General features: G+C 39.5%; 5 protein-coding genes and 1 long non-coding RNA gene across 10 annotated transcripts in view; 2 read left to right on the forward strand and 4 right to left on the reverse strand.

The window, feature by feature from the left end:
- Positions 1-77,064: 77,064 nt before the first annotated feature.
- On the reverse strand, positions 77,065-134,868 carry mtcl2 (microtubule crosslinking factor 2). 2 transcript variants are annotated; one of them, XM_079587654.1, is made up of 14 exons: positions 133,788-134,868; positions 131,863-132,087; positions 123,835-123,993; positions 96,003-96,065; positions 94,044-95,351; positions 91,476-91,604; positions 88,346-88,459; positions 88,016-88,246; positions 87,153-87,299; positions 86,862-87,029; positions 83,756-84,016; positions 82,407-82,477; positions 80,870-82,319; positions 77,065-80,757 (listed from the first exon to the last, which is right to left on the reverse strand). In XM_079587654.1, exons 1-14 carry the CDS (start codon positions 134,634-134,636, stop codon positions 80,605-80,607), a joined length of 5,328 nt encoding a protein of 1,775 aa, XP_079443780.1. In that variant the 5' UTR covers positions 134,637-134,868; the 3' UTR covers positions 77,065-80,604. The 2 variants fall into 2 exon arrangements, with proteins under 2 accessions (XP_079443780.1, XP_079443779.1); XM_079587653.1 differs by having other exon boundaries at positions 86,862-87,032.
- Positions 134,869-140,987: 6,119 nt separating this feature from the next.
- On the forward strand, positions 140,988-163,256 carry osbpl2b (oxysterol binding protein-like 2b). Of its 2 annotated transcripts, XM_079587445.1 has the most exons (16): positions 140,997-141,103; positions 147,280-147,389; positions 147,996-148,064; positions 148,479-148,602; positions 148,860-148,935; positions 149,888-150,022; positions 150,500-150,597; positions 150,771-150,953; positions 151,179-151,286; positions 151,368-151,457; positions 154,485-154,611; positions 155,553-155,675; positions 155,998-156,121; positions 156,201-156,291; positions 156,375-158,593; positions 163,068-163,256. In XM_079587445.1, exons 2-15 carry the CDS (start codon positions 147,353-147,355, stop codon positions 156,475-156,477), a joined length of 1,488 nt encoding a protein of 495 aa, XP_079443571.1. In that variant the 5' UTR covers positions 140,997-141,103; positions 147,280-147,352; the 3' UTR covers positions 156,478-158,593; positions 163,068-163,256. The 2 variants fall into 2 exon arrangements, with proteins under 2 accessions (XP_079443572.1, XP_079443571.1); XM_079587446.1 differs by lacking the exons at positions 147,996-148,064; positions 163,068-163,256 and having other exon boundaries at positions 140,988-141,103; positions 156,375-158,756.
- On the reverse strand, positions 160,410-162,835 carry LOC306985323. The gene is made up of 4 exons (XR_013794785.1): positions 162,701-162,835; positions 161,542-161,911; positions 161,289-161,442; positions 160,410-160,683 (listed from the first exon to the last, which is right to left on the reverse strand). It is a non-coding gene; the product is annotated as an uncharacterized lncRNA (long non-coding RNA).
- Positions 163,257-164,508: 1,252 nt separating the features above from the next.
- On the forward strand, positions 164,509-168,612 carry adrm1 (ADRM1 26S proteasome ubiquitin receptor). Of its 2 annotated transcripts, none has more exons than XM_079587447.1 (10): positions 164,509-164,719; positions 165,153-165,367; positions 165,452-165,568; positions 166,124-166,247; positions 167,032-167,118; positions 167,233-167,305; positions 167,389-167,651; positions 167,729-167,886; positions 168,150-168,252; positions 168,382-168,612. In XM_079587447.1, exons 2-10 carry the CDS (start codon positions 165,158-165,160, stop codon positions 168,483-168,485), a joined length of 1,239 nt encoding a protein of 412 aa, XP_079443573.1. In that variant the 5' UTR covers positions 164,509-164,719; positions 165,153-165,157; the 3' UTR covers positions 168,486-168,612. The 2 variants fall into 2 exon arrangements, with proteins under 2 accessions (XP_079443573.1, XP_079443574.1); XM_079587448.1 differs by having other exon boundaries at positions 167,035-167,118.
- Positions 168,613-168,652: 40 nt separating this feature from the next.
- On the reverse strand, positions 168,653-241,593 carry lama5 (laminin, alpha 5). Its single transcript, XM_079587449.1, has 80 exons — positions 241,131-241,593; positions 239,300-239,452; positions 214,719-214,836; positions 213,123-213,241; positions 212,823-212,993; positions 212,633-212,730; positions 208,065-208,180; positions 205,547-205,665; positions 205,246-205,336; positions 204,887-205,021; positions 204,698-204,742; positions 204,458-204,598; positions 203,723-203,860; positions 202,690-202,824; positions 202,454-202,588; positions 202,233-202,370; positions 202,084-202,136; positions 201,312-201,411; positions 201,070-201,122; positions 200,878-200,983; positions 200,698-200,797; positions 200,453-200,609; positions 198,747-198,885; positions 197,230-197,372; positions 197,046-197,149; positions 196,798-196,951; positions 196,536-196,699; positions 196,053-196,167; positions 195,858-195,955; positions 194,376-194,568; positions 194,121-194,247; positions 193,894-194,033; positions 193,677-193,792; positions 191,268-191,479; positions 190,987-191,188; positions 188,978-189,122; positions 188,711-188,851; positions 188,120-188,281; positions 187,281-187,385; positions 187,084-187,167; positions 186,710-186,940; positions 186,133-186,246; positions 185,804-185,934; positions 185,516-185,596; positions 184,333-184,547; positions 184,133-184,233; positions 183,871-184,054; positions 183,640-183,780; positions 182,943-183,094; positions 182,762-182,872; positions 182,538-182,649; positions 182,291-182,461; positions 181,500-181,696; positions 181,208-181,324; positions 180,970-181,124; positions 179,813-179,954; positions 179,513-179,612; positions 179,283-179,396; positions 178,397-178,582; positions 178,166-178,308; positions 177,211-177,393; positions 176,450-176,586; positions 176,188-176,341; positions 175,838-175,980; positions 175,585-175,747; positions 175,365-175,493; positions 175,142-175,284; positions 174,918-175,050; positions 174,144-174,287; positions 173,924-174,054; positions 173,677-173,841; positions 173,416-173,539; positions 172,921-173,069; positions 172,387-172,573; positions 172,153-172,299; positions 170,898-171,045; positions 170,684-170,814; positions 169,950-170,043; positions 169,407-169,532; positions 168,653-169,280 (listed from the first exon to the last, which is right to left on the reverse strand). The coding sequence occupies exons 1-80, from the start codon at positions 241,386-241,388 to the stop codon at positions 169,132-169,134; spliced, it is 11,001 nt and encodes a 3,666-aa protein (XP_079443575.1). The 5' UTR covers positions 241,389-241,593; the 3' UTR covers positions 168,653-169,131.
- A 9,394-nt stretch (positions 241,594-250,987) lies between these two features.
- Positions 250,988-257,447, reverse strand: part of mapre1b (microtubule-associated protein, RP/EB family, member 1b) — a 7,765-nt gene continuing 1,305 nt past the window's right edge. For both annotated transcript variants that reach the window (XM_079587655.1, XM_079587656.1), the window contains exons 3-7: positions 257,229-257,374; positions 256,499-256,697; positions 254,522-254,628; positions 254,283-254,435; positions 250,988-252,926 (exon numbers count right to left, since the gene is read on the reverse strand). In XM_079587655.1, the coding sequence (XP_079443781.1) occupies positions 252,876-252,926; positions 254,283-254,435; positions 254,522-254,628; positions 256,499-256,697; positions 257,229-257,374 (656 nt within the window). In that variant the 3' untranslated portion in view covers positions 250,988-252,875. The remainder of the gene's footprint in view (positions 252,927-254,282; positions 254,436-254,521; positions 254,629-256,498; positions 256,698-257,228; positions 257,375-257,447) is intronic.

A 257,447-nucleotide genomic window follows, 5' to 3' on the forward strand; every position in this document is an offset into this window, starting at 1 on the left:
TAAAGAATATCTTTTGCCTTTTAACCATGATAGGAAAGTATGAAAAAAACAAACAAAAAAAAAACGATGACCCGGGACCTGTCGTCAAAATCCCAAAAGTATGAAAAAAAAAAAAAAAAAAAACATGACCCGGGACTTGAACTCAATTATTTTGTGGATGGAGCTTAACTGCCATCAGTTTAAAGAATATATTTTGCCTTTTAACAATGATAGGAAAGTATGAAAAAAAAAAAAAACGATGACCCGGGACCTGTCGTCAAAATCCCAAAAGTATGAAAAAAAAAAAACATGACCCGGGACTTGAACTCAATTTCTTTGTGGATGGAGCTTAACTGCCATCAGTTTAAAGAATATCTTTTGCCTTTTAACCATGATAGGAAAGTATGAAAAAAAAAAAAAAAAAAAAACGATGACCCGGGACCTGTCGTCAAAATCCCAAAAGTATGAAAAAAAAAAAACATGACCCGGGACTTGAACTCAATTTCTTTGTGGATGGAGCTTAACTGCCATCAGTTTAAAGAATATCTTTTGCCTTTTAACCATGATAGGAAAGTATGAAAAAAAAAAAAAAAACGATGACCCGGGACCTGTCGTCAAAATCCCAAAAGTATGAAAAAAAAAAAAACATGACCCGGGACTTGAACTCAATTTTTTTGTGGATGGAGCTTAACTGCCATCAGTTTAAAGAATATCTTTTGCCTTTTAACCATGATAGGAAAGTATGAAAAAAAAAAAAAAAACGATGACCCGGGACCTGTCGTCAAAATCCCAAAAGTATGAAAAAAAAAAAAACATGACCCGGGACTTGAACTCAATTTTTTTGTGGATGGAGCTTAACTGCCATCAGTTTAAAGAATATATTTTGCCTTTTAACAATGATAGGAAAGTATGAAAAAAAAAAAAAACGATGACCCGGGACCTGTCGTCAAAATCCCAAAAGTATGAAAAAAAAAAAAAAAAAAACATGACCCGGGACTTGAACTCAATTATTTTGTGGATGGAGCTTAACTGCCATCAGTTTAAAGAATATATTTTGCCTTTTAACAATGATAGGAAAGTATGAAAAAAAAAAAAAACGATGACCCGGGACCTGTCGTCAAAATCCCAAAAGTATGAAAAAAAAAAAAAACTGAAAAAAACATGACCCGGGACTTGAACTCAATTTTTTTGTGGATGGAGCTTAACTCCCATCAGTTTAAAGAATATCTTTTGCCTTTTAACCATGATAGGAAAGTATAAAAAAACCCAAAAAAAAACGATGACCCGGGACCTGTCGTCAAAATCCCAAAAGTATGAAAAAAAAAAAACATGACCCGGTACTTGAACTCAATTTTTTTGTGGTTGGAGCTTAACTGCCATCAGTTTAAAGAATATCTTTTGCCTTTTAACCATGATAGGAAAGTATGAAAAAAAAAAAAAAAAAACGATGACCCGGGACCTGTCGTCAAAATCCCAAAAGTATGAAAAAAAAAAAACATGACCCGGGACTTGAACTCAATTTCTTTGTGGATGGAGCTTAACTGCCATCAGTTTAAAGAATATCTTTTGCCTTTTAACCATTATAGGAAAGTATGAAAAAAAAAAAAAACGATGACCCGGGACCTGTCGTCAAAATCCCAAAAGTATGAAAAAACAACAAAACAAAAAAAAACGATGACCCGGGACTTGAACTCAATTTCTTTGTGGATGGAGCTTAACTGCCATCAGTTTAAAGAAAATCTTTTGCCTTTTAACCATGATAGGAAAGTATGAAAAAAAAAAAAAAAACGATGACCCGGGACCTGTCGTCAAAATCCCAAAAGTATGAAACAAAAAAAAACATGACCCGGGACTTGAACTCAATTTTTTTGTGGATGGAGCTTAACTGCCATCAGTTTAAAGAATATCTTTTGCCTTTTAACAATGATAGGAAAGTATGAAAAAAAAAAAAAAAAACGATGACCCGGGACCTGTCGTCAAAATCCCAAAGGTATGAGAAAGAAAAAAAAAAAAAAACATGACCCGGGACTTGACCTCAATTATTTTGTGGATGGAGCTTAACTGCCATCAGTTTAAAGAATATCTTTTGCCTTTTAACCATGATAGGAAAGTATGAAAAAAAAAAAAAAAACGATGACCCGGGACCTGTCGTCAAAATCCCAAAAGTATGAAAAAAAAAAAAAAAAAAAAAAAAAAAACATGACCCGGGACTTGAACTCAATTTCTTTGTGGATGGAGCTTAACTGCCATCAGTTTAAAGAATATCTTTTGCCTTTTAACAATGATAGGAAAGTATGAAAAAAAAAAAAAAACGATGACCCGGGACCTGTCGTCAAAATCCCAAAGGTATGAGAAAAAAAAAAAAAAAAAACATGACCCGGGACTTGACCTCAATTATTTTGTGGATGGAGCTTAACTGCCATCAGTTTAAAGAATATCTTTTGCCTTTTAACAATGATAGGAAAGTATGAAAAAAAAAAAAAAAACGATGACCCGGGACCTGTCGTCAAAATCCCAAAGGTATGAGAAAAAAAAAAAAAAAAAACATGACCCGGGACTTGACCTCAATTATTTTGTGGATGGAGCTTAACTGCCATCAGTTTAAAGAATATCTTTTGCCTTTTAACCATGATAGGAAAGTATGAAAAAAAAAAAAAAAACGATGACCCGGGACCTGTCGTCAAAATCCCAAAAGTATGAAAAAAAAAAAAAAAAAAAAAAACATGACCCGGGACTTGAACTCAATTTCTTTGTGGATGGAGCTTAACTGCCATCAGTTTAAAGAATATCTTTTGCCTTTTAACCATGATAGGAAAGTATGAAAAAAAAAAAAAAAACGATGACCCGGGACCTGTCGTCAAAATCCCAAAAGTATGAAAAAAAAAAAAAAAAAAAAAAAAAAAACATGACCCGGGACTTGAACTCAATTTCTTTGTGGATGGAGCTTAACTGCCATCAGTTTAAAGAATATCTTTTGCCTTTTAACAATGATAGGAAAGTATGAAAAAAAAAAAAAAAAACGATGACCCGGGACCTGTCGTCAAAATCCCAAAAGTATGAAAAAAAAAAAAAAAAAACATGACCCGGGACTTGAACTCAATTCTTTGTGGATGGAGCTTAACTGCCATCAGTTTAAAGAATATCTTTTGCCTTTTAACAATGATAGGAAAGTATGAAAAAAAAAAAAAAAACGATGACCCGGGACCTGTCGTCAAAATCCCAAAAGTATGAAAAAACAAAAAAACAAAAAAAAACATGACCCGGGACTTGAACTCAATTTCTTTGTGGATGGAGCTTAACTGCCATCAGTTTAAAGAATATCTTTTGCCTTTTAACCATGATAGGAAAGTATGAAAAAAAAAAAAACGATGACCCGGGACCTGTCGTCAAAATCCCAAAAGTATGAAAAAAAAAAAAACATGACCCGGGACTTAAACTCAATTTCTTTGTGGATGGAGCTTAACTGCCATCAGTTTAAATAATATATTTTGCCTTTTAACAATGATAGGAAAGTATGAAAAAAAAAAAAAAGCGATGACCCGGGACCTGTCGTCAAAATCCCAAAAGTATGAAAAAAAAAAAAAAAAAACATGACCCGGGACTTGAACTCAATTTCTTTCTGGAAGGAGCTTAACTGCCATCAGTTTAAAGAATATCTTTTGCCTTTTAACAATGATAGGAAAGTACAAAAAAAAACAAAAAAAAACATGACCCGGGACTTGAACTCAATTTCTTTGTGGATGGAGCTTAACTGCCATCAGTTTAAAGAATATCTTTTGCCTTTTAACCATGATAGGAAAGTATGAAAAAAAAAAAAACGATGACCCGGGACCTGTCGTCAAAATCCCAAAAGTATGAAAAAAAAAAAAACATGACCCGGGACTTAAACTCAATTTCTTTGTGGATGGAGCTTAACTGCCATCAGTTTAAATAATATATTTTGCCTTTTAACAATGATAGGAAAGTACAAAAAAAAAAAAAAAAAAACGATGACCCGGGACCTGTCGTCAAAATCCCAAAAGTATGAAAAAAAAAAAACATGACCCGGGACTTGAACTCAATTTTTTTGTGGATGGAGCTTAACTGCCATCAGTTTAAAGAATATCTTTTGCCTTTTAACCATGATAGGAAAGTATGAAAAAAAAAAAAAAACGATGACCTGTCGTCAAAATCCCAAAAGTATGAAAAAACAAAAAAACAAAAAAAAACATGACCCGGGACTTGAACTCAATTTCTTTGTGGATGGAGCTCAACTGCCATCAGTTTAAAGAATATCTTTTGCCTTTTAACCATGATAGGAAAATACGGAAAAAAAAAAAAACGATGACCCGGGACCTGTCGTCAAAATCCCAAAAGTATGAGAAAAAAAAAAAGAAAAAAACATGACCCGGGACTTGAACTCAATTTCTTTTTGGATGGAGCTTAACTGCCATCAGTTTAAAGAATATCGTTTGCCTTTTAACCATGATAGGAAAGTATGAAAAAAAAAAAAAACGATGACCCGGGACCTGTCGTCAAAATCCCAAAAGTATGAAAAAACAAAAAAACAAAAAAAAACATGACCCGGGACTTGAACTCAATTTCTTTGTGGATGGAGCTTAACTGCCATCAGTTTAAAGAATATCTTTTGCCTTTTAACCATGATAGGAAAGTATGAAAAAAACAAACAAAAAAAAAACGATGACCCGGGACCTGTCGTCAAAATCCCAAAAGTATGAAAAAAAAAAAAAACATGACCCGGGACTTAAACTCAATTTCTTTTTTGATGGAGCTTAACTGCCATCAGTTTAAAGAATATCTTTTGCCTTTTAACAATGATAGGAAAGTATGAAAAAAAAAAAAAAAAACGATGACCCGGGACCTGTCGTCAAAATCCCAAAAGTATGAAAAAAAAAAAACATGACCCGGGACTTGAACTCAATTTTTTTGTGGATGGAGCTTAACTGCCATCAGTTTAAAGAATATCTTTTGCCTTTTAACCATGATAGGAAAGTATGAAAAAAAAAAAAAAACGATGACCCGGGACCTGTCGTCAAAATCCCAAAAGTATGAAAAAACAAAAAAACAAAAAAAAACATGACCCGGGACTTGAACTCAATTTCTTTGTGGATGGAGCTTAACTGCCATCAGTTTAAAGAATATCTTTTGCCTTTTAACCATGATAGGAAAATATGAAAAAAACAAAAAAAAACGATGACCCGGGACCTGTCGTCAAAATCCCAAAAGTATGAAAAAACAAAAAAACAAAAAAAAACATGACCCGGGACTTGAACTCAATTTCTTTGTGGATGGAGCTTAACTGCCATCAGTTTAAAGAATATCTTTTGCCTTTTAACCATGATAGGAAAGTATGAAAAAAAAAAAAAAAAACGATGACCCGGGACCTGTCGTCAAAATCCCAAAAGTATGAAAAAACAAAAAAAACAAAAAAAAACATAACCCGGGACTTGAACTCAATTTCTTTTTGGATGGAGCTTAACTGCCATCAGTTTAAAGAATATCTTTTGCCTTTTAACAATGATAGGAAAGTATAAAAAAAAAAAAAAAACGATGACCCGGGACCTGTCGTCAAAATCCCAAAAGTATGAGAAAAAAAAAAAAAAAAAACATGACCCGGGACTTGAACTCAATTATTTTGTGGATGGAGCTTAACTGCCATCAGTTTAAAGAATATCTTTTGCCTTTTAACCATGATAGGAAAGTATAAAAAAAAAAAAAAAACGATGACCCGGGACCTGTCGTCAAAATCCCAAAAGTATGAAAAAAAAAAAAAAAAAAAAAAACATGACCCGGGACTTGAACTCAATTTCTTTGTGGATGGAGCTTAACTGCCATCAGTTTAAAGAATATCTTTTGCCTTTTAACGATGATAGGAAAGTATGAAAAAAAAAAAAACGATGACCCGGGACCTGTCGTCAAAATCCCAAAAGTATGAAAAAAACAAAAAACTAAAAAAAACATGACCCGGGACTTGAACTCAATTTTTTTGTGGATGGAGCTTAACTGCCATCAGTTTAAAGAATATCTTTTGCCTTTTAACCATGATAGGAAAGTATGAAAAAAAAAAAAAACGATGACCCGGGACCTGTCATCAAAATCCCAAAAGTATGAAAAAAAAAAAACATGACCCGGGACTTGAACTCAATTTTTTTGTGGATGGAGCTTAACTGCCATCAGTTTAAAGAATATCTTTTGCCTTTTAACAATGATAGGAAAGTATGAAAAAAAAAAAAAAACGATGACCCGGGACCTGTCGTCAAAATCCCAAAAGTATGAAAAAAAAAAAAAAAAAACATGACCCGGGACTTGAACTCAATTTCTTTCTGGAAGGACCTTAACTGCCATCAGTTTAAAGAATATCTTTTGCCTTTTAACAATGATAGGTAAGTACAAAAAAAAACAAAAAAAAACGATGTCCCGGGACCTGTCGTCAAAATCCCAAAAGTATGAAAAAAAAAAAACATGACCCGGGACTTGAACTCAATTTTTTTGTGGATGGAGCTTAACTGCCATCAGTTTAAAGAATATCTTTTGCCTTTTAACCATGATAGGAAAGTATGAAAAAAAAAAAAAAACGATGACCCGGGACCTGTCGTCAAAATCCCAAAAGTATGAAAAAACAAAAAAACAAAAAAAAACATGACCCGGGACTTGAACTCAATTTCTTTGTGGATGGAGCTCAACTGCCATCAGTTTAAAGAATATCTTTTGCCTTTTAACCATGATAGGAAAATACGAAAAAAAAAAAAAACGATGACCCGGGACCTGTCGTCAAAATCCCAAAAGTATGAGAAAAAAAAAAAGAAAAAAACATGACCCGGGACTTGAACTCAATTTTTTTGTGGATGGAGCTTAACTGCCATCAGTTTAAAGAATATCTTTTGCCTTTTAACCATGATAGGAAAGTATGAAAAAAAAAAAAAACGATGACCCGGGACCTGTCGTCAAAATCCCAAAAGTATGAAAAAAAAAAAACATGACCCGGGACTTGAACTCAATTTTTTTGTGGATGGAGCTTAACTGCCATCAGTTTAAAGAATATCTTTTGCCTTTTAACCATGATAGGAAAGTATGAAAAAAAAAAAAAAACGATGACCCGGGACCTGTCGTCAAAATCCCAAAAGTATGAAAAAACAAAAAAACAAAAAAAAACATAACCCGGGACTTGAACTCAATTTCTTTTTGGATGGAGCTTAACTGCCATCAGTTTAAAGAATATCTTTTGCCTTTTAACAATGATAGGAAAGTATGAAAGAAAAAAAAAAAAACGATGACCCGGGACCTGTCGTCAAAATCCCAAAAATATAAAAAAAAAAAAAAAAAAAACATGACCCGGGACTTGAACTCAATTATTTTATGGATGGAGCTTAACTGCCATCAGTTTAAAGAATATCTTTTGCCTTTTAACCATGATAGGAAAGTATGAAAAAAAAAAAAAAAAAACGATGACCCGGGACCTGTCGTCAAAATCCCAAAAGTATGAAAAAAAAAAAAACATGACCCGGGACTTGAACTCAATTTTTTTGTGGATGGAGCTTAACTGCCATCAGTTTAAAGAATATATTTTGCCTTTTAACAATAATAGGAAAGTATGAAAAAAAAAAAAAAAAACGATGACCCGGGACCTGTCGTCAAAATCCCAAAAGTATGAAAAAAAAAAAAAAAAAAACATGACCCGGGACCTGTCGTCAAAATCCCAAAAGTATGAAAAAAAAAAAAACATGACCCGGGACTTGAACTCAATTTTTTTGTGGATGGAGCTTAACTGCCATCAGTTTAAAGAATATATTTTGCCTTTTAACCATGATAGGAAAGTATGAAAAAAACAAACAAAAAAAAAACGATGACCCGGGACCTGTCGTCAAAATCCCAAAAGTATGAAAAAAAAAAAAAACATGACCCGGGACTTAAACTCAATTTCTTTGTGGATGGAGCTTAACTGCCATCAGTTTAAAGAATATCTTTTGCCTTTTAACAATGATAGGAAAGTATGAAAAAAAAAAAACGATGTCCCGGGACCTGTCTTCAAAATCCCAAAAGTATGAAAAAACAAAAAAACAAAAAAAAACATGACCCGGGACTTGAACTCAATTTCTTTGTGGATGGAGCTTAACTGCCATCAGTTTAAAGAATATATTTTGCCTTTTAACCATGATAGGAAAGTATGAAAAAAACAAACAAAAAAAAAACGATGACCCGGGACCTGTCGTCAAAATCCCAAAAGTATGAAAAAAAAAAAAAACATGACCCGGGACTTAAACTCAATTTCTTTGTGGATGGAGCTTAACTGCCATCAGTTTAAAGAATATCTTTTGCCTTTTAACAATGATAGGAAAGTATGAAAAAAAAAAAAAAAACGATGTCCCGGGACCTGTCGTCAAAATCCCAAAAGTATGAAAAAAAAAAAACATGACCCGGGACTTGAACTCAATTTCTTTTTGGATGGAGCTTAACTGCCATCAGTTTAAAGAATATCTTTTGCCTTTTAACAATGATAGGAAAGTATGAAAAAAAAAAAAAAAAAAAAAAAAACGATGACCCGGGACCTGTCGTCAAAATCCCAAAAGTATGAAAAAAAAAAAACATGACCCGGGACTTGAACTCAATTTTTTTGTGGATGGAGCTTAACTGCCATCAGTTTAAAGAATATCTTTTGCCTTTTAACCATGATAGGAAAGTATGAAAAAAAAAAAAAAACGATGACCCGGGACCTGTCGTCAAAATCCCAAAAGTATGAAAAAAAAAAAAAAAAAAACATGACCCGGGACTTGAACTCAATTTTTTTGTGGATGGAGCTTAACTGCCATCAGTTTAAAGAATACATTTTTGCCTTTTAACCATGATAGGAAAGTATGAAAAAAAAAAAAAAACGATGACCCGGGACCTGTCGTCAAAATCCCAAAAGTATGAAAAAACAAAAAAACAAAAAAAAACATGACCCGGGACTTGAACTCAATTTCTTTGTGGATGGAGCTCAACTGCCATCAGTTTAAAGAATATCTTTTGCCTTTTAACCATGATAGGAAAATATGAAAAAAAAAAAAAAAAACGATGACCCGGGACCTGTCGTCAAAATCCCAAAAGTATGAAAAAAAAAAAAAACATGACCCGGGACTTGAACTCAATTTCTTTGTGGATGGAGCTTAACTGCCATCAGTTTAAAGAATATCTTTTGCCTTTTAACAATGATAGGAAAGTATGAAAAAAAAAAAAAAAAAAAAAACGATGACCCGGGACCTGTCGTCAAAATCCCAAAAGTATGAAAAAAAAAAAACATGACCCGGGACTTGAACTCAATTTCTTTGTGGATGGAGCTTAACTGCCATCAGTTTAAAGAATATCTTTTGCCTTTTAACCATGATAGGAAAGTATGAAAAAAAAAAAAAAAACGATGACCCGGGACCTGTCGTCAAAATCCCAAAAGTATGAAAAAAAAAAAAAAAAAAAACATGACCCGGGACTTGAACTCAATTTTTTTGTGGATGGAGCTTAACTGCCATCAGTTTAAAGAATATCTTTTGCCTTTTAACCATGATAGGAAAATATGAAAAAAAAAAAAAAAAACGATGACCCGGGACCTGTCGTCAAAATCCCAAAAGTATGAAAAAAAAAAAACATGACCCGGGACTTGAACTCAATTTTTTTGTGGATGGAGCTTAACTGCCATCAGTTTAAAGAATATCTTTTGCCTTTTAACCATGATAGGAAAGTATGAAAAAAAAAAAAAAACGATGACCCGGGACCTGTCGTCAAAATCCCAAAAGTATGAAAAAACAAAAAAACAAAAAAAAACATGACCCGGGACTTGAACTCAATTTCTTTGTGGATGGAGCTCAACTGCCATCAGTTTAAAGAATATCTTTTGCCTTTTAACCATGATAGGAAAATACGAAAAAAAAAAAAAACGATGACCCGGGACCTGTCGTCAAAATCCCAAAAGTATGAGAAAAAAAAAAAGAAAAAAACATGACCCGGGACTTGAACTCAATTTATTTTTGGATGGAGCTTAACTGCCATCAGTTTAAAGAATATCTTTTGCCTTTTAACCATGATAGGAAAGTATGAAAAAAAAAAAAAACGATGACCCGGGACCTGTCGTCAAAATCCCAAAAGTATGAAAAAACAAAAAAACAAAAAAAAACATGACCCGGGACTTGAACTCAATTTCTTTGTGGATGGAGCTTAACTGCCATCAGTTTAAAGAATATCTTTTGCCTTTTAACCATGATAGGAAAGTATGAAAAAAACAAACAAAAAAAAAACGATGTCCCGGGACCTGTCGTCAAAATCCCAAAAGTATGAAAAAAAAAAAACATGACCCGGGACTTGAACTCAATTTTTTTGTGGATGGAGCTTAACTGCCATCAGTTTAAAGAATATCTTTTGCCTTTTAACCATGATAGGAAAGTATGAAAAAAAAAAAAAAACGATGACCCGGGACCTGTCGTCAAAATCCCAAAAGTATGAAAAAACAAAAAAACAAAAAAAAACATGACCCGGGACTTGAACTCAATTTCTTTGTGGATGGAGCTTAACTGCCATCAGTTTAAAGAATATCTTTTGCCTTTTATGCCACATTTACACATAGCCGGGTATTTAGAGAAACGAATATTTCTCCCCCTCCGTTTTCAATAATAACATCGTGCACACAACCCGCATAAATACGCCGTCGAGCGCCTTTATAACTATGCTAAACCTATGGGCGGCAGTGTAGCGAGAAGGATAAAGCCATGCAAGCCAATCAGAATCCTCAGAATCGACAAGAGAGAACCTAAAACCCCGTTTCTCCCAGTTGACACGACAACATATAACCGGCGTTTTCAGAAATCTCCACTTTGGCCGGAGTTTTTAGAAATGATCGTTTTCTGGGATAAAAACGGCGTTTTCGTGTAAATGACAGGCCAAAACGCAGAGAAATATCTGCGTTTTCCCATCGTGTAAACGGGGCCTTAACCATGATAGGAAAATATGAAAAAAAAAAAAAAAAACGATGACCCGGGACCTGTCGTCAAAATCCCAAAAGTATGAAAAAAAAAAAACATGACCCGGGACTTGAACTCAATTTTTTTGTGGATGGAGCTTAACTGCCATCAGTTTAAAGAATATCTTTTGCCTTTTAACCATGATAGGAAAGTATGAAAAAAAAAAAAAAAACGATGACCCGGGACCTGTCGTCAAAATCCCAAAAGTATGAAAAAAAAAAAAACATGACCCGGGACTTGAACTCAATTTTTTTGTGGATGGAGCTTAACTGCCATCAGTTTAAAGAATATATTTTGCCTTTTAACAATGATAGGAAAGTATGAAAAAAAAAAAAAACGATGACCCGGGACCTGTCTTCAAAATCCCAAAAGTATGAAAAAACAAAAAAACAAAAAAAAACATGACCCGGGACTTGAACTCAATTTCTTTGTGGATGGAGCTTAACTGCCATCAGTTTAAAGAATATCTTTTGCCTTTTAACCATGATAGGAAAGTATGAAAAAAAAAAAAAAAACGATGACCCGGGACCTGTCGTCAAAATCCCAAAAGTATGAAAAAAAAAAAAACATGACCCGGGACTTGAACTCAATTTTTTTGTGGATGGAGCTTAACTGCCATCAGTTTAAAGAATATATTTTGCCTTTTAACAATGATAGGAAAGTATGAAAAAAAAAAAAAACGATGACCCGGGACCTGTCGTCAAAATCGTACTCGGTTACTAACGTAACGTCTCGGTTACGGATGTAACCCTCGTTCCCTGAGTAGGGAACGGAGACGTTACGTCGAAATGACGACGAATGGGGTTCGCTTAGAAGCCTATCCTCTTCGAATATTAATAAAACGAGCCAATGGCAAGCAAATGCCATGGGTCTGCTGAATTTGCATAGCGTAACTCCGCCCCACAGTGTGGGTATATAAGGAAGTGAGCCGGCAACATGCAGATATGTTTCTTCGCTGAAGGAGCCAAGCTGAACTCAGGCTGTTCCAGCGGTACAGCGGAAGTGGCAGGAAGACGTAACGTCTCCGTTCCCTACTCAGGGAACGAGGGTTACATCCGTAACCGAGACGTTCCCTTTCGTAGTCACTTCGAGTTACGTCGAAATGACGACGAATGGGGTTCCCAGTCCAATCACGCCACCTCGGCTGTCTTCCAGTGCCCTGCGTAAGTCTGAGCTCCCTGTCGTGAGACTAGCACGGACGAAGGACTCCTACTTAACACAGGAATACCAAGGTACACTGGGAAGCATATCACAGTGGAAATATGCAATCAGTGCCCGCCCGAAGGGGGGGGACTTAAGAAAACACATATGACCCGGAGGGGGGTGCATACGGATAACACTGGGGTGTCCAGCCCGTAGGGTGGAGTATTTCAACCCCAGGGGTGGCAGACTGGCTTGCCAAGGGAAAGACACATGCTCGAAGGAGGCTTACAGTGGAAATACACACGTGGGGGTCGCCCAGCGGGGGAACCATGCACATGGTGGCACCTAGCCAACGCGAAAGCTGCCGGAGGCATAACTCTGGCGTTGACGTCAACAGCGCTGGAGGAACTCAGGGCTTATCAGGCTCACCTGAGGAGAATATCGCACGTATCCAGTCCGTGGAGTGGAATGGCGAGCAAGCGAAGACACCTGAGCGGGTCCTAGCACCGGCTGGTTGAAGCGAGTACTCGGGAGGACACTGGCTCCACTCGGAGATTGTAGAATCTGGCGAATGTGTTGGGTGTCGCCCAGCCTGCAGCTCTGCAGATGTCTGTTAGCGAGGCGCCATGCGCTAGAGCCCAAGAGGAGGCCACACTCCGGGTGGAGTGGGCCGTCACACCAAGGGGGCACGGTCGACCTTGCTGCTGGTAAGCCAAAGCAATGGCGTCCACTATCCAGTGAGACAACCTTTGCTTGGAGAGAGCCCTTCCCTTCAGCTTCCCACCATAACAGACAAAGAGCTGGTCTGAGGTCCTGAAACATTGCGTTCTGTCTACGTAAGCACGGAGGGCGCGTACTGGACAGAGCAATGCCAAGGCTGGGTCTGCCTCCTCCAGGGGCAGCGCTTGCAGGTTCACCACCTGGTCCCGGAAGGGAGTGGTGGGAACCTTGGGCACATATCCAGGCCGGGGTCTCAGGATCACGTGAGAAAAGGCCGGCCCGAATTCCAGGCACGCTTCGTCTACAGAAAATGCGTGCAGGTCCCCTACCCTCTTGATGGAGGCCAGAGCAACCAGGAGCGCTGTCTTAATTGACAGGAACTTAAGCTCCACTGATTGCAGAGGCTCAAAGGGAGCACTCTGCAGGGCAGTTAGTACCACTGAGAGGTCCCAAGAGGGAACGAGAGGAGGGCGAGGAGGCTGTAGTCTCCTCGCTCCTCTCAGGAACCTGATGACCAGGTCGTGCTTTCCCACGGACTTACCATCAACTGCGTCGTGATGTGCGGCGATAGCGGCAACATATACTTTCAGGGTGGAGGGAGACAGCCTTCGCTCCAACCCATCCTGCAGGAAGGAAAGCACGACACTGATCGGGCATGATCTGGGGTCTTCTGAGTGAGAAGAGCACCAAGAGACGAAGAGGTTCCACTTCAACGCGTAGGCATGTCTAGTGGACGACGCTCTAGCGGAAGTGATGGTAGCCACCACCGCTGGTGGTAGGGTACTCAAACCTGCCTCGTCCCGTCCAGGAGCCACACGTGGAGGTTCCAGAGATCGGGACGAGGGTGCCAAAGGGTGCCCCGTCCCTGAGAAAGGAGGTCCTTCCTCAGAGGAATTGGCCAGGGAGGTGCTGTCGCGAGGAGTACAAGTTCGGAGAACCAGGTTCGGGTGGGCCAGTGCGGCGCAACCAATATGACCTGCTCCTCGTCCTCCCTGATCTTGCACAGGGTCTGTGCAAGAAGGCTCACTGGGGGAAACGCATATTTGCGGAGGCCCCGGGGCCAGCTGTGCGCCAGAGCGTCCGTGCCGAGCGTGCCCTCGGTCAGGGAGTAAAACTGGGCGCAGTGGGACGAGTCGTGGGAGGCAAACAGGTCTACCTGTGCGTCCCCGAACTGATCCCAAATCAGCTGGACCGCCTGGGGATGGAGTCTCCATTCTCCAGGAAGAGGCTGAAGCCGTGAGAGCTCGTCGGCTGCACAGTTCAGGTCTCCCGGAATATAAATGGCTCGAAGCGACCTCAGATGCTTCTGACTCCATAAGAGGAGGTGGCGGGCGAGTTGCGACATACGGCGGGAGCGTAGACCACCTTGTCGGTTGATGTACGCTACTGTCGCGGTATTGTCTGATCGGACTAGTACGTGCTGGTTCTTGAGCAGCGCCCGGAAGCGGTGCAGAGCGAGACGTACTGCCAGCAACTCGAGGCAATTGACATGCCATAGGCGGTGGGGTCCTGTCCAGGAGCCCGCGGCAGCATGTCCATTGCACATGGCACCCCAGCCCGTGGAGGAGGCATCCGTTGACACAACAACATGCCTGGAAACTCGTTCTAAGGGCACTCCGGCCCGTAGAAAGCTGAGGTTCGTCCACGGGGAGAAGGTCTGACGGCAGGTCGGAGTAACTGGTACTCGGAGCTTGCCCTGGTGCCATGCCCACCTCGGGACTCGATCGTGAAGCCAGTGCTGAAGCGGTCTCATATGAAGCAATCCGAGCGGCGTTACCGCGGCTGCAGATGCCATATGCCCCAGGAGCCTCTGAAAAAGTTTCAGTGGAACCGCACTCTTGCTCTGGATTTGTCTCAGGCAAGTCAGCAGTGACTGCGCGCGCTCGCTCGTAAGCTGCGCGCACATGGCGACCGAGTCGATTTCCATACCGAGAAAAGAGATCCTCTGCACGGGGCAAAGTTTGCTCTTCTCCCAGTTGACCCGAAGGCCCAGACGGACTAGGTGCCGGAGCACTAGGTCCCTGTGTTCGCAAACCTGGTCCCGAGAGTGAGCTAGGATTAGCCAGTCGTCGAGATAATTCAGGATGCGAACCCCGTGTTGCCGTAGCGGCACAAGGGCTGCCTCGACGACCTTCGTGAAGACGCGAGGAGACAGGGCCAGCCCGAATGGGAGGACCGCGTACTGGTATGCCTGCCCCTCGAAAGCAAACCGTAGAAACGGCCTGTGTCGAGGAAGAATGGAGACATGAAAGTAGGCGTCCTTCAGGTCGATCGCTGCAAACCAATCCTGTGGCTGCACACATTCGAAAATGCGCTTGGCCGTGAGCATCTTGAACGGAAGCCTGTGAAGGGAACGGTTCAAGACGCGCAGATCCAGGATTGGTCGTAACCCACCGGTTTTCTTGGGGACAATGAAGTAGGGGCTGTAGAAGCCGGACCTCATTGCGGCTGGAGGGACAGTCTCGATCGCACCCTTCGCCAGCAGGGTGGCGACCTCCGCTCTCATGACAGGGGCATTGCCACCGACCATAGTGAAGCGGACTCCCCTGAAGCGGGGAGGAGACCGCGCGAACTGAATCGCATAGCCGAGCCTGATGGTCCGCGCGAGCCAGCGGGACAGGTTGGGAAGCTCTAACCAGGCTCCCAAGGACTGTGCCAGCGGGGTCATGCGGACGACAGACGTCCCCGCGGGGGTGCAGCGAAGCGGAATGACCGGCCCGGACGTGGGTGGCATAGCGGCCCGGTGTGGGGGCACGGTCATTAGCCGCGTCCTGCCAGAGGGAGCCAGGGAAGGACCAGCGTTCCACGGGGGCGTGCTCTGGCAGGGGTCTGGCGACAGAAGGGGATGAGAGCGGCGGGGCCCGTGGGCGGCGCGCACTGTCATTCCCTTCTGGGGGCTCAGAGATGGGGATATCAGTTCTTTCTTTAACCACATTAGGGTGCTGCCCACCCGTGGGTGAGCAGCGGGGAGTGGAGAACAAAGGATTCTCCCCCGGCCCTCCACCGGGGGAAGGAGTGGTCCTGCTACCATCTCCTGAGAAGAACTGATGGCCATCTCTGAGCAGCCCGTCTCAGGAGCGCCGCTTGGCCTGGCGTTTAGCGGGGCGCGGGGCTGGAGAGGGCTGGGGCGCCTGCCTGCGGCGTCCTCCACGACGCGGCCCGGGTGAAGGCTGCTGCTGGGGCCGTGCGGGAGGGGCGGGAGCCGCGGGAGGGCGCCCTCGGCGGCGAGCAGGCTGAGGCGTCTGAACCGACGGCTGGGTGGAGGCAGCAGCGGGCCGTCGGGGCAGAATATGACGAATAGCCTCAGTCTGCTTCTGGGCGGTTGAAAACTGTTGGGCAAAATCTTCAACCGCTCCGCCGAAGAGGCCAGCCTGGGATATGGGGGCGTCAAGCAGACGAGTCCGCTCAGCGTCCCTCATATCGGCCAGGTTGAGCCAGAGGTGTCTCTCCTGGACCACACTAGTGGACATCACCTGGCCCAGGGAGCGTGCGGTCACTTTCGTCGCCCGGAGAGCGAGGTCAGTGGCGGCACGCAGCTCATTGAAGAGCCCTGGGTCAGTCCTCCCCTCGTGCATGTCCCTGAGCATCTGGGCCTGGTAGACCTGCAGAGTGGCCATGGCATGCAATGAGGCGGCTGCCTGCCCCGCAGCTCTATAGGTCTTCGCCACCAGGGTCGACGAAAACCTACAGGCCTTGGAGGGGTGCTTAGGATCACCACGGGAAGAAGCACTCTGTGGACACAGTTGCATCGCAACAGAGCGTTCAACCATAGGCACCCCAGTGTACCCGTAAACAGCCGCCTGATCGAGAGGAGGAAAGGCGGAGGAGGTCGCCGAGCGATCACGGGAAGACAAGGGTGTCTTCCAGGACCTCGAGACCTCCTCATGCACATCCGGGAAGAAAGGCATTGGGGTTGGACGCCGACGTGAATCGGCGGCCGCGCCCAAAAACCAATCGTCCAGACGCGAGCGCTCGGGGCAGGGTGGCGGATTGCACTCTAACCCGATGCTCGCGGCTGCCCGGGAAAGCATGGCCGTCAGCTCGGGATCAGGATCGGGCAATGCTGACGCGCCCGGAGGCGGCAGCACAGCCGACCCCTCATCTCCCGAGGACTCCTGCCCACCTTGTGATGCTGTGATCGACATAGCATCGTCATTAGGAGCGCCAGACGGCGCACTCGGTCCGCCGCCGACCGTTGGCCGGGACTGATCGAGCGCATCATCTGGTCGGCTCGCGGGTTGCGGCACTTGAGAGGGGGATGTGGCCCGAGGACGAATCGTCGGTTGTTGTTGCCACACCGTCACCCTCAGGTCACCCTGGCCACCAGCCGAAGTACCAGCTCTATTACTAGAGGGGGTAGATCGGGGTGTGGATGAGGGGACTCTCACTCTTTCGAGATCACTGAGTCTCGACCGTAGTGTCGCGATGGTCATGTTTCCGCAATGAAAACATGAGTCATCCACAAGCGCTGCTTTGGCGTGCTCTAAGCCCAAACACGCAAAACAGCGATTGTGCCCATCTAAATCAGACAGCCAGTGACCACAACCAGAAGGGCACGGGCGATGCATCTTTAAAAAGACGTGCCACGCGCTTTGCTCTTTTAGAGAGAAGGAGAAATCCCCGCAGATGCTGAAGCGACCAGGGAGAGAACACACACACACTGGCAGATCACTGCTCAGATCGCAGGGAATGTGCACTCGCTGGAACTCGCTGTCACACCAACACCTGGAGGGAAGCTCGTCTCGAAGAGGAATAGAGATGATACTCAGGATGGCTTGTGGAGTGAAGGATAAACTTGGCTCCGAAAGCGAAAACATATCTGCATGTTGCCGGCTCACTTCCTTATATACCCACACTGTGGGGCGGAGTTACGCTATGCAAATTCAGCAGACCCATGGCATTTGCTTGCCATTGGCTCGTTTTATTAATATTCTAAGAGGATAGGCTTCTAAGCGAACCCCATTCGTCGTCATTTCGACGTAACTCGAAGTGACTACGAAAGGGAACCTCGGTTCTCTCTAGAAGAGGGAACGAGTACTGCGTCGAAGAACGCTACGGGAAAGATATTTCTTTGTCGAGATTGAAGCCTAAAATTAATCCTTAATTTTGTAATAATGTAAAACGCTTTTCTGAAGCATACAACCTAGGCGGAGCAATACAGCTCACCCATTGGCTGCTCTGCCAGAAAAGCACAGCCTATGCGAGGCCAGGACGCTGACCAATGAGGGCGCTTCGCGCCCTTCTGCGTCACCTCCCGCCCTAACAGGCGTGGCCTAGGCCTATAAATACGAGCATAGCTGTCTAACACGCCGATTTTCGTCAATGAAGCGACGCAGCGCGGACACGCACGGCCATGAGACGCAGTACTCGTTCCCTCTTCTAGAGAGAACCGAGGTTACGTTAGTAACCGAGTACGTTCTATTACGTAGAGTTCTCTCGTACTGCGTCGAAGAACGCTACGGGAACCCCATGTAAAACGCCGTGCGTGCTCTTGGACCGACACAGACACCTAAGGGCGCGCGCGCCCTGGTATACAAGTGCCTACCCCAAGAAGTATAGGGAGAGCGGCTAAATTAGCATCATCCCTTTATAGTAGTGCCTCTTAAGGCATAATAGCATATATATGTAAATATAGATATATATGAGGGGTAATAGCATGCTCATGGGACACATTGTCAGTGAGTGATGCTTAAACATTGAAGTGACCTGGGCCGCAGCGCGGGGCAGGAACACTTATACACATTAAACATTGAAGTGACCTGGGCCGCATCGCGGGGCAGAAACACTTATACATATTAACATTGAAGTGACCTGGGCCGCAGCGCGGGGCAGGACACTAATACATAGTCTTCTAGACCGAGAGCAGTTTAGCCTGCAACGCAGGAACCTCTAGGTTATAGAACCTAATAAATGTAGACGGGGAGGCCCAGCCTGCCGCCATACAGATATCTTGTAACGAGATTCCGCTATACCAAGCCCATGAAGAGGCCATGCCTCTCGTGGAATGTGCTCTGATGCCCAAAGGGCATTCCAAACCTCTAGATGCGTAGGCTAGCGCAATGGCGTCCACTACCCATCGAGACAGACTCTGTTTCGTCGCGGCTCGCCCCTTGGAGCGTCCGTTGAACGAAACAAAGAGCTGCTCCGTCTGTCGAAAAACAGCGGAGCGGGACACATAAGCTCTTAATGCCCTGACCGGGCAAAGGGGGCTATTTCCGTCCTCTGAAGCCGGCAGAGCCGACAGGGAGATGACCTGAGCCCTGAACGGTGTGTTGAGGGACTTAGGCACGTACCCATGCTTCGGTTTCAATACGACTACAGAGTCGTTTGGCCCGAACTCCATACAAGAAGCTCTCACTGAGAGCGCTTGCAAGTCTCCCACACGCTTCACTGAAGCGAGAGCCAAAAGAAACACGGTCTTGAAAGACAGGTGTTTCATGTCAACTGAGTGAATAGGCTCGAAAGGGGCCCCTTTCATAGCGTTCAACACTGTAGAAAGGTCCCAAACGGGGACTGAGGGGGGCCTTGGGGGGTTTAACCTCCTGGCGCCTCTAAGGAAACGGACCACCAGGTCGTTCCTGCCTAGTGAACGGCCAAGCGTTGGATTAACGAACGCTGATATGGCAGCCACATAGACTTTGAGCGTGGATGGGGTTCTTCCCTTATCCAATAGCTCTTGCAAGAAGGAGAGAATCTCCGGTTCTCCACACTGAAGTGGTGACAGACCTTGATCTGAACACCATCCAGAGAACACCGACCATTTGGAAGCGTAGAGCCGTCTAGTAGACGGAGCCCTAGCTTGCTCGATCGTGTCTAACACTCCTCTTGGGAGGTTAGCGGGTACCCGTTTATGGCCCATACGTGTAGGGACCAAAGCTCGGGGTGAGGATGCAGGATCGCGCCCTTGGCCTGTGAGAGGAGGTCTCTCCTCACTGGAATCGGCCACGGGGCAGTACTTTTTAGTCGCATCAAAGCTGGGAACCAGGTCTGATTCGTCCAGTATGGAGCAACCAGTAGTACCGAGCATCCGCTCTCCTTGATACGCTCCAGCACTTGAGGCAGGAGTGAGACAGAAGGAAAGGCATAGAGCGGACGGCGGGGCCAGACTCTGGCCAGCGCGTTCGCGCTCTTCGAAAAGAATTCTGGGCAGTGAGCGTTCTCCTGGTTTGCAAACAGGTCTATTTCCGCTCTGCCGAACCTTTTCCACAGCAGACGCACTGTCTGTGTGTGTAGGGACCACTCTCCCGTAGGAACATTGTTCCGTGAGAGTCTGTCCGGGCCTACGTTCAAGTGGCCTGGCACGTGTGTTGCTCTTAACGAGCGCAGGTTGTGCTGGGCCCACACCAGTATGCGTTCCGCTAACCTGAATAGGTTTCGGGACCTCAGGCCACCCTGGTGGTTTATGTAGGCTACTACCGACACGTTGTCCGAGCGGACCAGGACGTGGTGTCCTTTTATCCGGGGACAGAAACGCCTCAGCGCAAAGTCCACCGCCATCATTTCCAGGCAGTTTATGTGCGGTAGTTTGGCTCGCTCTGCCCATTGGCCAAAGAGCGGTCTGCCGTCGAGCAGTGCTCCCCAGCCTGAGGTGGACGCGTCCGTGGACACCACCTTCAGGCTCGAGGAAGTCCCCAGGCTTACACCTGACCGGTACCAGTCTGACGCTCTCCATGGTGTCAGGGCTGAAATGCATTCCTGAGTGACCTTGAGGCGATAACGACCGTGTAACCATGCTCGGCGCGGTACGCGCGTTCTCAACCAGAACTGTAGTGGGCGCATGCGCAGCAGGCCCAACTGCAGCACTGTAGAGGCTGAGGCCATGAGGCCCAGCATTTTCTGAAATCTCCTGAGCGGCACTATGTGGCCGCTGCGGAAGGATTTCGCCATTTGCAGGGTATTTCGCCTGCGCTGTGATGACAGGCGTGCTGTCATAGACAGTGAGTTCAGATCCAGTCCTAAAAAGGAGATCCTTTGACTGGGAAACAGTGAACTTTTCTCCCAATTGACTCTCAGACCTAAGCACTCGAGGTGATCGAGTATTAGTGTCTTGTGGTGAGCGAGTTCTGACGGAGATTGAGCTAGAATCAGCCAATCGTCCAAATAGTTCAGAATTCGAACGCCTCGGAGTCTCAGGGGTGCCAGCGCCGTGTCCATGCACACTGTAAATGTACGAGGTGCTAGGGATAGGCCGAATGGCAGGACTGTGTACTGATATGCCCGGCCCTCGAAGGCGAATCTCAAAAATCGCCTGTGACGTGACGCAATTTGTATGTGAAAATACGCGTCTTTCAGATCTATCGCCATAAACCAGTCTCCTCGGCGAATTTGCGCGAGGATTTTTCTGGCCGTGAGCATTCTGAACTTCCGCTTTGTTAGCGTTTTGTTCAGACGCCTTAGATCTAAAATGGGTCTGAGACCCCCGTCTTTCTTCGGTACCAGGAAATATCTGCTGTACAGACCCCCTTCGCTCTGAGCTTGAGATAAAGGCTCTATGGCCCCTTTGCTCAATAGCTTCGCTATTTCGGCTCGAAGTAGATGTGCTACTTCTGTTTTTACCGTGGTTTCGACTTTTCCCGTGAAACGGGGAGGGCGTCGATGAAACTGTAGCGAATAGCCTCTTTTTATAGTCTCTAGCACCCATTCTGAGACCCCGGGAAGTCATTCCCATGCATCTGCACGTGTGACTAGGGGTTGAATGTAATCTGGGCCCTGGTCGCGAAATGGCGGCGACACGAGAGCAACCGTGTGCTGTGACATGGACGCCGTGGCGTGTGAGGCGGGGGGCATGTTTAACACAGTATGCATCCCGCGCGCGCTCAGCTCTCTGTGTCGAGAGAGAGCGCGCGGGACGAGTCCCGTAGGGCTCGTGATGTTTGTGAATAAACGTGGGCGCTTGGTGGCGGGCACATTTATAACACCGGGAACACTGTTTTTGTGTACTGACTGACCGTTCGTTAGTTTCGTTTTTACAGAAAACCGCGGAACGTGCAGTGTGTAGTGGTTGTGGGCACTTGGCAGTGGGTCACGCTCACTACATGTAAAACACAATCGGCATGAGCCGATTTTATGTGTGCAGACCCTGCGTTGTTCAGGGCTGTGCTTGCACGGGTTGAAAAACCGGGCTCTGGTCGCGAAATGGCGGCGACACGAGAGCAGTCGTGTGCTGTAACATGGGCGCCATTGCAGCGTGATGCGGGGGCGCGCTTAATCGAGCGGGCAGCCCGCGCGCGCTCTCAGCTCTCTCAGGTGAAAGAGAGAGCGCGCGGTGCGAGCCCCGTACGGCTCGGCATGTTTGAGAATAAATGTGGGTGCGTGAACGCGGGTACATTTATAGCACTGGGAAGTACTGTCTATTAGAACTGACTGACCGTGCATTGGTTTCGTTTCATAGAAACCGTGTGACATGTAGTTTGTAGTGATTGTGGGCGCTTGAAAACGGGCACGCTCACTACCTATAATGCACAATCGAAATGGGTCGATTTATGTGTGCAAACCCTGTATGTGTAGGGCTGTGCTTGTGTGTACGAATGGGCACTAGGTCGTGGGCATTACGGATACACACATTACATCATCGGCTGTGGCCGGGACACCGTGTAGCACAGAGAGTACTGTCTATCAGAACCGACTGACCGTGCATTCGTTTCGTTTTTACAGAAACCACGGGACATGCAGTGTGTAGTGATTGTGGGCACTGAAAAGCGGGCACGTTCACTAACTTACATGTGAAGCACAACCGACACGGGTCGATTTTATGTGTGCAAGCCCTGTATTGTGTAGGGCTGTGCTTGTGTGTACGAATGGGCACTAGGTCGTGGGCATTACGGATACACACATTACACCATCGGCCGTGGCCGGGACACCAGTAAATACATTTTCAGATTTACCTGGGGCGTCGTGAAAACGGCGTCTGTGTGCAGGCAAACGGGCATTGATGCCGATTTGGTGACTGCAAAATACACTGGCACGGTCGCGAATGTTGGGACTGTGCGAGCGAGACATTTTAGTGAAATCCGGCCGCGGCGGGATTTTAACACTGTAGCTTTCCTCGAAGCAGAAATGCGCATCCTGGCTGAAAACGGGGCTTTCCGGGACTCCGCGATTTCCTCGTGAATTCAGGAAGAAAAAGGCGCGGGTCGTGAGGACGGTAACGTACGTTCCTCTGCAGAAAAGCAGCCATCCAGCCGGTAAGCGCATCGATGCTGGTCTTTCTCCGTCGACGCTCACGAGCGGCGGGGGAGGGGAGATCCTCGGAGCTCGCCCATCCCTCGCTACCCGAAGCGAGGAGAGAACAGCAGTCGTCCTTCACAGACACGGCTTCATCTTCCTCATCCATGACGGACGCGGCGGCACACAGCGGCCCTTGTCCGTCGGTCAGAGAGTCGAGCGAAGCGGGCGGAGAAGCTAGCGGCAGCAGCGGCGAGCATCTCGTGGTGAAGGGAGGTTCCGGGCTCCGCTGAGCACGGCGCTTTTCACGGCGCGGCACTACAGCGGGCGGAAAAGGGTGCAGCTTCAGTAAATGAACGCCAGGCGAGTCCGCAGAGTCACCGTGTTGAAGATTTTATTATTTAGGAAATAAGTAATTCAGCTATATATTTGTACACCATTATTTCCCTGTGTGTGACTTTGGTTTGTCTTTTGGGGGCTTACAGAAAGGTCAAGAATGCTGATGCAGCAGATGATTCTATTTAAGTTTGTCACATGGTGCAAGACCCTATCTATAGGATGTATGACCATTTTTGGAAGTGATGTGGGTATATATGTGAAGCCGACCACATGTCTGGAGCGACTCTTTCTGCAGAAGGGAGCTCGGCTTTGTTTGTGAATAAAGTCTAACATTTCTGGCATCAAAGATCTCTGAGAAGTGATTTCATAAAAAGATTGAAACCACAACAAATGGCACCCCAGCGGGACTTGTTAGGAGCTGAAGGAACCATGAAGGGCATCTCTGGTGACCGGCACAAACAACAGTGGCCACTGTACTTTGAGGTGAGCATTTTTGCTTTTGTGTAAAGTATGTGTTGGTCACCAGCAGCTGCCCGGAAGTGGTAAGAAAAGCTTCTTCAAATTTAAAAGAACTAAAACAAAATTGAAAAAGGGGTCTTTGATTCCAGAAATGATTGCATGCAGTTTGATTTCTAATAAGAAGGCCTTGTAGATATCAAGTAGTTTGTAATAGCGCGGGGGAGCTCCCAGTAGTGTTTACCAGTGCTTATATGATCCTGTGTGGATTTTGTGAACACTGGTGTTGCTGATTTGGCGCTAAGGTTTTGTTGTACGAATATGCAAGAATCTGTGTTTTGCTTTATTAAGTGGGCCTCGATGGATAATAAGCAAGAGCATGCATACAGAGGATTTGTATTTACTGATAAGGATATCAGTTGATTTATCTGTGTTTTTGCGTTTCAAGAGGGCCTCGATGGATGATTACGCAAAAAGCATGCACACAGGGTGTTTTTCTTGTAAGTGGGCATTGAATGATACAAGAATAGCATATATGACAACCGTACTGATAAGGATATCAGTTATTAGTGATCTGTGTTTTACTTGTAAGTGGGCCTTGAAGGATACAAGTAAATAGCATGTGCACAGATGAAGTTTTAGTATAGTTAAAGAGGTATTGTTTTTTCACTGTGTTGAGGAAGTGAATCAGTGAATCTTAGAGGTATTGTTTTTGCTGTGTTGAGGAGGTGAAACAGTGAATATTTAATGTAGTGTTAAAAAAAAAAATTGAGAAGTAGCGAATAATTCAGATCTGACAGGGAAGAGAGTACAGAATAGGGTGTGTGTGCCTGTGGGATCCTGTGTCTTGCTTGACTGTGCCTGTGGGTAAAAATAGTGACCCCCCCTGACCCTGGTCACTTGAAAAGGGACAAAGAATGTGTGAATGAGATTTAGAGATAAGAAAAAAAAAAATATATATATATGAATAGATCAATATAAATAAGATTGCAAGTGCTTAATATGTTATATCTGAAGACGTCTAAATTTGTATCTCATTATCCCTGAAGACAGAGTGGAAAATTATTCCATTGCGGATTATTAAGTTTGTGTTAAGAAAAAAAAATAAGTTGTGCAGTGTTAGGTGATCAAGATTGGGTGACTAAGTTTCATAAACATTAGGAATCTTAGAATTGTAGTAAATATTGTTGATTCAATAAGTAAAAAGAAAAGATAAGAGGAATTCCTTGATGTTGGTTGAGAAAAATGTTATTCACCATGCTAGATTATTTGAACACAGCATGCAAAAATAGAATAAAGATTGAAAGCTGATTTTATGATAGGGAAAATTTATTTATACTTAGATAATCAAAGTTAGATTATTGCTGATATTGAAAAACAGAAATAGCTTGCTTTTTCCTGCAATGAAGAACTTGCTTTACTAAAAATAGAATGGAAGAACTGCTGTTGTCAACCAGTGAGATTTTTATATAGAAGAACTAGTAAAAAGGATGGTTAAAAAGTGAAATTTAGATAAAGAGCTGACAGCTCAGGCACAATTGGGTCTAGTATTTTTAAAAGTTAAATTTGATTCATGCAGATCTCTGAGTGTTCAAATTTCAGATGGCTTCACTGACAGTTTCAATGAAAGCAACAAGAGGCCAAAGGTCAAAGAGACTGCAGAAAGAAGACAGAAGTGGGTGAGGGGCTTTCTGCTCCCCTCCTGAAATTGACTTTCTGGAAAGCTCAACAAGGAGAAAGACTGATTTAATACTGGAAAAGGTGAAACGTTCACTTGAGACTTTTCCTAAGGAAAAAGAGAAAATCCTGAGATGCAAAACTCAGGCAGGATCAACTTCATTGCAGAAACAGCAGAGCCTAACAGGCCTTTGAGTGACAGCATCGGCTGACAACATATGCAGAGCAACAGCCAAGAAGCTTCAACGGACTGATGATCTAAAAACAGAAGAACTGACCCTTACGGGGCAACCACAGGTGTGGACTCCTCAATGATCACCAGAGAATGCTTCAAAGTTGGTTAATTATTATATTAACTTTATTCATTTTGATTATTCACTGGTCTAAGAGCAATTCTTTATATTCTCTGCTAAACTAACCCTCTCTGCTTTTTCAGTAGGTACAAGTCCAGCCCTATAAGAAAAAGAAAATATGTTGACAGACAGAAGTGGGTGCTCAAACTCACCAAATAATTAGAACGGAGGCTGGATTTGGTATAGTGAGGGCTATTAGATTAAACAACTATAGGGCTAAAAGCATGATAGAATTATTCTCTGGCAAAGAAAAAGAAAGACAAAATGTCAAAGCATGATTATTATTGTAAAAGCATGATTACTATTGTTGACAAAGCAATGATACTGGTCACTCCATCTTGTTTTGGTAAATTCTAGAGATAGATTGGAGGGAAAAGTTACTCCAAAAGTCCAAAATTATGAAATCACAAACGTCAAAACTGGGATAATGAGTTGGAAATGTTACTGGCCAAGAATCCGAGATTATGCAGAGATCTCCAATTTCTTCTTAAAAGCAGCTCATGAGCAAAGATAAAATAATATGAAAGAAAAATTAGACCAACTAGGCCTATTATTCTAAAATATAGAGGATGTTAGAGTTTATAAAAAGAAAAAAAAGGGTTTGTACCGGTGTTAAACGGAAACCTTACGATCATGGAAACTTCTCAATAGTGATTGGACATAGTTGTGTTGACCTGATCAGACCTTGTGTCATTCCACAGCTAAAATTATAAGTTCTGCATTTAGAGCAGAACCTGCTGCAGCAGTAACAGGAGTGTGTGTTGGCCAATGCGTGTGACAGTATGAATGGAGTGAGAGATTGAGTTTGAAGAGACACTGAGGCAAATCAATTATTTTGCCAATACAGCTGTATTGAAAATTGAATATGTGGGCCCACAGGGCAAACTCTGCCCAATAAAATAATGACCATGGATGAATTTGGTTAAATTTCCTGGTTGAAACTGTAGTGGCAATAGAAAAAAAGGGGAAAAAACAGTGCCACATTTTGCGCAGCGTATAACACATCTTACTTTCCTTTCAGAATATCATGATGGAGCATAACACATCTGACTTTCTTTTCAGCACATCATGATGGAGCTGATTATTTGTCAAAAGTATGAAATAATGTCTTGTAACTTCTGTGTAGCAAAGTGGGTTGAGTGTTGTCCAAGATGAATAGTGTGCTGATAGTGGGACTCAAAACAATGAAATACGTTTTAAATTGACTAATTGTAAAAAGTACATTTGAAATGTAATGTGAGAATAATGTAAAGAAGGTGCAAATATGAAGATAAAAAGCCAAATTTATATAAAAAAAAAGGGAATATATGGGTTCAAGCCCTGCTGCTAATGAAAGGAAACCACTCAGCCCACATGACCATTCTACAGGTAACACCAAGGAGGACAATGGGCCAGATGAGCAGATTATTTAATATATGTTGTTGTCACTAACATAAATAATTAAGATTTCATTCACAGATGATAGTAGCTCAATTCCAGGAAGGTTTCTGGGATGGTTCTAACAAAGAACCAGTGACTGTGCATTGTAATCTCAGAAGAGGCTCAAAAGAGGCCTGTGCAAAGCGAAGTGACATTTGAGTCCATGTCTCAACTTAAAATACACCAACAAGCCTCAACCCCCTCCACAACAGAAAGTGAGGGATCAATGATCTTCCCTTGCAAATGAGAGGAAAAAACCCATTGCAGCAACTCACAAAGATCAACATGAATGGAAAAAGGAGACAAACTTAACCAGCAACACAGGAATGAAAAGTTGCAGAAAGTAGGAGATTCACAAGGAGTTGTGCAAAGAAGAGAAGCAACAGAGTGAAAGAGATGAGTACAAGTTCAGACAATACTCAACATCAACCAAACTTTTCTAAAAATGTAATGTTAAAGCCCTTGAATATTTAGTAGCAACCTAATAATAACCCCACCAGAAAAAATTGATTGAAGAGAGAAAATATGGTATGATGATAGAATGAATGTTAATGACTAATTCAAGAAATGTACATAGAATAATGGGAATTAAGACAATTCATAAAGGAAAATATATATATAAAAAAATAGAACTAAAAGAAATTTTAAAATAGATTAAAAAAAAAGGGTACTCCAATGCAACTTAAAATTACAATTTAAGGCTACAGTTGAAATTAAAACAAGTATTAAGACTGGCTATTAACAAATATTCGATTTTAATTTTAAATCATAAGATTATGTTATGATTCAATATGCTATTGACTAAATAAAATATTAAGTAGTGCTAATAGAATGACAAATTCAATTGGAAGTTATTCGAATTCAATAACAAACAGGCTCTTAAGAACAATTTATGGTACCAGAGGAGGGTCAAAAAGATATTTGACATTCACATGAAGGACAGATTGTTACACCAACATCACTTTTGAATATTTTCAATCCAGATGCGCCTGGTTTTGACCAGTACGCAAGGGGGGAATTATGAGAGATTAAGGAAAAGGAGAGATTAAGAATGTGAAATTTGTAAAGAGAGATTAAGAATGTGAAATTTGTAAAAATTTGTGCCAAAAAACAGTTAAGAAAGGAACAGTGACACAAATAGGCGAGAAGGACTATTAAAACGCTTGATAATGGATTATGTGGACATGTTATAGACGGGTAAAGGTAATGTTATTAGCAGAGGAAGGGCAGATGCAGAAATGGCATTTCTAACAGAGAAGTATTCCTTAGATTTGAAATGCTATCAGAAATAAATTCAGATAATGGGTTAGCAAGTTATTCCAAGAATATTGAAGCTTAAAATAAATTGTATACGAACACTTAAATTACACACGAGGAAGTTTTAATAATTAAGTTATAATGCTTAATGTTTTAAATGGTTGATATAAAAATGATGGTTTTAAATATACAGAAAAAAAGAGATGTACATATAGTGAATATGTAAGGTAGAGGAAAAGTTATTTTCTAGAGTTATTTTTTCTAATTGTCTAATGAGTTTATTGAATGACTTTTATGAGGTAAATGTAACATTGCTCTAAAGCTTTCGTAGTTTGAGTGATTACATGGGACATAACTAGATTATTCATGAGTTTATTTAGAAATTAGTAGAAAGGAAGAAAAGGTATTCAGTTAAGAACCGCTTGAACTGAGGGGCTCCAATGAGGAGCTATAACGCGAGATTAAAAATGTCTAAATGGTATTTATTGTTACATTTTGGTAATAAAACTGAATTTAAAATATGAAACTTTATAACGAAGCACAAAGCGATTTAAAGGATAAAAGGTGCACTACAATGTTCTGTTCGTTCATCAACTAAAAATGATTGACTAAAAGATAGATTCTTCGAATTTAATAATTGATATTCCTTCATAAAAAGAAGCAATTGAAAATGAGAAAAATAGGTATTTAAACCAGCCCTATTTTAAATCAAAATTCATATGGATCACGAAAAATAAAAACGCAGAATGAATAAATTATTTATTATAAATCAGCAGAGATTTACTGTAAAGCTTTGTCTGCATTAGGAGGAAAACAATTACATGAGAAAAGTAGAAGGACTTATGTTTGAAGATCAGTGTTGCACGTTTACCAAATAATACTGTGCAGGGAGGAACATTTAGCGAATACAGGATTAAGTCAAAAAAAGTTTAAGAGCAAAAAGTTAAGAAAAACTTGATTTGAAGTATAAACATGGTTTGCTAAAATAGGAATGTTTTCTGAAGTTGCAATATTGAAAGGTGGTTATTATTCTGTTGTGTACTTCCCATAGTAAGATCATTAGTTGGTAAAATCACTGTTAAACAAATGGAAATGCTGAAATATCAAGATAATGAAAATTAATTTTAAAGGGCAACCAATATTATTAAGATTGGGCTTATAAACCAAATTTAAATGTACAAAAATTGGATGTTGATTCAAGTACCTCAAATAAAGATGAAGAAGATGATTGATGAGCCAGACCCTGGGAGTCTGGGTCGAAGAGGATATCTACACCGCAAGAATACTTTTAAATGTATAAGGGATTTTTATGTTTGACATACTCTACTGTGACAATGACAGGCAATGCTGAACCAACTTTATCCACACACTTATAACAATGTTTTTTGTTTTGTTAGGGAGAATTCGAAGTCTTTTACTCTCTCCATTGAAAGAAAAAAAGAAAATACAACTGAAAGAAAGAAAATGTATGGAGAGAGATGTTTGGCTCGAATGCTCCTCCCGAGTGTGGTGCGCATAATCTAGTCATTGGAAAAGAGACTGGGTGACTTGATTTAGTCACTAGGTAGCATAAGTGAGGGGGCTGGATTTTGAAACTACACTCTGGAAAAGGATACTAAAAGTGGGGCTTAGATAAGCCCCAGAGGAGGGAATGTTGAAGATTTTATTATTTAGGAAATAAGTAATTCAGCTATATATTTGTACACCATTATTTCCCTGTGTGTGACTTTGGTTTGTCTTTTGGGGGCTTACAGAAAGGTCAAGAATGCTGATGCAGCAGATGATTCTATTTAAGTTTGTCACATGGTGCAAGACCCTATCTATAGGATGTATGACCATTTTTGGAAGTGATGTGGGTATATATGTGAAGCCGACCACATGTCTGGAGCGACTCTTTCTGCAGAAGGGAGCTCGGCTTTGTTTGTGAATAAAGTCTAACATTTCTGGCATCAAAGATCTCTGAGAAGTGATTTCATAAAAAGATTGAAACCACAACAACCGTAGGCATCAAATCACAGTGATGGCAGCCGCCATCGACGAGAGCTGAAGCTGCGTGATACTCACAGGCAGGAAACACAAGCACGTGGTCCCCGTCGCTGAGCGGGGCTCTACACGAGCCACAGGAGGTGCGAGACATCTTGAAAAAGACGCTCGGCTCTTTTAGTGTGGAAAAACTGTGTGACGCGACGGCGAACACACACACAAAACACACACACATAATGTAAAGGATATTCCACGCCGGAGAAGCGCAGCAGGGAACGGCGGCTGAAGGCGGCGATGACCAGCGGCTTCAGGTAAGAGGCGCGTCCTGCTGAGGTGCTTGTTCCAAACGGCTGTGGCGGCTCGAATCCAATCCAGCGATGCGTGCAGCTTCGTGAATTTAAGAAAATCGGCGTGTTAGACAGCTATGCTCGTATTTATAGGCCTAGGCCACGCCTGTTTGGGCGGGAGGTGACGCAGAAGGGCGCGAAGCGCCCTCATTGGTCAGCGTCCTGGCCTCGCATAGGCTGTGCTTTTCTGGCAGAGCAGCCAATGGGTGAGCTGTATTGCTCCGCCTAGGTTGTATGCTTCAGAAAAGCGTTTTACATTATTACAAAATTAAGGATTAATTTTAGGCTTCAATCTCGACAAAGAAATATCTTTCCCGTAGCGTTCTTCGACGCAGTACGAGAGAACTCTACGTAAGAGAACCCAAAAGTATGAAAAAAAAAAAACATGACCCGGGACTTGAACTCAATTATTTTGTGGATGGAGCTTAACTGCCATCAGTTTAAAGAATATATTTTGCCTTTTAACAATGATAGGAAAGTATGAAAAAAAAAAAAAACGATGACCCGGGACCTGTCGTCAAAATCCCAAAAGTATGAAAAAAAAAAAAAACTGAAAAAAACATGACCCGGGACTTGAACTCAATTTTTTTGTGGATGGAGCTTAACTCCCATCAGTTTAAAGAATATCTTTTGCCTTTTAACCATGATAGGAAAGTATAAAAAAAAAAAAAAAAAAACGATGACCCGGGACCTGTCGTCAAAATCCCAAAAGTATGAAAAAAAAAAAACATGACCCGGGACTTGAACTCAATTTCTTTGTGGATGGAGCTTAACTGCCATCAGTTTAAAGAATATCTTTTGCCTTTTAACCATTATAGGAAAGTATGAAAAAAAAAAAAAACGATGACCCGGGACCTGTCGTCAAAATCCCAAAAGTATGAAAAAACAACAAAACAAAAAAAAACGATGACCCGGGACTTGAACTCAATTTCTTTGTGGATGGAGCTTAACTGCCATCAGTTTAAAGAAAATCTTTTGCCTTTTAACCATGATAGGAAAGTATGAAAAAAAAAAAAAAAACGATGACCCGGGACCTGTCGTCAAAATCCCAAAAGTATGAAACAAAAAAAAACATGACCCGGGACTTGACCTCAATTATTTTGTGGATGGAGCTTAACTGCCATCAGTTTAAAGAATATCTTTTGCCTTTTAACCATGATAGGAAAGTATGAAAAAAAAAAAAAAAACGATGACCCGGGACCTGTCGTCAAAATCCCAAAAGTATGAAAAAAAAAAAAAAAAAAAAAAAAAAAACATGACCCGGGACTTGAACTCAATTTCTTTGTGGATGGAGCTTAACTGCCATCAGTTTAAAGAATATCTTTTGCCTTTTAACAATGATAGGAAAGTATGAAAAAAAAAAAAAAAAACGATGACCCGGGACCTGTCGTCAAAATCCCAAAAGTATGAAAAAACAAAAAAAAAAACATGACCCGGGACTTGAACTCAATTCTTTGTGGATGGAGCTTAAATGCCATCAGTTTAAAGAATATCTTTTGCCTTTTAACAATGATAGGAAAGTATGAAAAAAAAAAAAAAAACGATGACCCGGGACCTGTCGTCAAAATCCCAAAAGTATGAAAAAACAAAAAAACAAAAAAAAACATGACCCGGGACTTGAACTCAATTTCTTTGTGGATGGAGCTTAACTGCCATCAGTTTAAAGAATATCTTTTGCCTTTTAACCATGATAGGAAAGTATGAAAAAAAAAAAACGATGACCCGGGACCTGTCGTCAAAATCCCAAAAGTATGAAAAAAAAAAAAACATGACCCGGGACTTAAACTCAATTTCTTTGTGGATGGAGCTTAACTGCCATCAGTTTAAATAATATATTTTGCCTTTTAACAATGATAGGAAAGTATGAAAAAAAAAAAAAAAAAAACGATGACCCGGGACCTGTCGTCAAAATCCCAAAAGTATGAAAAAAAAAAAACATGACCCGGGACTTGAACTCAATTTCTTTTTGGATGGAGCTTAACTGCCATCAGTTTAAATAATATCTTTTGCCTTTTAACAATGATAGGAAAGTATGAAAAAAAAAAAAAAAAAAAAAAAAACGATGACCCGGGACCTGTCGTCAAAATCCCAAAAGTATGAAAAAAAAAAAAAACTGAAAAAAACATGACCCGGGACTTGAACTCAATTTTTTTGTGGATGGAGCTTAACTCCCATCAGTTTAAAGAATATCTTTTGCCTTTTAACCATGATAGGAAAGTATAAAAAAAAAAAAAAAAAAACGATGACCCGGGACCTGTCGTCAAAATCCCAAAAGTATGAAAAAAAAAAAACATGACCCGGGACTTGAACTCAATTTCTTTGTGGATGGAGCTTAACTGCCATCAGTTTAAAGAATATCTTTTGCCTTTTAACCATTATAGGAAAGTATGAAAAAAAAAAAAAACGATGACCCGGGACCTGTCGTCAAAATCCCAAAAGTATGAAAAAACAACAAAACAAAAAAAAACGATGACCCGGGACTTGAACTCAATTTCTTTGTGGATGGAGCTTAACTGCCATCAGTTTAAAGAAAATCTTTTGCCTTTTAACCATGATAGGAAAGTATGAAAAAAAAAAAAAAAACGATGACCCGGGACCTGTCGTCAAAATCCCAAAAGTATGAAACAAAAAAAAACATGACCCGGGACTTGACCTCAATTATTTTGTGGATGGAGCTTAACTGCCATCAGTTTAAAGAATATCTTTTGCCTTTTAACCATGATAGGAAAGTATGAAAAAAAAAAAAAAAACGATGACCCGGGACCTGTCGTCAAAATCCCAAAAGTATGAAAAAAAAAAAAAAAAAAAAAAAAAAAACATGACCCGGGACTTGAACTCAATTTCTTTGTGGATGGAGCTTAACTGCCATCAGTTTAAAGAATATCTTTTGCCTTTTAACAATGATAGGAAAGTATGAAAAAAAAAAAAAAAAACGATGACCCGGGACCTGTCGTCAAAATCCCAAAAGTATGAAAAAACAAAAAAAAAAACATGACCCGGGACTTGAACTCAATTCTTTGTGGATGGAGCTTAAATGCCATCAGTTTAAAGAATATCTTTTGCCTTTTAACAATGATAGGAAAGTATGAAAAAAAAAAAAAAAACGATGACCCGGGACCTGTCGTCAAAATCCCAAAAGTATGAAAAAACAAAAAAACAAAAAAAAACATGACCCGGGACTTGAACTCAATTTCTTTGTGGATGGAGCTTAACTGCCATCAGTTTAAAGAATATCTTTTGCCTTTTAACCATGATAGGAAAGTATGAAAAAAAAAAAACGATGACCCGGGACCTGTCGTCAAAATCCCAAAAGTATGAAAAAAAAAAAAACATGACCCGGGACTTAAACTCAATTTCTTTGTGGATGGAGCTTAACTGCCATCAGTTTAAATAATATATTTTGCCTTTTAACAATGATAGGAAAGTATGAAAAAAAAAAAAAAAAAAACGATGACCCGGGACCTGTCGTCAAAATCCCAAAAGTATGAAAAAAAAAAAACATGACCCGGGACTTGAACTCAATTTCTTTTTGGATGGAGCTTAACTGCCATCAGTTTAAATAATATCTTTTGCCTTTTAACAATGATAGGAAAGTATGAAAAAAAAAAAAAAAAAAAAAAAAACGATGACCCGGGACCTGTCGTCAAAATCCCAAAAGTATGAAAAAAAAAAAAACATGACCCGGGACTTGAACTCAATTTTTTTGTGGATGGAGCTTAACTGCCATCAGTTTAAAGAATATCTTTTGCCTTTTAACAATGATAGGAAAGTATAAAAAAAAAAAAAAAAAACGATGACCCGGGACCTGTCGTCAAAATCCCAAAAGTATGAAGAAACAAAAAAACAAAAAAAAACATGACCCGGGACTTGAACTCAATTTTTTTGTGGATGGAGCTTAACTGCCATCAGTTTAAAGAATATCTTTTGCCTTTTAACAATGATAGGAAAGTATAAAAATAAAAAATAAAAAACGATGACCCGGGACCTGTCGTCAAAATCCCAAAAGTATGAAAAAAAAAAAACATGACCCGGGACTTGAACTCAATTTTTTTGTGGATGGAGCTTAACTGCCATCAGTTTAAATAATATCTTTTGCCTTTTAACCATGATAGGAAAGTATGAAAAAAAAAAAAAACGATGACCCGGGACCTGTCGTCAAAATCCCAAAAGTATGAAAAAAAAAAAAACATGACCCGGGACTTGAACTCAATTTTTTTGTGGATGGAGCTTAACTGCCATCAGTTTAAAGAATATCTTTTCCCTTTTAACAATGATAGGAAAGTATGAAAAAAAAAAAAAAAAAAAAAAACGATGACCCGGGACCTGTCGTCAAAATCCCAAAAGTATGAGAAAAAAAAATTAAAATAAACATGACCCGGGACTTGAACTCAATTTTTTTGTAGATGGAGCTTAAAGGAGAACTCCGGTCAATTTTAACATTGAGCTCAATTTTTAGTAAATTTGGAGTGCTGTCAATACAGAGAACAACGACAAAAATCGGTGTTGCCTACACCGTGTTATCCTATTTTTAAAATGTGCACCCTATTGACTTGAATGGGGCAAGTTTTAAACCTGCTTTTATCCTCTTACATCTTTGATGTGTCATTACAAGTGCCCAGCCATGTGAGTGATTCCTTCAGAGTGAACACGAGTGAATCTGACTGCAGTAGATGTGAAAGATATTAATACAAATGATGTTAATTCAGCCAGCGCAAATACCTGTATTTAGTTCCTGTTTTCGGTGGAAGTCCAAAGTAGTCGATTGTCGAGTTCACGCGCGTGATCATAGTAACTAAACCTATTCGCGTGAACTCGACAATCGACTACTTTGGACTTCGACCGAAAACAGGAACTAAATACAGGTCTGTGCGCTGGCTGATATAACATCATTTTTATTCATATCTTTCACATCTAATGCAGTTAGATTCACTCGTGTTCAATCTGAAGGAATCACTCAACATGGCTGGGCACTTGTAATGACACATCAAGGATGATAAGACTAAGAACTGGTTAAGTTTAAAACTTGCCCCATTCAAGTCAATAGGGTGTAAATTTTAAAAATAGGATAACACAGTGTAGGCAACACCGATTTTTGTCGTTGTTCTCTGTATTGACAGCACTCCAAATTTACTAAAAATTGAGCTCAATGTTAAAATTGACCGGAGTTCTCCTTTAACTGCCATCAGTTTAAAGAATATCTTTTGCCTTTTAACCATGATAGGAAAGTATGAAAAAAAAAAAAAAAAAAAACGATGACCTGGGACCTGTCATCAAAATCCCAAAAGTATGAAAAAAAAAAAAAAAAACATGACCCAGGACTTGAACTCAATTTTTTTGTGGATGGAGCTTAACTGCCATCAGTTTAAAGATTATATTTTGCCTTTTAACCATGATAGGAAAGTATGGAAAAAAAAAAAAAAAAAAAACATGACCCGGGACCTGTCGTCAAAATCCCAAAAGTATGAGAAAAAAAAAAAACATGACCCTGGACTTAAACTCAATTTTTTTGTGAATGGAGCTTAACTGCCATCAGTTTAAAGAATATATTTTGCCTTTTAACCATAATAGGAAAGTATGAAAAAAAAAAAAAAAAATGAAAAAAAACGATGACCCGGGACCTGTCGTCAAAATCCCAAAAGTATGAAAAAACTAAAAAAACAACAAAAAAAACATGACCCGGGACTTGAACTCAATTTCTTTGTGGATGGAGCTTAACTGCCATCAGTTTAAAGAATATCTTTTGCCTTTTAACCATGATAGGAAAGTATGAAAAAAAAAAAAAAAAAAAAAAAAAACGATGACCCGGGACCTGTCGTCAAAATCCCAAATGTATGAAAAAAAAAAAAAAAAAAAAACATTACCCGGGACTTGAACTCAATTTTTTTGTGGATGGAGCTTAACTGCCATCAGTTTAAAGAATATCTTTTGCCTTTTAACCATGATAGGAAAGTATGAAAAAAAAAAAAAAAAACGATGACCCGGGACCTGTCGTCAAAATCCCAAAAGTATGAGAAAAAAAAAAAACATGACCCGGGACTTGAACTCAATTATTTTGTGGATGGAGCTTAACTGCCATCAGTTTAAATAATATATTTTGCCTTTTAACCATGATAGGAAAGTATGAAAAAAAAAAAAAAAAACGATGACCCGGGACCTGTCGTCAAAATCCCAAAAGTATGAAAAAAAAACAAAAAAAAAACATGACCCGGGATTTGAACTCAATTATTTTGTGGATGGAGCTTAACTGCCATCAGTTTAAAGAATATATTTTGCCTTTTAACCATGATAGGAAAGTATGAAAAAAAAAAAAAAAAACGATTACCAGGGACCTGTCGTCAAAATCCAAAAAGTATGAAAAAAAAAAAAAAAAAAAAAAACATGACCCGGGACTTGAACTCAATTTTTTTGTGGATGGAGCTTAACTGCCATCAGTTTAAAGAATATCTTTTGCCTTTTAACAATGATAGGAAAGTATGAAAAAAATAAAAATAAATAAACGATGACCCGGGACCTGTCGTCAAAATCCCAAAAGTATGAAGAAAAAGAAAAAAAAAAAACATGACCCGGGACTTGGACTCTGGTCGTCAAAATCCCAAAAGTGTTAAATGTCAGTGCTTAGACCACTAGGCTATAGGGGACAACTGGAAAACAAACGTTTGTTGAGTATTTGAACCTCACTGCTAAGAAACATGAGAGGGGGGGAACAGAATCCGACGGCAAAAAAACAGCTGTCGGAATCCGTTCCCCCGCCCTCATTATGAGAGGTTTTGATGAAGTGGCTCAAAAAAAGGCTGATTACATTTTTTTGTGGATGGAGCTTAACTGCCATCAGTTTAAAGAATATCTTTTACCTTTTAACCATGATAGGAAAGTATGAAAAAAAAAAAAAAAAAAAAAAAACGAAGACCCGGGACCTGTCGTCAAAATCCCAAAAGTATGAAAAAACAAGTTGCACTAAAGGTACCGGGTGGCGGTGCCACCGGCTTGGGCCCTCCATCGCTGCTTGCAGCTTTAATTATATATAAATATATATATATATATATATATATATATATATATATATATAAAATATATATATATATATATATATATTATGTAAATTCTTTTTCCCCCCTATTTTTAACATATATATTATTATATATATATAATAATAATATATATATTATTAACATTTTTGGATGCTAAACTATTCTTTATTATAGGCTTTGTACTTTGTACACTTTGTACACTCACGTTCAAATTATCCTCTTCAAATGCGCAAAAATGTGCTTGGAAACATCACAGTGGAGCGGTGCTTACTATGAACGGCACAAACTGTACAACTGACTATTTAAACAGAGCAGTGTAATTTTTATATGTAAGGTTGACTATTTTATTATTATATTTTATTAAGGCTATAATGAACATGCTGCGATGTCAAGATTGCAATGCTGGAATGCTGTGTGTGTGTGTGTGTGTGTGTGTGTGTGTGTGTGTGTGTGTGTGTGTGTGTGTGTGTGTGTGTGTGTGTGTGTGTGTGTGTGTGTGTGTGTGTGTGTGTGTGTGTGTGTGTGTGTGTGTGTGTGTGTGTGTGTGTGTGTGTGTGTGTGTGTGTGTGTTTGTTTGTGTGTGTGTGTGTGTGTGTGTGTGTGTGTGTGGCTCGATCGAACAATGGAGACATAAAAACATACTCCGTCATTTTGTTCATACAGAACATCATTCAAAATGCAAAGTGTTTCCTTATATTTGTGTACACTCGCAATGAAACACAACATTGTGCTTTTGTTAAACTATAAACTCTTGTCAAACTGTAACCTACAACTGTCACCCAACCAAAATCACACACACACACACACACACACACACACACACACAGCATAATAGCCGACTTCCTGTGGGACTGGCGTAAAACTTAGAGCACGAAAGTTGTTCGGCCCGATGAGATCTATATGTGTACCGAGTTTCATATTATTACATGCAAGCGTGTTTGAGATATGGACATGTTTTTGAATCCCATTCCAGGGGGCGCTGTCGAGCCCCCCTGCCACGCCCGGGTACCAGCTTCAGTCCGGCTCTAATGGCCGCGGGTTCTGACCCGTGTGCAAAGTTTCAAGAGTTTTTGAGCACGTTAAGGCCCCCAAAAGTGGCAAAAACCTTGAAAAAAAATGTATTATAAAGAAGAAGAAGAAGAACAAAAAATCCTTAGAAGAACAATAGGGCTCTGCGCCCTTTCAGGGCTTGGGCCCTAATTATAAATTGTTGCACTTACAAAAAAATTTTTTTTTATTTTTTTTATTGATATGGGGATTGTCATCAGGTATGGGGTTCAGGTACAGTTGTGGTCAGAATTATTGGTACCCCTGGTAAATATGAACAAAGATGGCGATAATTGAAAGCGGAGGGAAAATCAAATTATGAAATAAATGCTTTTCTCCAAAACACGTTGGCCATAATTATTGGCACTCTTTTATTAAATACTTTTTGCAACCTCACTTTGCCAAGATAACAGCTTTGGGTTTTCTCCTATAATGCCCGATGAGTTTGGAGAACACCTGACAAGAGATAAGAGACCATTCCTCCATACAGAATCTCTCCAGATCCTTCAGATTCACAGATCCATGTTGGTGCTTCTTCTCTTCAGTTCAGCCCACTCATCTTATAGGGTTCAGGTCAGGGACTGGGATGGTCATGGCAGAAGCTTCATTTTGTGCTCAGTGACACACTTTTGTGTTGATTTTGATGTTTGTTTTGAATCATGGTCCTGATGGAAGATCTAACCACAGCTCATTATATGATTTCTAGCATAGGTCGTCAGGTTTAGATTTGTTATCTGTTGGTATTTTCTAGAATCCATGATATCATGTATCTGAACTACACTGTTAAAAAAATTGCTGCGATTATTTAGCACAACTTAGAATCCAACATTGTTTCAACTTTAAAAAGTATGTGTTCAAGCTTGACTTAAAATATTAAGTTTAGTTAACTTTAGTTTAGTTTGGTTAAGTTGGATATTTAAGTTATCTCAACAAATTTTAACTAATCGCAGCCACATTTTTTACAGTGTAGATGTCCAGGACTCTAGCAAAAAAATAGGCCCACAACATTAAAGATCCAGCGGTATATTCAATCGTGGCCATGGGGCACTTTTTATCCCTGTTTGCATCAAACCCATCTGGTGGGTTTGCTGCCAAATAACTATTTTTTTAGTTTCATCTGACCATAGAATCTGATCCCTTTTAAAGCACCAGTCGTGTCTGACAACTGATTATGCTGGAGTTTGTTTTTGAATGAGCGAGGAGGATTTGTCTATACCCTTCCAAACAACATGCGGTGATGTAAAGGTTGTTTGATTTATTTATTTATTTTTGGCTTTCTGACCCCAATACTCAACTAATCTCTGCAGTTCTCCATCTGTGATCCTTAGAGAGTCTTTGGCCACTCAAACTCTCCTCCTCACTGTGCATTAAGACAACATAGACACAAGTCCTCTTCCTTTAGTTGATTGGAACTTCTTAAGTATTGCCCTGATGGTGGAAATGGGGATTTTCAATGCTTTAGCTATTTTCGTACAGCCACTTTCTATTTTGTGAAGCTCAACAATCTTTTGCTGCACATCAGAACTGTATTCTTTGGTTTTACTCATTGTAAAGGATGATTATGGGAGTTTGGCCTTTCTGTTTCCTCATATTTATACTCCTGTGAAACAAACAAGTCATAGCTAGACAATTTCATGTTCCTAGTCACTCTAGTGTGCTAAAAATGGGAATATTATATTAAGTATATATATATATAATATTATATATACTTCAGAGATATTTTACTAAAAAAAAATCCAGGGGTGCCAATAATTGTGGCCAATGTGTTTAGGAGAAAAACATTTATTAGTTTGTGATTTTGTGATTCAATGTGATTTTCCACCCACTTAGAATTGTTTGAATTCAAGGAAAGGTTAGTTTTTGCAAAAAAAAATATAGATCAAAAGGATATAGCAGATTTATTTGTACAGCCATCTTTGATCATATTTACCAGGGGTACCAATAATTCTGACCACAACTGTATAATATTGATCTTAATGCCGTGTTATGTGAAAGGAAGTGGCATGTCGCAGCTGTAGCCCTATTTGTTTCTTTATGTAAAATTTATATAATGAGAGAAAGCTAGAATGTGTCCATATTGAAGAGCATCACTGATGTGTATCCAATACCATTTAAAAGTACCATTACTGATGATCAGTAGAAACAGAATATTGATCTACTGTATTGAACACAGATACTGTGGATGACTTCCAGTTAGTGACTGTATACAGAGTTACAGACCTAGAATAAGCCTATGACTGACACGGACTTGGAAACCAGACGCCCCTGAGCCCTACTAATATTCATCAGGGATTTCTTACAAACCGTTTCAAGAAAGACAACTCCTGTTTTATTGCACCATCCATCTATTATTTCTATATATTTCTTTCTTACTCTCTTTGGTTTGTCTCTTCTTATAAGTCTCCTTTCATTCTGACTTCCTGGCTCATTACCTCATGGGAAACATCTCCGGATGTCAGCCATGAAGTTGTCCGTGCCGGTGAAAGACATTCCCTGGCTAGGAGACTCTGCTGTTTCAAGGCAATTGATTCTGACAGCTTGAAGGCAGTGCACAGAGACATTGTGCCTTTGTGTTTCCCTCCAAACTGTTAGTGTAGCATTGTAACTAGGGCTGTGAATTGAAGAAAAAAAAATATTTATTTATTATCCATTATTTTATTTATTAATACTGTTCAAAAGTTTGGGGTCGGAAAGATTGGCTGTAAAACCAGTAATGTTTTCAAATATTATAAATGATAATTTATTGATGTGATGCAAAGGTGAATTTCCAGCATCATTACTCCAGTCTTCAGTGTCACATGTGTAAAGAGTTGAGCAGAGGTCACTGGTCATTGAGTTCACCTTCCCTGTTTGTGTAATCATCTTTGCAACCAATGAATCAATAGAAAGAACAATTATGACCTATTTACTGAGAGGAACACGTGCCAAAAGGAATAAAAGACATTCTGGAGGCATTTTGTCCAGTGTTTAGGAGCTGTCTGAACGAAATTTGTAATTAGAAATATTTATTATCACTTCATTATTTCATCCTTTGTTCAACTGATGTATGTTATTGTTCTTAAAATAAACTTCCTTCATTTGAAAATGTATAGTATTTGTATAGAACTCCACCTAGTTGTTTCACTGATTAGGTTTCCTCCATTTCTTGGGACACAAATACACAGTTCTGTCATGACACTATAGATGGCGCAGACTGGAAGGCTCTTAACTCAACCTGGTTGTAATCACATCATTCTTTATAGGGCACAGCTGATTGGCTCCTGCTGTATCATTAGCCAATGAGGTCGCTGCTCAGTCTTCAAATACTCTGTCAGCATTTGCTGTAGCGGTTTGCAGCAGAAACCCTCCACCTTCCCCAGCTCCACCTGTATAGATCTGCTTTGGGTAATTCGTGTACAGCAGCAGCATGTATTACTTACTCACAGCAGTGTGTCATGTATATATTGGCAGTAGTAAGTCCCGTACTTACTCTTTAGCAGCAGCGTAGCAGATCTGCCAAGACCAAATATATCAACATTGTCACATCCATTACCATGCCAAACACTCCGAGAGTTGTCATGACATGCACCATAATTACTGCTTTGCATGTTACATCTTTAACTAGCTTGAAATAGTTCATTTAGGATTTAGGAAGCATTTAGACATCTTAAATTATTCAATACTACGCAATTGTGCTGGCATATTTATGGTATTTATTTGTATTGTACTCTGTGCTTCAGTAATCTTAAATATTCAGGATAGTCCCAATTCCACAAGGCCTCATGCGTGGCCATCCATGAAGGTCATTGTACTTGAGGAACGGGAGATCAGATGATGGTGGCCAGAGGCAGTTTGGGATTTTGGCTTTGTTCCATTTAGAGGGCCTGTGAGAGAGAAGTAATTAAGAATAGATTATTGCTTTGCCTTCATGTCACCCGTACAACTGTCTTTGTGCATGTTATGACTGTAGGCGTCTACATTTGCATGTATTTTCCTCCCGAGGATGATTTGATTGGACAATGGACTGGAAAGTGTGTTCAAAAGATGTCTTTGTGGCTCAGGTGAGCCGAGCTGCTCAACAGTGTTTATGAATTATGGATGGTGTTCTAGCTGAAAGAGAAGAACTAAGAGTGCTGAATTTTATCTGCCGTGAAGTAGACTGTCTGCATATCAACAACTAAAACACATCAAAAGGTGAATGTTTTGATTACATATCGTCCCCTTGGAATTATAAGGTTCTATCTGACATTTTTGTAAAAATTTAGTTATTCACATAGGCCTATTCTTATTCTGTGACCACTTCTTTACATTATGTGATGTTGTTTTTTAAGTTTTGTACACAATTGTTGTTGTTGTTCTACATTTGCTAATTTTAAATATGTGGAAATACTAGCAAGAAATAATGATGCTTTCTGTGCCATCAACATTGATATAATTTTTTTCCTACAGTGTCTATCCCTTTTATGAATCTCTATCAATGTATTTTTAAACAGCAATTTCATCCCCATCAAGTAATTTCTCCTGTCATTAACAAGCTTCACTTGGAAATCTGCCTGCGGTTTGGGTTTGTCCAGCTGCCAGATTCTGATAATAATGCTGAGACAATTAATTCATTACATTTATATATCGCTTTTCTGGACACTCAAAGCGCTTTACATAGAAGGGGGGAATCTCCTCAACCACCACAAATGTGCAGCATCCACCTGGATGATGCGATGGCAGCCATATTGCGCCAGAACACCCACCATACACCAGCTTACTGGTGGAGAGGAGACAGTGATGAAGCCAATTAGTATATATAGGAGGATGATTAGGAGGCCATGATGGACAGAGGCCACTGGGCAAATTTGGGGTTACACCCCTACTCTTTTTCGAAAGACATCCTGGGATTTTTAATAACCACAGAGAGTCAGGACCTCAGTTTAACGTCTCATCCGAAGGACGCCGCTCTTTGTCAGTATAGTGTCCCCGTCACTACATTGGGCCGTTAGGACCCACACAGACCACAGGGTGAGCGCCCCCTACTGGCCTCACTAACACCTCTTCCAGCAGCAACCTGGTTTTCTCAGGAGGTCTCAATGCAGCGCTAGACGTGACGCAAGTGTTCTTTGCTAGTTTCAGCCTGACGTAGTTATCATTTTCACGTCCTGCGCCACATTGTTTAAATGGCAAATGCATTTGCGCCCATCTGTCCTGGTCTGGAAAAGAGTTGTGTTCAGGTGCATTGATGCTGATGAATGATTTTGAAGCAACTGACTGTCAATGGTGCAATATTTTTTGTTATTTAAAGAACGTGTTAGTAATATGCGCCTATAGGCGGGTCCACAATGGGCGTACACTCTGCTTATTACACACAGGGACGCGCAGCAGCACACAAACATGCCAAATATAAAAAATTAAAGGATTACAATGTAAAAGATTATTATTGTGTACATAAAGATGGAATCCGGCTTGTCCCGTATGGTCTGCTCGCGCGCTTTAACCCCGTGCACAAGCAGATCCGTTTGCACTCTGGAGACGCGTTCGGTCTTTTCACTGTCAAATTCTGTAATGTAAATAGCGAATCCGCCATGGCGTGAGCGCAACTGGCATTTTAAGGGAATGGGAGATGAGACTCTGATTGGTTTATTGCACGTAAAGCCCAAAACACACCCATTACTCATTAAGAGAATAGAGACAACCCTTTTAGACCATTTTTCCCGCCATTAAACTAGCAAAAGTGGATTCGGACACGACCTAACTGCACTTGAACCATGCGCTTTAGACCATGTGCTTAGATCTCTAGCGCAGCTTAACCAGGCCTCGCCAACTTTTTGGAGTATTGAGAATTTCGTGAGTGTGGATTATTATTATTTAAATGAGGAACATTATGACTTCGTAAGATCCTAAAAAAGTGTGCTGTAGTCCAAACGAGCCGTTAGTTGTAGTTCTTGAAAAGTGGATTCTGTTAAATAAAATATCTCCCTTTGGAGTGGACTTTTCCAGTGGATCTTTTTTATGCTCAAACAGCAACATTACAGATGAACTAAAATTGAAAAAGTGGAAAAGCATAATAGGACCCCTTTAAGCAATTTTCCAACACTATAATTACACTTTAAATTGCAACACCAGTTATACAAGATTCAACACATTTTTTAAGTCAGTTTAATGTAATTTAAGTTGAAATGACTTAAACATCCGAGTTGATTGTACTTAATTTAAGACTTTTTTTTACCGTGTAATTTAAACCTGGACATAAATGTCAAGTTCTCAATGCTGTCATTAAAGCAAAAGGGAGACATACCAAATGCATTTTGAAAAATCATAGAATTTCTTTACATTTGTAATGATTTGATTTGTCTCTTATATTTTTTTAAATGTAACAATAAGGATATCTGCCACGTCTCCTGTTCCTTTAGTCGCCCTTCTCGCTCTGAAACTGTAAATTATTCTGCAGCTGAAGGGTTGATCTGCCACTGTGGGATGATGTTTTTTTGGGTAATTAGCAGATTGTGCGAGTGTCTATAGCACAGATGAGTCCTGAGCTAATGGCTTTTCATTTACTCACATACAGGCTTGTGTGCTGGGTTTAATTCCCTTTCTCTGTGTCTCTCTGTCTCTTTATCTCTTTTCACCAATCTGTAAGACCTTTATGATTGCTTCTAAAGAACAATAATAGGCACAAAAGCAGAGCTGTCATACGATGTGGCACAGATAGGGGGTGCTGCAGCTCTGAGGTTAAGTTTCTGTGAATGATTTTTCTTTGTGTTTGGTTAAGGGTAAAAGAGAGCAGGAGGGATATGGAGCTTAAATGGTGCCAACTGGATGAAATAACAATGTTTAAAATGATGGGCTGACACTTTGAAGAATTACTTGATAACAGATGCTGCATTTCTATTTCCCCTCTCTGTCTCTCTTTCTCTCCTCCTGTGTGAAGCGAGAGCATTTTTCACAGGTCAGATCAATCTTTCATCTCTCGGCCACCTTCAGCGTCTGCACACAACACATTCGCAGCAGATATTCCCAGCAGCAGTGCCAACGGCGCTCATGTGCGCAGATATTGTGTTATGGGTAATCCTGGATATCACATACGAGTCTCTTAGAAACCACAGCATTTATCTCAGTCAAACAAAAGGCAGGGCTGGTGATGGATTGCAGTTAGAGGAGCTCACCCGTGGCAGCATGTCCTTACATGGCTCTTATAAACGCAGCGCTGTTGTTCTTCTCGCTCGCAGACAGCTAGAGAGTGTATGGGGTTTATGCTGTTCTGTTGATGTTTTATTATTCTGGAGGTGATGTGAACTCTGTTTTGGCCAGATCTTTGTCTCGCTATCTCGCTTTTCCTCACTGTCTGCTTCACACACACACACACACACACACACACACACACACACACACACACACACACACACACACGCACACACATACACACACACACGCATCAGATCTCCTGCCCTGCGTGTCTGGAGAATGCCAGGCTGTTGCCGTGGCAACCAGGACACGTTTGTGCATCGAGCTCCTCCATCCCTGCTGAGCCCAGCAGTAAAGAAAAAGAGCAAGACTGTATAGCAGAACACCGGAGGAAAAACACAGAGAAAGACCCATAGAGTCATGGGAGACCTTCAGAGGGAGACTTTCCCTTTTAGGCTGACTGCAGTTATATGGATTAAATATAATAATGTCTATAATAATAATTATCTTCTGCCCATTGCCAATAAATTGCAAATGATATGAATACCATGTGTGCATTTGTTAATGTGTGTGTATATGTTTATCAGACTGCAGTAATTATAATTATACGCCGTGAATATAAAAACGTTTCTCTCTGTCTATAGACATACACATAAAAATAAATGAGACGTGTATGTATGTATATATCTATATATATTATTTATTATTTTATGTGTATATAGACAGAGAGAAACATTAACAAATGCACACGTTTATATGAAGAATATATTAGAATATTGAATATTGAACATGTTTTTACATAGCACAGCATGAAAGCAACAATAGTTGCTTTTGTTTACATGGGGGGGGGGGGCTATTGTTTGAAGAACCTTGCCATGCATGTTCCATCAATATGGTAATTTCATATGGTATATGGTAATATTTCAAGTTATTCCTATCTTATACCACTAATGTACTTGTAGTCAAACTCCAGTAATACGGAAGCCTCCATCTAAAACATACAAACAAATCACACGCCACCGCCATGATCTGCCCATTTACACTGGAGGGACATTTAGCCCTTATAGCCTGGGGAAAATCATAAAGCTTAATAAACGCTGATGCAATTTCATCCTCTGTCAACTCAGTGCCACGAGAGTGTTTGGTAAAACATGTCAGCTCTGACTGAACAAATGGCCACGGGCAAAACTCCGAGATGAGAGCCATCTCACAGCGTCAATAAAGTACGACACCACCTGTCTGACGGAGATTTATGACATGACAGAACCAAAGCCTGGTAGATCAACACCTTCAACCATTTTACAACTGCTTACATTGTATTTGTGAAGTTGCATTATGGATTTGATCTGAATATGGGCTTTTAAAGACCTCCCAACCGCTCTGTTTATCACAACAGTCTGGAGCCGTCAGCTGAGCCATATGGCTGTGCAAACAGTCTCATCCAGGCGGATGGCACTCGCTATTTCCTATTCAAGTCACTTGTCACAGTGTGTGTGTGCTGTTCCGATGCTGCTTGTTGAGGGGAGGAGGCGGATCCCAGTCTGTCATTTTCAGCACGTCACCTAATTATTATTGCCGTATGAATTGCCATTTGTTTTGATGAGAGGTTTGCTTGAAGTTTCATGATGTCTTGTATTGGGGATGTCATTGAAATAATGGCAGTCTCACAATCTAAAGCAAGTTGCCATGAGATGTATAACTGTCTCGCTGTCCTGCTGCCGGAACTGAATTCTTTAAATACATACACAGTGAGCCTTATAGACCTGTCATGCTGTCCTATCCTCCCTCTCGCGGCTGTCCTTTTGTGTTCCCTTTAGTCTAGCGTGCTTCCCTGGAGTGATACAGTACTCTAACCCACCGTCTCTCTCTATCCTCCTTATTAAGCTTTGACTTTCTACTGAAGCATTCAGGATGCTGTACGTTTTAACATGCACTGGAAGGCTTTTTGCACAGGACCATGGGAAAGTCCTACAACATATCCAGCATCAGCCCAAAGCTATATTAAACTCAAGCAAAACACTCGCATCGTTTCGTAAAATTGAGGTCCCATGGATAACTTATTTTCTTAATTTGTCTGTAATTTTTCTTTCTCAAAAAATAGCCAGTGTGATGCATTAAAAAGTGCTTTAACGGAATGAAAACGTGGATGAATATTATTAGCTTTTCAACCAAAGGCAGTTTTTTATACACTGTCCATTGAAATTTACCACTATTGTAAATCAATAATTATGGGGAGAACGAAGTAAAAAAAAAAAAAAAGCTTTTCAAATTGCTTAAACACAATTTCTGAAACTATGGCTCAATTTCTTGAAGCTCTACACACAAAACACGCACACAAACATGCAAAGCATCAGACTTCTCTTGCAAAAGTAGACTCATCGTTCAAACTATTTTAACTCCAAAAATTGTTTTTGCGTAGTAACTCTACACACAAACATAAAATGATTAGCCACATGCACGCAAACTACACACGGATGTGAAAAATGTAAAACACTACTCTCTTGTGTCGTTTGCTTGTTCAGTGTGCAGTGGAGTGTACAGGAGTTTGTCACACGTGCATGAATGTGCACTGTATATACAGTATGTATGCACAATTGATGAATGTTAGAGTTATTGAACTGAACTGAATCAACACTGAAGTGACTTGAGCTGAATATTACAGTAACACTATTGTCTTGTTGGCCAAGATGCTTCTGAGGCGATTTTGAATTTGTTACTATTGTGAAGCTGCTGTGAAACAATCTATATTGTAGCTTGTATGTACACATACACACACACTGAATATGCATGCAAGCCAGGACAGAAAGTCAACTTTATTTCTAAAGTTTTATTGCAAGCAATTTGAAAAAAAACTGTAATGACCTGTATAGTGAGCCTTGTGTAGCCACAAACATATATTCATGTATGGATATTACTGTAATACAGTAACCATAATGATGGACATTTCAGAACAAATGAACTGTATATGCAGCTGATACATTGTCAGGGTTTTTTGTTATGTTTTGGTTATGATCTACTTCATTAGGCTTTTGAGGGAAGATACATTTCCATCCAGTTGTGCCGCTGCATGTGTGACTTCTTCTGTGAATTCCTTTGGATTCTGTTTCTGATCTCTGATTCTGTCTGTGGTTTAATTCCTCTCTCAAGCCCTGCCTGGCACTGAGATACTTGTTTTTGTTTCTCTTTACACAATAGTAGAGGTCGGAGAAGTTTACCTCTATATGTTTCCATTTAAGGAATCCTCCCTTGCATCTGGCCTAGATACTGTGTGTAAACGCAGTGTCCTTCGCTGACAACATCATCATCCATCTTTCTAGGAATGTAGGATCCACACAAACTGTCCCTTAGACCTGGTGCAACTATACATAGGAATGCCTCCAAAAACAATTCATGATGAAAGAAAGTTTTTGGGTGCCTTCCAACCACTGGTAGCTTTGTATTGTTTGAGGAGAATCACACTTTGAACTCTTCCCCAATGAACATGAAAACAAAGCAGCACGTTTGTTTTGTTTTCGTCTCAACGCAGCTGTGTGAGATTCGGAGGGGCAGCAAGGACACACTGATGCTTTCAGCTGCTGAATAGACATGATTTTGCCACACGCTCTCTTACATAACTCAATACAGCAGCTCTGTTGTCTATGGCAGGGGTGAGGGCGATGAGGTCAGTGCTCAACACACACAGGACAGGACACAACGTTATCTGCAAGAAAGGAAATAAAGACACAGACATTGACCATCAGAAGCTGCAGACTTTTCTTGCATTTTCTGCAAATGTGCAAAAATTGTTCCTTTAGGGGTACAGCAGCGTGTCACTGGGGCAGTACCCATCTTATACAGTACACATCGTTGTACCTCAGCTGCCCCTACAGGGTGCATATTAGTATTTTAGAGTAGTAATATTAGGTATAACTATTAACCTTTTAGGGGTAAATAAGCTCCATCCACACTCAAAATAGAATCAGACTTGTTTAAAGCCACAATAGCTAAGTGGTCAGTGCACTGACATTTGCCACTGATGGGCTTGTGCGAGCCAAGTCCAAATTCTGACTTGTTTTTTTGTTTTTTTTGATCCCACACTGTCCTATTATAATAAAATACAAAAACTAAACTAAAAACAAATCTTTAAACTGATGCCAGGTAAGCTCCATCCACACACACTACATTTACATGTTTTAGCCACTACATCAACACCTCTCATAATGGGAGTGGGGGAACGGATTTTGACAGCTTTTTTTTTTTGCTGTCGGATTCTGTTCCCCCCATGTTTCTTACACAGTGAGGTTCTAACATTCAATATCAAACTGATATTTAAAAAAAAATGTCCCTGATAGCTTAGTGGTCAGTGCACTGACATTTGGCACTGATGGGCTTTGGGCTACCCAAGTTCAAATCCTGGCTTGTTTTTTGTTTTGTTTTTGTTTTCTGACAGCTGCCTGCTTTTTTCCGTCGGATTCTGTTCCCCCTGTATTTCTTACACAGTGAGGTTCTAATATTCCTCAAACTGAAGGATATTAACAGGCCCTGATAGCCAAGTGGTCAGTGCACTGATATTTGCCACTAATACTTGTGCGACCCAAGTTCAAATCTTGGCTTTTTTTTATTTTTATTTTATCACATACTGTTTGATCATAATAAAAGGCAAAAACTCAACAACATTTTTTTTTTAACTGATGCCAGGTAAGCTCCATCCACACACAAATAGAATCAGCCTTTTTTAAGCCACTACATCAACACCTCTCATAATGGGATTGGGGGAACGGATTTCGACAGCTGGACTGATTTCCGGATTCTGTTCCTCCCATGTTTCTTACACAGTGAGGTTCTAATAATAATCAAATTGATGCTGGTTAAGGCTACTTCCCCAGTGACAAGCTGCTGTACCACTAAATGTACAATTGTTGCAAAATCTGTGGAAATAATATTGAGCATAGTCAAATTTTGCTGAGTGTACTAAACTTTTTTTGGCAGCTGAAATAAAAGGGCTCAGAAATGTACTTGAAATTATCATAGGATATCTGCATGTAAACCTGAACAATAGTGTCTAATTACACTCTCATCTAGAATCAAGTATTTGCAAATTACAAAATTATATGTTTGTTTTTGGCACAAAATAAAACAGGACAAAACGAAAACCCATAACAAAGCCAGACAGAAGACCAAAAGAAAACAAATACCACCAAAACATTTATTTAAACAAAAAACAAAACATGAGAGAAAACCAAAAGAAAACAACACTACAACAAACAAAAAACAAAACATAAAACAAATGTGCAAAAGCAATTGACACAAAACAAAAGAGAAGAACAAAAACAAAAGCCCAGAACAAAACGAGGCAGAAAACCAAAATAAAACAAACAAAACCAAATACAAACAAACCAACAAAAAAAGGAAACAAAAGCGTAATTAGATTATAAGTAGAGTATAAGAATGAAAGACTTGAAAAGTCTTTCTGTGTATCTATTTACTGCTCATACAGTAGATGTGCTGATACATTGAACATTTCTGCATCAGTCACACATAAAACCATCACAAAGCCTCAGAATTGCTTGTTTGGGGTTTTGGTAAGTGCTGTTTTAAATGAGCGGGGCTGATGATAGCTCACATTACTGCTCAAACAACCACCCCTCTCGGTCCTGCTTTAATGTTTGCTTTGTAGTTTTGCTAATGGGTTGTTTGATGCGTGTATGAACAAGCGCATTTCCCTGTTTATGCAAAACCACATTAAGAGTTTGACTGTGGTAATTTATCAATTAATATGTGAGCTTTTCTCTCTCTCATCGCTCTCTATCTCTCTTCATCTCTGTCAATTCAGTGCAGTACTGGAAGTCACTAACAGACACTAAAGGCAATAGTGAACATATGAAGAACTACATTATAGGTTTTCTGAAGAAAATGTCAATGGCACTTACCAGTGCAGCACAATGTGGTTGCTAAGGTGTTCTGTGTGTTAGCATGTTTCTGTGCATTTGTGAGAGTGTTCTGGCGGTTGCTAGATGGATGTGTACAAATTTTTTGAACATTTTGAAGTTTAGTATCCGTTTCGGGAATTCAAAACTGGCTGGTAAGCGCCTTCAAACTACCATTGGTCCGTGGCAATTACGTAATAATTTGTTACATTTATATAGCGCTTTTTCTGGGACCTCAAAGCGCTTAACATGGAAGCGGGGAATCTCCTCAACCACCACCAATGTGCAACATCCACCTGGATGATGCGACGGCAGCCATATTGCGCCAGAACGCCCACCATACACCAGCTTACTGGTGGAGAGGAGACAGTGATGAAGCCAATCAGTATATGGGGATGATTAGGAGGTCATGATGGACAGAGGTCACTGGGCATATTTTAGCCAGGATGCCGGGGTTACACCCCTACTCTTTTTCGAAGGACATCCTGGGATTTTTAATGACCACAGAGAGTCAAGACCTCAGTTTAACGCCTCATCCGAAGGGCTACAGGGTGATATGGCTGCTGGATTACCTACGTAATAGATAGGTGTGTGGCTCTGAGGCTCTGCCTTCTTTGACATCGGAATCAATGTTGCCAACTTAGCGACTTAACAGATTAGCGACTTTTCGGACCCGTTTCATTTTGTATTATTTTTTAAAGCGACAAATCTAGTGACTTTTTGGACTGCTGGTTAATGTGTAGTCAGTCACTATATCATACGCTTTCCATTGTCTGACAGAAAATGTGTAAATGAGAACAGCTTTATTGGACATTTGACAATATATTGTGTTAAAATAGAGCATGAGCAGTGACTGAGGGAGAAAAAAGATGTAAAGTGCTGACAGTTGGCGCATTTTGAGCAGGCTTTAGCTACTTTCCATTGAAAATAATTGCCAATAACACAGGTGGTTCTCCGGATTCATTTCTTCTGTTTAGTCTGTCGAGGTCAGACGTCCACTATGATCAGATGCTTCCTTTACTGCCGCTTTCTCACTGATGTCATTTTTGCTGTGTGATTATTTTGTTATTGAAAGGAAAGCGTGCATCCACTCTCAGCAGTTTGGGTGGCATCGGATGTTCTCTAACAATATACTGGTCACGTATTTTAAACTTCTTTTTACCCCGAAGCGAAGAACGAAAAATAACTTTACCGTGAGTGTATTAGGACCTTTAAGTCAAAAGAGTCAAGTCTCTTTGATATTCAGTTTTTTTAGATATGGCCTGAGTTCTCCCTCAATGTACAGTGCGTATCATTTTTTTGTTATCGTCTTCAAGGTGATTATTTTAAGTGCAAACCATTTGGATTGTAATAGAAGACCTTTCCACAACAGACCTCAAGATTTGAATTACAAATCACATGCTGAATTTTAAAATTTAGCGGATTTGAAAAACCTACGCGTGAGCAATAGTAATTGTGATATAAATACCTGAACAAAGTTAGAAAGGCTATACCTGCCAATAAATCAGGATCTGAATGTATATTTTAGTGAGATGGGTGTAGATCAGTCTGTGTGTCTGGCCTTTCCCTCTGAGCTTTTAATATTTAATAGTGTTCTGGCTGATCAGAGAGCAGTCTGCTCCTATAACTCGCCTGATCGTAATGCTTTACCGTCTGACCAGCTCTGATTGAAACTGAAGCCTGGCTTTAATCCATGACATTTCACCTGTCAGTCTGCACCGTCCAGGCGCTCTCCGTGCCTCCCTGGAGCCGGTGAGTTACTTCACGCTGCGCTCTGCTAGATGTCATGGCTCGTCATTTTAGACTGTTGGCGCATTAATCACTTTACGTTTGACTTCCGCTGTGCCAGCCTACAATCACAAGATATTATTTACACAATACTCATTTACACACGCTGTTGTGATGGTTAGATATAATAATCTGCGTTGACACACCTGCCGCTCAGATGATGTCAGCGGCCCAATGAAATCCTGTTTCTACGATTCTAGTTTAAAAAAGGAAGATTTTTAACATCTTTCTCTGGTTTGACTGCAAATGTGATTTTTTTTTTTGCCTCTTTTATCTATTTATGAATGCCTCCCACTCTACTCCATCAAGGAATAAAAAAAACTAAAATGTGAAGAGAATGCCTCTCTACTAATTCTACAGTAATTTCAGTCTTGATGTTAAATGTAATCTTCTCTTATCTCTAAGGTAATTTATCCATCGAAACTCTTATTTGAACCTGGAGATATATGTGGCTCTTCGTAGCACAGTCTTTCAGTGGTTTCGTTCTTATCTGACTAACAGAGATGGTTCACAGTCCCTATTGGTCATCATTCTGACTCTAGAATGCCTCTTAATTGTGGAGTCCCACAGGGATCAATCCTCGGGCCGGTATTGTTTACCCTGTACATGCTACATTTGGCTCCCATTTTTTACGTAATTTTTAAGTACAGAGTATCCTTTCATCTATACACTGATGATACCCAGATCTATTTTCCCTCATGATACCCAGATCTACTTTCCTAAATTTAAAAAGAAAATAAAGCCTTAATTATTCTATTTGTGCCTATAAGGAAAACTGTGTGGTGGATGTTGACCGTTGTTCTCTTGCCCCATATGAAACTCATTGCACTAGAAACTAGTGAAAATTTAGAAACAAACCTAAAATTTGATAAACAGATCAGTACTGTTGTAAAATCAAGTTATTATTTTCACCTTCACGAACTCTCTAAAGTGAAAGCCTTTTTATCCCAGCATAACTCCCAAACTTTGATGCACGCTTTTGTAACATCTCGTCTAGATTATTGTAATTCACTTTATTACGGTGTCTCTCAGTCCCTCTTCCTCATTCTTTTCTGTTCTGCACTTTGGTCAGCCTTGGTTGTGTTTAAATGTGCTTTATAAATGGATATTGTATTGTATTGTTCCTTTCATTTTTGTTTCAAATCTTTTACTGACACACTAAAGAAGGCTTTTAGGGGCAATCCAAAGCTGAATCATCTGCTCAATGTGTTTCAACAGAGGAGCTGAAAATCTGAAAGAAATGCAACCTATAGAAATGTGCAAACTCCTTCTGTAGAAGCAACCTATGTATCACTCACTCTTTCTTATAAAAATATAAAGGCCTAGTTCACTGTACAGTGCAATAAAAGTAGAAAGTAAAAGCACCAATCAAAAATAAATGTGTAATTTCGTTATTCAATGACTGTGAAAAGATTTACCGTATGATAAATCATAAAAAGTATTCTTTGGGGTCTCAAAATAGCATCAATTAATCAGTCCCAGTAGTGAAGACTCTCTCGGCTGAATGGGCACACCACGATTTCCCAGAAACGCCTCTGAAGTTCCAGTCATTAGGTCCGTCTCTGAGTTACAAGCCTGTATCGAGCAGCCTGTGTGTTTTCAGCACTTCGTCTGGTATTACAGACAAGTGCGCATGGAGGAAGATAGATGTGAGGAGCAGTCCAGCAGTAACATCTCTCTGCCTTATAGTTCCTATTGACTGCTGTGCTGAGTGATTGCATTGTTAATGTCCGTGAGGGATAAAAAGCCAGGAAAGGGTCAAATTTACTGTCGAATAGCCGCCTTTCTGAACAGTGATGAAACGCCTAGTATTGATTCTACCTGGTTATCGTATACAGATTTACACACACGCTGTTGTTTAAAGCACAAGGTGAAATGAGGGTATCTCTCAGGATTACAGTATTATAGAGATCGCTTGATTTACAGCATGTTTGATCACTCTCGCTTTACACCATTTAACCGGTCTGTCTTTTACAGTACATTAGTGGCATTCAGTATGTGTGAGCTTTTATGTGTTTGTCTTATATTGTGCATTGTTTTCTCTTTCTTTTCTGTTTTAAGACAGTAAGTTGGGGTCAGTAAGATTATTATCATTATTATTATTGAAAGTAATACTTTAATTTAGCAAGGAACCATTAAAAATGTATTAAACGAGACAGTAAATAAATTTATAGCTAATGTTATAAAATATTTCTATATAACGTTTTTTATTTATATTTAACAAAGAATCCTGAAAAAAAATGAGCATGATTTCAACAAAAATATTTAGCAGCACATATGTTTTCAACATTGTAATCAGAAATGTTTCTTGAGCATCAAATCCGCATATTAGAATGATTTCTGAAAGATCATGTGACACTGAAGTAATGATGCTGAAAATACAGCTTTACCATCACAGGAATGAATTATATTTAAAAATATATCACAATGGAAAACAAATGGGGAAATTATATCAAACTAATCTTAACAAGCCACATGATTTGAGGTATCATTCATGTCTGTAACTCAAACGATGTCTGGTGAGTTGCAGTACACGCTGAAGTTTAATACTTAAAGGTTAAGAATAATTAGTAGTGATATTTAAGCTTTCCTTCAACATTTCCACTAATAGAATCTTGACCTTGACCAATGCAATCGGCTGATCTCAGCTAATTAGAGAGATGTACAGTATAAGAGAAAGTGAGTGAGAGGAATATTGATGTACCATCTGTCTTTATTCCATAGAAATCCCCTACTGGGTGTTCAGAGAAACATAGACAGATGAAAAATAAGAGAAAACGTCCAGCTGAGAGATGTCAGTCCAGCTCATGTGCTTCTGTTCTGTTTGTTGTTTGTCCTGTTTTGGAGGGTTGTACAAGATTTGAAATGCTACACATAAAATGCTACATTTGAAAACTGCAAATGGTTTACATGCAGTTGTAATCAAGTGACGGCAGGTTTCTATGTAGTCGGACTACAGTGTTTAAATGACATTTTATAAAGACTTCTTAGCATGACTGAAATCATACATTTTCAATGTGCATAATGGTGAAGGTCATATGACATTGAAACCCATTTGTGTTCACTGTCCAATCCATTGATCCTGGTAGAGTAATTACTTACAGTACGTGTCCTTTTAGTAAAGGACGTATGAAGTAGTATTTGTGATTTTAGAGTGCTATACTGATATCTATAAAAGAAGATATATACAGTATATATATACAGTATGACATTTTATATTGTCAGTGACTTTGAACAGTGACTGTGGCTCTTTTTTTCTTATCTTTCTCACCAATGCTTCATCACAGAAGACATACTGTATTTTGTCCTACACACACACACACACACACACACACACACACACACACACACACACACACACACACACACCAGTGATAAGGAAGTGCTGATGTTAAATACTGAAGAGCGTGTCTCTCATGTCCAGGGGAAAGTCATGCAATCAAAAGGTCAGTGACTGTCAGACAGGCCAGCAGACACACACACACACAGAGAGAGAGAGACCTGTCCTCCAATCAGAGGTCTGATCTGACAGCATCACTGGTGCAGTGAGGTCAGGAGGGGTTGTGATTCTTCAGTGCATGCAGATGACAGGAGGATGAGAAAAAACTGAGAGCATCTGGGTCTATTTTAGCTTTTTATTTTGAGCTTTTCACTGCTGGCTGAGGGAATGTGAGAGTGTGTGTGTGTGTGTGTGTGTGTGTGTGTGTGTGTGTGTGTGTGTGTGTGTGTGTGTGTGTGTGTGTGTGTGTGTGTGTGTGTGTGTGTGTGTGTGTGTGTGTGTGTGTGTGTGTGTGTGTGTGTGTGTGTGTGTGTGCAGGGGCGGACTGGCCATCGGGAGCACCGGGACATTTCCCGGTGGCCTGACGGTCGTTCTGGCCTGCCGGCTGCCAAAAAAAAAAAAAAAAAAAAAAAAAAGGCCTGCCGGCTGCCGCTGTGCAGACGATCAGCCCGATCTCATCCCAAGGCGTCATATACTGACGCTTTGACAAATCGTTTACATCCAACGCACATGGCACCCTTTAGCGTCAATATGAGACGCAGATATTTGTCAAAAGTGTCAGTATATGACGCCCTAGGATGAGAATGCGTTGGATAGGCTGGTGTGCAACTACGAATTAATTGACGGATCTCTCAATCGACGAATCATAATGGCGGAGTGAAAATGACAATCCCACCCAACGTCACGAAGCACTGCCTAATATCTGACTAAATAGTTCAAAAAATGGAGCGTAAACGCAGAGGAGCAGAGAGGGAAAAGCCCTGGCCACAGACGCTTCTGCAAAATCTCAGCCATGTTCGCCAGTAAGGGAACAGGTCGGTCAAGATTACATTTACATTATATTTGTAATAATTTGGCAGACGAACGCTTTCATCCAAATAGTGTTAATTTCGTCAGACGAGACGAGACTAAAAATGTTCGTCAACGACCTTTTTTTCCATGACTAAGACGAGACGATAACGAGACTGCACCAATGTCCAAAAACGCTGACTAAGACTAAATTAACATACATTATTGTTGACGAAAAAAGACGAGAAGGTTTTGCATAAAATAAAAACTAAGATAAAATCTCTCTTCATTTTCGTCTCCAATCGTCTCTACTTGCCATCATCAGGAGATAGAATATTCATCTGTTATGAACAGATTAATGTTAAAAACTAGTTGCATTAAAAAAAATCTATTACATTTTTTTCAGGTAATTATGACATTTAACCAATATTTGAGATGTGTGAAACACTATTTGGCTGAAATGGTTATCAGAAATAATCTCAGAAATAATTTGTTATTTAAAAAAAAGACTAAAATGTTTTAACTAAAACTTAGAAATATTAAGTTTCTTTTGACTAAAATTAGACGACTAATTAAAATTTGACTAAAATAACGAGACTTTTAGTCGACTAAAACTTGACTAAGATACCTTGAGTTTCTTTTGACTAAAACTAGACTAAAATGACGAGACTTTTAGTTGACTAAAACTAAGACTAACTAAGACATTTGGCACAAGACTAAGACTAAATTAAAAATAGGTGACAAAATTAACACTACATACAAATCACTTGGATAATCACAATAGAAAAAATTAAACCAACAAACGAGCAACAATACGTAAGTGGTGCTGTGTCAAGTCTCGTTTCGTCTACATGTAGCATATTTTTAATATAATAAATAAAAATGTATAAAAAGTAGACAGAATAGTGTCAGTGGGTCAAATTGTTTAAACAATAAATAAATCAAGTAGATGGTATGGAAAAGAATACAGTGTTAGTTATTTAGATTTTTCATTTCTAGTCTACAATATGTAGCCTACAATGTTTGTTTGTTTATTTATTTATTTTGCCAATTTAAGCCAATTTTCTATTTGTCATTGGTTTGGTGGTATAAATGGTGTATTCCTAGTGAGTTTTTAAGGGTTATTTTTTTATATATTATTGCATCTGGTAGTCTACCTGTTACATTAATAGGGTTAGCCTACAAGTTTATCAGTCCAGTAGATTACATGAATAGGGTGGTGGTGACTGCAGCAGCAGAGGTGGCCTGGCAGTGGAGTCAAATTCCCGGCCTGAATTATTGTCCCAGTCCGCCACTGTGTGTGTGTGTGTGTGTGTGTGTGTGTGTGTGTGTGTGTGTGTGTGTGTGTGTGTGTGTGTGTGTGTGTGTGTGTGTGTGTGTGTGTGTGTGTGTGTGTGTGTGTGTGAGGGGCGCTTGACATTTTCACTTCCTCTCCTGATTAAAATATGCTCTGTGAAAAAGGTGTGCCATCTTATTGAACTACACAGTTACTACACAAACAAAACACACATGATGATGATGGCTCCCAAGAGAAAAAGGCAAACTGGGGAGGGTCTTTTTTTGTCTCAAACCTTGATATAATATTGACATATTTGTCTGCTACACATCGAAGTTGTTTAGACATCTACTGTACATTTGATTTTGATACAAAATGTTTAGTGTTTTTTAAAAAGAAGCCTCTTAGATTTACCTTTGGACACATTGATTTGATCAAAAATATAGTAAAAATAATCATATTGTGAAATATTATTACAATTTAAGTTTTCTATTTGATTATATTTTCAAAAGTAATTTATTCCTCTGATGACAAATCTGAATTTTCAGCATCATTACTCCAGTCTTCAGTGTCACATGATCCTTCAGAAATCATTCTAATATGCAGATTTGATGCTCAAGAAACATATTATTATCATTGTTGAAAACTGTTTCATAGGTTTGTTAAAACTGTGATACAATTTTTTTTTCTTTGATGAATAGAAAGTTAAAAAGAAAAGCATTTGGATTAGAAATATTTTGTAAATGTCTTTACTGTCACTTTTGTTCAATTTAACGCATCCTTGCTAAATAAAAGTATTCATTTATAAATAAAAAAATGACTGACCTCTAACTTTTGAAAAGTGGTGTAAATCTTATCCTAAACTGTGTAAATAACTGAACAAACTCATACCATGAGTGGATTGTAACACGGAAAACATGGGCAGTTTATTGTCGTAATCAAATTTACTTTGATTCATGATATTTCTTGGTGTTTTTACCTTGTAAATGAAATGCTGATGATTATATACCAGTTTAACATATTCACAAATCAAATGATGAAATTGTACATATGTTACAACACTCCTGCTCTCCCCTACAGGTGTGTAACATTAGCATCTCTTGACAGAGTGAGAATGGCTATCACACAAAAATAATGTCGTTCACATAAGAGCCTCATCAAGCGTCTAACACTCTCCTTTCCTTCCCATGCACACTCTCAGATTCTCTTTCTTCTTCAGCCTGTCTTATTCACCTGTCACCTTTCCCACTTTCCTTTTCTTTGAGCTCAAAAGGCTTTCAGCGCCGAGCATGTGTGGGCGATCATTTGATATATAAAAGTGCCAGATTACCAAGACTCTTTAAGGAGACTTCTCTCCTCTCTTATTCACTGTATAATAAGAGAACGGCCCACACACATCCCGTATTTCTAACAGTAAAAGAGTGTGTGTACTGCTCCACCTCATCACTGCTGTGTAGTTGAAGTGATTGTTGTATATTAAATCTCCTCCGGGTATTTTCTTCATCTCTCAGAACCATCATTGATAGTCTCAGAGCTTAAACTTGACCATCACTCATGAATTTCTAATCAGTCATGATAGAGCCAAGAGATTTCGGCTGATACCTGTGTCTATTTTTAATGAGAATGTGGATCTGATGGCACTGGGGTTTGATTGGAGTGTGTATAAGGTTGTTACCCTGTGATTGACCTGTATGGCAATTGATGTTTTTTTTTTCAATTTTACCGACACTTATTGTATGGCTGAGAAAAAATTAACCCCTTAGTCCACTTTGTGTTAACATCCTGATCATAAATCATCCTGATAAGACATCCTGATCATAAATCATATAACTGTTTTCTATTTGAATATATTTATGTTTTATTTTTTTATATTATAATTTTATATTTTAATATTTTCCTGTGATGGTAAAGCATCATTACTCCAGTCTTCAGTGTCACATGATCCTTCTGAAATCATTTTAATATGATGATTTGATGCTTAAGAAACATTTCTTGTTATTTTCAGTCTAAAACTAGTTGTGCTGCTTAATATTTTTAGTGGAAACCGTGATACATTTTTTTAGGACTCTTTGATGAGAGTTCCATAGAAAAGCGTTTATTTGAAATATAAATATTTTGCAACAATGTCTTGACTGTCACAGTTTTTTATTATACATTTCTTTAAAACAAAAACTGACACCAAACTTTTGAATGGAACTGGTTTATTTATTTTTTTTACTTCTAAATAATATTAATAACAAATATATTCAAAAATCAGCAGGACAGGCAGTATAAAGAGCAAAGGCACTAAAGTGAAGACAAGCTTATTCATTTTAATTGTTTCTTTATTTATTCTTATTTTGAATATCTGATGTGTTATTTAGATTTTTTTTTAAATGCAAGGAATTATTAAGGAAAGTCATTGTGTCTTTATTATGAGGAACCATAAATGGTCACACTTTATATTAGGGTCCTATTCTTCCTATAACCAACTATGACTTTTGTCTCAATAAACTCCTTATTACTGCTTATATTAGTAATGTGTTAAGTTTAGGTATTGGGTAGGAGGGATGTAGAATATTGTCATGCAGAATAAGACATTAATATGTGATTTATAAGTACTAATAAACAGCCTAGTAATATGCATGATTATAAGCAACTTTTATAGTGAGAATTGGACCCTAAACTAAAGTGTTACCGAATAAATTTGCCTTCATCAGCAATGCATTATTCAGTTGTGTTCTTTTCTGCTTGTTATTAATCACTGTGATGTATTCATAATTAAAATCACTGAATGTTTGAGTAACGACAGATAATGGAATAGATACACATCTGAAATTGCGAGTGCTGTACAATCATATTTTGCATTAACGAGTAATATTGTACATTTCCAGAGTGCTTTTGGAATTTTTTTGTGTGTGTATGTTTTTATAATTCTGTTAAAAGCAATGTAGGTGTTGCAGATTTGGATGTGTAGGTGATTTTAATGACATCAGGAGCACACTAGTGTGTAAGGTGACCTGACTCACTCACTCATGGCAATTGCTAAGGTGATGCAGCTATTTATCATAACATTACCACCACCAATGAGCAGCCTCGCATGCACAGACGTATCCCATCATGGGATTCTCCTCCATTAGCGCCAGTGCATGCTGGGAAATATCTGCTGTTGTATCCTGCCACGTTGCTCCCTCCACGTTGACGACTGTTTCCATGGAAACAGGGACAGGGCACCGGAGGGAAATAGATGAGGGGTGCACAAAGAGAGAGAGTAGGGCTTATGTTCAGTTTAAGAGAAAGCAATCCATGGGCGGCAGTATTGAACTGTGAAGTGGCCACTTTTGGGTTTTCTTGAACAATAGATGTAATAATGATGAAGTATGGTGTCTTAAGCAGGTCAATGATTCATTATTATAATAATTCATTATTATAGAGTGCAACAGTCAGTTCCAGAAGTAAAAACTCCATTCATTTTCTCACTAGGGAAATTGACTTTGAACGATAACTTTAAACTTTTAAAGCGAAACAAGACAACGAGCTCTTTAGCTCCGCCCACTCCCATAAAACACTGCGAATGACGTAGTGTTAAGTTTTTTGCAATAAACTTAAAATATATTGGTTTATCAACATTTGTAAATGAAAATTTTTATATGTCTCCGTTTTTTAATTCGATTATGCTGTTCACTGCAATGCTTTCACTAAAGCTGTTAAGTACACAGTCGTGTACCTTTGTATTTTTGTCAGATTTTCAAATACTTCTTCAAGTATACTTGCTTCAAATCAAAGTCTGTGATGTGGTTCACCTCGTAGCTGGTTGCAATGGTTCATAACGCTTTAACAAAGACTTTTTTTAAAATCCAGAAAAAAATTAATGGAAAAAATACTTCCGGAACCAAGGCCGCTGAAAAGGGGGGCATGACCTGTTGAACTCTATTGTTGTTATTATTTTGCTTTATTCTTATTTATTTATTTATTTATTTATTAGCTGAAGGGCTCACGTCAAGATGCTCGACTTTTTCATCATGAATTATTATCACCCTAAAATGTTTCCTTGTCACAAATGTTTGTAACAAAATGCTTTCTATTTTTCTAAGACTTCTTGTTTTTGTATGCATCCGTGTGTGAGAAATGGCATGGTCTCTTTGCTCTAAAATTAGTTTCCACATGGGGTTTTGTTTCCACATTCTAATTAACACCGTGTGAATGAAACCGCTGCAGGCACCTCCCACTCGGTTTTCTTTCCACACAACACACGCACACACACAAACACAGAATGGATTCCTGCTGTAAGTGAGAAGCTTGTGATCCAAAAGTGTTGACACTGTGAATTCTGCTTTACCACGGATTAGCTGACACATCTGCTGCCTCCCTTAAACCCAAACAATACATTTAAAGGGCATGGAAATTAATTACTGTAGAATCATCAGAGTCGGTGCTGTGAAGCAAATGATCATCATTTTATCTGTAAATTCAAATGAGGTTAATAAGAGGTGTTTGCTGAGGGTTAGTAAACAGACCAAGCCTAAAGTGAACTTGAACTTGAACTTGAACTTGAACTAATCTGAACACAACATTTAATGTAAGATTGCAATCATATAGAGAGCAGAATATTATGCGACAGAAGTCCCCAAGCACTAAAACAGCCTAGCAACCAACAAGAAATGCAACTTCCTGGTATATTTTAGCAACACCCTGGCATTGCAGTGACAATCTAAAAATAAGTCTATTTTTTAAGTGTTGTGCTAAAGATGCTCTCTGTGGAATGTTTATGACACTGAAGGTGCAAGACGATGAGGCGAAAAGAAACTGCTTGACAGAGAGAGAAACTTGAAATGATGGCTATGTTGTTAGAAAAGTAAAAATGGCAAGTGTCTGAAACAGATTTGTAAGATACATTTCTGCAAAGCGTTTCTTCTTATGAATGAAATTTGTGTCTGAAGGGACATTTTCTCCTTTCTCCTTGAATTTGATTATATGTACCACAATAACACCTGCAAAACATTATTGTGCTGATGAACATTTGCATGGTTTGAAAAACGGCCAATGGAAACACACACAGCAGGGATTGTATAAAAGCTTTAGTTAGTGAATGCTGGGTATTCCCCAGTAATGAGCTGTGTGTGCGATGGATGGGAGAGTCTCCTGTCTCCTCTGCAGAGGCTGAGATTGTCCTACTTTATCAGAACTGTAGCTATCGCTCCTGCTATCTTTCTTCGTCTGTCTCTTTCTGTTATCAGCAATGGGCTTTAGCGTCGCTGGAGGTCAGGGCAGAATGTTGCGTTTTTTCCAGTTCAGAGACAAATACTACAGTGACGTGACACTGACTAATGAGATTTCTGTAATGAAGAGAGGTTATTAATCATAGTAGATGACTGCAGGCCTGGTAGATGTTGATATCAGCTTTTCATTTGTTTGTTTTGTCTTTGCATGTGTTGATGAAATCGAATTGTAAATTGAAATGGAAATGTGAAATTATCTTACGATTTCACCCAGTACATCAATTTTATACTCTTTGTCTTAACTTTATCATACACTGTAAAAATTGCTTTTTGAATTTGAATTTGGGAATTATCTTTAGCCAGTTGCTTTCATAAATCTCTACTGTGATTGTGATTGGCCCACAAACACCTTGCATATCTGTTGTATTTATAAGGCAAACTCAGTGAACCTGAATTATTAGCAGATGAAATGCTTTTTACTGTCACACTCTAAAAAATGCTGGGTTGTTTCAAACCATGTTTGGGTCAAATATGGACAAACCCAACCATTGGGTTTAAAATTGTATGCAAAATGTAATACAGATGATCAAATGTAATACATATCATAGAGTGGCTGTGTTTGTAACTTGTTCTGAATGACACTGTTAAACGGGTTTCTGTGTTTACATGGTGTTCCTCAAGGCTCAGTCCTCAGCCCCCAGCATTTTTAATTTACAAGCTTCTTCTTGGACAAATGGGTTTCAGTTTCATCGCTATGCTCATGACTCAACTCTACATTATAAATAAAAGTTAGGAATATATTATTATTTAATAAATATATTACTGTAAATAATATTATAAATTCTAATTTAATATTTGTTTGTTTGTTATTCATTTATTATAAATGGTTAGTAATTTGTTATTTTAATTATAGATAATTTTTACCCCTTAAACGGATACCTTGGGTCTTTAGTGACCCAGGACTTCATTCACTACCCTCCTCATTCATTCATTTTTTAGACATCAACCTTCTTAGCACTCCTCAATCAATACATTATAAACAATATAACAAGAAAAATAATCAAATTATAAAAGAATGCCTGTTTCCTCTATTAATTGTTTGTAAAAATTAGGTCGCTAATGACCCAAGGTGAGTAACAGTGTTGGGAAGGGGTTGTAGTTAAAATGTGGGTTTTGTATTTCTTTTTTTGATTTAGCCCCGCTCAGGTTCCTACTCCCTGTGAACGGTATTTGTGTGTGTGTTTTTTAGTCTGTCTCTTTTGAGCACTTTATTGTGAATAAATATCTCCCTATTCTGAATTTAAACTCCCTTTGTTTTTGTGTTCTTTTTGCACCAGCACCTTGATCACGTCTACCAGGCTTAAAAGTTCCAGGAATTAACAAATGTATTTTATGTTGTTCTCCCTCCACTTTAGGAACGTAACAACAACAATAACTATATATTATATATATATCTATTACTCTTTTTATTATTTTTATAATCATTAGTTACACTTATAATTAAAATCTCCTTTTCCCTTCCCTCCCTCTTCCTATTAATCTATAATTATTATTATTTATTTTTTTATTATTTTTTTTGTTGACTTCCCTCTATTCATCCCTATTCTGTCTGAGCCAAATGTCTGGTGCTGGTCGGCCCCGTGGGGTATCTATGGGCTCTGGGCCCCCATGGGGCGCCCCCTTAATACGGACATACACACACCCGGTCCTGGTAGCACACAACATGCCGTAATCTCTTTTAAATGCTCTATACATTTGGTTGCATACAGAATATTTCCAATAATAACAAGAACAACCAAAACAGACTAGGGTAAATGAGGGGAGCATGCAGATGCCTTAGCAGGTATTTTACTGCAAACCTCATCTCTTTTAATACAAACATTCCAGAGGAGGCATATACCCAATAATACTCAGGGCGAGTGCGTCATGCAAGGGGAAATCTGGGCAGATGTTCATCCTGCTTGACCACTTTCTTTTAATGCATTACATTAGTGGAAATCGACAATTTAGCCATTCACACTCGTCCATAGGACAAGAGTGGCGGGTTAGGTGATGGTTCCGGGGTCGGGATGTGGGTGTCCGTGGGGGCGGGATGTGTGCTGGGGGCCGGGGGATCGGATCACATGTGGGTCCTCCCTCTGCCATCTCACTATGGTATACCTTGTTCGGGGACCGGGCGGCAACGCGGCTATGAGTGCCCAGGCAGTTTGTTTATTCAATCATAAAAAAATATTTTATAATAATAAAAATTATTATTTGTTTATTATACTCTTCTTCTCTTTCTCTCTCTCTCTCTCTCTCTCTCTCTCTCTCTCTCTCTCTCTCTCTCTCTCTCTCTCTCTCTTTCTCTTTCGCTCTCTTTCTCTCTCTCTCTCTCTCTTCTCTGCAACCCTCCGAGGTGATCCAGCTTCTACATTACCGGCCAAACTACAAACCTACATTTTTCCTTATATACACCCACACACACACATACACACACACAAACTAACACACAACTATCTCCACACACTCATTAACCCAACCGCCACCCCCCCACCCCCCGCCACTTTAACTCCTGTAATTTCAGTTAACCTGTATGCAACTAGTCTCACCCTTTTATCTGTTATTAAATGTTTTGTCATATCAAAATATGTAATGTCGAGATATGTCTTTTGTCTAGTGTACGTGTTTTATTTATATTTTTGTGTAGTATTCTTGTGGCTACTGTATCGTTACATTTTGTTCGTAATAAAAAAAACAAAAATAAAAATAAAAAAAAACTATATATTCTATGGAAGAATAAGTGCAAACCATCTTTATTTCGCAAGGTGGCAATGTCTTATACACAATGATGAAGTGAAGTTTCACTCATAGTTTCCGCAGGCAGAAAACAAAAGAAGTATCATCAGCAAAACTTTCCATCACGAAATGGCTCAGTGATTTACTGCAGAGCAAGAACTGAACACAATCAAATATTACTGTCACTGTCACTTGATGATGGATCTGGTGAAGAAGCTATCAGCGATCAAAATGTTGAAAATGATAGTTTTGAGAATATGTTTGAGATAGTGAATATGAGCCAGATGCTGAATGTACTGGAAAATGAGCTCTGATGAACACAGTGATGATGTAAAACATCTGCTCAAACTGAAACCTTCCAAGCTCCAAAAGGTATAAATATACTTTATTTTATTCTTCTGTAATTCTTACACTAATATCAGGAGAGTTTTATAGTATCACGGCAGGTAGAGATCTCTCTGTGTTATAGATCCGGGTCTCTAAAGACCCGAATATGTGAAACTGCATTTAAGGATTATTGTTATTATTGTATTTAATAGTAACCCAGGGCATATTTGAATGAGTAAGGCTGATTAAACGTATGATTTATGTAAGCGTAGATAAATGACTGGTCAAACCGGCGTGGTTCAGCAAACCATAACCTGGAAATGACAGAGAGATGGATGTACCACACAAGCAGCTTCATGCCAGGTGGTTTTCTGACATTCTGACTGGACAGAAAGAGAGATTCATGTCTTTGGGGTCAAGGGGTGGGTGAGGCGAGCGTGGGGAGATTAAACATTTATCTTTTCAGTAGGACATAACGCCCACCATCACCTTTACCTCTCTCTTCTCCATCTCCCCTTGTAAGACAGGGACATTCACCATCTGAATCTAAAGAAAAGGAAAAGCTCTTATCTACAGCATCACATACACACACTGCTGTTCACTACTGAAGCATTCAAACCTCAGAAAAGACACTTTAGCAGAAGAACCAGCTTCTCTTTTCACTCTTCTCACTTGTTCTTTTCCTTCCACTCATCTCATATTGCACTCTACTCTTAGTCTGAGTGGCCTTCACAGCAAATGACCCTTACTCGAATGAAAGGATGTGGATAATAACAGTTGTGTGTGTGTGTATACAGTGCAATTGAAAGCAATTCAAATAGTCCAAAAAATATAGCACATCCTCTCCCGCCTTTAGTTTAATTGCATGCACAAATGGTAGGGGGGTTATTATATCTAATTCTGTATTTGCATATTGCAGCTGTGTGTGACTATATTAGTATGTGTGACCAGGACAAGGAATGCCTAATGCATGCACAGCCGTGATCTTTAAATGCCTGCGTTTACTTGAATTATGTATTTATCAAAAACATTGTGTCAATTCATGCTCAAAGAGAGAAATATATAGAGGAGCAGGCATCTGAAAACACATAAAAAAATTAAAATGCTGTCAGTATTATCATTATGACCATTCCCTTTTGTGTCTCTCTATTGCGTTTCAGTCTAAATATGTCCACAGCAAACCTGTGATGAATTAATTATGAGGAACACCTGGCGGATCTCTCTACAGACTGTAGATAGAAAAGCCAACACCATCGCATGCAGAAACTGTGCTAAAAAAAAATTGTGTGGTGGTCAGTAAGTGTGTGTGCGTGTAAATGTTTGAAAGAAATGAACTCTTGTATTCAGCAAGGATGCATTAAACTGAACAAAAAGTAAAGACATTTACATTGTTGCAAAATATTTCTTTTTTAAATAAATGCTGTTCTTTTGAACTTCCTAACGGACGTCCTTCCTTCATAAGAATTATGTATTACGGTTTCCACAAAAATATTATGTAGCACAACTGTTTTTAACATTGGAAATAATAAGAAATCTTTCTTGAGCAGCAAATTGTCATATTAGAATGATTTCTGAAGAAGAAGAAAAACATTCTGAAGGATTTACCGAGATGATGCAAGATAAATAACATGATTAAGAAGGTGAGGGATTCCTGAATAAACATTTACTGTATTTCATACATTTGTATAATGTCTAGAGATTCCTCTCATTCTGACAGAGCTCATCGGATGTTTAGCAGTGCTCTGTTTCTCTATACAATGACTTTCTTGTGGTGTCAGCTAAATTAATTATTTATGAGGGTCTAATGTACAGACCACCAGCGCTTCAAGATCCAGAATGAGTACCTGAACTATACAAACATTGCACGCGTCGCATACTATTTCTGCAGCAGGTTATATAGTAAAAACATTGTGCATAGTGCAATGTATGCATAGAATACCTGTTTGCCACAATTTCCAGTTTGATAAATAGTCTTAGTAAAATGTAAACAAATATTTTTAATTTTTTTCCAAGACTACTGGGTGTCTCTTTTATGCTCACTTGTAACACGATGAGGTCATGTGACAGTAATGTAGTGTATACATGTAACAATAGAGTCGAATTCCTATAGTGTATTCTGGAGGATCGTATTTCATATTTTGAATCCACGGCTGAAGATTAATGTCTAACATTGTTTTGGCATGTAATATACACTTTATGCATATTTTACAACAAGATTACCCCGTGTTGAATATTTAATGCATTACACCGAACAAATGCAGCCGTTCCTTGCGATCAATGTGAGGGTGAGACCGGAATAATGTGTTGCTCATGTGATAATTGCATGGAAAAAGTAGATTTACTGAGACTCTAAAATTCCCCTAGAGAGAGCAAAAGATCTGTCTCTCTCTGGTTCTTTCTTTTTTCCTTCTGCCACTTCTGCCATTGACCCAGATTTCCTGGCACAGCACGATGGCATTTTTGGCAAGAAACAGAGAGAGCGAGAATGAGAGACAGAGACTTGAACACCCGGCAGAGGTTGAGTGGAGTTCAAACTAGTTTAATCCCTGAAAGTGATGTGGTTAACAGTGTTTAATGTTGTACCCTAACCTCTGGAGTGCAGTTGTGTAGTCTGTGTAGGGGCCGGTCATGTATCTGCACTGTAATCACACAATAAGAGCTCTAATTATGGGTTGATGTTAATCACCATGATTCTGTTTGGTCTTGTGAGGTGCAATGAGTCCTTGTTCCTGTCTGGGACTCTCCAGATTTCTGTAAGTCTCTGTGTCTTTCCTCCCGCCTTATCTTTTAACTCATCTGACCTGATTTACAATTTCTGTTTTATCAGCCTCTTTTACAAATAAAGTCTTATAGTGACAACACCCACAAGACAAGTAACAAATGACATCTTTTTATCTCAGTCGTTTCTTCTAGACAACCATGACAGTAAAAGGAGAGCAAATGGAAGACTCTCGGATTAGACTCTCTCCATTAGAAATTCCCTAGCATACGTCTTCTCTAAAGTTTCAGAATAGATCTCAACAATGTCTCAAAAAAGGGCTCAGATTTGCCAATGTGCATGCCAAAATGACGAATACTGTTATTACAGTATTATTTATATACTATTTTACTAGTTGAATTAGCTTTGATTTTTATATTTTATTTTTAATTTGTTTGATTTTTTATTTTTTTATAGTTTTTTTTAATATAGTTTTTTTTTTTATATTACTATTTAATATATAGGCTACTATTTAGGTTTAATTTATTGTTATTTCCGTTTAAGTTCTGTTTTCATTTTTATTTTTAAAATTCTAGATAGTAATTTTAGTACTTCAACTTTAGTGCCAACGCAATTTTTTAATGTATGTTTAGTTAAAAATGTTCATCTAATATTTATATTTTAATTTAAAAAAAATCATTTAAAAATAAAATTGTTTTAGCTAACGATAACCCTGTCAAACCAACTCAAACATCTCTCATTAGAATCTTTCAAGACTTAAATAATCTGAACTATGCTATTTGAATTATTTTATTTGTTGTAAAATAAAAGTCAATATAAAAAAATCAAAGACCTAGATGTGATTACTAAAATAATAAACAACCCAATCTCACGAGAAAACGTAAAAATGTTACGAGGTGGCAATTTCGTATGAATTTGCACAATGTGATTCATACAAAAACATATGAATTTAAAAAAAGTGTGCATGAAGCTCCACCCCTAAAGCCACCATCGTGTAAGCAGATCGTACTAAAACATACAAATGAGATCATACAGATTCATAGAATTAGTCACCAATTCGTCAAAACGTATGAGGTGCGTTGATATAAACCAACTCAGAACTCCATGAAATCTTCTGAGCTATCCAAAAAAAACCTCTGCGCCATAAAATCTGAAAAAGAGTGGTCATGTGGCTATCAAGCTTGAGTGCAGAGTGCAGAACCTGCTTGTTTTCCCCACTTTCACCCTTAGGAAACGCACACCCTTCCTTCACATAGAGCGCTGTGGCCAAAACATACCTCAGTACTATCTCAGCGCACTTTCCCTCAGAGCGACGGGGAACGGAGAACGATATTTCCAGCTCAGGTTCACTCATAATCTCAGGCGACTGTTTGCCTGCATCCTGTGTTTGTATTTTATCCGCCTTCCATCAGTGTGACGGCTGACTGATGTGATCTGGCAGAGTAATTACAGCCGACTGGAACCGTTTCAAACACACAAAACACACTGGCTTCATTTGATGCCGTTATTTGTTTGCTTAATTCGTTTACCTAGTTGAGTGTGTCATTAATCGTTTGCTTGCGAACATATGTAGACCTCAGATGCAAAGCAGACTGCGGCAGAAACCAATCACAGAAATACACAAGCTGTGCCTTTATATGCTTCTGCTGGCTCTTTCCTAAGTTTGCTGCAGTCAACAGGGATGCTCTCATTTCCCAGCTTTCCTCCTCCAGAATGACCTCTGCATTAGTGTAGAGTATGATTGATTTGGGTGGAGGGTTTCAGTCTCGTGGGATCTCTGCCTAGCAGGTCAAAGCACTGGTAGCACTATAGCAGCTAAGCTTGAGAATTGGGTTTGGTCTTAAGGGGAGGTTTACAGCCTCGGCACTCTGGGATTTCAAGTACTGCTGCCTTAAATACATGATCATTAAAGAGGAATCGACAGATATTTATCTCACAATTCGGACTTTTTAACAATCCTGAGAAGAAATATCCGAACTGAGATATAAACTTACAACTTTCAGACTTGCAAGTTTATATCATGCAGTTATTTTCATACAGTAATTGTGAGACAAACTCACAATTGTGAGTTATAAAGCAAAAATTGAGAGATATTAACTTGCAATTTTGAGAACACATTTTTTTTATATATAGGTATGCAGCGACAGGCAAGTGTTTTTTGCTAGTTTCAGCCTGACGCAGTTATCATTTTCACGTCCTGTGCCACGTTTTTTAAATAGCAAATGCATTTGCGCCCATGGGCGTGCTGGTCTGAAAACGAGGTGTGTTCAGGCGCATTGTTGGTGTGTTGCTATTTCGAGGCAACTGACATAGACTGTGCCATTGACCAACAAAAACCTGGTCTAAAGTCAATGGCGCAATATTTGTTTTGTTATTTAAAGAGGGCGTTATTAATGTGCGCCTATAGATGGGTCCACAATGTCCGTAGATACTCTAGTCGCATGCTGTAACCTCGCGCACGAGCGGATCACTTTCCTCTCTGGAGAAGCGTTTTTTCTTTTTCGCATGAAAATTCCATCATGTAAATAGCGAATACGCCATGGCGCTAGCGCAACTAGCTTTTAAAGGGAATGAGAAATTACACTGATTGTTTTTTTTTGCACGTTACGCCCAAAACACATCTCATTACTGAAAATAGGGACAACCCTTTTAGACCATGCGCCGGGTGTGCTGACCATTTACGCTGTAAGTGCACGTGCGTCGTGAGCTTTAGACAATGCACTTGTCTTATCGTTAAAATAGGGCTCTAAATGTTATTTCATGCTGTAACTGTAGGGCTAATACCATAGACTGTAAAAAAAAATATATGGATGTATTGTCTGTGAGGTCACCTATAGGTTTCTGAAGAGCAGAACTGGGCGGAGCCGGCCGTTGCCATCTTGGCAGCGTGTCACTTCCGGGTAACCGAAAATAGGCAAAGTGGCGGGATTTGCTGAGGTGACGGTTAACAGACAGCAGACAAACAGCTTGTAGTGACAGCAGTCACTCAAGTGGCCATGACCTTAATTATGCACAACTTTAAGGCTTAATATAATTTAAAACCACTTTGTGTACCAGATTGTAAATATATATTTTTTATATGTAAAGTTGACCATTTTAACATGTGGGGTCTATGGGATTGACTCTCTTTTGGGAGCCTGTCTCTAGCGGCCAGTCGATGAATTGCAGTTTAAGTCACTTCCGTGTTGGATTCGAGAGAGAGACCGGGTGCTTGGCTAATTCATTGTGCCCTCTATGAACTGCATATGTGAATATTATGTATTGTAGATCTATTGTTTACATCAAATTCATGCTTTAATTGTAGGCTAATCGACACAGGTTTAATCAGTCTAGTCTTCAACAATGGTATAAAAAGGAGACCATCTATTTTGCATTCCGATTCTGACATCCAAAGGCTCTTTGGCATTTTGGAATTTGGCAAAGACATTTTGTCTCTTAATCCTTGGATCTTGCCCGTTTTCCTCCACTTGTTCCTGCCACCACAATGCGCGGACAACTGCAAAGACGAAACCATGACGTTTACTCCCAAATGGTCTATAGCGATGGGCACTTTCAAAACACTGCTTTGTGAAGCTTCAAAACCTTTGTGAATCATTTGTTTCGAACTAGTGATTCGGAGTGCGTATAAAACTGTCAAAGTCATATCATTTTAGTAAATGAAGCTTCGTTACATCATTGTTTCCAAACGTTTCGAAATTTCAATGGAGCGATGATCTGTGTGAACCCATGAACCAGTGTCTATAGGTTTTTTTACTTGATCTCAGGTCCAATTTATAGACATTTGTAATGACACAATTGCATAATAAAATGGAAGTGTTGTAGTTAATAGTCTCGTATTGGTCGGATTAACCAGGATCTCAAATAAAACACAAAAAAGCCCTACAATTTAATAAAATAATACATTGGCCTATTATATAGATATTTTATATTAAATCCCAGACAGCAACATAGTGTCGGTCCTGATCCGGCCTACATTTGGGCCGGGTGGAATCCACGTGTACCAGATGTGGGCCGGATCTGGGAAGACACTATGTGGCTGTCTGGGGTGGTACTGACGGTGGTTGAGATTTTGATGCATTTACACTGTTCTAACCAGCAGGCGTCACCAGCATGTGGCAATTCGAGGACTTTGAAACAGTGAATCATTTAGCAAAGCAATTAGTTCAAATGATTCAAAGTTTCAAAAAACTTGGTTTCTAGGCCTCTCACATCACTAGGCCTCTTCTCACCATCCCAACTGTTTCACCCTCCATTTTCCTCATGTTCAAGGACACAAAAATAGCTATTTTCTTAGTGAACAAATAAACAATTAATAGCCAACAGCTTTTAGTTTAAGTCGCAGCCTGACAAAACCACACTGGACAGCTTGTACGGAGGTCACTTAATATGCAACCAGTTGATGGTTAGGAAAGAAAATGAAGGATGAATGTTAGTAAAACGAAGCTCATCTGATGACACACAAACTACAAATGGAGAGTGCATTTGATTGGATAGAAATATGTGTACAACCATGTACAGTATCAATGTGTTTATGTTGTATATCTGAAGTTAATTGTGTAAACTTGTAGGGTTAGACTAACATATAGATGACCTCAGAACAAACAAATAGACTACAAGCCAGAATTTTAATAAGTTTCAGTTTTCATTTTACAGGATCCATATGTTGCTTTAGTACAAAAAAAGTACACACACATATTCTCCCTGTTAAAGGTGGGACTGTGTGTTATACTGTATCTACCTGATCAATCTGTGCTCTGTGAGAAAATGCCAGTGCAGGGGTTTACAAGATAAGCGGTATCACTCTCTTCTTGACCTACATGAGCTCCAATGGCCACCTCAGCCAAGCTACTGATGTCCATCTAATCAGGATGAGCTTATGGAACATCTGACTCAGCATCAGAGCCAGTGACAAGCTTCACTTTGCTATTGACGGGTTTGTGCGGGAATTGCAATCACCTTGAGTTTTGTATCCACCCTGTTACATTCAAAATAGTGCAAGGCCAGGGTTTCAGATTAATGCAAAATCTCTAAAGCTATCAGATATCATTGCTCCACACCACACAATGTTGTGCAGAAGACCATATTAAAATGATTACTATGATTTTTCTCATAACAGAGTGGAACTATTGAGCTTGTTGAGGCCAATGTCACTCCCTAACTTGTCAGAAAAAACTATATATTTTTTTTATAATTTAATAGTAATAAAAGTATGTGTGGCAACAACTGAGACCCCAACGTGATGTTAAAAAAAGGACAAATGAAAGTCTAACAATTATTTTGTTTATTAAACTATTATTTTAATAGAGCAAATGCCACAACATATGGTCCACTTTAGACATTTTACTAACTATAAGTAACGTAGCAACTAGCAGTCAGAGTATTAGTAGACCATCTGCTCAATATCTGCTAACACTTTATTTTGATGCTCCTCCAACAGACATTCTGCTGACTAGAAGTAATTTTGCAACTACATGTCAACTTATTCTACGAACCTGAACCCAAACACATAACCATAACCTAACTAATACTATTAGTTAGTTGACATGTCGTTACTTATAGTTAGTAGAATGTCTAAAGTGGACCATCGAAGTAAAGTGTAACTATAATAATTTAAGCAGAATTCCATGTTTTGAATCAATCTAACCCAGTAATGGTCTGATGAATGGTGAATGGAAAATGGCTGAAATTCAGTAAATAGCATCTTAAAATAACAACATAAAATTTGCTGAGAAGGGCAAGCAAATGGCAGATATTAATTCTAAAATTGTTGTTTGTCTTACGAATTTGTGTGGACAGCAGTGGCCGTGTGTGTGTGTGTGTGTGTTTATGCTCAGTGGAGAATGAAATGGAATGTATTATTGCTGTGCATCACAGCTTGAAAGGAAAAACCCTCATATGACATTCAGAGCCTCAGCTTTTCCCTTATGGTTTCTTTTTCCTTTTTCTTCTCTGGCTCCTGCACTGATTCACACTATGAATGTTAATGCCAGTGTCATCCCACTGCGACAGGAAATCTGACTCTTTTTGAATGATGCAACTGTTTGGTCACATCCTGTATCTCTGTGTCTCTCTCCGCACTCACATTCAAATGTAAACTTGATTATTTTCAAAAAAGGCAAATCTTGGCGGACAGGAAACCGACCCTGAAGAAAATCACAGATGTTCTTCTCAAGTGAACCCGACTCCAAACACACATGCAAAAAAATAAATGATCTTGAGTTTGACTTCCATGGTCCCGTTGTCAGTTGGTGTGTGTGTGTGTGTGTGTGTGGGAAGAAGGAATCTGGACCGAGACTCACAGTCCACAGCTGGACATGACCATTACAACCTAGAGCTACATTTAACACTCCACTCCGTCACTCTCTCTGCTCCAAAGGGGAGAGACAACAGTAATTTCCTCCACAAATGATGCATCACCTTTAACACATGTGTCCATGTTAAAAGAATGTGCTGAGGTTAAAGAGTCGAAAATGAAATAGCGTGATGAGTGCAGATTGAATATGTAAAAAAGTGAATCACAGAAAATACTCTTTGGTGCATTTAATCTGTTGTAGAACACAACTAATCAATTCTAATTATTTTCTTCATAACATTCAATTTCACATTTCAGATAACATATAAAGTTATAGTATGCTCATTATTTATCAGCTAAAGTGAACTTGTAAATTATGACAAGTATAAAAAAATATGTGTCAACACCCACCCAGATGTAAAAAAATGAACAAAAGAAAGTCTAACAAGAAATGTTCAGCACTTTTATTTTCAACATGTTTCTATTTACACAAAATGTTTTTAATTCAGGTGAGGAAAGGTACAGAATTCAAGCTCAAAGTTGGCAGAGACATTCAAAATTTCCTACACAAGGATAGAAAGAGTAAAAATTGTGTATTTATTTACAGTATATTTGATTTCAAGTTAAAACGTTTAGAAATGTTCCTCATTGTCCATCCGACATCATCTTTTTTCATTCAAGAGATTTCAAATGGAAACAAAAAAAAAATATACACACATTCTCTTTATAATAATTTAGCAATTGATATTGACAACGATAAGCGACAAGGTGTTCTATATATTGCTAGGCATTAAAACAGTGTGACGTGATGGAGAACAATATTGTGAATGGAAAGGCCAATTAGAGAGCTGCTCCCATGAAAACAACTCCTTTAAATCTAAAACCTCTAACCACATGACCTTTTAAACTTCTGTCAATGGTTTAAGAATAGCTATAAAAGTGTCTAATTGGCATCATGTACATTCTTCTGCTAAATTTGGGGAAACTTCAAACCATCAGTGGGGTTTGATGTAAGACTTTTCAAACGAAAAGCTCCTAAACTAAAGTCATTCCCCCTGTTTCCTCAGAGATCATGTGACCAGTCTCAGAAGCGTGAATACCAAGACTAAACAGTTAAGGGACACTTGAAGGGACAGTACACCGTTTGTCTGATATGTATAAGTGAGCAAAGCCACAACATCAGACTCAGGAACATTCAGGAAACATTCAAACAGGTTAAAATGGCTTATAAAGAAAGGACGGACTGATTACATTTGCAGATTTCACTCGTAAATATCCTCAAACTGCATTTTGGCTTCTGTAATCAATTACAATATACACAATAGATTGAAGTTGCACTTCATTTAACTTTATGAATACAGACTTAGTCATTTTTGTCCTTCTGGGGGTTCTGTAGCTAACAGCAGTCTTCTGAAAACATCTATTATTTCATTGCCATCAGTAGATGGTTCCTCAACAACATACTTCGAACAGATATATTGTTGCTTTCATTTTAAAAAGGCACTCTAGTGACCTTCAAAATAAAACATGAATGGGTTAAATGTAATATAAGATACAGTTTTGAGTTAAGAGGTAGCTGTGGGATAAAGAGGTGACACTTTCTGGGATATAATAGGCTGGGATTTTGTTTGTTTGTTTTTTCCAGACACTGAACAATTGAGAAACGTCCGATTTATAAAGAGAGCTGAATCGACAATTCTTATGGCTCGAGAAATGCATACAAAACATGTTTCCTCTAATGTTCTGTCATCAAAGCTAAGAAAAGCACCAGCAAAAAGGACTAAACTTCAGTTTTTGCAGCACCACTCCAACTGGAGATTTGAAAAAAGAAAAGAAAAAAACCTTACAAAGCAGACTTGACTCGGATGCAGGAGCTGCTACAGGGAGGCACACACTCGTATTTCAGTAACTGCATAGCTTCATGGACAAATGATCAGATTATGGATTATATTTTGGGATTATCTGCTAAAATCTCACTAATCTCAAAATCTCTCTATGGCCAATTAATTAGCATTCAATGTTTCAGTCTTAAACATGTCTGTTTATAAATGTGATATCTGCATAATTAGTATTTTGTGAGACTTTCAAATGTGTTCCGTAAAATAGGATTATGGGTTTTAGTCAGGGTAGACGACAAGGGATAAGGGATTGACGTACACCCTGGCTCTGTCCCAAGTGAAACAACGGGGTGTATAGCAGGGATGGGCAATTTTGGTTTGCCCTGCAGCTCCAACCCTAATTAAACACACCTGAACAAGCCAATCAATGTCTTCAGGATTACTTAGGCTACAGGCACGTGAGTTTTTTATATCAGGGCTGGAGCTAAACTCTGCAGGACAGCAGTACTCCAGGACCGGTGTTGCCCATCCCTGGTGTACAGAATATCCCATTTATCATTTTAGGTTTCAGAAGGGTGCCAGCATCGATGCAGACTACTACCCAACAGTCTAGTCAGCATTAGTTCAAAAACCTTTTGAATCAAAAGACCGCAAGGACTTAGAATGATATTCAAAACAAAGTTCAGTAGATTTAAGATTGACATCAAATTTTCAAACACACCCAATAGTAAAATCTATGAAACTGGCTATACTTATATCCCTCATAGTCTTGTTTTCATTCACATCAAATTAAAATTGGCGTCTACCCTAACTAAGATCCATTAGGTTTATTTTAGCATGATGATGGAGGATAGTGAGGTAGGCAGTGAAAATAAAGAAGAGGATTGCAGAAGATACACCCAGCAACAGTCTTCCATAGTAGCAGGCGGAGATGATGAAAAGTATAATAAAAATGACCATTACACTTTAAAATTCATGAGGACATGCTAGCCAAGGAATGGAGATTTACATGTTAGTACTCTAATGTTCAAACACTTATACAGTACAAAGTACCAAAGAAAACAAAACAACTGCTATCCTCCTACTCTACCTCTACCAACGTGCTCTTCGTAGACATCTCCAGATAGCATAATAAGAATATCAAGTTTTAAATGGGACAGATTCATAATGCAATATGATTAATCATATCATCCAGTCCTTTTTTAAAGAAATCCAGGGCTAGGTTTAATATTTTGGCTGGTTTGAAAATGGAACATGGTCCCAGTTTATAAAGAGGTTGAAACAAGCTTTGCTGTTTGATGATTGTCTGTAGAGAATATGAACATAAATCCGAATTAAGACCATGTTGGTTTAAGCTGGCAACTCTTTCCAGGAAGAAACTTTCTTCTTAACCATCAAAGACTAAAGTGGTCCATTGTAGACATTGTAAAACGGTAAGTTGTACATGAACTCGTAGAATCCATCAATTGCTGGTTATGGGACAAATTTACAGCTTCCAAGCTATACTATTTGTGGGCAAGAGTAAGGGCCACTGGGCAGTTGTGATAAGTTTTACTCTTACTAAAGGCCATGTTGAGGTTCTTGGTTCGTGTAGTTCAGCTGCATGCTTTATGTTTCCTTGATATCTACATGAAATTCATTAAGACCTCGTGTCAACTCGTGTTCGGATTACTCAAGTTCTCCCCATGGGGATCGAAATGGCTGGCTAAGCTGTCCTGTTGGCTGGATAAAGAACAGAGGAATGGCTGAGTTTAAGGAGAGGTCTGACTGAATGATTGTGGAATTCAAAGTCAGGACTGACTGGTTTACACAGGAACGAATGACGGACTAACAATGTGAAATCTTGACAGTGGAATGGTGGACCTAAAAGGGAGGTCTACTTTCTCCCCATCCTTGGCATTAAAGTGTGCTGGTTACACTGAGGTCTGGTTTGGAAACTCTCCAGATGCAGGAATTCTCCAAGGTCCCATTTTTGTAACCCTGAAGTTTTTTTTATTTAAGATATGAAGTATGTGTGTTTGTTTAAGGGTGTGTATGTGTGTATTGGCGTATGTGGCAGTGGATTTGTGTGGCAGTTTGTGTGGTGTGAGTGTTGATAGTTGTTTATTTTGTATAGTTTTTGGGAAGTGTCAGAAGAGGCGACCCTCATCCTCACTCATTACTGGTATCGAATCGTTCTTCAGTTCCCATGGATGACTCTTGCACTCGATGCTTGCACTGACCATGGGTATGTCGTGTGGTGGAGCGGGAGTGGCGGGCAAAACAGGAAGTGACGGTTTGTGAGTTGCAGTCACAAATTGAATCCTGCAATAACAGAAAAGGATCCAAAAGTTAAGATATTTACTTATTCAAGGTTTATGCTTTGGAGGAAGAGGGAGTTTGTCTAACAAAATGAGTTGTTCATGATTAAACTCACCTCCAAGGTACTAGAGCTTGTGGTCATTGCATCCTTTCCGGTGGCTACCAACTCGTCTCTTTGTGTTTTCATAAACCTCTTGTTGACGATCTTCGTGATATTGTCTGTGCCAATCAAGGCTCCAGGTAGGTATTCAGGCTTCGGTTCGTCCATCGTGCCCGCTGGCGCAGTCCTGCCGCAAACATTGGAAAGAAACTCCTGGACCGTGCCATACTTCTGAGATCCCGCTTCTCCCAAACCGACACCTACGCTAGGACAGGAGGGTTTCCCAGCGGCTTGTCTCCCTGGGCACTGATCTGCTTTCCATAATGATTCAACACTTCCGGAGTTTTCCACCACACTGAACAGACTGGTCAAGCCATCATTTAGGCCGCTAAGCACTGGGCTGTCACGTGTGGTGGTGGAACGTGCCCAGGCAGAACCGATCTGAGATCCACTACGGTTATGCAGATTCCAGACACTGCGATCCCTTGAGGATGTTGAGGAGGTCTCAAGTTTGGAGGAGGAGGTGGAAACCCTGCGGTTGAGCTTAGGTGAGCCATATTTTGGTGAGCAACAGGGTCTATCTATGCGACTGTGCACTTTATCCAAAGATGAAGAGATCTGTCGGGAGCGTGCCGATGCAAGTGAGGTGGATGGACGAGGAGACCATGTTTTCCCTTGAAGGCCTCTAGTAGTTGAAATGACATCAGTTTGTAGGCCAATGCTGACAAACTGTGTTGTCTGCGTTCCTGTACTAGAAACACCAACTGTCTGGCTCCCAGAATCTTTGCTGCACTTCCTCTCCAGGGAACTGGAACGAATGGCCTGTCGAACACAGTTTGTCATCTCCTTCATGTCATCGCTGAGGTTGCCTGAAATCTCCAGTCCATGGAAAGGTGCAGAACCTCCTGTCCGTCCTTCAAGCAGGTCTCTATGCTGCTGTGAAAGTGAGCTCAACCACTGCTCATAAGCGGATGAGGAAGTGGTGGATAAGGGTACAGACACAGCAGTCTGACCTGATAGATCTATCATGGCTGCATCCCTAGTTGATAGTCCTTGCTGGGGATCCTGGTGGGCCTTTTCTTTGACTGGCCTCCTCTCCATTCTCCGCACTGTTGGAGGGCTGTAATAGATGCGAATGCCCGTCTTATCTGGAGCGGTGTAGCTTCTCTGGATGTATTCCTTGCTCAGCTCCAGTCCCGGGAAGCTGCTGTTCGAGTTGGTGCTTGGGCAGTCCCATGTCTTAAACTGGTCATGCTTTTCCAATATTGCTGAATCGCTGGTCAGGTACTTCCAATTCTTTTTGTTGAGATCACTTAAGTCAGTGCAAGCCAGAATGGAAGCCGGAGCAGTAGATTGGTGCTGTGCAACATTGCACTCTTTTACTCCACTGACCATGTGACCAGGAAGGAACAAACTGGTGTCCAGCAGACTCTTAAATTCAGAGAGGGCAGAAACCGATTTGGTCCTGTGACGAGAGAATTGAGATTATCATAAAACAATCACGTCTGATTAAAATGGGGATGCAATTTAGACCTTATGGAAGTCATTTTACCTTTGCAGTGCTGAACTGCTCGTGGCTACATCTGTTAAGGTTTCCTTCTCAGACATTTTATCATGAAGAGACTGAAAAAGAAATTATCTATTTTAGTTAAATTTTCCAGCATGCCATGGTCATCCCCCCGCCACAGTACTCCCATTCATTCATGTGGTATTACTGAGTCAGACGAAATTCTCTTTAGGAAATGAGGTCATTCAAAACAGCTTGTTTCCTCTGTGGGGGTAATGATAGTGGTGTGGTTCATCAAGTCTATTTAAATGACCCAATTTCTCTCAATGAGGCATGTTATTAGACTTTTCTCATTCAAGATCTCATATGAAACAAAGAAATTAGAGCACAGAGCTTGATTGCCACAGAGAGGCAGAGAGTGAAAGAAGGGGGGGGGGGGGGGGGGACTTTATAGTCTCATCTCTTTTTCCAGCCTTACTTACAGTCAGGTTAGTACAGACATACTGACCACACGTACAGACATACTGACCACACTGTCTTAGGCTTCTTTCCAATTGGACAGTGCAAGCTGTGCACAGGCACATAGATTTTCTTCATTCTCTCTTAACAGTACCAAATTTGTCTATTTTCTATATATATATATACTGGCCCCCCTGTACTGGAAACTGCTTCTGTGTGCAAACATACTTGACAAAAAAAAGCTCATTCTGATTCTGATATGCAAAACCAGCCATTCCAGCTGCAAGTGATGCAACACACAGGGAGTGTGCATGCTGGCGCTCTGTGGAAATGTTTAGAGATATTGTCATATCCTCCCATTATGTGAGGGGAGCCCTGAGTCAGTGAAGGAAGTGTGGGGATGAACAATGTGCAAAATATGTCATAATGACATTCTCCCAGACCTATATAAAAAAGATTAAAAGGACTCAGAAAAACATGAAAGAAAAACATGAAAGCAGAGGAACAAGCTTTGGTAATACAAAACAAAGCTTCCCAGGCCTTTAATTCACTTGAAGATTGACCATAAAAGCTATTGTTCACCCAAAAAAAAAAAAAAAGAATTCTGTCATCATTTCCTCTCCCTCATCATGTAGTTCCAAACCCAAATTTCTTCTGTGGAGCACAAAAGGAGAAATTCGAAAAAATCTGATGCTTTCAGAATTTCTCCTTTCGGGTTTAATTGAAGAATTTTCAAAAATGTACAGAAGACTCAACTCTTTTTGGAGTTTTCGTGTACCCTGAAACTTGAATGTGACCAGCACAATCATCATTTATTTTCCTTTTGCATTCCACGGAAAAAGCAAGTCATATGGGTTTGGAATGAAGTGAAGGAGAAGAAACCATGACAGAAATGTAATTTTTCATTGAACAAATCCTTTCACATGACATCTGACCTGTGCGCCTTTGCTCTGGGAATCTCGTATATGTTGTTCCCATTGGCTTCTTTCCTGGTTGAAGTGCTCCAAAAGCTCTAGCCTCTCTCGGCTCCAGTTCTTCTCACTAATCTGCAGTTGTTTGGTGAGGTCCATCACGGCAGCGTAAGAGTCCGCCAATAAGTGTTGATGCTCCTCTCGCTCCTTCTTTAGCGCCCCCTTGAGGTCTGGAGAATCCTTTTCACCCCCAGCCACAGATGCCTTCCCCATCTTTCCATCCAGCTGATGACAAAGATAAAGTACAAAATGAGGGACTGAGATAAAAAGATAATACTTGATGTTTCAGAACCAGAAGAGTAACCATAGAAACAGCCCAAAAATACATACCCAAGCATTTGCTGATGCTAACAGCAGCGCCATTCAGACATCGTGATATTTTATAGATAGATATTATTTGCCCAATACCATTAAATATTCAGATCAAAGTGCAATTATATAAGCTTAATTGAAAAAAAGCAATAAATTACATTTACTATTAGGAATAATTAAAATAGACAATTATTTCTCCAGGTAATATATTGTATTAACTGCAGAATGTTTACAGTTAGCAGTTGTATCAACCCTATATATTGCATTGGCAGTTTTACAACAGCTTCAAATGTGACTCATTCCATTAGATTGTTATAATATTTGGTTATAATTTGTATTATGTTTCCAACAACAGTAATTATGAAGCCGGCACCCATTTATCGTATTTTGAATTCCTTCTGCTCTCTCAGTTGGAGCCGCATCTCTTTAGAACTCATAAACTGCATGAGCGTATGCTAGTCAGATTATTAAAACACAGCCTGCTGGGAACTCATCACACAATCAGTGACTAGCTTCTCATGGTAATAATGCCTAATGAGTTTTGCTTTTGATGGCAATAAGAGGTTAATGGGTTGATGTGGTTTATTAAAGAGGACGAAATATATTTGTTCCAGATAGGCTACCTTCTCATAAACCCAAATGATTATGAAAAAGAAAAATTATCCAGAAATTATTTTGTTTCTATCAGACTATTGATTATTGCTTATTTATTTTATTCACCTTTGAATCGCATGATAAATCAACAATTGTGCAGCATCTTAATAATAGACAATGTATAAATCAATAAGTGACGATGTGCAGCCTCAACAGAAGACTTCATAGCATTATACTTACAGCATTAATGGTATCAATAACCTTTCTTGTTAATACAGTGATAAATCATTTTATTTGACAGGTTGTTATTAGTCCCACAGAGGTCACAGCTAATACTAGAGTGTCAAGTCCCACCTCTTCCATTCCTCCCTTTATCGCTTGGCTTATTCTCTAAACCACAGTCTTAGAAACACAAAGGAAGTGCAGTCAGATAAAAAGGAGGAGTGGCAGGGAGAAAAGGAGCTCTGTAATATCGACCTATCACAGCGGTAATGGTGAAGGGGGCGGTCTAGTGTCATTAGGTTCTCTGATGAGCAAAGGGCTATTGCTTTAGGTGCAATCTAATGGTGTGTGTGTATACTTCTATTTTTTCTGCTGTAACCTTTACAACAATGAAGGGAGGAGAGTGCGTATTTTAGCTAATCTAAACACAACTTATTGCATGCCCCGGATCTCTACGCACTGTTTAAGACATCTACAGAGTACACACACTTGACTTAAATCTGCAGTCAAATTTCTGCTCCATTAGCAGCACCAAACACAATGACGATCCAAACACTCCTCGTGTCTTCTATTGCATTTTCTGATGTCTATTTTTTGAGTAGTCTAAAAATCCATGTGCCACTGTATTATGTGTACCAGCTCTTTAAATATTTGCGTTGTTTCGGGAATTTTAACATTGAAAGATTCCACACTATCAACTTTAAGGCAGAACGTATAACGAATACACAAACGCAGCAGCAAGCCAGTGATTTCCAATCATAAAACATCTTTACTCTCGGACATTGAATGGCTTTCCTGAGGTAAATGTAACGTTGCGGGACACAGTCATGTAAATTGTCACAGTCAGACATTGACACAGTCAAAACGTGCCATCAGAGAAGCGCTAAGCATTACCGTTCCAGTCAGTGATTTAGGCCCTCCAAAACGGTTTCGCCCCAAGACCAAACCTACCTTATTTCTTATTTGTTTCTCATCTTTAGCCTCTGTGTTTATCAGACTGATCCACTAAAGCTGTGTCTTAAATCCCGTTCCTCCCCGAGCCCATTAATTAAGCCATTAAGAAGACTGCAGTCATGAATGTGTCTCAGTGCAGAGATATTAAACTCATCTTTCACCGTCACGCCCTGCAACAAGCCTGTAAGCACACACTCCCTCTCACCCCCCATTGAAATGCCACATTGCTGATGACACACAGCAAACAGCTCTCTTCCCAGACTACTGGTGCATGTCTTAAACCAACAGTTAAAATAAAAACAATTACAGGTCACATCCAGCATCCTTCAGCCTGTTTGACAGCAAACTGATCGCGAGAAATGTATCTGGCTTCAGTGTTCAGAATGAATCTCCCAAGAGGAATTACTGTACTCTGTGTATGTTAAATCAATGACTATGGCCCTGAGAGCAGGAGTAAAATTACCCACTGAGATCAATGTTAAAGTAATTACTTTACACATGCAGTGCAAATTACCTATAAAATGATTCACCTCTGTGGACTCTTTTAGATTTTATTGTGTTACAAGCCACGGTGTATTTAACAGAATTTTCCCACTTGAATTATCCCACTCAAGTTTTTAATCCTTAAGGGGGAAACTCCAGCTGAGATACATTTTCAACAACTGTCCACTATCCACAGATTGATCTACACATGCCATGTACTTTTGGCTACAGGAATATATTGATGTAAACGTCACTATAAGCTTTTATTACAAATTGCTCTTTAAATTCCAAGCCAAAAGGCAGGGAACAAACTGTATTTTCAGGCATTTCCTATGTTAAATGAGGACTGTGTAAAATCTTGGCTTTTGAATTATGGAAAATATGTATATAAATTCAATCAAGTGAGGCCGAGGTCCAACATTTAGCTAGTTTTTGTTTCAATTGTCTGACTGACGAATGTGTCCCAGATCTATCAGGACCATCTTGAGCGGACACAGCTGCTCACCTGAGTGATAATGCTCTTGAGTTCCATCCGTTCCACTTCCCATGATGCTTTGGCACGGGCAAACTGCTGTGTTAACTCCTGTGAACTCTGACGCTCCTCGCGCAGCTCAGCGCTCAGATCCTGTAGCGCCACCTTCAGGTCCGACAGAGTACTGCCGAATCCGCTAGGCTGCTGGGGGCAACAGGAGATGGAAATTAATAACATTTACATAGCCGTGAAGACTGGATTATAAGGACATTAGATCTAAAGTTGCAGAAGTAAGGTGTTCCGCCAATCTCTGCTTTCACCCACCTGTGGGCAGCTTTTCTCTGCCAGGCTGTGCTCTTTGGGTGCAGGGTTGAGTGGTTGCTCCTCAGCAGCAGACATCTTGTTGTCTCCATAGTGGGAGGACAGCCCATCTTCCTCAAGCAGGATACGGAGATCTTTGACACTGTTAACCTGGAAAAACATATCAGAATTTACTTCAATAATATTTACAAAGTACACTATCATTCAAAATGTTGGGGTCAGTAAGATTTCCTATTAGTCAGTAAGTTTTTATTATGCTCACCAAGGCTGCATTTGATAAAAAACGCAGTAAAACAGTAATATTGTGAAATATTTGTACAATTTAAAATAATTGTTTTTATTTTAATATATTGTCACATGATCCTTCAGAAACCAATCTAATATGTTGATTTGATGCTCAAGAAACATTTCTGATTATTATCAATGTTGGAAACAGTTGTGCTGCTTAGTGCTTAATATTTTTTATGGATAACTTGTTTGAAGATTTTTTTATTAATAGAAAGTTCAAAAGAACAGCATCTATTTCTTTTGTAACATTATTAATGTCTTTACTTGTTAAATTAAACGCATCCTTGCTGAATAAAATAACGTATTTATTTCCACAAAAAAACGCATTGACCCCAAACTTTTGAGTGTAGCTAAAGGACCATAAAACCACTTTTGAGTGCAAACCTGCACCTTATTCACTAACCAACCACAATCCAGTTGAACCCTTTTCCAAATGTGAATGAATTGTGTCGTGCTTATTGCGTTTTTCATTTTTACTCCTTCAGTGAATCAAGTGCTAAAACTATGCAAACAGTGTGTGTAAATAAACCTGCTTTTTGGCACAATTCATTCTTGGTGAATTCCCCCTCAGCTCTCACCTCTAGGATATCCTTGCTCTCGGTGTCTAGTTTCTTGCCGAGCCTCCACTGTTTGAGGAGCCAGCGCAGCTTGAGGCTGATGAGGAGCAGGCTCTCTTTGAGCTGCTGTGACTCCTGCACCAGCAGGTTTCTCTCCTGACTCCACAGCTTCTGCTGCAGACGTGTCTGGAGGCTCAGGCTCTGTAGCTGGAAGTCTCTGAGGAGGAGGGCCTTCTGATGCTCTTCCTGAAGCTAGAAAGAGACATTTAAATGAGTCTACAACCAGTCGGATTTTAGGGTTTTGCTTTATTTGGAGGTTCAGTGTTTGAGGAAGAATTGACATGTTTGCACCTGAGAGAGTTTATGCGTGTCGTTGTGGCGCGCATGTCTCTCCTGTGACAACGCTTCCTGCGCTCCCTGAGCCTTCTCTCTTGCCTCAGACAACAGAGTGTGCAGCTCAACAACCTGGACAACAACATGAAAACAGAGAAAAGGAGAGAGGGATTGAAAGTAATTGGTAAATGCTGTAGCTACACAGTATTTGTAATACAAATAGACTGGAATTGGCAAAACTTACTGCCTTTTAAATGTCAAAAACTTTCAGTGGAACAATGCCAAAATAATAACAGTCTGTATAACTACATCAATTTAGATTAGAATCTGTCTGACTTCAAGAGTGAAGAGAACACCGTCTGTATTATTTGTCTTTTTCCAAGAAAATGGATTAGAAGTTCCTAAACTAGTCCACTAGATTTGGTTTTTCTTTCTTATTGTTTTGATATTTTTCATCCCATTTCAAGCGTCACTACTATTTAAGTCAGCAACAGACATACATACAGTATGCAGACGGATGTCTTTGGCTGTTTTTTTATATAAATTAACAAATTGTTGTCACTATTGTGTCAAGTTAAAAATAGACCAACTTTTAAAAGCAGTACTCAAGGACAAGTGTTGGGTTCGATTACACCTTAGTCGAGTCCGAGTCATACTAAACAATTCATGAAGTCAATATCTTTTCTTTTTTCTTAAACCTTAACTTGTAAAAAGCAACGCCAATTTTAAATGTAACAAAAGCAAACCTCTATTGCATTTTGATTTTTGATTTCATGCCATCTCATAATTGGTATCCTGCTCAACAAACTTAAAGTCATGTAATGGAAGCTATGGCCAACTTGATTGTGACATTTCTGAGTGAAACGTCAGAAATGGGGCTTGACAAATACAGTGATATAAATGAATGAATTAAAGCAAGAGGTGGTAATAGGAGAAGAGCCTATTGGGACCCTGAAGAGCTGAAAAGTGGTTAGAAATTGTGTCAGGACCACTATCATCAGATATGATTGACAATTAGCATACAGTTGGGGTTGGCGGTATGGTCCTACTAGAAACAGAACAGAACCAACATGAATGTATTGCAGATATCATTATTCAAGAATTTAAAGTACAACATAATTCGAGAATTTATTCTGATTCGGGGGAATCAGAAGGCCAAACTGACTGGACGAGGGGGGGAGCTGGGGATGGAGGAGGGTAATTCGCTCCTGAGAAACGCGATAGCTGCTGATAATACTGAAGGAGCTTATATATGTATACAGTGATAGGCATCGTACTCCTATAGGTAGATGTGTATCAGCTGAGAGTCAGCTGATGCGAGCTTGACTAACGTGACCTGTCAGAACTGACGCCATGCTTAATCATTATTTTCCTTTGAAACTAGAAGCTGCTGCCATCATGTTGTTGTTTTTTAAATAATAATATAATTACAACATAAAAAACGGATACTAGCCTAACTCTATCAAGGACCTTGCATTCAACTCAAGATCATTTCTTGTGTAAAGCCCTCTAAGAATCACGTCCAATCTGGGTGAGGTGAGGAAACCAGTCTAAATATACAGGACTTTTTACGGAATTAACAGTTTTAGGAAAAAAACTTTTTGCATCCCTAGACCATTTTTACTCTAGCAACATCAGTCCAACATTGAGCGAGCCCTCCCTAAAATTCGAAACATGAGACCAGAGCTTGATCACAAGATCTCAGTTGTTTCTTTTTCTTTGTGAAAACCACATTTGCCCGTTATGGAAATGCTGGGTGATGAATTGTTTGGGTGGAAACTGTTGATGGCTGGAGGTTTCTCTAAAGTGCTGCAAGGGCGTTTGGCACAGCGTGCAGGACGCCAAATCACATAATGCATGCTTTCATGATTTAAAGCTTGGCATAATCGCGTCAACACTTTATACTGTCTTCAGTTTAAAGACGGCATATTTCTCAGGAGTTTGTGCTGTATAAAGTCTTGTACAAATTAAAAGGGTCACTGGCCATCTAAACTGCACCAAATTGGGCAGAAAAAAAATGAAGTAGGCCTTTACAGGGGAAAATATAGTGTAATGTAAGAGCGTAGTGGGATTAAGGCAAAACTAAACCATGTTGGCAGCGAGAACTATAGTTGCTTATATCTCTGCATGGGTGAACAAGCCTTGTTTCATTTATGGACGCAAGAGTGTTTTTATATTTTAACCACATAAACATTCTTTAGAGTCTATGAATGTCCCATTTAATAGACTTTGCTGTCATCACTTAAACCCTAATTTCCCAATTCCCCATGATCCTCAGATTTGAGTGACCAGTACACAGCACATGGAGTCCGAAATTTTCGTTTGCGTTTTTTCGTATTCGTCATTTGGTGGCTCTGAATTGTCAAAACGCCTCTAGAAACACCTCTAGAATGCTTGCTATGGATACAAAAAACGCAGAAAATCGAACCCAATCCGATTTTTTTTTATGAAGGACGAAAGTTTCGGAGGCAGTGTGTAAACGTGATTGACACAACATGAGTTCGTATAAATTTTTTAACGTGCGAAAAGCTTCGGACGAAAATTTCAGACTTTAAGCCATCATTGTAGCTTCTGAGATTTTGAAGTTTGCCAACCATCCAAAGAGAAACTGAGAGCACCATTCATGGATGTAGTATTTCATTGAACTTGTTGCTCTGTTTTCTGAAATTGCCTTAAGGCCCGTCCACAACAAGGACGAAAACGATATCAATAACTATAAAGATAAAGTTCTACAAATCATTCTAAATATAAAAGAATAGCAGAGTCCACACCACAACTATAACAATAATGGCACAGAGGAACGATATTGTTGGAATCACTTCCAGAATGATTTTTTCCAGCTGATGAATGATAAAAACATTGACAGCCAATCAGAATCCATCTTGCTTTAAATAATTCGAGCATTTAAACCGGCAGACGACAAAACTGCAGCGCGCTTTGTCGTAAACAGGACAATATCGTCCGCGGGTGTGGATGCTAATATAGTTATCGGTCTTAGTGTGAACGGGCCTTTATCCTTGAAAGATGCACAATATGCTGCCTCTGTTTTTGTCCAAAAGTGTTAGCTTATGTTTTGTAACAGAGCCATTGTGTGTACAATTGTAAGACAGTAGCAGAATTTGAATGTGTGTATGTTTTAGTGCCTCACCAGATCAGAGTTTGTTTCCTTTAAGTCAGATTCCTCATCTTTGTTGCTGTCTTTGTGGCTGTCGCTCTCCTCCTCTGCCTTGCACAGGTGAACTTTGACCTCACAGTCTGGCTGGTCTCTAGAGTCAGGCTGTTGCATGCATGCATGGGCAAGTTAATGAAGGAAAACAAAAAAACAACAATAAAAGACGAGCATGATAGAAGACAGACAAGATCAAGAAGAATATGATGAAGGAATAAAAAAAAGGTTATGTGCAGTGTGGGTATATAAGACAGTGATGCAAGGACAGAACAGACAAGTGAGAAATGAACCGAGAGAAATTGCACAATGATACCTATAAAACATCACCAGCAAATAAAAACTCACAAGACAATGAAAAGTATGTATAGGAAAAACAGTTTGGTCATTGTGGTATAAGACAAAATGGCAAAAAGAAACAAAACAACAAGGAGCGAAAGCATCATCTTTGGTTTGAGGAGGAGGAAACAGTAAATGGGGAAGAGGGAAACCAAAAAGAGGGAGAAGAAAAACAAAGAAATAAATGTAGCAGCGACCACAGGTCATGGTGCCCATGCAGTGAGGAAAAAGAGAGAGAGAAGGAGGGAGGGAAGAGTCTGGATTGGATCTCAAGAGTTGGGCCTCTAATGGAGCCTAAATAAATGCTTGTTAGATTAGAACTCAAATGAGTAAACAAAAAAGAAAATAAATTTATCTTTTTTTTTTGCCCAATACAACAGTGTTATATTGGACCCCATTGACTTTCATTGTATGGACAAAAACATTCTTCATAATATCTTCTTTTATGTTCCACAAAAGAAAGTCATACAGGTTTGAAACAAACATGAGAGTGGGTAAATGAAGAGGCTAGGCTATTATATGTGATGGGAAATAACGGTAACACTTTATTTTGATGGTACCTTTTGAATATTATGTTGACTATAAGTAACTTTGCAACTACATGTCAGCTAACTCGCATTAGAGTATTAGTAGACTGTCTGCTTAATATCTGCAAACTCTTTATTGTGATGGTCCTCCAACAACAGACCATCTACTGACTACAAGTAACTTTGAAAGTAAGGTTTAGGTTTAAAGTTTTATTTGCCATTTGTACCGGTACAGCTATACAGGTACATAGGAATTTTTGTAGCAGAGCTCGTTGAGTCAACATAAAAGTAAACATAGAAAACCAGCTAGCAAGCTACACACAACACACTACACACAATAAATAGACTATAAGAAATACAATCAAGATCTTAAAAAATACATTCAACGAAGGGCAGCTTAAACCTTCGTTGAATGTATTTTTTAAAGTATATGTCAACTTATTCTAACCCTAACCCTAGCAGTGATACTCGACTAACAATCTAATGAGAGTTAGTGGACATGTAGGTGCAACTGCTGCAACATTACTTTTAGTCAACAGAATGGGTTTAAGGGACCAATAAAATAAAGTGAAACCAAAATAACTATTAATATCAAAAATCATTATGTTGCACTTTTTGCTAACATAAATGGATTAGCCATCTTCTTATGATTGCTTATGATTGCTTGATTGCGCATGTGTCAGACTCCGCTCATGGAGGGCCACTGTCCCTCAGAGTTTAGCACCAACCAGCTCCAAAACGCCGGCCTAGAAGCTTCTAGTAATCCTGAAGATCTTCATTAGCTGGTTCAGGTGTGTTCAATTAGTGTTGGAGCTAAACTCTTCAAGACAGTGGCCCTCCAGGTTGACATTCCTGGAAATAGTCTGGTCAAAGATTAATTGGAAACACCCACGTCCAAATTCAATAATACATTATTATACTAGTAAACAAACAAACTTATACTGTTGCGTCTCATTTGAATCTAGACATAAATACTTAGCCAGTGCCAAAAAAGCTGATTCTTTAACCAAAATGACAACTTACACAACACAACAGTTCTTATCACAATAATGATGATCTAACTCCATTAGAGGCCTAAATGCTATCCACTATGAAGCCTTATAATGCACCACAAGCATGCATTGTTATAGTGGTCGGTAGAGCTGCACGATTCTGGATAAATTGAGAATCTCAATTTATTTAGCTTCAAACTGAGATCACGATTCTGAACAGAAAACTAAACAAATTAAAAATAAGAACAGTTTGAATGAATGATTCAATGACTCAATCATAAATACTTCACCAGTTTAATTACTGGATGAATCAGCGTTTTTGAACAAATCTTTTGAATGAATGATTCAATTACACATACATTTTTTAACAGTCACTTGTCACCACAAGTTACTTTCAAAAAGGGATGCTAAATTTGTATCGCTTCTGTAGACATCAGTGTTTAATCTGAACTATAAACTGTTCAATTTCAGTGAAGCTGGAATGACATTGTGTGGGTGTTCGAATCGAGATCGCAATCTTTTAACGGTTAATCGTGCAGCTCTAGTGGTCGACAAGCCTTTCTAAGGGAAAGGGCAATGTAAATACAACTCAATCTAATCAAGCAAAGCAAAAAAGAAAATTGCTGATAAAAAAAGACAAAACTCCAAGCAAAAAGGAAAGAATAAAGATGCAAGAGAGATTGGGCGTGTACCTTCTGTTGGGCCGTGTTCTGGTTGAACTGAGCATCTGCAGGGCATGAGTAATTTGCTGCAGGGTCTTCCGCCTCAGACAGCAGGGGCATCAGGGACATCCCTTCCACACGCTCCCTCTCTGAGGGCTGCCCCAGGGCATCCACCCTCTCACTGAGGGCCTGTAGCTGAGCCTGGAGGCACTGCAGTCTGCCATGCAGGGCCTCCACCAGGGGCAGCGTGGAGCTCTGGGTCTGGCTCTTCTCCAGCAGATCCGCTTCCGCAGACTCATTTGTTGTAATCTTACGATAGACAGCGTCTGGTGTGACACTGGAGGGGTCGGGTGATGTTAGAAGCTGAATGGCTGAGGTAATGAGTTGCGCTTGGTCGCGGATAGCGAAAAGGTCTTTTATGCTGAGGCCCTGAGCAGTAGAAGTGTGACTTGTTGCTGAAAATTTTGGATTATTTTCCTCCAGAATACCGTTCTGCTCGTCGCCCACCGGGCCTTCGCGGTGCACCTGGCTGGGGACGCACTCAGCTGAGTCCCCTGCTTCAGCGTCGGTTTCCAGCGCTGGACGTGCGGAACCCTGGTGCGAGGCCAAGTCACACCGTTGAAGGTTGGACAGAAGCACGCGGTTTTCATACTGGAGCTTCTTTACTTTGCCATTCAGCTCTGTGATCTGCAGCCTGGCAGCAAGCAGTTCTTTATGGGTGGCTTCGTTTAGACAAGATCCCTCATCTTCAGAAGCACCAGGAATGATTTTGGGTGAATTGATGGTTGTGGACGGCGACAGCTCTATCTCATTAACAGGAGGAAGCTCGGATTTGTAGTGGTTGAGCTCGTTCATCAAGAGCTTGTTCTGCTCTTCCATTTCTATCAGAGACCGCCGCAGCAGATCCGCCTCTTCTTCCACAAACTGTAGATGGCGCTGTAGCTCCATCACATTCTCAGACGTGGAAAGCAGCAGGTGACCCCCGACTCCACCCATGACCCCGACTCCACCCGGGGAATCCTTCATGTCGTCCATTTCAGCGCGAAGGCCGCGGTTATCCACCTCCAACTCTACGATCCGTCGGCTTAGAAGGTTCGCCTCCTCTTCCACAAGTTTCAGGTGTACTTTGACCTCGGCCTCTCGGGTGTGAGGAGAGTCAGCGACCTCTTCGACAGTAAGTGAGGCATCAACCTCTCCGTACAAAGAGCGAAACTTTGACAATTCCTCCCTCATGGCCTCGTTGTCTTTGACCATCTTGGTGAGTTTCTTGCACATGAGAGCTGACTCCTCTTTGGCGAAGTGAAGCTGGCACTTCAGGTCTGAACTGTCCTCTGGAGGCTGGAAAGGAACATTTACAGACATCAAAAAACTGTTAACTGCTACAATATTGAACAATACGCTGTCCATTTATACCCTGTTTCCACCACCAAGTCTTAGCCAAGTCAATGGCTTAGATGGGGTAATGTCTTCACAACATTGGACTCGCCAAACAATTGCGACACACATTTGTCATGTTGCACAGTTACTCCAAACACCTTATTTTATTTATCCATCCGAATTTAGATCAAAAAGTTGTCTACAAAGACATGTTTTTTGGAGGCATGTTATGTTGCGGTGGGAGAAATTATGAGAGAAGTTTGCAGAAAGCCCAGTACGATCCCTGCACCACTGCAGTGAAAAAGAGGTATAACAAGGGAATAAAGTGCTACATTTATAGCAAGAACAACTCAGGATCTTTGTTAAATGCATTATGACTGTTCAGTTATCATTATAGCACTGAACAAAGACCACTTTGTAGGAGCTTGATCAAGAATGTAGTCTACGACCTTGGCGGTCTTAAGAAATAATAGAACAACGAAAGCTTTAAATCGATAGCACCTGTTCTAAAAAATACAGATTGCTATCAATGCTGTACTTTACCAGTTCTCTTTCAGATAATTATAATATCACAATAAAAGCAAAATAATTAATATTGTAGTATTGTATTACCTGAGGCGATGCTTTTTTGTCAGGTTTGTTGTTTGGTCTGGCACCTCTCTTCTTCTGAGAGTTCTAAAGGGGAGAAAAGTGATAAATTAATTAAAATGTGTTACAACATGAATCACTCTTGTTATCCCCCTCCCAAGCCACTGTACATCCACTCTGATATCACACCATCACTTCTATCTCCCACTCTGTGATATTTTCACTGATATTTTCATCATTTGGCAGGAAATCAGCACGAAATTAAACTGATACACATCAAAATGTGAGGTATTGCATTGTTTCCATTAAAAAAAAAAACTAATCCACTGTAGGAAATGGAGATAGGAGGAGAGAGAACCAGATACATTTTAAAATGAATAGTTTAAATTGTGGATGCTGATTGGTTAATACAGGTTTTCAACAATGATAAACTACACATTCACAATATAAAACTCTTATACATTATTAGCGTAAAATAATTAAAACAAAAATTAAAGGATCACTTCTAGTGTTATTTTCTCTAAAAACCATTTAACTGCGCCCATGTTTCTCTTCATTTAAAAAAAAAAAAACGTGAATAGATGAATACAGACAAACTGTTGCGAAAAATCCAGTTTTCACTTCCTGTCGTATGTGGGCTGACAGAATGGCACAGGTTAATGGAATCGCAGCTTTTAATGGGACCTAAACTTCATTAAAATCAATAGATTTGTGCTGAAAGAAAATGAAAGCATTGACTTAGTGTATCGACCATTTTTGTGCCACAGTTTTTTAATTTACTGCAGATTGCTGAGTCTGTGGGAAAGAAGTCTGAACATAATGAGATTATAGCAACGTCATTTATCCCACCGCTAACTCACATTGGCGTCGTACACAAAAGCTGCACACATAAAGACTGTACATTATGCATATACATGCTATGTGAGGGGTGCATGCATGCTATGCTTACAGCACAAACACACTCACAGTCTGCTCTGGCGCTCCAAACCGTCATGATAAAATTCAATCTACTCTGCAATACTGATGTATTTTTGCCTCTCTAAAGCAATGAATGTGTGCCTATTTCGCTTTGTCAGTCATACTTTACAATTTAAACAGTAAACAGTACATGGTAAGGAGAGTAAAAACTGGCATTTGCGAGTAAATTCATATTTGTCAGCTGGCCATTAACTTTATCAGGAACTATTAATGTACCGTATGAATTGGACCTTTATGAACAATAGTCTGACACTCACTGATGTAAATGACATGCGCAATTCAAATCAAAGACAATACAAACTGTCTACTAAAGAAATCATCTTTCATGACTCATGTTTATTTTAACAGTGGATTATTTACACAGAAGTTGATCTAGGGTGTGCAAATACCTTATTTTATCCCCTCCAGAGCTCATGTGGCAACATGAAGGTGGACAATTCCTTGTACTAAGCAACCAAAATGAAAATACGGGGAACAAAATCACAATATGTACAATTACTAAAGTAACGGTCTCAGCTTGCAGTGACAAAATTACCGTTGGTGTTTTTCCTAAGAACCTAAAATATATTTTTCAACAAAAAATAATGGAAAAGTAATGAAATGTAAAACAATTTAACGCTTGTTAAGAAATATAAATTTTCTGAAAACTTTTTTAGCTCAGCACCAATGGGAGTTGAATGAGAATCATATACATTTTTGACCCTGGCCACAGGTTTTGGACAAATGTCAAAGAGTTTTCTTTTCTTTTTTATGCACATGATGGGAATAACTACAAAACAATAACCTGTCTAAAAACAGATAACTTATGTTTTAAACGCAGAAATGACATTTAAGTCGCAATGAAACGAAGCTTTCACTGGACGATCAAGTCATGACACGGATTACAAATGACATCATTTAAAAAAATTAAACCTGCATAGAGGAATTGTTTACAAAAAGACTAAAAAAATGTACTTTTCATTTCATGCCGACTTTACTAAGAAACATGACGAAAGATGTCTACTCCTGTACATTGCATAATTTTGCACTGCCAGCACACGTTGAAACTCACAATACAAGTAGTTTGTCATCTGATCACTGAATTGCTTATCAGCTACCTGAATTTCAACACCATGAAACCTAATGCAGGTACAGAAATCTGAGAACGAGTACACACACACACACACACAGGTCTATTCAGCCGTGCCGTGATCTTGTGCCTGCTTGACTTATTCTTGTGAAACACACTTAACACAGGATGTAAGGAATAAGATGATTTCGTCACAGTTGGGATGAGGAATGAGTGTCACTGTATTAAGCAAAATCCATCTATCCTAAAGGAACAAAGGAGTCTCTCTTATTTCACCTCCTCATTTGACTGATTTATGAAGAATTGAGTTGACGGAGTGTGTGAAACTGAGAGGGTCTTTAACTCACGCTCCACTTCACAAACTTTGTCCCTTAAAATCATGTTCAGTGGTGAAGATGGCATGTTGCGTAAGAGAGACTCTGAGACACGAGGCTGGACAGAGAGCTGAATGTCTTCTTTTTTCTTTGAATGTCTTCTCTTTTTTTTTACCCAAAATTGGATTAAAAATGCAAAATTAGTTTCCAACCGAATGGCACTTGCAGAGTAAACCAAACAAAGGGTCATGTGACAAGAAAATGCATTGCGGCATGCTATGTAAAGTATTACACTACTGTGTGAAATTTTTATTATTGCCAATGCGTTCTATTTCACATACTACTTATAAAGTATGCTACATGCAGTGTATACTGCGCAGTGCTCCATAAGCTCGACATAACCAGAGAGAGAAGCTGTATTAAATCCGTTGCTTTTCCTCAATTCCCAGACCGCAGAGACACGAGTCCCCAACCGCTCCAGACTATAATGGGTTCCCATGACAACGGCTTTTGTGAGCAGTTCCCCTGTAGAGTTCAATGGATCAAATTGATGAATAAATGGAGGGGGGGGCGGAAGTTAAGAGAGGGGAAACAGGAAATCACAACCTTTCAAATCCATTTGACATGAGCAAGCACAACCTCCTTCTGCACAACCAGCTGAAAAACAACTGCAGAAAACCAACGCATTCCCCTCTTTCTCCCTTACAAATTGCACTAAAACACAAGGAAGCTAAAAGCCGGATCATTAGCATAGCATTTTTCATAAAGCAACTGAGAGCCTGCAGGTGCTGTGCATTTCCCACACACATTTTGTCATTCTGTACATGATTAGGAAATGAGATATTCTGTCTCTTTGATCCATGGCAACAATGTTTAATAGTTCACAACAGCAGGATGGTAGTTATAAACATTATGCCTGACAAAACCTCTATCAACCCAAAACATTTTCATTCTCCTTTACATCCAAAAGCCGTATAGGACTGTTTTCCTGTCCACATGAATTTGAGGCAGACGAGAGAGAGACCATGAACTACAACCACATACTTGTCTATCCCACATGCTGACATGTGAGATGATGGCAAGTACTAAAAGGGCCACACTTTTGTAGAATGTTTTTTTTACCCTGTTTATAATGGTATCTTGGGACAAAAACATGAAGATTTTATCATGATTTATGTTTTATAGGCCATTTTTGCAATCTCTTTCATGCTTCTAATGGTGCGCGCACACACACACACACACACACACCTTCTCTGCCTGCCAGGTACTGCTGCTTGCACCTGTCAGCAAATCACTGTTGTCGTTTTACCCGTGCGAACAAAATGTTTCACATATTGGGCTCATCCTGCTTGGATTACTTATTCAGGGAAAAGTTTTGGCATATAGCAGCATTTCCCTCTAGCTTTCTCACAATCGTGAAGAGTGACATATGCTTCTGTCCACCCGTGAGCGGGACGGTTCTTTTACATGCTTATCAAGCCTGAGTGTTAATTAGAGCTGGGAATCGCTTTTATAATTACACATGAAGCCCATGAGGGACAAGCAGATATGAGTGTGATCTAGAACAGAGAAGTAATGAGTGGAAATACTTCAGTAAGAATGGAGGGATAGTCAGAAAGGAAGTGAGAATGTGAATTAAAGAACTTAATTAGATGACTTTAGATTGACATACGGAGCCGTCTGCTCTCTAATCGCTCTCGCTGTACTTTGATGTCATTCATCGACCACTTCAAGTCGAACTCACTTAAAGTGCCCTTATTATGCGATTTAAAGGCTCCTAATTTTGTTTTGGAGGTCTCAGGTTTACATGCATCACAGGTCATTGCACATCACCACGTGGTTCAATGATTCTTAAACGACTCGTCGGATGAATCAGTCTCTTTTAATCCCTCCTTTCCATGAGCTACTCTGCTCTGATTGGCCAGATGGCCCAATCTGCTGTGATTGGTCAACCGCGTACAGCGCCCGTCGGAACCTACAGGCCTATTACCATAACTGAACTTAAGCTCCGGAGGCTTCCTAAGCTCAGCGATTGTACACACTGTAAATACAGTAGCCTAACGATAACGTTGATTTTACGATGATGAAACATTGGAAGAACTGGTTATTCAACCCTAACCCTCCATCGCAAGAACGACTTGAGCAAGACTTTCTTAATGATGCGCTGCTCAGTTTGAGGAACATTATGATGTTGCAACTGTAATTCCTCACCATCAGCATTAACAAGTGTATGTCCATCAACAAACCGATGTGTATTTTTCTAATTTATTGTAGTGCACATGCAGGAACTGTATCAATAAATGTGCATACATTAGCCGAACACTAACCTGAATGACTGATGTAAGATAAACGTTTGTAAAACAAATCTTGCTCAATCCTTTATCTTACCGAAATGCATATTAATACCAGGTTTAAACAGGGCATGCGATGCATTGTAGAACAAAGGCATAAAGGTCATTTGGGATGAGGAACCCTGTGACCTTCCATCCCTTTCCGTTTCACCTTCCATGAACACATTATTAATGGGCTGGGGTATGAAAGGTCCATTCTGCCTCTTTCTTTTCTCTTTGGCTTGTGAGAGTTTAATCTCTAAGCTTCTGTTGTGTGCAAACTCTTCACAAAAAAAGCCTTGGCGCCACCACAGCAGAGGGCACCTCCCTTTTTCTCTCATTTATCCCTTTTTCCATGAGTGCACTCCAGTACAACTGTGTCCGAATGTCAAAATATCAACGTTCACAACATTCAGATAGAAAAATATAATAATTAATTAAAACACTGTTAACCTGATAAGTCATTCCATGAATAACAGGGTGTAGACATGTGAATTCATGTTGACAGTCAGCCATCACTTAAAACGGTGCGTTTTGAGCCATTTGGTGAAGTTCAAAAGATTAATGGCTGAGAAAAAGAGAAGAAAAAGGTGGTGAATCACACCTGTACTGGGTATGAGGTAATTGCTCCCAGGTGTGGGCCAATCAAATCTAACTATAGCAGCCTGTTTCTCATTAACACCACTGACACAGCAGTCAAAAGCAGTCACGCATGTCTTACGTTGGGGATATATCCAGAAAACAGAAAATCTATCTATAGCCTAAGAGGGAACATTTACAAATATCACATAAAAAGTTTTTTAAAAACATTTACATTTACAAAAAGGATAATTTCTTTTCATTTGAATGAAAACTGACTATAAACCGGTTTTGAAGCAGCCTAAAGGAATCGTCCCCTTCATCTTTAACCTGTCCTAGATACCGAAAAGCTTTGGATAGAGTATCTGTCCTTGTTTTCTGCATGAAAGAGAGTACAGGAGACATCCAGCTCCCCAGAGCCACATAAACTGCTCTTTGTCTTTGTATCTGGTGGTCCTCCCCTTTCCGAGAGATTCAATCAGGGAGCCCATGCGCTCGTTAGAGAGAATAGCTAGCACTTGACGCTCATTAGCGTGTCAGATTGCCAGCCGCATGCGCTCTGGCACATGAAAACACTCCAAACATTCCTCTCATCGCACACTTTGTGCTCTCATTTGTATTAAGAACGACATTTGGCGTTCAGAGATGGGCGCTGAATCTGGAGCTGGTTTTTGGAATCTGTGGAAAAAGACCGAAGTAGGTCAAATTCCTCAGTTTACATCCATAACTAAGGATGAAAATATAAGACGAACATTTGTAGGTTTGTAGACATCTGAATGGTCTATTCTTCATTTTTTTTTTTTCATTTCCAGACAGTCTGTTCTAGTCATGAACTAGAACACAATTCAATTTTCTTTTCAATTTGCTGCAAAATCTATCAGGAGAACCTCTCAAATCCTTAGAGGCTGTATTCCAAATCTGAGAGAGAAAGAATGAGCAAGAGAAAATATAATGGACAAGTAACACACAACAGTACTATTATATCATGGGAGGGAGGTCTATAATACTTGGAGAAAGCTATTCATAAGCATTTCTATTCGTCTCAATGGCAGTTGTTTGGCAAGGAGATTTGAAATCGGCCATCTTTGTTCATGAGCATTCAATTTTGCAGCCAGGCAGTTTTGAACTATTAATGTGTCATGACAAGGCTGGTAAACCTTATACTACATTATAATATATATTATTTTTATGCTTAAATGTCAAAATACACATACTTGTGAAGGGTCATCAATGGAGAAAGATGCTGGCTGTAGTTAAGATATCTTCCAAGGGGCAAACAGTGTCATTGTAACAAACCCCTTAGGGAGACTTTTTTATTTAGTTTTATTAACTTATATCAAGTACAAAATACAGAGCTACAGAGATGGTGATGAGTGTAGAATATAATGCTCAGAAGGACACGTTTGGTTAGCTATTGAAAATCATTATTAGATTATTGTAATACTCAAGCATTTAGACGGTCATTATGGAGCAACAGTCACTAATCTAGAGTGCATCTCTTTCAATAGGCAACGGACATATAAACCAGATTATTGTCCAAGAGCTGTGTAATTAGATTTTATAGGCATTTAATGGCTTGTTAATCAATCCCGTAGATAATAAGGGTCTGTAGTACATAAATATAAATACATTTCACCTCAAATGGTAGTGAATGGATTTGTTGCCAAATACCACTGAACTGCTTTGGCTGAACAAATGTAGTATAAATTCAGTATGATAGAATGATGATTCAGTAGTTTGCATGCTCTATTGTAAATGAAGTTCTATTGTAAATTAAGGCAATGCAGTACGTGTAGGTGTGCACAAGCAGATAACACTCTCAATCCCACAATGCAATGCACTATGCTTTTACACCCTGGAGCAGATTTTCTAAGGGCATTTTCCCTATAAATACTATAAACTAACACATCCATTTTGCATTTTTACAAACAATATTGTGACATTTTTGTCACTTTCCCAAGCCCCCTATTTATTTCTGAATGTATACCATGCAGTATGCAGTAAGCACTACGATAGCACTCTATTCTAAATAGAGCTGTAGTTTTGCCGGCCAAATCGCCTCAGGTTATTGGTCTAGACAGATTACATCGATAAGGTGGGCAGGTCACTGGGCTGCAGTAATAAAACAATAGGTTACTGTCGTAACCCCGGTTCTCTGAAACATCGAGTGGAGAGATCCACCTATGGGAAGGGCATCCGTACCTGACCTCTGCAGAAGCATCCAATTGCACCAAGTCTGGCTAGACAGACAGAAGCGCGCAGCCAATGCCAGGTAAGGCCCCGCCCCCTTACCTAGTGGCATATAACGCCTGCAAGCGCTGCTATTCTCCAGTAAGTATATTCGCTTCTCGTGCGGCAAGCGGGGCAAAGCTGGTGGATCTCTCCACTCGATGTTTCAGAGAACCGGGGTTACGACAGTAACCTATTGTTCTCTTTCATCATCTCGTGTTCGAGATCCACCTATGGGAGAGACATGGACAGCTCCCCGATTGCCCAATACACTCACAGTGAGGTTCTGAAAGCCAGAGAAGGACGGTCGCCCCAGGGGGGGGGGCGGTGCCTGACACGTCCCATAATCATGAACCTGCAATCCTGACGCACACACATAACTGCTGTGCACATGCAGGACATGAAACATGTATGTGGTAATAACCCCAGCAACACCAATGTACATATATACACCCAGGAAGGACTGGAAATACGTGCTTGGTGACAGGAATGTGCATGGCCTGCCGGCCCATTCACTCCTTATTCGTTACTTCCAACGGGGTTACAGGGAAGGTCTAAGAAGACCCCACCCCTAAAACCGAATGTGCTACCGAAATTCTGGTGACATCCAGCCGGTAGTAACGCACAAAGGTATGAGGAGAAGCCCAACTGGCAGCGGAGCAGATGTCCTGCAGTGACACTCCCCTAAACAAAGCCCAAGAGGCGGCTAAGCCCCTCGTGGAATGAGCTCTGATGCCCCCTGGGGGCTGCACTCCTTTTGATTCATAAGCCACAGCTATAGCATTCACAAGCCAATGTGAGAGGCGTTGCTTAGATATGGGACTCCCTTTGTGAGGGGGCGCCCATGAAATAAAGAGCTGGTCGCTCTTCCGGAACGCACTGGTCCTGGTCATATATGTCTGTAAAGCACGGACAGGACACAGAGCATTTAGCCTCTGATCCTCCGGGGAGGAAAACGGTGGAGGGTGAAAAGCGGAGAGCTCCAACACCTCCGAAGTGAACGCAGGGAAGCACTTCGGCATGAAGGCCGGATTAGGCTTAAGGGAAACCTTATCTCCACTAAGAGAGAATTTAGTGCACGAGGGATGAACCGAGAGTGCATGTAGCTCACTGACACGTTTAGCTGATGCCAAGGCCAAGAGCAAAACTGTCTTGAAGGACAGTAGCTTAAGGGAAATACTTCCCAGAGGCTCAAAAGGATGTTGAGACAGAGCCTCCAGCACCATGGAGAGGTCCCACTCAGGAACAGTTCTCCTGACGACTGGCAAAGAGCGACGGGCACCCTTCATAAATCTGCGGATTAGAGGATGCTGCCCGACTGTTGAGCCCTCAAAGCCCACATGACAGGCCGAAATCGCAGCCAGGTAGACCTTAATGGTGGAAAAAGACCTCCCTTTTTCCATGAGGTCTTGAAGGAAACACAAAATATCAGGAACTGAGCACTGATAAGATGTGAGACCACGCCCATCGCACCACCCTTCGAACACTTGCCACTTACAGCCATATAAGGACCGTGTAGAAACGGCTCTGGCATTCTGTATAGTGGCAATCACACGCGGCGAAAGCCCCAGTGCGCTTAGGTTCGTCCTCTCACGGGCCAGGCCCAGAGAGCCACCCTGTCCGGGTGTGGATGGTAAATCTCCCCGTTCGCTTGGGACAATAGGTCCGTGCGTGGGGGGAGGCGCCACGGCTCGGCATATAACAGAGGGATTATCTCCGCCAGCCACGGTGCCTTGGGCCACCTGGGTGCTATCAGAATGAGAGACAGGCTCTGCTCTCTCACCCTGGCCAGTGTTGGAATTATCAAGCACAGGGGAGGAAAAGCATACAGCAGCACTCTGGGCCATGGGTGGGCCAGTGCATCTACCCCGAGGGGTGCGTCCACGTCCTTTAGCGAGAAGAACATAGGACAATGGTAGTTTTCGCGCGAGGCGAATAGATCTACGGCTGCCTGTCCGAATCTCATCCATAACATATCCACTATCTGGGGGTGAAGGCGCCAATCTCCGTAGATTGGGTTTCCCCTTGATAGAAGATCCGCGCCTCTGTTCAGAATGCCCGGAACATGAGTCGCGCGTAACGACAGGAAAACCCGTCTGCTCCACACCAAAAGCTTGTAAGCTAGAGCGTGAAGTTTCGACGAGCGCACGCCGCCCTGACGGTTGATATAAGCCACAGCCGTGGTATTGTCGCAGCGTACGAGAACATGATGTCCCTGCAGGCGAGGCAGAAAATGATTCAGAGCTTTCCAAATGGTCAACAGCTCTAAATAATTTATGTGCGCTGAACGTAGTCTGTTCGGCCACAGACCGTTCACCGTTCTGCCCTCCTGGGTGGCACCCCAGCCTGTTAAGGACGCATCTGTCGTCACAACTTTCCGCATCATAACCGTCCCCAGAGGGGTTCCCTGTGCGTAAAAGTCTGCGCTCTTCCAGTGTCGCACGGCTGCCGAGCAGGCGCGCGTCACTATTACAGAGCGGCAAAGATCGCGAATCGGGCTGAAATGTAGTGACAAAACCCATTTCATGAACGCTCTCATTCTCAGGAGTCCCAGTGGCACAACTTGGATGGATGAAGCCATAAGACCCTGCAGCCTGAGGCATGTGCGATATTGTACTTTCGCCCCCTCTCTGAACTGCGAAAGACAGTTCATTAGAGAGAGAACGCGCTCTTGAGAGAGACGCGCTCGCATGGAGACTGAGTTCAACTCCAAGCCCAGGAAAATGACATTCTGACTGGGTGTAAAATTGCTCTTGCTCACATTCACTCTGAACCCGAGAGATGTGATGTGCGCGAGCACACGGCAGGTGTCCTGCAACACTTTCTCCTTCGATTCGGCTATTATGAGCCAATCGTCTATGTATGTCAGAATCCTCAGACCAGACATTCTCATGGGTGCTAAACCCGCCTCCGCACACAGACAAAAACTGCGAGGACTCAGACTGAGTCCAAACGGCAGAACTGTGAATTCGTAACATGTGCCTTGGTAGGCGAAACGAAGAAACTTCCTGTGTGGCGGATAAATGCTTATATGGAAGAAAGCATCCTTCAGGTCTACCGATGTGAACCAGTCGTTCTGTTTTATGGCGCGGGCGAGCGAGCCATGAGTTAGCATTCTGAAATTGTATTTCCTCAAATGTTTGTTCAACACACGAAGGTCCAAGATAGGGCGGAGAGAGCCGTCCTTCTTTGGGACCAGGAAATAACGAGAATAAAATCCCTGATTCATCAGACTGGGGGGCACCACCTGAATAGCTTCCTTGTTTAGGAGGGAGGATATTTCCTCTTTCAGAATGTGTGAAGCGTTCTCTTCCGTGTGTGAAGAGAGAACGCCGTTGAAATGCGGGGGTTTCATTGCAAACTGCAGTCTGTAGCCCTGCATTATAGTACGCATCACCCACTCGGGAGCCGAAACAGCTTGCCAAGCCCGTTCGTGACTCGCGAGTGTTCCCACCCGAGCCGCAGTTGAGCTGTGTAAGCCCAGCGGACTCATTTGTGATGCAATGGCGCCATCTAGTGGATGAACTAGGGGCGACATGCCGGGGTTTAGAAAGATTTTCTCTCTCTGCAGGGAGATGAATTCTCTCTGCGGAGAGAGATCCTCTCTCCGTAACGAATTCATTTGATTCGTTTGTTTTAATGTGTTTTTTGTTCTTTTGTGTGTTTTGTGTTGGGGGAACACTGGGGCCGAAGCCTTTAATAATTTGGTGAGGGGAAGTGAGTGTGTGCGGTGTGGTGACACTGCTTTTTGACTTTTCCTCACAACAGACCCCTCGAACGTGAGGGGGGAACACACGTTCAACAAACACATGGGCTGGGCAGCCTCGCGAGAGACCCTGCGTCTTTTGGACAGGGGTTCTTGGACATGAAGAGAGTCCAAAAGGCTCGTAGCCCGTGAAAGTGGACTCGATGCCCCCACCGGCCGAACATCAGGCAGGCCGCTTGCGTTTCGAGTCGGTGGGGGTAGTGTTAGATGGTCTTCCAGCCGCGGCCGCGGCGGGAGTAGATTTTCCCCAGTGCTTAGCAGGCGGTGGGTTATTCTGCCGTGGGGCGGGGGGTCTGTTGCGGGGCCTTTCCTTGCCCTGGTGGAAATGTCGTCCCATGGCAGGTGGGTTAGGCAAACGCGCAGGGGGTGCCTGGCGTGGGGCCGCCTTCCTAGGAAGGCATAACTTGAAGGCCTCGTCCTCCTTCTTTTTGTCGTCACACCGTTGTTGCATCAAAGCGACGGCGGGGCCGAAGAGAGCCCGGCCGGGCTCCACCGACGCGCCCGCGATGCGCCGCTTCTCACTGTCAGGAAGGCCCGACAGGTTAAGCCAGAGCGCGCGCTCTCCCACCACAGAGAGCGCCATAGAGCGCCCGCAGGCTTGGACGGCCTGCCGAGCGTTACGGAGGACGAGGTCGTTCACCGTGAGGATCTCCTTCCACAAGGTTAAAGAAGGAGTTCCCTTTTCCAGCTGTTGCCCTAATTCGTCCAAAATCTCCGCCTGGTAAGCGGAGAGAAGTGAAGAGACGTTCAGGGCCCTGACAGCCAAGGCCGAGGATTTGTATGCGGCCTGGTGAACTGAGGCAGAAAAACGGTCCATCTTGTTGGGCAAGACCGGCTTCGAGGGAGCGAGCAGCCCTCCATGAGCGGGGTTAAGGTGCCTGGCGATGGAAGGCTCGATAGCGGGGGGGTCACCCATACCATGAGCTGCCATGTCCTTCACCTCAAGACCCGTGAGACCGTGTTTGAAGTCGAGGGGGTCGCTCCAATTGTGCCTCATGTGCTTCGCGCACGCTGGAAGGACGGGGAAGAGTTGTTTTCTCGGACCGGGAGGGGGTCCCAGCACTTTCCCGTCGTAAATATCCCTCTCCTGGTCGGTGGCGCTCTGTGGAGCCGGCCATTCCATGTTGAGGCGAGCGGCCGCTCGCTCACAAACTTCCAGGAGGATGGACTGAGGCAAGGCCGTGTGGGCGCTAGCCTGGGGAAAGCCAGAGGGCGGGATGGCCTCCTCGTCCTCTGAGATCCCAAGAAGAGCCGCGTCATCCTCATCGCCGGAACCGGCCGGTTCGTCGACGAGGGTGAGGTTGCCCGCGAAGATGTCCTCTTCGGGGAATGCGGGATTGGGCTGGTCAGCCCAAATGAGTGAGGTGGCGCCCCGGGAGTCCCCCGGTAGCGCGTCGTCGTCACCGTGTCCCCCATCCGAGTCAGAGAGGCCGAGCTCGGAGCACTGGGTCGCTGCAACTTTCAGACGACGTCGTAAAAGCTTCTTGGGCAGCATAAGGCAATGACTGCAATTTTCCGGGTTCTCCAAGGCTTCTTGAGCGTGTTTAAGGCCCAAGCAGACCACGCAGAACGGGTGAAGGTCCTTAGCGGCGATGAGCGCACCACACGCGGCCGGGCAGGCCCGTGATAGGCTGTTCCCCGGAGAAGCGGAAGGTTTAGACAGCGACATTCCGGAGAAGAACGCGGAAAAATCCGTGGCGGGCAGCCGTGGAAGGAGGAGCAGGTGAAAACGGCGAGAGCGCGGGCGGCTCCGAATGCAGAACACAGCAGAAAGGCTGAAAAAACGACTGTCACGTCTGACGGAGGCTGATCAGGCGATATGTCCTCCTGAAGACACGAAAGTGAGCAGCGTAATCCAACCGAACTGTGTCAGTGCAGAGATCGCGAGAAGCGAATGTCAACTGGAGAATAGCAGCGCTTGCAGGCGTTATATGCCACTAGGTAAGGGGGCGGGGCCTTACCTGGCATTGGCTGCGCGCTTCTGTCTGTCTAGCCAGACTTGGTGCAATTGGATGCTTCTGCAGAGGTCAGGTACGGATGCCCTTCCCATAGGTGGATCTCGAACACGAGATGATGAAAGAGAACCATTTTGCTGAAGAGATTCGCTGAAAGTCTAATTCTGATGTGATTAAGTGATCAATCTCAATCCCAGCTCACTTCTTAAGTCATTATATCAAAAACAGAAGATCCTAACTACAATCACACTTCACAAGCTTCTCCAAAAGCAAATTAAGAGCTGTAATGAACGAACCCATCATATTTTAAGATGACTTATAAATCTAACCACAGTATTCCCATTTTGAAATGTGCTGAGTCTGCAGCTTCCAACAAGCCGCCGTGAATAACCCTTTAACAGATCAGTGAGGTGTATAGACAGACACAGATGAATATTGATAGTTAGTCTTGTGCAAATGCAATGATGCGGAGACTGTTATCCATGCTCTATATAAATCAATGCGCCAGAGTGCATGCGTGCTATCGGTGTGTGTGAGTGTCATGAAAGTGGAAGATTGCTGGTTGACCCAAATGAAGTTCACGGGACATGACGTTCCCAAGAGCCTGTATGCGAGGAGACAGGTCTTATATAAGATCTGTCTCATATACACAAAATCAAAGCAATAGCTTACTGATCTGATTAGGGAAAAAAGTGGAAGATCCGAGATCTAACCAATTAGCTTCCCTTAAGAGACCTTTGAATTCGATCAGACGGCAGGAAGCGCTAGTTGTGTTGTGTAAGGCCTTGTATGTGTGTGTAAATCTGTCAAACGGGAGCAAGAACTCATCTTCTGGACAAACAAACTTTTTTTTTTAACACATCTCGCACAATATAAACAATAACAATATTTTATTGTGCTCAAGATTGCATTGTTGTATACACATCTAATTAAATGAACCTTGTTTAACTTCAGTCCTGGGAAAGACCAGTGGACGGGAGCTATTACACAATTGAAATAGCACTGTGGATCAATACTCTCTCTGTGAGAAAATCCCACACACACGATTGTTAGAAATATCTGTGGCACAAACACACTTAGGCTAGTTTCAATTGATTCTAAATCTTATAAAGCTGCTATCTATTTGTGGTCATAAAATTATATCAGGAAAATAACTGAATACAAAAAAGTCCAAGTTAGTATGTACTTGTGTAGATTATGTTTCAGGCCTACAAACAGACTGACACAGCAGGGAATAAGCGTTGTCCATAAACCTGACAGATCTAATCTTGTCAGACATGCGAAACTTCTTTCAAACAGCTGATCTCAGCGGGTTTCTACCGTCACAATCTTAATACATGACATGGTGCTCAAATAATGCAGTTTGTGTGGATTTGTATCTAGGAGACAACACCATCAAAAGCAGAAATAGAACAGCCAGTTGCTTTACACAAGGTGTGTGCTTGTGTGTTTTGTGTGTGTGCATGGGTTTTATAAATGGCCTACATGCACTGCAGCATTGTCACTATCAAATCTAATAACCTCCAGCCTGTGTGTGTGTGTGTGTGTGTGTGTGTGTGTGTGTGTGTGTGTGCGTGTGTGTGTGTGTGTGTGCGTGTGTGTGTGTGCGTGTGTGTGTGTGTGTGTGTGTGTGTGTCAGACTTACGGGTCCAGAGACATCAATCAAACGCACATTTCGCTTTCTGCGCTTTCTTTGTCTGTCAGTTCTGCATAGCGCTGAGCTCAATAAAAAAGAGCTTGCCGCAAACTCGCTCCCTACCAACATCATCTTATTGTTTGTTCAATCGTTTAATTCTCATGTGGAAGCAGTTGGAGATTACAAGCTCTCTGTCTGAAGTGCACAAACATCCACGCACATGCAGAGCTAATAGGTGTCCGTGTGACATCAGAGCCTTGGGTTTAAGACGGATAATGGCCTCTCATTTAGAAGTGCACACCCGAATCCCACTACAGTGACAGAGATGTCAAATCAAGTACACACTGACATCCCAGACCTTTTTAGAAATCCCCTTTTCTCCCCTGACCAACACGTTCCGCTGGGTCTGGTGAAGTGACATTCAAAAATAGCTCTTATAACGGCTCAAAAAGAAAAAGAGGAAGATATGATGAATTCAAAACAACAACAGTCAGAGGTGCGTGTTAGACCAGTCGATCCATTGAGTCTTGTGTGTGAACATGAGAAGCACAGAAAGACAGTTTGCATAAAGCTGTAGAAGTCTGTATGACAAGCCAGAAAGATGTGTGAAAACTTGTTTGTTTAGATGGTGTATGGCTGCAGTCTAACATATATAGAGCAGCCTGGGCCTGTGTGCATGATTGTGTGTGTTCATGTGAACTGAGACTTGCGTGTCTGTCTTGTGTAGTATGTTTCATTTTTCATGCAGACTTTTACTAGAGCATGAAATCACCTCTCGTTTCCTGAGGAGATAACATGTATCTGTATTTGGATGTATGTTCAGGGGTTGGTTGGACTTATTTTAATGTAGGAACAGTGAATGTGAAAAAGTAATATTGGTGTTTGTTAAGGCAATCATCAATTTTACTATTGCTCATACTTATTTATTAGATATTTGGATCAAATAAAATATGACAAACTACTGTATAACTGTAGTGGCAATTTTAATCTTTTCTTTGTTTATTTTGTTTTCTCAATGATAATATATGAATGCCATGTGTTCTGTATTTTGAGCTTTATGTTGTAACGCTGATACAGCTGTATGGGTGTGAGCCCGAGAATGATCTGTGTTTTAAGTTCCCATGCTGGGGGAAGCTGTTCTTGCTTGTATAAACGGTGGGGGTGATGGTTTCCCCTTGCATTATAAAGTAGCAGGCCAAGCTCTCTTGAGGAGAAGTCCCAGTATCTGTCTGTCTCTGACTCTGGCCTGCAGCCTGGCTGCAAGGCTGGGGTCAGAGAACCATTTTTCTTGCATGAATAAATTACTTTTCTTTTTAAATACAATTTGGATCTTGACGTCTCTTTGCCTGGGAATGCTGAGTTTAGTAATTGTTTTTGCCACAACAATTTGGTGTCAGAAGTGGGATTCCGTGAGGCAAATTCTTCTCCTGGTCCTGAGACGGAGTTGACGGAGTGAATCGCCCCAGTACCAGGTACTGGTCTTATACCTCGACGGTTTGAGAGAGAGAGCTCAACAGGTTACGAGAGAGAGAGACAACTCCTGATTTCAGGGCCAGAGAAGAATCCTCACCGGGATCAGAAAGAATCCGTGGCAGTGCATCTTCTCAGGTAAAAAAGACAGCCAAATTATTATTATTTTTCTTCTCTTTTGTTGGGTGTAGATTGATATAGGCTAACTGTGAGTGAACCATATTGGCTGAGACTGTTTCTTTGGTTGCGAGTAGAGTTTTTAAGCGGGAAATTGACCTGAGGAAGTCAAGTCAGTTTTCTGAAAACTAGCTCGTAGGTGGACGGAAGAGCCACACCGTGGACGGAAGAGCCACAGCTGATTAAGTAAGTGAACGGAAGAGTCACAACTGAATACAGAGCATATTTGCTAAAACCTGTCTGATTTTGGGTTAAGAAGTCAGATCTGTTCGAAGACGTTTGGACAGATTAGTAAGACGCGCGTCGAAAGTAAAAATCCAAGAGAGGAGATTCAGCCAAAGATGGGATCATCTAACAGTAAGCTAGATCATTTTTACACACCAGTTTTTGTTAAAAAGAAGAAATTATGGCCAGAAAACGCATGCAAGAAATTGGAAGAACAGATATTTGTTTAACAAAAGGCTTTTTATATGTGTTCAGCATGTGTAAAACTGTGAACAGACAGAATTGAGGAACTGAAGTTAGCAAAGGATAGTAAAATAGAATGTTTGTTTTTTTTGATGGAAATTACAAAAGAGTGAGGTGTTGGATTGCAGATAAAGAGAACAGATGTAGAAAGAAACTGAAATGTAGGGATAGAAAATAGAATGTTGTTGAGAGTTGTTGAACTGAATTGTTGGATTGCAGAAAAAGAGAACAGATGTAAGAAGGAAACTGAAATGTAGGGAAAGATTGAAGTTTTAAGGAACATGGAATGTAGGGATTGATAGAATTCATGGAACTATTTATGAACGCCTGTTAAGTCAAATTAAGTTGAAATGGTATGAAAAGTGAGTTTTAGATAAAAATAAGGCATTGAGTATGATTAACAGGGATTAACATGAGGAATGTTTCATTAAGCAGAATGGGCAAAATTCTATATGTCAGTGTTAATTATGATGTGAATGTGCTTTATTGTATTAATGTTAGGAAAACAAGGATATTGAAGAATAGACTTCCATATGTTTATAACAGAGTTTATAAAAGAGTTGAATGTGCAAGCGGCTATGAGAGCTGTGTAATTTAGGGACTGAGATATGAATGATATTGTGATTTCTGTATGAACAGTTCTGATAAATAATAATGAGACAAAAGAGAGCAAATGCTATAAGCAGCTGAGGCTCTCACTGATTTGCAAATGATGCTTTTGTAAAAGTTTGATTCTAATTGTAAAGAAACAATAATCATAGACATGCCAAAATGATACAAATTTGAAGAAAATTCTGTGTTAATATGGGTTAAAAAAAAAAAAAAAAAAAAATAGAGTTATGTTACTATGATTTGGCTATGTAATTGAATTTGCAACTGAGATTGCATTATAGCTCTGTTTGCATTAGTGAATGGGACAGAACTGAAAGTGGGGGTGCATTCAAATCTGATAGTGGTCAGACAGTATGAAACTCAAACAGTAAAAACAAATGGTCAGAAAGAGCCTTTTGAACTCTTTAGTATGGTTAACTTGTAAAGAAAAGACCATTGACCTTAGGAAGACAGATGGGTTATTTAGCCTTTGAACTTTTAGTGTAGGTAATTATCTTCAGGAAAGATAGAGATCATTTACCCACAAACAAAGAATTTTCGAGTGAGGACAGTAAAACCCCCGAGGGAAGGGAGAATTTAGAAAACTCAGGGGAATTTAGAATTGTATTCTATTTTATTCCAGTTAGATCTAGTTTACGGGAACTGAGATTGTAAAAGAATACAGAGAATGCTATTTTGATTGAATTTGCAACTGAGAGATTGTATTGCTGTTTGCTTTCCTGAATGCAGGGACAGAACTGCAAATGGGGGTGAATTCGGAGGCTGGCCGTGTTTTATTGTGGTCAAGCAGTAGGTTACATCTAAATGATGTGAGAGTGACGTGTATTAATGTAGTGTTAATGAAACGAAAAAACTTTTCTTAACTTCTTCAGACATTGTGTGGTGTTAAGCATGTTTATCTTCTGGAATGCATGTCTGTTTTCTCAAGGCTCGCTCATAGCAAAAACACATGCTACTGGGGAACTTTTAACACCTTAAGCCACGGGAAACTTTTCAGTCAGGAAGGCACGGAAGGTCATTTAACCATAAATGAAGACCCCTAGGTGTGAAAGACAATTTGGCCTAGGAGGGGAGGGTTAGAGATGGTCGTATTAGAATAAACAGAAAATTACAGAGGGAAGATCTGAAGAAGGCTATAAAATGATTGTCTTTTAATGAAACGCTTAAAAAAGGTTCTAGATGATCATAATTGCAGATTGATAAACTCATAGAAGAGAAAATATGGAAGTAAGATATTAAAACTATGATAATTTGAGAACATGACAACTAAAATTTAGATGAAATTTGAAATGTTATTGAGACTCAATAATAATAATTTGTTCTCTAAAGAATAAAATAAGCTAAACAGAAGCAGTGTTGAGGAAGTAACAGTTGCTAAAAGCAAAATGCGTAAAAGGCATTTGATTAAACAAAAGTTTGTTAGTGTTGACTATGAAAGACCTACAAGCTGATGTGCTATTTGTAAATAAGATAAAGTTTATGATTTGGTTGAAAAACAATTTGATTATCTGAATTTGATGTGTGCTGAAACAGTTTCAGTGCAACAGAGACTCATTCTGAGTAGGAATTTATAATGTCTAAATTCCCTATAGGGGCAAAAAGAAACTATAAAAATTATGCTTGAATTGAAAATGCATTTAATTTATGGAAAAGATAACTCAAACTATAGGCTAGAGTTAACAAGATGATAGATGAAGTCTTAAGTTAGTTTATGAAAGTGAAAATATTAGTCAGGAATGGCTCAAAAGTCTCTTCTCATTCAAAATGTCAGCTAAAAGCTGTTATCTGAGCATGTGTTGTAAATGCTAATGAGCTATTTAAAGCACAGTGTTTCAGTTGAAAACCATAGACACAGAGATGTTTAAAGAAATAGTGTTACAGGATCTTATAAATTTAGAGGACAATTTGTAAATGTTTTAGAAGTAAAACTGAATGACTTTAAAGAAGTCTTTAAAATAACACTGTTTTGATTTGTTTATTTTAGAACCAGTGACTTCTTTGTCTGATTTTAGTTGCCTTAAGGGCAAGGAATTTAGACTAATGAAGGCCATTGGACATGACAAATGGCCATTAGTACATGATGGTGGCTAAAAATGGAGACATATTTTGTAGATTCAAGGAAAAGTCTGAGTAACGAAGGAACTATACATTAAATAAGTTATTGTAATGAATTCATTGTTACATTTTGTCTAAATTACAGTCTTAGAAGGCTGTTGAAAAGAGCATGTGTTTAGAGAAAGCAGCAGTCATGCGGATTACGAGAGACTGCTTGAGGAAGGATTTATATTTTGTCTTTCTGTATTCGGCCAGCAAAAGAAAAGCTAAAACAAATTAATGATAACGAATTAAAACCACACAGCTGACTTTTGTAAAAAACAAATTAATAGACATGTTTTGAAAAAGGTTAAGAGGCCATGTAAAATTAGGTAAAAGCTACAGAAAATTTAAGTTTTAAAATCTGATTTAAAATGTAAATTTTTTTAGAGAAAAGATATGAATACGAAATATGAACGGTTAATAGTCAGATGTGTGTGTTTGATGATGACTGCAGTTTTATGTCTTGATAAGTGTGAGTTTAGGTATTAGGCAGTGGAAAACATTATGTCTGAATAGTGTGCATAGATGTGTCGTTAAATTTGAGAGAAGTTGATAATTCTGAATCGATTTGGTCATTTATGATATACAGTAGATTTGAATGAATTTCTAGATCAATTTTGGATATCTTTGGTCCATCATAGATTGAAATAAAATAGGTTATAGATTTGAAAATGTTTGTAGATGATTAAGGGCCATTTGCATTTTCAGGGTATGTATGAATGTTTGTGAAACAATTAACATTTGTTGAAACACGGGAAACCTGTCAGGCAGGGAGGCCAGAGGGGCCATTTGACCATAAATAAATACCTTTGATCTTACAGATGCAAGGGACAGTGAAGCCCACGGAGGAGGGCAAATAGAGTGACAATTGTATTCAGTTTTGCAGATGACTGAGAATTGAGATTGAGTTGAGAGACAAACTATTGAGAGCAGTCCTGAAAAGCAGGATACGCAAAGAGTGCATTTGCATTTCAAATAATTTGATAAGAAGATGAGATTGTGGCTTAGAGTGAAGAATATAACATTTTGGTTAAGAGACAGAGAAAGATGTCTGGAGGACAGTGTTTAGTTTAGTGAATCAAAACCCAATTATGTTAATTTGATGCACAAGTTAAGATGGTGCATCAAAAATGGGGAATATAGTTTGTGATGGTTTGGGATTTCCCAAAGCCATCTGTGTTCCCAAAGCCATTGCACAGGTGGAGCAATGGATGTTGAGATTGAGTAAATCTCAGAATGGTTTAATTGAGTAAAGCCCTGCAAGAAGCCATTCTTCTCCCTAACAAAAGTCTGTAAAGTGTGCTAATAACAAGAAATGTTTCAACAGGAAAACGCCTAGGGCGGATACAGCAGCACAGCGGACACACAGAACACATGTGACAATAACCTTAACATTTGTTTTTTCCTTTACAGAGAATGCAGACTTGCAGACAGGGCACATGGCATGAGCAAAGAAACACACACACACACACACAAACAAATGATCAGATAAGAGCCTTTCAAAACCCAGGGGGGTCAGGGGGGTCAGAAGGACCATTAGTAAATGTTTTATTCCAGTGGGGGTACGGTCATGATCTAAGGGAAAATCTTGTTAGAATCAGAAAAATGATTGGAGAGTGTGAGACCTGAGTCCAAACTTCTCACCTTAGACTAAACGAACAAACACATGCCAACGCGAAGAATAAAGTGAGGGATAAAAGGCTTGTGTTAGTAACAGCCTCCATTACGTACAAGGGAGAAAGACGATTTGACCAACTAATGGTTTAGCAGAAGAATCTGTTTTGTGATGATGTTGATGATTTTATTTGATTGATTCAAACTAGGTATTGATTTGATTGGTGAAAATGTAGAAAATCTATTAATTGATGTGTAATAAGCAAAAAGACGGTCCATAATGGAAATATTAGAGTAAATTTTAAAAAACTACATTGGTTAGAAGGATGAACAAAATTATGCAGACGATTCGAGTAGCGGAAGTTACAGTGAAATGTATTAATTGAGTTTAAGATATGTTTTTGTTTTTCTTTGTTTTGTTTTGTTCTGTGTTTGATTATCTTTTGTTTTTCTTTCTGAAGACGATGAAATGTAAAAAGTGTTAAAAGCAAGGACAGGATTTGAAATGAGGGGTTTTGTTATAATTTTTGTTATTTTGTATGTTTATTCAAATCAACCAGGGGTGTTGAATTGATATGGTTTTCATACTATGACAATCTATACAATTTCTTGTTTATACTGGAGTGAATGCGGGCCCGAATTCGGGAATGTGGTGACAGAGCTTACCCATTTAGCCCTGCTTCAGTTAATATTTAATTGCTTGATACTTAAACAAGGTTCAAGTGATTAGTTATACGGAAAATTGTTCGTTTTGTTTTTTTCTTTGGATTTACTTTATCACTTAAGTAATCATTTGTCTCACCAAGTTATTTTAAAATGTATGTCAGTATTTCTCATTTTAACCGAAGTACAACTATTTGTATTCTCATTAATGGTTTTGAAATATCTCTGAAACGTTTTTGTTTATTTGTATTTTGTCCATTTGACTTGCAACAATATTTTTGGACATTAACTGAATTGAATCTCTGTGTTTGGTTACACTGAATATTTTGCTGATACTCTTCATGAAATGGTGTTTTAAACTAGCAGTTGTTGTTTTGTTGTAATGAAATTTATTTGAGTGTTTCCTGAAACAGTGTAAGAACTTGTAAGATCTTCTTTTTATCATTCCTTTGACCATATTTTTTTTTAAGTACATCAATTTAAGGGCCTTTTGCCAGGAGACTAAATTCAATCTGACCATATCAATCCTCTGACCAATGACAAATGAGATGTGTCTGCTTTTGTGTCGTTGTGCTAGATGTTCTTTTAGAATCACAGGATCCCTGCAACCCTGCAAGTTCACATTCTGTGTCCTCCTCGGAAAGAGGAACCGGCGTTTGCTCCAAGATTCAGTGACTGTTCTTGTGCAGGTATTCGATGGATGATTTGCATAACGGTGCAACCCAATTTGATAGAGCCTAATCCTGCAGGGCTGGATGGTGAACAAAAGACTGAACAACTGACAAACTGTTTTGCTACAAGCTTGGACGAAAAGTCTGAAGATGGACTGTGTCACCTTTGGACTCCACCTGTGTGGTCAACGGGACCAATGGGGAATTGTAGGATTGAAAATAATCCAAGATATTTGAAATGAACAAAGACATCTGCTTTACTGTTTTTGACGACCTATTTCCATAATGACCATTTGGAGTCTGTAAAGGCACCGAGGTGCTGATCAAGGCCTGTAGGCCTAAGATGTGTGTATTTTGGAGGTATGCAATCGTCCCACCTTTGGTACAATGAGGGAAGTTGTAATTATCTGGTTGGTCAGTTTTGAATGTGTCACATTTGGGTTTTAGTCACATGGTCACGGAAGGGATAACAGGAAGATTTAAATGAGAGGTATAAATATGATGAAATGACTTAAAATTGTTGCATTTATTTGGGTTTTCAGAGAATGAAAAACAGGGAGAAATTGTAGTGGCAATTTTAATCTTTTCTTTGTTTATTTTGTTTTCTCAATGATAATATATGAATGCCATGTGTTCTGTATTTTGAGCTTTATGTTGTAACGCTGATACAGCTGTATGGGTGTGAGCCCGAGAATGATCTGTGTTTTAAGTTCCCATGCTGGGGGAAGCTGTTCTTGCTTGTATAAACGGTGGGGGTGATGGTTTCCCCTTGCATTATAAAGTAGCAGGCCAAGCTCTCTTGAGGAGAAGTCCCAGTATCTGTCTGTCTCTGACTCTGGCCTGCAGCCTGGCTGCAAGGCTGGGGTCAGAGAACCATTTTTCTTGCATGAATAAATTACTTTTCTTTTTAAATACAATTTGGATCTTGACGTCTCTTTGCCTGGGAATGCTGAGTTTAGTAATTGTTTTTGCCACAACAATAACGCATTCTCATTTATTTGCAATAAGTTTCCTAAAACATTTAATTCAGAATATATTTATAAAGTAGGCTATATTATTTCCATAATACGTACTCTTCTTTTAAGTACCGTTTCACAAGCAAGGTACCTTTAGGTTTTTGAGAAGAAGCAAAAAATATCCAGGCCACATGTGTGCAATCTGTGCATGAGTGTATATGTGTGTGCTTCTTACTTGCTTTTATTCTCTATTGTTCCCATCATGTTCCTAGTCAAAACCTCTAATCCCATGCGCTTTGATGCTGCTTTATACACAGGTCAGACCGTACAATAGAGCGACACACAACAAACACAGCTGCCAGACAGACTCAAGATATCACAACCAGCAGCTATTGTGCCTCCATTTAACCCTCCTTTGTGTTATTGTAAATATTTTGTATCTTCAATGATCTGCAAAAGGTTTGAGAACATTCACTTTATTATGACTGCATTGTGTGTTCATAAATCTGATTCACTGCATAGTATTAAATAGAGAGAAATACCAGGGCAATTGGACCATTTATGTACCCTAGTATTCTTCAAAGTACCTTGGAGTACCATGTAAATACCATTGTACATGAATATAGTGATCATTCACATTCAGTACCATCAGGGTTCGACAGGCACATTCCTTTTCTGAAAAGTACAGTAAATAGATTTGTCTTGAAATGACAAGGCTGGGAACGGTCTTGTCTATCTGGAAACGGTTTCTTATAAAAGCTCACAGCGCTGTGTTTAATGAAACGCTGAGAACAGTCATAGGTCAGTACTCTAGTTCTGAAGGAAGAGAATCACATGACCACCTGCTGAATCCCACATCATCCCTCAAACTTTCAGGAAGTTCTTGGAAAACTCGGAATATTCTAGAATGCTCAGAATCCCTTCACATTCCCATGCTTTTCCCTACACAGCAAGCAAGGGTTTCAAAGTTGAAATAGCCCTGGCGCATGATACTGTTCATCTCTGATCTAGTGTTTGTTTCCATCAGAGAGCTGACACTGAGTTCATGAATGCAGCTCCAGACCCTGCACTTCCTTCCTTTCTCAGGGTTTCCCCCTCAGCAAAACAAAGATACCAGTTTCCTGAAAAATATAAATAAAGATTCAGTCATCCTCATAGGACTGTTTCCTCTAGCATAGTCTAGAAAGGGCGAAGAACTGTAAATTAACAAACAAGCTCTCATTATGCTGTTTATGAGACACACTTGACTTGGCTCTGAATGATAAACTAACGCATGAGCTGTGGGTTTGAATGCATATTTGGAGAAAGCAAAAAGTGTAGTAAAACATAACTCTTATCCCAACCTCCTTTTCCTGTACTGAAGCCTATTAAACATCTATAAAACAGGCCCTCCACGTAGAGGCCACCATCAGTAGGCCATAAACACACACAAACACACCCTCGTACACTCCCAGCAGCAGGAGAACATGTGAACCTAATCACCCGGGAGACTTCATGGCAGCTGCAGTGCCGATCGATACTCGTTCTGTGTTAAATAAAGTATTGAGAGAGAGTTTGAGGAAGAGGGATGGAGAGCATAAAAGAAGAACGAGCGTTTGTAGGAAAGGAAAAATAGTATTTTTTGGGGGGTGTGGTTTTATCTAGGCTAAGAAAAAACTCAAAATCAGCAAGCCTTTATTTTGAAGTGTTTGTTTTTGTGTCAGGAAGGTGATTGGCCCACATGCAAACTTGCCTTTCTCACGCAACAGGCCTAAAAGTCACTTCAATGACAAAATGATAAGTGATTATGGCTGAGAAATACAAATTACACGTTTTCAAAAGTTTCTTTTCTGTCCATTCTTCCTTGAATATCTTAAATGTGCTTATAAGTAGCCTGTCCATAAAACATGGTATTACAACCAAACACCACAAAATAAGAACAAAACTATTGAAATAAAATATAATCATATGTGACGTGTCATGCAGAGACTACTGGGAATGTCCTTTAACTATTTATCACCGTAAATTATCGTCTAGTCAGTAACTTAGAGTTAACCAGTAAACAGGTTTTTACTCTAGTGTTTTTACATATTTTTTTAGAGTGTGCCATTATTTTCATGAATATACTCATTTGGAGAAGACAAGGAAATCTGTGTGCTTAAATTGTGTTGGTCCATGTATGATCCATGATCAATCGTTATCGGGACCTTGATGAAGTGTATCAATTTGTAATTATTTATTCAGAAAAATAAAGGAAACCTAAAACGAGCGCATCTTAGTGGGAAATCGGTCCATTGAGCTTAGCCGTCATTACACACACATATTTTTCAACTGACCAATCAGAATCAAGTATTCCAGAGAGCTGTCCAATCAACCTTAATACATCTCTTTCATCCTTACTGTTAACTAAGGGTATGTCAGCGTGAGATATCATGTTCAGCCAGATCATCAGATCATCTTCTTTTACATGCAAACTGTTTTTTTTCCCCTATTATTTAAGTGGTCTTTTGTCTGAAAAGCTTTACTAGCTCTACTCTAGAAGTTCAGTTAAGTATGAACTCTCGCTGTGTACCATAAGTGCCCGCTAGCTAAGAATGCAGGCCTCAACAACAGAGAGTGGCACTCATCCTGCCCTGGGCTTTCAGCCAATAAGAACGCAGAACAGACCCGTGGGCCGGCCCATAGTAGTGCAGCCGAGCAAATCAGAGCACTGGCACTGACTATCGCAGCGGTATACAACACCCCGTAAAATGATTCTCAAAGAAAAGAGTGAACCGACCAATAATGACCGTTGCTTCAAACAATAATGCTTTCATCACTTTTTATCAGACATAGCTAATAGAGCACAGACCAACCATTGAGCCAACGCAGGCCATCCAGCCAACCATCTATTAGACAAAGAAACATTTATTACCAAAAGAATGCCGGCCAAAATAGAGAATTAACCAAACACAAGGAGCATGCTTTATGTTCCTCCTCGTTAAACTGTCAGTAGAGAAAATCTAATGCTAAATTCATGTGCTCCCCTTCCACCCTCAATCCCACCCACCCGAGCTGACATTTACACAGAGAAAGTCAACAGATCAGTAGGAGCGAAGGGCTCTCAGCTCCTGTCGTAACACACATATAGAGCTTTGACTACAGTGGAGCGCTGCGCCTCAAGTTAAACAAAAGTGTCAACATCAAGAGTTCTGCCCCAAGCCAAATCAAGTACAACATAAACACTTTTCCTTTCTAAAAGCTTCCCAGGAGCTCCTAATGAAGCCTTTTCTGAAAATCTGAAACTAATTAATGATCCTATTTCTCCCCAATTACTATCAACTTCCTACAGATCTCACACTAATTTCCCTTACTGAAGCTAAAATGGCCAAAAATGGATAGTTCCAACTCCAGCTCCAATGTGACTTGTGAACTACTCTATATTAGGGATGCACCAATGTCAAAACATTTTGGCTGATAGCGTTAACCGATAATTCTTTATATTTGAAAGCCGATAATAACCGATATATTGGCCGATAAATCTAAATCCACGTTTTCATATCATTTTTGAGAGCCTGACAAAAACAAAAGTCTCACTATTAAATCCATGTCCCAAGCACACAATTATAATGTTCTCATTATTTTATGTAGCATAATAAGACAGACTTGCGCCGTACATGTTGCAATTAAAAAAGTATTTTCCTTTTTTTAAAGTGATTCCAATCATATTTCAAGCAATTCAAAACCATCATGGTGAACAGTTACAGTACACATCTGAAGTGTCTCAGCTGAAGGAAATAATCCATTATTTATCGGCTTTAATATATCGGCCAAATTTTCTTATCGGGCCGTTAACGATAACATTAAAAATGAACACATATCGGCCAATACCGGTATGGTGGCCAATCTACCGTGCATTCCTGCTGTATATTATTTGATGGTAAAAAATGGTTTATTGTGGTTATTAATATTAGTTATTCTAAGGCATGCATCATTGTTTTTATGATGAATGATACCTCAAATCCTACGGTTTGTTGATGAAAAAGTGTGCTTTTACATTTCTATGTCATCAAACTTACGGATTTTGCATGCTGACCATGAAAAAAGCATATTTTCATTTTGAGCCAGTAAGTAGCCACCTAGCGACCACCCAGAACACCCTAGCAACCACCTAGCAATGCCCAATACCACACAGTAACACACTAACAACCTCTCAGATGAACTGTAGCAACCACAAAGCAATGCCCTTGTACCCACCAAGACCACCCTAGAAGTAGCTTTCATTGGTTTCTGCATAACAACAGTTTCCCTCACCTCTCTGGCCTTCTCCATCTCAGCTTGAAGGACCTGCTTGGCCACCTCCAGATCCTGTAGTTTCACCCTCAGCTCCTCGTTCTCCTGCTCCAGGCGGGATCTCTTCTTCTCCACAGTGTCCAGCTCATTGTGCAGACGAATGGACACATCCTTCGCCACCTAAAACAACCACAACAGTTTTTAAATGTGGTGTGTTGAAATTGAGATTATTCTTTGAAAAAAGGTACTCTTTAGCTTTTCCAGTGAAAAGTATTGAAGATGTCCGATTCATACGTTTATGATTTATGTCTTCCTGAAGGTGGTGGAAAGCTCATTAAAAGCGGTTGATTGTAAAGCTGCACTAACTTTTAAGGAGGCAATTATCGGTGTTGGGCAAACAAAGACAGAAAATTCGAACACATCTATACCACACGGTGTTTGGACCATTTTAGCAACACAAGCCCATTTTTCATTACTGACAATGTGTGTATGCTTATAATAGAAGACATATAAAGGAAGGATGTAGGTTTGTGTGCGTGGAATGAAGAAAAGAGAGGGCAGCAGTCACTGAAAGGGGTAAATGGGGACTGTGAGGGGGTATGAGGAGGAACACAGTCCCTGTTTGTGAGTTGTGCTTCTTGAGAGTGGGTTCTCCTCTCTCTCTGTGTCTGAACCACAGCCAGGGTGCAGCTGGGTACCCACAATGCTCCTCTGTACCAACACCAAGCTCTAATTCATATCAGATCCCTCCATCTCTCATTCTTTCCATTTATTTATCCCACCAACAGCCTCTCTGCCTTGTTCCATCAATCTTTCCTTCGATTTCCTTCCAGTGGAGCAACTAACTAAACGTAGCAACACTAAACGTACAACACTCGGTTGTTTTTCATTCAATGCAGCTTTTTCAGTGCAAGCCATTTTTTTTCCAAAAGGGTGTGCTGTAGTGTGAGGAAACTGTACAATACTCTTTTGATGTTGCATTATATTGAAAATGCAATATTAATCACTTTTGGTTTCACAGAATATGCACAGTATATTATTTTACTATATATGGTGAAAATTATATTTAGAATATATAATATATACCTAGCAGAATAAGTGTGTTATTATGGTGGTTATATGGTGGGGAAAAAATAAATTCAATACGATTTTTGATTGCAAATTATATCAAGGATTCATACAGTTATTGACTGTAAAATATAAAGTTATCAAAAGACAATGTTTTAATTCCTGAAACATTTATTTATTTAATTTCTGTTCTGTTCTATTAAAATAAGTTCTGGCAACCACATCTTTTAGTTCTTAAATATAGAGAGATTTATACAGTATCAATATTTATAAGAACAAACAGCCAAGCATGAAATAAATCTGTCACAATTCATAATAGAGTAGTTTGTTTCTAAACCACAGGCCCAAGGTTTTATGGTAATTGGGCCGTCTGTATTGTCATACAAATGCTTTAATTATCAGAGCACCAAAAGTGTCTGTTGGTCCCAGATTATTTGCATTCACTCCTCCCTCCATTCTGTCTAGATGCCACCCACCTGCCTTTGACTGACAATGTCACGGCCCTGTTGTTGCTTTTACATGCAAAAAAAGATGGACACCTATAGATCAACAGGGAAAGGGGTAGTGAAGCACAGCAATGCCGTATGTGTGTGTGTGTGGGGGGGGGGGCTTGTTGTCCGCCCCTCTCACCACAGTCTGATGTAGAACAACAAACTGCCATATCTGCTGCACCATTTGTCCAAACACTGAAATCAAAGGAGTGTAAAGACCCATCAAAGAATATTTGCATGCGCCCATGACTGTTCATCAGTAGTACTTGGACAAATATGTAAATGGCTCTGTGGAATTTGTTTGTCTTAGTGTGTGTGTGTGTGTGTGTGTGTGTGTGTGTGTGTGTGTGTGTGTGTGTGTGTGTGTGTGTGTGTGTGTGTGTCGCCCCTCTCTGATCCTGCTTTTCAGGATTGCTCCGCCTCTCTGCTGTGCAAACGGTCGTTTTAAATGACTTCCCTCCAGATCTGTATCTGGTTGCATCTGCGGGACAGATGCCCGGGCATATTCACACTGTAACCTCAACCTTACCCTACTTAGGAAAAAAACAAACAAGCTGCCCTTTCGGTTAACCTCTATAAACACACATGCAGCTCAGACGAGCCACATGAAGACGGTTCAAGGGCACCAAATTCGGTCGTTGAAAGGAACCCATTAACACAGTTGCTACTACATTTTTAAATGGAGGGACACACTTTAAATGCATCTGCCAGTCCATTTCTGCTTCCACCCATATGTCGCTCTCGAGATATTTTTACAAATCCTGCCTTTGCAACCTAAAAGCGAGTCGTAGAGTCAGCATAAAATTGCATTTGCAAACCATTTTACTTACATAATGTGATGCATTTCTGAGTGAAACTGGAAATTACTGAGATAAAATGTAGGGCAAGTCTCCTGCTTTTCAATTTTTTAAATTGAAGTTATCTCAAATGTTTCTCCTCTAGAGTTTCTCTGAGCGTCAGATCTGGGCTTTAAGTGGGGCTTTGTCTTGCTCCATGGCTGTTTGAGTTGACTTTGACGTGTGAATGCAGCACATGGATGATTATGCATGTGCACTCCTCACATAGATGACAATGAAGGGAGAAGGCAGCCAGTGAGGTTTCAGAGTCAGTTTTCCTGGAATCCCTAGAGTGGTCTGACCGAGAGGGGACCAAACCTGCTTCACAATAAGATGTTCATTACCATGTGCCTCTTTCTCCCCTCTTATCCCCAGGATGCTGCTGCTAAGCTGATATCTAAACAGGCGAAAACCAAACTGACCAAACAGTATTTATTAGCTTATCAGCATCTGTCACCCTCACTTCCTCTTTATTATTCTCATTGTGCCCAGAGGGTCACTTTATTGCTGAGATGTTGCTATTTTACAGCTCAGGACACTTAATGCATGTCTCATTAAGCTCAAAATATACTTTAAGTTTTGCACATATGCTAGGTTATACATATAGACGTAAATTTCATCATCAGCATAAAAACATAAACGTTTTGCTCTACAACGTAAATTACTAATTTTTAAGCTATGTTTTTTTTTTTTTTAGTTTGTAATAAGTAACCGGATAAGAACATTTGGGGTTTGAGTGTGTCAAGTTTACGTTGTAGAACAAAATGTCCAAGTGAGTTATGTTTACTACAAACCTTATTTAACTTATAAATTGGAAAAACCCTCTCATAAAAACCCATAGGAAAATCTCAAGGGAACCACTGGTTTTTATTACTCATAATTGGAGTCTACTTTAAAAGACTATTCGTTTTGCTGTACGCATATATGCTATAGCTACACTATGCATTCACGTCAAAACTTAAGTATACTCTGGAATTTAACTAATTTAAGTATTAACTTTGTCTCAGAAATAAAAAAAGAAGCAAAGTAGACAATTTTGGAGATGTACATTAAACTAGCAAAGCTCAGATCATTTAGATAAATCTGGTACTTTCTTCTTGGAAGCAGGAGACTTACACAACATCCTCCATTAAGTCTGAGCATGAGCAGAAATATTTAATGACATCCATGGTACGATTTGAACTCTTTTTCTCCCCATTGAAATTTCCATAATTTATGAGACAACGCTTCCCCGCCATTGACGGAATTTTCAGTTTTTCCGTGTTCACGTGTGAAGAAGAAGCAGAAACAAGCGATGTCATATGAAAGCGGATGCTTATGTAAAATAACGCGATCACCAACATTAAACAGCATATAAATCAAAACTATGTTACAGAATGAAATGTCGACCCAGGACGAGCTATAGGGCTGTGGAAGCATTAGGGGTGTTGATGGACTCAATCTACTCCATCTATGTTTTGATTATCATTGATCAAAACTATCTGGATAGTCTTTTGATAAAAATGCGATTTTCTCAGTTTTTATGCTTAAAATATTGCTTTTTTATGAAACGTACCCACATTCAAATGTGGATGAAAAAAAGAATGCGTTACGCTAGAATAAAAAGTTTTTTGTTTGTTTGTTTAAAAGCAGTGGCTCTGTTCCTTATATTGCATGTTTAGATATTTAACCTGCAAACTGTATAACACGGGCACAGCTAATCGTTGATTATAATGGGAGTAATACTATTTGAAAGCGCTAGATTATCGAGATTTAAGGAACAAAAGAGTTCTCATTTAGACAGTTTTTGTTTCCTACAGCTGTGATCATTGTCTCTGTTTCTCAGCTGTTGTTTTGCATGAGCACATGACTGGAGAAGAAGCTCAGATGGGTAACAGAGGGAAAGAGGAAGCTCCAGTACTTCTCCAAACCCTATTTAATAAGCCAGAGCAGCTGATGAGAAGCTGTGGATCTGTTTTCCATCCTTCCCCTGACAGATCTGGGAGACGCTGCTCTCACTGGATGAGAAATGAGGCCAGTGCTTCAGAGAGCAGGAAATGGTGCAGGGATCTTACAAACATTCAAATCTTCCATCAACCCTTTTCACCCCTACCCCCTCCTGACCATGACATCATCACCCTCCCCCCACGGTCCCGAGAGAATAGAGCAAGATGGGAAAAATGTGAACATGGGAAACTCTTTTATGACAGAGTAAGTCCAAGGGGGAAAAAACATTTGTCTTGCACAGCCTCTTGGTCAGAATATCACTGACCTCTGAATGAGGTTTATTCTTTTGGAAACAACCGCTAAGTGGGTCATGTGCGTTAACATCTGGCCCTTAAAAAGTTAAAGTATCACAAAAATCAAGGGTTTTACATAACATATAGAACATAACTAGTAATGTATTGGTCAGTAATAATTTAGCATTTTTAGATAAATCAACCAGTAGATCCAAATCTACCAACAGTCTCGACTCTTGTCAATGGATAATAAACAATGCAATGAATAATGTTGTGTATTCTGAGTATTCCATTTTAGATTTTTCAAAAATGCAAATAATATATAGCTGTATGGTAATTACATGGTTCTCCACAATGGCATCATTTTGGGGCAGTGGATTTCACATAATACAATATTTTTTAACTCAAATTAGTATTTGAAGTCCAATCATTTATATATTTTGGTAAGTAAGCCAAATAACAGGCAGGATCATGTATAGTGAGTTGGTCTACCGCAAATTAATCCATGACTGGATGATATGCTCAACATCATGGTCCCTTTCGGTTAGTTTTACCGTTACCTTTTTTCTGCTAGTTTTAGGTCATGATGTACAAAACAATCAGTAGAAACAAGATGAACATTGCAAAAAATCCTCAAGGTCATTTACAATACAATCAATAACTGAGACAAAAATGTCAGCAGTTGTGTTTGTATCACGAGAGAGAGAATTGGTGTGAAAAAAAAAGACATGAAACTTGGTCTGCCAAACAGCATTGCCATGGACGATGGTGAATATTAGGAAATATTTGACCGATCAGTCATGAGTATATTGTACAACTTGACTAAATACAGCATGTGTTACTCAACCATTACAAAATATATTTCAAAGTGATGTATGTAGCACTAGTTATCTTCATAAGCCTGTAAGGGTACAAGAAAATCTGAGTTAGCACTTAGATCTACGCAGTGCTTTGTTGCTGTGCTAAGCTGAACTTAAAGAAACAATGTTCTTCCTCCTCAAAGCATAGTGTGTCTGTCCCAGCGGCGGCAATGAAGTATTTCAACCAGTTGAATGCGAAGCGCTGCGGAGATCAGTGTAATTTGACCTGGCTGTGCCGGTAGCGTGGGGAGACAATTGACCCTGTGTTAGGAGACTCCTGTCAGCAGTTAAAGAATTCAGCAGAGGCTGCGATGTTTTCCTGCAGACACCATCCCCCTCGCCTTGCCTCATCGATTGTGTGTTAAAACTTCTGATCCTTGCCAGCTGTGTCCTGAGTAGTAAAACTTAAGTATGTGACAATGTTACTTGTTTAAGAGCACCATAGTCTGTCTCAATAGCACAGAGAGCCACAGCATTTGCTTGGCAGAGGAAATCACTCTCCCTCCTTTTCCTTCCCTCTGTTACTGTATACACATCAGCCATTTAAAAGAGGCGAATGCAGACAGTGGCGATGGGAATGACATCATGGTTATTTCTCTTCCCTCTGACAGACCAGATAAAGGAAGTATTGTGTCCACAGCCATGTGAGACAGCTGCCTGCGTGGTGCATGCATGATCTTACAGTCTACTGAAGACCTTTACATCATTGGATATTTATAAGATTCACTTCTGGGATTCAGAGGTCTCTTGTGAAAAACAACTTATGGAACTAATATACTTTAAAAGAATATGCTTAAAGGGATACTTCAGCATTTAGCATTAAGCTTTATATCAGTAGAAAACCTGTAGTATTTTCGAATTACCATGCTTCCCTACCTCATGTCTCCTGACACCAGAGATCTATGTATTTTTTGTCTGGAAAAAATCCTCCGATGACGCAAAAATCGCCATTTTGCGTCATCGGAGGATTTTTTGGCCAGAGGCTAGAGACTACAGCCAGTATAGTAGCTTGTTCCGCATGTTTTTAACCCATAGAGGGTGGGATCTCACTCACAGAATGTACAAATAGTGTCCGCCATCTTTTTTTGAAAGCTAAGCTAACAGGCTCTTGTTCTGTGGAGAAAGCTGAGTAGTAGGGGTTACCATACATCCTTTTTCCCGGACATGTCCGGCCGTCGAGATCGTCCAAAATGTCCGGGATTTGGCTTTTGCTTTCTACAGTTGCCATTCATTTTTTACATGCACACCTTTTGTTTCAATCTAACTGAATTCATTCTGATTGGTGAATCTGAATGTAGTGTTTACATGAACGCTAAACAAGTGATCGGTTGATGTGCGTTTTAGCATTGCTAAGAAAATTCCCGCTCCTCCCTGAGAGATAGCCTACGAGACCGGTGCGTCTCACAGGTGCCGCTCATCAATAATCACCCCACCGGCCTCGCGTCGTTCTCCCCCGGCCCTCAGCCTTGTCCTGCTCGCCACAGTAGTAAACATAATGAATAGCGACTGTAGAACGCAAAAGCCGAATCCCGGACATTTTGGGCCAATTACGGACAATTGTGGGAAGACTTGTCACGGAGTTTCAAGTCAACTAGTAGCCTAGCCTAGTTGTTTAACTGCGCTGTTACCAGTAGCCGTGGCTTGGGAGTGGCCTCGTAGGGCAGCGAAGCAAGTGCATTCTGGGAGTTGTTGTCTTTCATTCACATGAGACACAAATACATTTTCTGGCTTTTCTCAGTCTAGAAGGCTCCAAATTCAAAAATAATTTCACATTTCTACTACATAAATGACCCATTTTAAATACACATTCATCTTTCCAGAGGTGAAGTATCCCTTTAAATGTAAACTGACTGTAGGCCTAATGATTTCAGACACTTAATTCCATGTTATTTACAATTAAATGAAAGTGTATTAAAGTTCAAATGTAAATTAAATCTAAGTTTATAGAAAAAAAAAGTACTTCAGTACATTTTTTTATGTAATTGCATAATTCTATTGTTCTTAAAATGGTTCAAGTGTACTGCACAAGCATTTATGGTGAAGTAAAATCTACTTTGATGTCTTTGAAACTCATGTATTTAAATATATTTGCAATTACACATTTGTAATGATGAGGTTGCAATTTAGTACATTTCAAATATAATCACTTTAAAATATACAAACTTCAACTGTGTGTTTAAATGTACACTACAGAAGAAACTACAACTAAGTACTTTAAAAGTGCTTTAGTTTCTTAGCCAATGCATCAAATTAAGTGTCTATAAAGCATGATGACAAAATATTATTAAAACAATGATTAAAAACTTTTAATGTGACGTTATTACAAAGTGCACTTTTTAAAATGTGAATGTGGACTCTCTTTAAGTACAATTCATTGGCTTTTTACTTAATTTTTATTACCTGAAAGTACAGTTTCCTAAAAACAAACTGTTAAGACTTGAAGTGCATTACAAGTGCAAGTACAAGTTCTTTTTCACAAGGTGTAGTTCAAATGCAAACTCTACTATCACTATCAGTTACCTACCAGAATATGATTGGTAGGTTTTATCTGTAATAAATATCGTGCCGCACTAACCTTGACGTCTTGCTCCAGTGTGCGGATAAGCTCCCCGTCCACTTGTCCGGTCTGGGCCACGCGGATACTGCGTCTCTCTGCCTTCTTCAGGCGGTACTGCAGGATGCGGCAGGTCTTGTTGGCCTGATCCAGCTGCTGTCTGAGCTCCTGGAGCTGATAAACATCCTCCTCCATATACATGTCCCTCATCTCCAGCATCTCAGAGCGAAGCTCCTCCATTTCATCCTGATATACACACAAACGAACAATGCATCATTTTAGGAATCACTATGCATTTTGCAAGCTTTTTAAAAAAAAACATTAGATGATAAAAGGTCTTCCCAGGTAAGTCTGAACTGCCATTGGCACCCCTTCAAAAAATGCATATGATGCCCCTGACCTATTATCAAGGGTGGTGTGAAAACCAATATTATGCATCAAATTCATTATGCTGCATTATGATTATGATGAGTTAGCAAAATAGCGCGATGTTTACAAAGCACATGGCTCTAAAGACAAATCAACTATTTATACCTCAAACGGGTAAAAAGTGCATCCCACTTTCAGAGGCCGATAGATGCATGCTGTGGGCCACCGCGTGCTGTCACACATTTCCAGTGAATATAGGTCAACTACTGCAGCGCGCGTCACGTGCTCAGCGCGCGGATAAACAATGGAGTGAAAAGTGGGCGCGGGCGCAGTGGACTGCTGCAGCATCTGTACAAACAGCTGCATTACTCAAGCAACACGAGTGCAAGAGCAACTAACCGCTAGCCTTTTTTATGCTGTTACATTAGGCGTGTCAAATGAAAAAGATTTGGTCTTCTGATAGTTTATGAAAACCGAGATTACAAAGGAATCACTGTATAAAAACCGAGATTACAAAGGAATCACTGTTCAGCTCTTAGGCTACTGTACATATGACTCGTAGTAATTCTGTGGAGAAGACAAACCCATCTAATAGTAATAGTAAACAAGGATTTTAAATATATGCTTTGCAACATGAATAAAAAGAGTATTTACAGTTTTAGGGGGAACACACTAGCATGTCTGCCTTTGCCTTAGGGACAATGATAATGATATATGGCAGTAATACAGTGTTATGCTCGTGACCCTCCAACTAGTTTCCACCAAAAACAATAACAACAGTTATTGTGATGCATTTCATCATTATAAAAAAAAATCTTAGTTTCCAGCCATGTATCATCTCACAGAAATTTCTGTCATTTCTACTCAGTGTTATGAATGAGATTTTCTTGATTCAGTATATCAGTTCTAAGTGGCCTTTTAGTGTAATTAATGTACCACTTTTATATATATTTTTTTTAAATAAGGTAATACAGGATTTTCAATCTAGTTGGTTGTCATAACCATGAGCATAAAAAAATCTTGTTAAAAGCCACTTATACTATTGCACTACAGTTTCAGTAACTACAACAGTGTTACTAGGCTATACTTTGGGGAATTTATTTTTAGAAATGATTCAAATGTTCTGAAAAGAACCCCTTTTGCATACCCTTTTTGATTAGTTGGTTATTTGGAGGTTTTGATGTTGCATTATGTTCTTGAGATCAGTGTTTTGGTTTTTGGAATCAGCCAAAGGACTAGAATAACATCCAAGTTGTAACCTTAAACTGAGCAATATGACATTTTTGGTGGAAACAGTGGTTAACATGGTGCTATATGACACCATTGTTGGTTTAACTTAAAAAAAAGTAAGTTACCTGGTTTCTTTAAAATTTTGAGTTAATTGAAGTGAAATTTTTAAATGTATAAAAGTTAATAAATGGAAACTCAAAATATTATGTTAATCTAAACCACATTAAATTGTTGATTTGAAAAAAAGATAAAAAGTTGTGAAACAAATCAAATATGAAAATATTTTTTTACTGCAATGCTTTTAAGTTTGATTTTACAATAATAAAATAATATAATCATTATCTTACCTTTAAATAGTCATTTTCCGACCTGAGTTCCTCTATTTCCCTGATTAATTCCTCATGCATCCCGTCCATCAGCTCCTCTGTCAGGTCCGAAAACGCCAGGGAAGTGCTGGCGAGCATCCTGCTGTCGAACGAGGTGAGCGAGCGCTCGTCGCCGGGAGAGACGCTCCCCTCTGCGGTCTCCATTCCCAGTGAGAGACGCTCTTTCTCCACGCTGGTCTTGGTTTGACCACTCTTGTCCAATAGTCCATGTTCTGCTGCCGATTTATCGCCGTCGATCCCCCCGCGACTGCTGGTCTCGGTGTCGCTGCTGAGCGCGTCTGTGGAGACCTTGTTCTCCTCGGAAGCGCAGTCCGAGAGCTCGGAGCTGCTGTCGGTGGCTGAGAGTTTCCCCGGAGCACAGCCGGAGTCCTTGCTTAAATCATCTGATCCGATGCTGGCGTCCGAAACTTTTCTTCGAGCGCTTTTACTGGACTTCGCGCTGCTCTTCTGAGGACCGGCCGCGGATAGCGCGGGCTTGCCGGTCGGTTTACTCTTCTCTGTTTTCTGTTCTTTCCCGGTAACCGGGCTGCGTCTGGACACGCGGCCGCCTAAATATATGGCTCCCGGTTTAACGCTCAGCGTCGGCGTGCTGATACCTCCGCGGATTTTAGTGAGGGACCACCCGGGCACATCTTTGGGTCTTGCTGGAGACGGCGCCCGGTGTGTTTTCTTTTTCTCGTTAACTTGCAGCGGCTGCGCAGGCGGCTGTTCTTGTTCGCCGGTGCTGCTCTCCATTTTCTGCTTTTGCCTCTTCTCCTTCGACGAGACAAAATGCGTCGGGGAACCGGTGTCAACCTTTGTCTTGGTCATTCATTCCGTTTACAAGACACGAATGAAGCTGAAATGATACCTCCACTCCCCCCAAAAAACAATAGTTGAACTGGTACACGCTTCACACCAGATCAGCCGGCATTAAAACCGTTGGAAATCCACAAGAAAATGTGAGTGCTTGGATTGAGATTCTTCGATTTTCTTTTATTCACCACGTCTGCAAGATATTCTCCCGTGCGCGTCCTCGGTTGTGAACCGCGGCTTCTCTTCTGTTCTGCTGAGTGTTAGTGAGCTTTAGTGAGGTAAGGTTTCTTTCTTTCTCCCCGCCCAGATAGCGGCTCCGACCGTGACGAATGGAGAGCCTCGCGCGCAGAGCAAAGCAGAGCACTACTGCCACCAACACACGGCGCGCGAATTCTTCATCCCATTAACGATTCGAACGGGTGTTTTCCCTGTAAAAAAATATATGATCAAATAGTTATGACAACATAATGTTTTTACATTGCTTGAACTCAGTTTAATGTAGGCCTAGGCCTAATTTAAGTTGAATTGACTCAATCATTGTTGATTCAAGTTGATTGTACTTCAAAATTGAAGGTAGAAATTTTCTTTAGTGTGAACTAATAACAGTCATTTGGGCTATTCACTGATTCAGCACACGCTCCAAACCAATGCATTCCGATTCCCGAACAACTAACTCTAATGAGTCGACTCTTTTAAGTGAATCATTAGCAGATTTTTTTGTCTGATTCCAACTCAAGTGTTTTTTATGAGTCGACTTTCTTTAGTGAATCTTGAACTGACAGTGCGACCAATGTTATATTCCCAAACAAATTACTATGAGCCAGCTGTTTTTAATGATGTAGGCTAATTAATCATTTTAGTGATTTCCCGAAATAGCCTACAATAAGCTAATATTGAGTCAAGTTTTATAAAACTTTCGTAGTAAGGGTTCGTTTAATAGTTCACCCAAAAATGAAAATTCTATCATCATTTACTCAAGTTGTTCCAAAACTGTATGAGTTTCTTTCTTCTTCTGAACACAAGAGAAGATATTTTTAAGAATATGGCAATCAAACAGTTGAAGGTAGCTATTGACTTCCTAGTAGGAAAAAAAATACTACGGTATGTAGTAGTAGGCTATGTCAATGACAACTGTCTGGTTACCGACATTCTTCAGAATATCTTCTTTTGTGTTCAACAGAAGAAAGAAACTGATACAGTTTTGGAACAGCTTTAGGGGTTAGTAAATAATGACAACATTTTCATTTTCGGTGAACTATCCCTTTAATTGTTTCATATCTCTCCAATTTCTAGTTTCAGCTAGCATATTGTCTTGGCTGATTCAGGAGAGACCATGATTTAGCTGTCATATCTTTAACATTTAGTGAATATTTCTCGTAGGTTGATTTTCCAGTCTTGGCTACAAAAAAAAAGAAGCTATTGATAATTTCCATCATTACTGCCTAAGAAAAAATTATCAGTAACATATTGACCTTTTGACCCCAGTATATTGGGTAAGTTGTTACAATGGGAACCTTCTGTTTATTGGCACTGATTAAATACCACTTTTTTGAAATATGAATATGATACAGTTCTTCCATGGCGTACTCTATATTTTATTTGTATTATTAGCAATAATGTAATATTATTGGCTTTTGTATTAATGTATCCCAGTGTGGTTTTATACAATTTATACTTTATTAAGTGTTTCAGAAGAAGCATTTATATAGTTTTTTGGCTCAAAATATTACATTTACTGAGATACAGCCATTGTGACAACTAGCCCTGATCTATATATCTTTTCTTCTGTGCTGAAAACTGCTTGTCTGCAGCAGTGGAGAGGGAGGCTGGAGGATGAGGCAGGAATGTGCGCACGGGTCACATGCACCAGAATTAGTCTGTAATGATTGCTTTATTCAGAGACTGCGCTCCTGGCCGAACACTAGAGCCTTATTAAGGGCCCCTTCTGGGACCCTCACACAGGTGGCGCTCCCTGAACTTCACACAAGCTCACAGTTAATGGGTTTATCCACAAGAACACCCAGCTGGAGACAGGACAGTGGAGCTGGTTGGGATCTGTGCAAACGGAGGCGTTCATTGCCACATGAAAGAAGGGGATTTGTCCCAATCCTCCAGAGTCTTTGAGACAGAGAGGCTTCACTTGATCTTTTATTGATTGATTGATTCATCCACGGTTGGTTCATTCCTGTGTACATGCAGTGTTTTCTTATTATGCAAGGTTTGTGCTGTTTTATTTATCAATTAGAGCAAATTGCATCTTACATTGTAAAATATGTTGGGATAGATCCCGCAAGAAGAGCAAAAATGCACATGATGGCATTATTTGCTACGGCGCTGCTGTAAAACATATTTATAGTAGAATTTCTGAACGGATAATGGAAAATGGACTGTAAGACAGCAATTATCTGTGCGGTGTTGAGACGTTTAGGGATTTTGTTACTGTTATGGCTGTCAGCAGCCTTGCCACACTAGACTGAGGAATGCAAAACCCACAGGGAGACACAGAACATATCTGCTGGATATCACATATTCTACTTCATGGTGGGCTTGATTAATGTACAACAGTATTTTAGTCCCCCGTCCTATATACTTGGCCTAAATATCTGTGATAATGACACTAACAGGTTTGCCTGCTGTTGTTGCTCTGTCTCTGAGGAGGGAGGACTGGGACCCCGCAGTCCTCTCGTCTCCATGTAATGGTTGTGGTGGCGACAATGACGAAAGTGGATTCAGAAATCCTTATTGCTCTTGTCCGATGAGAAATGGATCTGTACCGACTCTACATACACATAGTTTTACTTAGGAAATACTTGAAGAAAAGACAGATAAATTATTCAAAATAATCTAATTATTTATACCTAATTTTATTCTAATTGAATCATTATTTCAACTAAATAAGTAAAATAAAAAAAAAACATATTTAAGTAGTAGAAAATTAAAGAACATACTGTATCAATATTTTCTAATAAAACGAAATACAATTAAATAAAGCCGAAAACCCACAACATTTTCATGTTTTCTTTGTTGTAATAATTGTTACATAAGGCCTATTATATAGGCCTAAAGAAACTGCGTGCGTGCGTGTGTAGGTTGTTAATCAGCATTTTCAAAAGTTAAGCATCTCATTTCCATGACCATTTGTTACATTTTTATTTTATTTTTTGATAGATGTAGGTCCAATTTCTGTGTTGTTATGAAGGATATATAAATAGGTTTAAGGCTAATAAAATTAAGTTTCTTAGCTATTTCTGTTATAGAGTAAATATTAATGTTCAGTGTGCATACAGCAATTATATCTTGACACGGGTGGATATTACAACATATGTCAGACTAAAGTAGAAAAAAGCATATCGTTCAACAGATCTTCTGTGTGTTAATTTAACCACTAGTGCCACCTTATGGTCACATTAAGCAAGCACAACACGATTATCACTTCAAAGGTTGAAGCAGTGGCGGAGGATTATAAAAACACAGACACCTTAGCAAAGAAATTACCCTAGTCTTATACCATGAAATGTTTTGTATATATATACTGTGTTATGCCAATCATGTTTTACATTTGCTTCCAGGCTTCACGTTACTTTTGTCTGACCGTGATATAAAGATTCACACAAACTGAGTCAGACTCATGCATCAGTGATGAGAGGGCAGTTCTGAAACAAAGCCATGTTGTGGAGGGCCAGTGGGTGTAATTGGCGTGTGTAATGCTGGATGAAAGAGTCCCTTTTACTGTAGTCCAGCCCCAGTCTTTAGTCCTCTGAGATCTGTTGGAAAAACACTGCAATAACTGTAACCCTCATGGCAGACAACTCGGCAGGATGGTTTTTGATGAAAAGTTTATAATTTGCCTCTTCCGCCATGTTGTATTGCTGACAGATGACTGGCTGGTCTGTCCTGCATGAATGAATGTGTGGCTTTAATCTCTAGACAGCACAAATGTATCACATAACTGGAATATACAGTGTATTTTGGCCAATATGTCAAAGCGATTTCTGGTTTCAACCTTTCAGGGCTCTTACTTTTGTCAGCATCAGAGACTTCCCACACACACACACACACACACACACACACACACACACACACACACACACACACACACACACACACACACACACACACACACACACACACACACACACACACACACACACACACACACACACACACACACACACACACACACACACACACACACACACACACACAATAAGGACAATTACAGTAAGCAGTGAGGTCAATGCAGGTCAGTGCTGCTGGGAACAGTGGTGTATATCAGTGACGTCTGCCTCATTATTAACGAGAGACATAAAACAAACAGAGCAAATTTATATTTTTAATGTACAGTATAAGCTTTTCATCACGCTGAATAATTTTTATGCTTTCATGGAGATTGCAATATTTGAGGATCATATATAGCATGCAAGCAGGTCTATTTTAACTGGCTATTTACATTTCCGTCAATGGCCTCTGGTAATGACTGATGAACGTTTCATGAATTTCTTGGAATGAACATTAGGCTAAAATGAAACAGGAATAGCCTGAAAGGTGGTTCATAGAACAGACTGCAACATATGATAAGCAAGGTTGTGCTGTTCGGTTCAATATCGTAATAAATGACTGGAATGACCTTAACATTTTTAAGTAAAATCAACTTGGATTTTTAAGTAATTTCAACTTAAATTTACATTAAGCTGACTTTAAAAAATCAATCTTTAACATAAAAAAGCTGACTTATTTTGATGAGTTAAAGCAATATAAAAACACATGTATTGTCATTTTTTAAGCGATATAGGCTATATAATAAATTAAATTACATGAAACCAAACTCTTATATATACGCTATAGCTAGCATATGAAGCATACGTATTTATTGTGTTACATATGTATTCATTCAAAAGTAGGTATTGTTGAGTTTAACCGAGCAAAATCTGCATGATAAACACATTACAGTTTTTTTCGATTGCTAAACGACAGTGAGCACAACTAGAGCTACATGTGCAAAACTCTAACTACAGTCTGCACTACCAACAGTCACCTAAGCTAAACAGTTCACATCACCTGCAAAACTCACTCCAAGCAACACAACTCTTAACACATGGCTCAAATCAGGTTCAGTGCAGCCAAACACTATGCAGAACCCTCACTGAGATAACACACACTGTCACTCAGAACACACTGAAAGTAAAAACACTAGCATCAAACACCAATACAGAAAATACAAACTTTTCATCTTTACAGTTTGAACAATGTCAGTGACTTCATACAAAGTAATATTTTCTTCAAAGAAAAGAGTGACATTCTTTCACATGATTTATTTAAATTTTTAGAACATAACAATTCTTTAAGGTAAATGAAAATGAGCAGTTTGCTTCAATAGTCTGTAGTAATTTACGGAATTACAGTAATGAGGAAAAAAAGGTAGATACTAAAAGTACATACTGTAATTCAAACAAATAATTGAGGGGCTGATCCTGCCTCTCTCTAGCATCAGGCCACAGGTTTTCATCAACATCACATCTAATGTTCTCTCTTGCCATGCACCTTCTGGAGTGCCTTGTCCATCCCAGCAGTTCTCTGGACTCGTGTCCTCACATCCGGCACGCATGGCTTCCAAAAGAGACATTTGGTCATATGGGTGGTGACCAAACACTTTCCACCTCCAGGCAGAGAAAAACTCCTCTATTGAGTTGAGGAAGGGTGAATATGCAGGCAGGTACAAAACCATAAATCTGCGACAATAACATTTTCCTGCGCATCTGAAAATATTTTTCCTCTTCCTCCTGTTGGGGCCAGCCTTTGGGTTATGTTGTATATTACAGTATATACAGTAATACAGTAAAAATATATTTTACAGTCAAACTTACTGTAATATATATATCTGTGTAAATTTTCTATAATTGCAAAACAAAATATATTCCTGTAATGTTCTCATTTACTGTAAGGATGTAAATCTCACCTGTTTCAGCTGAAGTTGCCATCAGCAGTGTTTGAAAGGCACAAGGCTGAAATCTATTCTGTTTTGAATGTGTGGTTCACAGTTTTGACACCAGTGTGTTAGCATTTGAACAAAGTGCTGTAAATCCACAGTGTTGTGCAGGTTGTGGTTAAAGTCATGGGATAAGTGTGTAGAGTTTTGAAAACTGTGTTCAAGCAATGAAAAACGAACTAGAGTTTGGTCCACATGAACTGCTGCTGAGCAGACTGTAGTTAGAGTTTTGCACATGTAGCTCCAGTTGTGCTCACTGTCGTTTAGCAATCGAAAAAAACTGTATTGTGCAACTACAATGCAAAAGGTCTTGCTCTGACGTAACGAGTCAGGCGACAAAATTCACACAATATAATTGGCCAAGAGACACGTCAATCAAAACGTCCATAGCGGCCTCTTCCGGCTGAGTGTCAGCTCTTCAGCAACAGCAACAACAGCAACAGCATCACCATCATCATCCCTGTCCGAGAGAAGCGAAATCCAGCCATCATCACAGGTACCCGATTGTCTTCTTTAAAAGTAGCTCTTCGGACTCTTTCACAGCAGTAACTGAGGTGTTAAAGCAATGGTTTCCAGCGGACGAAAAGCTCTCGAGTCGTTACTTAGTAATTAAGTTTGGCAGTTAGCTGGAGCTTTAGCCTGTTAGCATCTGTTTACAGACTCCTCGTAACCTAGCGAGCTGCTGTCTACCTACACAACACTGTTGAGTGAACAACGATCACTGACAAAACCCACTGTTTTACCTATCTGAACCAGAATAACCCCCAGAAATGCTGTCTAGATAGGCAGCTCACTATGATTTAGGACACTGCCCTGATTTGTGAGTGTCAGCTGCTGAATCTTTTGGTTTTGTTGTGAATTGTTGTGTAGCATTGTCTTTTATTTTAGAGTGAGTTTTAGATATTGAAGCCTTTCGTGTTTAGTTTTTTTGGGCTGTTCAGCTGTCATTTCCTCAGCCTGATTTCTCATTAAAAGGAAACTGACGTTTTGTGAAGGTTATGCTTTCCAGTTATTTTCATCTGTTTTATTGTGTTGTTAACATATTCTGCACCGACATGAACTAGTTCGTGTTGTTCCCAGGGGCATCTGTACACATCTGTAACAACTTGCTGATCTCCTTTACTAAATTCTCTTTCTTTCTTTTCTATTTTCTATCTTTTCTTGTCTTTACATATTCTTTTCTAATACGAATGACATGTTTGGACCTGTGGATTTATCAAATGGTATGTGTGTATTCATGTTTGACGTATTTGCATTGTCATATTGACTCGTGTAGGTTTCATGGCTTTTAATTGCAGCAACTGGGTTTTAATCTTCGTCTCATGAAAAGAAATGTCATAGAAGTTGTCCGTTACCGGTGTTAAAGTGGGTTAAAGGGTTCAGTAATGTACAGTGGGCTTTGCCACGTGGACTGTTGAGCAGTTATTGCTTTTTCAGTTCCTGAGGTGTTATGGTGTGTGTAGCTTGGGGCAAGTAGACAGATGTTGAAAAGTATCATTCCACATTCCCGAGAGTAAAGCTAGATATCACTGTCTTGTTTCATGTGGGTGCATATGGAGATTACCAACACCGCCTTGACTTGCTAACTAATGTTATTGTCAGGTATGTGGATGCACCTTACCCAAGCAGACCACATTCCAAAGGTGTCGATGAAACTGTGAGTAACGCAAGAGTCTGTGATTCATCCCACTTCTGAAAACTTGTGGGTGGTTGTGTGTTTACAGTCACTTTATTAGGCAGTCATGACCTTTCGGGTATTGCCTCACCAACTCTACCTAGGCTCTACCTAGCCTAACAGATTCCACAGATTTGGAATGCTTATAATTCATTATATATTATATACATCCCCTTATGGCTTTATTAACAAATTTGGCAACTTCCTTTAATAAAAATGAAAAAAAAAACTGACAAAAAACTGATTAAAGTCACCATGAAATCAATATTGACAATTCTTATTTTATCATGGAATAGGCTATTGCTGAATTTATTTAAAAGTCATCCTGTGGTAAAAATCAAGTTTTTTATGTTGTTTGTCCATGTGGTGTTTTTAATACGCTTTAAGACAAACCATGTGCAAATTCACAAGTCCACACCATTGCCGAGTGTTTTCTTTTTATAACTTCGGTGAACCAAAGAAGACAGTCTCAAAAACGCGGTTTGAAGTCGCAGGTGTTTCTGATGTCACAAACTACCTTGTAACCAATCAGGACATTTAGCCTGCATGCTTCAGCATATCATTAACTGCGGTATGACTGAGTCTCTGGAGAAGTCAGGTTATACCGGTATATTTGTTTTGTTGATATTAAAAATTGGGTGGATTTAGCAATATAGTGGATGTATGATGTATATTACTATGTTATGATGAACTATATGCCTTTCTCCACTGACGTTCTGAGTTGTTCAAAGCATTTCTGATGATTGTTAAAAGGCAGAGATCAGACTTTGATGATGAACGGGAACATGGTTTGTGTAACATTAGCAACACATTATTAGCTCTTTGATAACATAGTCAAGCAAAAGGCTAATCTATTACCCTTATCTGTCCGACGTCGTAAAGAGCGATACCATTGTGCAAAGTTTGTCCTGCCGAGTGGATCTCTGAGCTGGTGCGAGTGAGTGGAGGCGGGGCTAATTAGCATATTCATGATTCTGCCGCCAATACTAAATGAAGCCAGGGTGTAGAGTTACATTCAAGCTATTTTAAGGCATTACTTTTTTTTTCTCACAGGAAAAACAATAAAATATGTTGTTTTTGTGACCAAATATGAGTTTCAAGGGATACAATTATTGACTAAATAAATGATTTATCCATGCACGTAATTATTATAGTTCTATACATAATCTTTAATCAAAATAACTCCCCCCTCCCTCTTGCAGAGACCTCTCTTTTCTGTGTTGACATGTTTACTGGTGCGAAGGCGGGACAGCCTGTCACTCACATGACATCACAGCAGTAGCGAACCACATTCCAGATAAACAAAACCATGTCCTACTCTACTTTTTTTTCTTGTTTGAGAAGTCTCAATAGGGAAGAAAAGGCTAGATCGTAAATTCTGTTTCATGCTGACTTTAAATACATTAAGCACAATAAATGCACAATAAGTTCTGCAGATTTACCCCTATAAGTGCAAAAAAAAACTGATTCTATCTTGGATTCCCATCACATTTATTCTTCTTTTCCCAAATTTGTTCTCAGAAATGAGCCAGCACCTCTTTTAAAAAGTGTCAAGAGAGAAGGTGTAACCATAATGATTATGTATTTTGGGTTTGTGTGTATTTGTGTGTTCCAGGTTCTTCATTTCTACCCTCTGGTCCAGCCGATCAGGGCCGGATTGTGTGCTGGGTCTTGTAAAACACTGCACCTGAGTCTTTATTTTTCATGCAGACATATTGTGCCTGGTTATCAGTTGCCACGGCACCGGTGTTCGGTCGTCTCTGATTCCGTTCAGCTCGCTCCCGGGAACCCTGTTCGCATATCAGAGATCATTACTGTAGCACAACACAGTGTCTCGAGGGGGCGGCTGAGACGTCTGTGTTATTTTAACATTTCATCTGATTGCAGAACACTTGTTTTCCCATGTAGGTAAAAGTGCATCACAGATAATGTATCAGATTCTGTTGAAAACCTTGAGCAATAGTCTCTCTCTGGCTTTGTCTCTCTTGTTTGATTTCAGGGGACTGATGGTGTCTCCCTTTTGACCCTTTGCTTATTTTGACATTGGCTCTAATGTGTGTTTAAGGGGATAGTTCAACCAAAAATCTAATTTCTGTAATTTGCTCACTCTCATGTCATTCAAAACCTGAATGACTTTCTTTAATGGAGAAAAAGTCTCAATTAAAGGGTGATCTAATTTCCGTTCAACTCTAACTATCACAATTCAATAATCCGGTTGCCATGGTTCAAAAACAGCTATTTAAAAAGCCATTTCTTGCATATGTATGGGTTTTGATTGCATAGTTGCACATCAGTGCACACCACCTCTACAGTGGACATTAGTACATCATCCTGAAAACTGCCACCAAGTAGCAAGCTGGTTTATGTGGAGGTTTTTTTTTTTATCCAAACCAAGATGGCCGACGGCCAGTCAGAAATACTAAGTTGCTCCGGAATATCCATCCATTCGTTCTATCCTAGAAAACTCTTCCAGGTATATATTTTTTTTTTGTAACCTCTTAGGAAGTCATATCATTGTTAAATTTTTAGATTGGGAGGAAATTCTGATTAATCTGTCGTACTAAATTGGACATCATGCATCATTAGTTATATTTCAGCTACAATTCATACTATTACTGTGATTGTTCTTAAAAATACCTCATCTGAAGCAACTTTTCTTTTTTTTTGTAAATAAATGTATTTGTTATCAGAATGTAATTTGCAGTTCAAAAAAGTCATTTATTATGTTATGCATATTATTTGTAATGCGTTCGTATTACTTATTACGTAATTATTTAGATCGTAATGTAATGCGATCTTTGATGGAATCACATCCTCATGTTCTGATACCAAAGACATACAACGTTCAACTTGTATGAAGTTCCTCTCCGTCTGCTGGTCGAACAGGAACAAACTCCAGTGAGTTTGCAATAATTGAAACTTTATTATATATATTTTTTGTAGGCTATATATTTTGTAGTTTTAACATGATTTTATAATGTTATTTATTGGTTTGTAATAAATACACACAGTATTACTGTGTTATTACTCTATTATATTTCATTCAGTATCTCTTTAGTCCAATTAAAACCAAAAACGCATACTCGAGTGTCTACTCAAATCTCTTTGAAAAATATGTGTAAAAAAAAAAATGTGCAGGTCCTGTTTTTCATGCCCTAAGAGTAATAAAACCATGTAGGAAAAAAAAAAAAAAATCCTTACCGAGGTTGTCATAATTCATGCATGAAAGGGTTAAGAACATTCCACACATTCACATCCCTTTTCTGATTTGAAACGGAGAAACAGTTAATGTTAAGAGTTAGTGTGACCGTGCCAGAGACAGCTGAATGTTGTCCTCCATGCTTACGTTAGACTCATTTCCTAACTCTTTGATTTACTCATGAGTCGTCTGTGTGGCCTGACCCCTGACCGTTGCCCTTTAAAAACTCATAAATAACCTGAAGTTTCACCTGATGGAAACGAAGCGTCACATGGTTTGGGTCATTAGAAACCAATTAGGCCTTGCAAAATGGTTGAGATGCTTTTGAATTGCTGTTTGAAACTTGTGAACAATGAGTTGATTTATTGGTACAAGGAAATAGGGCTGCCAAATTTATAATTCGAATTTCGCATATTCGGCGAATTTAAAATAAAAATCCATATTCGAATGCAAAAACAGTGCATTTGAATTTTAGGTGTGCACCAGTCACCTAATGATGTACGAGTCTTTGTGTTTTAGTGTTTTTGTTAACCTATCCAGTTGAACCCTCTAGAGAAAACATTCCAGAAATAGGGAAGCTCGAAACCTAAAATCCTACCCCTCAACCATAAACCTTTCCCCAAACTCTTTTCCATGAAATTTTATTCCACTGCATCTCATGTTTTTAAAAGCAAAATCTATTAAGACCAGTTTTTCTAAGGTATTGTGGGTGCTTGCTTATTTGAAGATGCTCTGGCCCTTACTTCAGTCATCGTTGGTCTAATGTATTTATTCTTGTCCATCAAAATGATATCACATTTCTTCCCAAACGGGCTATGGACCCCTAACCCTAACTGTGAGCTGGAGTAATAGTGGCACTTTGCTTAGCAAACACCACTAATGAATTGTCGTCAAGGTAATTTGTGGAGTGATTTGTCATAATATGAAAGAAAGGTATTTGGTTGCAGAACGGTTGGTGGCAATTGTCTAAATAAAATGTCTGATATGGTTTATTATTAAAAAGCAATAAACATTAGGCTATGCAACATACTTGTTGGTTGTCACCTTGATATGCATATTTGTCCTAATAGCGAGTCGGCTCATTGACTTTGCTATCTCGGAAAATGTTTTTCATTTCAAACAAGAGCCACGGGAGACACCAAATAAGTCATGATAGTTGACCTGGGTAATTAGAAATGGGCACTGCTCGATTTGTCTTCGCTTTAGTTACTTAAAGACTTCAAAGTTGTCCTGGGGCTGTAATAAATCTTTTAGTTGCTCTCCCGTAATTTGTGCTCCGGGAACTCATTGAGCCTAAGTGGCAGTCTGCTAAAACAAACCGAGAGAGACATTTAGCAAGCGTCCTTTAACTATTCAATGGCTACATAAATTTGCATAGCTGGCTAATAGACTTTAACCGTGAAAGAAGCGTTCCCTCAGGTATTGTCTAGACTGCGATAAGGCCGTCCTGTGTGCGTCACAGTACAGGTCTGTCTCTCAGCTCACACTCTTTGGATGGAGATTGTCCAAAGTTCAGTTCTATATCAAATAAGTTGCTGCATACAAGCCCATGGGAGGAGACCTGCAGTGGCTCCACCTCTCATTTCAAGAGCAGCCGGCTAGTTTCAGACAAACATGATAGATGAATGGATGCATGAATGAACTAAGGCTAAGATCATTGGTGGAAAGGTGAATGCTGGGGTTTTTGTTTTTCCTTTATGGGAAGCATCAAACGGACTCTCAATATGCCATCTTAAAACTATTGTAAGCGGTTTTCTTGTTCATGAGTCTGTTGATATTGACTACGGTCTCTTTGCAGGTGTCCCTGTTTCCAGAGACAAGAAAGAGAGACCATGTTTTAGAGACCTCGTGCTGTCAGCCCATTCTCTACAATGAACAATGAAGACGAGTTCTATGATGCCGTCACAGGTGAGAGACATTTCGAAATGGCACGGGATGGTTGGTAGGGCGGGCTCCAGTTAATAAGAAAAAAATAATCAATAGTACGACTTAAAAGTGTCCATTATGTCGTCTACTGCTGCTTTTGAATTTTAACCAATCACATACATTAATGTATTGCCAATTAATGTATATTTGAAACCAATAGGTAGCTCTAAATTTTGAAGTCCTAAAGAGAAATAAGTTCAACAACTTTGTCCATGTATTGGCACCTCTGTGACACAAGCCAGTCCGGAGCTGTCGCGTGTCATGAAAACATTGACGTTCTCTCAGCGCTGTCTGAGTTCACACACACCGCAGTATTAAACAGCTGTGTTTTCTGAGGACGATCTCATTTGTACCCTATTGTGAGTGTTTTGGCCACTGTTGACTTTGGCCCTCAGCCGTGTGTGTTTGTTATGACAGAGCGGTTGCAATGCGGCGCGCCAGTCTGGTGTCGGCTTACCGCAATCTGTTGATAACTTCAGTTATGTAGTGCTGCTTTCAGATGGTCTGATGGCTTCTGTCATTGCGGAGATGAAATGAGATGAAAAAAGTGTAATGAATAAATAAACAAGGCAATATGGACTTTGGCAGGTCATTGTGCTGGAAACCTGAAGCCTGATATCATATCAACCAAGTCGCTCGTATCAGGTGGTACAAAACGTGAGGAACCGCATTTTATTCCATGTTATTAAATCGTTAATAAATGCATGTTGATATCAGACATACAGAAGATGTTTATAAGTCTTCTGCATTTAACATGTATGGTCAAAATTTTAGTGGAGAGATTTGATTAATGGCAATACCATATATGTTTGCTCACAAATTATATTATTCGATTTTATGTATTTTATAAATGACTTTTTTAACTGTTCTTTTAATTAATATTATTGAAAATGAAATATCTTGAACAATTATACTTTATAGACCAAGTATCAACTCTCTTTTATACTTTTTAGTATCATATTGTGATGTATAAATTTGCTTGTTGGAAGACTTGATTTTAGTTTCTAGGGCGTTTTAATTTTTAAGTTGTGATTTTATACATAATAATAATAATGTGCTTGTGTTTCTCAGGCTTGGATTCAGACGAGTCGTGTGAAGGCACATCAGAAGCCAGTTTTAAAGACGCTGTAGTGTATGACGGTGCTCAGAAGAACAATGGAGCTGTTCCTCAGGAGAACGGAATTAAGAAGCGCAGGTCCGGCCAGATTCCAGTGCCTGTGACCCATATACTCCTCATTATGCTCTCTCTCTCTCTCTGTCTTTAATCTGTCTCTCTCTCTGTCTTTTTGTCTTTCTATCTTTAGATTCTTATTTTCATCTTATGTTTACAGTTCATTCTCATTCATGTATAATCTTCACATCTGTGCATAGTTCTACAGTCAAACATATCAGAACACTTATGAGAGTGTGTGCATGTTTATGAATAAGAAATTGTTCTTCTGCCCTTTATAGGTCGTCTCTTCCTGCCCCTATGTTCTCCAGAAATGATTTTAGTGTTTGGAGCATTCTCAAGAAATGTATTGGACTGGTAAGGATAAAAAAATGAATTATTCTAGTAGCAAGTTCAGCATATTAATTATGAGTGCATTAAGAATGAATGGTTGACAAGCTGATTCATGTCTATTAGTGAGCTTATGTACCAAGTGTCCTTTTTAATGGTATATTGCAATGTTCATTATAATTGATTGATCTGTGCATGTCAATATTATTATTTTTATTCGTGTGCCCTCTGAATCAAACCATTCTTCCCCTCCCTCTTGCAACGACATATGTTCTCTGATGACACATCACCGCCACGAGGAAAGGGCAAATAATAATCCCTCGCCTCCAGCACCTGTCACTCACATTTTATTATTAGCAATTAGCAAACAAAAATGATCAATCAGTTTCAATCAAGGACAAAATCAAGCCCTGTTTCTTTTTCACTCTGATATAGATCATGCAATAGGGAGGAAAGACCGTTGCATTTTCCACGTCATGCCAACTTTTTTTTATTACAACTTCTAAGAAGGTAAAATGGTATAGGGCGAAAATAGGTATCGCGGTATATCGTTAGCGTGAATTCTTTTGACCACGATAATATTGTAGTAAAAAGTCTGATATTGTGACAGCCCTAATCCAAATCCTCTCTGAGAAATCCATCACTTTCAATATTCACAAAACAAATTTAAATGCTTGGTTTATGTATATGCAGTCGCATCTCACTGCTTTTATGATGACGTGAAGTTGACAGTTTAACGTTTTAAAAAACACCTCAAATCGTTCTTTTCTATTGATTTGCACTCCATCCAGCTGTTTTTGAATGCAAGAATGTGTCTAGAGGCCCCTTGAGAAACACGTCTGATCGCTGTCTAATGGACATTACCCTAAAGCAGCGTTCCTTAAGGGCGACCAGTCAACCAGTTTGACAATGTGCTGTTTGGCACAACCGGTAAAGACGTTGGATCCCGCTCAGCCTGTTTGATTGTGCTGTATTCCAGGAGCTGTCCAAGATCACCATGCCCATTGTGTTCAATGAGCCCCTGAGCTTTCTACAGAGAATCTCTGAGTATATGGAGCACACATACCTCATCCACAAAGCCTGCTCACAGAACGACTCTATAGAGAGGATGCAGGTGAGACCACACACACACACACACAATGGCTGATCTAGAATTGATGCGTTTATAATTCAGTTTAGAGTTAATGCTAGAAGATAAATCGCAATTAAATCATGTCATGTATTGCAATGTGTATTGTGAGGTGCATCCCAATTCACGTACTTGTGCACTAATCTATGCTGAGTGTGTTCACTGAAAATTCCAAATAGAAACTTTACTTTAGATACCCGGATGATGCACTTAATTAACCAAAAAAAAAAGTTGGACACTTCATGCACTCAACTGTCACCGCTTTAATTACGTAGTAGAGGGGGAGGGGCATCAGACTCAATGTTGAATGACAAAATAACCATATAAAATCCATACACTTCAAGGTTGAGTACATATTAATAATTATGCTTAGTGTATAGTGCGTCATTTGGGGTGCTACAGTTTCGTAATATTACAATCCGGCCTTTAATTTGACATGTTTTTTTCTGTCTTGCTGCTAAGACGGTTGCTGCGTTCGCTGTGTCTGCAGTCGCTTCCCAGTGGGACAGAACTGGAAAACCTTTCAACCCGCTTTTAGGAGAAACCTACGAACTCAAACGGTAAAGAGACCTGCTATACAAACCATGCTGATAAGATTTGAGGATGTCGATAAACATTGGTTAGATCAAGATTGCTCTAAAGGGAAACTGTTCTTTGTCATTTATGTAACTTTGCTTCTTCTTCCCCTTTAATGCTTCCTTCCTCTACTCTTGTTGGCTTCTCTTTCACTCAGAGAGGATCAGGGTTTCAGACTGATCTCAGAGCAGGTGAGTCACCATCCGCCCATCAGTGCGTTTCACACTGAGAGTCTGACAGGCGACTTTGTGTTCCACGGCTCCATCTACCCCAAACTCAAGTTCTGGGGCAAAAGTGTGGAGGCAGAACCTAAAGGGACCATCACGCTAGAGCTTCACAAGTGAGTGTGCCATGTGTATGTGCACACACACATGTACAGACCCTGATATTCCCTCATATGTGTGCACATCAACTGCTATTTTTGTGTTCATGAAAAGGTCTATTGATTGTGTGAGTGAGATTTTCCTTGGATGAGTCAGTGGTATCCTGGTTTTATTTGAGAGCAAAGGGTTCTGGGGTTGCCGAGTAACGGCCTGCTCACGTGTGTGTGTGTGTGTGTCCACAGGCATAAAGAGGCTTACACATGGACGAACCCTTTTTGCTGTGTACATAATGTGATTATCGGTAAACTGTGGATTGAACAGTACGGCAATGTGGAAATTGTCAACCACAGGTAAAGTTTTTATGACGCATCTATTCTATTGTGAATTCACATGGATGTTTTGAATGATTAGTGTGATGTGTGATCGCTTAGCACTGGAGAGAAGTGCGTGCTGAACTTTAAACCCTGTGGGATGTTTGGAAAGGAGCTGCACAGAGTTGAAGGTTACATCCAGGATAAGAGGTGAGATCCTGACTCGCACTTTTCACATTGTACTGGACTGATTCTATAACCATGAACTATTTAGATTATGGAGATCATGTTTTAAGAAAGACCCTGCCCAACTTAGCTATAGTCATTTAAATGTGCATTCAGTGATCTTGGTCTTATACTACCACCTAGCAGCATGGATAAAGCCTCACACAAAAGAGCAAACATCAGCAAACACAAAAGAACAAACATTTTCAGTTATCAGTTCCATAGAAATGGACTATTTGCAATCAGTTAGAATTTATTTATTCAGTTTATTCTGGGACTTTCTCACCGGGTTGTTATATTTAGTTAACTACATTTTCCCCTTGGGCCATTTCCTGGTTGCATTCGCACTGCCAGTAGGAACTCTGAAGTAACGTAAGCCAGCCAACAGCGACGTCTTTAAAGTGCGGCCGCAAACAACTGGAGGACGTCGTGATCGGAGCTGTTTTTGTTCTGTCGTGGGTTTTGTGATAATGGAGATGGGATGTAGATGTATAGTTATGCGATCGAAATAACAAAAAGGAGGGCTAAGAGTAGGGTCGCCAACTGTTCCGTATTAGCCGGGACTTCCCGTATATAAGGCCTAATTGATTTGTTCCGTGACCTCCCTTGTCCCGTTTATTGACTGCTACGCTGATACAACAGCGGCAGTGCTGATCACGACACTTGAGAATGATACCGTCACTTTTGGTTCATTTAATGCATCCTTGCTCAATAAAAGTATGCTATTACTTTCTTTAATTTCTTGCCCAAAAAAAAAAAAATCTTACTGGCCCCAAACTTTTGAACTGTAGTCTATAATGTTACAAAAGCTTTCCATTTCAGATAAAAGCTGTTATTTTGAACGATGGTTTGTGTGTAATGTGGCTTTTTTTTTTTTTTTTTTTATGACATTAAAACATTTTTTTCTAATTAAATTGTACATAAATAGGTTGAGCACAACAAATGTGTTTATGTCCTAGAACGTTTTAAACATACATAACTGCATGACCTACACTGTGGGGTACAGCAAAAATATTTTGAGTGTCCCTTATATTCCTATAAAGAACCACGATTGTCCCGTATTTTCCTTTTCTGACGTTAAAGGGTTAGTTCACCCAAAAATGAAAATAATGTCATTAATGACTCACCCTCATGTCGTTCTAAGCCCGTAAGACCTCCGTTCATCTTCGGGACACAGTTTAAGATATTTTAGATTTAGTCCGAGAGCTTTCTGTCCCTCCATTGAAACTGTATATACAGTATACTGTCCATGTCCATAAAGGTAATAAAAACATCATCAAAGTAGTCCATGTGACATCAGTGGGTTAGTTAGAAGTTTTTGAAGCATCGAAAATACTTTTTGGTCCAAAAATAACACAAAATAAGACTTTATTCAGCATTGTATTCTCTCCCGGGTCTGTTGTCAATCCTTCACAGTTACGCTGATGGCGTAAGACGCTGATGACGTGTTATCTGGTGCGCCCGAGCTTCATTTATAGACTGAGGGAAACGCACGCTGTAAAAGTGTCTCATCCGCGACATGCACATTTACGCACCATTAAAAAAATGATATCCACGCAAACAATGTAGAATAGCTTGAATATAGCGTGCGTCTCCCTCAGACTGTAAACGAAGCTCGGGCGCACCAGATAACACGTCATCAGCGTCTTACGTCAGCAGCGTCACTGTGGAGTCCTGAACGCAGATTGACAACAGACCCGGGAGAGAATACAATGCTGAATAAAGTCTTATTTTGTGTTATTTTTGGACCAAAAAGTATTTTCGATGCTTCAAAAACTTCTAACTAACCCACTGATGTCACATGGACTACTGTGATGATGTGTTTATTACCTTTATGGACATGGACAGTATACTGTATATACAGCTTCAATGGAGGGACAGAAAGCTCTCGGACTAAATCTAAAATATCTTAAACTGTGTTCTGAAGATGAACGGAGGTCTTACGGGCTTAGAACGACATGAGGGTGAGTCATTAATGACATTATTTTCATTTTTGGGTGAACTAACCCTTTAAGAACCCTACCTAAGAGACTAAAAATCTCCTACGATAAACTTGCAATTCTACATATCATCAAGGCTGAGAAAAGAACAGACAAAGACGCAGACAAAGGCGAGAGGTAAACGCTATTTATCGCTGTTTTCCATGTTCGTGGAATTAGCTCCCGGAGTAAGTGTATGTAAACGGTTTACACAGCTTTTTAAAAATGGCGTTTCACAAGCGTTCGGCCAAACAGTGTACGCTTGTAGTTCCTATTGTGCTGGGTTAGACTACTCTGAAGTAGGAGCTAATTTACTTCCCCTTAAAAGCCTTTCTATAATAACTAAAATCATTAACAGTTCCTGTGGCGCAAAAACAGGTACTTCCGCCTATAGTTATAGGAACTATGAAAGCGTTACTCCGGTGCGAAAGCTCCTTTTGAAGTGGCATTTATCTGATCAAATGAGGTGACCCGTTTCAGATTCAATTTTATTAGACTACTGACATGACTGGAGTCATATAAGTACAATCAATTTCTTTGTTTAAAATGGTTTTTAAATGAGATAAGCAATGATGTCATTTTAAGATGGTAAAGGTTACAAAGCAGTTTGACACCTTTGACACCCATGATTAATTTCTGGTTAAAAATGAAAGGTTTTTTTTCTCATGTTGACATTATTGACAGCAGCACCATCTTTGAATTTTAACGGGAGTGAAAGCGAGGCTGTGAGGAATAGATGTACGTTCTTCAGTGGGTTGTACTATTATTTAATGTGTTCAATCCTCTGTTAGCCAAAGCCTAGCCAGTGTTCATTCTAACTTCAAATTGCCCTAGATTATTATTATTAATGAACACTAAATAAACAGCATTATGGCATCATGAGAAAAACATTGTCTTCAGACCACAAATATATGTATTAAGTAAGCCGCGTCAAAATGGGAATCTGGCTCAAAAGAAATTCAAGATCAGCTTTTATTTTATAGCGCTACGCATCTCAAATAGTTGTTCTCCTCTACATGTACTTTGCTTGCAGTAAGAAGAAGCGCTGTGTGATCTATGGGAAATGGACGGAGTGTATGTGGAGCGTGGACCCACATGTGTACGAGGCCCATCGGAAGCTCGAGAAGAAGGGAGCGACGGACACTAAAAAACAGAAACAGGTGTGAAAGATATTAGTGAGGCTAACAGTTGACCACTTATGCTGCCTTAACCCCTGATCGCCATCTTATCTTTTATATATCCTATTTATTTATTTTTATACATGGAAGCAGCTCTCCTCTGTGTTCATGTCAAGGTAACCGATGTAGACTAGTATCAGTAGGTGTAGACGTGTATGATAAGGAGATCGTCTAGTGATTCAGGCACATGTAGAGAATAATGGAGTGTTTTAGGGTTACAGAACTGTTTGCATTGGTAGGTGTGTAGTTTAAATATGAAGAGCGGTGTGTAGGTGTAGAGAGAGCAGGTGTGTTAAAATACTCATCAGCTTTTTGACAGTTCCTTTTGGTCCCATTATACGACAACACACCCAGTTTATGGGTGTATTTGACAGATGAGATTTAAAGGGATAGTTCACCCAAAAATCAAAATTGTCACAATCAACCTCATGTCGTTCCGAACTTGTACGACTTTCTCTTCTCTGTGGAACACAAAAGTAAATATTTTGAGAAATGTTTGTTTTTTTGTTGTTGCCAAAAACAATGGAAGTCACTGGTCACTGACACCAACACTGTGTGTTCAGTTAACAATATTCTTCTTCTTGTGTTCTGCTCTGCAAAAGAGAGTAAGTCATACAGGTTTGGAAAAACTATGCGTTTAAGCATTTAAAGACATTTATTTTAAAGAAAGAAAGCCCAAGCTCCCTTTTCAAGCCAAACATTTAACAAAAATAACCGTTTCGATTCAAATGGTAAAACAATAGATATACTGGAGATGCCACTTGGTTTGATATCTCATCTAATGCAGTGAAATTCATACATTAAGTGTGACTAAATCGTTTTTGGGGTCCACTGTATGCGTTTCCTGTCTGTGGTGAATCAGTGTGAAAAATGAAAGCGTATGGTTTCGTCTAAGGGATTTAAATATGCGGTTGCACCAACAGGAGGAGCCAGAAGCTGTCAACGAGGATGCCGATGAAATGCCTGATGTACAAGAGACCGTGGCCGTGGTTCCTGGTAGCACATTATTATGGAGAATATCATCTAGACCGCCTCATTCGACAGAGGTACATGCTGTTATACTCATGAAGGCACACACACGTCATCAATGTTACACCAACTGACGATTTCTTAAAAGGTGAACTTACAGACTCCAAACTTTAGAACAGTAGTGTAGAAACATTTCCTGTTATTATCAATGTTGAAAACAATTGTGATATAAATCTTTTACATGTTTTACCGTCGCTTTTGACCAATTTAATGCATCATTGCTGAATTAAAGAATGAATTCCTTTAAAAAGACCAAAAAATACCCCAAATTTTTAAACTAGTGTAGTCTCATTTTAATGATTGGTTTACTTGATTTGAACCCCCTCTGTTCACTTCTAGATGTATAACTTCACTAACTTTGCCATGACACTGAATGAGCTGGAGCCTGGCATGGAAGGAGTGCTGGGACCCACAGACTGCCGCCTACGGCCTGACATCAGAGCCATGGAGAACGGCAACATGGGTAAAAAAAAAGCCCTACAGCGCCTCCTGCTGTTCATACATGATAAAGACTAACATAGAGAGTTTGTGTGTCTGTGCAGATGAAGCCAGCAGAGAAAAGGAGAGACTGGAAGAGAAACAGAGGGCAGCTCGTAAGGAGCGGGCCAAAGATGGTGACGAGTGGTCCACAAGGTTAGCACTACTACACTTTCCTGCTTTTTGTATGTGTGTGTGATTTTATATGTGCCACATCTTAACCTCTCTGACCGTTTTAGGTGGTTTCAGTCAGGCACAAACCCATACACAGGATCGCAGGACTGGCTGTACACTGGCGGCTACTTTGATAGGAAATACACAGACTGTCCTGATATCTACTGATGAGGAGGTGCGAGTTCAAAGGGCAGAGGTTTCGTCTCCTCCTTCCTCACCATGCACCGTATTGTACCCAACCCGAAAACAATAGCGCTTATGCTCACATTAATATCGTGCGGCCACCATCTTCAGCACTTGCGTTTATGATCAAGCTTTTTGAATTGCCCTTTGAAAGCATGCTCTCTCGCATCTCATCAACCCTGTAGGTTTTATCAATGGAGGAGAGCGTCGAAACGGCAGGAGAACAGCTTCTGAACGCTCAAGCCTCTCGCCAGAGCTCCAGCTGGTCAGTGACGCTGGAGCTCAATGTAGACGTAGTCACATCACATGAGGTCACCGAGAAAATGTGACTGAGTTGCTTTGGCCGTTTTCCATGTACAGTAGCGTTTAACAAACTAATTCCAGATGTTTTGAGTTGGGCTAGCACTGAGACACCTAAGACCTCGGATCCAGCTGTGTGTGTGTGTGTGTGTGTGTGTGTGTGTGTGTGTGTGTGTGTGTGTGTGTGTGTGTGTGTGTGTGTGTGTGTGTGTGTGTGTGTGTGTGTGTGTGTGTGTGTGTGTGTGTGTGTGTTGTAAAAAGCAATCGATTTTTTTTGTTTTAATTGGTACAATATTATGCCTTTTGGATTCGTTTTCAGATTATACTTTACGCAAAATATCATGCGGTCAATATGGTGATGCGTTTTAAAAATAGCCTCAAAAGCTTCCTTCTTTGTTTTTCACTTTGTGGTTCCCGCAGAGACTTGTGGGGTGTAAAATAGGCTGATTGTACTGACTTTATTTGTTTAATAAGTTACAGCTAGCTCCGTTGACATTGTAAATGCACAATTTTCATATTCCACAGTTTTTATAAGGTATCGGCGTCACACTAAATAGTTCGAGCACTATCCGCTGAATTTGTTTTATGGAAAGCAGGGTGTCACGGGTTGTTTTATCCATCAGCATTTGCATCTGTTATCGCTGCTCTCAAACATAGACATGTACATTGTGTATTTGAGAAAACGGACTAAATCTATGCAACCCATCAAACTGCTCAAACACCCCATAATATTTCAGCCTTGATGAGCGTATGGAACGGCAGCTTATGTAACATGCATCTCATTTGAGAGTATACTTCCTGCCTATAGATGCCATAAAGTATTTTACGAATTACGATCTAATCATATTCTCATTCAGACTGCTTCCTTTCGTTTAGAGAGGATCTGAAGTCAAATAAGCGGGTTTGAAGCACAGTGATGCAACAGTTCTCAAGTACACACACACACACACACACACGTTTTCTTTCCCACAGTGCCTGACTTTGAATGCATCTGTTAGTCACTAATGCTTAACCTTAAGCGGTTTGTTTCTAAGCACCTTTCCCCTCGTCTTAGTGCTAAACATCAACAGGAATGTCAAAATGTAGTCACCATTTGTTAGATACACACCTGATATTCAGTACACTACTTGTTTTGCATCCTTTATTGTTATCTGTTGCTTCATTAAATGTACATTTGATCATTTGAAAACTAGCATCATGAGACTAATATTCCACAATTAAACTAGATTTTATTTTGATGTGGCTTTGTGTGAGTTCATCGTGTAAGTGGAATGACTAAGCGTCCCTCTTGTCGTATTTTCAATGTACGGATGGATGTCTGTATGTTCCAAGACGTTGCACATAGATGTCTAGCAATCATAAGCACATGGCTCTTATTTTGTGCAATGATTTATTTTTATAGTATTTAATTTTTCTTTGTGAAAAGGTGTCAAAAGGTATTTTACTGTGAGATGAGGCTTGTACTTCGTTTGTGAACGGTTTGCTTTAGAATTAAAGGGGATGTCATTCTGGTGAGAACAAATTCTACTAACTGAAATTTTAGTTTGAAAATGTTGATTCTTTTGGAATAAAAAAAAAATGACATTGATAAACCTCTCTCTGTTTCATTCCTTTGAATGCTGGAAATATGCAATACTGCCGGGCCATATAGTGCTGTGAAAAAAGGTTTAGAGTGTTTTTTTTTGTGCCCATCTGATAGGGAAAAATATAAATTTCTGGATGATCTTTTTCTAGATTATGTGATAATAAGGTGCAGTATAATAGCCTAAATGTTCAATTACAATATACATTAAATAAAAATGTTTGTCCACAGTTGTAAAGGAAGTTTTAAAGGGCACCTATTATGGAATTTTGAAATTTACCTTTCATGTAGTGTGTAACATAGATCTAAGTGAACAAAAACATCCTGCAAAGTTTGAAATATGAAAGTGCACCGTATATAAAGTTATTGTCTTTCAAAAGTGAGAGTCGACTCTGAGTCATTTTTATGAATCGTTAGAAGACCGAAGCTTTTTCTTTGACTAGATGACGTCAACTTGTCAAGTTATTTGAATACGATACGCCCACTTATTGCGCTCCAAGGCCAGCAGGGAAAATATCATGGCGAGGAGACGCTGTGTTCTGAAGTGCGGCTCAAAAGACAACTTTTTTCATCTGCCCAAGGAGGAGCATTTGAAGACTAAGTGGCTACAATTCATATAACTATACCACAGAAGTATAGTCCGAGCCTTGTGCTTTGTTCGCGTCATTTTGAAGACGATTGCTTTTTAAATGCAATCAAACTTGGATTCGCGAGCTGGCTGATATTGAAGGAAGGTTCATTTAAGTGTATTTGCATCAGCTTCCTCCTCCGTATCACAACCTGTAAGTGTTATTAATAATTTTTGCTTTTATATTTTATGTAGCATGCTTAATAATTATTTTGTTTGTTGTGTAAGCACCGTTTAGCTTCTAGGTCTTCAATGGCAATTGTATTGAGATATGTGAAGTGTTTGTCGTTGTTTTCGGAGTTGTCTAAAGAATAGAGTAATACCTCGTAGTAACGTAACTGCATTTTTTTTTTGTAAAAACGTTATGTTTATGCATCGGGCTAACGCAAACAAAGACTGATTGTGCTTTTACAATATGAACTCTGGGCTATGCTCGCTAACATAACATTAAATTATTTATCTTATTTTTCGTTTTTTACTACAAACTATAAAGCAGTGGACTATAATCATTATTATAATACAATTTAATTGATAAAAGCATCATTGTACTCCGTGTTAAAAATAAGTATTATCTCTGTAAACACTGCTGGGTCATCTGACCAATCAACGCAGATTAGCGTCGCGCAAGGAGGGGTTTGAAAAACGAGTCGTTAAACGAATCATTTCAAGTACACCTGGCTGCAGCCTGCAGATCGGGGTGGGGCTGCACCTGGGGCGGGGCTGCACGTGCAGCCCCGCCCACAACGCTTGTCATTGGTTAGTGGTAAAGAAATGACGTCAATCGAGGCGGGGCCGCACCTGGGGCGGGGCTGCACGCCCGTAACGCTTCTCATTGGTTAGTGGCATATATATGACGTCGACGCCACGGTAAACAGGAAATGCGGTTGAAAACGCATGTGCCATATCGCGCTGACAGCGCATGCGTCGTATTTGCGTTAGGTGGTGACATCACGTGTTTTGACGTGACGCGTCTTCAAAATGCATGCGCAAATTTGAAATAATACTTTAGTAAGATAATGAAGTATTAAAAAAACTCTAATGTAATAATGAAAGCAGCAGAAGGGAGTAGAGCGCATATCTATAGTTTTAACTATGCCTGATCTAAGGTAAACTTATAAGGAATTACAGAGCATTGTGTAATATCTGTGTAGTATTTAAAAAGTTTTTCACATTCTGTTGCATTTCACTGTGTAAATAAAAGAAATACTGTAAATATTAATGGCACCTTATATATTTCTTATTTTAATCATTCCTCTGTAATAGTTCTTGTTTATTTATGTGCATTATATAGGCTATTATAAAACATTTATGCCAATAAAGTAGTTTGAAGTTAAACCAACTAAATACCGTACATTGCCAATCTCTGTATCCCATATTATGCATGTCAACTCAAAAAACCAAACTCATACCAGTGATAACTTTTATTTCAAAAAAATTATTGTGTAAAAGAGATATGCACACATACAGATAATCACACACACACACACACACTGAAATTCCCCTCTATCATTGAAAAAAACAATCAACTGAGCAATAAAATCCCTGCAGGACTCCTCCTGCCATCACCACAGACCCAGCTGGGCAGTCTTGTGTAGTGTAGTGCAGTGCAAGCACAGAGTCGACGAGTAGGGCACCCGGAACACTTGCTTACTGTCAGGAAAATGCACTCCAATCACAACACCTAATTTAGATAAAATACAAAACAAACAATATTGAATCATTTTGAAGAAAGGCATTAACATAGTACAGAGTCATACAAGGAATTTATTTTTTAATATATTTTAAACATATTATAGTAAAATGTTAGACAAGATAAGCTTGAGTGTTATTGGCTTTGTCTGTAAAGTACCTACATAAACTAGTTAAAAAAAGTTTGTCAACACAAACTTTAATTTGGCTTGAGAAAGCCTATCCTAAAAGTTTGAAATAGTTTTAAAAGCTTGAAGTTTGAAGGTTTTCAGTTTGAAGATCAAAATATATTTCAAGCTGAAAGTTTTGAAGGCAGTACAGTCTATCAGACACAGACAGACAGGTAGAGATAGATAAGCAGACAGAGATAGATAAGCAGACAGAGATAGATAGATAGATAGATAGATAGATAGATAGATAGATAGATAGTTAGATAGTTAGATAGATAGATAGATAGATAGATAGATAGATAGATAGATAGATAGATAGATAGATAGATAGATAGATAGATAGATAGATAGATAGATAGATGCACGGACAGACAGACTTTCTCAAGTACCTTTTACATTACTCACAACTTAGATTTAAAGAACTTACTGTCCAGCCATACAAAGTGGGCCTCTTCTCTGAATTTGGGCTGGCTGACAACGTCCCTGAAAACCTTGCACGTCAGTGAAAGTCTCCAGAAAGCCACATCGCCGTCGTCTGTGACGGCTCCCATCAGGATGCGTCAGAGGATGTCAGGTGGCATCTGTCCAAAGTAGACAACAGTCAGTCCAAAATTTAACTTTACATACGACTTATTAAAAAGGGTAACTGATAGATTGACAGGAGTTTATACTGCTCTTACCTTGGTCAAAGAATCAACAGGCAGGGGGGTTTCCATCACCTCTAAAGTGATTTTTGATGTGGTAATACATCAGCTGTGGAATGGTGTACCTGCAGAATGGGCACTTCTACTGTAGTCTTTTAAATACTGCTCACACTCCCCCTTGCTTAACACAGTTGTGTGCATTTTTGTAGGGTGGAATGGCTCTTAAAAGAGCATTTGAGTTATAAAGTAAACAACAACAACAAGAAATAGGTGAGAGAGAGAGAGAGATAGAGAGGACTAGAGTAAAAGTTAGAGAATAATTAACACAGCAAAACAAAAATAATATAAAGTAAAATAGCAAAAGTGGTACACATGGAATATAAATGGGGATGACAATGCCAAGGATCTGCAAAGAGAAGGAAGTATAGAGCATCAGAATTAGCATACATTTTTTTTATTACTCTAGTCTAGTGCAGGGGTGTCCAAAGTCACTGGAGGGCCACTTTTCTGCAGAGTTTATATCCAACTTGACTCCACACACATGCCTGGAAGTTTCTATGTCTAGTAAGACCTTGATAGGCTGGTGTGTTTAACTGGGGTTGGAGCTAAACTCTACAGGACAGTTGCCCTCCAGCAGCAGGATTGGACAGTGCATATACTGCTATACAGTAAGTAACAGTATGCAATATATAAAACAAGCCCTACTTTCAAGGAGTTTTGATGAATTTGTATTACTATTGAATGTAGTTTCATGTTCAATTCAATAAATGCATACTTATTAATAACAATAATATCAAAATAGTTTACATTTAATCAATTTATTCATATAAAAAAATGTCCTACAATATAACTTTGTATATTGTTACTATTAACTCTTAAATCCTATATTTCTTCTCCTGGTTCATTTTTGCCACTGTATTTATTTTTAAGGGCCTTGTTTTAACACTATATCTAATCCCACCCAAACCACACACACACACACACGCACGCACGCACGCACACAAACACGATGGGAAACGCTGCCCTAGTTACTTGTGTGATATGGTGAGTAAAGTTGCACGATTTTATTTTTACACCACTTCATTTTAACATCACACTAAATGCCACTTCAGAAATAAACATTGTAAATAAAATTAGAACAAAACAAAAAAAGAGTAGCTTGCCTGTACCAAAGAGTATCTTTGCCTGTACTCACCATGCAGCGATGAACAACGGAAATGAAAACATGCTAGATCGACGTCATGACTTCACGCCACTAACCAATGAGAAGAGATGTTAGCGGGAAGAGACGTGCAGCCCCGCCCCAGGTGCGGCCCCGCCTCGATCGACGTCATCACCTTGCTCCTAACCAATGAGAAGCATTATGGGCGGAGCTGCACGTGCAGCCCCGCCCCAGGTGCACCCCCGCCCAAATCTGCAGGCTGCAGCCAGGTGCTTCTCAATCATTTGGGAGTCGGTGAGCAAATCAGGTAAAAATAAATGCATATTATACGAAAACAAAAGTGTTTTTTGTCATTGCATGCATGTAAAACTGTTGTTGGGGACTCCCACAACAACATTAGGAACATTTTAAATGTCATAATAGGTGCCCTTTAAATCACAAAATATATAAAGAAAAACAGGTCAGAGGTGATGTTCCCTGACGCTTTTCATGGTAACTAATTATGGCGTAACATTGTAAAACAATGAAATACTTAATGAAAGCACATTAATATTCACCAACATGCATAATAAACTCAAAAATGAAGCTGAATTGTTCCCTGTGTCATTCATTCATTTAAACGCGTCAATACAATGAAATTAATCCGTGAGTGCATTCTAAACAGATGACTGAAAAATCACGAGTTTGTATGTTCATTCAGTAACAACCAGCCCTCTAATAAACGAGGAGTTCTACCACACACACACACACACACACACACGCATGTGTAAATAATATGAGCAGGTTGTTGTAAATATCATTGGGAACAGAAATGTCTATTAAAACTGGGATTCTTTTGGGTTCTTTTTTTTACCCAACTGAAATTTTTGATTTAATGAAATTTTTATTATTACCCATAAATAATATTTATATAATAAATAAATAACCCACACTGGGAAAACTGCTATACCAACCTATTTTAACACAACATTATTGAGTACTGACAGTACAAGTTTTTAAGCACTTCTTTTTTATTTTATCATCATATAGGCTAAAATAAATAGCAGCTAAATGAGAAGAGTAAAAAACAAAAATCAACAAATTTGCATAGAAATAATGGATTTTTTTTAATGACTATAATTAGGCCTTGTAGTTGTATTAGGCCATAGTTGAAGAATATTGGTCTTATAATATTGGATCAAAGATATTTGGTATTATTTATGTCACTGGTGGTGATTCATTGTGTGTGTTTTTCTGTCACATGATAATAATTTTACATCCATTTAATTCTGCGACACTCAAAAGTTATTAATTTAAAGGATTGCATCATTACTTGTTTATAACTGTATTGCAAATATTTCCATTGTTATAGTAAATACATGCTTGTGCAAATTAGCTAACATTCAATCACACTTTTAACAATCCTGATTAATATTAATGAAAAATAATCTCTGTATTTGTTGCATTATCATTATGTTTCTGTAACTCTGACTACGTGCTGAAAAAAAATTAGAAATAATATTTAATAAAAAAGGAGTAAGGTAACACCAGTGACAAAAAAAAATGGTACATGCGGTCTTTAAATAAATGCACAAAAAAGATTTAAAAAGGTTAAATGTTGTGGTCTAAGGTTAAATGTTAAATACATTTTAAGACATCTTGTCATACCAAAAGTGAACATTTCTGTAGAATGACCCATTTAGTTTCAGTTATTTTAGTTGGCTAGTCTTATATTTTATTTCGAGTGACGAAAATGTTTTAATGGCTTATAGTTTTATGTAACGATAACCGTATTCTACTGATTTATATTGAATTGATTATGGTAAGTGTGTGAATAAAAAAGAGCCATTGCTCTCAATGACACAGCATTTGCTGCTGCATGCCAAGAATGACAAGTTATTCAGCCAATCAAATGCTGACTTACGTGTGCACGTGGCCAATAGCAACACACGGCTAGCAGGATACAGGAAGTCGCTTGGCACTTTTCACTAGCCCATCTGCAACTCTTCAGCGAGTGTACCTCAAGACACCTCTCTGCTGCAGGAATCTACAAAAGACTAAACTTATCCACCGGTATGATGCACTTTTATTACAACGCGCTATTATCTGATCTGTAGCAGCGTGTTTCGTTAAAATACACATCAGAAACAAAATGCGCAGTCACTGTTGTTGAGACATGGCAGCTAATGCTAACTGAGTGTAAGTTAACGTGACAGTTTCAGAAGCCAAACAACGAAAAAATGGTTAGGTCTTGTGGTGCTATATTATATCTTAAGATATATATTGTTAATTTGTCGAATTTATATTATTGTATATTTGTACAAATACTAGCTATTTGGTGTTTTTTTTAAGCTAGCTAGAATGCTAATCAATCTTGCTGAGTAACTGCTCACAGCTTCATGTTGTTTATCAGCAACATGCTAAAGATGACCACCAATATCTTTAATAAAACCTTATTTACTTATGTTTCACGTCTCTGTACTGGTTTGTATTGTCTGTCCATCAGTGAGGATGTCGTCTGGAGCTCTGTTCCCCAGCCTGGTCTCCGGCTCCCGCAGCTCCTCCAGTAAATATCTGGTTGAGTTCCGGGCTGGTAAAATGAGCCTGAAGGGCAGCACCGTGACCCCGGACAAACGCAAGGGTTCCGTGTACATCCAGCAGACAGACGACTCGCTCATCCACTTCTGCTGGAAGGACAGGACCTCTGGGAATGTGGAGGATGTGAGGACTGTTGTTCACTGTTAGTGGTCAAGCGCTGGTGTTTTATATATATATCGATATCAATGTTTTGATTTTGCGTTTCAGGATCTGATCATATTCCCGGATGACTGTGAGTTCAAGCGGGTCAGTCAGTGCACTACAGGACGTGTGTATGTGCTGAAGTTCAAGGCTGGCTCTAAAAGGCTGTTCTTTTGGATGCAGGTGAGGAGTGCTCATATGATATTTCGCCAAGGCTGATGTTGGCCCATATTAATTGCCAAGTTTTTCTGTTTACCCAACGGTTTGGGTTATTCTTTTCTTACTTGTTGTGTGACTTGAGAATTATTTGGATGGTTGTGATTTGCTATTGGTCAATCTCATGTGAGTGACAGGTTGTCCCGCCCTCACGCCAGTAAACACATCATCAGAGAAGAGATGAGCTGGCGGGAAGTTCTTTTGATTAAATATTATGAGGGCACTTGAATATAAAAAAATAATGATATGCACAGATAATCCACAAACTTTAAATTCTTGATTCCAAACTATGCTGCGCTACATTCGGTCGTGTTCACTGTGTGCTGTATGTAAAATGACCACTATATTGTCTTTATTTGAAATAAATATGATTCCCTGTGTTCACAAACGTACCTTTTTAATGTTTTGCGTCATTTGTTTATTTGTGAAAAATACCACAATAGGATAGTATAGAATCGAGGAGATTCTGATATCAGCTGTCGGTCACATTTGTTCTTGCTGTCCCGTCTCTCTTGTGTGAAGGAGCCCAAAACAGATAAAGATGAGGAGTACTGTCGTAAAGTCAACGAGTACCTGAACAACCCCCCCATGCCAGGCGCTCTGGGCAGCGGAGGCGGCGGCGGACATGAACTCTCTGCACTTGGTGGTGAGTGATAGAAGATGCAGAACACTCATCTCACTTTGGTTTGATTAAGGACACATCTAAAATGTGTAGTGCTCCAGAGCCATGCTTGGGAGCCACTGTTTCAGGGGCCGTTTACACCACACTGCTTTCAACTGAAAACGGAAAACTCTAAATAAGCGGACTGGCCGGCCGTTCACTAACACGAGTCACGACAACGGCAAATATAAAAATTTTGGTTTCATAGTGCAATTTTTTTAAACTATACCATTGTCATCTGTGTAAACTACAAAAAAAAAAGCATTTATGATGTAATGCATATTATGTCTATAGGTGTGTAGTGACCGCCAACTACTGGCCTGGCAGCAGAATACAGCATTTTTCTAAATTTTTTTGTCAAAATTATCCGTGTTCACATGGATCCTCAGTGTTGTCATCTGTACACAAAAAGCGTAAAAACGTTTCCATTTTTAGTACATCGTTGTTTTGTAAACATACCTTCAGACTGTCAGGGCCATTCATCCATTAATCTCACAGGCCCCCGAAATGTGAGAATTAAAAAAAAATCTTTCTAGTGTGCAAGTTACATTAATTAGATATTACATATAATAAAAAAAATTATGCAGCATGTATTTTGCAACTGCTTTTTATCCATAATGTTGTCTGTTACATAAGGACCACTGAACAGAGACCAGTTTATTTTGAAGTGCAAAGTATTGAAGATTAAATAAAGCTTTGTAAATATGTGCTCTTTGTCAACAAGAGTACTAAGGGAACTTCCCTTTTTTTAAATATCCTTTTCTTTAAGGAGAAGGTGGCTTGCAAAGCCTCCTGGGAAATATGAGCCACAACCAACTCATGCAGCTGATAGGACCAACAGGACTGGGTGGACTTGGTGAGTGTTTTTTTTAAAGCAAGATTCCATGTTCCCGATTGCAATATGGCCCAGTCACAATACTATTTCCAGAGCGTTCAGAATTCCGGGTCAGTAAGATGTTTTTTGTCTAAGGTGCTCTGGCTGGTCCAGGTCTGGCCAGTTTGTTGGGCAGTGGAGGTCCTGCTACCAGCAGCTCAACCTCGAGGTATGTCTGGTGATTTCTCAATGCTTATTTGTGTGTTTATCTTAGTGTTCTCGCATCTAATGGCTTCTCTGCCTCTTCCGCAGCTCCCGCAGCCAATCGGCAGCCGCCACTCCCTCCTCTGGATCCACCGCACGCCTCAGCTCCACCCAGGCCCCCACCACACCCGTAACCCCTGCTGCCACCTCCACCGGCTCGCCCACGGTGACCCCCACCACCCCTGCAGCCCAGACCCCCTCCATACCTGCAGCAGGACCCCCGTCCAGCACACAGCCCATCCAGCTGAGTGACCTGCAGAGCATCCTGGCCACCATGAACGTTCCCGCCATGGCCGCAGAGGGACCGGGAGGTGAGAAACAGACAACTGAAGTGATCTTCACCCACTTTTACTTTCCTTTAACATCTTGCCCATCGCTGTCTCTGTAGTGGACCTGGCAAGTGTGTTGACCCCTGATGTCATGGCTCCTATTCTGGCGAACCCTGAAGTGCAGCAGAGACTGCTTCCGTACCTGCCGTCAGGAGAATCACTCCCACAGAGCGCCGACGAGATCCAGAACACACTGACCTCTCCGCAGTTCCAGCAGGTCAGTCGTGCACATAACGTGTTCAAATTATACAAGATGCATGATATATCGGCCACCATATCAGTGTACCGATACATATCGGTTTTATTTACGTCTTTCCGCGGTTTAAATACCAAGTGATTACATGAGACCTACATTTCAGTAAGTTGTACTGTTTTATACTTCCTGATGTTTATTTAATGGTATAATTGGTAGTAAAGAGAAAGTGGGCTTTTCCATGTATCCATCCTGCTGTGATGTAAACTGTGTGTGTGTCTGTGCAGGCGATGAGTATGTTCAGCAGTGCTCTGGCCTCCGGTCAGCTCGGCCCTCTCATGAACCAGTTCGGTCTTCCCTCTGAAGCAGTGGACGCAGCTAATAAAGGAGGTGAGTTGTGTAACGTCCTCGAATCAACACGATTTGATTTCAAAATCTATGGAAAAGTAGGTTAAATTTTCACCATTTTAAAGAACTTTCATTCTCACAAGCTCTCATTTGCTCTGTGCTGTTATGTAGATGTGGAGGCGTTTGCCAAGGCCATGGAGGGCAGTGATGCCAAGACTGATGACGGTGATTCCAAAGACAAGAAAGATGATGACGAGGACATGAGCTTGGATTAGAACGGCCTTCTGAACACAAGTGTTAGTCTCAAGCTAGTCCGAGATGTTTGCCTTTAATCATTCATTGATTCAAGTGTGTTTTGTATGTCCAAAGCTACACTATTAAACAATTGATTATGTAATGCCAGTTTGTGTGTGTGTGAAGTTAATCAAAGTGACAAGAAACTTAAAGGAAATGTTTATTGCCAATAAAAATAGTTATTTCAGGGAATCTGACAAAAAATATCAAAAGTGACAAAATAATATCTTGAGTTTTCAACTCCAGTGATTTTAGATGATAATACACAATGAATCCCTACGGCACACGAGTCTGCTTGGGAACATCCACAGTAAAATCGCTCTCCCTCCAGTGTGTTTAAACATCTAAATATTCCCATAAAACCCATTTAATGGTGTTTGGTCAGGATTGTATCAGTGACATGTACTAATTAAACCTGGAACAAAATAAATCCAGTGCCTTTCCTGTGGTCCGGTCATTGATCAGTGGTGTCTTGGCACTTACAGTGCTTTTCCATGAAACTACATACACAGGTGTCATGAAAGTAACATAAATATCTGTTTAAATTAAAGGCTAAGCAAACCCACCACCTGTTGATTTGATAGTGTCAGTGTACGTGGAGTATTTAGGGGTTAATGCAGATGTGGTCTATACGGCAGGGCAGCCCTGAGTCCCCACAGATCCAGACACAGACAAGGGCTTAGACAGCATGACAGTCTTGTGGTTTAGCACGGCTTTCCTCACACACCCATGGAAAGAGAGGACGGTCGATGGGAGACCAGGTACAGTTATGGTATCTGCACACGAGAGGACAAAAGGCTTAATTACATTGAGCATCTTACCTCATCATATCAATGCAAGAGTCTTGATTAGAAAAGTGCATGTTCTCTGACAGGAATTGTTAAGGCGTTCAAGTGTCATACCCGGTATGCTGCCCAGATAAACGTGTGCTGTCTCTTTGCCCCCGTTCGATCTGCTCTGTTTGGGACCCACTCCATGTTCACTTGCCGAATCCACGTGCAGCTGGATGACGTTGCTCTTCTTCACAACTAAAATAACAAATATTAAAAGTGTGAAATTATATGGCAAACAGATTAGATAGTTATACATTTTTCAAGTAGTTTTAGTATTTTTATTTTGGGAAACTTTTTCTTTTCCTTCACCACATTCCAAAGCATAACATCGGTCACCCAAAATAGAAAATAAGCACATACTTTTACTGGAGGTAATATTTTATTAGGGTACGTATCTGTACTTTCACTTAAGTAGAAAAATATAAATCGGCAGTTTTTAAAATGCCTTCAATTTTCAAATAAAATGAATACAAACTAATTTGCTTTTATAAATGTTTCAGAAAATAAAAAGTCATGATTTATGCCTAAAATGTTTGTAAGAATTCTCATTTTTTATTTAAAGCACCACAAGTGTCAAATGCAGTATGATTGTTTTTCAAGGGTATGACTCACTTGCAATAGTGTGCCAACCTCCGTCACAGAGCGACTCTTCTGGTGTGAGACTGACTGAAAACTCTCCACTGCCGCTGTTCACCAACACAGTCACCTGCACAGAACAAACACACACTTCAAACTGGAGTATGGACCCGTCCCAATGACCATCAGAGAGCACGACCAACCCTAAATGACGTGCTTCATATTCTCTGACCTCTCATATCAATAGCTACACTTACATGGACACCTTATGTTTAAAAAGAACTCCGAACACAGTGTTTACATGAATTTCCCTCTGTTGACTCATACTATCCATCATGCTGCCATCGCTTCTATTCTTTGTTTTAAAAAGCAGACTTAATATTTATCTATTTCAGGTCCTAAAAAAGCCCCTTCCCAAGCTCCTTCCTGCGCTCAAAACAAGGCGTTGCACATGCGCAGACCATTCCAGTTTCGGTTTTCAATCAAGTATTTACATGTCCTATCGAATGGACTAGAAAAGGTTTAAACCACATCTTACAATCCAAATGAAATTCGAAAAATCGATTTGGCCAATTCATTCTGATTGACGGGCTGCTAGTCCGATTACAAATGGATTATAGGTCCATGTAAATGCAGCTACTGTCAAAATGGGGTCCAGTTGACCTGAATTTACTCAAATAAAACCTTATAATAAGAGCATAAATCTCATTTAACCTTGTGAGAGTCACAGGTCCTTTACTAGGTTGTGTGTGTGCGTGCATGGCTGTCACCTGGCCCTGGTTCAGATAGAGACTCAGCTGTTGAGTTTTCTTGGCTCCAGTGTGCAGCAGGAGCCCAGAGTCTGAAACCACACGGACCTCCAGCTGGATCTCGAGGTCCCGACCCAACATCCGCGATTCGTCTAACACGCAGAGACAGAGAGAATGAAACCTGAAGTGTGTTTGACTGACTGATCAGGTTGACGACGTGAAGTGAGAGGCTCACCGATGGCCAGATATCCGCCCTGACTGGAGAAGTGAACCCCGGGCTGGAGGGGCTGCTGGTAGCAGGGTGTCACTCCCACACTGTGAGAGGGGTTCTGTGGCGGCACCTCGTTCAGTTTCAGGTCCCGCACACAGCCAACGAAACCAGCCTGACAGAGAGAAACAGAAACACAGAAAAGTCAACATCACAAAAGCATTGTGGTACTAATTCGCTCTCAGAACAATATATTCAGATACAGTCTCTTCTCCTAAACCTGAAGAGTGCAGCGGCGCTGGTTCTAGAAATTTTTTTTCCATTCATTTCTCCCATAGGGTTTGCTAAAAAGTCTTTGTTAAACCATTAAAAGCCATGAACCAAGGCTGATAATAAGATTACAAACTTTAATTTGAAGCAAAAAAGTATTTGAAAATCTGACACAAATATAAAGGTACAAGACAGTGTACTTAACAGCTTTAGTGAGGGAAAGAACTACAGTCCCATGAAGCATTGCAAACAGCATAATGGAATTAAAAATAATGGAGAAATATAAAACTGCTCATTTAAAAATTATGATCATATCTAAAAACAATGTATTTTAAGTGTGTTGCAAAATATGCATGCATACGCATTATGTATTCAAATAAGTATTTTGAGAGTGTAGGGAAACTGACTTGATTATAGAATAAATATGCACATATATTCATATATTTAAGTACCGACTCAGTTACGTCATTTGAGTCATACTTCATGGGAGCGGGCGGGGCTTAAGAGAGATCTTTTGGCATGTTTTGCTTGTTCCGACTCTCTGATTGGTGGAATTTTCTATACAGCATCATGGGTAATGTAGTTTTTCCATCACAAATTATTTTAAAACTAAGTTGAAATGCGGGCTGATGGCTTCAATAGCAACAAATACCATCGATTAACAACATTGTAGCTCACAGGAAGACTGTCTAAAGGTTTATAAGTTATCGTTAAAAGTCAATTTCCGTATGGAGAAAATGAATGGAATTTTTTACTTCCGCACTCTATTGAGCTGCCCACCAAAACAGCTTTTTAGGCTCTCATGGGTGGCAGCATTAAAAATATCCTTAACGGATAAGGCAACATTTGTGTGTGCAACTTTGTTGAAATCAATTTGCTTTGCAACATTTGTGACGCGTTGAGTTTCCGCCCATGTCGAGTGTTTGAGTTCAGTCCATGGCAGAAGATGCTGACTGTAGGCAGTTCAGTGTCTCTGAAGAGAGTGATAGTGTGTGTGTAATACAGTGTTTACCTCCGCTGCGCTGCGGTCTGAGGGAAGTCCACCGATGTAGAGAGGAGCACCAAACTGACTCTTCCCTCCACCCGTCGCCCTCTTGTTCTGGGTGTCGATGCCGTCCACTGTCAGATAGGCCTTGTCACCCTCCACTTTCACAAACACCTGCATGAGTGCATTGTAAAAAAATTGAGATTTGAAAAAAAAAAATCACAAATTTATGTCTAAACACATGCACATCCGCATACGAACCGTATGCCACAGGCCGTCGTTGTATTTCCTTTTGGTGCGTAGGCTAGTCTTCCTCCGTCCGCCATTGACCTGCAGCGTCAGATGACCATCAGACACAGAGAGCGTCATGGTTCTCTGACCCTTCTCTCCCGTGTGGAAAACCAGTCCAGTCGAAGAGTTCACGCGCACACCCAGAGAGATGTGAGGCCTGCAAATGAAGTTTACAATGCCCATGCATTATACCTTACCGCTGCTTTTTGATCGATATTAGTTACTTTTGTGGTCAGTATTAGTTTTTTAATAGAGCGTGCTCATTTCCCATATCTTTACATTTAGATTACATTTGCTGTCATCTAATGCTTGCTTAAAGTTAATCATTAAAATCAGTACTAATTTAGTTTTGATGTAATCTCAAACCTACTGACTTTATTTTTAGTGTTTTAATGACCAAGCATACAAAATAGTACAGAACTTTAATATCAGCCATTTAGCCATCAGTCATAACAAGGACTTATCAACTACATATGGTTTAAAGCAGTTTTTTGAAACACTCACGCCTTGCTAAACGCTTGAGGCAGCGAATCAAATCTCAGGTGGCTGTGGGAGGAGCCGCTGAAATGATGGGCGTCGACCTCCTGGACGGACATCTCGCCCTGGCAGGACTTGAGCAACATCCGAGATCTTGAACTTCCTTGAGGCTTGTTCTGCATTTTCACAAACAGACACACATTTCATATGCTCTTATTAAAATAGTATGATTATTTAATATGAATAATCATATAATAAAATAATATAATCAAGAAATAAATGATATTGACAAAAATCAACTCTTCAATCTGCATTAAAATATGCTATAAAAAAAGTATTTAATTATTTAACATTAAGAAAATAACAAAAATAAATGCGTTCTTATTAAATGCGTTCGTATTAAAATAATGATTCATACAATGTTAAACAATCTAATATTCAAAATAAAAAAATACTTATGTGGTCTTATTCAAATAATATGATTATATAAAATAAAATATTCTTTAGTTTTTAAAACAGTACCTTTGGTTTATTCCGTCGTGGTGAATCCAGTATCTCCAGTGGGGCTGAAGCGGCGGGGCAAACAAAGGTGTATTTGTGTCCCTCTTGAGCTGATTTCAGATCTACGACCTTGGTTACATCAGTTCTAAGAACACAATGCAGAAATTAAAACAGCAGATCTAACTGTAACTTTTCATACAGCTTATATATTCATACAGGTATAAGATTTAATTCATTTAGCATGATTCATCGTTGCTCCCTCTCTGCATCACACACACACACCTCTTCATGAAGAAGTTACTGAGGCAGCCGGTGAGGTTGGTGACGCCGTTTGACGCGGGTGTGCCGCCCACATAGGTAATGTCAGACTGCAGCGCCGCCCTGCTGGTGTCCGCACTGACAGCTTCTCCTCCACTCTCAAGGACATCATCTATATAAATGCGCAACCTAAACAAAGACAGAAATAGTCTTAACTCTGTACACAAACACAATGTAATAATATATCTATAACAAACATACACTGGCGTACCCATTTGTGTTGCGGTAAAATGCGACGTAGTGACTGCTGTCGTCGTTGTATGTCTTCTGAGACTTGACTCCTTCGTTGCCAGAACTCACTACTACATGGCCGCTGTCTAAGACCACCTGACACACATCACTCTGAAGGGACACACACAAACATTATATTGTTTTTTTATGTTCTTCAAATATGACTTGATATGCAAACCTGTGATCAGTGTAATGTGTACCTGGCCTTGATGGTAAAACATAAGTCCATTTTGCTGATCTGTTCTGAAGCCGATGCCAGCATAGAAGTTGTCTGGAAGATCCAGTACACTCTCCATCTTTAAGCCTAGGTAACCTTCACCAGTGAAATGAGCCTCACGAGTAAACTAAAAACAACGACACAAACACACATAAACACACATCTTAACTTGGTACAGTAGAGGTCATATGCAGTGAAAACAGTAGGGTTGGGAATCATAACATCTTTACAGATTCTGGTTCTAATTCTGATTAGTGCTTCACACTAATATAATCCCAAGTCAATATCTGCCTAGGAAATCACCTAGTCTTAATCTGCATCGCTATTTGTACTCGTTGTGAATATGCAGGCCACAAGAAGTAATTAGGTGTTTTTTTTTTTTTAATCACTTTTACTCAGGACATGCTAGCTGGCAACAAAGGATTCCATTCATTATGCTAAGCTAAGCTAGTGGCGACCCTGCTAAACTAAAACAATGCATGCACTGAGACAAAAATGCATTTGCCCACCTATCTAAATGTAGGAAAGACGGTGAATAAGCCCTATTTCAAAAAATGGGGAAGTGTTACTTTAAGCCTTTCCCATAGCAGCATTCGTTACTTCATATCCCAGATTTTGGAGGCCTCTTTTTTCACAAATAACTGAGCGAATACAAGTATGTTCCCTCATTGCAGAAGAACCCAGATATTCCAACACTATGAGCAGAACTGAATGTGGATTCCCAACCCTTAAGAGGCATGTATGATGAGGCTCTCACCAGCAGGTCTTCTGGACAGCCGTAGCTGATCCCTACACTCTTCATGGTCTTAATTTGAACAAAGCTTCTCAAGGCCTTTATGGTCCTAAGGCAGCCCTTTATGGAGCCACGCTTATGAAACACGCTCTTTAAACTGCAATGACATGAACAGATAGTTAATTAACACAGCCTACACCAAAATGGATCTAAATATAACTTCTCAATGGAAATATCTGCATGGTCACCTCTCGGGCATCTGGTCCTCTGGCACTCCACCCAGGAAGTATCTTCCTGTGAAGTTGAGCTCTTTACTGGAAAGCGAGTAGACCTTCTGGCGATCTAGCCTCACTAGCATTTCACTTTTAGAAAGTTGAAAGATAACATCCAACTGAAAACAAAAAACATAGAAATTAATAAAACGTAAAGATACAATCTTGCCATCTGGCAGGAATAGAGGGTTTTACTCACAAATTTGGCCTGAGCATTGCCGATTTTTAGTTTTGACTGTTGTGGGTCGGTAAGCTCGGTCAACGTTCCCTCAACGTTATAGAAGACTTTCAGAAGGCCGCCATGCACAGCCACAGTCACGTACTTATCCTGAGAAGGGACAATCGACGGAGAAAAATGACATTAACTCATGATAACGTGTCTAAAATTCACGAATCATACAAAAGACAAGAAGTCTCACGTCTCTTTGGAACGACAGCAGAATGCCGTTTTGCGAGACGAGTTTGACATTCTGCTCAAACACACGGTCGTCCTTCAGAGTTTCGAACAAAACCTCAACATAGCCTGATCCATCAAAATACACTCCGTCAACTGTCCACTCGGGCGTATTGGATGGCCTCCTCCTGTTTTAACACAGTGATTTAACAAGGAATGCACTCTCACAAAGAGTTAACAGATTATATCCTCCAATAAACACATAAAACCCCTCTGACCGTGAACATGGGAGGTCCGTGTTGGTGTTCATTTGGAAGGTTTCCTCAAAGTTATAGAGGCTGACTAGCTCTTCGTTTAGACTTAGCAACTCCAGGCAGCCCTTGAAGAAGTTTGAAGATGTCATGTTCAGATCCACAGGAGGCTGTGAGTGTTTGAGAGAGACGAACATTGAGATTGTGAGATTTTACAGATAATTCTAGCTAGAGATGCACTAATATTACAAATCTTTATGACAAGGATAAGCTGATATTTAGCAGATAAACAATAATTTGTGCCCAAAAGTCAAAAGTGCCCAATCCCGAGTCTCTATTCTATTCCGCTCCATAGATAAGTGTTCAGCATTACTCACACTGAAAGTGTTGGGATAACCTCCGACATAAAACACGGTCTCCTCAGCTGGCAGGTTGAGCAGGCCATTTTCTCCTCCAGCCTCCATGATTTGTTTAAATATTTTTGTGCCATCTGGATCTGTGGACATTGCCATCTGACCGTACTGTAAAGTCCTGAACACACACAATACACAAATACAGTAGAAGTGTAAAGGAAATGCAGCTAGAAAATAATATCAATGAAGTCCAAGTGTCGGCAATGATGGTGTGCATGTTTCCCACCTCTCCAGGACGAGTTTGTTGAAGTATTCACTGTTCACGCCCTCAGTCATTAGCACCTGTGCTGTATCTCCTCCCACATTAAAGTACCAGCGCAGCTTTGTTCCTTCCAGCATCATTGCCATATAGTCCTTACTTGACTACAACACATATACAGCACAGACGCTTGTGTTTATATTCAATTATACATGTGTGACTTAAAGGTAGGGTAGGTCAGAATTGTCTAAAAAAAAAAATTATTCAAATTTGTTTAAACTGTCTTTATATACCAATGCATAATTAAAATGCAAGTACTCTGAAATAGAGAGTAAAAAAAACGAGTGACTCTAGTGTATTTAATCTTCAATAAACACAGCTCATTAATTCCATTCACTCCCACCTAAAAACGGGTGCGCGACTGCACGCACGTGGGCAGAGCCAGTAATAGCAGCGGTAGTCATGGCGACGGAGAGTGACAGTCGCGCAAGCCAATCCTGTGATTCGTCCCGAATGGAAATAATGAGCTGTGTTTAATGAAGATTAAACGGTCTAGAGTCACTCGATTTTTATACTCTTTTTATCAGAGTACTAACATTTTAATTATGCATTGATATATATAGAAAGTTTAATCAAATTTGGTAAAAAGTTTTTATATAAATCCTACCTACCCTACCTTTAAAACAGCTTTAAAATAATAGGAATAATACAAGCAAAATATCATAAAGCTCAATTTGCATAACATACAAAAGGTACAAATCACTGTTAGGCTGAGGGAGTTGGCTTACGTCTTTGTTTCCAAGGTAGAAGACAAACTGGGGTTTGGTGGTTACGGTTTGCCGTCGTCTACGTGCGGCACGTGGTAGCTTGATGTACATTTGTAGTGATGAATAAGCTGCCAGGTCGGCCACGTTACTGGGCCTCCTCACTTGCACTCCTGACTTACCATTAAACTGCATTGACACGGTCACCTGAAGGAAGGACAGTCGAGTCATTGCCTGCAGCAACACTTTATGGAATACTGAGAATACTTCAGTATCTTGTAGAGCTGCACAAGTAAATTAATCATTAAAAGATCGGGATCTCCATTCAAACACCCACGCGATCTTATTCCGAAACAACAGCGATTCGTCTCTGGCTATTAAACCTTTGACAAGCACGATCACAGCGAACATTCAGATGCTGATCCAGAGAGAGCATTTGAGATGTAGGTATCAAACGGCTTCACAAATTCAACCACGCAGTATCGGTATTTCGGATTCAGATTATCACAGAAGTAGTGGGATAAAAGTTCATAGTTCAGATATAAACATTGATGTCTACAGTAGTTATCAAAATAGAGTAAATCACCTTGTAAAGTAAATTAACACTTCAAATAAAGATAGATTGCATCGTTACACCAGTAGGTGGCGACAAGTGACTGTTAAATGTATCTGCCGTTGAATCATTCAAAAGATTCATTCAAAAACACTGATTCATCCTGTTATGAAACAAGTGAAGTCTTTATAAGTGAGTCACTGAATCAGTCATTAAAACACATTTTTTTTAATTCAGTTTGCACCTCTGCACATTTTCAAATTCAAATTAATAAAATATTTTTAAATAAACTGCAGCAATTAGCATTTTGAATGCAGAACCTCTAGTGATGTTATTTTGTTCAGTTGTCCAATCAGAATCGTGGGAGAATTGTGATCTCTGTTTTAACCAATTGTGATTCTCAATGACTTTTTTGAAGAGCTGTACCTTGTTGGCGGCGTTGCGAGCCTTCTCAATGAGCTGGCGGATCCTCTGGATGCTGTCGGAGATGTTGGACGGCTGAAGTGAGGTGTTCTGCAGACGATCCAGCTTCTTCATCAGCTGAGGAAGAGTGTCGCTCAGTGCCACCACTGCAGGAACATGGAAATACATTGGACTCTATGTGAAAGGCAGGTCAAGGTCACATATGCTCACTCACGAACGCTCACTATCACACACCTGACTTATTGGCGTCACTGAGGGCTTTGTTGATATCGTCGCTGGTGGCGTTGGAGTCTCCGTACTGCTTCTGCCATTCCTCCAGCTGCTTCTGAATTGGAGCCAGCGCATTGCTAACATTAGCCACCGTGTTGTTAGCCTGCTCCACTGCACTCTTAGCTGCTGTGATGTCGCTCGCTATGTCTTCTGAAACATTTCAAACACATTCCAACAACATTGTTTAGGTCATGGTTTTGATTTAATAAAGCTAAACTTCTCTCGACAGACTCAAATATATAGACTAGCGTTCAAAAGTGTGGGCGGGGTCAATACGACTTTTGTTTTTATGAAATAATACTTTTATTCAGCAAGGAGGCATTAAATTGATAAAAAGTGACATTGGTAATTATATTAATACTTTAAACATTAATAATGTTACAAAAGATTTCAACTTTTAAACATTCTATTCATCCAAGAATCCTGAAAAAAAGTATCATATTTCCACTAAAATTTTAAGCAGCACAACTTTTTTTAACATTGATAATAATCAGAAATGTTTATTGAGCAGCAAATCATCATATTAGAATGATTTCTGAAGGATCATGTGACACTGAAGACTGGAGTAATGATGCTGAAAATACAGCTTTGACATCACAGGAATAAATTACATTAAAAAAATATTAAAATAGAAAACAGATATTTAAAACTGTAATAATATTTCACAATATTACCATTTTAACTGTATTTCTGATCAAGTAAATGCAGTCTTGGTGAGCATAAGAGACTTCTTCCAAAAACATGAAAACATTTGACCAACCCCAGCATTTTGAATGGTAGTCTATTTATTTAGCTTGTTATTAGTTAGGTCACAGTGGACCTTGGAAGACTAAGGACTTTGACCTCTGACCTCGGCTGACGTTAAGGTTATCCTGAATGTTCTTTAGGTCTTGCAGCGTCTTCTCTTTCTTCTTTTCAGCATCCTGCAAACCTTTCTGTATGGAGTCCACACGTGGCTTTAAACCTGACAAAGATATAGTATAGGCCAACATTACACAGAGGTTCACTACAACAAAGATGTACCTTAATAAAAGTGTGCAAAGTGGCGGTTAGATCCAGATCCAGAGTTGCTGTTCTTACTTTGACTGCTGTTATTCAGTTCCTCTGCTGCCTTCACAAGCTCGATACTCTTATTCTTCAGTGTAGCAGCTTGTAGAGGCAGGTCTTTGTCCTTTATGTTCTAGATCATATTAAAAAAAACAATCAAATCTAAATGTCTGTGACTTACAAAGGAACTAAAGGTGAATAAACTGTAAGTGTGCTCTGTATTCATGTTTAAAGAGTAATTAGGATGGATTAATAAAGGTGCAGTGATGTGCATGGAGCGTGTGTGTGTGTGTGTGTGTGTGTGTGTGTGTGTGTGTGTGTGTTTGACTGTACCTCCAGAGCCTCAGTAGAAGCTTCATTGGCTTTCTTAGCAGCAGCCTCAGATTCCAGTATACTGTGTATAATGTTAGTGTACGCGCGAGATGCGTTCAGAGCACGCTGTATGAAACCGTCTTGATTGGAGCCGGATATCAGACTGCACAACAACAAACACATGACCACAGGGCAATATTACATATTAAAACACATTCGATGTATTCGAAGAGGTTACATCAGAGAATACAAGTATGTGCGCAATATATGGCCATGCCGATATTGACTAATACCAAACACTTTAGATATACAAAGACGGTGCACTCATGTTACTATGAATGAGAGAAAGTGCAACGTTCAATATGGCACAATGAATGCTTTATTATGGCAATTTTGTTATTGACTAGCACTGTGCTGAATTTTTAGTCAATGCACTGTATAATTTTATTTCAGTTTATGTCCTTTAATGCATTTTTCCCATTTTTAAAAAATTAATCATGGCCATTTTTGTTACTTTAATTAATTAAAAAAATTGTCTTTACTTTTGTTTTCTGTTTTTATGTCTGTGTAAAGCACTTTTAAGTGATCAATGTGTATGAAATGTGTTTTATGAATAAACTTGCTTTGTGTAAAATGTATAAAATAATTACATAAAATATTGTCTAAAATAATTGTTCACTTCAGAAACTTTGTGGTCGTCTCCTTTGCTACTATTATGTACACAGGCATTGCATTGGGCATCAGACTGCTATCAAGATACTAGCCCCAGAATCTTTTCGTTTTCAACTAAAAATGGAAAACTTTTTATGCGTTTTGGCCATTGATTTACATGACATTGGCGCTTCGTGGGCCTGAAAATGCAAACTTATGAAAACATTTAAACTACAAAAAAGTGAATTTGTGAAAACGGTGATGTCATGCGCATAAGTATTACGTGTTCAGTCTATAGGCGCATAGCGTTTCCTTACAAAGTGACATCGCCAACTACTGGCTTAGCAGCATAATATAGGGTTTTTAGTCATTTTTCGCAGATCCGTGTGAACGGGGATCATTTTGACAATGTTGTCGTCAGTACACAAAAAATGTACTGAGGAAAAACTTTTCCATTTTACTACATCGTTGTTGTGTTAACGTGCCCTAAAAAACCCATATAAGTTGACCATATATGGATCACACACCTGGAAAGATTCTTGGCGAGCTGGTCCAGCATTTCAGCGTGTTTCTCTGCAGCCTCCACCAGGGGAATTTTATTGGCGGACGGAGCGTACTTCTGCACCTTCTCAGCTAAGGGCTGTCTCGCTCCGTCCAACTGAGCGGCCAGACGCTCATAATCCTGATAGCGGGAACACAGCATCCAGAGATGTGCTCAGTGAGGTTCTTTAATGGTAAATACAGAAATGTTATGATTCTACATACCTCTTTGGAGTCCTGGAGCATGGAGAGCAGGTCGTTGACCTGGGTCACATCATCCTCTGCCATCTGCTTCAGGTTCTCCACCTCCTTCTGCTTCTCACGCAGCTTATTTATTATTTTCTAGAAAAACACAATAATGTTATATTGAATTGAATTGCAATGCAGTAAATAGTTCTCGCTGCAATTCCATCTAAAATATATGCAGATTCCTATTAATATGATGTGTGGCCAATTCAACTAAAACTCCAGAATTTTTCCAAATCCTAGTTGTGTGTCTGTGTGTTTGAATGATTACCTGGACCTCCTCCATGCGTTTCTGGTTAATGTTGTTGGCTTCTACGGTGTGTGCGGTGTTGTTGACGGCCTCATTCAGAGCATCTCTCAGGTCCATCAGCTGCTGATTGAACTGGTTCAGTTTGTTTCTGATGTTCTCTGCCACAGCCTCATTATTTAATGTCCGGTTTGCAACCTCATTTTTCACACGATCTACCACTACAGAGAGACAACAACTATAAAGGTCTATCCATTTTAAACAGTAAAAAAAATTAACACATATAAATGTGAATACAAAAGTGTCAGCTTTTTTTAACTAAGTAATCAAGCTTAATAACACTTTATTTGAAGCCTTTATGTATAATGCATTATAAAAGTATTCCTAATATATATGCTCTTATGCGTCAAATTCTTTTTTCATAAATAATTGTAACCAAACTTAAAAGGCATTATAATATTTGCAGATTCCTTGTTATCTGAATTTGGTTGTTTGTGATGTGTTTGTAATGCATTACACTTTCTAAAGTTGTAACAGTGAATACATAAGTATTATAATGTACTATTATAACTGTGGTTACCATTATTCATGAGATGCATTACATGGCATAATTAATGCATTAAAATACTTTTATTATTATGCATTATATACAAAGGCTTTATGTGAAGTGTTACCCATTTTTCCAATCCAACATCAAGTATTTATAAAGGAAATTATAAGCTTCGAAAGGTTATAAAATGATCAGTTAAATGTTACACAATAAAATGAAAGAGGCTGAAATTGGTGAACATTTCTTCTAGACTCCTGTCACTCACACTTGTTGGCTTGTTCTAGCTCATTTCCTGCTATTCTCTTCTGGAAGTCAAAGCCCCTGAAGCGCATGTCTCTGAGCATGGACTCCACCTCTGCTATCTTTCCAGCCAGATCCTTCTCATCGGTCACCCTGGTCTCATTCTGTGCGGTCCGGTTCACCTGCAGTATAATGTCTGGGCAGATACAGAAAAGTCAGTTGAATGTGGTAAATGTACTAAGGCATTTTTCAAGTATCTGTCATACTCCCACCTTGCACATCTCCCATGATGCCTTTTATGAATCCAAGCAGGTCTTGTGCTCTAGTGTGTGTGGAGTTAGTGTTGTCCTCTAAAGCATCTCCTTTTTTTTGCGTGACCGAGGCCTAATACACAGACACACACACACAAAAAATGGTTTGGTTTTATGGTCAAATGGTTTTACGGTCCCTTTGGTTTGAAAACAGAATAAGTTAATCTGATGGTATGTTGTCATACCTTCTCCTCTAACTCTTTAATATCCGAGTCAATGATTTGCAGCTCTCCCTCCAGCAAATCGGCCCGGTTCCTGCTCTCGTCCAGAGTGCTGTTGTAGTTTGTTATGGCATTCTGTGGCATACGATTATAGTTGGTTATTTTAAGTGGGGCAAATCCTAAAATGTGAGAGAGAGAGACTCACGGCAATGTCCTCCATAGATGCATTGAGGCGGTGTAGTTGAGTCCAGGCCATTGAGCTGGCATTGAGGCTGGTCAGCTGATTGGCGACGGACTGATAAAGCTGGTTTATCTTGTCCAGATCCTCCAGCAGAACCATCACACAGCTGTCACAGGCTAAATACATAACGCACAACAATCATCTCATCATCATTCAAATCACATCTAATGAGTGAAATGAACTGTCTGCGACCCACACAAATATTGTTTACTTTGCCTTTGTATTGAAAGAGTGAATTCGTTAATGTGTGAGCAATTTAATTATTGAATAATTCAATTAATTATTCAGCTATTGAGTGAGTGTATATAGACTACCACTCAGACGTTTGGGGTTGGTAAGATTTTTTAATGATTTTAAAGGAAGTCTCTAATGATCAACAAGGCTGCAAGAATTTGAACAGAAATACAATAAAAACTATAATATTATGAAATAGTATTGCTATTTCAGTAATAGAAGAGAATATGCTATAATAGAAATGCCTTTACCATAATTTTTGAGCAATTTAATGCATCCTTGCTGAATAAAAGTATTAATTTATTTTAAAATGTCTTACTGACCTCAATCTTTTGAACAGTACTGTAAAAAATGAGTGAGCAAAATGAATGAATGAATGCATCTGTGAGTGAATGAAGTGTGTGTTGTCCAGTGAAGCAGTACTCACGCTGACAGTGCACATCTGCTCCATGTTGCACTACGACACTGTGTTGACTGAGACATGTGTCACACTGCTTCCCTGTCAGACCTGCGGTGCAGCGGCACTCTCCTGTGCGAGGGTCACAGCGACCTCCCCTACACTCACACTCTACAGACCACACACACACACACCTCATTGAAATCAACAGATCATGTGTAATATTTCCTCCTGTTGCGTGTATGTGTGCTTTAGACTCACTCTTGCAGCCATTAGGGCTGTAGTCCCAGTAACCTGGAGCACACTGGCGGCAGTTCGGCCCATTGACCCCAGGCCGACAGGCACACGAGCCGTTAGCAGGGTCACATGGCTGAACCAACGCCGCTGCTGCTTCACAATCACACTTACGGCAGCCAGTGCAGGAATCAAAGCCAAATGCCCCATCCTAAAAAACAAACAAACATTATAACCATCAACTACTGAGACAAAACAATAAATAGGCAAACAAGATAAGCAGACATACCTCACAGCTGTCACAGTGGGATCCCAGCACTCCAGGCTTACAGTGACACTGCCCGGTGTGAGGGTCACAATGCGCAGTGCCACACGGAGAACAGTTGCATCCTGGGTAGTGCAGTTGGGGGAAACAACACAATCATGAGAACACTTTAAACACCTTCCAGATGACAGATGTGCTTTAGAGTATATATCAATTTGCCTTACGGGTGCAGTTCTTGGCTGTGGTGGCATCACCGTAGAAACCAGGGGCGCAGATTTCGCAGTGCGGCCCGGCGGAGTTGTGCATGCAGCTCTGACACTCGCCTGTCAAAGGGTGGCAGTCGCTGAACAACATGTTGGGGTCTGAGTTTCCGTTGCAGTTGCACGGCTGGCATGTGCTGCCAATCACCATTGGGTTTCCATAGTAACCTGGTGCACACCTGCATTATGCAGAAAATAAGTAATTTAGTGATTTTCATGTCGACTGTAATTAATTATTTAATAACAATAATAATGTATCACATTTATAAATGATACATTATTTTATTTAATAGAATACATGTATAATGTATAATGTTTTGTTATCAAATTAATATGATGTGCTGATCAATTAATCGAATTAATCACAAATGAATCTCACATCAAATTTGGCTGAGAAATTACCCCCAAACGATCATGTAAAGTCATTCTTGTGTTAAATGAGAAAAGCATCAAATAGCCATTACAAAAAGTGGCTTTAGATAGAAATACTTTATTTGATGCAACATAGAATTTATTGCACATAAACATACTTTTTTTAACCATAATTTGAATTGGCATCTGAATTGGTATTTAGATATATTTACAGATTATTCTGTCATCATTTACTCTCCCTCATTTCGTTTCACACTTGTATGACTTTCTTTCTTCTGTGGAACACAAAATAATGTCTCAGCTTTTTTTTTTTCCACACAATGGAAGTCAATGGTAACCAAAACAAGTCATACATGTTTGAAACAACATGAAAGTGAGTAAATTATGGCAGAATTTTCGTTTTAGGTGAATTTTCCCTTTTATTAATATGGAAATATTAAGTTATATTATTAATGAAATGATACTCTAAATAAGAAACTAGAGCTGCCAGTACGTGACAGTTGAGTCACTGAGTCATTCCTTCATTTCGATTCATTCAAATGGCTGATTCATTCAGGAGTGAAGTAAATGGCTCTCTTGATGAATGGCCTTTAAATGCGCTAATAATAAGTAAATAATTAAAAGTAACATGTTAAATCGACCCTATTTTATTTATAATGATTATTATTATGAATAATAATAATAACAACATTTATAAAATAATAAAAATTATTATTGATTAATAATAAATAGTCAATAAATAACAATAAAATAAGTGGATGTTTCATAACTGTACCTCTCACACTTGGATCCAGCATAGCCAGGCATACACAGACACTGCATATGCTTGGGCTTCTCCACACAGCGAATGGCAAAACTGATAACAAGATCAAACAGACAAATATCCTTTACTCTGAGAATGTGGCATGCTGGGATATCCAGCGCTAAAATCAACTATTTTTGGCGGTTAAAGACAAAGAAACTGGCACAAGTAAATCAACAGAAGAAAAACTAAGAAAAAAAGGTTCGAGAAGAACAGGAAATGGTAAATTAGTTGTCCAGATGATGAAAAACGGGCACTGACTTGTTTGAAGCCACTTGCAGCGGGCAGGGACAGCTGGAGCAGGACACCGCATGGCCATCAATTGTGTTGTTACCATGAAAACCGCCCTGGCACTTCTCACAATGGTTTCCGGCGGTATTGTGGCGGCAGTTCTGTGTATGAAGAGTTAAACTTTCATCTAATGCCTAATTGAAGATCTGAGTTCTGCTCCGACATCCATTTATGGATTTACAACTTTGTTTTCCATGAAGTTTGACATTTTACTATACCCAGTGGAATATGCAATAGCAATATATTGCCCATGTTGATGTCTCATGTGATTTATATATGACTTAGTGAGCTGAACATACCATACATATCCCAGAGCCATCCAGACACTGATCAGAGTGACTGTTACAGTTGCAGGGGACACACTTCCCGAGGAACAGCCCTTTAGTGTCTCTGTAGTAGCCTGGAGCACATTGCTGGGAGACGGAGATGAAGAAATGAACATGTTAAAGGGATAGTTCACCCAACAATTTGTCATCATTTCCTCACCCTCATATTGTTCCAAACCTGTATGTTTCTTTCTTCTGTTGAACACAAAAGAAGATGTTTCAAAGAATGTTGTTAACCAGACAGTTAACAGTAGCCATGGACTTTCATAGTAATTTTTCCCTAGTATGGAAGTCAATGACTACTGTCTGGCTACCAACATTCTTGAACAAATCTTATTTTGTGTTCAACAAAAGAAAGAAGTGTGGAAACACTCTTCCATAATGCACCAATACAGAACTTTTCCACCAATATTACTTTATTCCCGCATTATTAAACAGGCAAATTGCCAAAGCTGCTTTTTTGGCAAATCCACACAGAACTTCTAAAAAGCATTAAATCATAGTATAGAAGTGATTGTATAAAATCCTTGTTTTTGTTAAAGCACACTACCTGACAGGAGTCTCCTAGATAGTGTCCTGGGCACAGACAAATTTCAACGTTGTTGGCATGTTGACCAGAGGGCAGGTTCTCTGCCGCCTCCAGCACAGCAGCGCGCAGCGACACGGACTGGGCCGACTGAGAGTGCAGCGCTCTGATCTGCAGGGACTCCAGCGCCACCAACACCATCATCAACTCCTCACGGGACACAGAGTTCCCAGTCTGAGCGTGCCTGAAGCTCTCCTTTAAATGAGAAAGAGGAAACTCGAGTTACAACAACTGAGCATTTGTGGAATTATTTTGTACACGCGCATACAAACAATTCAGTTTGTTCATGTCTGAAGACCATATTCTTTTTTTGTAGTGTTTGTTACTGATTTCCTCACCTCCACCAGGTGGATGATCCCCTCATGAGGGTCTTCAGGAGAGGAATACTCTCTTTCCATGTACACCAGAGTCATCTGATTCCCCTGCACACGCACAGACATACACACACACACACACACAAAGATTTTCAGTTAAGATCAACTTCAACTTTATGTAAAGATTCTAAATAAACTTGACAGAGGGTATGCTCTGGTACCTTGAGTATAATGTCTGGCCGTGTGGTCTCGACAATCAGAAAAGCATCACCTCGCATCGTCTGGGTGTGCAAGCGGTAGCGCAGATAGCCTCCGTAGGACGACACCTACACATACACATGGCAAAGAGAACACAAAATCTGGTTAAAGAGGACCTATTTTGCTTTCTTACATTTTCAAAAATCAGAAATGTACCGAACACACAAATAAAGCTCTACTGACTGAGACATTCAATCCAATCAAACCACAATGGGCCAGCCAGAGCAAACTGCACTTTTCAGAAGAAGGAACTTCATAGAGACAGGAACTAAACAGAGCGTTACTGACACACTGGGAAGGGAGGTGATGTAATAATTTAAAATATGTGAAAAATTATGTTTTTTGAACATTCAAGCATGCAGACCTATTCTAATAGACCCCAAAAACAAAATCAAGACTTTGAAAAAGGGCATTATATGGCCTCTTTAAGACAATAATTCCTGAGTCAACAAAAGACTGCACTAAGCCTGCATTCAATCTCGGCATCAACATTTAGCACCAGACCAAACAAGGTGTGCATGAGTTATCAGATTATATTGTTTATCTGACCCTTATGTTTCCTGTAGCTTTAATGTGAGCTATCTGATGGAGATGCAGCTGTCTGTCTGGCCCCTTACTGTCTGACCGCCGGCTAACTCATAAGCTTGGTTGAAACATATGTCACAGCAGCTGTCATGACGTCACAATATAGGGATGAGAGCACCTATAAAGTCTAGGTATAGAAGATCAGAGCACAGGAATGCATGACCGAATTTGTCCTGCTCTTCTCTACTCTGAATATCATGAATTGTTGTGGACTCACTTTATCGCCGAGGTAAGTGCGAGGAGCGTGCCAGTGCAGGTCCTGAGAGACGTCAGGTACATCACTCAGATCCGCCTCCACCAGATCTTGATCGAGATACGTGGACACAGGCACTTCCTGTCTGTCACTCCTCAATAGTACCCAGCCAGCCATGTCCATGATCTGTAGATCAAATAAAAAATATCACTAAAATTTTACACCAGACAGTAATTACATTGATTTAATTTTCACAAACCTGCATAACACAAAGGTTCACTGAAAAGAGTGTTAACAAGCTAATCATATATTGATTCTGTAACTGATACAGTGAGTTTTTTCAGTGAAAGATTTGGAATATGTGAGTCTTTTTTTGAACAAATCATCAAAAGAACCAGCTTATAAGGGTCATCTGTAAGTAAATCAGACTACACTGGTTGCGCTGTATGTTTGTTTTTGCGTGTAGCCAGTGACGACAACTCAACAGACGGTAAAATATGATTACAATGACACTGTACTGTGGCTGGAGATTCAACGGTAGTGTATATGTTCATGTATAAAGGTGGCTGAATTCATTATTTGATAAACAACAGGTCTTTATTTCTGGGACAGTACCTCACTCCTCCGTTTGGCAGAGCTGTGGCAGCGGTCAGTGGCTCCAAAGCAGAAGCACTTGGTGCAGCCTTTAGTGTTAGTGGGGTCCAAATGAAACGTTCCCAGTTTACACTGGTCACAGCGAGAGCCTTCCACATTTTCCTGAGAGGGACGACACATCATTGATTTAACAGAGATGATGAGGGAGCTCACTGAATGTTTTGAGAGAAAACCGATATATAAATGATTTCACAAATTATATAGGCACAGAAGGAGAGGAAGAGCCACCTTGCATAAACAGCGTCCGGTGAAGGAGTCACACACATCTATCTCAGTTCCTGCCTCGTTGCAGTCACATGGTCTGCAGTTGGGGTATCCATAGAAACCTGGGCTACATCTGTCACACTGACGGCCAACAATGTTGTTCTTGCACCTGTGGAGAGAGTAATGTGCTTTGGCATGAGGCTAATAGCATGAAGTATGTAGGTATGTGTTTTCAGTGCCAGCTGACACTTTAGGATGGCCTGTAGTTCCTACTCTCTGGTATATCACGTCTGAATGAAATGTGACAATGTCCTGTGGAATTCCACAAAACTAATTGCCAAACTTATTGTGAGCATGTGAAGACCCAAAATATAGGCATTGTACTCAACCAGAACCTGTCCGAATAACAAGATCTTGGCTTTGGCCTAAAGGATGTGACACACCAAGCCGAAGTTAAGCCATCAGCCAATGTTGGGCCAACGGTGAGCATCTGTCGGGCTAGTTTTTGTGGTGTGTTCCACACGTCGCCTCTAGTCGGGATCATGTCGGAGGGAGTTTGCCTGATTCAGCGTGTTGAGTAGGCATCTGGCTGTCGGTGAGAGATATCGTTCTTATAGGCTGTTCAGTGTCAGCGCACGAGAATATAAGTGAAAGTGATGAAAGCAAGCAAAGAAGTCAAGAGGGCACAGATAGAAGGATGCTCTAATTTTACATCATCTTACCTGAACATTCCAGTGCGCAAATATTTTCATAACAACAACATGAGCTGCCAGGAATGAAGAAGTCATCAGCAGGATTGATATTCAAAATAGCAAGAAAATGCGGCTTTGTTTACGGATTGTAAACGTTTTTGAATGACGGATACAGACTATTTATACCCGCTGATATAGACAGTTATTTCCTTACACACAGGACGCACATGCTAGACGACAGTCGCCTGTAGTCTTGGCGGTGTGTTAAAGTGTAGCTTTTTGGCCGATAGGCAGCCAACGTGAGGCTACAACACAGTCAGCTCTTTGACGTAGACTTGGTGTGTAATAGCTTTAACACCTTCTTTCCAACTATACCTAAGCAAACGGACAAAGTTGTTTCCCATTTATCCAGTTATAGTTAATGAACATGACCTCAATGGATGACGCACGAACAGTTATAATTTATGACATCCTCTCAAAGTGCAGGGATGACTACAGCTCATAGTCACTGGAGCTTAAATCCCGCCTCCCTGTGGATTTGAAACACTGCCTAATGAGGAGACGGTGCGGCCAATAGACTGAAATAAAAGCTCCTAAAAATAAATACCTCTGGAATTCCTGCACTTAATCCTTATATAGACACTATTGTTATAACCAGAGACAGTGGTTAATAATATCAGTCCTTCAGGCAGTGCTTCACAGGAAAAAAGTTTGGCTCATGCGTAAAAGCTCAGTTGTAAACAATCCATTGACTCCATTCCAGCCCAAATGACTCATCTTCAAACACCAGACACGTTTAGTCTCACAAATACTATGAACTTGTCCATGGGCATATTTCACCCCGAAATCAAAAGAACAAAATAACAATGGTCCTATTTTACATTGGACCATTATATTTTTTTTCATTGTACATTTTTTAATATATATATATATATATATATATATAGAAAATTAAGCACATTTTCACAAATTTTCATTTTACTCATTCAGTAGTTCATAGAGATTAAACGGTTAGCCATGCTGCCTATAAATAAAGAGATTGAAATATATTTATATATTATACTGTATATATTAAAAATAAATCAACCATTTTGAATTCATAAGAAAGCAAGATGCAAGACGTAGATGCAAAAATTCTGATTTTGCATGCAAATTTCAAATACATTTAAACATGTTTGAAAACAACAACAACTCAAAACAGACATTCCTTAGGCAGACTGAAGCAAATTTCAAAATCACATATTCATAAATGTTCATATTCTTAAAAAAGTCATCCTCGTGAGTGTGTGTGTGTGTGTGTGTGTGTGTGTGTGTGTGTGTGTGTGCCCTGCTGTACTGTACCTGCACTGGCCGTTGTGTGTGTCACAGCTGATGTCCAGTGAAGTCACTCCAGGCCTGGAGCAGTTGCACATCTCACACCCCACCAGAGGATGGCAGCCAAACGTCTGGGGTTGACAGGCGACACACTCCGGCAGAATGGTCCGTGGAGGACAGATGCACTCACCTGTGACAGGCTCGCACAGACGTGTACCGCAGTTACATGCTAGAGAGAAGAGGAAACAACATCATCCATGGATCCATCAATCAATGCATCGCCCCACCATGTGGCTGGTGTTACTCACGTCTGCAGTTGGGGAAGCCGTAGTATCCTGTGGCACACTGGGAACAGTCTCGGCCAATCACGTTGGGTTTGCACTTGCACTGTCCACCAAAGGTCTCGCAGGTGTCGCTCTCCGCACCCACCTCGTGACAGCCGCAGGGCACAGCTCCGTTATTAAAGAACGCAGACAGAGACACGGCAGAGCTACGGCAGAACGCAGAGGCTGTGGAAGGGCTGAGAAGAGAGAGGGAATGTTAGGATGGAGGGCACTCTAATAATGTCATAGCAGATAACGACAAATATCCACACAATAAAACGCATCAGTCAGTTTTGCATATGTAATTGTGTCATTTTCTCTGTTTTTCCTTTTAAATGATTAAATTGTCTGAATTTAAAGCAGCACTAGGTTACTTTTCTTTTTTTTGCTCTCGGGGTCCCCCTACAGTTGGGAAACAGTATTGTCCTCTACTACTGTCGTAAACTCTGTCACACATGCACGTGCATTTGTTGACAACCATGATAGCCCAGAACACTGCAGGAGTTCACATGCAGGTGTTCTGCTTGCGTCGCGTGTGAAATGTCTTCATCCAGGTACACTGGCATATATTTCAGCATGTCATGATATGAATATAATTTCATGGGTTTTATTTTTTTTTTCAAACGACAAATGATCGCGATGCTCATGTTTACAAGCCAGCGTCATTATAGTAGCCTAGTCTATTGGTTACCGTTTTACTGAATCTATATGATACTTCAATGCAATGTTTGAGTGGTAGATATAATAACCATATATCGTCAATATTATAATATCAAGCTACCATAGATGAATCTGCAAATTTTACAAATCGATTTGCATTATAGCTTGTTTATTTGTTTACAAATAAACAAATATCACAGACATGTTAGGTATCCTAAAATATTATTTTGTACATCTTATATATTTACTTGCAAGAATGTAGCCCCTACCAAACTTGTACACGCCGTTTAGACATAGGCTTTCATTTGATATTTGAAAGTCCGCATCGGTCGAGCATAGGGTTGCCACCTTTGATTTTTGAAAAACCGGGACATTCAGATTATTATTATTTTTTTGGGGTCTGAGTCTGAGTTGTAGGTTGTAAATAGTATTTTCTTTGACACTGGTGGCTCATCCGACTTTGTTGTGTTATCCTCATAGACAGTGGTTATCCTCCTCGTCCGTCTCTCTCCCCATTTCACACAATAGATGTAAATAGACAGTTTTTAAAAAGCTAGCTAGCAACTAAACTCACACTGTATCATCTTTGGATGTGTGTTGATGCGCGCGCGCGACCGACCGACAGCACAGGCAGTTGCTAGGCGATACGTTGAGCTTCCAATCAAATAAAAGTAAACGCCTGGCATTGGCCAATCCACTGTTTTATCCGTTTTTACCATGGTTTTTACCCGTTTACGGACACAGGATTGGATGTACTGTACACAACTATGAAGAAAACACAGTAGCGGTAGACGGAAACGGTTTAATTTGAAACCAGGAAATTCTACTTTAGAAGTATATTTTCACAAAAAAACGGGACAATTCGTGTCCCGGGAAAGAATATGAATTTTCTGGGACTGTCGCTCAAAAAAGAGAATAATCCCTGGAAAACATCGGGCACCCCTCCTCCTCCTTCAGCTCACGCCAGCGAGGAAACGCTGGCCCAATGTTGATCCTCGCTCTGCCTTTAATACGATCACTTTCTCGTTTCCTCTTGTTGCTTTCCTCCGACAAAACCTTTGCTTTCTTGCTTTTCTGTGCTGCTTCGGCCATGACTATAACATTTGGCAAACAAACGCTAGTCTGGCTCGCACGTCCGATTTTAAGGAAGTGGAGGTGGTGGCGGAAGTGACGTATATGCCGTAAAGCAGTCGAATTTTGTAGTTCTCTTTGTTTGCCGGTTACTACCCGAAACCCGAAGTTTAAAAGTACGATTAAAAACGCTACAGACCCCGTCAGGCTATGGCAGACGTGTCATTCAACCTATTGCAAGTCGATGTACCATCACAAGAGACTTGGAAATATATTATTAAGGTTGAAAAGTAACCTAGTGCTGCTTTAATAACTCTAAAAAAACTAATATTTTAACAATACTGTTAAATATAATCTTTAGCAAATCTCAAAATAAATATATTTAAACTGTACATTAGAATGTTTTGATGCCTAAATTCACTTGTAACTGTTATTTTAGTATTATATACTATTATTTATTTTACTTTTAGTGTAAGTTTTAGTTAATTTTTCTTTCAGTTTTTATGTTTAAGTTTTTCATCTTATTTTTTCTATTTCAGATTTGTTTCAAATCACCAAATACAATTCTTAGTAGTTTCAGTTTTAATCAACACTTTAACAATTAATCTTTTTTAATATTTATATTATATTTAATGTATATTTCCACATTTAGAAGTGTCATACTTGATGTAAAAGCTGTGTTGTCCACAGTTGCTGATGAAGTCGTAGGATTTGTCCAGAAGCTCCTCAGACAAAAAGCTGGAGCTGTAAGTGCTTTCTGGCACCACTAGCACATAGTCCTAACACACAAACACAAGAGAGTGTAGAAGTGTCATTGTTATTACCATTCTTGAACACAGAATTCAAATAACCTTTAATAAAATTGCATAATGACACTCACCAGCCACAATGTCTTCCTGTCTGGAACACGCAGGGTCAGGATGACCTCGTGGTCCGTCACATCCAGGATAATCTGGTTCTCTGACATAACAACACTACGACAACCATAACCATGGGGACAAAAGGATGCGTTGACGTGGCCTGGAAAACAAAGAGTGACCATTAATAAAACAAATGTTTTTAGTGCTAAAACAGAAACTCAATAGTGTGCATCTGTTTAATGCTCACCCTGCCATATGCGTCCTCCGTTGATGTACACCTGGACATTGTAAGTTGGATGCAGGGGCTGATGGTAATGCAGGATGAACACATAACGGCCCAGTGCATGTACACGTGTTGAATACACCACAGCATTCTGGGAAATCATGCAGACAAATGAACATTAGAAGACTTTTTATCAACATTCAGGCATCAGAAAGAGACAACCTTGAAGACAGGAGGCACAGGATGCACAGTAATGAGAGTGTAATGGGCTTGATGTACCTGATTAGGGTCCAGAAGCACGTGTTCACTGTTATCAGCTGCGGTTGGTGGCCTAGAGGTCATGGGTCTGTCTGCATAAAGGGAGGGATCGGGGGCTGAAGCCAGAATTTGCTCCGGTGCAGAAGAAGCCTGACCCTCTTTTAGGACCAAAGATTGAGGAGGATTCTGGAAACGTGACGGGATACAGGAGCCGCTGGACAAAAAGAATATAAAACTTGACTTATAGCTGTAAAACTTGACTTATAGCTGTAGCATATTTATATATCATAAAACTGGTATATGTCATCATGTGTCTAAAACTGGCAGTATTCACTGATTGGTCAGTGCTAAGGCAGTGAAAGAATAATGTTTTTTTTAAATAAAATAAATTAAATTAAATGAAACCAGGTCCCACGGTTCGGAGTGCATGTGATTCGCAGATTAATTGCGAAGTTTAATCATCACAGAGTGAAAGTTTATCATTTGCATATATTTAGACGTTTTGCCAATTTAAACATTTAGGTGATTTTAAACCATTCAAGCACAAGGAGATGCTAAAGAGAACTCAATTCGATGTTTGCACACTACTATCTATGTGTGCACAGGCACACACAGAGATCCGTGTCTCAAGACAGGACGCGAACACTGACTCGAGCTCTTTCACGTCTCCTTGCCCTTGAAATGAAGGTGACTTGAACAAACAAATAAACACAAAATTATCTTAAAATATTTAAGTATTCTCATAAACACAGTCGATTATGTCTAAATTTAACAGTTTAGAAAGAAATTGGATATGTATCATTATATTGGATCCGTGCATTAGGTCTTAAAGTGACAGCAGCCTAATATTCCTGCTGCTGTCTATGACATTAATGTCAAACAACAAATTAATCTATATTTAATTCATATAGTGAACACATACAGTGTCATTCACATTAAATTATTCAATTATTATTATATACTACTGATAGACCTTACTTTATTTGTAACTTTGTTATATTGCATTCATCTCTGTTTGTAATTTGTGTAGTTGTTCTTATTTTATAACTGACTATTCATTGTCTTATAATATAATATTCTTGTAATATGATCCAAACCGTGAGTGATTCTTTGCACCACTAGCTTGAGTGAAGAAAAAGTTAGAAAAGTTGTACACCCAAATGTACACACCAAAATAAAAATAAAATAAGATAAGAAAGTAAATCAAACAAATCTACAAAACAAGTGTTTTATTGTAGAAAAGTTAGAAAATGTGCACACCCGGAAATTTAAGATAAAATAAAAAAAATCCTAAATTAAATAATCTAAAAAAGAGAGTAGTAAGTTATACCTAAATAAAAAATAAAATAATAAAATAAATTAAAGTTCTGCAACAAAAAAATGCATGATAAAATAAAAACTGTGATTTGAACTGTGAAAAAAAGTGTAATCCCGCTTGATGCAACAATCCAAAAATGTTTGATTGAAGCTGTTCACGATTCACAAGATGTATGAGTTAGTCACCTGTCCGGAGCGAAGAAACCATGTGTGCTGATGCAGTGAACTCTGGGCTTCAGGTACTCCATGGTGAACTGAGCTCGAGGGACGAGGAACACTTTGTGCTGGAGGGGAAATCCAAAACACACACTTGTAAATGCCATGATTACAATGGACACAAATAGCTTTTATGGTCGAATTCAAGCAGACGAGCTCTCTCACAAGAAAGAAACTGCTTCTTCTGTCGACGGCGATAAGCTGGATATCAGCCTCTGCGGACAGAGTGAAGACCGCCACGCGTTTCATGTCATCTACAGACACTGCACGGCACAGGAAACTATACACACACATAATAAGAGAGACAGAATTCAATCAGCAAATGAAGAAGGAAATTACGGGGGGGGAAAAGACCTATTGAACAATTAAATGGGATGTAAAAAGTAGTTGTGGCTGTGATGTTACATTAAAACAATAAATTTGACTCATTTCATATGCAAAGTGGCTATTCAATCATAAGAGAGGAAATATAGAAGTTATAAAGGTATGATATTCAATGGGTCAGAGAGAGTGTGTAAAATATGGACCTCAGGGTAAAAACATAAAATACTACAAAATTACAGTATATAACCCATTCAAGTTGAGATTGAAAATCTGAAGCACAAAAGAGCAGGTTGAACAGAAAGGGCAATCGCCGCAACGTCACACCTGTATTTGCAGTGGAGCAGTGTGATTTGCTCTTGGTGAGTGGGTTCACCCGGTGAGTTGACAGACACAGTGAGTGTTTGAGGGGCTTGATCTTCACTGGCGTACTCGACCACCAATACGTACTCTCCGGGGACAGGAACACGACCACGCAGCTGAACGTTCATCTGAACACACAGATGGGATTTTTTTATGTTTTATGCGAAATTCCAATTTTGCGCATAAGTTTCACAACTTTGGATGGAAACATAGCTATTGTTTTTACATCATTGCCACTGCAGATGGCCATGCTGGGATGGCGAGGTGTGATCTTTTCAGTTTGGCAGGGTCTAGGCAGGTGATTATCAAACCTGCAGCCGGCATCATTACTGGAGATGGACGGGAACTCATCCAGAGACAGATACATGTACTGCAGACAGCTAAACACACAAAAAGACACATTATTTTAGTCACATTGCACATTAACAGGTATACACATGACATACATACACAAAACGTTGCTGTACTACTGACTTCTGACTTGCGCTCTGTGTGTTGCTGTATGAACAGGGTTCAGTCACTTGAAGTTGCAGGATGGGAGCCTCATAATAGGCACTGGGCAGAAGCACCAGGTAGTCCTGCAGAGAGAAAGAGACAGAATGTGTGTCCAGCGTTTGCTCATAATAATGTAGAGGGAATGTTTAAGGGGTGGTCCTACCAGCAGAATGCCCTCCGCCTCAATGATCACAGTCCAGGTTCCTGGGTTCAAAACGAATGGCTCCACAAAACTGTTCTGAGGCACGTTCACAAATGTGGGTTCTGAACTAGGAGCAAAGACGATCTGTTTAGACTGCTCAGAGCCTGAAAAGAGAAGGATGGAGACCCAATTTATGGGTATGGAGTCACAGCTTTTGATGAATTACTAAAACATGACATGTCTCTTTTGTTATGAAGTTACATATTTTTATCCATTTATTATTATTATCAAGATAGTTGTACTAAAAGTAGTTCATTTAAAATGAAAAAGCTGTCATCATTTACTCATGGAGACTTTATTTCTTCTGTGAAACACTAAAGGAGAAGCTTAACAGAATGTTCCAGCTGCTCTTTTCCATACAATAAAAGTAAAAGGGGAAAGATGAATCCTACTAAACTCCAAACATCAAAATTGTATGTTTACACGTTACAGGGAAATGTTTTTCCTTTACGTTTTTCCTCATACAGACGAAAACGTTGTCGAAACGATCCCCCGAGAGAGAGCGAGCAGCATTTAGTTATACTTTATTGTTCCTGTCAAAAAAAAAAGTCCATATGCCTCAAGCTCTAGTTTAAGAAGATAATAAAAAAAGAAGATAGCTTCATAAGCTTAATAGACAAATATTATGCAAGTTGTTTCAATGAAAATTTATTTTTAAAAGTGCAAGGACCAATGACATGTGGCATCACTGATGACCTGGTATGATGCTTCATATAGACCACTTTTATAGTAATACTACAATGCCTTTTGTGATATTTTGAGTTTTTATTGTATGGAAACAAGCAGCTCGGACATGCTGTTAAAACTCTCCTTTTGGGATCAATAGAAGAAAGTCACATCATGAGTAAATGATTACAGATTCATTTTTGGGTGAACCTTGCTACTTGAATAAAATAGATAAAACAGCATAATTAATCATAATAATAATAATATTAATAATAATATAGTCAAAAGTTCAAATAGTTATTTTCCGGAACCTCAATTAACAGAAAGAAAGCAATGACAGTTCAGAACTACGACACTGAACCGCCAGACGTACCTCTTCTGCTGTTCTGAAAGGCTGTGATTTTACCGTTCGACACGGCCGACCGCGTGTTTACATATCTGAGGATGAAGCGCGTGAGATACACGTCTGCTTCACGTACGTGCACCATCATTTTAACCGTATTCTGAGATGGAGGACAAGGAAGACAAGGAGAAGAGGAGAGACAGGGAAAGAGGAGGGGAGGGTGTACAGCACATAACAAGGCCTGAGTTAAAGACCTGTGGCTTTCTGATCAAGCTGGGGGTGATCATGTGATAGGTCTGAGATGCAGGTTGCACTGTAAGTGTCTTGAATATGGTTAGAAAAAGGAGGGTTTGCAAAGAGAGGATCAAGGAGGACAGGAAGTCACCAGCTCAGTGAGCAAAGAAGTGAGGAAGGTAGAAAGATGGAGAAAAGGCAGATCAGTACAACAGAGAGGTGCTCAAAGACTTACAATTCCCACAGAGGAAGTGTCTGCCATCCTCGATCACAGAGACCCGCCCCCTCACGTCCACTCCCCCGCGGTTCACATAGTGCAAGACCACATGAAACAGGTCTGGAGAGCCAACCACCACCTCAACCAGAACCCGAGGCTAGAGAGCGAGAAAGAACGGCCCACAACAGAGACAATTGCAAAGCTGTTCCTCAAAGCCACCACCAACCAGCACTACAGCCCAACACAGCAGCCAATGTACGCAAGCAGCACCAATCAAAACCCTTGATCAAAGCCCTCCGCCAAGCCAAAGACACAGCACATTTCAATGACACATCACAGTGATATTCTGCATTCTGATATTCTCAAGTTTACACACATGCATGAACCTGAACATCTCATTCGTCTTTACAAATTAATAATAACAACAAACACATTTTTATTACATTATTTTAAATGTAAAATAATTTATATTTATTCACATTATATTTAATAGTATTACTTTAACAGTATCTTTAAAGTCTAAATGTAAAAGCATTCGTAACATATTTTACTAAATACATATATACTTCTTAAGCCCCTTTCACACAGCGCGTTGATCCCGGGAAATTGCCGTAAAATTTCTAGAGTGCCTTTTGTGTGAACACAAATCCCGGGATTAATGGCGGGATCAATGCCGGGATGGGGACCTAGTAACATTGCCGGGATCAGTCCCGGAACGCGCCCTGTGTGAACAAAAGCCAGGACCAATGCCGTAAGGGGTGTGTCGTAGTGATGGCGTAGTTATCGTGCGACTGTTGCTCTTAAAAGAACACTTAGAAGAAGTGTTCGTCATCAACAAATAAAGAATGAAAAAAATTTTGCAAACTGGAATGAAGCGGAGACCAGGGAGCTCCTTACTATCCGCGCTGAAGCTGAGATCGTTTGGCGCGTACGTTACACGTCACATCCTGACGTCACGTGTCTTTACGGGATCTTTACGGGATGTGTGTGAACGCACTCAAAGATTCCGAAAAATCACTGGCATTGTGAATGAACCAAAATCAAACGACACATTAGATTCCGGAATGTATTTTCCGGAATCTCTGTGTGAAAGGGGCTCTAATGAAACAAGAAAAAAAATCTAGACTAAGACTTGATGTTGTACACATTAATATTGTCCAAAAAGTTGTCTCTATATGACAGTTGTTCGGAGGGAATGAACTGAAATGAGAGGACTTGGTGACTTGGTGAAACTTGTTACATTTTAATGATTACATTTAGATTACAAAGACATTTACAAATGTACAAAAAAAAGTAAATAGAGTCAATTTTGATTTAATGTCGACATTAAGTGCTTTACAAAAAAGTAAAATGAATTATAATACACAATATTTAATAATAATATATATTTTAATATTATCATTATTGTTGCTATTGTCATTTTTAATATAAATATTATAGCTTTTTTATTATTACAGCAATTTGTTATTATTTATCATTCAGTAATGTAGTTGTTATAGATTTTATTTATACTATCATTATTATAGATTCATAATAATAACACAAATTAAAGTAAATTAATATTTACCATTGATAATAAAAAACATGACTTCAAGGTACAAACATTAAGTCTTGTAAGTGTGTGTGTGTGTGTGTGTGTGTGTGTGTGTGTGTGTGTGTGTGTGTGTGTGTGTGTGTGTGTGTGTGTGTGTGTGTGTGTGTGTGTGTGTGTGTGTGTGTCTCACCTGTATGAGGGACATCTGGGCATACCCCCTCCAGCTGAAGCTTTCAAACTCCAGAGGATTGTAACCAAACCTCACCGGACGCCCATCCATTGTGGTTCCGTCCTCCACCTCAAACTTCATATGGTGCAGGTCTGGGAAGTAATGATCCGGCCGTGGCCTAAACACGCACAACAGAGTGATGACATCCGGCCGCACAGAAAAGTGATTAGTGCACACTGCTACTTCTGTGTGTGCTTTTCACTTACTGGTTGCATTTGGGTCCCTCCACATTGGGTCTGCATCGACACCGCCCGTGTCTCTCATCACATGCCTGCCCAACCGAGCCTCCAATGTCACACTGGCAGCCTGCATGCACACAGGGACGAGAGTCTAACCCATCTCTTCATTGAAATATTAATAACATCTGCTTGGAATCGATTGTGTACCTTGGCACCCAAAGTAGTTGTTCTTCTGAAGGTTGAAGTACCCATCCTTGCACGTGCTACATGTGCCACTGCACACATTGGGTTTACAGTAACACTGGCCGGTGCTCTGATACACACACAGATGGAGGTTTGCCAACTTATCTCATGGAATTGCATTTTTATGATGGAGCTATTTTGGAAATATTTCCATACCTGAGTGCACTCTGCAACCTCGCTCATTGTTCCTACTGTATTACAGTCACAGGCTGCAAAATCAAATCAGAATATATATTATTGTATATACAGTTTAACAAACAATCTACAGATTCAAATAATACACTATCACCAGAGTCTGATTGGTCACCAAAGTTAACAAAATGGCAGTCATTTGTTTACATGAATCCCCAATCACTCAAAATGGCATTTTGTGCTGTGTGTCCAAACTTTTCTCTTACTTGAGCATCCATAGTCTGTATTTGGAGAAAGATTCCAGAAGAGAGGCTTACAGCGATCGCACGCCACCCCTTCTACATTCGGCCAACACTCGCAGGAGCCCTGAGGCATAACAAAAAATAAGCACTGAGAGTCGGGACAAAGAATAAATGTTTGTTAAAGACTGTCCAAGATCCTCAATGACAGCATTAATCAAAAAGTAACCATGTCAAATATTAGATTTTTTTTTTTTTTCGTATAAAAAAAACAAACAAATATTTTTAAAATTTACAGTAACTGTTTTCTATTTTAATATATTTACAAAAGTAATTTATTACTGTGATGGTGAAGCTGAATTTTCAGTATCATTACAGTCTTCAGTGTCACATGATCCTTCAGAAATAATTTGCTTATTATTAATGTTGAAAACAGTTGTGCTGCTTGATATTTTTGTAAAAACGGTGATAAATTTTTTAAAGATTATTTGATGAACACATTTAAAAGAACAGCATTTATTTTAAAAAGATCTTACGTAAAAACCGTCTTAACATTATACATTTTTAACAATTTAATGCATCCTAGCTGTATAGATATAAATTTCTTTCTTTTTTTAACACCACGAATGGCACACCACACGTTGTGACAACAAAGAGCCATACTACTACTGAAATGTTGCTGCATACTTCACATACTATTTTATTAATTATACATGATATTTAAAATATCATGCCGTATCATAGTACTCCGTTCTGAATGTAGCTACACTTATTATCGAAATAGATCAATAAAGCTCACCACAGTGGGCAGGATATCATTACGGATAGAGCCTGCTGGGTTACACGTCCCAACTACAGGAAAAAAAAAAGAGAAAGATAACCATCAGTATTACTGTAAATTCATTTATAAACAGGATTTTGTTTGAGCAAACGTCTATGCGATATCACCTTGGCAGAGGGGGAAGCCATTTGACCCAGACATGCAGCTATCACACCTCTGACCCTCAATGTTTGGCAGACACACACACTGGCCAGACACTGGATCACAGGAACTGAAGCGAGAGCCCTCCACTGAACAACGACATGCTGAAACAGAGAAAATCACCTGTCACAGCAGACAATCCTTCTCTTGGTAATGTTTCCACCGTGATACGAGTCATGTGACTTACGTGTGCAGCTGGGATAAGAGTAGTATCCGGGTGCGCACTGGTCACATTTGGGACCACTGTAGTTGGGTCTGCAGTTACACTGACCAGACACACTACAGCTGGAGTCCAAAGATGTGTCAGGGTCACAAGTGCACACTGGGAAACAGGATAACAAGTTGAGATAATAGAGACGGACAGTGTATTTGCGTAAATCAGACTGAGACTTTCTTTATGGATATTCACTGTGTGTGTCTCACCCTGGCAGTTTGGATATGAGTGGAACCCTGAGCGACACTGCTCACAGCGAGGACCAGTGAACTCCGGCCTGCACAAACACTGACCGGCCACGTCACACATCTCAGGCACAGAGCCCACCACACTGCAACCACAATCTGCAGACAGACAGAGAGAGAAATTAAAACTTGAAATGTTAATAGTATCAAAGTCAACATGAAATGCATTGGCAATCCATTTTACTTCTGTAATGTGACAGAGTGATAATATCAGAGTGAAAAGTGACTTGAATTGAATTGACTGGATCATGAGTAGTCATTCTATACAAGAATGTAGAAAGAACTGAGTGTGAGTTTGTGTGAATTACAACTGAGTATTATAGTCTAGATTGATTAACTTACATTGCAGATACAATTTTGCTTGAATGATTCAGTGTTTTTAAACAAATCAGTTGAGTAAAAGATTCAGTTATTCATAAAGACACACTTGTTTCGTACCTAAATGAATCAATGTTTTTGAACAAATCGGTCGGGTTGAGTGAATGATTCAATGACTCCCTTATCAAGACAGTCACTTGTTTAGTTTCAGAATGAATCAGTTTGTCGAATGAATCGGTTGAGTGAACGATTCAAATGACAGATTCATAAAGACAGTCGCTCATCACCACCTACTGGAATAATGATTTAAACTGCAGAAAGAGTCACTAAAAAATCTCCACCACTAATACACAGACAAACAAACAAAGACAAGAACAAAATTCCCATTGCTTCTGGAATGTTATTTCAGCACTCAATCAAATTAGTAATATCAGCCAAAAAGTAAAGGTGGAGAAAGTTATTTTACATTTTAAAATGTGCACTGATGAATCATGGTGCACCAAGAATGTGTGTTAAGCAAGTAAATAGGGTAAAATGTAAATTGATCTTAAACAGACGTCTAAGCAGTAAAAGAATGCACAGGAAACAGTTTCTTTGTGGCTGCATTGTGAAGTTCATTGTTTGGGAGTACTCATGGGGAATTTTGGAGTTCAGTGAGATTAGAGTTGGCAAGACTCACATTGGCACAGTGGGTAGTTGAAGTAGCCGGGCGCACACTGCTCGCATGAATACCCCTGAAACCCGCTCCGACAAACACACTGGCCCGCTACTGCGTCACAGGACCCATCCAGGCAACCCTGGCCTGAACACTGACAGCCTGGGGGGAAGGGAGCAAAATATATGCATGTTTGCATTGCCTTTGTCTTTGGGTGGTATATTGTGCTCGCAAACACTCCAGCTATGCACAAGAACAACAGCGGTTTAGCAGACAGACAACATTGGTGCGACAATTCGCATGTGTTTGCTCAGATGTCATCTGCTGCTGCAGCTTACAGAGACAAAAAAGACAAAAGTGGGCAGAACGGGACAGCTGATTTGATCTGGGATTTAGCAATGGACATACACACAGATACACAGAGAAATGACAAGTAATATACTTACATTAGAATATCACTATGATTAACTCATATTAGTGACAATTATAAGACTCATAAATAGCATTTAATAAATGCTTTAATTTAATCATTTTAATGTACATTCAGATATAGTTAGATTCATATACAGTACTTCAATATATTAAACATTTCAATTGACGAACTGTTCAGCTGTCTGTTCTGTTTGTTAATGAACTATACCTCATATATGCACCTGTTTATTTAACTTTTTTTTTTTAAATAGTTATAATCATGTGATGTCACCACACGGCAGCGGCATTAACATATTAAAGGGGCAGAGTGTGTGTGTGTGTCCTTACGTTGGCAGTTGAGGCCGAAGTGTCCATGAGCACAGGTGTCGCAGTGCTCTCCAGTGAATTGAGGTTTACACACACATGTATTGGTGCTAGGGTCTGTCCTACAGGAGTTCCCTTCTGTGCCTGCAGCACTGCACTCACAGTCTGCAAACACAAGAATTTAATAAAACGGGTGAAAAAATCAGTGAATAAGAGTTTCATCAAATCAAATTCGAGTCAAATTGAATCAAATCAGTGTCTTACTGATGATTTCCCCTGCAGGTCGGGCCTCTCCACTGATGTAAATCTCTGACGAGAATAAACACAAGAAAACACAATTGTTTGATGATTGTTTAGAGATTAGCCGCACTGGATGAATTCAGCTGAAATATAATTCCTAAAACCTTCATGAAAGCTTCAAAGACACACCCATACACACACACACAGACTTACGGTAGCAGTCAGGGAAGCGTTCGTATCCCTCAGCACATGCGTCACAGTTCTCGCCGGTGTAGTTGGGTTTACAGTAGCAGCGTCCGGTCAGGTCCTCACATGTGCCGTCAGTAAACTCAGACTCACACTGACACTCTGCAAAACCACATGTGAGTATCAGAAAAAAAACAGCAAAAGAAAAGAACTTTAAAAGATGCTTTAACTAGATCTAGTTTTACTTTCATTTAAATGCATGTATGACCAGTGTTGTTATCACAGTGAAATGTTAAATAAAAACTGAAAATAAAAATGTATTAAAGATATAAATAAATATTATATAAATAATTCTAAAATAATACAGTGTATGATTGAAGACTCACTTGAACATGCGTCTGGGGACTCCAGTGGATGGTCAGGTGATCTGTAGTAGCCAGGAATGCAGTGCTCACAGTTCATGCCTGTTGTGTGGTGCTGTGAGACAATAAAAATCATAGGATGTACTTGCAAAAACATCAAAAGCTGTGTTTCCAAACCCGGTGAGCATGTATTTGATGCCCACAAATGTTATATGCACCTAAGTTGCCCATAAATGCCATACATTTATAGGTAGGTTTTGAGCCACAGCCAATGCCGCTGTACTGCTTCTGTGTTATAATTGAGTGTTTGTACACCTGAGCCCACCTGGCATTCGATACACACTCCACCGCCCCTGTATTCTCCCTGCATGTTGAGGCTGGCTCTCCGCTGGTCGGTGTTGGGATCATAGTAGCACTCTGATGCGTGTCTGTGGCAGTTACATGCTAAAAAAACACACACACAACACACTTACGTCACCATATATTCACCCTGAAAATGAAACACTGAGATTAATGACAATACACAAGTAGGGAAGGACATACAGAGACACACACATCAGTGTCCACCTGAAGAGTTCAGACTGTCCAAAGACGAATGACAGCAGAGAAGGGAAAAAGAAAGAGAAAAGACATCAGCCATTAGCTAAGAGTGAAGTTAGCAAGGAGAATATTAGGAAAAAACTGTCAGGGAATCTTTAGATTGTAGAACACATGTTAAAACGTATTGACAAAAAAGACCCTCATTTCTCGACTGGGATCGTGTAGAGCCTTTGAAGCTGCATTGAGACGGACATTTGAAACTTATTTTGAACATTGGGATAGATGGTTGCCATTGAAGACCATTCTGTGAAGAACAATCCTGGAATGTTTTCTTTAAAAACCTCATTTCTTTTCTTTTCAAGATATGGATATCTTGAATGACATCGGGGTGAGTAAATCACCAGCAAAACATTTGAAAGTGAACTAATCCTTTAATAAGGAATAATATATTATCAATTTATAATTCATGTAGTGGAGACTATGAAGTGTTTATTACATTTTCTGTATATTTTACCTCTTAGATGCTCAAAAAGCTCACACAGAATTTTCAAACCAAGCAATTAACCAAAGCTGGTCAACGTGGCGAAATCAACCAACTTTACCAACATGATCCGGATGCAAAACCGTGGGGAAATCTTTCGATCTGTCACGTGGATTCCTATTCCAGCCCAGTGGGTTCAGAATTTGTGGTTGCAGCTAAAAATTGCATCACTAACAACACTTGTCTTGACACTTGTTAACACTTGAATCAGCTGTGATTAGAAAAATCTCACACTGTCAGGAAAAAAATTGTATCTGCTCCAGCAGGCATTAAATAGCTCTCAAAACTACAGACTGTGTGTTTTTCCTGTCCCACAGTGGAGTCTTTGACAGGACGTGCGGTGTGGAATGGCTGTGTTTTGTTAAGGGTCCAGTCCACCGACGGCAGGGTGAGGACACGGTGACCCGGCGTGAGATGAAACGGTTCTGTCAGATGGGACAGTCTCTCTGGCTTAACTCAAGCCAGCTCTGCTCACAGATGTGCTATAAACCTCACCGAGGTCTCTCTTCACACAAAGGGGCAGTTATATATTTGGGAGAACTCAGAGATTAGATTAGGTGAGAAACAGCGGATATCCAACAACATACTCAGTGGAAACGTTTTCCAGACTGAAACGGCTCCCAATACACAGATAGACACCCAAAGAGTGAGACTGAGATCCTCTTAAAAGCATTGTGGGACTATTTTTACAGTGTGTGAGAGAAGTCAGACTGGATTAGCGTCTGTATGAGCTCACAGAAGGCTGGGGCTGTTCACATAGACTGCCAGCCGCTCTTATTCACACTGTCTCTGATGTCTTACTAAAGCTGGGACTACGCCGATTCTAAAGTGAACCTTTCAAAATCCTCGCACAACAAAGCCGAATTCTAGATCTGAAAGGCTAATATGTATTCACATTTATATCAGAGGGCCATTTTTACCCAGAAGACAAAGTAATACTGTAGTAAAATAATGCGTACGTGCACAGGTGCGTGGTCTTTCTTTACAAAGTGACATCGCCAACTACTTTTCTGGCATAAATAATACAGCGTTATTAGTTGTTTTCACAGATCCGTGTGAACAGAGATCGTTTTGATAAGGTTGTCATCTAAGCACATCGTTGTCGTGTAAACGTACCTTCAGTTTGCTTATGGTTTCCTGTTTCCTTTGTTCTCATTTTCCCGCCACTAGTTTGTCACCATGGTTATTGATTTAACGATCACACCTGTTTGTATTCTGTTCATTATGTGTATTTAAATCCCTCATTTTGATTCATTCAGTGCTCTGGTATTGTTTGTGCAACACACTCTGTTTTGTAGACGCTCACTTTTGTTTGTACTGGAGTGGATTTAGTTTAATACATTTAACGGGATCCTCTTCATCTTTACTGGAACCTAAAACATTATAGTACATAAATATGTAAATGTATTTGCAGTATACTTAGCATAAAATAAATGTATTTCAAATACATTATATTCATTTTTCACTAGGGTGGTGTGATTGACTGAATGAAGAAAGAAACAGATCACAAAACCAGACAGAAATGAAGTGAAGATATTAAGTTTTGGAACTTTCTGAAAAAGTCACTCTCGTATTTTTAGATGTCATGTCCATTCATACATAAAGAAGAGCGCTGTTGGAAAGAATAAAGGAAATGCTGTTCTGCCATTAAGAAAGGAAATAAGATCTCCCAAAAGAAATAAATTATGTTTTGAGAACAATGTGTCAAGGAGGCGCCGGCAGGTACTAAATCTTTGTTTTGTGGGCTGGCTGGAGAACTCACGTTCGCATTCATTGGCACTGTAAGTCGTGGCTGGTTTCCATGGAAACTGGTTGAAGCCGGGGCAACAGCGATCACATGACGGGCCGCAAGTGTTGTGCTGGCAGTCACACAGAAGCCTGGGGTACACAGACATAAAAGACAAAGCACAGGTTATCCCTTAAAACCATCCATCGGTCTATCATCCACATGCTTTTTCAAGAAAAACTGATTACATTAGGCACTTTACTTGTCCTTTAGGTACTTTGCAATAAAAACGTATTATGAGTAATACATAGTGAATCAATTTACAGACTATATATTTATTTATAGAACGTACTGTATAATGATTTAAGTAAATTCTCACTGCCATGTTTGAAGGTTAGTCTCATGAGAATCACTCTTGTCCTCTTTCTGTCTCAATCTCGAGGGGCCAGTATATGCAAATACTAAAGCACTTCATGCCTATGGGCATCAAATGAGGCACACAAGAGCTTACGGTGTTTTAATTCAAGTGTCTAAACTTCTCACTGACCTTGCTGCTTTCGTGAAAAGCGTGAATTAGGGAGATAGAGGGAAAGCGAGAGAGCCTTTAAAACCTGAGAGTCTGAAAGGGTTAAGTTCTTCACGCTTGCTTCATTTTCCTACGACATCTGAAAAGCTGATCGAATTAACTGAGGTTTGCTCACGGGTGGCTGCATTTACACAGTATCATTATAAAGCTACACAGCGGACAGTAAGGAACTCCTACACACTTCACATACGCCATATTTAAAAACAATCGTATACATTCATATGGAAGCACTGCAAAAAGGAAGTAAAACAGTATTTACATGATTTCAAAAGCCATACAGACTTTTTTTATTCGCTATGGCGTTTATCAAACAACACCAAATGCAAGAGTACAGAGAGCCGGCTCTGGATTCTTCCTCAAAATAGTCTGTGAGCACCAACAAGTCGTGGATTACGAGAGAACAGCGGCTCTGGGCATGTGACCAAAAGCACAAATCTTATTGGTTGGCCAGTTTTCTTTGCCGTGTGATGGAAAACAGATTAGAACACCTCAGTAAAAAAAAATGTCACATTGACGGTACGCGAATATTAGTGTCGGTCAACAGACTCATTCGTTAAATCAAATTAAAAGTTTTATCACACCGAATTTTCACACAAAACATTCATCTTAGTGTGAACACACCTTAAATGGACTGTAACAGCCATCAAAATTCACACATTTATAAAAAACTTGGTCATGGTCATAACAAACATGGTCAATCAGGTGAATCTTAGTTCACTCCTGCAATATAGTTTCTACAATGTTCGTTTTTAGCAATAATAAACAGGAAGTGCTGCATCCCAATTTGCATAAATAGTATTCGAAATTCGAATTAGTGTGTCCCAAATCGAAGCATGTTGAAATGAGTATTCCAAAGAAAGATTGGTCTCCTTTTCCGGTTAGAATACGAAGTGCAGATCCTTGCGCACTCTAACGGCTAATATTGCCCAAAACCCATTGCGAAGTGAACAAGGATTCCATTAGAACTACAATAATGAATAAAATGTGATAAAAACTACAAACATGGCAGATGTGCAAGACCAATGGTTAACTATAGAGGGGTTTGACTCGTGATTAATAATCAGTATTAAACCTGACAAAAACTTTTATAAAAATACATTTTATTAACTTTTAAATGCATCATTATGCAAACACATAAGAGTCCTCCGCATGAAAGACCCACGACTGGCAGATCAACGTATATGAATACGTCATACGGTAGGAACAGATACGGAAAGGAAATTCAATTGAATTGAATGTGGAGGATTTAAATTGTGACAAGATGATTGACAGGGCAGTTTAAATGGTGACAGGAAGCATGAAAGCAAGTGCAACAGAGCAATCTGTTAAAGATACAATCATGATGAAGTAGCCTACTCTTCTGTTACACACTCAAAAATAGCACACTTTTTCTTCACAAAAACAGTACATATTTTTTTAGGGCATAGTATATAAGTAGGTGAATTGGGATGCTGCATGACTATTGATGGGGATTGTGGCTAATTCCATGCAGTCTGCCACACAAACACATCCAAGCAGACTTTTCACTTTCACTCATCTGAGTACTACCAAGTGCACACATATGGACGGACGCACACTTTCCCTGAATCTGTTTGGATGGTTCAGCTTGAGCAGCTGTTTAATCCTTCATTAGCATCCACCCACAGTGAGAGCAAGTGTTCCAGAGCCTTACTTCAAATGAGCAACAGCCAACCATACCAACCAACCCCATCCAGAGTCTATTAACCCCCAGCTGCCCTCTAGATCTCCTCTAAGACTTTAATACACATGGCTGAACCTCTAACGCTTCGGGTTCAGCTTACAGCATGGAAGAAGTTACCCATCTACCCGAATTCCCCCATGAATCAACTGCACACTGACATCTGTTTAACACCTGGTACCTGTGGGGCAAACAGGTGGATCTGGGACGCTTATAGATGGAGCACGCTTTAGCGATTGACCTGCGACCTTCAGTGTCTGACTCATTCTCTGGGTTATCCTCATTTAGCTCTGTCAATCAAAACCCTACACTGTCTGTATTCATTCAGTCAGCATTCATTCATTCAGAATAGTATTATATCATAATACTCCAACTATTTCTGCATATATATACATACACTATCATTATATTAAAAAGTTTTGGTTCGATAAGATAATCTTATGCTCACAAAGGCTGCATTTTTTGGATCAAAAGATCTGTGGTTCATATTGAAATATACAGGTGTGACAGACTCAGAGGAAAACATCTGGTCTCCTACATCCATATCCTCTACAATGTCAGTGACACACACACAAAAAAATCATATAAAAGAGGAAATCACAAAGAACAGAGATCCATGAAGGTTATGGAAACCCTCCCTACTCTCCAAACGCAATGTTAGCATATGTTTCTTGTTGCTATGATCTGTATTAACCCTCTGGGTTTTGATAATCCCCACACAGGATCTTTTTTTTTTTTCAAACTGATATATATGACACCTTCCAGGTGGTTCATATTCCTGTTTGCTTGCACTGAACGCTGCAGGAATCTGTGGAATGAGTGAATAGAGTAACAGACTATTTATCAGCAGGGACAAAAACTATGACCGGCGGATACGTCTCGATTGCGACATACAAAGAGCCAGGAAAATCTCTCAAGATTCCTGAAATATTACACAAACCGTTGTCGCTTAAACAGCATGATCTGCTTTATGTCCAACGGTCTTCTACACTAAAGGACCACATACACCACAGCTTCTTGAAGATTTCGCTTAAATGTTTTCATTACTTTTTAACTTCCGACGTCATCTTGGAACATGATTAAAGTAGCGAAACAAATGAAGCCACTGGATACATTCAACACAAACTTCTACAATGACCTGAGTGAATGAAACCCTTAAGTGAGCCAATGCTGAACTGATCCTTTCAAGGCATTGGTCAATTAACAGGGAGGCTAAGGACAGAGTAATCTTCTGACAAGCTAGTAAATCCAGGCGCCTGCAGGGCCTCAGAACTCAAGAATGTCCCTCCCCAGCCACCATCACTCACTGTCCTGAGACACGCGACGAGCTGCTCCGACTATGAGCTTTCTAGCTAAAAACCCTGAAGTGAATATCCTAAACAAAAAAGCAGATCCAGCGTTGGTTGTTTTGTGATATGAGTGCAGCTGTTTTATAAAACTCTGGATTACATAATGTGCTTGAGGATAAATAATATTCTGAGGTGAAAATATGTGCAGAAAGCTTAGAATTAGGCAAGTGAAGACTCCTCAGAGCAAAGCGTCAGGGCAGCATGTATGTGCCTGTGCTAGTGGTCTGCAGTGCAGGTGGAAACTAAAGGTAATTTTAACCCCCTCTAGGCACAGGAAAGAGCAGATTATGAACAAGTATGATTTAAGCCTCCTTCTATGGCACACATGCACATTAACAGAAAGAATTGGCCCCCAGTTAACGTGAAGGCGTATGTTTTTTGCACCCTCAGATTCCAGATATTCAAATAGTTGTATCTCGGCCAAATATGGTCATATCCTAACAAACCATACATCAATGGAAAACGTATTTATTCAGCTTTCATATGATGTATTAATGTCAGAGCTACCAGCTCATGTGAAGGCGTATGGACAAATCAGTGAAAAATCTGCATATTTGCAACAGTGTAGCAACAACATTTGCCTATAAATTAGATCATTACAATTGATGGATAAGGCAAGAAAACACATTCTCAATAGAGTTGGCAAAAACCGGACAAAATACACATTTTTGGAGTCTGTAAGATTATTTTAATGTTTTGGAAAGAAGTCTCTTATGCTCACCTAGGATGCATTTTATTTGATAAAATATTATGAAATACTATTACAATTTAAAATAACTATTTTCAGTTTTCTTACATTTTGAAGTTTATTTATTCCTGTGATCAAAGTTGAATTTTTTAGCATCATTATTCCAGTCTTCGGTGTCACATGATCCTTCAGAAATCATTCTAATATGATGATTTGAATCTGACTAGTAACTTTTAAATCCTATAAATAAAGCAAATGAAAATATTCTTAAAGGTCACTTACTTGTACGGGTCATTGGGGTCTTGAGCATTACAGGCCTCAGCGTGGCCATTACACACGCATCTTCCTCCAATACTGATGTCTTTAATACTGTAGTAATACTGAAGAATAAATGCAGAAAATATATAGTTGGAATGATTTATGGTTTTGGTCATTTTTGTCTATTCAAAACAAGAAGAGGGGTCTATCTTACTCTTCGTGTGACTGTGGGGTCTCTCAGGGCTTTGCCCATCAGGTGACCCAGCAGTGTGTTGGTGCGGAGGAAGCGCAGGCGGATGTTGGTGGCTTTGGTGAACTCCCTCAGAACAGGAGAGTAGGAGAAGTTCATGGCGCCCGGTCGTCCGTTCACCAGAGACACCACAATCTGAACGTGTGCGAGAGTGAGTTAACAATGGCAAAAGTCCGACTTCACAATGATATCTAAAGTGTCTATAAAAGTACTAAGTGCATCTGCAAGAGTCAGTGTTGAGACAGAGTTTGTCTGTGTGCGTACCTCTCCATTCTCCAAGGGGACAATCCGCGAGTACTCTGTTGTGCAGATGATGTCGTCATCATGGTTGATCCGCTCGATCGTCCTCTTGCCAAACCGCTCGATACAGTCTCTCTTAGAGGCTGGAGCAAAAACAGAGACAATGTACAAATCAGTTGAGAAAATGTTAGTATGTTAGTAGAAAATTGCAGTATTTATTATAAATGATTTATCCATGCTCATAATTTTTTTTAAATTAATGTGCCCTCAAAATCTTTAATCAAAATAGCTTCCCCTCCCTCTTGCAGCTCATCTCTTTTCTTCTCTGATGATGTGTTTACTGGCGTGAGGGCGGGGCAACCTGTCACTCACATGAGATTGACCAATAGCAAACCACTACCATCCAAACAAGTATCGCCCTACAGACTATCGCAACTTGCCGTAATAGTAAATACATTTGTGAACTTTGATTATTAGTTGACTTTGTTTGATTCTTGATATCTGTAAGTTTTATTATTAAGATTAAGTTTTATTAAGATTATTAGTATCTTTAACAAATTCAAATAAGGAATGTCACCGTGAGAGAAAAGACAAGTGCTTTAATAATATTATAATAACCATACTTTAACAGTAGCTGATTAAAAAAATATTTTAACAAAATGTTATCTAAAGAAAATAATTATTTTACTATCAAAACATTATATAAATACATTTAAAACTAATATGAACTAATAAATATAAACAACATAATACTATAAATATTATTTAAATTAATATAAATTAACAGTATAAATATAACTCAATTTCATATAAATTAGTAAATGAATATAAACATTATATAAATTGTTATATATAATCAATTATTCGTAACATTATTTGAAACATTCGTAAACCTGAACTTAACTAGAAGTACTGATAAAAATTGTCCCAATGTATAGCTGTTGATTGTTAAACTAACATTTAGTTTTCCAACTAGTATTAGCAGGTAAGTCCATTGCTTAATGTTTTCTTTGTTACACCAATATTTTATGTAAATCTGGATATTACTTAATCATCTTAAGTTATGTGGCCATTTTTCCCTAACAAGATAAATAATTAATATCAATGCAAGGCTGACTCTAGACTGAATATTAGAGTATCTATGAAATAAGTTACTTATAAAGTATACGACACACAGCAATCTGTCACAAAATGTTCTCTCCATCTTTCTCTAGCGTCTTTGTTTTGTACGGAGTCATGGGGGCAAGTGTTGGCCGATGGACTGTGAGTTTAGCAAAACAACTGAAAATTACATTTCATTATGCTGACAATGTCAAATCTCCAAATGCCAGCCAAGTGGTGTTATTGTTGCCAGGATTGTACACCTACACTACTGATGGCCTTCCGTGACAAACAAAACAACACAAAATGTGTGTTTGCAAACCCTAGATCCAGAGAACAGAAAGAACTGTCCAAACCGTGACCTTTCTCACTTAACCCACACTTTCATTCCTATAATGCATTCCTTTCAATCACTGAAGGCCACACAATGTTCATGAAGCTGTTTTCAATACTATGTTGAAAACCAGAAGTGAACATAACACATAAGAACAGTGATAAAAGCTCATTTCGGTTACTCACAGGCGAAGAACTTCCATGGCCGATATGTTTTCCCAAAGTCAATGGAGCGCTCCAGAACCCACAGGTCCGGTCGGGGCGAGTTGGCAAACTTGATGAGCACGTATGCAACGTGGAAAACCTGTGAAGAATGAAAAGAATTCAATATAAGTTCATAATATGAATAATGGCGTATTTGCATAAATTCTATCATTTATATCTGCATTACTGAATATCAGCCATCTTGCTCTATCAGTATCAGCAATGGGCAAAAAACAAACAAATTGTTGTACAATGCACTTAGAGACAATGAACCGACCCTAACATTGTACAATACTTTAGTTTAACCTTGGTTACACATGCATCCACTGGAGCGATGACATCATCACCACCTTACACTTCCTTTTCACATAAAGTCATCACATCAATATCCACCCTGTCTCTGTCTTTTATATGACTGAGAGATTGATAAAGTCTTTGAGGTTCACAGATGTTCTCCCACAGTGACTTAATCAAAGACATGGACATAATTGGACTGTTTTCCCTGAACTCACTCCATTAGCATGACTCAGTCAACACACAGTATTTCTGCCCCAGAGAGAAAGAAAGGAGGAAGTAATGACATCATGACTTTTAAATGTGGAGATTAATACTGTAAGTATATACAAATACTACATTTTATCAATTTGGCTGTAAGTCAAACTCATTTTGTCATTTCAACTCATTTTTTTTAAATATAGCCTAGTTTAATCTTGTATAACAAAAACTGTGTTTTTTTTTACTTAGGCCTGATCTGAGCATTTAGTCACAGTCTGTGAAACATTTTCCTGTTTTATGGTTATGTCACATAACAACAAAATTATTTTGTGCTTGTTTTTACCATGCTGACTTATATTTGTCAGATTACCGGTGTTTATAAAAAACAAAAAACAGATAATATATCAATACTAAAACTAAAAATCATGTCACACTAGAAAAAAAGTATTAAAAATTATAAAAGAGGTTTAATTTCTGAATGCCTTACCAGATACATAATAGATGTATAAGAACTTTATCATTCTTGTCTAAAGAACATGGAATCATGGAAAAACATGGATCATGGAATTAAGATAAAAATATTTCTTTCAAATTTGTTTACAGGGAGATAACCTTTCTGATGAAAGCCAAAACTAATTGGCCCATTTAATCTTATGTGATAACCACCTGGCATTCATTTGTGTTCTTTTTGCTATCTCTACCATTCCCAAAACACCATGGCGCATTCTCATGGGAACGGCTGTTCTGTATAAGTTTAATAAATATAAAAAAATAAGAATAATTCATAATGAAGCATCCTATTATAAATATCAGACATTCTTCATTTAATCTTACTGGAAAAGTGTCTTCCTTAGGAAAGCCAAAGGCTTAATGCTTAAACATCCATATACTTCCTCTCTAAGCCCCTCAGCTCTGAAAACACAGTATCCCCTTCAACACACACACAGAGACACACACACACACACACACACACACACACACACACACGCACTCACACACACACACACACACACACACACACACACACACACGCACACACACACGCACACACACACGCAGAAAACCATCCCCCACCATCTATACTAACTTCCACAACCCCTCAATGCAATGCAACGCAACCCAAAAGCCCCACTGCTACAAAGAAGCACTTCAGCCACATCAGGGGCTTTTGTCAACGCAAGCTTTCTCACAGATACGCAGAACAAAAACACATCTGTGGAAATATCTGACGAGACTAGCGAGGTGGAAAGGTGGGCTCTTTGAAATGGGGATCAGATGCTCTTTCTTCCATCTGCCAGACGGCCCGCTGGTCACAAGGGTGTGAATGAACCTGAACTTCAGACTGTGTGTGTGTGTGTGTGTGTGTGTGTGTGTGTTCTGTCAAGAGGCAGGACGTTTTATATGAGCATGAGATTATATCTAACCATTATTGGACCCATCCCAATGTCTTATGGGCTGTAATGCCTTTAGAGTCCATCAAACCATCAAAATTGTGTCTCTGAGGTCACCAAATTTCAAATGATATCATTTTTTTATTAAAAGGGAACAAAAACTGGAGAGATAATTAAAATGTAGGAACAATAAAGATTTAGATGTACATTTTTATTCTTTCTGATGAAAAAATAGTGGTTGCCACACAGCAAAAAAAAAAAAAAAACTTTTGGTGCTCTGAGTGGTTGTAAGTGCTTGCTACTTGGTGCTAGTGTCTTCTGGATGGTTTGGGGTTGCTAGGGTGTTGTGAGTAGTTTCTAGGTGGCTACCACGACTGAGCCTGGTTTCTCCCACTGTTGCCTTGGCTTTTGGTTTGCTTAGTTGTTGACATTTAATATTCAACAATATTATTGATCTGCCTTACTTCAGGAGGACGATGATGATGACGCAATTTTCTTCTAGAAACAAACTTGTTGTATTATTTTCATGTTATCACTGTGAAGCTGCTTTGATACAATCTGTATTGTAAAAAGCGCTATATAAATAAAGGTGACTTGACTTGACTACTTACTGGAAAAAGCTCTTTATTTGGTTGGGTTGGGCTGTGTTTGCTGCAGCGTGAGGTAAGTGTGTATGAAATGTACAATAAAAGTCCAGTTGTGTTTAATGATTGCACAAATTCCTCTTTGTGTTGCCACAGTGATAAGTGTGGAAACACACAGTTTTGAGGACTGCGAATCCTTGGCCAATCATTAAGCACCTGAGAAACCAGCAACACCTTCTTCAACACGGGAAAAGGACATGGAAATGTAACGCTGTTAAACAAAAAACTAAACTTGGGTTGATATTTCCAAAGGGCTGTTACCTGATTCAGCTGTCTAAGTTGTTTCATTCTGGAATAAGAGGTCATGTGTTATGTGGGGTATATTGAGTAGGCTAACATTTATTTAAACTCTTTTTGACTGTATAGAAGCCTGTTGCAGGAATAAGTGAACAGCATCGGTGATGGTGAGTTGATCGGTGCATGTCTGAACATGCTTCAAAGTGAATGTATGTACGTATAAAGTGTGTTCATTCCATCTCCCACACCCTTATCTAGTATACGCTTTTCTCTACCTACACCTACATATTTATTGTCACGATGCAAGCGGCTGTCTGTGTAAAGACACCGGTGTTGCTCTGCAGGAACGTATCACAACCTCAGTCGGTCCGACTTCGGAGCGCCGGACAGGCTTGAGAATAATGGCATGCTTATGAGGAGAGCAGGAGGAGGAGGGATTACCACGGCAACGGGGGATGCCGTAACAGCTGCACGCGTCCCTTCACACCTGGAGTCCCGGCACATGTCATAAATCCTGTTACATCGTTAACTGGTATGTACATGGTTTAGTAAAATGAAACTATGATGGGTCACTCCAGAGTTCAAAGATCAAACACAGCTGTTGCCCCCTAGAGACAGAATCTGATCAGGGCAAACGGATCCCACCCTTACAGTCCATTCCAGACATGCCTGTGAGAGCTGTGTTTACTGCCATCAATTCACAGCTACTGAGTCACAAAAAACTAGCCTGGTTCTACCAGACTCTCATACATTTCATTTGTACAGAGAGTCTGGCCTCTCTCCATTGACAAGCGTTAACTTCCTTGAAGAAGGGTGCTCTGTTGAAGTTTAAAACTATTGAAACTGCCCAGAGTCGCTTTGGATCTGCCATAACCAATCGCTAACGTTTGATCGTGACGTATGACGACTCAAACTAGCGCACAACCTCAACGTCATCGTTCTCAGCCACTCCCTCTGTTCGCTGATCGGACCGGTAAATAATTGACTGGAGAAAACCCAAGAATACACCACAATCCCAGACGTAGTTCTGAAGGAAAATGAAAATTGAGCGGAAGTACGTAGGAGGGCAGAGCCAGGCTAACAAAAAAAGCACAGACCGTAAAGAAGCTTCTTATACTGTCTATCACCTCTCAAAACACAATAACACTGGTACATGTAACCTCAGGACATGAGTCACTGGATACTTTCTCTCTTTCCAAACACAAAAATTAACCACAAGAGCATTTATTGTTGCTAAGGTATTCTGAGTTGTTGCTAGGGCGAGTTGCTAACTGAACTGGCTCAAGTCAAAAGAACCCACTCTCAAGTTACTATAATATTCCAATCTTTAGATACAAGCATCTATGGGATTTTTTTTGTTTTGTTGCTTAGACCAACACAGGCCAAAAATTGCAAATCTCATCACTTTCTTCAAATTCCTAACCTCAAGTAAGAGCAATGAAGATACTCAGCAAACACCACTTATTATGCACAGGAAAAACATCTTTAAGAAAGAACATACAGTGCATATATATGTCTATGGAAGACCCCAACAAAACAAGTCAAGACTTGATGTCAAGAAGCACGTGGGTACAGATAAGGTATTTGAATTAAAACACATTTGTGGCTCCTCAAGGCAATGATGCCAGCAAGAGAAGAAGACAAAATACTAAGTTAGGATAAGAGACTGAAAGGACAAGTAATGCAGAGCAGATAGAGGCAATAGAGAAAGAATAAAGTAAGATACATATGTGTCCAAGCCATGTAATCGAAGATTCAGTGCATAAATGTGTATCCTCCTTACACACTTTTCTGTTGAACACTCTTATTCATAGCTGAAATCTAGCTACTGTTAGCATCTGAGCAAGTGTGAACATGAGCAGACGCAGAAGAAGAAAAGGCCTGCATAGCTTACCACCACGCTGATAAGGAACTCTGCAGACAGCTCGAAAAAAGGACAAGAGGACAGTGTTAGCCATGAATGTTTTATAACTGCAGCTTAAGGAGCTTAAAGGTATAGTTCAACCAAAAATTTTAATTATGTCATTTTTATACGAACCCTTATGTCATTAAACCTCGAAATTTTATTTTAGGATTAACTATTCTTGTAGGCCAAAGGTTTTCAAACTGGGTCCCTTAGGGGGTCAACAAGAAAAAAACTTGTGCCATAAAAATATATCTGAACTGAACTGAAAATGTTTCTCTTATATTCTAATATTGGGCATAAATCGTTAACTTGATACGAATAATTTTTTCCCACACAATATTCCAATATTATATTTTTGACCAAAAAGCATGTTGAAAACAACATGTGTTCATAATCACATTTACTGCACACAGTATACTCCACCTTTCAAAAGTTTGGGGCAAATGGATTATTATTATTTTTTTTACGAAATAAATGTTATTCACCAAGAACACATTTCTATTTCAATTACATGCTGTAGTATAAATGGCTCTTATGTAGCCACTTTTATATTTTAAGAGGACTGTGTCATTTATTAAGTTTGAAATCCTGCGTTAAGCCATGAGCATCTAAACGTATGACTGAATTGACCATAAGCACACTTAGTCAAATGTAACAGTCTGCTCCTAAATACTACATTTAAACTGTTAAACCACATGCTATAAAAGTGTCCAGAGGTGCAAACACCCCATAAAAAATGGCACCATTCACAAACAGGTGTGCTTCACCGACCCAGTGCGGGAATGTTCAGAAAGGCATCTATGCTGCCATAAGCCCCCGCAGACAAGAGAGCTCTTGGGCTCATGTGAGCTAACCTCATTCCTGTAGACTTTAGTAATGTATGGAGAAAGACACGCTGTTCATCAGTTCTCAACTTCGAGACAGAGGGATGTCACCGATGACACGTATAATCACACTTCATTTCCTGGGAATGCTGGATGGGCAGCTAAGATATGAATGAGTCGTGTGTGTGTGTGGGGGGGGGGGGGGTTAGATGAGTTTGAAGGGTGGTCATCTGTTCACACCTGCTCTGCATGCCTATCCCGTCCTCCCCTCCTGCAAAAGCACTACTATCAGTCTGGGATAATTTGAGCATTACAGGAATATCCTGTATGTTATCCTCTGAGGACCATGACTGGATTTGGGAATGCTTGCTGCAGGGTGTGAGGTAAGGTAGAAGTGGTGGGATTTGTGAATTCCAAGCGTAATTAAATGTTATGTCTTAGCTCTCCTTGTGACTTAACCTGACTTTTCCATGTGTCTATTAAACTTCATTCTAAAAGCTTTTGCTCTATCCTACTTCAGTTATTATTTTGCTTCCATCATCAGCATCATTATCCTGACCAAGCATTTTTATAATAATAGTCCCTTTGAAATGACATGGGAAGATCAGAGGGAGTGGGCTACGTATATGTGCTTTTCTTTCCTGAACTAGGAGGTCAAGTGGCTAATTGTTGGTAGTTCAGTGTTTAACCTGCTGGTTCTGCTCTTGGCTGGTCCTGTGAGTCTTTGGGAAAGAGTGGTGGGTGTTTTCTGTCTCCCAGATGCTGTCCAGACTCTAATTAGATATCCCAGAGTATCCTATCTGTGTTTCTCCCATCTGCGCTAGAACACACACACACACACACACACACACGCGCGCGCGCGCACACACACACACACACACACACACACACACACACACACACACGACTCAAGGGGAGTTACCATGGCTCTCCAGAACAAATGAAACAAAGTGAAATGCTTCAGCTTGTAGGTACTTCCATGTGTGGCTTTTCACTTACAGGAGGTTTAGTATTTGAAGATCACAAAGGAAAAAGGGAGATGGAATGCTATACATTCAGAGAGACTGTTTTGTTTCTGAATGGATCAGTGTTTTTGAACAAATCAGTAGAATGAATGATTCAATGATTCACTCAAAGACAGTCACTTGATTCGTTCCAGAATTAATCTGTGTTTTTGAACAAATCAGTTGAATTAATGATTCAATGACTCACTCATGAAGACAGTCACTTATTTCATTCCAGGATGAATCAGCGTTTTTTTTTTACAAATCAGTAGAATGAATGATTCAATGACTCACTCAAATATGTCGCTTGTCTCAATCCAGAATGAATCAGTGTTTTTGAACAAATCAGTAGAAATAATCATTCAATGACTCTCTCATAAAGACAGGCACATGCTGCCACATACTGGCGGATTGATGTAACCTGCAGAAAGAAAAAATACTCTAATTCTACTAATACACAGACTGACAGTCTTTCTGGAACGTGCGAACACGGACAGGCGATACAAACCCCAGCACCATTGGACTGTACATCAACGCTCTTACAACGACAATCAGCCAAACAAATCCAAGGACTGAAACATACCAAAACTGTTCAAAACATAACTTAAAATGATCTTCTCTGCAATACACTAAGCAGTCAACTTCAAGCATATTGGCAATGTCTCCACAAAGAGCCTGTTATACTTAAGTGCAACCTAATTACACACAGAAATAGACCAAAAACGACAAGCTAAGATTGATGAATGTAACTCAAGTCTCCCTCTCCGCCCTGCTCAGTAAAGTGTTTAAATAAAAGTGAATGTATGGGCTCTGTGTATAGCCTTGATCGAGCATTAAGAGTCTTGAATCTCTGGTGAACCCCCATCTCCTCTGCCATTGAAAAGTCCTGAAAGAGGAAGCAGGAAACAATCCTGCCCTGCACAGTCGGAAATCCTTTTGTGCTCCTCTGGGAACTCGCTGAGAGGTTAGATGTGGTGAAGGCAGGTGCCCTCTCATTGAGCACCATGAATTCCCACTAGCGCTACATTAGACATGGTTCACTCTCTCAACTGCGACCAGTTTTAAATGGCCACTGAAACGATAAAGGGAAGATCTTGAGCGAAGATTTGAGAAGATCTCAAATTGAGCATCTTTTTGGCATGTTGTGCATTTGTATGGCATTTACTGATAATTTGTGTCGTCTGTTTAAAATGTAATCCATGCAAAAATGAAATTTCGATCATAATTTTCTCACGCTTATGTTTAAATTTTGTACGAATTTCTTTCTTCTGTGGAACACAAATGAAGATATTTTGCAGAATGTTAAGAACCAAACAACATCGGAGAGCACATACTTCCATTGCATAGATGAAAAAACACATTCCTCACACTATCTTGTGTTCATGGAGGTAAGTAAATGATGATAGGGTTTTCATTTTTGAGTGGACATAATTATGGGGATATTAAAACTGCATTTCAGAGTATTTCATTTAACTGTGTTTTTTTTTCATTTAAGTGTTTTTGTTTTTATTATTACAAGCCAAGGTATTACATTATTGCAACTGTTACTTTTATATATGACTGTCATGGAGCGGTATATCATAAGAGTGATTAATACATAAATATTTGCACATATTGTATATACTTTCATATTTTTATTTAATTCAAACACAAGATTATATTCTCTACATTAATGCCACCGGAACAGTCTGATTTACAAACAAATCACTCTTATGAGTCTTTTTTTAAAGAATTGTTTAAGACTCCTGGTTCATGTTCCTGGTTTGACAAATCCTTCACTGAATGAACTTACTGAATCAAGATATGACTCAAAGATATGATCATTAGTTCAATAATACTTACATTTAAAAAAAAAATTAAAGATACCAAACTTTCTCCAGGACTGGTAGTACCGAATACCAGGTCAGTTCGGTACCGGCTTTCAAGAGCTCCGGTGTGTATTTGTGTGCATGTTTTATGAAGAGGTTTCTTTTTACAATGTGATTTCAAAGTGTTGAGCATTGTAGCCAATTACAGGTATGCCTGTTGGTCACGTGAACGCAATTGCCAATCAGTGTTGAGTTATTCGAAAGGAAACATTTTTTTAAATGTGTGGTGACTAGTTACAGCATAACATCTAAAAAAAGATTACAGAATGAAAAAAATACTATGATTACAGACAGAACCAAGAAGAACCAATACATTGGTTTATTTTAAATTCAAATTGTTGTTTTGTAGAATCTTGAATAATCTGACTACTGGTCTGATCTCCTTTTGCTTTGACTGTCTGGGTGCTCGGGAATGTCTTTATGGCTTTTCACACTGCACTTAACCCCAGATTATCGTCGTTCTAAACCCTGCTTTTAACCCCGGGTAAAGGAACGTTTTAAACATGTAATTTAGAAGCGGGGTTAGCACAAAACGTTATAACGTTATGGCTAAATGCTTAGCAACAGTCAGCCAATTACATGCTAGTCACAGAAACACCACAGTTTGTCTAAAAAGTATACTAAGTTTCAGCGTTTGAGGGGATAAATTTCAAATGGTGACAGAAAATGCGACAACTGGAGAGAATAAATCCAAAAAGTCCATTCTAAACTTGATAGTACAGTAGGCAGTATATAATGAGGATGCACAATGCTAGAGCCTTTATGTAAACAGGTTACATGCTGAGTTTGTCTAACCAATGACACCGCAAATAAGGATGATAACCCAGGGATAAGGAATGTACAGTATGATGCATTATGAATACCCATGATTAATTATTAACCCCAGATTAATGTGAAACATGACGCAAGATAACCCAGGATTTTTTTTTTTTTTTTTTTTTTTCTCCCTGTCAAACAGAGGTCTCCACAAGTGATGAAGCAGAATAAAAGCAAGAGATGAAAGAATCATTTGAAGAATCAGACTAATGGTCAGATCTCCTCCTTTTGCTTTGAGTGTCAGGGTGGTCAGAAGTCTTTCTTTTTCTTTTCCTTCCCAGTCTCGACTCATCTTGGCTGCTCGGGTCAGCACATGCTCTGACCTCACTGTTGCCTCTGTGTGAAGGTCCAGGCAGGTCATCATCTCTGGGTGTTTCTCCAAGTGATATTGGAGACGAAAAGGTTGAGCTGAGTGAATCACTAGAAGAATCAGAATCAGAGCTGTGGTCTGATCTATAATTTTTCTGTTGTCTGCTTTCTGACCTGCTAGGCGTCTTTGTTTTTCTTTTAACACCCGGTCTCATCTCAACCTGACTGCCTGAGCTTTGGTCAGCAGGTGTTCTGGATCCTCCGGATCTGATGTCAGATCTGTTGTTGACCAGGTGAGAAGGTCCAGGCTGTTCATCATCTCTGCTGCACCCTTCCATAGATGATCCTCCAGATCTGATCTCAAATCTGTTGGTGACGATGTGTGATGGTCCAGGCTCTTCATCATCTGTACTGAACTCATTCATATGTGATCCTCCAGATATGATCTTAGATCTGCTGTGGACCAGGTGAGATGGTCCAGGCTGTTCATCATCGGTGCTGGACGCATTAATTTGTGATCCTCCAGATCTGATCTCAGAGCTGTTGTTGACCCGATGAGATAGTCCAGGCTGTTCATCATCAGTGCTGGACTCACTCATAGATGTCTCAGCATGTTCTGTCGGTGGGCTATTAATGTACACTGGATAAAACGCAAATTCCAAGGACTCACCCGATGCTTTAAAAGTGATGGACCAGTAATCCGCATTCCAGGCCAACATGGAGAGCAATGGATTGTTTTCAGAACCATGTGTCAGGAAATACTGAACAAGTGAAGTGAGAGATCTTCGAATCAACCCAATATAAAAACCTGGGTTGAAAACAGTGAATCGATGTGGCATGCGTATTTCTACAACATTTCTCTGCATATGCTCATCTAGAATTGTTACGTTAATCACATATAGTGGCCACAAATCAAAAATAACTAACTCGAAATCGTCAATTTGAATGACAGGTTCAGCGATGTTGCCGTCAAAAGGATCACCTTGAGCCATCTGAACTGTACAGTTATCTACTGAACTACAAACTGGTATTTGATCAGTAGTACAGGCAACACTGATAACCTTTCTCAACTACTGCTGTTATGAGCCTCTGAGGTGTATCAGCTCTATAAAGTTTCTGCTTAGAATGCTACTGTGATGTCATCAGTGGAAAAATGCTACTGTGATGTCATCAGTGGAACAAGAGAGCAAAGGATCGGTTTAAAAAACAACAAATTCTGTACAGCTGTGAATGTTCTAATTAATAAAAAAAATATTAAATGGGTTATCCAGTAAGCCGTGTGTGTGTGTGTGTGTGTGTGTGTGTGTGTGTGTGTGTGTGTGTGTGTGTGTGTGTGTGTGTGTGTGTGTGTGTGTGTGTGTGTGTGTGTGTGCGCCACATAGCCTACTTGATAAGTTAAGCAATTTGTATTATTATCTAATAAATAATAACATAATATATATATATGATTTATTATAATAGAAAATTATGCCAAACTACTTAATATAAAAAATATGCCCATTATGGAAAAGCATTAAGGTCATTGTATGTGTGAATACAAAGACTTTTGAGGCAAATATTCATGACCTAATGTGATGGAAGTCTATGTGTATACATGTAAAATAAGAATACAAATCTTAAATAAATCTTAAATTGAGATTTTTCTTCAATTTTAACTTAAATAAAATGAATGGCTATTTATGCTATTTGTTTCTTGCTATTTGTTTTAATAATACAATCTTAAATTTATCTTTATCTTCACATTTTTATCTCAAATAAAATTAATGACTTTTAATGCTATTTGTTTCTTGCTATTTGCTAATAATAAGCAAAAGCTGTGACTGTGCCAGACGTTACTCCACGCAGAAAACATAATGTGACTGAATGCCCAAATGCTAAGTATTTTAAAATGTTTAACCAACATTATTACTTGTTAAAAATTATAATTATCTCACCTAAATATTTGCTCACTCTATGGATTTGTGTTTTTACAATGGGTATTTTTTGCTTAATAGCTTAGACAGTAGACACAGCACAAGGATTTTGAATTTTGAATTGAATTTACTAACAGCCAGTAAAATAGAAACAAATAAATTAAAAGCAGTAGCACAAATAAATACAACAGGATAAAGATACAAATGAAAAATAGAAATAGAAAACATCGAAAAATTGTCTCACGAGTTTTGCGTCATCTAATAGATTTTTATAGAGACCACCGATCAAACTATATAAAGCTATTATCGGCCGATAACGATCAGCGCCATTATTGAGCGTCACATTGACAGCACTGACCCTACTAGCCTGGTGAGAAATTAAACTCTTAGAATGGGACAACGGTGACAGGAACAGTTCAATTAAGAGAATGAAATCAAAAATGGATATGTAGCTTCTAAAAACCACTAAAGTGGAACTTTAGTGGAAACTAAAGAAAAAATACTCAAAATGCAGTGTTTAAGGAGTGATGGGATTTTACAAGCATGTACCCCCAACAAGTCAAATTCAGGAATATTTGCCTCACGTCATCTGTATTTGGAGCCCTCCTCGCTCATTGAACCTTTTATGGCCCTTCAAATGGAGGTCTTTTTAGGCTTGTTTATCTCAGATGGAGAGGAGGGATGGATTTATCACTCTTTTTGTCATTCCTCTCCTGGGTTCTCATGCTTGGGGGCAAAGTTTAGAAATCTCCCTAAAGGACACTTTGTTTGGATGGATGTGTATATATGAACCGTAGCACCTCGTTTTAATACTGTGCAGAATACAGAATATATTCACTTCCACGGGCAATGGCAGGCTAGAATCCACTTTTAAAGTGCATCCTTTTCTATTTTCCTGAATGGTGCCCAGTTTCTGTCTTGATTAAAAGTGGGGCCTAGAGGAGGGGAAAGGCCAGTGACAGCCCCCTTCAGGGCAAAGGGAGGGGGAAAGGTATTTATATCCCTCTATTTGCCCCCTTAACCAAAGTGACCCCCTCTCCGCAACAAACACACTTCCCCTCCCCTCTCAGGCCCAACCCAACCAATGAGCCATTGAATGGATGAAAGACTCCAACAACAGCTCTTGTTGACCCGGCAAAAACAAACATTTACTATCTCATTAACAAGGCCTCACATTCACTCCATCCCTTCCCGTCTTTTTAGTAGCGAGTACTTTAAACTCCCAAAAAAACACTATCATCTATCAGTGTGGAGAGGGAGGATTAAAGAACAAAAGGGAAAGAATGAGAGAGAGATGAAAGGGAAAGATTGCTCACGAGGAACTTAAGTATTTAGCGCATTCAGGCGAGTACGGAATAATTCTGTTTCTATGTAAGGAATCACTGTGTACTTGTTCCTGCCATCATCAGAGATGGGTAAATCTGCCAGTTCAGCTGAGTGTGAATTCGCATCTATTCATCAGAGCACGTTAGAGGAAAGAATACGAGACATCGGGGCCTAAACCACAGTCTGAACTTTACACCAATGTGCCCAAAATGTAGAAAGAAACTTTTGTGTGTGGACCGATCACATTAGCATTAGACTATTAATAGTCTGACTTCATAATGTCAGTTCATTCAAATGACTAAGAGCTGCTGAGAAATGCAATATGGAAAATTCTGATAAAATTCCGGTCAAGTGCAATGCTAGTAATATCATTATAAAGTCTAAAAGGGAAAGAGATTTGTTTACGGCCCTGGTTATCCAGTTTTACCAAAAAAGATACTCTAAAAAAATTCTACTTAAATGGCAGGTGGATTTACCTAGTTTTTAGTTGGTTGAAGTTGGTCAGTAACAAACCAAGAAGCATAACTATAAAGATATCGATAACTATATAACTATAAGTTGGGTGGATTCTGTTTGGCTGTCTTCATTTTTATCATTCATCAGCTGGAAAAAAAATCATTATAAAATTGATTCCAGCTGTATCATTTCTGTGTCGTTATCATTGTAGTTTTGGTTTAGACTATTCTCATAAAACTAGAATTATTAAAACTTTATAGTTATAGTTATTATTGTTATTGCCCTTGGTGTAAACAGGTCTTAAATTATGTTTAAAACCAGTTTGATATCTGCACTATATCTGCAACCCTGCTTGCTAAATATCAATATCGGCACTGGCCATTAAAAAAACTACAGCGGCCCCAAAAAGCATTTAGACACATCGGCCAATAAAAAATGTAAAAATGAATTTTCATATCAAAATATCAAACTTTTCAACCAAAACATTTCACAATTTGAAGTGTATTGGGCTTCAGAATATGAAACAAATATAGTTCAAAATGAAGACAGAATATCTTTGTGGAACATGTTCATATTAATACAGGTGAAACATTTGAATATTGTGCAAAAGTTCATTTATTTCAGTAATTCAACTTAAAAGGAGAAACTAATATATTATATAGACTCATTACATGCAAAGTGAGATATTTCAAGCCTTTATTTGTTATAATTTTGATGATTATGGCTTACAGCTTATGAAAACCACAAAGTAAAAATTAGAATATTGTGAAAAGGTTTTCATAAGACATAATCATCAAAATGATAACAAATAAAGGCTTGAAATATCTCACTTTGCATGTAATGAGTCTATATAATACATTAGGTTCACCTTTTAAGTTGAATTACTGAAATAAATGAACTTTTGCACGATATTCAAATTTTTCGAGTTTCACCTACATGTATAATGAACTGCACCGGTGGTTATTCTGCTTGGACATCTGTGTGAACCTGAGGGGAACTGACTTCATACATCCACGAAAAATAACCTTGAGATCGTTTTGATTCAAAATAATTGAAAAAGTGGCTCAGAAAATGTAAGTTAGTTAAGAGAAAAGCTCTAGCATCAGTTGTTTGCTGATGCCACTTTATATTTTCTATCTAAGGAAATGAAATGTAGACATATTTAAGTGTTTTAAGTGTTTAGTGGGTCAACCACTAAACTTTACTGTGCCAACATACCCTCCCTCACTCACACACATCACTCGCTCTTATTTACAGTATATGGGTGATCAGCCACACCTACATATATACAGTACATTCATAAGCTGCTCCTAATGTGTGAACACGAGCTTGAACTGTGGTTCTAGAACACCAAAATCCGAAGAAGCCAAGGAACATTTTAGATCTACATATTATTTCACCCTTGGTTGACCTTTCAGTTCCTTCAACCAATTTTGGTTTGTCACTGATAGTTAATCAGCAGACAAGTGAAGCAGCGATAGGTCTCAACGCCTAATCTGTAGACATGTCGCTTGTGAAAGACAGCTATCTTGCATGCAGGGCTCAGATAAGCAAGGTCACACTGCGGGGTCGTGTACCTGTCCATTGAAAGGCAGCAGGATCACCCTATTGTTTAAGCTCCCAGACTCAGCCGTGAGAAAGGCCTTGGAGACATGGAGGTGGGTTTCTTTCTGTAATGCATAACGGAACAGGTTTCGACAGGAATCGGGGGGCGTTGCTGAACTCTGCCACATTTTTGTTTAAAAAGCAATAAGACAGCCCCCACACACCCTCTCAAATTCTCCCGCCTCATTTTGGGGGTCAATTGTTCACTTGGGTTTGAAATATTTTCTTGAAGGCTACCTTCTGGCCATAAGGTTGGGGAACAGGAGGATCCCTGAGGAGGTGTGAATTGTTCTCATTCATTCCTATGTGACACGGCTCAAAAGCTTTTATGTCCAGCAGATCAAGCACGCTTGTAGATCAATTAGTAAAGAATTGTGTTAGGCATAGCTGTAAAATGAACTTGTTGATTTAATATGATTAAATAATAAAAATAATGAGATAATTAATCGTTTTTAAAATGAATTCGTTTTTTTTTTTTTTTTCTAGAATCAAGTCCTTGAAACATCTTCATTTGGGAATTTTTATAGTAAATATTGTATATGTGTTTAATTGTGATTAACTCATTTCTGATTAAAATGTTTTATCAATTTACAACCGTAGCATTAAGCAATAACATCACATCTAATCAAATGTATACCAATGCTTGCAATTTTTGAGATAAATGAAAATGAAAGAAACTCAACCATGATATTCATAGAAAAATCAGCCAATCTTATCTTCAGTTTCACTATTCCTGACTACTTCACATTAACCTCACTTATTTCTCAAAATCCTCTCCTTGAACTCAAAGTGTACTGCTTCATCACAATCTACTCCTTATCCTCATTTTTCTCCCTCAATGTCTCAAAAATGCTCTGCTAATATTTGAGAGGGGAGTGGAGGAAACTCTAAAACTGCCCTGTGACGCTTACAGCCAATGAAGCAGATAAGAGCAGCCTGTTAAAAACTGAAGTCAGGAAGCAAAGAGATAGGGGGGGAGGAAGTCAAATCAAAGCTGCTATTGCATGGTGAGATGAAGGCTGTGGACCGTATAGTGACCTCACCTGAAGATCCACTGCGAGCCAAACCGGAACACATGACTGAACTGAACACATGAAGTGAACTGAACTAAAGGAATGACCGGAACATGTCAATAAGAAACTCACAATGGCCAATTATCTTCAAAGCAGGAATGTATATGGAGTTTGTATCAGCTGATCCTTCCCGCAGGAAAGCTCCTCCAGATCTCTCAAAAGTCTTATCAAACAACATCCATCCCAAGAAGAGCAAAACCAGCCATTTTGGGGATTTTAAAGGAAGAAAACTAAAGTTGATACTGGACAATTCGTGATCTCAGATGGAAATAACTGCATACAATACCTGAAAAAAGGCAGTAAAACGGCATCTACATTCTATAAGACTCTGCACACACACACACACACACACACACTTGTGCACATGCTCGCCTCCCAATGCAATGGAGATTAGGCCTAGAGAGGATACGTAAACAACAGTTAGTCTGGAAGTGTCTAATCTGTTGATCTTGTTTATGTACTTTACAGATAACCCTTATTCAGAAGAAATTAAGTGAAGACAGCCTCAAAATCAAACATGCCACACAGGGAGATGTGCAATGTTCTCCAAAATGTTCAGATGAACAGATACACCTGTCAGCTAATGTTTATTTGTAAAGAAAACCTGACATTTATTTTTATATATTATTTTTATTATTATTTATTTTTTTATTCGGGGCCAATGAAATCTGTCTTCACAACCATATGCACATTAACATATGACATATGGTTTATAGATGTACCCCTATTCAGTATTCAGCAACATAACATAGTTAATTTACATACTGTATATATAAAGGATTTTGCTTAAAAGGTACAGTACCAAAAGCAGTCTTGCTGAATTCTGTGGTTCAGCAAGAGGGTTTACATCCAGGTCAAAATTAAGTTTTTGCCACCAGAAGAACCCTTTGCAAAAGTGGACTTTCAAGAGGGGGGGGGGGGGGGGGGGGGGGATATGGCCCCTTTAATAAATAATAGGAGGTGAGCAGGTCAGCAGTGTTCGGTGTCAGTGAAGATATATGCATCTGGGGTCTAAATGGGGCTGTTGCCAACAGGGATGCTGGAGAAAAGGGGCTGCAGAAAAGCAGCAGACAAAACCTCCGTCATGATCGATGGCTAAAGTCGAGGTAGAGGACTCTAAAGAATTTAGGCCAGGAGTTCAGATCCCTGCTGTTTCTGAATTACCCCATTAACAGCCGCCTCAAGCAGGAATGATGGTTCACACACATGCACGAGACACTCTCATGGATGTCCATTATGTACAAGCCTGCTCATATTAACGGGAAAGACAACTCAGTGCTCTGTCATGCAGGAAAGATTGGATCATATAAAGTTTTTCCTTGTGCACTTGTCTCCATAGTTCCCTCCTATAAAGGATTGTGCGATAGTGTTTTTTTTCCTCTCTCCCATTAACAGGCCCATTTTCATGCTCTGTAAACACAATGAAAAAAAGTGTGTGTGCAAGCAAGAGAGCTTGGGCTTCTGTTAGTGTGTGTTTTACTGGACAGATATGTGATAGAGACACAAGTGAATCATAAGACTTACAGGGCTCAATGCCAAGGAATGTCAACTGGCCCTGGTGGTGCTTCTGAATTTTACCAAATTTTACCCTACCAAAATTTTCAGTGGCCCGCCAGTACTTTTTTTAAGTTTTCACTGTTTTTGACCCATGTAACTTTGTATTCTAGTAAGATTGTTACAACACCAACATTTTAGATACAGGGATATTTTACAATTCTCGATTCCAGTTTTGATACCACAGCAAAAACTACTAATCTAACTAATACAAACTTCAAACATTATTAAAGACAAGTAAACAGACAGTCATAAAATAAGAACAAATAAACAAATAACAAGCGATAGCACAAATAAATTTAATAGTACTTTAAGATGTTCAGACAGTAGTATTCAGGTAAGAACTAATACAGAAATTGAATAATCAAATTAATCCTTATTAAAGATACTAAAGTTATTCAGTCAAGTTTTTGATTAACATTAGGTGTATTAGGCTGCTGTCACTTTGGCAATACACACTGCAGATAAATTTGGTTGTCAATTTACCTTTTTAGTGCTTAATCCCATTCTACACACATATAGTTCAGTAATTTACGTCTTTTTCTACAACCGAATTAACTCCCGAAAAATGCAGGTAGCGACAACCGCATTTACAAAAATTCTCTGCATTGTGTACGGGACTGAACAACTAGTTGTTAATGACGTACAACGAGAAATATGGGAGATGACAGAGGTCGTATGTATCTCTCGTATGTATGTGCGGTTCAAGAAATCACAGGGAAAGCGGTATGAGCCTGACTCTTGTTGCCAGATCTTGCCAGAAAATTAGTGAACAAGAACAGAAACTTTACAGTGTGTATGTGACCTTTAAGAACATGCATGGATCTAATTTATTGACGACGCATCTAATTTTCATTAACGCCTTAAAATTGCTTGCGTGTTTATATTGGAAGACTTGGTGCAGATGATAAGCTGTTTACGGAGCAAGAGTATCTCAGAAGAGACATTTACGAAGCACATCAGCAATATAGATCAACAGGTCTGACAGATAAAAAGAGCGTCATCCTTTCCAATGGAAAAAGTGAGGGAAAAGCAAGGTAAGAACTGCACAATGGGAACTTTGTTTGCCAAGGTATGCAGCCCACACACACTGGGACGTCCCATACCTGAGACTATGGAAAACATAAATTTTGACATGGTAGATCTTGTACCTGAGGCATAACACACTCCCAGTGAAAAAGCCATTGTAAAAAATGTATTATGTCATTCCAAATCGGTATGATTTTCTTTCTTCTTTGGACATTTACATTTACATCTATGCATCTCGCAGAGAGGAACAAAAGCACAGAAGAAGATATTTTGAAAAACACACACATTTGAAACATCCTTTAATATATCTTCTTTTGTGTTCTCCAAAAGAAAGTCAGTAATACAGTTTTAGGATGAGGGCGAGTTATTTTTTGGTGAACTGTTGCTTTAAGCTAGCTCCTGATCACATGATCTATACATAATGGCTAAACTAATGTAATGTAAGGATAAGGTGAGCAATTAACTGTTTTAAGATGATTGAGAGATCAATACACCCAGTTTGGCTGCCTTGACATTGGATAAACTCAGTCCTTTCTAAATGACAGGAAAGTTCTGCGCGGCTCTCATGGCTGGCATCATGCCCGTCTCTGCGCATGGCACACAATGGGGCACTTTAGTCCCCACTGAGTCCTACTCAACCCCGCCCCGCCAAAATACACTCGAACACACCCACACAGTGGTGGATTAGACCTCGTCTATTTTTAACTATTGTTTCATATGCAACAAAAGTGCCCCAGAAAAGGGCACAGGATTTCTGCTAAGCTTTGGAAGAAGACTATTTGTAGGTATTTAAATGGTACTGAAAACTCGCAATATACTTAAGCGTGAAGTGCAAACTTGTACAGGAGTAATGGATGTTTAAGAATTAGAGGGAGAAATAAGAAATAAACAACCGTGTATCTTTAACAGAGTGATGAAAGTCTCCCTGACAGGCTTGATTATTGTTTTGATGCCGTGTGGAGTATAATTTAGACCTGTTTCCGGATGGGACGGGATCCATCCATGATCTTCCTCAAAAGATTACAGGTTGATGACTGAATACTTCAGAAAAGAGCTTAAGTAATGAATCATCTCGTTTAAGCTTAGATAAGTGCATTCGTTTTTATTTCCCAAGCACTTATGTGCTATTAGCAGCAGCAAGACAGTTTTTCTTTGTCTCTAATGCTAAACTCTCAGTGATATTAAAATAATGTGCCCTGGGGGGATCACACACACAAATGAGGTTACATTAACCGTGATAATCTGTCTGGGAGAAGTCAGACAGTAAAATTAAAAACAATTTTCAGCTTAAAGGTGCTGTAACACCTTTTCTCCAAACCTTGCCCTGACTATGTCATCGAACCTGAATACGCTAAAGGCAGAGAGAATTTACTCATTGGCCAAGTTTTCAGAAAAGAGAGCTAGCAGCTTTCTCGTTTACAGAGCCTAAAGGCACGTTCACACCAAGGACGATAAGTAAGTATAAAGATAACGATCAAGATATAGTTCTATAAATCGTTCTTAATATTAAAGAATAGCAGAGTTCACACCACAGCTATAACGATAACGGCACAGACAAACGATATCGATGGAATCACTTTCAGAACGATTTTATCCAGCTGATGAACCATAAAAACATTGACAGCCAATCAGAATCTATCCTGCTGTAAGGAGCTTGAGCATTTAAAGCAACACCAAGGAAGATTTTTTACATTAAAATAATGTTTCCAAAATCGTTTCAGTGGTTCATCAAGTTGTAACAGGGTGAAAGGCACTTTTCCTTTATCTGCTATTACCACACTATGTAAGATTGCCAGATTTGGACGCGTTTCTGTAGTTCTAATGAGACTTAAGAAAACGACAAATTTGACTTGCTTTACGTCAAGCGTTATAGTCATTATTTAGTTTTTCTTCGTTTCTGATGTCGCAATAAATCATACTTTCATAAAATCATGCATCATACTGTACCTTGTCTGTGAACATCGTTCATTCCAAAGCCGGTGCTGGATAAACAGCGAGTGTGCGTGCGACAGTAGGCTAAATTATTTACGACAGCGGTAATGGACAATTCCGCTTCCAACCTGTAGGGCGACCGCAAGAGGAAAAGTTCCTTGTTGGTGTTGCTTTAAAGCGGCAGACAACAAAACTGCATTGCTATTAGAATAAACAGAACTATATTGTCTGCTGGTGGGGACGCTAATATACTGGTAGTTATCTTTATAGTTATCCTTCTTGGTGTGAACGGCCCTTAAGACTGTTAGTAATGACTAATGTCTGACAACCTTGATTCTTTCAAACAGTTCAGTAAGAATATATTTTTCATCATTACGCCAGTACATTTTCCTTAACATCCTGGGACATATTACTCAAATGTTCCAATAAAGCCAAATGTAGAACAAATATCTATTTATCGATTATCAGCAGCTCACTTGTCGATTCAAAGCTCATTATGAGAAAAGAGAAAAAAGAAAAAAAAAGTATTTGTTCAAATTATTTGATTAATTGGCACCAAACCCACTGCACCACTGTTTGGGAATTACTGGTGTCTTTAAAGTACTAACATGTTAACATGACAGATGAGTTGAAAAGAACTGGCATAAACACTGGTTAATAATCTATTACATCTAGAGAATGAATTAATGTGTGTCAGCATTCATGTTTAGAGAAAGAGAGTGAGCGCGAGGAGAGAGACGTGCACTTTGATTGTGATGGGGAGGGTCGTTTTGTCCCGGAACAGGTTGAGGCAGATATTGAGTAACTAACATTCCAATCTAATTCTTCTGCTCGGAGGGGTCAGAATGCACCTCATTCCTGCATCACTATTATTGCTTGCTTCTCATACTCACGTTCAGGGTTCTGAACAAACCTAACCAGACGTGATGCAACGAAATTCCACACCAGATCAACGCGACTACAAGACGTGACAAAATCAATCAAAAATCACAGCCAATCAGAAGATTAATCAAATACATAATCAAATTAATAAATATTACACTTACAATATTAGAATCCTCTGTCACTCTTATCACAATTGCGGCTGGTTAGGACAAAAAAATACCCTTTTTCGTGTGCCGCGACTTCACGTCTGGATAGGACACGATGCAAGTCTATGTATTAAAGTCCCCCTGCACTCAATGATTGTATCCCTTAAAATTCATCTTTGATAATCACAGTGACATATTTTTAAAAAAATGCCCTCACTTTATTTAGTATATATGCAAATTAGTCCCCGCCTCCACTCAATCAGACCAGCTCGGACTACCTGATCCACTCGGTCAACTGTAGTAAATGCAACACAATGGCAAGTGGAAATATTGGCTTAACTCAACCATATATGTTTGAACCAGAGACTGATTCAGAAGAAGAGGAAGAGAGAATTATGCAGGAAGACCCTGCTAAGCACCCTCAAACGAAAGCAAGAGCACCCACAGTTGATACTGTAATAAAAATATTATATTGACAAAACAGATTGTAGTGAAATGGCATTAATATAGAGTACATCTCTCCCTCACTCGCTCTGCTTAGCAATGTCGGTATGATAGCTTTAGCAAACTGGTTTAAGTGGCACTGAAAAAACACCAGCCACATAAAGGAATTCAATACAAAGCCAATCACTGCTCTCTGCCTCCATTCAGACAGAGAGAGAGGGGGGGGAGAGATTGAGAGAGAAAGGAAAGTAGGTTGTACAGGGCTTAGTCTGTCACATATTCAGCTGAATTAAACCAAAACTAGATAGCCACATCAAACATAAACACAATACTGCTAAAAGCGAAACAACTCGACTACCGGTAATTAAACATATGTAATACATTCACTACCATTAAAGGAACACTCCGACTTTTTGGGACTTTAGCCTATTCAACTTATCCCCCAGAGTTAGATAAGTCCATACATACCTTTTTCATCTCCGTGCGTGCTATAAGTCTGTTTGACGCACCCACCGCTAGCCTAGCTTAGCACAAAGACTGGATGTAAATGGTTGCAGCTAGCATACTAATCCAAATAAGTGACAAAATAACGCAAACATTTTCCTATTTACATGTTGTGATTTGTATAGTCACAGAGTGTACAAAAAACAAAGTCACATGAGACACAGACATATTTTAACCGTATAAATACTGGGAACTATATCCCCTGAATATAGGGCGGAGTGATAACCGCAGCGCACCTGACCTGAGACGCGCTCTGAACGAACTCTCTGCTCCTCACCACGGCGCGTCTCAGGTGCTGCGGTTATCACTCCGCCCAAGTAGCAGTGCTTCGCCTTCAGAGAATATAGTTCCCAGTATTTATACGGTTAAAATATGTCTGTCTGTGTCTCATATGACTTTGTTTTTTGTACACTCTGTGACTATACAAATCACAACATGTAAATAGGAAAATGTTTGCGTTATTTTGTCACTTATTTGGATTAGTATGCTAGCTGCAACCATTTACATCCAGTCTTTGTGCTAAGCTAGGCTAGCGGTGGGTGCGTCAGACAGACTATAGCACGCACGGAGATGAAAAAGGTATGTATGGACTTATCTAACTCTGGGGGATAAGGTGAATAGGCTAAAGTCCCAAAAAGTCGGAGTGTTCCTTTAAAAAGTTTGGGACAAGACTTTAAAAAAAAAAATAATAATAATAATAATACGTTTACTTCCCAAGTATGCATGAAATCAAACATGACAGTACTGACAAATAATCCTGAAAAAGATTATCATTGTTTCCTCCAAAATATTAAGCAGCACTGTTTTCAACATGGACAATAAAAATGTTTCTTGAGCAGCAAATCATCATATTAGAATGATTTCTGAAGGATCATGTGACACTGAAGACTGGAGCAATGATGCTGAAAATTCAGCTTTACATCACAGGAATAAATTACATTTTAAAATATATTAAAACAGTCATTACAAATTGTAATAATATTTCATAATATTACTGTTTTTACTGTATTTTTGATCCGATAAATGCAGACTTGGTGAACAAGGAGACTATTTTCAAAAACATAAAAAAATCTTACCGACCCGTAACATTTTTTAACGTTAGTGTATAAATAATAATAAGCTCTCTGGAATACTTCATTATGATTTGTCAATAGCTGGGCTCTGTGATCAAATATTTTTTATGATGACCGCTAAACTGTATAACTGATCTTTCTGTTCCAGGCAACCGATTTCCTATATAAATTTGCTAGTTTCTCTTATCACTTTGTGAAGTTTTTCGGCTCACATAACTTCTCAAATTAACCAAATTACTATTACTTGTGTGTTTTATTTAATCTGAGTTTGGGTCATTGTTTATAAAAGTAAGTAGGCCAATACAGAATGTCCAGACTTTTCCCTAATTTCTACACTGATTTGAATGGAAAACATGTTAAATGCAGCTGAGAGTACATACTCATTGGTAGCTGAAAGAATTTGCATAATGTTATTTATTGAATATTGAATAGGAATGTGGGAATATCGAACTTTTGTGAATGCCATTCTGTTCACAGAGCTGTGTGTGCAGACTGCGTGAGCCTGGAAATAAGTCACTCACCAAAATCTCATTTTAAATACAGTCATAACACAAGATATGATCCAAGCTTCTCATAGTAACATCCTGCAGCCTGATCACTGATTGGTTCCCATTAAACCACAACTGAAAACTCAGTGGAGGTCAATGGGAAACTTTTGTTGACGGTAAGTCTCATTTGGGCAGCGTGAAGCTATATGAAGCAGCGCTGACTGTTTATGTAGAAGCCCCTGGGAATGCTGGAGGACTTTAGGAGGAGAAGTGTGGGAGAGTGTATGTAATGTTTATTTACAATTACAGTTTAGAAAGTAATTGTCTTAAATGCCCCCTGGTTCTTCAGCTATTCACAAATAATAACCCCTGATACAAAGGGATACATAGGACCAAGACGTAAAGTGTTCAGAGCAACAACAACAAAAAAACACCTCTAGATACTCCAGACTTGAGTATGAATGGATGATATTCAACTTAGGATCCACCCTTGAAATTCTACTCCCATGTGCAATCCACAAAAGCGCCTGCTGTAGTCGAGTATCGGATGACTACTGTACGCTGAATAATCTGAACACGATATGTGCGCGTAGGTGTAATAGAGAGTTAGACGAATTGTAAGGAATATATCGGCAACATACCTGTCCTAGGTCCAGAGTGACGTTGACCTCGTTGTATTTTGTATTGCGGGAGAGAGAAGGGCTTTGCCACCATCTTTCGGTTCCATCTATGGCATTGCTGATGGGATGCGCTCTGTTAGTGTCTTCTGAGGTGCAGATGTCACAGTACTGGCCCTGATAACACATGAAGACACAAAGTTGAGGTTTCCGCTTAAGCAAAACAAAACTGTTGATTGAGCAGTTTAATGTATCAATCTGTCACATAAATAATGATTAAATGCACAACGCTTTAGTAAGTCACATGATCAGGTAATGGCTTATCTGTGAAACATTCAAGTTGACCTGTAAGCTTAACTCTTCTCCTTTAATCCTGGCCTCGAGACGCCTCGGACACTAGATAAAACTAGGTAAAGGAAGTCTTAGGTTTCTAACTGCGATCTACTTTTAGTTGAATTCAGAGAGGCTGAAACGTTGAAAGAGCAAACTTAACTCCATAATCTGAGCTGTAGAAACTGTGACTGAAAAAGATGCCCAGACTAAGCAAAGTGAAACTTCATTTTTGATGTAGAAATCCTTTGAAACTGTGATCAGCAAATAGCGTTAGGCACTTGTTGCTTGTGAACAGTGAGGATTTGTAGGGGTTTAGTGTGCAGAATTTTCAGTGAAAACATTGGAAGAAACCAATGAATTCACTCCCGTTATTTCCCAACTGCTGGCAACTCAAACCTCTTTTAATTCTTAATAGTTAGAGCTATTTGTGAACTTGGCTAGGAAAATAGATCAATTTATGACAGTATAAATAAACAAACAGGAGAAGACTCAATTAGCAATTCACAAATTATGTTGAGACCACCCATGTATGAAGGTTTCTGAGATTGATTAGATAAGATTTCCTTTGACTAATCTTTCATAAGAAGGTTCGACTTACTGCCAATTGCACAGCAACCATAGTTTCTGCCAAAATACCAGTCTCCGTAACTACAGTAAAATGATAAATCATTATGGTAGGCCTACTATTCTGAATTACATTTGAAACTTCTTGTGTGTATTGCCTCTTTAAGGTAAATCGCTTATTGTATCCATCATCCAAATTTCTGCTAAATTAATAAATGCAAATGTGTGATGTTGTGAACAAGGCCACAGGACGTCCCTGCGACAATCGATGAGGTCGCAACATTTTATGAACATATTCTTTGAAGTGTGGTGCAAATGTGTGTGTGTGTGTGTGTTTGTCTCCCTCAAGGTCTCCTACAGGAATGCCACACACATTCCTCAGGGAAAATCCCAGTAGCAGTGCTACACGGGGGTTGCGTTTTACTCTTTACAATGTTTAAACATTTCACTCACTCGCCAACAAGCTGAGTCGTGCCTCCTGAGCCTCCTGCTTATGAAGCCTCAGTGGGGGTCTCTTAGGAGTCAGTTTAGCCCTTTATGCGGGTCTTTGGCATTTTCACCTCGAGCAGGTGCTCTCAGAAAAAAGATAAACTTTTTGCAGTTCCTCAAGACCAAAAGCACTGTCCTGACTTGCTTATAGACTAACAAAAAAGAAAGAAAAAAAATACAGTATTTTTATGGTAATAAGTCTAATTTGGAAAATATAATATGGCAACGACATGTATGGCAGTGCCAACTTTGAATACCAAGTAGGTCTAAATTAATATGGGAATTATTCAGTACCATGGTACCATCTGATAGCCTGTATTTGAGTACAAAAACGATTAAAAGTGCATTTCACAAAGCCAAATACAATCAATCCATTATAAGTTATAACTACAATTAACATACAAATACGCTTTTATCCATGTTTAAGTAATATAAACTGCAGAAAAGTGAGCATTTTCCTCATCTTTACCTGAATAGTCTGACTCGGGTCCCCTGACACGGGCCCCCCGACCAGCTTGCAGTACAAGTCTTGAATCGGCTGCTCGTTCTCGTCAACTCCGCAGGTTGCCGTGGCCGTGATTTTTGTTCCCTCCGCTAGATTAAAATACGGTGGGTGCAAACTGTATCCGTTCACGCCGCCGGTGGGCAATTCCTGCGCCGTTAAAGTTTCAATAAGCAGCAGCGATAGAAACACTAACACCGGTGCGCGCGATGTTCCCCTCGCCATCTTCACCTGTGCCGCGCGCTCAACACTGTTACAACTGGTCAAAATGTCCACTGAGAGCTTTCTGCGGTGTTAATGACGGACATTTGGAGAGACCGAATAAACGGAAAGTCGTTGCGGTTTCTTTCTGTGTGTGATATACAATAATACCAGGCAGAAGTGCAGTTCAGGGGGCACCTTCTCTCTCGGGCTCTGCCTCTGTGTGGGCAGTGCAGTGTGCGCGCGCGCTGTTGAGTAGAGAGAGGGCAGTGCAGTGCGTGTGTAGTCCTGTCTCTCTCTCACGCAGCGAGACCCAATGAATAGGTGATGTGTTATTGCTGGAGACCCCATTCCTGGCAAATCAAATAGCATATTTTTGTGTTAAAATCAATCTCATGGTAATAAATATAAAAGGTAAATTCTGCCATAGCCTCACCGTTAATTTGGGTGTTGAACTTTGTGTGATGAAAGACGTATAGGCTTATTCACGTCCTCCTCGCTCTCAAATGAGCGTTCATAATAGCTGAAAAATAACTATTAGGGAATGTTCTGTATAAGTTATTTTTAGGTTATTTTAAAATAACTGCACCATTCTGGGAACGTTATATTTTATGGTTACAAAATAAATAAGGTATTATAGAGAGATTGTTTTTTGAGACTGAGAATGTTCTGTGTTTGCTGGGCAGAGGCCGTGCTGGGACTTTATTCACAATAAAGCATGCCTTATTTCTTTGAATGAAAAAAAGTTAACCACATAATTATATTAAAGCCAAAAGTGTGTATTAATAGTTTAAGTCTAATCACTGTCTTTCTGGCATCAACTAGAAAAAAAATATTATTGATAGATATCAAGTCTGCAAGATGTCTGCTGAAGATCTGGAAAACATATGCTGTGTAAAAATATCTAATAAAGTTTAGAAAAAAACAATTTTACATCTATTCTAAATCATACATATCTTAAAGACATCTTCTAAATGTCTATATGACGTCTGACAGGATACGTCTCAGAGACGTGTATTGCAGATAAGCAAACACTCAAAAAAATACATCTTGCAGATCTGTATGCAGACATTAAATAGACATATCTGAGATGTATGTGTTCTATCAGACTTATCTCCTACATGAGAAGACTTCCTTTGGGGACGGACGTGACCTCAAAATTAAGACATGGACATATTAACAGTGGTGTACAGTAGGCCTATTTGAGTAGCCTATAGGCTAAATGTAATTACCGTACTTAAGTATCTTTTGGCTTGCCATATTAGCAACTTTTACTCTCTAATTGACTACAGTTTTGAATGAATATATATAATTGCAGCAGGCACCTAACTTTTTCTTCAGCGGTTAGTTACCGCTACAAAAGAAGAGATATCGCCATCTACAGGGCATTAAATGTACTATATAATTGTGCATTTAGCCCTTACTTACCCTAACAGTCAACAAGGCTACTTTACATGAATGTGAGTGCATTAGCAGGTGTGTCATATGAGGCCAATATGACTGGGCTTTGACTATTTCATTTTACTTAACATTATGTATCAGTTATATTGAAGAGACCATTTACAAAGATATTGGTTTACTTGTGCCGCTTGAGCGTTTGTAGATGTTTAAGAGGCTGTTGTGTCGATCTTGGTTCAGTTTTATTGATTTCAGAAAATAAACATGTGATTTCTCTCCTCACACATCAACTGCTTCTTATTTTTCACTGGCATGTCTTTTGACATGGCAGTGAAAATGCCAGTGCCATCATGAGGACTAATGCATCTCTGAGCCTACATACAGTACAAGTAAAATACTATAGGCTACTCTTAAAATCAGATACTTGATCAAATCAAGTCGTTTTGGAATTGGTGACTTGTAATGGAGTCATTTTCACTGTAAGGTATCTACTTTTACTCAAGTATGGTTATGATGTACTCTTTACACAACTGTTGTTACTTTACTGCAACACAATACATTGTCATTTTAAGAGCTCTGAAGGGTAAAATGTTGCCAGTCAGTACAAATCAAATGTTGTCACAAAAGACAAGAAACATTTGTGATAGCGAGCAGCAACCCATCAGACCGTGCATTACACCCTCCGACACTGAGATTTCCCACCAGAGCTCGTTCACATTCCTCCACACCTCATACAGCGTCAGGCTTTCATTTTCCAGTCTAAAGAACCTGAGGTTTAATTAAATGGCAGCGCTCCAGAGAACAAAGCGAGAGAGAGAGGGGACGAAGGGAGGAGAGGAGAGGAGCAGGTGTTTTCTTCGCCCATCATTTTGACCACCTGAAACGCAGCCAGCAAAGAGGCGCCCCTCTGACTACTAGTCATAAAACGCACACAGTTATTCACACACACATTCAGTCCAGCCATCTTTATTTGCTGAAGAACAATAAACTGAGGTCAAAAGCCCGGGGTCATATTTTGGTCAAAATGAAAATTCATTCACTTAGTGCTGTGTTGAAAAAATCGATTCACCAATTCTGAATCGATTTTCAGATTCATTTCTAAAGATCGATCCGTAACTCAGAGGATCGATTTAATAACAGGCCTACATTTTCCCCATAAACACACCGAGACATGGCGACCGGCGGCGCTGCTAATGCGGTTTCTCTGAATCCACTTGTTGACAAGAGAGGAGGAAAGAGCCGTTCATAGCGTGTTTTTTGCGCGTGCAAATTCGTTTTCCAGGCGCGCCTCTGTTCATGGTTGCATAGCAACGACAGACGCAAAGGGAAAGCACGCGCTTGTGGAGAGGAGAAAGCGGTGCAAACTGCGCTCTCCATGATGACGAGGAAGTATCATCAAATAATTAATTGATTTCTAGCCCTTGCATTAGCTTTACTACTAGATATATTCATTGAGATGAGAAATAAAAAGCCGCCCTGTACAGCGATGATCAGCTGTTCGGCCGAGCTTTCCATGTTGTTACGGAAAGGCCGCTGGTTTTTGTCACATGACCTGTTGAGATGCATTGAAGTGCTTCTCACTGAATTTGCACGCGCATAAAACGCGATATGTGAACGGCCCCTAAAGTGGTATCGTGTGCGGTTGTATCTAGTTTAAAAGGCCTTCTAAATATGAACGCAGTTTTGGATTAAATAAAAGGACAGTCAAGTCAAATAAAACGCGTTTTATCTCCTGTTTAGTTGGTAACACTACATTAAGATACCATTCATTAAACTAATGCGGCATTAGTAATGCCTTATCTAACATCTAACACATTGAGTGAACAATACATTTTTACAACATTAATGTATGTTTGTGAATGTTATTTAATACAAACACTTGATTGTTCATGAACAGTTAAAACTTTTGATTTAAAAAATATAAGATTGGATCAGATCGGATCGGATCGAATCGAATCGAATAATGATAATCGATTCAAGATCTTGAGAATCGGAATCGAATCGATTCTTGAAATTTGAATCGATACCCAGCACTACATTCACTCACACTCATGTTGATTGGAACTCATCTTTCTTTTCTTTTTCTTTCATGGAACATAAAAGGAGATGATAGGATGTCCAAGCTGATTTTTTTTCCCCTGTACAATGAAAGTAGACAGCAACCAGTGACCGTCAAGCAGTCAAGATAAGATGGCAGCCAGATGTGTGAAGACATCTGGTGTCTCTCCATTGACAAAAACAGACAAGCATGCCTTGTTCTTAAAGGGTTCGAAACGTTTTAATATCCAATATTCTTCAAATGATCTTTTTCATGTTCCACAGAAGAAAGTCGGAATGACATCAGGGTGAGAAGATGTGTAATTTTTTGTATGAATTAATACTTCAACTCCCCCTGCTGACTCATGCCACTTTTAATGAATGAAGCTTAAGGCTGACACACTAATATTTTTGTCTGTCCTACACACATTGACCTCTGAACTTTGCTCGCAGAGGAGTATCGCCACAAACTGGCAGGGGTCAAATTGGTGTTTGACTTTGGAAGTCTAGTGTCTTCCTGCTAATGCAACCGAAATCTCATTCACTTCCAAACAAGAACACATTCCACAAAGGGCAGACAAAAACGAAACAAGAGAGGGACAAATTTCACAACTGAAGGATGAAGGAAATGCCATCCAGCTGTCACATACTTACTTTATGGACAAGAGAGTCAACTCAGAGTACAAGAGATGAAAGAAAGGTTCTTTGTCTGAAGTGGCTGTGTCAGTGTATTAGTCTCTAGGCCTCCTGGTTGCCAGGGATTTCTTTTAAATCGTGAGAATGACGTGGAAACGCCCCGTTGCACCCTTACAGACTCGGCACAGGTCAGCGACTAAACTAGGGCTGTTCTTAAAAAAAAAAAAAAAATCAAGATGCATATGCTCCAGTCACATATTTTTCCTTTCAGACAATCTGTTGAGTGTCTGTGAGATTGTTTGATAATGTGTCTCAAACACGGGTTCTGATGTGGCTTCTTCATGCACTTCAAAGTCAGTAAGCCACAGACGTGACCAGACAGGCCAGATCTTAACTGTGATGTGGTTCTTAGCACTTTTTCACCTGTCCAAGCTGGACGGTTCCGGATAAACCAAGTGTTTGTGTGCACATGAAAGAGGGGGAAAATACAACTAGATTTGTACTTTTTCTTAAAGTCTCCCTACAGTCAATTTTTATATCCCTTAAAACTCATATTTGATCTCATATTTGATTTAAATGTTTTTTCCTTGCATTCTTCATGCCTTAAAATAGCTTGAATGTAACTCTGCACCCTCGCCTCATTTAGTATATGCGGTTCTATGAACATGCAAATAAGCCCCGCCTCCACTCACTCACTCACACCAACTCAGAGATCCACTCGTTGACGTTCACACGTTGATCTGATTGGTTACAAGGTAGTTTGTGACGTCAGAAACACCAGGGATTTCAAACCATGTTTTTGAGACTGTCTTTGGTTCACTGCAGTTTTAAGAAGAAAATACTCGGCCAGTTGCTTTCTGTTAAAACCGCTCAAACATGCATTTTGGCCCGCGAGGCTTAAGCCTTATCTGTGAAACCGGGTGGTAAAGTTGCAATTATGAGATATGAAAACAATTACGGGAAATAGTCACAACTGTAAATAAAGTTGTGAATAAAATAAAGTTGCAATTGAAGTATGAAGTCATAAATACAGAAATAGTCACAATTGTGAGATTTAAAGTCTTAAAGGAACACTCCACTTTTTTTTTGGAAATAGGCTCATTTTCCAACTCCCCTAGAGTTAAATAGTTGAGTTTAACTTAAATAGGAAAAATATCAAAACTCTTTGGTAATTGTTTTGAGAGAGATGCTAACGGTCTAATCAGATTCAATTATCTATGCTAAAAGTGCTACTGAAAATGAGCCTATTTCCAAAAAAAGTGGAGTGTTCCTTTAAGGGTACACTGTAAATTATTTTGTTCAAAAGGAACAAAATTTAAATAATGAGTCAATACATCAATCCTTCTTCCAAAATGTGTTTTTGTCTTACACTGAATCACTACGGTAAGCCTGTTATATTTCAGAGCAGAGGAGAGTATTCTGGCGAAGAGAATGCAACAGCTCGTAATAAAACAAGAATCAACATTGGCTTGACTTTTCGGCGAGAACTGAAGGATTTGAAATGTTAAAAGCGAAGCAGAGATTGTATTGTTATTTACTTTACATGTGAGTAGTGTATTTTATTGAACAGATAAATTGCCATATGTAGCTCTCTAACAAAGTTCATTGTAAAGCATTATCGATTGTAAAGGGTCATATTAATCCGCAGTCACGCACAGCCGAAGCACAACCAGAACAATGTTCTTCCACAAAATGCATGCAGTGTTGTGCAGAAAAGTTATATAGTGTAAAAGTTACATAGTGTACCTTTAAATTGTATATTTGAGAAATAAACCATTGAGAAATGGTCACAATTGTGAGATATTAAGTCTAAAATATGAGAATTAGTCACAATTGTGAGATTGCATTAGTACATTATATTTTGTTATATTAATAATACATATTAAATTTGATTAAAATTGATTTTACAAACAATGATTTATATAATTATATATTTATAACTATAATTTTTCTTTCTTTTTTTTTACTCAAAAGTGGAAACAGGCTTCTATAAAAAGTCTCTATGCTCTTCTTGTTTTAGTAAATCTATGAGATTATTTAGGTGTTTAAGCAAACACCACTAATAAAGATCATTGAGATAGTGAGTTAGCATGTTCATGAGAAAGAGACGATAGCACACTCAATGTTTGCCTCAAACTCCCCCTACACAAACACACCTGCTCGACGTGTCAGACCCATCAATCCACACATTCATAATTACAGCGGGATCTCAGCACCTCTAATTCCTCATTAATGAGGAGAAAGAGACAGATAACGCACGCTAAACATACAATAAAGAGCAGAAAATCCTCTTGAAACCAAACTCATATTAAAGGAAATAGCAAAAGACAGGACCTCTGATTATTTTGCCCCAAGCAAAGACACGAGAGAGGAGTGCGGCATTAAAGTTTCAACAACAAACTTGGTTCCAGTTGAAACACATGGAGTTTAAATCCTAATCCCCGAGTCAAACAGGCATGATGGGTAAAGGACAAGTCTCTCCAGCAGCCTAAGCCCTTTCACAAACACGTATTTTTAGTGAATAGCTGGCACCAATGATGTTCATCATGCAGGTATAGGCTATATATATATATATATATAGCCTACAGGCATATAGTTCTCATCAAGTTTTATTGTACTGGCATGAAGCCCATTTATTAGCATGTTAGCACGTTAGCATGGGAGCGCTACATGCTCTGACTGGATGGCAAGTGCCTAAGGCTACGGGTTTGCAGCATGTTCCACACTCCCTTAAAGAACCTATTTAACAAAACAGTGCTTTTTTTGCTCTTCCCTCAGTTTAGTTAAGCTCACATGCTTAGAAGTTTAGTCTGCATGAAAAGAGATGATCAGAGCGCTAACTGCAGATAAGGAACAAAAGGCCGGAGGTCTTGCTAAGTGAGCGGTGAAGCATTTCAGACAAACAGAATACAGTCAAGCCTTTACAATAAGAGTATATCTCTCACAAAGAACACGCAGACAAGCAATAGACGTGTGATCAACGAGACGTGCATTTTCACTAGCATGCGCACACCAGACAAGGTGGTTAGCATTAGCCTTGTTGCTTTTAGAGAGAATGATAATGTTGAAGAGGTCTACTTTAGTGGCTACAATGGTCGCGGTTCTTTGGTGTCTGGGTGGAAGGAATGATTGTCTTTGGTCAGGAGTATAACATCAATTAATTGGGGGGAAACACTAACCTTTTTCCCAGGTACTGGGGAATTTTCTCAGATCTTTGGCTAAGGTTATGAACAAATGTTCTTCCAGTAAAGTTATAGAATGTTCATTCAAAGTCATCTGGTCTTTAATAATGTTATCAAAATGTTAGCACAAAACGTTCACGAGACGTTCGTCTAATGTTTTTTAGATGTTACTAGGCCTACACCTTGGTACAGGTGACCATTCAAAAGTAACGTTCCCATAATGTTTGCTAAATAATAAAAAGCGAACATTCTCTGAATGTTTTTTCTAACGTTCACCTAACCAAGAAAATATAATTTAGAATGTTCGGAGAAGTTCCTTACTGGAAACATTAGCAAAACATTCTCGGAACATATTTTTGTTAGCTGACTTCACTCCTTGAGCAGTGCTGCATCACTAGAGCCATTGATGATCTGTAACACACACACACACACACACACACACAAAATGATTCTTCTATGACATTGCTGTGATTTTTAAGAGTGCAATAGCAATCCTCCATATAGGATAGATAGTTAATAGAGATGCAGCCGTAAAGAAATTAAAGAGTATGGAGAGACTAGTTGTCAGTGTCTTCACTGTATGATATCAGGATGTTGTGAATCTCCATTAATAGGAAGTTTAAGATCTTTCTGTCTTCTTGAGGAAAGGCCATAGGCATTTTGTGACCTCTGAAAGGGAGATAAATAACCTCTGTAAGAAAAGCTGTGCGTCCAGTAGCTCTTACAAAGCACAGAACAAAGCACAGAGACAGAAATAAGATAGATGGGCGACAGAAAACCCAGAGTTTTTGAAAATAACAGCATTTCTTTTATCTGATAAACAACAGACTGTCCGCAGCTGTGTAAAAGAACAGTGTGAGACAGAGACTAAACTGAACAGGACAACGGCCGGAGCAGGTGAAATCACACACAGCAGATGTCATAGGGCAAAAAAATAACAATAATAAAAATTGGTCAAAAATAAAGGTACAATTTTTTTTTTTTTTTTTTTTTAAATCAAAAATACAGGTAAAAGAAGGGGTCAAAATTATGTAGTATCTAGCCAAAACAAACTTGAGTAAAAGTAAAATGTTTTGAATTGTATCACTGTTATTAACTAAACCTAGATCTATTACAATTTGTTTTTGTTAATTGAAAAAGCTGAAATAAATGTATATTACTTGTATCAAATAAACTAATAGATTAATAAAAAAAATTAATAAAAACTTGTTACCTGAAAATTTCAATACCTCACCAGCTAATTTTACAGTGGTTTACAATTTGTCACGATGACCTAAAAAAAACATGTAGCCTAATAAATACTATAAGTAAAAAGTATTTCCATGACAAGCATCCTGACATGTAAGAACAGGATGTGTGTTCCGAACTGTATTGTAGAATAGCAGCTAAATGTCATCATCCTAACAACAACAAGCGTGTTCTCAGACACACCAGGCCTGATGACAGAGAAACACTGCACACCTGTTTGCGCCAACACAGTTATTACTCAGTTCCACAGCTGTAATCTCACACACTCTCTTTAATAATGGACTAACAAAGCTTGAGCCGTACCTGATTCTCCTCATGTAATGACTGCTTTATAGCAACCATGGCACTCACACAGTAGCAAACCTAGAGTCAGCGAGTGAAAGCAGACTCTAAAGCCACAAGCATGTTCATTTCTAACTCGTTTCAGGATTTTCAGTCCAACTGTTTAAATAGCGTTGATCCCTACCGCCATCTAGTGGTGACTGATGTCTTCTGACTGTCGACCGCACCCGCACTGTAAGAAATAAAGCTACTGGCTACTTTATTAGCTAGAACCGGGTTGGACACATTTTGGCCTTCAGAACTTCTTTGTGGCACAGATTAAACAAGGTGCTGGAAACCTTCCAAAGAGATTTTGGTTTATATTGACATGACAGCATTGGTTGCTTCAGATTTGTCATCTGTACATCCATGATGTGAATCTCCTGTTCCACCACATCCCAAAGCTGCTCAACTGGATTGAGATCTGGAGACTGGAGACCATTTGATTTTAAGCGAACTCATGTTCAAGAAACCAGTTTGAGTTTGAATCAGATTATGACATGGAAGTTGCCATCAGAAGATGGGCAGTTTTATATTGGTAGGCTGTGGCATTTAAACAATGCTCAATTGGTAAGTGTACCATGAAAATATCCCTGACTACACAGTCTTTGCTGAGATTTGACACTTTTTTTTTTTAGTTATTACATGAAAAATGTAAGTTTTTAAAAGTTTGGATGACTGTTCAAAAATGAGGAAAATCTTATAAATAAAGAACATAGACACATCCAAAACAATTCTTCAAAAACAAGATGCTATAAAACTGCAAACCCCTCCACACCAGAAATGAAGACACCAACAGAAGACATGTAAATACCGTTTTATTGTAAGAAATGGACTTCAGTTAAAAATGTGGAACTCTTAACAGCCTGCAAGTACAAAAACAGGGAGAGACAGTTTGGTCGTGGCACGGGCCCCACTATGTACCTTTGCTACAGATTGTTCTTAAAGGCCACAGAGCATTGAAAGAAAGGAGGGAAGGGTGAATCACTGCATTTCACAGACATTACCTGCTTCCAAACAACTTCCTTCCACATTTTTACATGCATCCACCAATATTTAGCAGTTGGCTTATGAAATTACAATGAGATATTTGTCGAAACGCAAGCTCAGAAATGTGAGTGTCACTTGTTTTCCTATTGTCTCCTATTTAGAACAGATATAACGCAGTTATATCCACCCAACTGCAGCAACATTTCTAATCCAATAAACCAAAACAACCAGCAAAGAGGCTTTTCTAGCACAAACAGGCAAGTTCTCAAGGGTCAAGGTATTTAATAGCACCAATAAAAACTGTTTGCCGGCTTTGCGTGTGCTATTGATGTAAAATGCAACATTGAGATCTACACAGAGAAAAATTCGTATCGACTGAGAATGACCAGTGCACATGAAAACAATGAAACTACATCGAGAAAGTCAGCTCGCACAGTGATCATAATCATCATGCATCTCCAAAAACAACATGAAGTGAGAGATCATTGCTGAGAAGCAACTCTAAGATCAAATCCAGAACGCGGTTCCAAAAGCCTCCTTTAGTTGATATTTTTAGTGTTTTTTTGCATTTGTGTCATCAGCCTGACATGGTTATTTCGGGAATGGTCTTGAAAGTGTGCAATCTTTTAAAATAACTCAAAGGATTTCATGGATTATCTTGTGTGGTCTGAAATAATCAATATTCTGCTGCTGCCGTTTCTACAAATAATAATTAAAAGAAATAAAAAAGAAAACTTTAACAGCTTGAATTACAAACATTTGCCAAAAGAGTGCGAATAAAGGATAGAAAAAAAGCATTAAATATAAGGCAGTAAAAACAGGTAGAAAACGGGCAGTGTTTGTCTTGTCAACTCAAAATTTGTCCTTGAGTCCACCAATGTAGTGGCTGGGATAATTATTTAAAACGAGCGCAATAAAACGATAATAAAATATTTGTACTCGTGCAACTGTGGCGCTACAGCGTCTCGTAGACCAAAGAGCACGACTGAGTGTTAGTACATGCGTCAACTCGAAAACGACGCTTCACTACATCCATAAAACAAAGAGAAGACAAACATCAGACTGAGTCCACTCCCTCCCTCCAGACAGTCTGTATAAGGCACAGTCACTGAGGATAGACCGGAGCGCTGGTGACTGCTATCTGCCTTACGCTAAAGCAAGCAGCAAAACTATGAGTGGAACCTAGGAAGCGAGAAGGTTTTCACAATTAACTAACGCACGTTGTCATTCCGTCCCTTGGTTTTGTGTCAGTAAAGTACGGCTCTGAATGAGACATGGTCACAGATATGTATCACAGCAGTGAGGGAGGAGACGCCACCAATAAAACACTACAGACGATGTGTCCAAGACGTTTCAGAGACATTTTAAAATAAGATAAATACATTTGCAGGTGTCTGAAGTTGCTAAAAGAGGAAAACAATATTAGATTGTATTTTACAGACAGGAAACACACTCTTCCTCGGAGCGAAACAGGAGTATTGTGGCAGCCAGAGGTCTGAGGGCATTAAAACAGTTCTTTCAACATGATGTGTGTCTATGCATGCTTAAGCAGATGCGATGGGATTCAATATGGAGTTAGTTCGGAATAGTCCAAATGCATAACGGGATGTGTGGATGGGAAGGTGGGAGGTAAGTGACTGTGGAGAGGACGGGAATGGAGAGAGTGAGAGGAGGGTAAAACTGCAACAAGTCACGAGCATTAGAACTCCTCCTGGTCCTCTGACTCTGCGTCTGGTATGACAAATCCCTCCTGAGAGAGAGAGCAAGAGAAGAAAAGAAGGAAAGAGACAGACAAGAGAGAGAGAGTGAGTCATCTGATAACAAGTCTAGCCATATAAAGATTGTTCCAAGAATGTGTTTTTCTCAACTCATTTTAGGGGTAAACCTGTTGTATGGTGAATATGTAGCAAACAGTAGAAAAGATTGTAAACAGGAGACATTTAACGACACGCCAATATATTATAACGACACATCAATATGGATCGATGCATCAATCGAAAGATGTGGGTTTATGCAACGCATAATAATAAATAATTAATTCCATGTAATTAAAAAAAAAACTGAAGTCTATTTTTTGTTGTGGGTGTTCCAATTACACTCTTAAAATCCATGAAGAACATTTAGCATGCAGAGAACCTTTCTATTGCACAGAAGATTCTTTATAGAGGAAAGGTTTTTTTCGGGAACACAAAATGGTTGATATGGCATCACTGCAAAAAAAGATTTTTGGAACTTATTTTTAAGAGTATAGAATACAGTATTTTGCCATTTTCAGAGTTCAATTAAAAATTCATGTTATATTTTTGCTCCATTTACGAGTAAATAAAACTGTAAAAAAATAAAAAAGGCAAATAATATCATAACGATCGTGGGTCCGTGAAACTAATCAAATCATAATCGTGTATCATAAAGCATGTCTTGACGTATCGCTGGCTTAAAGGATTAGTTCACCAAAAAAAACGAAAATTCTGTCATCATTTACTCAGCATCATGTCATTCCAACCCTGTAACCAATTTCGTTAATCTTCAAAATAGAAATGAAGATATTTTATTGAAATTTAAAAATGTATCATGTGTTGTGCTGTTTGAGCTTCAGCAAGAACCAATGAGGTTTGCTCTTGTGCATCAAGCTTCTGTTTGTTCACCGATCAATGTTCATGTGAATAAAAGCCTAAATTCAATCCGTTCATCATATAAAGCGATCGTGTCCATTCAGAAAATTTGGACTAAAGTAAACTACGCTTGGATTAGTTTTACAATGTCTTTTTGAAGCGTAAAAGTGGTAGATGCGTAGCGGTCAATGGTGGAACAGAAATCTCTCAAATTGAATTTAAAATATCTTTGTTTCGAAGATTCACGAAAGTCTTACGGGTTTGGAACGACACGAGGGTGAGTAATTGATGACAACCTTGTCATGGACAATCACTCATGAAATATATTAATCATGGCTGACTACTAAAAGCGCATTCCTATCATGACAATACTGTATGAGGCAGATGACAATACATATGATAACATCACGTTTCTCTATTAAGGGTCTAATTAGAAACACAAGTCAGAGAATCTGGTTAACTTTTTAGTGAGATTGCAGTTGCGTTGGACTCACGTCTGTGGCATAAAGAATATCCACAATCCTCTGCAGGGTGGGGTCTCCTTCACCATCCTTCTCTTGACAGATCAGCTCAATGTTCCTCAGTTTGCCAAAGTAAAAGTCCCGCTCCTTCTCCATGTCCTGGATCGTAGACTTTAACATATTTAACTGAAAGTAACCAAACAAACATTTTAGTAGTGATGGGTTATATATCAGACTAACATAATGACGTGAGACTGTACACAGTAACAAACCTCTTGAATAAGCTCTGCCCTTTCGTCATCGCCACCTGCACCAGGTCTCCGCGCAGAGCTAGGCACCATCTTGGGTGTTACCTTGGCAACGGCTGCTCTCTGTGGTGCTGTGGGAAACAAGCAATCATAAAAAGTAGTAAGAGACCAAAAATTTGTTTCGGTTCAGTTTTGTGACGCGCTCCAGTGACGCGCTCGCGTCGGCGCCTCCATGTCATGCAGTAAACACGCTATACTTCAGCGTCCACACTCCACACGAACCCTTGGATATGCCCCTAATAATAGCGCACATAATCTTAGATAACTTTATAGCGAGAGTCCATGTAAAGTTGCTACTAACATGTTTCAAATGAGAAGCCATATTTGAGTTTGATGAATGATAGGCAAATGTTTGGCTTTCCTACCCGGCTGACATCTCTCCCTCACAGACTGCGTGACTTCATGTGGAGTTTTTTTTCCCTTGCGAGTTGCAACTAACTGATTAATAACATTTTAGTTGCCTAAGCCTCTTCTCACCGACTAACGTTTAGTCGACTATTAGGGGGCAGCCCTACTACAGACACTAAAGATGCTTAAAAGCCCAACAGCCCATGACACTCTTCATACTGATTACAGCAGCTGATGTGGCTGTCTTAACAGGAGTAGACGAAATTATATCTGAATTACGACACATGCACTCAATGACAAATGCAGAAAAGTTAGTATATGCGTTCATGACCTCAAGGCTAGATCATTGTAATGCTTTACTAAACTCTAGCTTGTCCAAAAGCTAGGGTTCTTACTAGAACCAGGAAGTATGACCATTTTAGCCCGTGTCAACACTGAATTGGCTCCCTATTAAACATCACATACATTTTAAAATCTTGCTAATTACTTACAAAACACTAAATGGTTAAGCTCCCTAGTACTTGAGCGAACTCTTAATGCATTACAGTCCTTCACTTCCATTGCGATCTCAAAAAGTTGATAATAGCTAGATTATCAAAATCAACTGCAGGCAGTAAATCATTTTCCTATTTAGCACCCAAACTCGGGAATAGTCTTTCTAGCAGACACACTCTGTCAGTTTAAATCTAGACTAAAAACATCTCTTTAACCTGGCATAAACATAACACATTATCAATTTCTATTATTCAAATCAGTCTACAGGAACCAGAACACTTCCCATAACACCCGATGTACTTGTTGCATCGTAAGAAGAAAGGCATCTAAGCTAATATTAGTCTGTCTGATCCTTATCCCGAGGTTAGCGTAGTCAGATCCGGTCCATATCCAGATCAGATGGTGGACCTGCACCTAGACAGATCCACAACACAGCCCTGAATGTCAGCAGAGACTGTGTCTACTAGACAATCCCCTGTGAAGGCCTTGTCGACATGACAGATCCTCAGCAGAGACCACAAGAACCAGACAGGTCCTCCTCACACACCCTATAGCAAGCTTCGGCTCCATACCGGCTTGATGAAATTATCTTCAAGCAAAAGGAACCGGATGAATATTTTAATTCTACCAATTTCTGACTTGTGACGCAGCCTGAATCATAATGACACAGTGTTCGTTCGTTGGCCAGAGGAGAAAGAACAAAACGATCAGGTCTCCAAATTAATATCTTATTGAAGAATTAATGTAAATAGCCATGAACACAACACAATACCTGCAGGATATTAATAAAATGATGGAATAAAATGATAAATGCTAATACACACTAAAAAGTTTGGGGGTGGTAAGATTTGAGCTTTCTTATGTTCACCAAGGCTTCATTTATTTGATCAAAAATACAGTAAAAACAGTAATACTGTAAAATCACAATTTAAAATAACTTTTCTATACATTTTAAAATGTAATTTATTCCTGTGATCAAAGCCAAATTCTATATTGTAATATTATAAATGTCTATACTGTTACTTTTTAATGCTCAATGCTTAAAAAAAAAATATTATAATCAATTTACTTATTACTACTTCTTGCAAAGTGACCAACCTGCATTCAAAATCTTCTTGGGCTTGCTGAGCACAGGCATGGAGGGGTTGGGTGCAGGCATGGTGTCCTGGCCCTGTCGAGCCTCCACTGGGTCATAGTCTTTTCCATCATAGTTGGCATCAAAAAACTTCTTAAACCACTGAACAAATTCAAAATTGTCTTGAAATTTGCCCTTCACCAATTTGTCAACGGGGATAATCTGATGGGAAAAACACATCCGGATATTATTTCATGTATTTATCAAGTATGTGTATAAATAAATAAAAAACCTGGAAGAGTACAACTACATTTGAGGAAGTTACGCCACTAAAAACACCAAAAAGAACTGCAAAATCAGGACTGTTCCAAACACATGGAAAACAAGCCCTGCATGTAATACAGAAATTACACAAACTTTAAGTTTAAAATGCCTATATTCCAAATAAAACAGTGGATGTAGCCCAATATTGTAAAACTACATTAATTAAACACCAGCCCCTGCCAGACACAAATCAAAATGGTTGTAATGCTTGAGACTCGTCAACAAGATATAATTGGCTCCTATCTACAATAAAAATATCCTATTCTAGATAATATGATTCCTGTGATGAAATTTAATAACATTTTGTTGTTTGTTGCTATATTTAAAAAAAAAAAAGTCTGTAAAAACTTCTGATTTGCTGAACCTGACCACACAAACACAGATTGTACAGAGTAGAATAGCTTGAGGAAAAGAAATTAAGCAACTCACTTTGTCAACTCCCATCCTTTTGAAGGCAGCCTGTAATATCTTAAAATTGTGTATGTATTCATGCTCTAACTTTGCACCAAATTTAACTTTCTTCAGAGGTATGCAGCCTGGGAACAGCATGTCCATGAACTGGCAGTAGGCTGCACCTGTAGGGAAAATTACAACACTTCCATTACTCCGAAACATAACCATTATACTGTACTACAAAAGAGCATACAG

Source organism: Phoxinus phoxinus (genome assembly GCF_949152265.1).
Source record: "Phoxinus phoxinus genome assembly, chromosome: 18".
In the NCBI taxonomy this organism is placed as follows: domain Eukaryota; kingdom Metazoa; phylum Chordata; class Actinopteri; order Cypriniformes; family Leuciscidae; genus Phoxinus; species Phoxinus phoxinus.

Coding starts and splice junctions, on each gene's coding strand:
- mtcl2 (XM_079587653.1), bottom strand. CDS start 134,636: ATGACCAAGACAAAGGTTGACACCGGTTCCCCGACGCATTTTGTCTCG. Junction 132,088..133,787: donor CGGAAAATGACTATTTAAAG/GTAAGATAATGA, acceptor TGTGTATATCAG/GATGAAATGGAGGAGCTTCG. Junction 123,994..131,862: donor CACTGGAGCAAGACGTCAAG/GTTAGTGCGGCA, acceptor TGGTTGTTTTAG/GTGGCGAAGGATGTGTCCAT.
- osbpl2b (XM_079587445.1), top strand. CDS start 147,353: ATGAACAATGAAGACGAGTTCTATGATGCCGTCACAG. Junction 148,936..149,887: donor TCAAGAAATGTATTGGACTG/GTAAGGATAAAA, acceptor GCTGTATTCCAG/GAGCTGTCCAAGATCACCAT. Junction 156,292..156,374: donor GGTGACGAGTGGTCCACAAG/GTTAGCACTACT, acceptor TGACCGTTTTAG/GTGGTTTCAGTCAGGCACAA.
- adrm1 (XM_079587447.1), top strand. CDS start 165,158: ATGTCGTCTGGAGCTCTGTTCCCCAGCCTGGTCTCCGGCTCCCGCAGC. Junction 167,119..167,232: donor AACAGGACTGGGTGGACTTG/GTGAGTGTTTTT, acceptor TTTTTGTCTAAG/GTGCTCTGGCTGGTCCAGGT. Junction 167,652..167,728: donor GGCCGCAGAGGGACCGGGAG/GTGAGAAACAGA, acceptor CTGTCTCTGTAG/TGGACCTGGCAAGTGTGTTG.
- lama5 (XM_079587449.1), bottom strand. CDS start 241,388: ATGGCGAGGGGAACATCGCGCGCACCGGTGTTAGTGTTTCTATCGCTG. Junction 205,337..205,546: donor GAGTGTGTATCGAATGCCAG/GTGGGCTCAGGT, acceptor ATTGTCTCACAG/CACCACACAACAGGCATGAA. Junction 194,248..194,375: donor TGCTTCTGGACCCTAATCAG/GTACATCAAGCC, acceptor ATGATTTCCCAG/AATGCTGTGGTGTATTCAAC.